Source organism: Microchirus variegatus (assembly GCF_963457635.1).
Source record: "Microchirus variegatus genome assembly, chromosome: 16".
Classification (NCBI taxonomy): domain Eukaryota; kingdom Metazoa; phylum Chordata; class Actinopteri; order Pleuronectiformes; family Soleidae; genus Microchirus; species Microchirus variegatus.
Window position 1 is genome coordinate 19,792,471 of NC_139817.1, and position 262,075 is coordinate 20,054,545.

At 41.8% G+C, this 262,075-nt stretch overlaps 21 protein-coding genes across 23 annotated transcripts; 13 read left to right on the forward strand and 8 right to left on the reverse strand.

The window, feature by feature from the left end:
* Positions 1–13,547: 13,547 nt before the first annotated feature.
* Positions 13,548–23,921, reverse strand: carnmt1 (carnosine N-methyltransferase 1; the record flags this gene model as incomplete). The annotated part of the gene is made up of 8 exons (XM_083902958.1): positions 13,548–13,980; positions 14,063–14,166; positions 14,783–14,896; positions 16,278–16,456; positions 17,316–17,456; positions 17,592–17,764; positions 22,427–22,622; positions 23,788–23,921. 8 exons carry the CDS (start codon positions 23,919–23,921, stop codon positions 13,804–13,806), a joined length of 1,218 nt encoding a protein of 405 aa, XP_083759084.1. The 3' UTR covers positions 13,548–13,803.
* A 972-nt stretch (positions 23,922–24,893) lies between these two features.
* On the reverse strand, positions 24,894–26,410 carry LOC310937986 (alpha-1-antiproteinase 2-like; the record flags this gene model as incomplete). Its single annotated transcript, XM_083902377.1, has 5 exons — positions 24,894–25,088; positions 25,167–25,314; positions 25,399–25,595; positions 25,683–25,753; positions 25,825–26,410. 5 exons carry the CDS (start codon positions 26,408–26,410, stop codon positions 24,894–24,896), a joined length of 1,197 nt encoding a protein of 398 aa, XP_083758503.1.
* Positions 26,411–27,854: 1,444 nt separating this feature from the next.
* Positions 27,855–29,018, reverse strand: LOC310937820 (dual specificity protein phosphatase 26-like). Its single transcript, XM_083902192.1, has 3 exons — positions 28,716–29,018; positions 28,264–28,475; positions 27,855–28,201 (listed from the first exon to the last, which is right to left on the reverse strand). The coding sequence occupies exons 1-3, from the start codon at positions 28,892–28,894 to the stop codon at positions 28,005–28,007; spliced, it is 588 nt and encodes a 195-aa protein (XP_083758318.1). The 5' UTR covers positions 28,895–29,018; the 3' UTR covers positions 27,855–28,004.
* A 1,191-nt stretch (positions 29,019–30,209) lies between these two features.
* bag4 (BCL2 associated athanogene 4) lies at positions 30,210–37,318 on the reverse strand. Its single transcript, XM_083902798.1, has 5 exons — positions 37,188–37,318; positions 35,769–35,888; positions 33,817–34,044; positions 32,011–32,277; positions 30,210–31,534 (listed from the first exon to the last, which is right to left on the reverse strand). The coding sequence occupies exons 1-5, from the start codon at positions 37,272–37,274 to the stop codon at positions 31,070–31,072; spliced, it is 1,167 nt and encodes a 388-aa protein (XP_083758924.1). The 5' UTR covers positions 37,275–37,318; the 3' UTR covers positions 30,210–31,069.
* A 1,027-nt stretch (positions 37,319–38,345) lies between these two features.
* Positions 38,346–42,385, forward strand: lsm1 (LSM1, U6 small nuclear RNA associated). Its single transcript, XM_083902464.1, has 4 exons — positions 38,346–38,484; positions 38,605–38,673; positions 41,369–41,484; positions 41,997–42,385. Exons 1-4 carry the CDS (start codon positions 38,439–38,441, stop codon positions 42,165–42,167), a joined length of 402 nt encoding a protein of 133 aa, XP_083758590.1. The 5' UTR covers positions 38,346–38,438; the 3' UTR covers positions 42,168–42,385.
* Positions 42,386–45,495: 3,110 nt separating this feature from the next.
* LOC310938259 (G protein-coupled receptor kinase 5-like) lies at positions 45,496–67,711 on the forward strand (the record flags this gene model as incomplete). Of its 2 annotated transcripts, none has more annotated exons than XM_083902748.1 (16): positions 45,496–45,547; positions 58,033–58,128; positions 58,211–58,323; positions 60,343–60,420; positions 60,596–60,693; positions 61,488–61,580; positions 63,503–63,566; positions 63,656–63,796; positions 63,874–64,064; positions 64,144–64,181; positions 64,287–64,376; positions 64,449–64,657; positions 64,754–64,891; positions 65,046–65,183; positions 67,329–67,460; positions 67,576–67,711. In XM_083902748.1, the coding sequence occupies 16 exons, from the start codon at positions 45,496–45,498 to the stop codon at positions 67,660–67,662; spliced, it is 1,758 nt and encodes a 585-aa protein (XP_083758874.1). In that variant the 3' UTR covers positions 67,663–67,711. The 2 variants fall into 2 exon arrangements, with proteins under 2 accessions (XP_083758874.1, XP_083758875.1); XM_083902749.1 differs by having other exon boundaries at positions 67,579–67,688.
* Positions 67,712–72,841: 5,130 nt separating this feature from the next.
* On the forward strand, positions 72,842–74,286 carry star (steroidogenic acute regulatory protein; the record flags this gene model as incomplete). The annotated part of the gene is made up of 7 exons (XM_083902651.1): positions 72,842–72,905; positions 73,035–73,142; positions 73,239–73,369; positions 73,459–73,617; positions 73,712–73,896; positions 73,978–74,071; positions 74,167–74,286. The coding sequence occupies 7 exons, from the start codon at positions 72,842–72,844 to the stop codon at positions 74,284–74,286; spliced, it is 861 nt and encodes a 286-aa protein (XP_083758777.1).
* Positions 74,287–78,773: 4,487 nt separating this feature from the next.
* Positions 78,774–88,985, forward strand: elmod3 (ELMO/CED-12 domain containing 3). Its single transcript, XM_083903050.1, has 12 exons — positions 78,774–78,890; positions 80,403–80,474; positions 80,561–80,635; positions 80,720–80,789; positions 81,082–81,144; positions 81,257–81,345; positions 81,739–81,862; positions 81,956–82,078; positions 82,213–82,343; positions 85,246–85,322; positions 85,409–85,536; positions 85,821–88,985. Exons 1-12 carry the CDS (start codon positions 78,828–78,830, stop codon positions 86,069–86,071), a joined length of 1,266 nt encoding a protein of 421 aa, XP_083759176.1. The 5' UTR covers positions 78,774–78,827; the 3' UTR covers positions 86,072–88,985.
* Positions 88,986–93,510: 4,525 nt separating this feature from the next.
* aebp1b (AE binding protein 1b) lies at positions 93,511–108,549 on the forward strand. The gene is made up of 22 exons (XM_083903025.1): positions 93,511–94,240; positions 99,765–99,938; positions 100,037–100,099; positions 100,747–101,325; positions 101,788–101,850; positions 102,258–102,323; positions 102,453–102,536; positions 103,297–103,368; positions 103,448–103,557; positions 103,642–103,781; positions 103,857–103,941; positions 104,031–104,175; positions 104,778–104,866; positions 105,012–105,135; positions 105,334–105,530; positions 105,611–105,787; positions 106,155–106,318; positions 106,396–106,943; positions 107,051–107,190; positions 107,357–107,456; positions 107,552–107,718; positions 107,803–108,549. The coding sequence occupies exons 1-22, from the start codon at positions 93,982–93,984 to the stop codon at positions 108,181–108,183; spliced, it is 3,927 nt and encodes a 1,308-aa protein (XP_083759151.1). The 5' UTR covers positions 93,511–93,981; the 3' UTR covers positions 108,184–108,549.
* Positions 108,550–108,597: 48 nt separating this feature from the next.
* On the reverse strand, positions 108,598–111,771 carry pold2 (polymerase (DNA directed), delta 2, regulatory subunit; the record flags this gene model as incomplete). Its single annotated transcript, XM_083902747.1, has 11 exons — positions 111,651–111,771; positions 110,796–111,033; positions 110,593–110,714; positions 110,192–110,315; positions 109,981–110,095; positions 109,703–109,901; positions 109,521–109,601; positions 109,237–109,394; positions 109,025–109,152; positions 108,842–108,943; positions 108,598–108,758 (listed from the first exon to the last, which is right to left on the reverse strand). Exons 2-11 carry the CDS (start codon positions 111,019–111,021, stop codon positions 108,598–108,600), a joined length of 1,416 nt encoding a protein of 471 aa, XP_083758873.1. The 5' UTR covers positions 111,022–111,033; positions 111,651–111,771.
* A 305-nt stretch (positions 111,772–112,076) lies between these two features.
* On the forward strand, positions 112,077–113,789 carry LOC310938682 (non-POU domain-containing octamer-binding protein-like). Its single transcript, XM_083903242.1, has one exon. It carries the CDS (start codon positions 112,141–112,143, stop codon positions 113,464–113,466), a length of 1,326 nt encoding a protein of 441 aa, XP_083759368.1. The 5' UTR covers positions 112,077–112,140; the 3' UTR covers positions 113,467–113,789.
* Positions 113,790–126,836: 13,047 nt separating this feature from the next.
* Positions 126,837–129,630, forward strand: LOC310938512 (uncharacterized protein). The gene is made up of 5 exons (XM_083903027.1): positions 126,837–126,888; positions 127,741–127,786; positions 127,871–127,962; positions 129,018–129,137; positions 129,263–129,630. Exons 1-4 carry the CDS (start codon positions 126,839–126,841, stop codon positions 129,061–129,063), a joined length of 234 nt encoding a protein of 77 aa, XP_083759153.1. The 5' UTR covers positions 126,837–126,838; the 3' UTR covers positions 129,064–129,137; positions 129,263–129,630.
* A 5,580-nt stretch (positions 129,631–135,210) lies between these two features.
* Positions 135,211–146,221, forward strand: npc1l1 (NPC1-like 1; the record flags this gene model as incomplete). The annotated part of the gene is made up of 21 exons (XM_083902378.1): positions 135,211–135,255; positions 136,623–136,784; positions 137,213–138,124; positions 138,201–138,494; positions 138,582–138,805; positions 138,892–138,992; positions 139,078–139,250; positions 139,336–139,464; positions 139,872–140,054; positions 140,130–140,244; positions 140,333–140,598; positions 140,705–140,794; positions 140,898–141,088; positions 142,764–142,891; positions 142,973–143,102; positions 143,187–143,242; positions 143,318–143,468; positions 143,619–143,850; positions 145,521–145,634; positions 145,722–145,884; positions 145,998–146,221. 21 exons carry the CDS (start codon positions 135,211–135,213, stop codon positions 146,219–146,221), a joined length of 4,083 nt encoding a protein of 1,360 aa, XP_083758504.1.
* A 1,955-nt stretch (positions 146,222–148,176) lies between these two features.
* Positions 148,177–170,037, forward strand: LOC310938560 (rapamycin-insensitive companion of mTOR-like). The gene is made up of 37 exons (XM_083903079.1): positions 148,177–148,252; positions 148,378–148,425; positions 150,287–150,384; positions 153,983–154,047; positions 154,307–154,438; positions 154,540–154,603; positions 155,645–155,771; positions 155,885–156,054; positions 157,094–157,161; positions 157,637–157,704; positions 157,799–157,881; positions 158,302–158,389; positions 158,498–158,588; positions 159,056–159,122; positions 159,791–159,871; positions 159,984–160,084; positions 160,301–160,466; positions 161,455–161,556; positions 161,642–161,688; positions 161,780–161,915; positions 162,021–162,220; positions 162,320–162,446; positions 162,833–162,997; positions 163,407–163,483; positions 163,608–163,686; positions 163,786–163,895; positions 163,984–164,071; positions 164,161–164,253; positions 164,330–164,436; positions 164,528–164,757; positions 164,854–165,964; positions 167,052–167,308; positions 167,389–167,595; positions 167,709–167,864; positions 168,174–168,297; positions 168,378–168,516; positions 168,596–170,037. Exons 1-37 carry the CDS (start codon positions 148,204–148,206, stop codon positions 168,677–168,679), a joined length of 5,205 nt encoding a protein of 1,734 aa, XP_083759205.1. The 5' UTR covers positions 148,177–148,203; the 3' UTR covers positions 168,680–170,037.
* Positions 170,038–170,854: 817 nt separating this feature from the next.
* On the reverse strand, positions 170,855–173,843 carry ccdc157 (coiled-coil domain containing 157; the record flags this gene model as incomplete). The annotated part of the gene is made up of 9 exons (XM_083902379.1): positions 170,855–170,869; positions 171,102–171,241; positions 171,338–171,506; positions 171,593–171,769; positions 171,847–172,007; positions 172,078–172,155; positions 172,231–172,933; positions 173,017–173,155; positions 173,596–173,843. The coding sequence occupies 9 exons, from the start codon at positions 173,841–173,843 to the stop codon at positions 170,855–170,857; spliced, it is 1,830 nt and encodes a 609-aa protein (XP_083758505.1).
* Positions 173,844–173,962: 119 nt separating this feature from the next.
* On the forward strand, positions 173,963–179,646 carry sf3a1 (splicing factor 3a, subunit 1). Of its 2 annotated transcripts, none has more exons than XM_083903244.1 (16): positions 173,963–174,012; positions 174,127–174,215; positions 174,975–175,084; positions 175,179–175,380; positions 175,466–175,711; positions 175,800–175,874; positions 175,961–176,111; positions 176,209–176,405; positions 176,528–176,645; positions 176,727–177,034; positions 177,128–177,376; positions 177,451–177,673; positions 177,935–178,089; positions 178,281–178,382; positions 178,471–178,542; positions 179,308–179,646. In XM_083903244.1, exons 2-16 carry the CDS (start codon positions 174,168–174,170, stop codon positions 179,407–179,409), a joined length of 2,358 nt encoding a protein of 785 aa, XP_083759370.1. In that variant the 5' UTR covers positions 173,963–174,012; positions 174,127–174,167; the 3' UTR covers positions 179,410–179,646. The 2 variants fall into 2 exon arrangements, with proteins under 2 accessions (XP_083759370.1, XP_083759371.1); XM_083903245.1 differs by having other exon boundaries at positions 177,466–177,673.
* Positions 179,647–180,142: 496 nt separating this feature from the next.
* LOC310938647 (TBC1 domain family member 10A-like) lies at positions 180,143–192,551 on the forward strand. The gene is made up of 9 exons (XM_083903193.1): positions 180,143–180,753; positions 182,884–182,983; positions 184,532–184,639; positions 187,287–187,393; positions 187,489–187,603; positions 188,124–188,189; positions 189,011–189,200; positions 189,306–189,460; positions 190,954–192,551. Exons 1-9 carry the CDS (start codon positions 180,572–180,574, stop codon positions 191,446–191,448), a joined length of 1,518 nt encoding a protein of 505 aa, XP_083759319.1. The 5' UTR covers positions 180,143–180,571; the 3' UTR covers positions 191,449–192,551.
* A 28,997-nt stretch (positions 192,552–221,548) lies between these two features.
* On the forward strand, positions 221,549–223,126 carry aplnra (apelin receptor a). The gene has a single exon (XM_083902445.1). The coding sequence runs from the start codon at positions 221,604–221,606 to the stop codon at positions 222,687–222,689; it is 1,086 nt and encodes a 361-aa protein (XP_083758571.1). The 5' UTR covers positions 221,549–221,603; the 3' UTR covers positions 222,690–223,126.
* Positions 223,127–235,401: 12,275 nt separating this feature from the next.
* hpdb (4-hydroxyphenylpyruvate dioxygenase b) lies at positions 235,402–239,594 on the forward strand (the record flags this gene model as incomplete). The annotated part of the gene is made up of 15 exons (XM_083902380.1): positions 235,402–235,410; positions 235,558–235,578; positions 235,762–235,788; positions 235,905–235,967; positions 236,147–236,251; positions 236,882–236,924; positions 237,195–237,277; positions 237,358–237,447; positions 237,542–237,645; positions 237,749–237,826; positions 238,174–238,336; positions 238,427–238,498; positions 238,581–238,703; positions 238,852–238,968; positions 239,484–239,594. The coding sequence occupies 15 exons, from the start codon at positions 235,402–235,404 to the stop codon at positions 239,592–239,594; spliced, it is 1,209 nt and encodes a 402-aa protein (XP_083758506.1).
* A 579-nt stretch (positions 239,595–240,173) lies between these two features.
* On the reverse strand, positions 240,174–252,271 carry LOC310937990 (histone-lysine N-methyltransferase SETD1B-A-like; the record flags this gene model as incomplete). The annotated part of the gene is made up of 15 exons (XM_083902381.1): positions 252,176–252,271; positions 251,965–252,069; positions 250,554–250,824; positions 250,357–250,469; positions 249,343–250,275; positions 247,998–248,627; positions 247,646–247,727; positions 247,376–247,572; positions 246,595–246,763; positions 246,124–246,519; positions 243,695–244,648; positions 243,092–243,462; positions 242,200–242,319; positions 241,806–241,943; positions 240,174–240,347 (listed from the first exon to the last, which is right to left on the reverse strand). The coding sequence occupies exons 1-15, from the start codon at positions 252,245–252,247 to the stop codon at positions 240,174–240,176; spliced, it is 4,725 nt and encodes a 1,574-aa protein (XP_083758507.1). The 5' UTR covers positions 252,248–252,271.
* Positions 252,272–253,752: 1,481 nt separating this feature from the next.
* Positions 253,753–259,554, reverse strand: LOC310937755 (calcium release-activated calcium channel protein 1-like). The gene is made up of 2 exons (XM_083902098.1): positions 259,268–259,554; positions 253,753–257,551 (listed from the first exon to the last, which is right to left on the reverse strand). The coding sequence occupies exons 1-2, from the start codon at positions 259,379–259,381 to the stop codon at positions 257,003–257,005; spliced, it is 663 nt and encodes a 220-aa protein (XP_083758224.1). The 5' UTR covers positions 259,382–259,554; the 3' UTR covers positions 253,753–257,002.
* Between the last annotated feature and the right edge of the window lie 2,521 nt (positions 259,555–262,075).

Below are 262,075 nucleotides of genomic sequence, written 5' to 3' on the forward strand. Positions count from 1 at the left end.
CCCTGATGATACCGGCTAGCCTATCTTCCAGTGACATCAGAGGATCTGTTCCTGCAGAATCTTCTCGCGAAACCACAAAGATTCTGAGTAACAGAACGCTCTGGCGTTCAACCAGGATTCATAGAACCATAGTTAAATACACAGCTTCCGTTCTATTTCATCCTTACTGACCGCCATAGGTGGTGCTTTAGCACTGGATGACCCATAACCACAAAGTCACGAGGAATGTCAGTACGTACCTCAGTGAGAGGAAGCAGTAGAGGTGGGCAACAGGGCCACACACAGTGGGTGGAGGTTGGCCACATTCACCCCATAGAATCTGGAGAAGGTAGTTGGTGATGCCCAAGATGCCACATCACAGATGTCCCCCGGGGGCACACCGCGCAGAGCCGCCCATGAAGTAGCGATGGCCCTAGTAGAGTGGTGCCTCACCCCGGATGGCAGGGGGAAACCACTGTTTATACGCCTGTGTGATGAGTCGCACACGGAGAGAGCATTTAGCTCCCCAACATGCTTTGCTGAAGTGATGGTAAGGAGAAAGGAAATCTTAGCAGACACCCACTTCAACAACCCACTGCCTGCGCCAGGGGCTCAAAGGGGGGCAGACACAAGGCATCCAGTACCAGGGGCAGATCCCAAGCTGGAATTCTCTGTGGCCTTGGGGGTTGTAGCCTCACGGCTCCCTTTAGGAAAGGGGACACAAGTCTGTGGCACCCCATGGTGTTGTCATCGACTTGAGTGTGTCAAGAGAAAATGGCCACCACTTAAGCCCTCAGAATAGTGGGGGGCCGTCCGCCGCTCAGGAGTGACTGTAGGAACTCCAGAATTTTTGTAATTGTACAGTGCACAGGGTCCGCACCCCTGTCTGAACACCAGGCAGAAACCGTTTACAGGGAGAAGGCACCCTAGTGTTCAGTATGGTATGTTGGATGGTGTCTGAACACTGTGCAAGCAGCGGGTCTGACCCTGCAGTGGCCAAACCCAGAGCTGGAGGCGATGGGGGTCGGGATGCCAGACCTGGCCCCCTAACTGACACAGGGGATCCAGCCTGGAGGACCCTCTGCAGTATTTGAGGAATCAGAGGCATCGGTGGAAAGCCATAGAGAAGACCCTCTGGTCAATCGTGGGTGAGAGCATCCTGGCCCAGAGGGCTGTCCTCCTCTGTCAAGGAGAACCAGAGGAGGCAATGGGCCGACACCTCTGTGGCAAAGAGGTCCACCTCTGCCCTGCCGAAGACGTTCTAGATATTGGGCACCACCTCTGGGTGGAGCCGCCACTCCCCCGGTGGAGGCTTGCGTGATAATAAGTCTGCAGCCGGGTTCCGTTCCCCAGGCAACATCGCCCTTATGCTGGCTAGGCGGGGGCTGCCCACAATAAGAGGTCCCGGGAAACCTGCAGCAACCGTGCGGACCTGGTTCCCCCTGTTGTCCAACCGTACTAGCAAATGCCTCCCTTTCAGGAAAGGAAGAAAAAACTGCAGTGCCATGTGCACTGCCCATAGCTCCAGGATGTTGATATGGTCCAAGCGGTCCTGTGCATGCCACAGGCCTCGAGCTGTCGGGTTCTGCCACACAGCACCCCACCCTGTGAGGGATGCGTCTGTTGCGACAGTCTCCCGACGGGATGCAATGGAGCCCATGGGCATGCCCTGAAGAAGAAATGATCTGCATGGAGCAAGAGCAAGGAAGCCGCGCCGTGACACCTTGAGCTTCCTAAGCCGGTGCCGCTTGGCATCCAAGTGGAAACTGTTCAGCCACCTCTGAAGGGGGCATAGTGACAGCAACCCTAAGGGAACCACAGTGGCAGCAGCCGTCAGCTTGCCTAAAAGGTGCATATACTGGACGTGGCGCAAGCAGCAGCCCTTCTGAAAGAGAAGGAGGAGGAGGATAACTGTCTAAATTGACCTTAGCTGTGAGAGTGAGCATGAATGGTTGAATGGATGTTTGTCTCTAAATGTGTCCCTGTGATGGACTAGCCAACTGTCCGGGTTGTGACCCTGCCTGTTGTCCTATGTCAGCTGAGATTGGCACATTGCCCCCGCGACCCTCATGTGGAAATTAAAGCGGTAGAAAATGGATGGATGAAGATTCAGAATCATGTGTTTGGTGCTTTGTGAGAGACGCCTCACTGTCTGTCTGTGTCAAACAAACAAAGTGTTCTTCTATTGCATGAACAAAGATGACTTAAGAGTCAACAGAGACAACAAAACGTTTCATCACCAAACTAAAAGAAAAGAACAAAGAAAAAACTGAAATATTAATTCATGTTAGTCACGTTATTGTGAATGTTTCCCGGTGCAGGTGGCACACAGAGCACAGCACAGCACAGCACAGCATATTTTTAATTAAACTGCTTTTTATGGTAACGCTTTCTTTTACAGTCCCCTAATTACCAGGTATTTACCTGGTAAATTCATGGTAACACCAAAGTGTTACTAGGTAATTACCAATGGTAATAAGAAAGTAAATACAGTGAAACTGTTGCCAAAATACTGGGCATTTACCTGGTAACTATATAGTTAATTATAGCGTGTTATTACTGCTGTTAATAAGAAGGTATGTACAGCTAAACTATGGCAAAACTATGGTAAATGTAAGTGTATTATTGGGTTATAAACTGGTAATAAGCAGGTACCTAATTACTAGATATTTACCCAAGGGGTAATCTAACAAACCTAACCCTAAAAATGTGTGTAATTACATGGAAACAAGCTTGGCTTTCTTTTACAGTACAGTTTTACTTTACTTACCGAGTACATTACCGTGCATTACCCAGTATTTTGGCAACGGTTTCACTGTATTTACTTATCTTATTACCCTTGGTAATTACCTAGCAACACTTTAGTGTTACCATGAATTTACCAGCTAAATACCAGGTAATTAGGGGACTGTAAAAGAAAGCGTTACCCTTTTTATTTATATGATATGTATGTAACATAACATAATTTCTGAATGAAAGAAAACGTTTTGTCACATACAGTGAAAGGTTTGATATCATGTTCAACCACTAGATGACAGCAGAACCTTATTCATAGATATTATGGGACTCACAGCAGCTCTTTGTGCTTTTTCACACATTATTACATTTAACCTTAATAACGAATACATAAGAGTTTCTGTTGGTTTCAAACCTACTGTTACTGCTGTTTAGAGATGATGGGATGGATTATTCAGCAGCCACCTGAGTCTGCTCATCCTTTCTACGGTTTTTATCTGCCTCCCTGTGGTGGAGAGAGGAAGGACTGTACAGAGACAGACAGACAGAGACAGACGGTGAAAGACATTTTTATTTTTTTCATTTTACAATCTCATTTATTTGTACCAGAGATTATTCATTAGTTGTCAATGATTCAGAGAAAATCTGTTCTTCAGTATTTGAGCCACACACTCAAATACTGTGTGTGGCTGAAAGAGGGCGGAGACAGAGATAAACTCAAGGTTTGTTGGTCCCGACCAGGTTAGGTTCATATAGCATGTTACCATGGTAACTGACCGAGAGCTTAAGTAACCTCTTTCTGTGAAACAGGCTAGAGTTACTCCTCTTTCTCTGGTTTGACTTACCTCCCTTTGTGAAACGGAAAAACTCAGTTTCCCTCATTTCAGGGTTAACAGACTCAGAGTTTTCACTAAACCTGCTTTGTGAAACGGACCCCTGGTAATTATTTTGGCTTTGGTTTATGGTCATTCTGGATTAATGACCCTCAGTTACACAATCTGTTTTTGCTTCTCAGGAAAAAAACCTTTGGCATCATTTAGATTCAACTGTGAAGGAGACCCAGAGGAACCACAATGTAATAGCTGATGCCACAGTCGAGGTCCAGAGTTATTTGGCTGAACCAAACCTTCCCAGGATGGAGGACCCGCTTCAGTATTGGGCGATGCAACAGAGAACTTGTATAAACCTGCTGTGGTGTTCCTGTGCACCCCAGCCTCATCAGATCCCTGCGAAAGATTATTCACCAAAGCAGGAGAAGTTGTATCCAAGAGGGAGGAATCGTCTGAACCCCAGCATTGTGGAACCAATTTTGTTTCTTAATAAAAATGAAGTTCTAAAGTTGCGACATTTTTGTGAACCATTAAGTAGTAAAAGTAATAATTTATTCCTCTCCTCCACATTTCACCAGAAAACAATGACTCTTTCCTTTGATGTTGTGTGATGTCATCTCACATCATCTGTTCCACTGAGTCCATAGCAGGAACGCAGCAAAAGAGAAACGTTTTTTTTTTATGAATGGTCATCAACACCGTGCAATGGAGGAAACCAACTCAAGTAATCTACAGGAGGAAAATGTGGCTCAGAAAATAGAACTGTGCCAGAACATACAAAACCTGTCCAGAGAGAACAAGGAGCTGCTGGACACGGTGCTGGATCTTCAGGCCCGTGAGAAGTTTCTTACAGGTAAGAACACATTTTCAGAGGTTTCCCGGTGTAAGGCTCAGGCAGAGATTGAAGCTCTGACGGCACAGAACACTGCTCTGCAGGAAAGGGAGAAAAGCAGGAAAATAGAAAGAATGCATCACAACCAAGAGGTGGCTCATCTTCACAATATGATGGAAAGGAAACAAAAAGAGGTTGAAAACCTGAGAAAAGAGGTGTGTTTCCTTCAGTTTAAAGTAGAGGACGCTCTGGAGGCCCTGAGGGATAAAGACGGGGTCATTCAGAAGCTAACCAAAGCTTCATCTCTGATGAAGACAAAAGAGGACGAGGTGAGGTACTTAACAGGAATTACCATTGAACTCCAGGAAAATGAAGCCGCGTTGAGAGAGAATATCAAGAAGCTCATAAATCAGCTGAGACAAGCGGACTCTTTGAGACAGAAGCTGCAAGAAGACAACGGCAAACTGAGGACGACCGCGCAGGACCTTCAGAGCCAAATCGAGAATGCACAGAAAACCATAACGCAACAGAGCAAGGAAAACGCCTCGGGTCAGAAGGTCAGAGAAACTCGGTATCAGATCATATGTGATATGAAAAACGAGGTTGCAATGCTCAAACAGCAGCTGGAGACTCGCGCAGAGGACGCTCCTGCGGAAAGGACTCGTGCAGAGGACACTCGTGCAGAGGAGCCTCGGGCCCATTTTAACCGCAAATGGAGAGTGACAGGTTTACCCATCATCATCACCATTGTGTGTGTGCTTTCTCTGTTGAGAACAGTAGTAAACAAGTAGAGTCAAACATCCGAACCAAAGCTCATTCACTTTGAATGTGACTGACAAGTGTTGAGTTATACAAGCTCCAGCCTCGGGACGAGCCCCAGCACCGACCTCGAGCCCGGCCTCTATCTCACTTCTATAAGCGCCACATGTACTCAACCCTACCTCTGCTAAAGGGTTGAGTTGCTGTTCTGTGATTGGCCGATTAGGTGTTTGCGTTAATAAGCAGTTGTACCAAGTGTACCTAATAAATTGTGCCACCTTGTGGAGACAAACTATAGCTGGTGCCTGACAAACGTCAAAAGGTCGTACTTTAGTTAACCAGGAAAAAAATAATGTTTGAGATTCAATTGACGTATTTTAGAGTTTATAGAGCTGTTCACAACAGTTTCACCCATCAGTCATACTGCGTATATCTGTATGCAGTAGCTTCTCTGATCATTATAACCTGACGTAGAAGAGGAGGAAGAAGAAGGAGAAGGAAGAGAAGAGAAAGAAGAGGAAGGAGAAGAATTTACAGTACTTTTGCTTGCAAACTGTCAAATGATTATTCTTTGCCACGAAAAAGTAACTTGCTGTCGATCCTGTGTGTTTTCCATTCTGCCACAGACTGCACATATTTAAAATGAATTCTCAGGTTGACTCTTGGTGCTGTCTACGTTTATATTTTTGTTCTAAAACTTCAAACAGCACAGGAGCATGAAGTCATTTAAAAACGTCCTTGATTAAACGAATAGATTTCAGCGCTGAGAGGATGGTTTAGTTACAGATGTCTCAACCAATAACTTTGTTGCTCTTGATCCACAGATGTTTAACCTCTGAGGAGTCAAGATCACTGATGGCATCGTCCACCGTCACGTTGTGAGGACACTGCAGGTATCATGTTCAAGTTGTTATACTCTTCATATATATATATATATATACTGTACATGTCATTGATTTCATTTTAAATGGAGAAAGAAGCTGCACTATCTGTATAATATTCAACATTCACACCTTTTCTGCAGGAAGTGCTTCTTCTTTTACAGCAGTTAACATCAAGACTACACTTGAAAAGTGTTCTGTATAAAATCATTTTACTGAAAAACAAATTGCTGTATTTTACTTCAATAACTGTAACAAACAAGTTAGTGAGATTTATTGTCCTGTTGAGTCGTTGAGATGTGTGTATATATATATATATATATACATATATATTATTATAATAATTATATATATATAGACACGAGTATACACACAGTACTGTGCAGAAGCTTCAGGCACCACCAGCTGTTGTTGTTTTTGTCTGTCAAATTCTGTGATCATGTGAATTTTGAATGAAGTGATGCGACTTAAAGCTGCTCTTATATATTAGCGAGCTGTCAATGAGTTTTACTCATGCAACATGTGTATGTAATGCTCAAGCATGTCTTGAATAAACCTGGCGTAACAGACGTTTTTACAGCAGATATTTCTTTAAATGAAATATGCCATTAACAGAGCTGTGTTATTGTAGTGTAAGGGTAGATGACGCTAAATACTTGACTCCTGTATAGGATGTTTTTTTTTTAAACATGTGTTCCAGTAAAGTGAAATAGAAATAATGTATATATATATATATATATATATATATATATATACTGTGGTATGCAAAAGTTTGGGCACCCCTGTACATTTTCATGATTTTCCTTTATAAATCATTAGTTGTTTGGATAAGAACTGTCAGTTAAATTTATCATATAGGAGACAAAGTGATATTTGAGAAGTGCAATAAAGTTTATATGATTTACAGAAAGTGTGCAAGAATTATTTAAACAAAATTAGGCATGTGCATAAGTTTAGGCGCCACAAAAGAAACATTTTGTGCATCCTCCTTTTGCAGAAATAACAGTCTCTAAACGCTTCCTATAGCTTCCAATTAGAGTCTGGATTCTGGCAGAAGGTATTTTGGACCATTCTTATTTACAAAACATCTCCAGTTCAGTCAGGTTTGATGGTTTCCGAACATGGACAGTCCGCTTTAAATCACACCACAAATGTTCAATAATATTCAGGTCTGGGGACTAAATTCCAGAACGTTGTATTTGTTCCTCTGCATGAATGCCTTAGTAGATTTTGAGCAGTGTTTAGGGTCCTTGTCTTGTTGAAAGATCCAGCCCCGGCAAAACTTCAACTTTGTCACTGAGGCTTTTCTGCATTACTCTTCCATACAGCATCTCCTAGTGTAAAGTGCACTGAATAGTTGAACGATGCACAGTGACACCATCTGCAGCAAGATGATGTTGTAGGTCTTTGGAGCTGGTCTGTGGGTTGACTGTGACTGTTCTCACCATCCTTGGCCTTTGCTTATCTGAGATTTTTCTTGGTCTGCCACTTCGGGCCTTAACTAGAACTGAGCCTGTGGTCTTCCAATTCCTCACAATGTTCCTCACAGTTGAAACTGAGAGCTTAAATATCTGAGATAGCTTTCTGTATCCTTCCCCTAAACCATGATGTTGAACAATCATTGTTTTCAGGTCATTTGAGAGTTGTTTTGAGGCTCCCATGTTGCCACTCTTCAGAGAAGATGCAAAGAGGAGAAACACTTACAATTGGCCTCCTTAAATACTCTTTCTCATGATTGGATGTATGGAGGTCAAGGGTCACTGAGGTTACCAAACCAACTTTGAGTTCCAATAATTAGTGCCAAAGGTATTGAAATCAATAAAATGACAAACTTATGCACATGCCTAATTTTGTTTAAATAATTCTTGCACTTTCTGTAAATCCTATAAAAACTTTATGATATTCTCAAATATCACTGAGCTTGTTTCCTATATGATATATTTAACTGAAGTTTCTTATCCAAACAACCAATGATTTATAAAGGAAAATCATGGAAGATTTACAGGGGTGCCCACGCACTACACACACACCGTGACAACAAACAGAATTGTACAAAACGACTTTTTATTCACAAAACAAAGTAAAATACCAAAGCCTTGAATGTTTGTGTATTTTCTACATCATCTACAACAGCGATACATTAAATGGAATGAGTTACACATTAAATTGAGGAAATATTTGCAAAGATCACAGAAGGTTTGACAGACAGAAAATAACAAGCTAAAGAACATATAAACACCATTATTGCTTCATTTTTCTGCTGGAGCAGAGATGGACTGCTGTCTTTTTCAATGAACTCTGCCCAGGGACAAAATGGCTGTTAGCACAAACAGAGGGAACAGGAACAGTCTAATTAATCCTGACTAAACCTAATTAAACCTATGTCTACTTAATTATATCATGTTTTAACATATTCCTTGCGTTAAAACATAGAAAGTAACATTCTAGTTTACTTTGGCCTCATTTTATGTTTGTGTCACTTCTGTAAAACTGAACAAAGAATTTCAAATATATTTGAACTTAATGATTAAAACTGTTGGTTTTAGAGAGAGAAAAGGTCCCACATCATAAAGACATCAGAGACTTATGTTATAAGGCTAAAAAGGTTTCTGCTTGTCACCACGTTACCGGTGATAAAAACCTAACTTTAATGATGCATCACATGATCATCACGTTTGCCTGTTTGACCTTTGACCTCTGATCTGTGTGAGAACGGCTGATGACATCGTCTAGCAGTGAGAGGTCGAGCTCAGGCAGTGGAACCCTCCAGTACTGGAAGGAATTGTAAGCACAGTCTTCATCATCGTCGTCGTTGTCGTCGTCATCATCATCATGAATCTGAAAGTCATTGGAACGTGAGATTATTATATATAATATGTATATTATTATGCGAGAGTGTGAGTGAATGTTGTTTGTCTCTATATATCGCCCTGCGATGGCCTGGTGAACTGTCCAGGGTGCACCCTGCCTATCACCCTATGTCAGCTGAGATAGGCACAGCACCCCCGTTACCCTCTGGTGGAGGATAATGGATGGATGGACATATATTATTATGCAGTGTTTACATTAAAGCAGGGGTGTCAAACTCATTTTCACTGACGGCCACATCAGCATAACGGTTGCCCTCAAAGCGCCAGATGTAACTGTAAGACAGAATAAATGCAACTAAATGTAAACGCACCCTCAGAAAAAGACTCGGGTGATTTCTTCAGCCACAGTAAAGCTAGCTTTCACTGCCACGTGGTTTTTAGGTTATGGCTTTTGTGAACACATACTGCTGCGATCACAGTTTGCCTTTTAATTCTTTGACAATTTGTTGTTTTTCTTGAAGGCTAAACTTTGGCATACTTGGCTCCTTGTTTTGTGTCAAAATGCCGACATAGATTGTACTCTTTGACGACCGACACCGCCTCATAACACAAAAGACATACCGGTTTTTCTCCTTGAAGCACAAACATGTATTCGCCTTCCCATCTTTCTTGAAACTGCCTTCCATCTGCATCGCTCTTTCTCTTCATGGGCATTTTAGGATCATTTGCGGATATTTTCATCTCAATTTCATTCATCACATGATGCATATTAGGGATGGGACTTTTTTGTCGACAAAACAATTGACAATCAACACGTGCGCACCTCGACAAAAAAATTAAATAAAAAAAAGTCAAAGTGTCACAAACGCGTAAAGTTCACGACCAACGAGGTGTAGGAAGCTGTGCACGAAAAGGTGAGCCTGTGTCCAGGCTCCCTGCGCTCTCAGATGATGGTGCGTGCACTGAGGCGGACGAGTCACCGGCACGTTTTTGTGAATAGAATAGGTGAGGGCGGGTCAGTAACTACGGAGCTTCGGCCGCTGTCCGTGGTGCTCAAAGGCTGGTTTGTAGGATGAGTGTGTGGCCAGTCACCTGTAACGTTAGCCTACATTGTGACAACAGCAGTTCTCTCCAGTGGCTGTGTGTGTCCAAGGGTGTGTGTGTGCGTTAATGTTTAGGACTGGGGTGGGGGACACAACAATAAGCCGTCTACACGAAAGAAGACGGCATCTCACCCAGCTGCACTCTGCTGGACACAACAAGCACAGGTTCAAAAACCTGAGCCGTCTGGCGACACACCTGTGCCAACCCGCTTTTTTTTGCCCCTCTTTTCTATTACAGTTTTTCTCAATTGTTTACACACAAATTCTGGTACTTGAGACACAATGACCACAACAGGTAACTCATGCACCAACCCCCTGAACCAACTCTGCTAAACTACAAGCACAATTCCTGCTTTACACTCAAATTGCAGTTGTAAAACACACTTTTTTTCAAAACACTACACACAATTCTCTGCATTTGGCACAATTTTCATGAAGAAAATCTCTTGTTTTCACAAGGAACACACAGTCATTCAAAATTCTAAAGTTAATTTCCCTACTATGCAAACTGACTCATCACATGGGAAAACACCTGTGACACAGTTTTACAATTTGCAATCAGAGCGTTAGCATAAACAGGTTCTGTTTTGTATGTAGACCACTGTATGTGCACCTTTGTGTTGGTTGGGATGTACACTGTGTACATTGTTTTTGTGGGAAATACATAGGAATAAAATATATGTGTTACTGTGTATTTGTGTGTTTTTGAGTATAAAAACAATCAATCCATTATCTACCGCTTCATCCTCCTCCGGAGGGCGCAGGGTGACATAGGGCGATCGGCGGGGTCACACCCTGGACAGTTCACCAGTCCATCACAGGGCCACATATAGAGACAAACAATCATTCACTCACACTCTCACACCTACGGTCAATTTACTACACCAACTACGACACCAACCGTGGGCCCCCTGTAAAAACAATATTCTAAAATATTTTACACAATTATGTATGTAGTGTCTGTAGTAAGTGTAACACTAAACACTAAAAAAGGCCTAAGTCATTATGATCGATGGAGAAGAAGTTTTTTTCCATTCATCATAGTGTTTTACATTGATCACATCAGTGTTCAACTGGTTCTTATAAATGTCTATTGATATGATGGTTTGTGTGTGTCATTTGAAAACAAAATACCATTTTGAGAAGAAATAACATTGCTTTGAATGTAAAAGTTTCATTTTGCAGGAGAATTGAGAGGTTTTGCCCATTGTGTGTGTGTTTTTTGGATTTGTGTGTAGAGTTGTGAGAGCATGAGGCAAGCTTTCAGAAAATGTGTGTAAACAATTGAGGAAAAACTGTATCGCTGCTTTGATGGTCAATAATGGGCATTACAGCCATGTTTATGAGCCTTAAACGAAGTAGTGCACTGTAGAATAGTTTCCACCCCTGCAATGCTGCTGTAGCTGCAAAAAAATACTTCTTTTTAAAAAAAATAGAAAATCGACACGTGGACCTCGACAATAGACTCTCAAAATGTCGTGAAATTCCCATCCCTAATGCATATACAATGATACACTGCAATCTAGTGGCGAGATACTGTCACTTCGATTGCATCAACCCCAGTTTATGGTCAACACAAGCCTTAAAGCAGCATCGACCTCGTGGGCCACATAAATGATGTGGCGGGCCACATCTGGCCCCCGGGCCTCAAGTTTGACAGTTACAATTAAGTAACAGTATCACGCTTTTCTAGCTGCTTTACATTCACCCATTCATTCACTCATCTTTGATACACATTCACAGGCTAAATATGGAACTGGGGCTTCATTATATCAAACTAAGTTAACCCAATCGTAGAGTGGGTACACGGGGACCTTTAGTGGGCGTTTACCGTCATAACGACACATTTTCTCTGATTAAAATCAGCCTAAAATAAGCTGAATATTAATGAGCTGAACATACAAACTTACATGAGTCTCTGAATCCTCTCGAGCTCGTTTGTTGCGGCATGTGTTTGAACTGGAAGTGGTTTGATCCTGGACGGTTCCATTAGTGTCACTCGGCACCGTCAAAGCTTCACAGTTTGTGGTTTTACAATGAAGATAAACATCCGGTTCTGGACACGTGGAGAAGTGGTGCGGCCTTTTACGGCAGCGGTTGCCGGGCAGCGGGGAGTCGTGGGCCGGTGGCTCCGGGGCCTCAGAGCTGAGCCTCCCCGTCTTCAGGTGCGTGTTCCCCGCAGCAGCAGCGCACACTGACCGCTGCAGTCTTTTGGAGGGAGAGTCGTGCGCGTGCAGCAGCAGCGGAGAATCGTCCGCGCGTCTCTTCGCCATGAAGTCAGCCGTCAACCACGCGCGCTCTGACGCAGGATGAAAACAAAGAGCACCGGTAGTGAATAATGTAGCGAAGGAGTTCTGCTAGCCAATCAGAGGAGAGCACCCATGGTTCGTCCCCGCCCACATCATGTACACTTCCTGTGGCGGGCTCAAGTGTTTAAAGGTGCAATGTGTAAGTTTGGGAAGGTTTTCTATATCTTTGTAAATGTACAATTGTTCCAATGCTTTAATAAAGTGGACACTTGTTCTGGAAATTTCTCCCTCATTCTCATTTGAAACCTTTATCCATCTTCTACCACTTTATCCTCTGTAAGGGAAAAAACATATTATTCTGGCCTCTGTAAAGTTATCAGCTCTCAGTCCTAAGCACAAGCCTAAACGGTGAGTTTATGATTTATAAACTCTCTAATCACAGCGGCCTCAGTGTAGCACTGGCACCAGTCTGTTGTCTACAGAATTGGTCTCTTCATATTTTCGCTGAGCCTGACCGGACTGGGGCAGACGACTGATGACCCTACTGTGCAGTCCTGCCCAAGGTCAGCTCCATACACAGTGGTATGCAAAAAATGTTGGCACCCCTGTAAATGTTCATGATTTTCCTTTATGAATCATTGGTTGTTTGGATAAGAAATTTCAGTTTTTTGTGGTGCCTCTTCTCAAATAACACTGTGTTTGTCTCCTATATGATATATTTAACTGAAATTTATCATTCAAAAAACCAATGATTTATAAAGAAAATCATGAAAAATTTACAGCGGTGCCCAAACTTTTGTATACCACTGTATCAGCAGAGAAAGCACCCTTACAGACCGACAGAGGATGCCCAACTGTTAACATACTTGCTCTATGTTCGGCATCGTCTCAGTTCTCCTCAGATCCGAGTTGCTTCCAATAAATCCATCCTTGGTCGACTCATTAAATAATCAAATCTCCGCAACAATCCTCCTACATGAGGGTCAGAAGTCGCTCGTGCCAATCCCAGCTGACATTGAGTGATAGGCGGGGTCACATCCTGGATAGTTTGTCACAGGGACACGAAGAGACAAACAACCATCCACTCTTACAATTTAGAGAGTCCCATTTATCTAATCCACAAATGTTTGGACTGTGGGAGGAAACCGGATTTAAAATTTAATAAAATGTTAAATAAAAATATGAATAAACAGTGTGTAGACTAGAGTTGTGTAATCATGTATTCTAGTATGACTGTAAATTCATTAAAAAAAAATACTGGAGATGAACATTTAAAAAAAATGTTGGTTTTATTCCAAAGTGTGATTAGAAAAGACAATCATTTTAAAAAGTTTTCACAAATGACTTCAGATGGATGAAAATGAGCAGGTTATTGGCACAAATCTGAAAAAATAAATACATTTCAAATGTTCACATTACATTCTTTGTTCTCTCTCTCTCACACACACACACACACACACACACACACACACACACACACACACACACACACACACACTCTTCAGACCTGCAGCCTCATTTCAAAGTCAGCGATGGAAAAAACAAAGTATTAAGATAAATCATAAATATAAAGATATGACATGGTTCTGTTACAGTCTGTGCTCCTTCATGCTCAGTTTTCTTGTCACGTCAGACTGTCAGACTTCACAGCCAGAGGAGAATTCTGACGTCGGTTCTCTTCTTGACAGTTAAAGTACAGATCTGCAGGTTTTCGTGCCACAAAGAAGACACAGTCGTAAACGTATTTCAACATGGAGCGGTCGTTCTCTGTGTACGTGGTCTGCATGGACTCTTTCTCCACCTACCAGGACAAATGAGAACATTGCTTCACCAGTGGAAACACATTTGTGATGTCGGGGTATGAATGATCATCAAAGTCTTACCTCCAGACAGAAGCCAAACTTAACCATCGCCGTCCGAATGTCTTCATAGCTAAGTTCAACGGAGAGCTCGTTGGCCATGTTTTCGTAGTGATAGAGCAGAGGACCTGAAGACACAGGATGAAGGATCACTCCGAGACACCATGTTTGACATCAGCCACGTATTCATACACTCACAGAAGTCACAATAAATAATAATAAGAAATGAAACAAACCCTCATTTCACCCAATGTCAGCTGGGATTGGCACCAGCAACCCACACAACCCGCATGTGGAGGATAAAGAAGTAGAAGATGAATGAATGATTGGATGGATGAATGAATGAATCCCGTGACGGCACAACTCTACACAGTTTGGTAGGTTTTTGTTTTGGGTGAAACTGAATCATTAAAACGATTTGTTGACACAATGGTTCAGTACGTCAGTACTGCAGGAGCGGAGCACAGACTCGGTCTGACACTGAACTGAAATATCACTGAACGCGGTCGTGATCGCAGGCTTTAATCAGTGACGTCATGATTTTATTGTCGGCTTTGACGTCGCACTCAAGACTCTTCAGTGACGACACTCTCTGACCAATCAGTGACTGGCAGTTTGTCGATGTCACAAAAAGAGCAGGTTCTATCGCTGACAGAAGAGAAGCAAAAGGACTGTGCCCTGCTGTGCCATGTCAAGTCGAGCCATTGGGACCATGTAGTGGAAAAGTGTAAAAAAGTGACTCACCCAGGTTGATCCACACTCCACCAGGCTTCAGAATCTTCCAGATGGTCTCCACATACTCAATGACATTATGAGCTGTGTCTATGAAGAAGCAGGTGGCCACACAGTCCCAGGAATCTGACAGAAACACAACATAACATAACACGGTTACATTTCATTAATGTAACAGTGTAAACTTCATTATTTTCTTTTTTAAAGAAAAAAATATATATTTTTTTTCCCACTTTGCTAAAACTCTTTTAATTATTAGATTAATTATACATTTGTGTTTTATTTTATAATGTTTTAAGACTGTGTCTGTGTAGTCAGATAAAAGTATACTGGGATGATTCCCAGAGAGGCTGATGATTAAATGAATTTGTAATGAACTATTCTTTTTTTATATATACTTTTGTATTTTATTAAAGTAATAATGATTGTACTTGTAGATAGTTGTTACATGAATCATTGTACAACATTTGAAGGCAATATCTCCATCAGTCTGGAAGATAAAGCCGAAAATGTGTTTTTAGCATAATAAATTAATTAATTAGCTAATTAATAATAAAGCTACAAAGATAGGGATAATTCTCAGGTGGTATGTGATGCCCATGCAAAATTTGAAGCCAATACCTGCAATACTTTGGAAGATACAGGCGAAAATATGGTTTTTATATCATTAATTAATTAATTAATTAATTAATTAACCAAATAATAATAATGGTAGACAGCTCAAAATCAATAGGGATCATCCACAGGGGGTATGTGACCCATAAAAAAAATAAGAAAATTTAATCTCAAACGCCTTTCCAGTTATCGCATTAACGGCTAAAATCTGCGGACGCGCGGGACCGATTCCATAATATCTGCGCGGGTTTCTCGCGGATATAATTATTGCCCACTTTCTGTAAATCATATAAACTTTATTTCACTTCTCAAATATCACTGTGTTTGTCTCCTATATGATATATTTAACCGAAATTTGTGTACAGTACATTTCTCCAACTGAAGTCGTAAAACAAAAGTAAGTCTCTCCATGTAGTACATTTTTGGAACGATCCCTTGCCATTGGACCAATGTTGGCGGATCTAGTTGCAACAACTTTCTCGTTATAGCTTTCCTGCTACTTGCTAAAAGAATCTTCAATAAGTATTTGTCCTTGTGTAGGACTGTTTCTGGGATTTCACCAAGGTATAAAGTGACAAAAGAGAAATCCAAATCCAACATTTTTTCCTCGGAAGTGAGTGATTCCATAATTTTTTCCCTCTACTTGGTCTAAAAAAGTAACTGTTACTGACTACCTCACTTTTTTTTCTTGATTTCTTTTAGTGTTTCTTAAAGCCATAAAGTTGCCATTTGAAATGACTTTAGTTTTGTGTCATCCAAGACTAGCGATTCCATCATTTTTGCCAGAGGTTGTATCTGATGATGAGAACACGGCTGCGGCGAAGAAGTGTTCTGGAGACATACACTGATCTGTGTTCACACAGCCAGATAATACAGTACTGTATTTACTAACCTGTGTCACTGTAGACCTCCACAAAATCCCCTGCTACCATGGAGAAGTCTGAAGTGAGAGGTAAACTCTGAGGGTTGACATCGGGGAATCTGATTGGTCGTGTTTGGTCAGAGGATTTCTTGTTGTTGCTGAACTGGTGGATCCAAGGGTACAGGGCCAGAGCGTTCACCTTCTCACACCTGAATGGAGTAGTCCAAATTTGTGAGGACAGGTGGATGGAGATGCTACCAAAGAAATTAATGCCATGTACGAATTTTGCTCTCCATTGAGAGGACAAACAAATCTTAGAAGTAGGGCTGGGCGATTAATCGATGTTAAATCGAAATCGGATTTATTCGTTTGGACGAGGCTAAAAAAAAAGAAAATCGAATTTTCCGATTTTTCCTTTTTACTGCGCTCGCTCAGCTCCCGTTCCCTCAGCTCCATTCAGTTCTCTGGCAATATCAACATGGCAGCGTGCGCGGAAAACAGCGAGAGTGCCGTCACAGACTTAACAATCCTAAAAACGTGGGTTAAACTACGACATTTACCAGGGAAATGTCTAAAATCTCAGGAGGAGTCTGGTCCACGAGTGACATCACACTGCCGCTGTATTTCAGTCCAGAGTCCGTTTTCCGGTCATGGAGGACGTACTGAACAAATATTTTAAAATATAAAAATGTAAAATAATTAACTGCTTTACAAGTCACGAGACACTTGTATGTGTGTGTGTGCCCATGCACGTGTGCTTGTGTCTGTAAAATATCATTAATTTGCATAATTATAATAATAAATACAATAATTATTTTGTATTTAGTAGTTTAAAAGAACAAATAAAAGATTAAAATCGAAAATCAGATCTGGTATAAAAAAAATCGGGGATTTTATTTTTATCACCCAGCTCTACCTAGAAGTAGAACAACAGAACAAGGAGTTGGAGACATAAAGTAGCTCCTCCTCAAACAAGCAAACATAACCTGCATGAAGGTAGGGTTAGGATTGGTAATAGTAACGAGAATAAAGCAGCTGGAGTCATAGGAAGGTTAGTTTGTGTGTTACCTATTGAGGACAAAGTTTGAAGAGAAGAGCATGAAGAGACTCCATTCATTGCCCTGGCAAACGTAACCCAGTCGGGCGATCTCCCACGCCAGACGACCAAGCCCGGCACCCGGTACCAGAACGCTCACCTTAGACACATCACTGACATAATAAAATTCACAAAATGCACATATCACATGGAACACACTGAGAAGGTCACATCAGCAACATCACTGGAAAAGATCATGATTAAATTGCTTGTTTGTTCTATTTCCATGTTCTATTTGTGTTTCCTACTATTGGTCACTTGGGAAGAGTCTTTGGATCTGTTGGATGATGGGCAGGTAGCAGGATTCCCTCTCAGCCTGACCCGCCTCACTCCAGTCTCTGACAAACTGCTTTATGGTGGACTTCAGCTTGTCCATGTCAAATGTAGACGTGAACGATGGACGCATCTTCCTCGGATCCTCCTGCGGATGAAAGAAGACGGACAATAATAATGAAGAACAATATCAATACATTTAAAAAAGAAAAACCACAGGTGCAGATTATCTTCAGCTGAATCCATTACTCCATTATTAAAGATACATTTTGTAGTATTTCTGGGGCTATATTAGCAAAAATCGAATTTACTGTCCGTAAAAGTATGTATAATAATTATGGTATGATTTTCGTGGCATTAGAAAAAGCAATTTATAATAAAAAAGCACGGGCCGCTCCTCCAAAGTCATCCACGATCAACAGACGCCATGTTTCTACAGGAGCCTACAGTGGACAAACACACGGAAAGCCAACTCCAGCTACGAAGAAAAAAATGATGTCACATGACCGGGAAGGAAGTAGTAGTGAAGATGAGGCAGGCGATGAGAGGAGTTAAACAAAAAACAAAAAATCCCATGGGGCCCAAAAAGCAATTTTCCCATTGACCACAAGAGTAAAAGAGACGCCTGTAAAAGAGTCCACAGGACACCTCGAGACATGGACACAGGCTTTTATAGATATTAATGTTCTATAGTTTTAATTCATGGAGTTTCATGTCATATCTGTCATAGCTGTGTACGAGCACAGCAAAGCGCGGTCATGTGGCGTCTCGTGCTGCTGTCAGGGAACCGTACGACATGAAAACTATTGAGAAATGTGAATAAATTAAGACAAGGAGGGGGTTTTGTTTACAGGCAAAAACAACATGATTCCTGTAACACATATAAACTAATCACCACGGTCAAGTAAATAAACCACTAAATTGATCATTTCAACCTTACTGTATTCACTATTGTTGGTGTTGCCGTTTATTTACATATCCATGGTTTAAAGACGAAGTTAGAATGACATCGGTATTCATGAAATGCCTAATTTTGTTTAAATAATTCTTGCACACTTTCTGTAAATGTATATTCTGTATATAAACTTTATTTCACTTCTCAAATATCACTGCGCTTTTCACGGGATGGTTGGGGAAGGTACTGTTGGATTGACTTTGTTTACTTATGTTGTAAAGATGATCAAAACGTGAAATTAATTTTCACAGCCAAATCAAATAACCAATCGGGCGAGAGTCCTTTGAGCCAATCAGAGGGGGATTTGGGGGAATTTAACAACATATCAAAGTAGTTTGAAGGAGTGTGGGAGCGGAACGAAGCGATGACCTGTAAGGTCCAGTAAACGATATCTGTGTACGACTCTGGATCAAACTCTCTCTGGCAGAAATGGAGAAGGCAATAGGTGGCAGTGATAGAGGAGTGAAGTAGGGCCTGAACAAACTCAAACGATGAGTCAGGAGAAGTTTATTGCTATAACTAGAAAAGCACACGGAGAGCGCAGACCTCCACCAAGGCAGCTTGTGTACTCCCGTACTTGTGAAAGCGTCATCAGCCTCAGTCCAAGTATGCAAGCAGCGAGTACGGTTCTCATACCGGGAAGTGTTCTCACTCTGCCCGTTTTATCAAGTAGGTCTATCTGCAGACTGCAGACAAGTACAAGACATGCCCCTTGAAACCCCCCCCCCCCATAGTACAAGACATGCCCCTTTCAAAACGCCCCCCATAGTACACTACAATAGTACACTACACGCCTACTTTTTACTTTTACTTTTTCTATTACGACAGTAAGAGACAAATAAAATACTCATTGACATTTATGAACACAGAAATGTACTGTATGCAATTTGTGAATAATTTAAGTCACTTTGTAAACTATTAAATAATATAGCCAAACTGATAAAAATATATAAATCCCGATTATACAATATAATTACCATGTTTATGTGATATAATGATCACATTTATACAATATAATTATCACGTTTATGCAATGTAGGATCACATTTATGAAATATAATTATCACCTTTATACAATATAATTATCACGTTTATACAATATAATTATCACGTTTATGCAATATAGTATCACATTATACCGAGATACTGATCTCCCCAAAAAACATTTCCACTGTGACAACAATAGGATCTGTACAATGTAATGTTTGTGAGTCATTTAATTTGTTTTTACAAACTTCCAAGAGAACAACAACCTGTAGGTTACAAAAAGGTGTGTTTAATATAGTCCTACAATTTTTTAATGTCTTATTAGTCTGTTCGACATGTTATTGAACTGGACAGAAAAAGTATTAGAACTATAAAAGTCTACTTGTTCTGTTTTACACGCCTATGAGGGACAACTACTGAGCTAAATCACTCAGTAAAGCTTCCTACAAAATCAACCATAAACTAAACTATTGCTGATTACGAGATCAGTTGGACATCAGTGGATATTTTGATGAATGAAGTAATACAAACGCTCTGAAACCCTTGAAACTTTCAAATCAATGAAATGACCACAAGAAATGAATGATATATTATTTTTATTGGTATGATCAGACAATTAACTATTTACACTTTTCAAAACAGTGTGGCATGGATTACAGGTGCCTAGGAAATTCCAGAATTGCCCCACAAAGCTTTCCAGTTTGAGCCTTTCTTCCTTGGACATGTGGCTCTGAAGCTGTTCCCCAAGCAGTGTTATCTCACTGATAAGACAAAATTATATCACAAAATAATTAAGTCATTAATGGCACTCACATACATGTGGGGATATACACTGTTGTGCAAGTTGGATTTACAGTTTTTGAAACTATCTGACTTACCTCGAGGAAAACTCAGTTCCACATTTATAAATCTCTGTGGCTTTGTCCAGGAAGATGGAGAGTACAGTTGCCAGGGCGTGTCATGAAGATTAAGATCTAAGATTGTGTTGGACAGTGACCATGTGTTAAAAGCAGACATATGCAGTAATATAAAATATGTAGTCTTTCAATCAGTGTCTCTCACCTTTGGCAAAAGTACATTCATGATGAAAACCACGGGATCTGCATACTTCATGTCTGTGTACTTTCATGTACTCCAGACAAGAAGCTCATCACCTGGTCCACTTGATAATCATCTTCAAAAAGAATGAAGACTCTGTCCTCATTCTTGGCCCTGGGAGACACAATGTTGCCTCTGATGATTTTCTATAAATACAGTTTTTAGTTTGGGTATTCATACACAGTACTGTGCAAAAGTTTCAGCAACCACCAGCTCCGTTGTTTTTTCCCCGTCTGTCAAATTCTGTAATCATTGGAATTTGGAATGAAGTGATGCGACTTAAAGCTGGTCTTATTTATTAGTGAGCCGTCTATAAGTTTAACTCATGCAACATGTGCATGTAATGTCTTGAATAAACCTGGCATAATATATGGTTTTTTTACAGCAGCTATTTCTGTTAAAGAAATAGTAGGACAAATACAGGATTTACCAGTAACATTAATTAAGGTTCCACTCCAGCAGAGCCATTCACAGAGCTGTGTTATTGTTCAAGTGTAAGAGTAGATCACGCTAAGTACTTGACACCTGTAGAGGATGTTTTTCTGTTTGTTTTTTTAACAAAAAACTGCATACAAATTTTCGACTTTACGACTTTATAAGTACAATATTGCACTTTAAGCTAATAAAGTGTCAAGCTCAATCAAATGGAAGGCTTCATTGTTACACACCACCATGAGTTGGAAATGACTTCAGATTCCCTCAAGTGGCCTTTTTTGTAGTTAGAATGCCATTACAAAAAGTATAAAGAAAAGGTGCGCACGGTTTTATAAATCTGAGAATTTCTTTGTGTACGTGCTTTTAAAATACGCCATCTTTCATTATGAGGCCCCTGGTCTGTAATGATGTCCCTACAGTTGGCACAAGAACACCAGTTTACCCCTGACACAGCAGCAGAAGGTGGGTTATCATCCCTGCACTGATCCATCATCAGAGCATGAAAAATTACTTCATTTTGTCTCCAGCAGCTGAGCTGAGAACATGTATTTGTTCGATAGATGACAGCGAACTGCATGTTATGGTTAGTAGGTTATTCGGCATTACAATAACATAAGTATGGAACATTATTTGATCTATAATTCTCCCTCCTGTTATTCATATAATCATTCAGTTACTAAGGCAACAACTGTTATAATGAGATAACACATCAAACTGATGTTGTAGATTACACTCTCATTTACAGTATGATGCTAACATTATATACATATTGCATTTCTGTTGATGTTACTGAACAGACAAGGTAAGAAAATCAAACAACATTATCAGTACAAACCTGTCCATTGTGAGGAGCTTCTCTTCTCTCTGGTGACATTTTGGTCTCCTCCCTCGTCTGCTTCTCTCTCTACGACCGTGAACCCACTCTCTCTGTCTCTCTCTCTCTCTCTTTCAGACTGATCACGTACAGTAAAATGCAATCATCTGTACTTTTTTTATGATCACGTTGATAACAGCTAGCCCGCGATTAGCGCACAAATGCTAACAGGATATGAAAAAAATGACAATAAGTTTCGATATCATACACGTCTATGAAAACAATATACACAAGTAAAAGTTATAAATGACCAAGGTACGTTTGAACCATTTGTTTTTTCCTGGTACATTGTAATTTAAGAAACTTAGCTTCTTAAATGTGAATATTTCATCCAAAGAAATCATTAGAATTTAATCATTTTGGTTTCATCATCATTTCCATGTTTGAAAAACATTTTCTGGACCAAACGATTAATGGATGAACGGTAAAAATAAAAATAAAGGTTACTTCGGTTTACTCACCCGCTCACCATATCCAATGTTCTCAAACATGTGGAGACTGTTGTGGACGATGTCCTGCAGCACTTCCTGGTTGCAGTCTGCACACTGGCTGATTCGGGTGAGGTTGGACAAAACACTGGGCAGTAGATTCTGGTGGCGCTGAGGTAGACTCTGGAACTGACGCTCAGCACGTTTGACCTGTTCCTGGACATGAGCTCTGACCACGAAGGACACAGGACAGCAGACGTTCACCAGCATGAACTCAACAGAGGTGGAAAAAGTACTAAAATATTGTACTCAAGTAAAAGTACCGATACTTTGATGAAATATTACTCAAGTAGAAATAAAAGTAGTCATCTGAAAATGTACTCAAGTAGAAGTAAAAAGTAGTTCATTTGAAATGTACTTTAAGTTAAAGTTACTTAGTTACTTTGCGTAACTGGGGTGGGGTGTGAGGGTAGTAGAAATATGACAATGGGTCAGAAATCCAAAACTATTTTGGAGCTCACGCCCAGCGCACAGGATATTACATTAATTTTGGCCACGCCCTCTATTTTCACGCTCCATTGCTGGTGCTAATCACATCATCATTTGTCTGGTTCTGGTGAATATTTTCCCCCTGTCGGTCTTCATTGTGCAGAATCTTTATTTTTTACTCAGTAACGGATAGGATTTATAAAGTAACTAAGTATAATACTTGAGTCAATACGTACTCAAGTAAAATACAAAGTCCTGATTGGAAATTGTACTTAAAAAATACAAAATACACAAAAAAAAGTATTCAATACAGTAACTTGAGTAAATGTATTTTGTTACTTTCCACCTCTGGAACTCAAAGAGAACACATATCACAGCAGTGATCGTCCAACTGTTTCCTTTACAAGCTCCTGTTTTATATTATTTCAAGACATTACTGCATATACTAGTTCTCTTTTGAGTTTGTTTGTAAAGGTCCAGTGAGTATGAAGACGTCTGAGGACACGGCTCGTTCACAGGATACTAAAAAAACTAACAGGATTTTTTATTTTGCAGCAAATAAGCTTAACATATTTATACTTAGTGCGTTCAAATTAAAAAAGTAGCATCAATGAAGCCTCCCAAATGTTACACACTGGACCTTTAATATGTGAGGAGTGATGGAGCATAGATGGACCACGGATGAGAGCATGGATGGAGCATGGATGGAGCGTGGAGTATCAGTGACGCCATGACGTAAACATGATCACAGGAACGATGTAAAACACGAGCTGACTTGAAGTTCTGACCAACGCTTTCACACAGAAAAACAAGTTTCCCTCCAAACCCGGTGAAGTGTCCTGTGCTAAGGTTGCTAACAGCGAAGGTTCCTGCCATTTACAAGCCAAAGAGTTCCGTTGTTATACCTGTAAAATCTGAACGCGTCTACTATTCTCCAGAAGTGCTGCTTCTCCAGCCTGGCCTCCTCCTCAGGGCTGTATTGTATCCTTTCTTTGTGAAAGTACGCTCCGGTCTGCTTTCCTCCTCCGGTCTCCGCCATGACTGCAATAAACACACCGCCGTCCAATCACAGCGCGACAAACTTCTTCTTCGTCTGTTTGCAGAGGATCACGGGGCAAAGCGCTCTACTGCCCCCTACAGGAGGCAGACTGCAATACTGCTAATATTCAATATTAAATAAATAAATTATCTAAAAATAGAATATGTATATGTATATATATATATATATATGTAATATATACAATAATAATAATAACAATGCTTAGTTTTAATTTTGTAATAATAGTTGATATAATATTTAATTATATAATGAACAATAATAATGTAATAATTACGTTAGAGAAGTAACTCCTTTTGTGATTGGTTCACTCATTCACTCACTCACTCATGTTTGTTTTAGTTTTACACATAGACTTTATGTTTATGGACACATACATATTATCATTATTATTATCATTATTATTGTTGTTGTTATTAGTATTATTACTATTATACACCAATGTTATAATATATTATTAATGTTATTAAAAAAAACACTAACCTGTGTTTGTGATACAGTGATGATTCATCCTGTGACTGTTTGATTTCAGTGATGAATAAACACTTTTATTCGATCTTTCTAACATTACGAAACCACCTGTTTATTAAAGCCATTACCTACATTGAACGTTGTTAGAAAATATACTAAAAGCCTCATATATATATATTAAATATATATGTTTATATATATATGTATATGTATATACATATATACATATGTATAAATGTATATTATGAGAAGCCATGTTTTTTTCTGTGTGCTGAAATGCTCTCGTGCTCCTTAATATCCTGATGGAATATTGCACGATGGTGCCTAAAGTTTATTGTCTTATAAAATATATATTATACATTGTTTTTTATTGACCAACTAAAATAAACACTAACATTAGACATTAACAGTAGAAGCACAGCATTTTCAGTGCTTTATTCTTTTATTTGAGATGTCACAGCTGTCACAGCTCGAGCCACCACATCACATGTTTGGGTTGACAATCTTGCCAAGGAAGAGAATGTCCTGTGAGACACGATCGACGACAACCACCATGAAGGGACGATTGAATTTCAGGACGGGGACAGACTGGAAGGACAGCAGCGTAATGGTGATGCCTGTAGCAGCTGCAGCTGTGGCTCCAGCCTCGTCCACGTCCAGGGTCGCTTTGTGCACAACCTGAGGTACGACGCAGACCAAAGGTCAATCAAGGTCACTTAAACATTCATGCACGTTTAACTTATTCTTCTCACTCACGTCTGAAACGGCCAGTTTGCCGCGCTCAGAGATTCCCGTCAGATTTGCACGAAGACCAAACATGTCCGACATTCCCATTTCAGCCAAAATGTCATTCAGCTCGTAGGACGTCTTGATGGAGAACTTTGGAACATGGATGTCATACCTCCTGAAAATTGGTCAATATAAACATACAGTGATAATTGAATGATGAATTTAATAATGACTGAAATTCTAATTATATTCTCCTTACCCTGTTTTCATCCACTTCATCCATTTAGTGACGTGAGCTGGGCAAATGGAATTCTCCAGTGTCTCCATGTCGTCTGGTAACAACAACATCATGCCATAGGAGGAGCCGTTGAAAGGAAGGTGGAGGACAGATGTGTTGATGGACATGTCATAATAGGTGTCAACACTCTTCTCCATGTTCATCATCTGGACTGGAACCTGAAGTGAGACAGTTCAGAGTATGACTGATGCTCCATGTAACATGTGACGTGTAATGTGATTGAGAACAATGACGCTCATGTGAACCTTGGTCTTGTCATCCACCATGAAATCATCACTCCTAGTCCGTTTAGGGTTAAATGGAGTTTCCCACTTTCCTGTGGAGGCAAAAAAATAAAGGTCAGACTTTCAGGTGTGACCTCAGAGACAAACACATGTGATCGTTTACCTTTGAAGTATATGTAGCTGATAAGATACATGATGGTGCTTGCGTCCAGGCCGTCCACCATCTTGTCTATTTTCCCGTTGGTCTTCTTTGACACGTAATCATTGATGGTGTCAGCGCTCTCTTTTGTTTTGGTAAAGTTGACATTAAACGCCTCTGCAGAGTAAGAACGCTGCAGGGCGTTCAGGAAGTCAGGGTTTGGCTTGAAGAGGTCATCGATGAACACGGCAGTGCCTTCACTGCTGTCTTTGTTTGTCTTTTGGAGCATGGTTTGAAAGGCCTCGTCCACAGCTGCCTGTGTCAGGACGGAGCTGTTGAAACCCAGGCCGCTGAAAAGCTGCCGGTGGGTTTCTCCTCTGGCTCCCACAGACAAGGCAGACAAAGCCAGGGACACACTCCTGGGTGAGTAGAAGACGTTCTTGCCCTGTGAGTCCGTGTGAGCGGCTAACTTCCTGTACATGCGGAAGGCAAACTCTCTGTTTGCAGCTGCCACCAGTGAAACACCGTCAGTGATGTTTTCCACTGCAGTGTCCTGCTCTGTACTCTGATCATAAGTTAAATGGTGGTGACCCAAACACAAACACACCATCGCTGATATGAAGCAGAAACTCAGCCACGCACGCATCATGGTGAACTGTAGGAAGAGTTCAAAGGTCAAACTCATATCTTTAAAGGTTATTTAATGTCATAATAAGAGTTAGAAATAAATGTGGTCATTTTAAGGTTGCACATAAATCCAGAGGTGGAAAGTAACGAAATACATTTTCTCAAGTTACTGTATTGAATACTTTTTTTGTGTATTTTGTATTTTTTAAGTACAATTTAAAATCAGGATTTTGTATTTTACTTGAGTATGTATTGACTCAAGTATTGTACTTTGTAGTGTTACTTTATAAATCCTATTCGTTACTGAGTAAAAATAAAAATTACAAAACATTTCAAAATATACAGCAGAACCAGGCGAATGATGATGTGATTAGCACCAGCACTGGCGCGTGAACATAGAGGGCGTTCGCCAAAAGTAAGGTAATATCCTGTGTTGCGCTGGGCGCGTGAGCTCCAAAATAGATTTCTGGCCCCTTGTCATATTTCTACTACCCTCACACCCCACGCAAAGTAACTAAGTAACTTTTACTTAAAGTACATTTCAAATGAACTGCTTTTTACTTCTACTTGAGTACATTTTCAGACGACTACTTTTACTTCTACTTGAGTAATATTTCATCAAAGTATTGGTACTTTTACTTGAGTAAAATATTTTAGTACTTTTCCCACCTCTGCATAAATCAAATACCTTTCTTGATATTACAACAGTGCAGTGGTTTTGCACCTTTAATTTGATGAAGTGATGAATAAATCAAGTTATAATTTACACAATCTAATTTTTATGAACTGTGACAGTGAAATAGTTAAACATGAAATGATACAGAGAAACAATGTATTTCTAAAATGATGGACATCCTCACTCACCATCTCCTGGTGTCCCCGCGTCACTGGGACACATGAAGATGTCCCTCTTTATAAGCAATGACAGCAGCTGTACTTTGGCTTTGTTTATCCTCTATCACAAGCTCATATTTGCTTGCAGTGTATTTGTTCTGTGTAATGATTACTGAAGCAAACTCAGTTTTAAGCTCCCTTCTCTTCTTCTAAATTACACTTTTTAACGCTGCTCCTCACAATTCAACACTCTTAATAATAATTACAGCTCAAAGTTCCTCGTCAGCTTCTTCTGTCTCTGCTTCCTCTCATCGTGTCCTCACTTTTTTAAGGATTCAAAGGCTTTCTTGTAAAAAATACCAATTATTCTCAACACCACTACCTGCTCTCCTGCTAAAAGCGTTACACTAAAGAAGAGAGAAAAGAAAAGCACAATATATAATGCCAACACAGGAAATAGACACTCGGTTTCCACTCAATGTTCTTATTTTTAATTTGGACAGTATAGCTTTGAGGTAAAAAGGCCTTTGGTTTCTATGTTTCTACATGAAGGCTTTTTGTTCTTTCATAAGAAGAAGAAGACTGACTAGGGTTCAAACTTTAATCTACTGAACACATTTAAACTTACAGAATAAATAGTTTGACGTTTAAGTTCATGACAATTACAACTCGATCCAGGAGTAAAAGAAACCATGATTTATGACATTGTCCTCTTGTTGTGGACGTATGAATCTGAACAAGTGTCATTGATGTTTGCCAAACAGCTGGACATGGAGTCTGATCAGCTGTCTGAGGAATCCTCGATTAGGGATCACACCACGGTTTTCTTTCACAGCACAAATGGCCTCCACCAAGTTCAGGTTCTGCTTCAGCATCAAGTAAGCGAGGACCAGCGTGGCTGAGCGGCTCACTCCCATGTGACAGTGCACCAACACACAGCCTGAGGAGCAGAGAAACATTAGTTCCTTCAACAAACACCTCCTCTCACTCATCTTTGTCTACCTCCTCTGCTGAGAGCCCTGTGGATAAACTCTGCTGCTGCCTGGAAGTTGACGCTCATGTCAAAGTTACAGGAGTCCTGGGCCTCGATGCCCATGTACGTAATCATCGTGTCGTCATAGACGTGCGTCTGTCCTCTGCGTTTACTGTGGGCTGCGTTCAGAACGTGTGTGATACGGTGACTGCACAGATCAGCCTTGTTCTCCGCACTTTGCCTGAAAAACAGTAGAATGTACACAGTCATTAAGTTTTACATGCAGAGTATCGGCGATGAGTTGGAATATGTTTGGAATATTGTTTCAGACGCGTCAGCACTTCGACACCAGAGACGTCAGAGGAAACGCAGCTGAAGTTACTAAATCTGATTTATGATCTGTTCCATGTGAGGATTCTGAAGGCACGTTTACATTTGGGTAACAAGTGTGAACTGTCAGAGAAAAGAAAGAGTTACTTACTGGTCGCCAATATAAAGTCGAGGCCACACTTCATCTGCTCGACTGATGATAGCTTTGCCCGTAAACAGGAGCTTTTCCAACTCAACCACTGCCAGACCAGGAGAACTCAGATCAATCTCCACAACTCGAGGAGGAGGCCGATCGTTCCAGGATGCCGGGAGTTTACTGGTGTATGACATTATGGCACGAGTTCTGCTGCAACACAGCAGAAAGTTCTCTTTTACAAACTAAAAGTATATGTAAGAATAATTAAAAGAACTGTGTGACAGCGAGCCGCACGTCTCATCAAAGGCTGCACCAACATCTGAGCCTAGATTAAATGTAGCTGCTGTGCATCAGACCTCCAGGGACCTGTGTTATGCTTTTGCATTAAAATAGAAGTCTATTTAAAGAAATGAATGTTGGCTGGTAGACACAGACAGAGACTGAACCCAGCGACACTGTATATTCTGTGGTATCGTTTTTTCACTTTCATTTGTTTTAGGTTTAGTTATTTATGTCATTTGTTCTGCAGCTGTTGGAGAACAAATTTCCCTTTTTGTTTTGATTTGACATTTTCTTGATCCTCTGGACTGAGTCCACAAAGAACTAAATATATTTATAATTTAAAGGACTCATATTGTACCCTTTTTTCTACAAGTTAACCTAGTTCCCTGGTGTCCTAATGAACATGTCTGTGACATGCTTTGGTCAAAATACCTTAAAGGATGAAGCACCACAGCAGTTCAATCACCCTGCCAAAACAGCCCTGTTCAGAACAGTCGGTTTTGAGCACCTGTCTCTTTAAATGCAAATGAGACACAGGAAACTACGTCACCGTCACTGAGGCTCTGGCAGCTAACAGCAGTTAGCATTTGGAAAAGCGATCATTTGCCGACTCTAGCCGGCACATTGCCGTCACATATAAATTGTAATCAATGAACACGTAAATCTTCTGAGGCTGGAAGCTTGTGTAGAACTCTGTGCTGCACTATCGAGCCAAGAATAGAACACTTTGTGGACTTCGGCTCTTCCGGATACTATTGCCCACACTCTCGTGTTTTTAGGGACAAAGCGGAGCTCCGCGAGACAACAATTGCAGGAATTTATCAGTCTGACGTCAGATACCCTGCGGAAGTCAACATTGTGTGTATTATCTCCTGTGCTTAGACTAAGGAGGACCACAAAAACATGACAGAGTAATGTTTTCTCACCCTTTGCCTAGTATTAAAGTATTAAAATGATTAAAACGTTGATTTTGCATAAAATATCCCCTATAAATAAAACCAATTCCTGACATTTAATTATTTCTGTTCTTTTTTTTCCTAATCTGTGGTGATTTATATTGCCCTCTCGTGTTGGAAACATGCATTACATCTGCACAGAAAATGAACACAGTTGACAGATTTGTTTTCCATGCAAAGCTTGTTTCCTTATTTTATTCTCATGATGATAGAAAACCATCCCCTGAAATATGGCACACACCCCCCCCCCCCCAGGCAAATCAACGTGGACAGAACGACTTAAGAGGGGAAAAAAACAAACACACTCTACAGAAGAAAATGTGGTGAAAAAGATTGAGAAGAACAAGAATATGAGTGATAGACATCAACCAAAACATCTGAGCAACATTTGAAACATTACTGACAGAGACAGCTGTAGATTTACTATTCTAAGAGTTCAGAAAGGGCAAAAGATTCTTAACCATGTCATCGTGTAAAATAGATTATACTTGGGTCTGATTATAGGTCTGTATTTAGGAGACACTTTTAAACAATTAGGGACAGTTTTTCCAAAAATCTGCGCCACTCCAATTACGCTCCAATTACAAACTGTGATGCGTCTCCACTCCAGCTCTGGCTCGTCTGATGTCAGGAGCAAAGTTAAAGGGAAATATTTGATTGAACGTATTCCTGCAGAGACATGGACTCTGTGAGTGGTGAGGAGAACTGTGTGAGGTGCAAATATGAACAGGGACCGGACTAAGATTGCTCCACAATCCTGAGGGACAGCATGACGATCATCTTAATACGTATCACAGGTTAAAGACAATTACCAGTTGCAATGTGGCACTGAATTAATCCACTGTGCAGTGACTCGTCTGCATGATGTTAGGGTTAGGACATAAAAAGAGGAGCAGAGCGAGAGTCAGACAGCACGGCCACTCACAGAGGCTAATAGTCTGAAGATATGTACAATTTATACTCTCATGTCACTCAATCAGCAGAATCAGTTTCATTTAGGCATTTCCTGTCATTGAAGGGGCAAGAAATACCTACAGTTAACATTGCTCTAACCCTCACTGTGTCCATGGAAGATCTGCAAGAAGAAAACGGCAAGACTTAGTGATGCCCAAACCCAAAATATGATCCAGTTCAGAAAGCTTTCTTCTCTAGCTGGTCCAGAATGCCCTGGATCCTCTGTACGGCCTCCTTTCTGGCTTGCCGGACACTCTCCAGTCCCCGAGTCTCCACAGAGTCCAGCTCCAGCAGCTCTTTGGTCAGCAGTTCCTCCAGATACCGGTAACTCTTGTCTGTCTTTCTGCCAACAAACTCATCAACATCTTCCTGAAGCAGCATCATTCGGGCCATGACATGCTGGACCTTAGCGAGGCCAGGGTTATTGCTCAGTGGCTGAGGTCCAGCCTGGCCTGGAGCCACAGCTTGGGCTGGGGTCGAATGTGGGGGGTCACCTTGTGAAGGAGGAGGCTCAACTCTCCCTGTTCTGTTGTACATTTGAGGAGGTGAACTTATTTCAGCTGGCTTTCCATTGGGAGGATTTAGGGATGGAGCCGGCCTCGGTTTAGGTCCCACTTGTGGGGCATGTTGATGCTGTTGGTCCTAAAGTCACACAACCCAGAAGACAAAACATTCTTAATTAACCTGGATAAAGTAAACCAGCAGAACCAGATGTTGTGCACCCATGCCACCATTTCCCAGACATGTCATGTGTCCTCATGTTTGTAGATAAATAACAACTGTGTCAACTATCACACAGGATACTTCGGGGAAATAACTTCCACTGACGACCAAGAATAGAGTTTCTGAAGTCAGAGCAGAGTTGGGATGAGCTTTCACACTGGCCCAAACCACGCAGACTATCCAAGGTAACAAACTCTGGTCTGTTTAAAATGGACTAAATGGCTCTGGTGTGACAGAGCTTTGAAATATGAAAACACCCACTGCTGAAACCCAATTCACACCGGTTTGACTTCAATAGAAACAATTGAGAAGCTAAATCAGACAAATACCTTCAGCGTTTGATTCACTTACATGTGACAAATGACAGCCACAGTAGAAAAGCTGCACACTCTCACCTTGGGTTGATACGGTGGTGGAGCACCAGTCCCGGTCCCCGGCCACGCCGGGGGATGCTGTGGGCGTACGGGATTTCCGTAGTGGTTCTGTGGAGGCTGTTGTCCTGGCTGCCACTGCTGCTGCTGTGAGGGTCCATAAACACCAGAGTGAGCCCACGCTTCAGCCTGAGCACTGGGATGCAGAGACTGGCCAGTGGGGTACGGGGGGTTTGGAGGCATCGCATGACCACCTTCTGCATAGTGAGGGTAAGGTCCTGGAGGATATCCCTGAGCACAAAGGACAGATGTAATGCACTCGTCATCTGCCGTGTCTCACTCACAGTGGGAGTAGAGCGTTGAGAGCAGCGAAAGCCAATGTGTGCTTCTTTTACCGATATCTTATGCATTACTTGTCTAAACAACGAGAGATGTGTGAGTAACACAGACACAGACAGACTTTCCTGGAATTTATAGATAGATTTAGAGAATGTAGACTGGTCTTAAAGTTATACTTACCTTTCTTGCATTTTTACACTTTACTTTTATAATCTCAAATTGCTCCTAATAAGCGTATGGCACTCTAAAACGTAAGAATAGCCCACCAGGTTTTGAAACTCATCATTATTTAATTATCATATTGTTATTAAGTGATGTGAGACAAGCAAGAAAGATAAGTATAGCTTTAAGAAAAGGGCTTTTTATTTAGTTTTGTTATTCCTCAGACTAGTGTAAGAAGTTTTTCATTTTTATTTTATTTATTTATTTAGAATAGAATAGCCTTTTTTTTATAGAATAGAAGAATAGCCTTTTATTGTCATTGTATTTTGTCCAACGAAATTTGAGTGCCACTCCCTTTGGTGCAATTGGCATTCAAATATAAATAACATTAAAAGAAAAAAAAGAAAAAAGAAGACATTTTTGTAAAATTATATACATAAACTATACTATACATAAATTATGTATACACACAATTTGCAGCAAACTTTTGTAAACAAAAAAAGACAATGTAGACTGGTTTTAAGACAAATGTTTATGTTTTTTTATTCCTGGATAGTTAAGAGATTAAAGTGTTTATTTTGGTCTAAAGAGTTTAAATGCTCATGTTCTTGATGTTGCAATGCAACAATTGTTAAACAAAATCCAGACATTTTTTCTGGAAGTTTTCCAAAAGGTTGTGCAGTATGTTTTTAAAAACCAAGGTTTAAACCGTGAGTCGAAAACTAGTTTTTCTAATAATATAAAGGCTCATATCCATACCAATCACAAAACTTAGTTTCGACTTTGTTTGGGCAAACATTACATACAAAATGTAATCAAACTGTAATGTAATCAAAACACATCTCTAATGTATGTACTGTAATGCAATGTATGCCCCATGGAAAGCACATAACAACCGGTCATAAAGCAAAGACATGTCGACGCTGTTTTACATGACTCCGCTTAAAGCATCAGTTTAGAGGAGGAGAACAGTATTAATGCACACACTCTCTATACATCTGCAGCATCAGTCACAATGCTCAACAACAAACAGTGAGCAGCTTAAAATATAATAATCTGCCAAACAGATAATTTGTCATCCCTTAATTCAAATGCACACATTTAATTTGAATATTTACCAATATTTAATTCACACTGAACACAGTCAGAGACGTTGAAATATAACGTTATATTTGGCATCTTATTATTTTAGCTGCATGTGTCTGTCTGCATCACTGGAAAAGTAAAAGACAGATTTTGATGAAAAGAAGACGCTGGTTATGGCTCAAAGAAGAAATTATCAGGTTCTGGTGACCATAGCGACACTGGCACGTGCTTACATGAACTCACCCCTTGACAGTGTGGACCAGGGTAGTGATGATGCTGGTGTTGAGAGTGTGGCTGCACAGACCCACTGCCCTGCTCTGTGGGACAGCCCTGGTTAGGATATAGACCTGGAGCTGGTCTCTGAGGGTCAGCGCAGTAGAAAGGGTTGGACGGGTGGAAACCACTTGTTGAATATTGACTCTGTGCTGGGCTGTAGACACCGGGGCCATTGGGATAACCTCCGGGAATCACCTGCATGAAACGCACAAGGGTGATCGGTGAGGGTGATCAGTGACAGCGACACCTCTAAAAAGGTACAGTAGGCAGGATTTTACTGGTCAATATTTATTTATAACCTTTTAGTATATTGTCATTTAACTGATCCGAGACAAAAAGAGCCTTCAGCACCTCCTCCGGGCTCAGTCAAGAACATCACATGTAACTCTGTGGCTTAAAGGGAGGATTTGCCCAATTATAAAGTGTCAAAGCCTAAATAAGAAATATCTTTTTTTATTCAGAGCTACAAGGAGCCTCTGCAGAGAGGCAAAACAGCCACATGTGGGTGTAGAGCAACAGGATGCAAACCCCTTCACTAACTCTGCATGTGAGTCTTTCTGTTGCTTGACTAAAAACTTCCACTGCAACAAATAAACTTTAAGACTGAAAGCAGAAGTTTTTCAGAGCTGCAGACGTGAACTGCATGTATGTGATTCCCAATAATCCAGAACAGGGCTATTCAACTAAAAGAGGGCCAGCTTTTCGTGAAGGCTGTCCAGCCAGTGGGCCGGTCAACCCCTGTACTACTATTTTGTGTTGCATGTACAGTAAACTGATACAAAATGTTTTCAATTATTTAGCATTTCTTTATTGAAATAGCTGCTAGTTTTGTGCAAAAAAGGTAAGCCACCAACATTCAGGGACAATACAATTTGCATATAGTGCAAAAAGGTTACAGTTAGAGTATCACCAACATTTGGGTACAACAGTCACATTTGGCTCTTACAAAATTAGAGGTAACAATATAAACAACATTAAGGTGCAATGGCCACAAAAGGTTATTGAAAGGGAAAAACATTATTCGACCTTCTCTAAAGTTATCAGCTCCCATTCCTAAGCACAAGCCTAAACAATTCAGGACGGCGCCTGCCGCAACTGTTGTTATCACAGCGACCTCGGTATAGCACTGGCTCCAGTCTGTTGTCTACAGAATTCGTCTCTTCATATTTTCGCTGAGCCTGACCGGAATGGGGCAGACGACTGATGACGTTACTGCGCAGTCCTCCCCAAGGTCAGCTCCATGTATCAGCAGAGAAAGCACCTTTAAGTATCCTAACTCTGGGACTCACAGGCAGACTGACAGAGGAAGCCTAACTGTTAACATACTTGTTTATGTTCGGCATTGTCTCAGTTCTCCTCAGATCTGAGCTGCTTCCAATAAAGCCTTGTTCAACTTAACTCATCTCTGACTCCAGAAAACTCCATCCTTGGTCGGCTCACCAAATAATCAAATCTCTGCAACAGCTATTATAGCAGAAATATAAGTAACAGTACCAATAATATTCAGGTACAACTGCTACAGTTGGCTCATAGTGCAAAATATTCTGGTTCATACATTACAGCTGTACTGGTATTTGCCAAAAAGGGACACAAAGTATAACAAAGAAGTGTTGCAAAGTGCTAGAAATAGGCAAAGCTTTTGGTTTTATTGTCTTTTTAATAATACATTCATTATCTATGGGTTAATGGGCCGTGGGCCGGTCCAAATTGCTTGATCTAGAACTTTACCAGCCTGTGGGTTAAAGGAGTCATCATCTATATTTCCAGGGAAACTAAAAAACTGCACTATAAGAAAAAGATCTACATCAAGATGACATAACACAGAAGCTGAGTGTTAGAACATGTAAGGGAAAGGTGAACGTCCTTTAAAAGGCTTAGATTTAGAGACTTAGCGTTAGGTGCAGTTGCATCATACAAACCTGTGGACTGTATTGAGGCTGCATGTCTGATCCTGATGGGTAGGTGTTAGCATAATGTCCTGTGGAGTGAGGCTGAGGATACCAGTAATGTGACGGGTAACCTGTGTACTGAGGAGTGTCCTGTGAACACACAACACCACAAACGGCTTATTTAAAGGACAACACACAATAACTGTCACATGACTAAAGACCAGTGGTTTTTATGGACAGAAAACATTTTTGGTAAAAGCAGAAACATTTCTCATCATCGAGGCTAAAATATTCAAAGTGATAATCTAATACTATCACACACAAAAAATGACCATTCCCTCTGATATAATGAATCATTTCGCCATTCCTGTCAAAATAATCGCAATTAGATTGGTTTTAGCGATTGTGGGCTGTTTCTTTATTTTTCATGGGAGAAGAATATTTGTTAATCAGTCGGAGAATGAGGTCTTTGAAATGTGTTGTTAACAGCTCCATGAGGTGTGAAGTGACACCCGAGTGTGTGATCCCCTCTGTATATATACAGTATGTGGGGGACAGTGGGGCATCCATCGCTCCTCTTCTGATGGTGCAAAACACTGCAGCGCGTCTTCTAACTCGTAAATATAAAATTATTTTATTGCTTAGTTTGTTTTTTAATTCCTTAATGGCCTTTCCCCCTCTCTGCTACACCCTCATACACCCATTCACCTGCTCCTTACTGTACCAAAGACTAAACACAGGCTCAGAGGAGACCATGCCTTTGCTGCCTACATCACATCAGACCTCTTCTCTGTCTGTTTTTAAATCTCTTCTTAAAACTCTTTTCATTGACCTTTGACACGGTTAAAGTTGTCAATGTCACATTTAATTTTATTTGATCTGCGTTTGTTGTTGTTGATATCCACATTTTTATCCATGCATGTATGATGACTTTTAATTTATTTGAATTATTTTAGATGTCATCAGATCTCAGCCAGGTTTGGTTCAGTGTACTGGACCACGTGCTTTCAACAAACAACCACACAAAACAATAAGAGTAAACAGTGGTCAACAGTAGTAAACTGTGCCACTGGCTCATTCATTACATGAACAATAATAGTCTGCTACAGAAAAAGCCACGTGTTGTCAAATAATGATGATAGTTGTCAAACCATTAGCGATGTTTGTGTCAAGATAAACGTGACAAACACCCGCATCAGGGTTAAACCAGGATTAAACTAGGGTTAAATCGGGGATAGACCAGTGATAAATAAGGGGTTAAACCAGGGTCAAAGGCACAGATTATTACATAATACCAGCCAAGCTCCATTAGCCGTCCGGCTAACACGGACAGGTTTCTACGTCAGCTAGCTTGGTCATATTAATGTTTATGTCGTTAAAAACATTAAACCCACTGAAAGAGCGCGGCCAAAGTCCACGGCAGTGTCCACACAGTGTCCCCGCACTCACCATGGTGTTATTCCGGTCAGTGTGTGTGGAGTTACAGGTCGAGGGCCACACAGACTTCAGATCCTCAGACTGCTGACGATGATGCATCAGTTCCTCCGGGCGGTCCTCTCCTCTGCCATCGCTGTAAAACAAACCGGACACACGTCCACAAGAAGCAGCGTCTCCTCTGGGAGACTTCACTCGACCCGAGTCACTAACTACAGTCGTGTTGTTTAGAAACTACAGTACGGCACGGCACGGCTCGACTCGATTCAGGAAATGAGAGACACTGAGCACGAGCATAGATGCGCCTGTTACTTTAAGGAGAAGCACAAGTAAACGACAGAAATGACTGTTCGGAGTGAGGGGCGGGGAGGTGAGGAGATGGGAGGGACGGGGAGGGGAGAGGCGAGGGGAGGGCGCTGTGACGAATATCCCCTGACCAAAAAGACGCTTCACGGTATGGTTACGTATGGATATGGAAGCCCATTTCCGCCAGTGTAAAAAAAAAGAAGATCCCACTATATACTAAGTCAATATATTGAGATACTTAGTCAATATATTGAGATAGTATCTCATTATTTTGAGATAGTATCTCATTATTTTTAAATATATATTTGATTGTGGTGTAACTTAAATGGGCAAATACACTGATTTAGGAGGACCCACAACATTGATATTATTGATGAATAAGATCTTCATATACTTAGTATAATAACTTGTGATAGGCTATATGACCTGCGTATTATGTTTTGTTTTGAAAGGGAGGCGGAAGTGTTTTACATTGTTTCTGTGTCGGACTTGCTGTCTGTTGCGATTTGCAGGCAGATCTGTAGGCACTGAGCTGCCTTGGTGAAGGTCTGCGCTCTCCCAGTGCTTTTCTAGGTATTGTAACAAATGTTCTTCGCAGAGTGAAGCTCCTGTTCATTCAGGATCTCTGGCGCCGGATGTGCGTCATCGACGCTATAGCCAATCATAAACCGGCATGGATATACTGTACTGATTTAACATTTAGAAAATTATCAAACTCAATTTATATCGATGTAAAAATTAATTTCAATTTCTTTTTCTCAAAGAGCGAGTTTTTAAAAACGAGTTCCAAACAGAAATGTTCAAAATGCAGTCCAGCACGCGTACGGTTAAAGGCAGACAGGAAGTGTCTTCACACACTTCCTGTCTGCCTTTTCTTCAAAGAAACATGTTTTGAAACATTGATGCTTTAACGACGTTTATTTGACAGAAAAACACGACGTAAACAAACAGCAGCGCAACATGAATTACGTTCCGGGGACCGCGAGTCTAATCGACGACATCGACAGTAAGAAACCGTGAAACTGAGCTTTATTATCATCGTTTTGTACCAATCTAAAGTGTCACCGTGTGACACACGAGCTGCCTCTGTATTTACACGTTTGTTTATGTATGCGTTTGTGTGCAGAGAAACACCTGGTGCTGCTCAGAGACGGCAGAACTCTGATCGGGTTCCTCAGAAGCATCGATCAGTTTGGTACAAACCTTTCACTTATTCACAACACTTCTATCACCTGGGGCCCGTTTCAGAAAGCGGGTTTAGTGAAAACCCCGAGTTGGTTAACCCTGAGATAAGGCAAACTCGAAGCCAGTTCAGCTGAACTCTGAGTCAAGTATGAGGCAGTATACTTGATGTTTACTTTTTGTATATTATCTTTTATATACTTAAGAATAGTATACTTGGCTTATACTGGAAATGATAAACAAAAGTTTAAGACTAAGTACATTAATACTAAGACAGACTTTAATACTGAAGCTTATACTTTTACTTTAGTATACTTTTTTACTTCTTTCTGCCACAAAGTACTAATACAGGTATATAGTCAGGTTCATTCAGGTTCAACTATGGGGACATTGACACAATTCTCTTCTTTTTGGCTCTACACACCACTACAATGGATTTGAAATGAAACAAACAAGATGTCCTTTAACTGCACACTTTCAGCTTTAATTTAAGGATGTTTACATCCAAATCAAGTGAACGGTGTAGGAATTACAACACTTTCTATATGTGCCTCCCACTTTTTAGGGGACCAAAAATAATGGGACAAACTAAACAATCATAAATCAAATATTTCATTGTTTAATACTTGGTTGCAAATCCTTTGCAGTCACATACAGCCTGAAGTCTGGAAGGCATAGACATCACCAGACGCTGGGTTTCATCCCTGGTGATGCTCTGTGAGGCCTCTACTGCAAAAGTCTTCAGTTCCTGCTTGTTCTTGGGGCGTTTCCCTTCAGTTTTGTCTCCAGCAAGTGAAATGCATGCTCAATCAGATTCAGGTCAGGTGATTGACTTGGCCATTGCATAACATTCCACTTATTTGCGTTAAAAAACTCTTTGGTTGCTTTTGCAGGATGCTTTGGGTCATTGTCCATCTGCACTGTGAAGCGCCGTCCAATGAGTTCTGAAGCATTTGGCTGAATATGAGCAGATAATATTGCTGGAAACACTTCAGAATTCATCCTGCTGCTTTTGTCAGCAGTTACATCATCAATAAATACAAGGGAACCAGTTCCATTTGCAACCATACATGTCCACACCATGACACTAGCACCACCATGTTTCACTGATGAGGTGGTATGTTGTTGATCATGAGCAGTTCCTTTCCTTCTCCTCACTCTTCTCTTCCCATCACTGTGGTACAAGTTGATCTTGGTCTCATCTGTCCTGAGGATGTTCTTCCAGAATTGTAACAGCTTTTTTAGGTGTTTAGGCAAATTCTAATCTTGTCTTCCTGTTTTTGAGGCTCACCAATGGTTTACGTCTTGTGGTGAACTCTCTGTATTCACTCTTGTGAAGTCTTCTTTTGATTGTTGACTTTGAAACACATACACCTACCTCCTGGAGAGTGTTTTTGATCTGGCCAACTGTTGTGAAGAGTATAGCAGGAAGACACTATTTGTTGCCCTGTTCCACCATGATGTCATGTCGGTCCCTCTGCTTTAGCTGCTTTATTACCACAGTCCACAAGGTTTTTCTTTTTTATTATCTTTATCAATAATTATCTGGACGCTGCTAACAACCGCTAACAAGCTCAGAGCAAACATCTGTGACATACAGCTTTTCATCTGGCAACACTGGACTATTCTTTCAGCTTCTGTGGGGGTCTGGGGTCACATGTTGAACCACTTAGTGTTTTGGTGTTGCTGAGCTCACCGGTGCATTCTTTCTTTTTAAGAATGTTCCAAACAGTTGATTTGGCCAGACCCAATGTTTTTGCTATTTCTCTGATGGGTTTGTTTTGATTTTTCAGCCTAATGATGGCTTGCTTCACTGACAGTGACGGCTCCTTGGATCTCATATTGAGAGTTAACAGCAACATATTCCAAATGCAAATGTCACTCCTGGAATCAACTCCAGAACTTTTACCTGCTTAACTGAAGATGACATAATGAAGGAATAGCCCACTCCTGTCCATGAAATAGCTTTTCAGTCAATTTTCCCATTACTTTTGGTCCTCTAAAAAGTGGGAGGCACATATAGAAAGTGTGGTAATTCCTACATCGTTCACCTGATTTGGATGTAAATAGCCTCAAATTAAAGCTGAAAGTGGGCAGTTAAAGCACATCTTGTTTGTTTCATTTCAAATTTCATTGCAGTGGTGTATAGAGCCAAAAAGAAGAGAATTGTGTTGATGTCCCAATATTTATGGATCTGGCTGCATCTCGATCCAAGTGCAGAATAAGGTCATTATAAGACACTGACTTGTGCTTACATTTAATTTAGCAGAATAAAAATGTTTTTCCACTACTCGCATTTGCTTTGAGGTATTACCCCTGTTTTAGACATGCATGGTCAAGATCAAATAGTGCTGGAGTTTAGCAAGTAACTGAAAAGAAGTCATAAAAGTAGCATTTTTGTCATTTTTACTATCGAGTTATTTATTTTTGGTTCCAAAAATGTTTTTTCACACTTTAGTTCTTAAGTTGGAGATGCTATTTTGTTTACATTTTTACAAGCAAATGCACACTTTCTACCCTTTACCCTGATAGATAGATAGATAGATAGATAGATAGATAGATAGATAGATAGATAGATAGATAGATAGATAGATAGATAGATAGATAGATAGATAGATAGATAGATAGATTTTTTGTTGAACCTGCTTTCTGAAACAGGCCCCTGAAGTCTTTGTTTCTGTCTGTTTGTGTGTCTGTCCACGTCACAGCCAACTTAGTTTTCCACCAGACCGTGGAGCGGATCCACGTGGGGAAGAAGTTTGGTGACATTCCCAGAGGAATATTCATCGTGAGAGGAGAGAACGTGGTCCTGCTGGGAGAGATCGTGAGTGGGAAAATCAATCACTTTCTATTATGTTCTACAAGATAAACCACAGCTACATGGTAAACGGTTAAATACTTATTATACGATATAAACCACAGTTACATAGTAAACAGCTAAATACTTACTTACTTAAAGAGACGTTCAGACACATCGGTTAACTTTTTTGTGGTTATCTGTTTTCAGTCTCGAGGTCTAGACTGAGCACAGTTGGTGCAGGAAAAAAAAAAGAAGAATCATTTGATTTAATATGTATTTATTCAGGCGGTCTAACTGAGATAAAGCTGTTTTTCAAAAGCTAAAAAACACAATTATACAAAAACACGGTGAAGAAAAATACTTCCCCGGAATTCTTAAAACACAGCGTGCATTTGTGTTTTCCGTTGTAGTGTCATAAACAGCTGATCAACTGTTCATGTTCACCGCTGCTTTCTGACCGTGTCGCACACCTATGATTCTGTCATGGACGAATAGGATATTTTGTGAATTTGTCCTTCTGGTCTTTGTCTCTGAAGGACATGGACAAACCGTGCGACACCGTCCTGCAGCAAGTGTCCATTGAAGAGATTCTGGAGGAGCAGAGGTTACAGCAACAAGCCAAACAGGAGACGGAGAAAGTCAAAATGCAGGTCCTGAAGGACAGAGGCCTTTCCATCCCCAAAGCGGATAATCTGGATGAATACTGACACTGTCACGCTTGTTTTTCCTCACATTGTTTGGGACTCCTTTTTATTTGATGTTTTATGTTCACGGTTGCATCATGTCCAGCCTTTTTATTTTAACTATTTCATTTGAAGCGATCTCAGTTTTGCAGCAAAACAAGGAAATCGTGTGATCATTATTAACTTCAGCAATTATTTCACAGCAGCACTTTGTACTCATGATGTGGATGGTTTTTTTTATTTGTAGATGAGCTTTTGACAGAGTCACATACTGTGTTCATTAAAGCACTTACTTTTTCTTTATGAATGAGCTGCTTGGAAATATGGTGTCCTCACATTATTTACTGATATGTGTCCATGTGTGTGTCCGTGTCTGTAGCAGCTCAGCACTACAGCTTTAACTTCTTTCCACCTGAAAAGGAGATTATTTGTTTGGGATTATTCAGTAAAGACATGAAGTGACTCCATGTTCAACTTAAAGATTGAGAGGTGAGAAAGGCTTGGTTCTGCTGTGTAGTTTAACCACAGGTGAGAAGAGAAAACGAGCAACAATACTTAAAATCAAAGCTGCATCTGTTCATATTTTCTCTGCAGTCGCTTTTCTGATGTAATAATGTAGACTAATGAGTGAGTTTGACCTCTGCATCTCACACACACACACACAGACACAGGAGCATTAACAACTCGATTTGCCATATGTTCATCGTGTAGACGTTGGACCACCAGAGGGCGACTGGACCCCACTCCTCATCTGTGCAGTGTATGTTTTTGAAAACGAGGATTTAAAAAAAAAATAATATATATATTATCAGAGTCAATAATGAGGAAAATAACCTGAAACTTTGTTTCTACCTGTGCATACAGAACAACAACAACAAGACACATGAGAGACTTCTGCTGATACATCATCTGTGTCTCACTGTGTGTGTCTGTTTGTGTGTCTGTGTGTCTCTGTGTTTGTGTCTCTGTGTGTCTCACTGTTTGTGTGTCCGTGTGTCTCACTGTGTTTCTGTCCCTGTGTGTCTCACTGTGTTTTGTGTCTGTGTGTCTCACTGTGTTTGTGTCTCTGTGTGTCTCACCGTGTCTGTGTGTCTCACTGTGTTTGTGTCTCTGTGTCTCACTGTGTTTGTGTCTCTGTGTCTCACTGTGTTTGTGTCTCTGTGTGTGTCTGTCTCTGTGTTTGTGTCTCTTGTGTGTCTCACTTTGTTTGTGTCTGTGTGTGTCTCTGTGTTTGTATCTCTTGTGTCTCCCTGTGTTTGTGTCTCTGTGTGTCACACTGTGTTTGTGTGTCTGTGTGTCTCTGTGTTTGTGTCTCTGTGTGTCTCACTGTGTTTGTGTCTCTGTGTGTCTCACTGTGTCTGTGTGTCTGTGTGTCTCTGTGTTTGTGTCTCTGTGTGTCTCACTGTGTTTGTGTGTCTCACTGTGTTTGTCTCTGTGTGTCTCACTGTGTTTGTGTCTCTGTGTCTCACTGTGTTTGTGTCTCTGTGTGTCTCACTGTGTTTGTGTGTCTGTGTGTGTCTCACTGTGTTTGTGTGTCTGTGTGTCTCTGTGTTTGTGTCTCTGTGTGTCTCACTGTGTTTGTGTGTCTCACTGTGTTTGTCTCTGTGTGTCTCACTGTGTTTGTGTCTCTGTGTCTCACTGTGTTTGTGTCTCTGTGTGTCTCACTGTGTTTGTGTGTCTGTGTGTGTCTCACTGTGTTTGTGTCTCTGTGTGTGTCTCTGTGTTTGTGTCTCTTGTGTGTCTCACTGTGTTTGTGTCTCACTTTGTTTGTGTCTCTGTGTTTGTGTCTCTGTGTGTCTCACTGTGTTTGTGTCTCTGTGTGTCTTTGTGTTTGTGTCTCTGTGTCTCACTGTGTTTGTGTGTCTCACTGTGTTTGTGTCTCTGTGTGTCTCACTGTGTTTGTGTGTCTGTGTGTCTCACTGTTTGTGTGTCTGTGTGTCTCACTGTGTTTGTGTCTCTGTGTATCTCACTGTGTTTGTGTGTCTGTTTGTCTCACTGTGTTTGTGTCTATGTGTGTCTCACTGTGTTTGTGTCTCTGTGTGTCTCACTGTGTTTGTGTGTCTGTGTGTCTCACTGTGTTTGTGTGTCTGTGTGTCTCACTGTGTTTGTGTGTCTCACTGTGTTTGTGTGTCTGTGTGTCTCACTGTGTTTGTGTCTGTGTGTCTCTCACTGTGTTTGTGTGTCTGTGTGTCTCACTGTGTTTGTGTGTCTGTGTGTCTCACTGTGTTTGTGTCTCTGTGTATCTCACTGTGTTTGTGTGTCTGTGTGTCTCACTGTGTTTGTGTGTCTCACTGTGTTTATGTCTCTGTGTGTCTCACTGTGTTTGTGTCTCTGTGTATCTCACTGTGTTTGTGTGTCTGTGTCTCACTGTGTTTGTGTGTCTCACTGTGTTTATGTCTCTGTGTGTCTCACTGTGTTTGTGTGACTCACTGTGTTTGTGTCTCTGTGTTTCACTGTGTTTGTGTCTCTGTGTCTCACTGTGTTTGTGTGTCTCACTGTGTTTGTGTCTTGGTGTGTCTCACTGTGTTTGTATCTCTGTGTGTGTGTGTCTCACTGTTTTTGTGTCTCTGTGTGTCTCACTGTGTTTGTGTGTCTCACTGTGTTTGTGTCTCTGTGTGTCTCACTGCTTGTGTGTCTGTGTGTCTCACTGTATTTGTGTCTCTGTGTGTCTCACTGTGTTTGTGTGTCTGTGTGTCCCACTGTGTTTGTATCTCTGTGTGTCTCTTTGTGTTTGTGTGTCTGTGTGTGTGTCTGTGTGACTCCTGTCAGGCTCTTGACGCAGCTGTGACACAGAGGCTCCGCCCAATTTGACTACGCTACAACACGGAGGGAGGGGAAGGGGGCGCTCTCTCTCTCTCTGAATTAACTCAACTCTGCTGCTGTTGCTGCTGCAGTTGTATCGTAAAAAGCTGGTGCCTAAGGTGCGCCCGTCCTCTCCGCCCTCTCCTCCGCTGTTGTACCGCGGTCTGGAGCCGGTTCCCCGGTTATTGTCAGCCGCCGGTGCCTTCAGCTCGATGATCGTGTGCGTCGTGGAGACATTACGCATGGAAAGGTTCTGGGGAGACTGGAGTAGAAATGCAGCGCCACACTTCCAACCCACAACAAGAACCATGTCCAGCTCAGGATGCGACCAGATCCACGACCAGATCCATGACCAGATCCATGACCAGATCCACGACCAGATCCACGAGCAGATCCCTGACGTCCTGTTTTATCTGGTACGACTTTGATAGGAGTGACATTTTCTCTGCGTGAAGAAGAAGAAGAAGAAAAGAGGAAGAAGAAGAAAAAGAAGAACACTGACAGACAGATCCTCATCTACCTTAAACCTCTGCATTTGATCTGCTCTCTGATGGAGCTGGAGAATATAGTAGCTAACACTGTACTGCTGAAGGCGAGAGAGGGTGAGTGCACACACACACACACACACACACACACACACACACACACACACACACACACACACACACACACACACACACACACACACACACACACACACACACACACACACACACACACACACACACTCAGAGACACAAACACAGTGAGACACACAAGAGACACAAACACAGTGAGACACACAAGAGACACAAACACAGAGACACACACAGAGACACAAACACAGTGAGACACACAAGAGACACAAACACAGTGAGACACACAAGAGACACAAACACAGAGACACACACAGTTAACACAAGTTAAATTAAGATAACTAACTTAGTGAGTCCATGTAGGCCTGGTCTGACTGTGGCACAGTCTGTGCTCAATATGCAGAAAAGACAAGGTGCAAGTAATAGTGATGAGCTGGTGTAGTCAGGTAGTGGGGCTGTAGTCAGGTTGTAGTCAGACTGTAGTAATACTAGGTAGAGGCTGTCGTCAGGCTCTAGTGAGACTGTAGTCAGGCTGTCGTAAGCTGTAGGCAGGTTGTAGTCAGGCTGTAGTCAGGCTGTAGTCAGGCTGAAGTAAGACTGTAGGTAGAGGCTGTAGTCAGGTTGTAGTGAGACTGTAGTCAGGCTCTCGTCAGGCCGTAGTCAGGTTGTAGTCAGGCTGTAGTCAGGCTGAAGTAAGACTGTCGGTAGAGGCTGTAGTCAGGCTGTAGTCAGGTTTTAGTGAGGCCGTAGTGAGACTGTAGTCAGGCTGTAGTGAAGGTGTAGTCAGGCTGTAGTCACACTGTAGTGAGGGTGTAGTGAGACTGTCGTCAGGTAGAGCTGAAACGATTATTCGATGAATCGATTATTAATCGATTACTAAATTAATCGGCAACTATTTTGATAATCGATAATCGGTTCTAAGCTTTTTTCATGATTAAAACAAGATTTCTGACTGTTTTAGCTTTAGTTTCTTTGCTCCACATAACAAAGAAATCATTAAAACTGAATAATTTTGGTTTGTGGACAAAACAAGACATTCAAGAACATCGTCATTTCCAGGTTTGACGAACACTGATCAACGTTTTTTTTTACATTTTATGACATTTTATGGACCAACCGATTCAACGATTAATCGAGAAAATAATCGACAGATTAATCGATTACGAAAATAATCGTTAGTTGCAGCGCTATCGTCAGGCTGGAGTGAGACTGTAGTCAGGCTGTAGTCACACTGTAGTAAGACTGTAGGTAGAGGCTGTAGTCAGGTTGTAGTGAGGCCATAGTGAGACAGAAACTTCACTCACTACAGCAGCTAAACTACACACATGCAACACTAACCCAGGCTCGTTTCATTCTCACTGCCTTGCTGCCTCCCACCACATCCTCTTTCACTGTCTGCAAATGAATGCACTCTTTGACAACATTTGACATGCAGAGACAAAGAGACACACACTGAGACAGGGATGAGGGACGCACAAGTGCAGGCTGACATGTGACGTGTGTTGCACACACACAGAGAAACACTGTGACCAAGGCCAGATGATGCTGTCTGACATAAGGAGGTGTATCTGTATGGTGTCATAAAGGTGATTTCAGAGGAAGGCAGGGTTGTGCAGAGGACAGGAGGAAGAAAGCCTGCAGGTAAACATAATGTAATCTGACTCCATGATTGTCTCGCATGAATGGAAGTCAGTCACTGTAACTTAAAGAGCCACTTCAGTTTCACTTTTTAAGGTTTGTCCGCAGTTGAAGTGAAATTCTAGCTGTCATTACAGCAAAGGCTCCTTCTTTTAAAATGATCATGTCTTTTTCACACAGTGGAAATGGATGAGGACGCCAAGTCACCTCATTTACTTCTGTAACGGCAATAATGCTCGTCTTTCTTCAGAGTACAAAATCCACACTTGAATTTGCTTGTTAAAAAAAAAAAACACGTGCGACATATATATGTTATTATATTATTATTGAATACGTCAGCATTAGGTTTCATGGGGTTTCATGAGGCAACAAATACCACAAGCACCTTCCATTATTCTCCTGATGACATGCAGAGTGTATGGAAGAGGACACAGAGTGTTTCGTGGGAACTAATATCATAATAAAGTCAAACAGGAAGCTGACTTGCTGTCTGAACCCTCAGCTGTGATGGGCAGGACTTGAATGAATTAAGCTTCTTTAATGAACGTGTTAATGACCCATGAAGACAGACTGTTCTTGTCCCAGCTGCTCCATCAGCCCTCGTCCAGTCCCTGTCCTGACTGTGAGCGAGAGAAATAGGCCTTGTACATGTTCACACTGAGTTAATATGATGAAACACTGCTTTCTCAGCAGCTCGACCAATGGCCCGTCAAACGCAGCCAAGTGAGACTGATTCAAAAGTTCACATTTGTTGTGGTGTGCACACTGAAATATGTCACAGGTTGTTGTGAGGGTGTTGCTGCTCGTGTCCTTAGATTGACAGAGTCCAGTCCCTGTGCACATCCCTGCTGCTGCTGCTGCTGCTGCTGCTGCTGCTGGTCGCTCCTCTGCTTCTCACTCATGTAAATGACAGTGTAGATGGTGCAGACACACAGGATCATCTTAGGTCACATACCAGCAACAGTGGGAGTATGTGAATAGAGCAAACGAAGAGTGTTTATTCCTGCTTGTTTATGTGAGTGCGTCCTGAGCCCCAGCCGCACTGAGAGCCACATCTCTTCTGTCCAAATACTCCCAGAACAGCATGGACCAGTGTGTACACACACACACACACACACACCTCAGTTATCAGTGAAACGCTGTGAGTGCGGTTGAAGTGTAGAATTAAAAGAAAACAGCCTTTATTCAGCCATGTCTTCCTCTCCTCTGGTGTCAGTGAGCGGCTTTTACAGCTGACGTCCTGTGAACGCGACGGCTTCAAAGACTCCTCTCTGACGATGGGTTACTGCGTTAAAACCTGTGGATCAAATAGGATTATGAAATAGGATTTTGAAAAACAAACAGACAGCTGTGAGATTACGGAGCTTTCCTCTTGTGAAGTGAAGTCAAACAGCAGTCAGATGCAGCCCATAACCTATTTATTCTAATGATGATTACGTAAACAAAGTGAGTGGGCCACTGCCATCCGAGAGCCATCTTCCTGTGGAGTCGCCTTCCGGTCTCTGTGGGAGATAGTTCATGGTGATATGAAACAGTGTTGGTCATCTGAGGATCATCTGACAGCTACAGCACTGTTGTGCTAACCATGTGAGAGCCGTGTGTGTGTGTGTGTGTGTGTGTGTGTGTGAAGCTTTTATACCAGGCTATACTGTAGATTTATGAGAGGGTGAATTATTTTGTATAAATGTAACATGAACTCTGCTGCTGTGTGTGTGTGTGTGTGTGTGTGTGTGCCCATTCACAAGACTTGCTGGCAGCAGTAGAACATTCCGAGCCTCGTGAGAGAACGCCATTGGCTGTCAAGGTGAATGAGAGTAAAGGGGGAAAAGATGCCTCTGCTGAACTGCAGTCACAGAGCTGAATTCCACTCTGCTGCCCGCTGGCTCTCCAGCTTGGTCGGTCATGCTTTTGGACACTGTTGTTACATAAGAGCGTCGAACCAGTGCATTAAAGGTATATTTCCAAAAAGCTGAGTCGAGGTACGATGGGAAAAACAAGTGTTCAGCCTTTCTTTAAATATGTCATCAGATTAAGGCTGAACACATTAATGTCAACTTTCAGTCACAGTTTATTGATATGTTTACAGCCCATATAGCTCTAAAAAAAAGGATCTTCTTTCCTGATAGAAATGCTGTGTTATTTACACTTTGTGTACATCCACCGGTAACCGTGAACCTTTCCAGGGCCTTGCAGTTGGTCAATAATGAAATCTATCCCGGCGTCCAAGTCGTACCTCTGCCGGTAAAGCAACCAGGCTCTGTTTAAATATCTCTCTGTAAAAATGGTTTCTTGCAATGCCAGCCTTATCAGAATATCTCTGTAGTTCCAATTAACGCTGTTTTTTAGTGTGTATCTACGTCCTTACCTTGTTTAAGAAGCCCTGAAGGTTCAAAACAAACAGTTCAGCCACTGCTGAGAACGCTGTGTTTTATTGTAATCTCGGGCTCAGCGAGATCTCTGAAAAAACCCAGTCCGGTTACGTAAACAGTGGTTCTCCTGAACAGCAGATCCTCCTGCTCCGGGCACTAGTCCGGGCACATCCCGTTGTGTACATTGAACCGCAGAAGAAGAATAACGTCCGTTGTGGAGGTGTTTCACGAGCGACAGTGTCTTCTGACTCTGGGTCTGACTCCGGGTCAAAGTCATAAAAGGGATTGCGGTGGGGAGTCGTGACGAAGCTATTTGTAAACACTGTTAAAACAATGTTTTGATAATGAGGAGCAGTGCATCCACCGTTCCAGAGGGGGGAGCTGCGCTTCTGAGAGCTGGTGTGGTGAATATGTCACTTCCGGGTACTGGCCAATCACAAGACTCTGTCTTCTGGGGGTGAGAGTTGAGTCGGAAATATTGCGGATGGGCAACAGCGTCAGAAAAGAGGATTTCTATCGGCTCGTTTACAGCAACTAGGAGGTTTTTGACCATAAAAACAAGTTCATGTATGTAAGTAGACCTCCATAACTAACATATATGTGCAACAGGACCACTCTATGTGACCTTTAACGTTTTCCCTTTCCGTCGCGTAGCTGTCGCTCCTCTGCCTCTACCTGAGACCTTCGAGATGGTGCGCTCAATTTGCTTAACCAGCTCTCCAGGAATTATATTATTATTACTTCGTTCGCACATTATACCTACTTCATGGCCACAAAATATTATTTTGTGCGCACGTTGTACTTATTTGACATGTCATGTCCGGGGCTCCGTAGGAATAAAACCAATTGAAAATATTTGAATTTATTTAAGTCATTAAATTAGACGTGGGACTAATGGGAGAATCCTGACTCTGTCAGATCTGGATTACATCAAGCCCTAATCACATTGTGCTGCGTTCGGAAACTATCTTGACATTTTTGTTCTGCCGCATTACAATCTCCAGAGGTTTTGTCATTCCAGATCAGCTGGCTAGTCAATACAAGGAATTGTATATGAAACAAGAAAAGCAGAGATATTTGTCTGTACGAGTGACTTGTGTGGGCTTGAAGCGAGCGCTGTGGCTTTGAGCTGCTGCTGCAGGAGAACTGAGGGCTTTCGCTACGTCACGTGATTCCACAGCAAGTCTTGGCAGGCCCAAGCCGCTGTCATAACCAACAGCATTTTAGTGAAATGAGCCTGGTATCCTGTGCAATTCTGCAACCTCAACTATCAAACACACAGGCCTTTGTTGCTCTGTGTGATCCTCCTCCTCCTGCCGTCACATAATGGCAACGGAAAATTTACTCCAGTCACTTTGTCTCTGCTGTCGCACTCACATTTTCTCTGCTACTCCCACACAAACAAAACACTTGCATGGAGAGCTCCTCCCCCAGGACAGAGCCATGACATAATGCTGCTAACTTTTATTGTGAGGAGACGGGAGAGGGAAAAACAGCCTGTTGTTTCACTTCCAGGCCAATGAATGGAATGGCTGCCTTAAAATTTGTGCTTCCCACAGGAAACGCACCATGAATGACGTCTATGACATTTTATCAAACGTAATCATCAACTTTATCTGATTCTATGGTCAGCAGAAGTTGTACAGTGCAGCAGCATCACACACTGCTCACACATACATGTGCATTATATTAAAGGAGAGATGTTATGGTGCAGTGAGTTAGTTCATATTGATAATTATCATCATAAAATTTTACTTAAAGGGACACTGTGTAGTATTTATGGGTTTATATAACCCAAAATCCACTTTTTTTATACATATTATGTGCTCCTGCATTGTCTAGTCGCTGTATAATGGTTTTTGTTTCATTTTCGTAGTGTTTCAAAAAGTCATGTAAAATAACATCTTCGCGGGCCGCGGTTGCATTGCCACTGTTAGCAGCGAGACGCCATGTTTCTACCGGAGCCTGTAAGGACAAACGCGAGAGAACAAATCAAGCGTCTCTTTACTTGTAGCAGAAGTCCCGCCTCCACTCTCCCCGCTTCGTCTGCTACGGCCGCGGTAACTCGCCCTCTCCCTCGCCTCACGAACCTCATCTGCTGACACGGAGAAAGACAACGAGGACGACATTTGACCAGCTGCGGATACCGTAGCGCTCAGGGAAGGGAGGGGGTGAGCAGAGGAGCAGTTCTTTGTTGTAAATTTCAGCCTCTCCTCTAGATCGCAAGAAGAATAACGTCCGTTGTGGAGGTGTCTCACGAGCGACAGTGTCTTCTGACTCTGGGTCTGACTCCGGGTCAAAGTCATAAAAGGGACTGCGGCGGGGAGTCGTGAAGAAGCTATTTTTAAACACTGTTAAAACAATGTTTTGATAATGAGGAGCAGTGCATCCACCGTTCCAGAGCTGGTGTGCTGAATATGTCACTTCCGGGTACTGGCCAATCACAAGACTCTGTCTTCTGGGTGAGAGAGTCTCAAATCTCGCGGCTGGGAAACAGCGTCAGAAAAGAGGGTTTCTATCGGCTCGTTTACAGCAACTAGGAGGTTTTTGACCATAAAAACAAGTTAATGTATGTAAGTAGACCTCCATAACTAACACATATGTGCAACAGGACCACTCTATGTGAGCTTTAAAACAATAAACACGAGTTACACACGGAAACATCTGAGGCAATGATGTAATCGCTCAAAAACATATGAATACGTATTGAACCTTTGATATTGAAGAAAATTGTATTCTTGTTGAATTATTGTATCTATAATATATCTACATATATAATCTATAATCTCTAACATTGAGAGCTCAGACCATTAAGTGTATACTTTAGTTTTTCTGTGTGCCTCAAAAAAACTTATGTGTGAGTGTGTGTAGAATAAACATTTAAAAGTATTCAGACTGTGTCATAAAGATAAAACTTCAGCTGTTTTCACATCAAGCTTTATAAATACAGTGATACATTAAGGCAGTTTTATGTGTTTTATTGAAGTGATTTTGTGGACAAACAACAAAAGCCCCGAGGCCTGGTTTCAGATTAGACGCAGATTAGGGTTCAATGCTTTTCCTGCTGCTTGACATATTTTTTAAAAAAAATCAGAATTCTTCAGAATGAAGTCATCAGCATCAGCAGAAGGTCTCAGTTCTACATGAGATTTAAAGTAAAAAAAAAAAAGAAGCAGAAAAGCCCGGCTCTGCGTGGCCAGAACCACAAGTCTCGCTGTGTTTTTTGAGTAGGAGCGTGACTCATTTTTTCTTGAGTGGAAAAATTCAGCTCTGTGGCTCTTACGATCTCTATTGTTGTTACTGCTTCTGCCCACATACACAGTGTACGTAACGCGTTCACGCCTGTTCTTTGGGGTTGTCAAGTGGGATTCTGGGAAATATATGTTAACTATCTGAAGTAAAAGCAGACATTTTAACAATGCAGTGATGATATCCCTGATTCTCATGTGATCACCGCTGGTGATTACTCATGCAGCATCGATGGACTTCCTGTTCTGTGTAATGGAACATTCAATTAATATTTGATGGACTTTCATTTAAGAATAATCAATGTTGTAACTTTTGAAGCTTCCTCGTTAATCTCTCCTGTCCTGTAATGAAGCTAATGCTGGACACAGGTTTTCATGTCATTCACGTCCATGCAAATGTGCTGATGCATGCAAAACAAGGTCAGACACGGCAGTTACCCAAGGCTGGGTCATGTCGCTGAAGTGAAGATACTGTATGTTCTTCTCTAAATGTGGTTATTCATGTATTCATAGTGAATTTATGAAGGATTTATAGGTAAAAACAGCAGCGTTCTCTTAGCATTTGTGTTGATGTGATTTCATTATTCCAGAGACAAAAGGGCACGGAACAACGTCAACATTTACAGTCAGGGCCCGGATCAAACATCACAAAGACTGTGTTTGTGTGTTCGATGATATGAGAAGTAACTGGAGAACGAGCTTCAGAGGATTAAGAAAGCTGAACAAGGGCAGCACCGTCACTTCCGGGATGGCTCTGTGTGTGTTGAGTATTATCTGTCCACATCAGTCAGTCTTGTTGTCATTGTGAGCACTTTGCCGTGTGTTTGCTCTCGTTCACTCGCTCTCAACACAGATAAACTCATCCCTCCTAGTGATTTCAGATTACTTTGCCATAATGTTCCGCTCTATGAAAACATTTATGGAGGTGAACAAACACACTGACAGCATGTCTCAGGGCGTAGGAGTGTCCTATTATGGTCAGCATTGTGTGGACTATGCTCTGCCCTCCTGGATCTTTATGGATGGACAAACACCAAGTATTACCCAGCATGCACTGTGCAGTGTGTGGTGCTTTGATTGGACAGCGTGGTGGTGGTTATATAATTTCAGTCTATTGAATCCCCCCCCCCCCCACACACACACACACACATTCCATATTTCAGATATTTATGGAACAGGAAATGTGTGGCACCTGATTATTCCCAGGCAGGAAATGTAACCTGACTTCTGCTGCTTTTGTCACATTTTTGTCTTTGCATGCAACTTTTCACTCACACACACACACACACACACACACACACACAGACACACACACACACACACACACACACACACACACACACACACACACACACACACACGCACACACGGACACGGACACACACACTCCACAACAACTGTCACAGCTCACCAGCGCTGAGGTCATGGACCGGTTTGACCACCTCACTCTGCATTAACACATTGCTCCTGCCCTTGGGCTGCGTTCTATTTATAGCTGTAATGATTACAAGGACATTAAGACGGGAAAACTGTCTCACTTGTGTCGGCTCGCTCTTGAAGCTTTGTGCACATGTAGCTACAGGCAACATGTTTCACTGAAAACTGTGGAAAACAGGAAACATATGTTTTAGATTTCATGTGATACATAAATATATATACAGTCAGACACACTTCTCCTCTTTTGGCTCTATACACCACGACAATGGAATTGAGCTTTAAAGGTGCATTATGTAATAAATCTAAAACAACTGGCCAAGAAATCCTCCTAATTTGTCCCAGAGACTCAGAGAATAATGTTCATACAACAAACTGAACTCACCAATGACAACACTACAGCGCCACCTACCGCCGTCTACCAATCATTGCAGTCAGTAGAGTCTCAGCTGCCAAGCAACCACTGGTTGCCAGTGACGTCTGAGCGACAATGGCGAAGAAAACGAAACCTAAAAGACCTCTGTATTTTGAATTTTAGTGTAGTAACCGTTTTTGGCCACATTCTTACATATGGTGCCTTTAATTTGAGGGTATTTACATCAAAATCAGGTGAACGGAGTAGGAATTACCACACTTTCTATATGAGCCTCCCACTTTTTAGGGGACCAAAAGTAATGGGAATTGACTGAAAAGGTATTTCATGGACACGTGTGGGCTATTCCCGCGTTATGTCATCTTCAATTAAGCAGGTAAAAGTTCTGGAGTTGATTCCAGGAGTGACTTTTGCATTTGGAATCTGTTGCTGTTTACTGTCAATATGAGATCCATCGAGCTGTCACTGTCAGTGAAGCAAGCCATCATTAGGCTGAAAAATCAAAACAAACCCATCAGAGAAATAGCAAAAACATTAGGTGTGTCCAAATCAACTGTTTGGAACATTCTTAAAAAGAAAGAATGCACCGGTGAGCTCAGCAACACCAAAACACTAAGTGGTTCAACATGTGACCCCAGACCCCCACAGAAGCTGAAAGAATAGTCCAGTGTTGCCAGATTAAAAGCTGTATGTCACAGATGTTTGCTCTGAGCTTGTTAGCGGTTGTTAGCAGCGTCCAGATAATTATTGTGATAAAGATAATAAAAAAAGAAAAACCTTGTGGACTGTGGTAATAAAGCAGCTAAAGCAGAGGGACCGACATGACATCATGGTGGAACAGGGCAACAAATAGTGTCTTCCTGCTATAGTCCTCGTCCTCGACTCAGGTCCGGGCAGTGTTTCCCTTCCCGTCCTGTGGCACACACACACACACACACACACACACACACTGCACAAACCTGAAAAAAAATAACTGAAATGTTATTTGCATGTAGAGATAATTTGCATTGTCCTCAATGCCTTTAGGTGTGAGGCTGTAAAGTTTGCTCTTGAGTTCACAGAAATATAAACTTTCCATTTGTCTATTGAATGTACTTTGGTGTAAGCCTAAGCATCTCCTCTTAAATGTCATGAAAAGAAGTTCTCTGCAGGAAGGAAAAGGATGTGCCAATGCACACTCACGCCTGTCTTCCTTGTGGAATAATGTGCTTGTTTTCCACGGCACATAAAAACACAGGCCTTCACCTGCAGATCTCACACTACTAAAGTCCAAGGATTGAGCAGCTGGACTCTGTGGGAGAGAAGGAAGTGGGATACTTGTGAGAACAAAGGCATTTGTATAGTGCGGTGGTGTTTGGCTTCACTGTGCTGCTACCTCACAGACCACCACAGTGTGACTCAACAGTGAGGTGATGTGTAAGAATGAGTTGGATAATCAGAAAGAAAAAGTCTGTTGTTTGTGAACGAGGATGTGGATTTGTGTGTGTGTGTGCGTTGCAGGAAGATGAGTGTGAATCGTCAAAGAGAGCCTTTCTCACATTTTGCACAGTGTAGGTGTAGAGAAGAGCAAACTCTCTGCCCATGCTCTCACATCACACTGCTGAAAAGCTCTGTACATAGAGCTGGTTCTCCACACAGACCTGATGGATGTCTGCAGTGACAATGAAAATACCTACAGACCTCAGGTTCTGTTGCACATCGACACTGGCCTCCGGTCTGCAGGACCCTACAAACACCAACAATACAAGGACCATACACTCTTGTGTTGTTTGTATTTTGGCCACAGAGACGTTAGAGATGACAAATAAAGGAAATGATTTGTTTCACCTGTGGAGATGGAGGACAATTTATTCATAATATTTGTATGTTTGCGGGAGTGGCTGTGTATGAATTTGTGTATGGATGTTGAGATCTGCTCATGCAACACAACACTGCACTTTCTCTTTATTCCTTCCTGGAATCAGTCTTGAAGTAGTTTGTTACACTTGGACAAATTAAATATGATGACGTGGGACTGAGTGACTTTTTTCATCTCCCCCTCTCACACACAGTGAAGAATAAAAGGTTTTATTAACCACAATAAATCCGCTGTATTTGGCTCTTTTTTCTCCAACGCGGATCCCGAACTGGGGATAATTCTGTCGAGTTCTGAATGAATAATGACATGAAGAGCAGGATAAGAAAGAAAAATACAGAGCTGTGTTTCTGGATTTATCTGTAATGTGAATGAATGCGAAGCCGTAAATAGATGATTATGACGATGATATAAAAAGTAGGAGGTGATTTCAGGAGGCTACAAAAAAGCACAGAAAAGAAGGAACTGCATTATTTCTGGATGTATCTCTGCATTATGTAGAAGTTGAATTCCTGGGTGGAGCTGATATTTATGACGTTGAGCCCTCACAGGAAAGCCAGGGCGTGCGGTGGCCGCTTTCATCCACACATGACGTACAGTAGCTTGATATTTAGCCTGGTGAGCCTCGTGGGGAATGACCTTCTTTGTTCACTGCTGTGGTTTGGTCAGGATTTTAATAAAAGGGATTAAAATAGGAGACCACACAGCTGAGACCCCTGGGGTTCTCATAACTGAGCACATGAACGTTTTCACACAACAACTGGTGCTTAAATAAGGAAGTGGGCCTGTTTATAGTGTGTTTGATGAGGAGCAGGTGCTACAATTTAAGATTTAGACAACGTCAGCCAAACTATCTTTTAAAATATGAACATTAGAGCAAAAACACTTAACTATCTTAGTTTTTTGGTACATTTTTTAGACAACAGTAAGTTTTCCTTTACTTTGTTAATCGATACGCTCCCTCATCCCGGTTCATCGTCCTGTGCGCTGAAATCCCCAGGTAACAGTTTGCCCAGAATCTCACAGTTATCAATTACACACTCGCATCCACATCGGGACACTGTGGGAAGTTATGTTTGGTCGTCTTACGGCCGCGATCCAAGCGAGCCGACGACTCGGATACTTGGGTCTCCGTGGTTGCGCCTCCAAGCAGGAAAGCGGTGAAAAGTGAATCCATTGTCGATCTTTCTCCCATTGCTAATGGGTGTTGCGCTGTTACACCCAACAACACAGCAACGGTTTACCATGGTTGAGATGGTAAATAATGCCAAATTAAGAAAACTAAGACACGCGACTGAGAAGAAGTGAAGCACAGGAAGTAAAGGAAGCCTCCAACATGGCGGCCACGCCAAGTAATGGCGTCACCGAGCCCTATTGTAACTATGAACAATGTAATGTGTATGTACAGATGTTGGAGAACGAGGAGAGGAGATGAGAGATTTATGGAGGAAATGGATGCATTGTGTGAAATATGGAGACTCTGAGGCCACACACACATTCTCGTTTGGCTGAGTGAATCTTAATCATCATCATCATTCATTTCCTTCATTATTCCTTTTCACTGTTGTGCCTCTTGTCTGTCCTTGTCTTCTCAGGTGGAGGAGGAAAACGCAAAGGGAGGAGCAAAAAATGGAAGGAGATCCTTCGCTTCCCTCATATAAGCCAGTGCACTGAGCTGGGAAACAGCATAGGTACGAGTGTTTGTGCTCAGCGTCCAAGTGTTTTATTACAAACTGTTATTACATGAAGTTTTTCTTCTTTGGTTATTTGCAGAGAGAGATTATGTTTGTATCTGTGAGAAACAGCCCATAGGAAGACTTCTCTTCCGTCTTTACTGTGAGACCAAATCTAATCTTCAACGGTGCATCCAGCTACTGGACGCAATGGTACACACACGCATGCACACACACACGCACACACACACACACTCAATGAGGAAGTATAAGGAAAGTCAAGATTAAGAATCACAGTCAGTGTCTACGAACAGGTCTGGATTTTTTCCTCAGAGTTTGTCTTTCACATATTATATGGTAATAAGAATGCAGTGGGAGTTTTGTCACATTCACAGCAGCAGGAGGACGCCCCTGGTCCCTGTCATGAGCAGGATGCGGGACACGTCTCCTTGTGTCCATTTCTGTCCCGTCTGTGTCACTTGGACATTATTTGTAAATGAGAGCACTGGCAGGAAAAGATATGGAAAATATCAGACGAGACCTTTGTGTACATTTTGGACAATTAGAGGAAAATGTCTGGACTTCGCACTGATAGAACACACACACACATCCATCTTCTCAAGTGCCGTCACTTTCATCAAGACACATGGCCTGAATCCAAGCTGCTGCTGCGTCAAGAGCAGACAATTACACTGAGTAATGATTATTCAACCGCCCCCAGACCACACCTCCACCCAGACCACACCTCCATCCAGACCCCACCTTCACCCAGACCACACCTCCATCCAGACCACACCTCCATCCAGACCCCACCTTCACCCAGACCACACCTCCACCCAGACCCCATCCTCACCCAGACCACACCTCCACCCAGACCACACCTCCATCCAGACCACACCTCCACCCAGACCACACCTCCATCCAGACCACACCTCCATCCAGACCCCACCTTCACCCAGACCACACCTCCCCCCAGACCCCATCCTCACCCAGACCACACCTCCACCCAGACCACACCTCCATCCAGACCACACCTCCACCCAGACCACACCTCCACCCAGACCCCACCTCCACCCACACCACACCTCCACCCAGACCCCATCCTCACCCAGACCACACCTCCACCCAGACCCCACCTCCACCCACACCACACCTCCACCCAGACCCCATCCTCACCCAGACCACACCTCCACCCAGACCCCACCTCCACCCACACCACACCTCCACCCAGACCACATCCTCACCAAGACCACACCTCTATCCAGACCACACCTCCACCCAGACCACATCCTCACCAAGACCACACCTCTATCCAGACCACACCTCCACCCAGACCACATCCCCACCCAGACCACACCTCCATCCAGACCCCACCTTCACCTCCACCCAGCATTGCCCCCACCCCCCAGTTTCCCTCTCAAGACAGAATACCATAAAACCTCACACATGACATATTTTAGTCGAAAAGGATGGTATTGACAAATCATTCACGGCACCTTTAACACTGTTCAGTGAGTGTATGTGTGTCACAGCTTCATATGTTCACACACTGAGCCAAGAGTCACATATGTTTATGTTTCTGTGAGAGTGAGTGACACTGTGTGTGTGTGTTTTTGTGTGTGTACGTTCTGCTGATTGTCATTCATCTTAATTTACATCTTTCAGTTTCCTGTTATGCTTATAACTGTCATGATGGATATTATAAATATATAATAATAAATAAAGCCTTGATCAAATGTCATTTAACTACAATTTTGTCATCTTAACTAGAATCTATTACAAACTGTACCATAACTGAGTTCAGTATCTTTGACATCAATGTCAAGATCAATATCTGGACTTTGATACCAAACATTTTTCCTACCAATATAAATAGAAAATGACTCATTACAGTAAAATGCTTTAGTTCTCATGAGCTTATGTTTATTCTGTGTATTTTAGATCTTTTCTGCAGCATCTTAAAACAAAACAATCACACGTTAGCTCTGTCTCTGATAAACAGCTAATCTGGAGCCAGGTGGATGCTGGACAAAGCTGCATGTTTATTGACTCAATGGTGATGATGAGATTAACTTTTTCAAAACCGAACGTTAACACATGTACAACACAAGGTGAAGCAGTGGGGGTTTGAAGCAGAGTCAGTATCACAAAAATACTAGTAATAACTTACTATACATCTGTATAATGAATGATATTAAAGGTTCATGACACTTGAGTTTATTTGTGTTTCAGGAAGACTACGAGGTGACACCTGATGAAAAAAGAAAAAGAAGAGGAGACCAGATCATTAAGACTTTTCTCTCTAAACAAGTAGGTTTCATTCATACTGTGTTGTTTCATCATTAACCCTTTCAGTTACAGCTCAACCACAGCCTTACTCACAGTTTAATGTACAAACCAGTGCTGTATGGCTGATGTGTTATAAAGTAATGTATTTGTGTGATTTCTGTGCGTATGTCACTGTTTACATGTGTCCATGATGTAGTCGCCTCAGCGAGTTGACATCGCCGAGGTTTTTGCAGACGAGTGCAGAGAAAACCTACAGCTCAGTCCATGCAAGGAGATCTTCAGCAACTGCTGCAAGTGAGAAACACTCTCTTCATCCTCTAACCTGATCAACACTCACCTGTCTGCTCAACACTCACCTGTCTGCTCAACACTCACCTGTCAACTCTCACCTGTCTGCTCAACACTCACATGTCTGCTCAACACTAACCTGTCTGCTCAACACTCACCTGTCTGCTCAACACTCACCTGTCTGCTCAACTCTCACCTGTCTGCTCAACACTCACCTGTCTGCTCAACTCTCACCTGTCAACTCTCACCTGTCTGCTCAACACTCACCTGTCAACACTCACCTGTCTGCTGAACTCTCACCTGTCTGCTTGACACTCACCTGTCTGCTCAACACTCACCTGTCAACACTCACCTGTCTGCTCGACACTCACCTGTCTGCTCGACACTCACCTGTCTGCTCAACACTCACCTGTCAACACTCACCTGTCTGCTCGACGCTCACCTGTCTGCTTAACACTCACCTGTCAACTCTCACCTGTCTACTCAACTCTCACCTGTCAACACTCACCTGTCTGCTCAACACTCACCTGTCTGCTCAACACTCACCTGTCTGCTCGACGCTCACCTGTCTGCTTAACACTGACCTGTCAACTCTCACCTGTCTGCTCAACACTCACCTGTCTGCTGAACTTTCACCTGTCTGCTCAACACTTGCCTGTTGTGTCTCCTCCTTATCGTCTTTATTTATCTGTTGTTGTAACTGTGTCATGTATGTAGCATGTAGCAGGGATATTGTGAACATTAGAACTTGAATATTTGACTGTGTTTGTGTTTGAATCTGCTGCACTGTTTCTGAGCAGAGCCGTCCATGACTACCTGAGAGACGGTCCATTCAAAGACTTCCAGAACTCCATGTACTTTGATCGACTCCTGCAGTGGAAGATGCTCGAGAGGTGGGATGAAACATTTCTTTTGTATTTGTATTCAATAACAAATAGTCAAAGGTGATGCTGCTGCACATTACAGCGTGTCAGAATTCTCACGTGATGTGAACACACTGTAAAAACATTATATATTGACAGTGAAAGAGGGAGTTTGGTAGATGGCTTGGTAGAGGTCTGCGCTTTCCAAGTGCTTTTCTAGTTATCTCTGTCGTTTCTCCTCTGTGTGGCAGTGCTACCACCCGTGTTTTATACAACAGACAAAAACAAGTTTTATTTTGTGTATATACTGGCTGCACCATTATTATTATTGAAGCACTAACAAAGGTCGTTAACTAGAAAAGAGAAAAATGCTTTATCTATTTTAGTCTGTGAGTGGTCATTTGAAGCAGTGCCAGTTCAACAGCAGTATGTTTTTCACGGTGTGAAGCCGAAACTAAGCAAACAAAGAAGAATTACTTCATCCACATAAATAGAGAGTGAAGAGAGTGAAAGAATGGAGAGAGTCAAGAAAGAGTAGTTTCATCCTGTTTAGTATTTGAAGGCACCCTCAATCTAAACCCTCAAGCTCAACCCTTAATCTTAACTGGCCCTCAAAACCAAGTGTTGAGGGTTATTTTGTCACTTAGAAATGGGACACCCCTTAAATGCAGATACGTCTTCAGACTGTGGGGGGCAGAATAATGCGAAAGCTGCGTCCAGTCTGTCAACTCCAAAAAAGAAGAAGAAGAACACATTTACGTCATGATTATTTATTTATTTATTATTTTATTCCAGTCAAGTTATTAGGTTGTCAGTTAGTTATAAGATGATACTCATACAAATACCACAACCACGGACATATTCAGCGATTGCGTGTGCGCACTGGCCGGCTATTGACAAAAGATCGTAAAATAAAAATAAATGTGACGCAACAATGACGTCAGTAATCCATAATATGGGCCTAAACTAAGATAATACAATGGTTTTCATAATTTGTATATCTCTATTAAAGAAAATACTTAATTTGTATCGCACTCGCTTCGCCATCTTTCTCATGTGAAAACACGCAATGCATTTTGGGTAGCCCTTGCTCCCAAGGGTGGTCTTGGAAAATGTCAATATTGAGGGCGATACAGCCCTTAAACTCGCCCCTCAACTTAATTTTTCAGAGAATCGGGACAGCACTTTTTTGAGATTGAGGGTTAAGATCGAGGGTTAAGCAAGAAATTGGAATTCACCCCTAGAGTTCTTTGGCAATATTTTAAGGGAAAGGGGAAATGTGTATGAGATGTGGTGACAGAGCTTAAAGCAGTGTTTCAGTGTGTTGGTTCTGCACTTGATGACCTTTAGCTTCTCCCTGTGGGGAGGGGAGGGAACTCCATCTCACTAATAAACTCTAATGACTGATTAATGACTGATAAATGCTCTTTAAAGTGGGTACATACACATATTAATACATAATGTATTTATTTATAAACTTGTATGTCAAATGTTGAAATGAGCTTAAGTTTGAGTTTATGGATGAGATGGAGAACGTTCCCCTCAGGGAGAACCAAGAGACCATAAACTGCTGTGAACTATTTTACCCCACACCTGCTCTTTGTATGATAAAATAATGAAAATGTTGAATATAATATAATATAGTTTAATATAATATAAATATCGTATAGTATAGTATAATATAATATGTAGTGTATACCATGACAAAAAGAAGTACAGTGTGGTGACTCAAAGAGGAAGCTCTTCATGCAAATGCATGTAAAAGCTTGTTAGAAGGAAGCAGCAGCCTCTCATTCCATCTGTGTCTGTACAGTGAAAGTGCATCCAAGAGGCCGCACCCTGTACAGGAAACAGACTCAGGATGATATTGAGTTGTGCAGATAATATCTCTGTCATGATCAATATTATATGAGCGTCTATTAATGGCTTTTGCTGCGTCTGTGTTCCGTCAGGCAACCGATCACTAAAGACACGTTCAGGCAGTACCGGGTCCTGGGGAAGGGGGGATTCGGAGAGGTAAGAGATGTTAATCAGAAGTTCATTATGATGATGATGATGATGATGATGAATTAGAGTCATCTCTGAGACGTTGTTGTTCCTCTCAGGTGTGTGCCTGTCAGGTCAGAGCCACAGGGAAGATGTACGCCTGCAAGAAGCTGGAGAAGAAGAGGATAAAGAAAAGGAAAGGAGAATCCATGGCGCTGAATGAGAAGCAGATTTTAGAGAAAGTCAACAGTAGATTTGTGGTGAGTAAATAAAGATGAGAGATCATGCTCTCTGTCTTTGTTCTCTTGTCTGATCTTGTCTTCATGTCGTCTTCCAGGTGAGTTTAGCGTATGCATATGAGACCAAAGACGCTCTGTGTCTGGTGCTGACCATCATGAACGGTGGAGACCTAAAGTTTCACATTTACAACATGGGAACTCCGGGCTTTGATAAAGACAGGGTCCAGTTTTATGCTGCTCAGATCTGCTGTGGACTGGATCACCTGCACAGGGAATGTATTGTCTACAGGTAGCGCTGCATACTGCATGTATGTCTTTATCTTTATTCTGTTTGTGTTGGGCTCTCTTTAACGTGTTCTTTATTTTAGGGATCTGAAACCAGAGAATATCCTCTTGGATGACAATGGTGAGTTTTGACTGCTTGAATGAAGCACAATGTAAAACCACAGTAGCTGTGTTTCCATAAACCACTAAACTTTGAATAAATATGTCAAACTCATCACTGTTACAGGACACATCCGTATTTCTGACCTGGGGCTGGCCATCAAAGTGCCTGAAGGCGAGCTGATCAGAGGCAGAGTGGGCACTGTGGGTTACATGGGTAAGAGACGCAGCCGGCAATCATTCATTTATCTGAGTTTTTACCCTGAACAATAACCCGTTTTCTCTTTAGCTCCAGAGGTGATAAACAATGAGAAATACAGCATGAGTCCCGATTGGTGGGGGCTGGGCTGTCTCGTGTACGAGATGACTGCTGGACGATCTCCCTTCCGTGCTCGTAAAGAACGCGTGAAGCGGGAGGAGGTGGAGAGGAGGGTGCAGGAGGAAGAGGAGGAGTACAATGACAAGTTCACCGAGGACACCAAGGCCATCTGTAGAATGGTGAGGCGTCAAGCGAAGATGTTAACCCTCATGTTGAAAATAAGCAATCATAAAAATAGTAAAAAAATGAAAAGCCCCGTGCTTCTCCTTGCCCAGCTGCTGACCAAAGACCCCAAACAGAGGCTGGGGTGTCAGGCTGACGGAGCAGCGGGTGCCAAGGTCCACTCCTTTTTCAAAAACATCAACTTCAAGAGGCTGGAGGCGGGGATGGTGCAGCCTCCCTTTGTGCCTGATGTGAGTACAACTTTGCACACTGTGTGTTTCAATCAAACCCAGTGTCAAACTCTCACTGAGAGAACTTATAATAACTTATATTATGTAAAATAATCTTTGAAGGTAAACTTGTCTTCCGTTTTTCTCTTTGGTCCCGGTACTTGTCCTCTCCCAGCCTCGGGCAGTGTACTGTAAGGACGTTTTGGACATAGAGCAGTTCTCCACAGTCAAGGGAGTCAATTTGGACCAAACTGACAATGACTTCTACTCCAAATTTGCCACAGGCAGCGTTTCCATCCCATGGCAGAACGAGGTAAGTGTGTGTGTGCACTTAATAAGACTTGTTTAAATGCTGGCTGCAGTTTGTGTAACTGCTGGAAGCTCTTATTTACTGCTCTCCCCTCATGTCCTCCCCTCTTCTCTCCTCTCCTTCCGTTTCCGGTGAGTGTGAGTGACGGGGATCAGGTCGGTCACAGTAAATGAGTTTTTGCCTCTAGGATGAACAAAGCGTTGGTGGTGTTTCTCAAGGAGTTTTCGTCAGAGACCTGTATAGGTGTCCCCGCTGTTCTCTTTATTCTCTCTATACACCGCTACAATGGAAATGAAATGAAATGAACAAAATGTGCTTTAACTGCACACTTTCAGCTTTAATTCGAGGGTATTTACATCCAAATCAATTGAACGGTGTAGAAATTACAACACTTTCTATATGTGCCTCCCACTTTTTAGGGGACCAAAAGTAATGGGACAAACTAAAGTAGAGATATTCCATACCATTTTTTCCCTCCCGATACCGATTCCGATACTTGTGCTGTGGGTATCGGCCGATACCAGTGTGTTATAATTTTTTCATTTTAAAGTCATACTACTCCTGCATGACTGTGATATTATAATCATTGTGGTGAGGCCTGGCTGAGGTTAAACCCTTTTAAAAACATGAATGTTGTACAATATTGTAAAATAAAATAAAAACATTTACAGTTTTAAATAGAGCAGTGTAAAAAAAAAGCAAATTAACTGAATAAATCTAGAAATACATACATACAATACAATATTTTCAAATAAAAGGCAGGCAGTATGTGACCCTTGGTGTGCATCACCGCAGGGCACTTCGAGGGGTAAATGTTGACTCTCAGTCCACCCAGTGTGATGTTAAAGCGGACCAAGTTCCAATTAACGCTGTTTTTTAGTGTGTATCTGCATCATTACCTTGTTTACGAAGCCCTGAAGTTTCGAAACAAACAGTTCAGCCACTGCTGAGAACGCTGTGTTTTATTGTAATCTCGGGCTCGTTTACAGCAACTAGGAGGTTTTTGACCATAAAGTTAATGTATGTAAGTAGACCTCCATAACTAACATATATGTGCAACAGGGCCACTCTATGTGAGCTTTAAACTAAGCACAGACCACGGACATTTACATGTTGGAGCGCCTAATGTCCGTAGTCTTTCAGCATACACGAAATGTGTTAATAATTTATCGGCGCCTGGACTCCAGGACTCGCCGATACCGATGCCAGCATTTTCGGCAGTATAGGAGGCCTTTCCGATACTGGTATCGGAATAGGAACAACTCTAAACTACATAATCATAAATCAAACCTTCATTGTTTTATACTTGGTTGCAAATCCTTTGCAGTCACTTACAGCCTGAAGTCTGGAAGGCATAGACATCACCAGACACTGGGTTTCATCCCTGGTGATGCTCTGCGAGGCCTCTACTGCAACAGTCTTCACTTCCTGCTTGTTCTTGGGGCATTTTCCCTTCAGTTTGGTCTTCGGCAACTGAAATGCATGCTAAATCAGATTCAGGTCATGTGATTGACTTGGCCATTGCATAAAATTCCACTTATTTTCCTTAAAAAACTCTTTGGTTGCTTTTACAGTACGCTTTGGGTCATTGTCCATCTGCACTGTGTTTCGCCGTCCAATGAGTTCTGAAGCATTTGGCTGAATATGAGCAGATAATATTGCTGGAAACACTTCAGAATTCATCCTGCTGCTTTTGTCAGCAGTTACATCATCAATAAATACAAGGGAACCAGTTCCATCTGCAGCCATACATGTCCACACCATGACACTACCACCACCATGCTTCACTGATGAGGTGGTATGTTGTGGATCATGAGCAGTTCCTTTCCTTCTCCACACTCTTCTCTTCCCATCACTGTGGTACAAGTTGATCTTGGTCTCATCTGTCCAGAGGATGTTCTTACAGAATTGTAACAGCCTTTTTTAGGTGTTGGTTGGTGAATTCTATTCTTGTCTCCAGTTCAGTCAGGTTTGATGGTTTCCGAGCATGGACAGTCCGCTTTAAACCACACCACAAATGTTCAATAATATTCAGGTCTGGGGACTGAGATGGCCATTCCAGAACATTGTATTTGTTCCTCTGCATGAATGCCTTAGTAGATTTTGATCGGTCAAAGGTCTCCTCTCCTCTACTCTCCTCTCCTCTAGATGATAGAGACAGAATGTTTCCGAGATTTGAATGTGTTTGGACCTCAGGGGTTGAAACCTCCGGACCTTGACTGGAATCAGCCTCCGGAGCCGCCGCGGCGCAGCCTGTTGGACAGGATCTTTAGGAGGCATGTAAGTATGAACACACACAGACAGATCCATAGAGCCACAGATACAGATACTCAAACAAACCTCTCTCTTCTTCTTCTTCTTCTTCTTCTTCTACTTCTTCTTCTTGTCTGTGCAGCAGCACCCTGAGGTGCCGATCTCCCACAGCTGTGTGCAGTCTACCAGTGTAAACTCTGTGGACTCCATGACCAACTCTGCCCCCTAGTGGCACAGTGACAGTGAGGGAGCCACACACAAAGAGAAGAAGGAGCTCCATGGGGCTTCCCTGCTGCCGATTGGCCCATAATCCGGGTCGTGAGCAGCAGCTGGAGACAGCCTGTCTAAAAGCCGAAATGGAATGGTCAATGTTGCAGAGACGTTTAGAAACATTTGGACAAAACTAAGTCACCCTCAGGATTGTTGGACTGTAGACCAGAACCACGGGATACGGGAAAGGATAGAAAGAAGAAAACAAGCTCATATTCAGGGGATCCACTGTATAATAAAGACCACCATAGGGAATAGAAAACAGGGTCTTAGTGATTTTTTTTGTGTTTTTTGTTTTTCCACTCATTTTCAGTGCTTTATTCTATGGCCTCTTTCTTGTCCCAGTATCTGTCTATGGTCTCTGTAGAAGCACCTGAACCATGTCATACTCTTACCTCTACATACCTCAGATCACTCCGTAAACATTCAGAACTTGTGAACCTCCACACATAATAAAGTACATTAGGCCAAAGATTACAGTTTAGTCTGATGCTGTTGTTTTTCTCGCTGTGGTTTAGAATCACAGGAGACTCCACTTCCTGTCCTGTCTCTAAATATGAGCCTGCACACACACATCATTTAGCTTAAAGCGCACACACACACACACACACACACACACACACACACACACACACACACTGCTGTAACCCTTTGGCTTCTTCATACCTCATCCATTGATGTTAGAATTATAAACCGGGTTTACGGTGACATTTTGAGGAACACATGCACTCAGTCTCACTTACTATTTGCACAATTTAAAAATCATGTCATGCTGTGACGATGTTACCTCTGCTTTTGAAGACACATTCTTGTATTGATATTCTCACATGCTTGTTATTTTCTATCTCAAGTCTTCTCGCTGCATCGCTGTTTCTGTTCCCTGTTTCACTTTCTCTTTACAGCTCTAAAGGGTCTTCCTCTTATTCTGTTTTTACTGCATTGAACCAAGACAGATTTGAAACTTGATTCTATCCCAGGGTTGTTTTATTCGATCCAGGTCATTGACATCAGAGCAGACACCAGGGATCCAAGCAGACTTTTCCTCCGCTGAGTTACTGAAAGCTGCTCCGTGCATTAATTACAATCCTTTTTTTTTTTTTCACGATCTCATGCAAGCTTGGTTTTTCTGCGTGTGTTTACTTGTAGAGAAAAATGACGATCAGACTGAACACACAATGTCCACACAGAAACACAGACTGGGACAGTTTGGAGGTGAAGGGAACGGTTCAACCGAGGTCAAAGATAAACCGGGGACTTCTCCTTCTTATTGTGATGTACAAAGCACTGAGTGCATGTGAAAGACAAACCCACTATGTTCAAGTCCCAATAAACTCTGTGCTGTAGTTTGACTCTGTCACAGTTCATGTGTCTCTCCTTTGTCCATGTGACTTCAGGTCATGTCTCTCTTCATCACTACATTATCAGTGTCAATCTTTCAGTTTCCATGACAACCTTAGTCTCTACAATTACAAGTGTGCATGGATTCTATAAATTAGGTTCCAATAGAATATTGGTTTACATGTTCTAACACTGCCATCCTCCTGTGTATTTAAATATTTATCAGCCTGAATGAAACAATTTTATATATTTGCTGTTCTTATATTTTAATAGCAAAAGTGCTTGAGGTGTGACCTGTTGCTGTGTATCCATGACCAGGCCTTGGTATAAACTGTGTGGAGAGTCCACAGGAACCACCAACAACACACTAAACAAACAATTTAAAGGTTTATTCAAATCAAATGTCTGGTCAGCTTGGCTGATCAGGTCTCTCATACTGGAACTTCTATGGAGGACCAGTCCACTCACACACTCACATGTAGACGTTTATAGGATTGTTAACTAGTTTTAACTGATTTTAACTTTAACTGAAGTAACTGGATGGTCACTGGTTCGAATTCCAGGACCGATCCTGAAGCTGAGGCCATGGACCAATACATGTTGATGTGATTAGTTCCTAATAAAGTGATACACTGTCATTTTCATCTGCTTCAGTGTTGTGTGAGTGGTCTTCATGAGTGGTCGCTGCTCTATTCTGTGTCCCTCTGTATTACTGTGCCTCTGTGTTCTATCCCCCTGTGTTACTGAAAATGAGGCTGTATAGAAGAAAGAGGGACTCATGGATAAGGGACGTGAGGTCACAGGTGAAGGAGACGTTTGTCTTCATTAATCTGATTCTGTTTTCTCTGAGTCCGTTGTTTACTAATCCCTCGTCCTCTTGACTGCTTTCTATTTCTGTGTCCCTCTGCATTACCATGTCGATGTACTCCGTCCCTCTGTATCCTGTCTCTCTGTATTCTGTGTCCCTCTGTGTTCTGTCCCTCTGTGTTCTGTCTCACTGTATTCTGTCCCTCTGATTCTGTCCCTCTGATTCTGTCCCTCTGTGTTCTGTCTCAAATGTATTCTGTCCCTCTGTGTTCTGTCCCTGTGTAGCCTGTGTCCCTCTGTGTTCTGTCCCTCTGTGTTCTGTCCCTCTGTCCCTCTGTGTTCTGTCTCACTGTGTTCTGTCTCAGCGTATTCTGTCCCTCTGTGTTCTGTCTCAATGTATTCTGTCTCTCTGTGTTCTGTCCCTTGGTATCCTGTGTCCCTCTGTATTCTGTCCCTCTGTATTCTGTCCCTCTGTATTCTGTCCCTTTGTATCCTGTGTCCCTCTTTATTATGTCCCTCTGTGTTCTTTCCCTCTGTATTCTGTCTCACTGTATTCTGTCCCTCTGTGTTCTGTCCCTCTGTGTTCTGTCCCTCTGTATTCTGTCCCTCTGTGTTCTGTCTCACTGTATTCTGTCCCTCTGTGTTCTGTCCCTCTGTCCCTTTGTATCCTGTGTCCCTCTGTGTTCTGTCTCACTGTATTCTGTCCCTCTGATTCTGTCCCTCTGTGTTCTGTCTCAAATGTATTCTGTCCCTCTGTGTTCTGTCTCACTGTGTTCTGTCTCACTGTGTTCTGTCTCAGCGTATTCTGTGCCTCTGTGTTGTGTCCCTCTGTGTTCTGTCTCACTGTGTTCTGTCTCAGCGTATTCTGTCCCTCTGTGTTGTGTCCCTCTGTGTTCTGTCTCACTGTGTTCTGTCTCACTGTGTTCTGTCTCAGCGTATTCTGTGCCTCTGTGTTGTGTCCCTCTGTGTTCTGTCTCACTGTGTTCTGTCTCAGCGTATTCTGTCCCTCTGTGTTGTGTCCCTCTGTGTTCTGTCTCACTGTGTTCTGTCTCAGCGTATTCTGTCCCTCTGTGTTGTGTCCCTCTGTGTTCTGTCTCACTGTGTTCTGTCTCACTGTATTCTGTCCCTCTGTGTTCTGTCCCTCTGTCCCTTTGTATCCTGTGTCCCTCTGTGTTCTGTCTCACTGTATTCTGTCCCTCTGATTCTGTCCCTCTGTGTTCTGTCTCAAATGTATTCTGTCCCTCTGTGTTCTGTCTCACTGTGTTCTGTCTCACTGTGTTCTGTCTCAGCGTATTCTGTGCCTCTGTGTTGTGTCCCTCTGTGTTCTGTCTCACTGTGTTCTGTCTCAGCGTATTCTGTCCCTCTGTGTTGTGTCCCTCTGTGTTCTGTCTCACTGTGTTCTGTCTCACTGTGTTCTGTCTCAGCGTATTCTGTGCCTCTGTGTTGTGTCCCTCTGTGTTCTGTCTCACTGTGTTCTGTCTCAGCGTATTCTGTCCCTCTGTGTTGTGTCCCTCTGTGTTCTGTCTCACTGTGTTCTGTCTCAGCGTATTCTGTCCCTCTGTGTTGTGTCCCTCTGTGTTCTGTCTCACTGTGTTCTGTCTCAGCGTATTCTGTCCCTCTGTTCTGTCCCTTTGTATCCTGTGTCCCTCTGTATTCTGTCCCTCTGTGTTCTGTCTCTCTGTGTTCTGTCCCTCTGTGTTCTGTCTCTCTGTGTTCTGTCTCACTGTATTCTGTCCCTTTGTATCCTGTGTCCCTCTGTTTTATGTCCCTCTGTGTTCTGTCCCTCTGTATTCTGTCCCTCTGTTCTGTCCCTCTGTATTCTGTTCCTCTGTGTTCTGTCCCTCTGTGTTTTGTCTCACTTTATTCTGTCCCTCTGTGTTCTGTCCCTCTGCCCCTTTGTATCCTGTGTCCCTCTGTGTTCTGTCTCACTGTATTCTGTCCCTCTGTGTTCTGTCCCTTTTTCCCTTAGTATCCTGTGTCCCTCTGTGTTCTGTCCCTCTGTGTTCTGTCTCACTGTATTCTGTCCCTCTGTGTTCTGTCTCACTGTATTCTGTCCCTCTGTGTTACTGTAAATGAGGCTGTATAGGACAGGGGGACTCATTGATAAGGGACGTGAGGTCACAGGTGAAGGAGACGTTTGTCTTCATTAATCTGACTCTGTTTTCTCTCAGTCTGTTGCTGTTTACTAATCCCTCGTCCTCTTGACTGTCTTTCTATTTCTGTGTCCATGTCCACTGTTGTCCCTGAGAGTATTTTCAACGCCTGGCTCACTAAGACAATATTGTTTTTTAGATGGTTTGGATTTGTCTTAGGTGAAGTGAGTAAGGTTGTCCAAACACATGTTGTTATTGATCCTGGACTGTGTCAGTCAGTGGAGTTTTACACCCTCATTTTAACAGACCATAATCTAGATGTTCTTTGCAAAGCTGTCTTCCTCATTTTAGTAAACATACAGTTGGACAATAATAAATATATCAAAACAGTAATGAGTGTAGGCTCCTGAAAATTAAAAACAATTCACAAGTTATTATTATTGTTATTAATAACAATAATACTAATTTTAAATTATTTAAATGTTAATTACTGACCATGTCATTACCACACAATGATAAACACATGTATCTAATATATTATAACCATGAAGACATGATGAGTCACGCAGTCTGTTCCACTGACCTCTCTTCAGGACTCTATTATCTGACGTGTGTGTGAGAGTGTGAGACGTTCTGCCTGAGTCCACAGCAGCAGCAGCAGCAGCAGCAGCCTTGGTGACATGGTCAGTGAGTGATGTGAGTGTTTATCTACGTGGAGATAGCACCGCGGCCTTGTGAGCACATATATATATACGGTCTCTCTCTCTCAAGCCTCTACACACACATCCAAACTTCCTCTTCTTGAGCACTTTCATTCATCTGGATACTCAACTGATTTACTTTGTCTTCTGTTAAACATCAGTTTTCCACTTGTCGTAAAAAGCTACTGAAGAAGATAAAATGCTGCCTGCGACCTTCAAGCTGTGCGCTGGCATCTCTTACCGGCACACGAGAAACATGACAGGTAAGTGAAATGATCCATTTTTTGGTTTAGTTGGAGTTCTGCATGTAGCCCAGAATGTTCCTACATACTCTCTCTTTTTTTGTGATTGAATATTAGCGTAAGAGTAATTTCCGTGTTGACTTCTCCCAGGTTTGAGGAAGAATGCCATTGTGGCCCTTCACCATGAGCTGAACAGACTGGCAGGTCCAAGTCCCACTAACTGGATCAGCCAGGTCCGCAGACGGAGCTCCCTCCTCAGTGAGTTTGGGAATTAAATGAAAGTATCAAATACAGTCATATAAAGGTGCAAACTGAACATATGTGATTTACTGACTTGGTTTACTCTGTTGTAAGGTTCTCGGATCAAAGAGGAGCATAAGTACAGCGAGGAGGAGATGTCTTATGTGAAGCAAGGTGAGGATGCTCTTCAGAAAGCCATCAGCATCCTCAGTGAGCAGGACGGATGGACCACAGAAACTGTAGCTGTGAGTACTGACACCAGTGTAACTCTTCACTCATATTTGGAAGAACATGAGCGTTGATGACTTCCTGTGCGCGTTGCTTCCCTCCACAGGCAAACGGAGACAAAGTTCTGAGTAAGGTGTTGCCTGACGTCGGGAAGGTGTTCAGGCTGGAGGTGATGATGGAACAACATTCTGACCACCTCTACAAAGAGCTGGTGGGAAACATGGAGCAAATGGGGGAGTGGAACCCTAATGTGAAACAGGTCAAGGTAAGTGAACTGGAACATTCATATGATTGTCTTTCTTTAAAAAAAAAAAAAAAAAAAGAAAGAAAAGATTATGTTATTATTTGAAATCAAACAGATTCTTCAGAAGATCAGCCAGGACACGATGGTCACCCATGAGGTTTCTGCAGAGACACCTGGGAACGTGGTCGGACCAAGAGACTTCGTCAGCGTCCGCTGTGCCAAACGTCGAGGCTCCACCTGCTTCCTGGCTGGAATGTCCACCAAACATCCCCAAATGCCCGAGCAGAGGGGAGTGGTCAGGTAAGACCACTTATTGTGGCATGGATGGATACAGATGGATGGTTTACAGTACTGTTGTGCATTAATTGTTTCATCCTTCAGGGCAGAGAATGGGCCGACCTGTATCGTTATGAAGCCTTGTGCTGAAGATCCAAATAAGACCCAGTTTACCTGGTTACTAAGTTTAGATCTAAAGGTAAGAAGGAACCACAGTGCAGTAAAATGAAACAAGTGAAACCAGAGTGTTTACATGAACATTAACAGTGGCTTTACGTGTGTTGTGTGTTCCAGGGTTGGATCCCAAAGACGATAATAAACAAAGTGCTCTCCCAGACACAGGTGGACTTTGCCAAGCACCTGAGGCAGAGGATGGCTGATAATGTTTCTATGGAGATGGCTCCTGCCTGCTGACACAAGAAGCCTCTTGAGCTTTGGCACACTGAGCTCAACAGAGGCAGAGGAGAAACACCTGCTCATTAAAGAATCACCAAATCTGCTCACAAGAGAAATCGAATAATAGAACATTATTATTATATAATATATAATTATGGCGATGCGATGAAGATGATGTTTTTCTCAGCACAAATGCTTGTTTCACTGTTTTCTTAACACTAAAAACCTGCTGTGAGATTTTGCATCACTGACACCAACCTTAAACCTTTTTTCTGACACACTCGTCATCGAGCATGTGACACAAATGACATGTCAGATCCCTGTGTCGCTTTGATTCCAGTGTTTTATTTATTGTTGTTGAACAGATGCGGATCACGTCACCTTTGTAAGTGATATGTATATTTGTATGTTTTGAGAAGATAGAAGATATTATGGAGAATGATTTATCTGTTATATCCTGAAGCATGAGAATCTAAATAAAAACTCATAAAAGTCTTCCGTGAGTTCCTCTAAAGTTACAGTCCACAAAAATAACATACAGCTCAATAACAACAAGGAAAATAACAACAAAACATACAAGTCCACACAGACACAGAGTAGATGACTTGCAGTTGGGGGTTTTTATGGGTTTTCTGACAGTTTGCCAGAAGGAGCAGGTGTTTGGACTCTGACTCTGTGTATGAGGAGCTCAGCAGAGGCTGATGAGAGCCAGCAGCACATTCTCTGACATCAAGTCACAGCACATCTCATCCCAAGCAGGAAGTCTCTCTTCCATTTGTGCCAGTTGTGTAACATCTTTACTATTTTGTGTAGTTCCGATTGATCCAAAATGTTTTCTCAGAGCCAACTTTGTACAAATGTTATGTATAGTGACGAGACGACAGGTGTCAGGATTTAACGCTCACTCACTAACATTACCTCACAATTCTGCTGAGGCCTGAAGGACATTTCTGAGTTGAAATGTGAATCCATGTCAGGCTGAGACCTGTCAGCTGGTGAGCGTGAGCAGAACACTTCAGAGAGCTGCTCGGGTAAATGCAAAACACATTTACAAATGTCTGTCTTTTAATAAACGTTCCAGAGGAGAATAATTGACATCTGCTCAAAATCCATGAAGATCTCAACATAAGCAGATGTGAGGAAAGGAGAGCTGCAGCCACTCAGAGCTGTTTATAGTTCCTGTGTGTGTGTGTGTGTGTGTGTGTGTGTGTGTGTTTCTTTTTATACATATTACTACTTTACATGAAGCATCAAACAGGAGGGACTTAAAGCTGCAGTAGACACTGAAAGTTATTTGAGTCCTCAGGTTTCATCACAACAGACGAGAGCCAACACCATTTCTTTATGTCTAATGCTCTGCCTACACTGACATGTGTATTAGCCCAGGATCCAGGATAAACCACATCAATAGTCGGCCCTCGGGCAGTCAATGACCTTGTCAGGGCTGTGTGTGTGTGTGTGTGTGTGTGTGTGTGTGTGTGTGTGTGTGTGTGTCAACTAAAGCCCTGCCAATAACTTTACAGCCAATTCACCATGTTTAATCCGTGTCACCGTTCATCACATGACATGCATCGTTGTGATTGGCTGTTAACTTTGATGTACAGAGGTTTTATTGTTCAAACTTGTTAACATAACATATCCATGCATGTTTGGGGTTATGTGACACAAACTCTCTCCCAGAACTACTTTTCTTGACCTCTGAACCGGGCCCACTCTAATCCTGAGGTCTGTCTGTGTCATAATGTTCAAAGATACAAACTATCCCTTTAAGCTCCAGTCAATCAGAAAGCAAGAAGTGAGTTTTCACAGTGCTTTTAAACTGATCTGTTAGGAGGTTTTATTCATGTGTATAATAATGATGTAGCTTTAGTTACAGCAAGGTGGTGTCTCCCTAATCCTACCTACTGTACCTACCTACCTAAATCTTGAGATTTACGATCACATTTGTTCTCACTGAGATCTGGAATACAAACTTATCTGAGGAGCAGTGAGAAAAAAAAAGGAGGTCAAAATCTCCCTGCTGGTGAAGACACAGAGGGGGAAAAAAGAGCAATGACGTAATGAAACTAGAGTGAGACCGGAAACTGCAATTCCCATGATGCACTGCAAATGCCGTGGCCACTGGACGGGGGAAGGGAAGCTGAGATTGGAGGGAGAAATAATCAGAAACTGAGGTACTTTTTAAAAATGCTTCAGTCGCATGTTGTGTGTTTTATTTGTCATATTGAAATGTCTGTGTGACAAAAGCAGCTTTTGTCTCCTGTGTTGTGTGTGTGTGTGGGGACAGACTCAGTCCCCGTTACACTTCACTTGAGCTGCGGCTAGCTCGTTAGTTAGCCTGACAGCTGGCTTTTCTATAGCTAATCATCTCTTAACTTCTCCACCGCACTCAATATCTGTGTTTAAACCTTCTCACTGGATGCTGCACACGTAGTGCGGGCCTTTCTGGGCAAAGACAGCCGCTGTGTCCCCGCATTGAGACCAAGCAGAGCTGCGTCTTTGTGCCAGCGGGGTTGCTATCTGACACACGGCTAGCATGTTTGCAGCTCCACATAACGTTAGCTGAGTGCTGCTGTAGCTGTCAAAGCGTCGATGTCTCAGTGGACAAGTGTCCTCTCGTACAGTGGACAAGTGTCCTCTCCTACAGTGGACAAGTGTCCTCTGACAAAGGAAAAGACGAGAGTGCTGTAGCTGTCAAAGCGTCGATGTCACAGTGGACAAGTGTCCTCTTCCATTCTACTGTGTTATAGCTTTAGATTTATTAGATTAGATTATAAGAGTAAAAGTGTCCTCATATTTTGATGATCATTTACATATCAGTTGATTTTAGACATATTTATTATTGACCCATGTTCATGGCCATTAAAATATGTGCAATATTCCTGGTCTATCTGTCAAATAAAAATTATAACAAAATATTTTATATGAGCTCATGTGCAGAAGAGTACAATACCTCAAATTTGTATTCAAGTGCAGTACACACAGTAAATGTATTTAGCAGTATTTGCATGGCTTGATTTATGTTACTACGTAATTAGTTAGTTAACATTAATACTTTCTTCCTCTTTCTGCCTTTGATGATGATGATGATGATGATGATGATGATAGTAGTCTGTTGTGCTTCTGTTGATCACAACCAGATACTTTAGAAGTGTTTTTCAACCTTTTTTGAGCCAAGGTAAATTTTTTTCATTGAAGAAATCACAAGGCACACCACCAAACAAAAATGTTTAAAAAATGATACTCTGTAGCCTATATTAACAATTTAGTCATTCTTATCAAAGTGTCTTGAATATTTATATCCATATTATTTGCAGATAAATCATTATTTGTTTTCAAAAAATGTTTTTAGACCAATTGGTGAAATTGGATAATTTCCCACGGCACACCTGACGATCTCTCACGGCACACTAGTGTGCCACGGCACACTGGTTGAAAAACACTGCTTTAGATAAAAGGTCTATGACAGTACATGAGAGTGCAGGTGTAACCAAAGTCTTTCTGTCTGTTCTTCCCTCACAAATGTGATTCTTGTCCTTTTAGCCTTTAACTTTTCATCCTGCTCACTCTGCCAAGAAGAACAAAACACCGAGACGAGAGGTAAGGAGAAAGTCAACGATGATTAAACCCACAAGAAGGCAGCAATGCTATTATATTATTATATTCTATAATAATACAATATATTATATTACAAAATGACTGCGTTCTACTTCAATAAGCTGGTTTACAAAGTTAGTTTTCAGCTGTTCTGATCTAAATATTGTGGTTACATATTTATCAGCTTTGACGTGATTACACCTGTATTTATTTCCACATTTGACATTATCTATACATCACTTATGCACTGACTGTAGTTAGTCATTTTGTTTTGTTCTAGTTTTCAGATATGGTGAACATATGACAATCCCTTCTCAGGATTCTGGCAAAACAAGAATTCTTATCTATAACCCATAGCTCCCTGGACACCTGCAGCTCTTGCTCTGGAATTCCACTGCTGCTTCACATGAGCCTAAAGACCTAATCCAGCAGAGACCCGAAGCTGCACCTGGATCTTGAGTCGCTCAGCACCAACTGGATTTGTTTGAGCAGCAAAATAATGACGTGTCTCAGACGGGGAGAGCCCAGCCCTGAAAAGCAGGGTCATCAGCCAGCATCTGTGTACCTGTGATGGGGCTGAGGAGTGAACCCAGTGGCTGTTTCCAGCACACTTGTGTATTGATGGATATCCAATTCCTCCCATCAGCTCGTGTAGACAGATATCTGCACATCCCTCTCTGTGCACATGTTCATGGTTAGACTTTGGAGTATCTAATCAAACTAGACTCCACACAATCATTGCTACAGCAAAGACAACATGGATTTCTTTTGCCAGTGATGGTTCAGTGAAATCATACCGATGAGTGACATTGAGTTTACAAGAAGAACATCAGAAAGGCTTAGAATCTTGCAGTCATTACATATGTGCACTACAGAAACAATGGTGGTCGTCCTTGCATTAGCTCCTCAGCCCATTTTTGTCCAGGACTTAAGAAGCCTGTAGAGTCCAGGATCAGGAACACATGCCCCAGCCAGCTCACATGTATGCAATGGAAGAAGACATTGATGTCACATCACATCCTGAGGTAACTTTACCTTCATTACCTTTGCTACTAGCTCCTTTCTTTAAATGTGTAATCCGTCATTCCACACCAATGTTAATCCCTTTAGAACAGAATGACAACACCTACTGCCTCCTTATTGATAGTCACCACTGCTCTGCTCTTTTGATCATGTGATGCAATAAAGGCCATTTATTTAAGTAGTTCTGTTACATGTATTTAATTTTAGGCCTAAATTCTCCCCACACTCGCCGCTATAATCCTGTTTGTTTGGCATGTGTCCATGGCTGCAACGAATAAGACCTATACCTTATCTACAGCTTGGTCTTCTAGACATAACAGTATCTCTTGCTCCCTGGCAACTGTTCGTATGTACTTCTGTTTTTGGAAACACTTGGATGAGTAAAGTCAACACAGTGTCTTAGGTGTTGTAGAAAGATGTTGGGCTAGAACAGTGTCATATTGAAATCTGTCTAACATACTGGAGATTTGATGATTTCAATTTCTTTTGTATTCCTCAAACCATTCAGTGACTCGTCTTCATGGCCCATGGATGAGTGCATTATCATCCAAGAAGAGACTGCTGCTCTTTTCAAGATAGAAACTTTAATATAATGGTGATGACTTAGAACAACCTCAGTGATGCTTTCCACTCCTCTTAAGAGACAAGTGGACCCAAACCATGTCAGCAAAATGGCCCCCACAGCATAATCCCCTCAGTGTTGAATGGGGAAGGATGACTCATCTGAACATATCACATTTTTCCAAATTTCTCGACCTGAGAGACTTACGTTTTTGAACCACTGAGCTCTAACATGCAGCCTCTCTGTGTAGCTGTCACCTGACTGCTCTCGCTCACACTGACATTGTTCATGAACCAGCATCATTTTCGTCAAATGTGTGCTGTTACTACAGTTGATAAATTATTTACTGGTTTTAGCACAGATTTACAGGCAGTTGTCACTATAGTCTCTGTTCCTATTCTTCTCTCTTTGTGAAAGTTTAAAATTAAAGTTTGATCAGATAATTGTACCATGCAGTGGAGCCATCTGCACTTGTCATGTGTCTGTCCCTTTGCTGAATGTAACATAAGAAAGAAAATGGCTTATTACCAGATTCTTAGTGGGTAAATCCATTATTGTTGTACTTCATATAAGCTGTAGTGCAGGGGTTCTCAAAGTTTTGATACCTGAGGGCCAATTTAGGAAGCCAACATTGGACTGATGGTCGCCAAAGTAAAAAAAAAACAGAAAGAAATCCCATTTGTAATAATTTTAATGACCAGATTGCAGTTCTACAGTTTACACTTGTTGGTCTGTATCCAGTAATGTCCAATAAACATTTAACAAGCTTAGTAGCTCCTGGATTAAAACTATCAACTGTAATTCATTGCGGGCCGCCAGAAATGTTTCTGTGGGCTGCCATTGGCCCGCGGGCCGCACTTTGAGAACCATTGCTGTAGTATATTAAGAAACGTGATCATGTGCAGTGTTCACATTTTACCTTGCGTCTGATACCTGTGTGCCCTTCTGTCAGGGTCTAAACGGTTTGTCCAGTGAATGTAATCCATCAGAGGAGATCACCAATGGACACTCCAATCATAAGCCTGTGAGTACAGCTTTGTTTCAGCCATTGTAATTTGTTTATTTCTACGTCTAAGTCCTGTATTCATCATAACCCTCATTACTTCACAGGTCATGAATGGTATATTTATTGGTCATTACGTCACAGACCACACCAATGGCAGTGCGCCACTCGCATCACTGCCGGTAATTTCATTTCGTTCTTAGCATCGCACTCAAGCCAACATGATTCTTCTTTCATGTAACTCATTATAAGGTTTTTGTTGTCAGATTTCAGCACTGAAGCAGAATGGTCTTCTGCAGACCCTGACGGCAGGAGGGGACCACCCTAAACCTCCAGGTAACACACACAGTCTCACACTACCTCTCTTTTGTTGAACACCCTTTTCCCACAGGAATCTGTGAGTGTATCCTAGAAACCCGGCAGCCTTTGCAGGTAAAGCCTCTCTCAGGAGGGAAGGTTGTCTACTCAGAGAAATCAGAGTCTCCATGGCTCCCTCCCATAGCTCATTGTCCTGTGGCCTTTCCACTTTCCGTGTCTTTAAAGAGTTCTGCTCGTACCTACATGCCCATAGTTTCATTTATACTAAAGTGTGGGTCTTCATCAGCATGCTTTTTGAATCTCTTTGTAGAGGAAAATGTGGAGTTAGAAAAGGCCAGGCAGGAGTGGGAGGCCCTGGAAAACGTTCAACCAGGTCAGACACATCTCACCGTTTCACCTGTTTGTATTTTCAATGAAGATGTTTTATTACTTTTGTTTGTAAGTTGCTGATGTTAATGAAATAATCTTCTGTAATCTCCCCTTAGCTTTCACTGAGGACTCAAACCCAAGTCCACTTATCTCCTTCAATGAAGCCCTGCAGTACTTCCAGACCACAGACCTTGTGGATTTGCTTGTAAGAATTTAAAATGTCTCACATTGTACCGGTGAATGTGGTGGTTTTACATGGTGAATTCAACATTATGTATATTCTACAATACTCAGTGAAACAATGTGGGATGGAAAAGAACAGCTGGAAGCATTTTATTGTGACACAAGTGGAGGATGTGGAGTTTGCATAACAAATTAAAACCAAAGGAAATTTGACTCAAAGACCTGGGGCCCACGTCAATGAGAAACATACAACAGAGAAAATGTTCCCAACAGCAGGAAAACTGCACTCACCACAAAATCAATGAAGTGTGAATACAACAATAAGTGGATTAATAGATGGCTGTGGTCAGTTTGAACTCTAAAGGAGTGTTATATGTTATGTTATATGTGTTTTTACTGCCTTTTCCAAATGTAGAAGAATATCCAGCCAACCATTCGCAGGACTGGTCTGGCTGCGATCACACACTTCCTCTTTGGACCTCCACGGCTTCACCGGGAACTCTTGGAGGAGAGGGATCTGGTCTTTGCTATTGCACAGTGTGAGTGTGTGTTTACAGCCCATAATCATGCCACACCAGCCTGTATTTCTTAGACCTGTCACCACTTTTAAATGTTTGTGTGTCTTTCAATAGGCCCCGTGGACAACAGCCAAACAGTCCACATGCGTGTCCTCCAAACCATTTATAAGAAGCTCATTGGCAGCAGACTGGACTGTCCTCGCTACGGCGGACACTGGGAAAACATCGGCTTTCAGGGTAAGACACAGTGGCCTCCTTCAGTACTTATGATGTCCTCTTATCTTAAGATTTGTGTTTGTGTCAAAAAAAACTGTCACTTCACGACAAACAGTTCTCTGCTCATCTGTCTCATAATCTGTATGTTACTGTAGGTACAGATCCAGCAACTGACCTACGTGGCACTGGTTTCCTGGGACTGATGCATACTCTGTACTTTGTGATGGATCCAGAGACTTTGCCACTGGCTAGAGACATCTACAAGTTATCCCAACACCCTACACAGGTATTCTCGGCCAGAGTCTGCTCCTGTGTTCTTTAGAAACTACATTATTGATCTCTCCTTGTGAACCTGTGGATACATATATACAGTACTGTGCAGAAGTCTTAGGCCACCATTAGATTTGTTGTTTTAGCAATGCTATAACGACAATAGAGGAGAATTATTTCTATTTCACTTCACTGGAACACATCCAGAAAATATATATGCAGTTTTTTGTTGTTTTAAAGAAAAAAAGAACAATAACACAGCTCTGTTAATACTCGAGTGGAACCTTCATTAATGTTACTGGTAAATCCTGTGTTTGTTCTGCTATTTAATTTCAAGAAATATCTGCTGTAAAAAATATTTGTTACGCCAAGACATGAGCAACAAGCCATATATGTGTTAACTGAAATGTATTATTCACTTATATGTATATGTATGTATATATATATATACAAAACTTTTCTTTCACTCATGGTTAGTGGTTGGCTGAAGCCATTTATTGTCAATCAACTGTGTTTACTCTTTTTAAATAATAATGACAACACAAACTACCCAAATGATCCTGATCAAACGTTTACATACCCTGGTGATTTGACCTGATAACATGCACACAACTGGACACAAACAGGTTTTAATGGCTATTAAAGGTGGTGGGGTTTGGTGGAGGCACTTGAACAAAGATGGGCTGCATGGTTGAGTTGCCAGAAGAAAGCCATTACTACGCAAATGCCACAAAGTATTCTGCTAAAGCCCACACTATACTTCTACAAGTGACTTATCCAACTGCGTAACCACGGAGACCCCTCAAGCCTTCATAGCTCTCTGTGTCGGATATGCACTGCAATTTCCTGCCCGATCAGATTTAAAAACTTTACTTGTAAAAACATCCGTGACTATGTCCACAAGCTTTTCAAAGTAGTGAAACAAACAATAAATTGACCAAAAGTCAATAATTGTAAATATAATCTTAGGCCCCTGACTCACTTTTTAACCAATTTAACTTAAAGGTACATTTATAATGAATGTAATCTAAGGTGATTCAGCGTCAGCGATAACAGCTCGGCCATTAATTAAATGTGAAATCGCTCGCTCGTGATTTGTAAGAGCGCTTTGTTCGTTGATTACTTTTGATTTTAGTAAGGACAACAACAGCATCATACAATATATTAAAACCTGTCATGTTTTAATCTATAACGTTTACACAGGGTCGCCGTTTAGTGGGCGTTACATCACAACACACTACACAGTTGTAGCTAGATCATATTGATTAGCTAAGCAGTAGACCTGCTATAAAACCACTTATTGTCACCTATCACAGCAATGAGTTAAACCAGGTGACATCCTTTACTTTTCTGGGAAAATAACAAATACAATAGCATTAAGTAGTCTAAACATAACAGTTCTGTGTAATAAATATCTTATGATTTTAGATTTGTTATATGTATTAGCTACATGGCCCTACAGTGTAGTGATCCAAGGATAACCAGAGCTTCTCACAGTCAAAATTAGAGCAAAAAGTGTGGACTGTAAGGGTTTTTAGTAAGAAATGTGCACAGCAGAAGAGAAGGAGGGAAATGAAGGAGAAGGTAGTGAACTGGAGAGACCAGGAGGTCTATTTTTGATTATTGCACTTTTTATTTTATATTTTTATTTTGCTATTAATACTTTTACTTAATAAGAGATGCACTAGGCTTGTTCCTGTTGTTCATGATAAAACAGTAATTAGTTTTACGTTTGTTATGTAAAATCCATTTACATTTGGGGATTCTTGCACCATCCCATGCCACCCTGCCAAGACCTCTGGCCCCCGCTTTGCCACCCATGTAGAAATTTCCAGATCTGCCACAGTTCTGGCTACAGTGAGCAATGGCATCCGAGAGAGAAAGACTGTTTTTGTTGTTGCTGCAGCTGAATAACATTGAAACACAGATACTTTTGATACAAAAATGGAGTCGTGAAAGACTGAGGAGACAAAATGTACAGAGACTGATGGCAGGTGAATTTGACAGTCTTATTGGACCGATGAGGGACATGGACAAAAAAACCCCACCTCAGGTACTTCCGAATGTCGGCTGGCAAATTTGATGAACTTCTACGCCAATAAAAAAGGAGTATAAATTGGGCTTTACAATACGCCAAACGGCGTACAAGCAGAGACAAGCCTCAAACCTTCTGGCACAAAGTCATTTGGAGTGATGAGACCAAAATTGAACTTTTTGGCCACAACCATAAACACTACATTTGGAGAGGAAGGTTCTGTGACCATCTCAGTCTCCTGATCTCAATATCATTGAGTCTCTCTGGGGAGACCTCAGAAGTGCAGTTCATGCAGGACAGAAGATAAAGAGCTACTACCACAAAAGACTTCAAGCTGTCATTGATGTTAAAGGGAGCAATACATGCTATTAAGAACTGGGGTAAACCTTTGATCATTTGGATAGTTTGTGTTGTCATTATGGTTTAAAAAGTGTAAACACAGTTGTTTGACAATAAATGGCTTCAGCCAACCACTAACCATGAGTGAAAGAAAAGTTTTTGTTGTCAGTCATATTCTCTGAAATCACAAATTTATATGCTACCGGTGAAAAGGTTTAGAACACCCCAATTTTTCCAGTTTTATTGAAATTCAAGCCATTCAAGTCCAATGAATAGCTTGACACTTTTGACTGGTAGTGTATGTATATATATATGTGTATATGTGTATATATATGTATATGTATATATATGTATATTTATATATATATATATATATATATAAAAAAATATATATATAAATGTTTGTGTGTGTATATATATATATATATATATATATGTGTGTGTATATATATATATATATACATATACATACACATATTTTTATATGTATTTTTTTAAATATATATATATATATATATTTATATGTTCTGTGTCTTTGCTGTAGAACTTTCCATTCAGTGTGATGTCGATAAACATGACCCGCATCGCTCTGCAAGTGCTCAGAGAGGAGGCCTTGTCCAAGTGAGTCATCGCTCCTCAGTTATTGTTATCACAGCTGATGAAGTGATCACTTCTAACCAATGCTCGTGTGTCTCTGGTGGTGACAGGGAGTGCAATCGTCGTCAGCAGGTGGTCGGCGTACTCAATGAGTTTTATGTTGCCACGTATTTGCACCTTTACCAGCTGTGGAAGACCCAACACAAGACCATTGCTGACTCTGGTTTTGTACTGAAAGGTCCGGTTATTTGTTTATAATAACAAATATTGCTATTTCTATTCTCAAGGTTCAAGGATTTTATTGTGAGTCATTAGTGTGTTATTCCATTATTATGGCCATCAGCTGGTCAGCTTCTGCGTTGAGCCTCATATTTATTGGACATGTGATCTGCATTGATCTTATCTGATTGTTAACCAGACAGTGAATGATTATATTTCATAACTCGTGTAGAAGTTGACGCAGAAGCATGGTTGAACACAGATTGACCATTGACTACATTTCCTCTGTTTTTGAACCCTTAGAAGTGGAGCTGTTTGCCAAAAAGAATCCCAAGCAGATGCTGCGTCGACTTGAGGTCTTCCTGAAAGAGAGGCAGGCCGTTGGGATCCCCTGTGGGACATCATCAGACTCTCAGGCCCAGCAGCCGTCTCCCAGCCTGGGGGAGAGAGCGGCCAGAGCCGTGGTGGGACAAGGAAGCAAGGGGAAGGAGATGCACTTCACGGGAGTGTGTGATCTACCACCAGACATGGAGGGAGAGGCCAGACTCATCTAAGCTAGACTGTGTGTGTGTGTGTGTGTGCGTGTGTACATGTGAGCAATCTTGTCTGTTAGCGACTAACTCAGAAAGTTAGAAGAACCCTGCCAGACCCTGATCTAGGACCTGCTATCTGAACCTTTTCAAACACTTCCACTCTCTCCCTTGCTGCTGGGGTGTTGCACTTTGATCACATTATGCTTTCAGAGTTATATTTCCTTCGTATGTGTATGTATGTGTGCGTGCGTGCGTGCGTGCGCTTGTTTTTTGTTACTTCATTCTTTTTTTTAACAGATAACAAAGAACAGTGGAGACTTTGGAGTATAAAGAGTTTAAAGAGCTCATAAACTTAATGTGTCACAAAATTCCAAAACATGCTCACCTGTGTTCCCAGGATCTCTGTCAGGTGATGTTAGCATAGCAACAAGCAGCCATTATCAAAGGTGATGCTATGCTAACGGCCCACACTGCATCTGAAGGGCAGCGTTCTATGGTTTAAGTCAACTAAAAAGAAATCTGATCCAGCTTCAAACTGAAGCTTTGAATGTCTCCTCACTTTCTTTATCCATGTGATTGAGTTTAATGTCATGTGAAAGATGAAGGACAGTCAGTCCACACGTGTGTGTGTGTGTGTGCATGCGTGCGTGTGTGTGTGTGGTGAAGCCAGTGATGGTGTGATTGACTCAGTCCAGAGCTCCCTCCTCATACGGGGGAATATATTTTAAATAATTTAAAGAACTAATCTCGTCCTTTGTGAAGGGACGTCCTTCATAAGCTCACAGTTATGAGTAAAAGCACTTCAGAGTGTGTGATTAAGCTGATGTGAGGGATTTTCAACACTCACCTTAGAGTCTGTGCTTGGTCCCAGCTTCATTCAAAGGTCTGATGTGAGCTTTCTCTACATTCCGTTACAAAGCATGTGATTGTAATTTTTTTGACCAGTTTAGAACTGCTGTGTGGGTGTGGATGTGGCCGTGTGTGTGTGTGTGCGCACCAAATGGATCAGCTGATATTGATGAAGGATGCCTCCCCTTGGAGATAGACGTATGGTACAGTATGCAATCCCAGCTCTCACTCAATGATAATCAAAAACGATATGTGCTGTGTGACGATAGAAATCGTTCTTTACTTCAGGGTTTGTGTGTGTCTCTGTGTGTGTTGTATGACAGGAACAGACTACAAATGGGGTCGCTTTCTGTGGCACAAAAGAAATCCGCTTTACTGAGCACTCGATCCATGGAACTGCAGAGGCAGGGCTGTTCGTTTAGAATGGTTCATAGGGTTGAACATATTCTCAGCAGAGCATGTGACTGCTCTGTGCTCATGTGAAAGCGTCTCCCGTTGTCGTAGTCTCAGTCTGTAGCATGTTCAGGTAGCACTAGTACTGTAGCATCTTATATCCTCCTCCTCCTCTTTGTAAAGCTTGTTGATGTCACGTCTCAGTTACACTCTGTAGTGTCAGTGAGTGAGCAAACTGTTACTACTATAGCACATTCATTCCATGTGTCCATCACGCATCCTTCAGTAGACACACGTGTGTGTAGGTGGCACAGTGTGTGTTCTGCAGAGATGTGGCATCGGCTCGACCTTGTCTTCTAAGAAGGTGACGATAAAACTGTTGCCTACATCAGTGGAATCACATGCTCGTTGTTTTTCTTCTTTGATTTGAGCCAGCGTGCTCCGCACACACACACACACACACGTGTGTGTGACGCAGTAAACAGTTGTTGTGGTCATTAAAACACGCAGGCCGAATGGATATGAACACACACAGAACAATCACAGGCGTGTAAATCTTCAGTGTCATTCATCGCTGTTTGCCACCATGTAACTTAAAAATGGAGCTGATGTACTTTTGCCAATTGTTTGCAAGTGTTATGATTGATCAGGAACCTTTTGCACTGTTGTAGACCTTTGATAGGATGTGTAAGACGTGACGTATGCAAGCGTAAGCAGGCCTTCAGCAGGTCTTCATCTTCAATAGCCATATTGTTTGTTCTCTCGCAGCCACCTCATGAAATGGAGTGAGATTCCCCTCATTGCTCGAAAACGTTGCACCGCAGATTTGATCTGGCATTTAATTTTATTCCATTTTAAACTGAGGAGCAGTACAGTGTATGTAAATCAGGAAGTTTGTATATAGAGAATTATTGATTGTAACTGTATGATTGTCTGTAGGGCATTATACTGAAACACATTGCTTACCTCAAGACTTGAGACAAATCTCTCCCTCTTCTCTCCCGATGTTTGTTTGTGTTCCCCCAACATTCTCTCTCTGTGTTCTATAACAACATCTGAAGCACTACATGATGACAAACTAACACAAACGCTGGTCAATGTTCTGTGTGTTCTATTAAAAGACACATTTGTAGACATTATATAGGCCCACACGTTATGATCAAATCCTTTTTAAAATCATCTATAATTGGCTGATGTTTACCATGTTGAAATAAGCTGGTTTTCTTGTGGCTTCAGTGATAGTAAAGTATATCTTTGCTGTTTTTTAAGTGTTTGATGTCAGGAAAACACTTGTTTCTCACTACAGTCACAACCATACTTCAATATCTGATTGTAAAGATATAGGCTTGATGAGCAGTCATAATACCGTGTATGCTTTGACCTTGGTATAATATTAAGTATCCAGACAAGGCCTGATTTATCCTCTCATTAACAAAAGTTATATTTTCAGCACTTGTAATTGATCTTATTCTTATGCATCCATCACCATTTGGAATCTCCTCAGTTGTGAAAACAGAAAAGGATGTTGTATGCTCTGAGAGGCGTGCGCTGAACTTCAGCAGCAGCTCGGCAAATACAATCACTTCTTTCAATATCCTGCGCTTTATATGAAGGTGTTTTACTGTTGCCGGTGTTGTCCTGTCCCTCAGAGCATTTTATGACTGTACCTTGATTGTAGAAGCCCTATTTTATACTGAAGAGTTATTTCAGAATACAGTATGTGCTGTTGTACATTAAATGTATTGTATGAAGAAAGCTAAATAAATGCTGTTTAAAAAAAAAATGTCATTGTGTGTGTGTGACAGTTTTACTGGTGTGGTCTTCACTGTGTTGTTTGTTGTTATACTTTAATACTAAAGCTTATACTTGTACTTGTACTAGTATACTTTTTAGTTCTTTCTGCCACAAAGTACCAATACTTATATATAAGTACAGAATAATAAGGCATCGACTTGTGCTTACATTTAATTTAGCAGAATAAAAACGTTTTTCACTACACACATCTGCTCTGAGTTATTACCCCGTTATAAATATACATGTTCAACATCATATAGCACTGGAGTTTAGCAAGTAAGAAAGTCATAAAAGTGGCATTTTTGTTTCTATTGATATTTATTGTTGGTTCCAAAAATGTGCACTTTTCCTTCACCTTTTTTCACACTTTAGTTTTTAAGTTGGAGAAACTATATTGTTTACACTTTTACAAGCAAGTGAACACTTTTCCTTTACCATTTTGACAAAGCAGGACTTGATCTTGGAGAGACTATTATGTTCAAATGTTGATTCAGTCGTTCTCTTTGAACTACATTTTTATATTTCATCTTTAGTTGCTGCCAAGTACGTTTGGTGCCTGTTGGGTTGCACCTGTGTGCACAAACACACATATGGAATATAACTGTATAATATAAGTGTATAATAATATAAATGGAATAATCAAGACAAAACATTTGCTTTTTTTCTATGCTCACTTTCTGCATATGCATTTATTAATATCTCCAACTCCTCTGGGGAGAAGCAGGAGGATCCAGTCTTATCACTTTAACAGATAACAGTGAATCATGTTATCTGTGTTCCATTGATGAGGGCTTTTTATATCCTCACGCACAAGCTTCACTCAGAGTTACTTTGACTCAGAGTTGATTGAACTAAGTGTTGTCACCTGTTCTGAAACTGAAATCTCAGAGTTTGACCTAGAGTTAAGGTTTTAACTCTTTAACCTGCTTTCTGAAACAGGCCCCTGGACGTCCTCCTCTGACCTCTGACATCAACAAGATGTTTGAAGGTATGGCTGTTTTATCTTCTTTGGACCTTTCTCTAAACCACATAGAGGACAGAGAGAGTGTGAAAGTCCCAGAGCACTCTCTGAAATACACCACCTGGTATCAATAACCAAATAACCATAAGCCACGTGGCACTTTTTATGGCGTCTGCAGCTTCTCTTTTTCTATGAGTAACATGAAAAGCATGCACACACACACACACACACACACATATTTTATTATTTATTATTTCTCCAGAACAACTAAGAATTTAGGAATTACAGTTTTTCTCAATTGTTTACACACGAATACTGGTACTTGAGACACAATGACCACAACAGGTAACTCATGCACCAATCCCCTGAACCAACTCTGCTAAACTACAAGCACAATTCCTGCTTTACACTCAAACTGCAGTTGTAAAACACACTTTTTTTCAAAACACTACACACAATTCTCTGCATTTGGCACAATTTTCATGAAGAAAATCTCTTGTTTTCACAAGGAACACACTGTCATTCAAAAATTCTAAAGTTAATTTCCCTACTATGCAAACTGACTCATCACATGGGAAAACACCTGTCACACAGTTTTACAATTTGCAATCAGTGCGTTAGCATAAACAGGTTCTATTTTGTATGTAGACAACTGTGCAACTTTGTGTTGGTTGGGATGGACACTGTGTACATTGTTTTTGTGGGAAATAAATAGGAATAAAATATATTTGCTACTGTGTATTTGTGTGTTTTGAGTATAAAAACAATCCATCCATTATCTACCGCTTCATCCTCCAGTGGAGGGTCGCAGGGTGACATAGGGCGATTGGCGGGGTCACACCCTGGACAGTTCACCAGTCCATCACAGGGTCTATAAAAACAATATTCTAAAATATTTTACACACTTATGTATGTAGTGTCGGTAGTAAGTGTAACACTAAACTAAAAAAGGCCTAAGTCATTATGATCGATGGAGAAGAAGTGTTTTCCATTCATCATAGTGTTTTACATTGATCACATCAGTGTTCAACTGGTTCTTATAAATGTCTATTGATATGATGGTTTGTGTGTGTCATTTGAAAACAAAATACCATTTTGAGAAGAAATAACATTGTTTTGAATGTTAAGTTTCATTTTGCGGGAGAATTGAGGGGTTTTGCCCATTGTGTGTGTGTTTTTGGATTTTGTGTGTAGAGTTCTGAGAGCATGAGGCAAGCTTTCAGAAAATGTGTGTAAATAATCGAGAAAATCTGCCTTTTTGTATTTCAGCCACTAGAGTGCACACACACTCTGTGCACACACACACACACACACACACACACACACACACACACACACACACACACACACACACACACACACACACACACTGATAGATATTTGCTCATACTTTCTGTGCAGTGTTTGATTTTAAAGGCACAGTTTGTGAAATGTAACAATATTTCTTGATGAAGTCGAATGCATCTCTCACCCCTGTCTTCTATGAAGTCGTCACAATTTAAAACATGTTTAGTTTCTCCACTGTTAAGATCTGATCTCGGTCCTGATGAAACTATACAGACATGACACATGCATCAGAGCTAAAGAGTAAACTGTGTTTAAAGCTTTGATTCATCAGAAAAAACTCTTTGATTCTCATGTTAGAAAAACAAAAGGAGACAAAGCTTAAATCCTTGATGAGAGATGTGGGTCAGTGAACTCTGCGATGACTCCAGAGGAATCTTAATGCTGCATGTTTCTACATCTGTGATTAATCACACTGTGGTGCTGCAGAGTCACATGACTGGACCTGCTGAATCACAGCTCACACACACACACGCACGCACGCACGCACACACACACACACACACACACACACACACACTCTCCAAATCACAACTCCACAAGCTGTTTTTTTCCCTGCCTCATTAATATGAAAGTTTTGGAGCGATTGAAGCTGCGTGTGGTTTCAGAAAACATATCCTCCATACCATAATATCACTCAAAAGCCTTTAACAGAGTTCATGTGCAGGAACGGAAGTGGGTGAGGGATCAGATATCGAGCTGAAAAGCGGGGGGTCAACGCTGAGAAAGAGAGGAAAAGGAGAAGAAGAAGAAGAAGGAGTTTTTATAAACTCTTTCCATTTGTACCTAGAGAGCCTGCTGGATTTCAACCTTCCCTCCCCCATCTCCCCCGTCCCCTCTCTCTCTTTCTCTCTCTCTCTCTCTCTGATGTCATTGTTTCCTGCCCTGTGTGTGTGTGTGTGTGTGTGTGTGTGTCAGCATTATAATGATTATATAATGCATTTATATGTGGGTGAAATATTCTACTTTACAAATACTGTGATGAGTTTTATCAGTTTAATGCATGAACATTAATGTATTAGGTACACAGATTACACCTGATTCAATGTGAAGCTCTTTTATTGAATGATTTGGTTATGAGAGTTCCTCGTGTCTTTCTATCGTCTTAAAACAATCATGTCGTCAATTTTTATCCACTCTTCCGCCAAAGAAAGTTCTGTTTAAGAAGCAACAGAAGATATCCAGATTATTATATGAAATACATATGCCTATGTAGAGGTACAAATACCACGTTGAACTGCTGAAGTACACTCAGTATGTGTACAGTACACAGATGTGTGTTTTTTCCCACTCAGCCCAAATCCTACCAGTAAATAAAGTGAAATTGTTTTCATTTGATTTTGAAGTACAAAGAGTTCTATCTGTGAGGGTTCAGCCCACACCAGCTCCTCTCTCCCCGTGTGTGTGTGTGTGTGTGTGTTAATCCCTGCCAAATGAAAACGGCCTCTCCTTGACCTTACTGTAGTCTGAATTATCTTGTGCATTCTTCACAGACTCAGTCACATCCCTCACATCTTTCATGAACTCAGATTCTCCACCGTCTATTTTCCACTCACTGGAATTTATTTCACTGTCAAAGTCTGAGAGAATCAACTCTTTTACCAGGTGTGTATTTTTGAGGGAGAGCGTGTGTGTGTGTGTGTGTGTGTGTGTGGAATTGGGAAGTCATTTCCTTTACAGAAATGATGATGAATTATGAAAATATCTGGTCCACGTGTTTATCATATTCATTAAGAAGTAAGAAGAATAAAATGCTGTGGATTACAGATAATGGAAGTTAATATGAACAGGTGAGAGTTTCCCAGGTGCTTTGGTGTGTGTGTGTGTGTGTGTGTGTGTGTGTGTGTGTGAGAGGGAGGGAGAGACAGAGATGAAACATGAAGAATCCAAACAGGTCCTGGACTGAAGGAGAATCGATGTTTTAATTCTCTCTGACGGTGACTGCTGTTGCTGTTTGGTTTTTGTTAACACATTCAAAAAAAAAAAATCCCCAGTCCTCCCCCTTCAACCTCCTCCTCCTCCTCCTCCTCCTGTGGAATTCACTCATCTCTGTCTCTCTCTGCTCACTGGTGAAGGGTGAAGACTTCAACAGGAGCTGCACCCGAAAAAGAGCTGGAATTTTCCTTTAATACATTGGAGGTTGACACCCTGTGGTCTCAGGCCTCACCCGCCCTCCCCCTCCTCTGCGTCTGATCCCTGCACCTGTCGTGACTCGTCGTCAGTACAGGTAAAGGGAATCCTCCGGCCTTAAGCTGTTTTTTGCAGCTGACCAAAGCTGCAGGGCAATTAGGAGTTAGACGTCTGTTCATTGGACTGCAGCTCTGCTCCCTCTCTCTCTCTCTGTGTGTGTGTGTCTCTCTAACCCACCTCTCTCTCCGGCCCTGCCTGTCTCTACCCCCCTCCTACTCTATTCCATCTCTGTGGAGCTCAGTCTGACTCTGTGGCTGTGGAGACGTGTGGAGCTGCACAGATCTCCAGCCTGGACTAAAAGTCTGGATATTAATTTATAAAGTATAAATCTTCTGGAGGAGAAGTTGCGTTGAGTGTTGTGCAAAACTTCAGAAGGCCAGGATTGTTCAGAGCGTCAGGTATGAAAATCCAGTCTGCGGTTGTGTCTGTGGCTCTGCTGGCTCTGTGCTGCCTGCTCATACCCAGAGGAGGAGAGAGTGCAGGGGGAATCCTCTCTCTGCAGCAGGCTGAGAGCAGCAGGCGGCTGGAGGATGTTCAGCCAGAGCCGGATCAGGCGCTGGAGGATCCAGAGAGCGAGCGAGGACTCGCAGGAGAACCACGTCCACTGGAGATCACCATCAGGGCCAGGAGAGACACAGACACAGGGTCTGTGAGTGCAGGTGAGGACTTCTTATCTTATCTTAACTATATTCAGATAAAAGCACATTAATGACTTGACAAATCTTTCCTGTGAATCGGGAATCATAGAAAAGTCCACAGAGAGTGGAAATGAATGTGTTTTCAATAAAACAACCAACGACAAACGAAAATCCAAAACACATTAAAGTATGCAACGAGTCAGCGTCACGCAACCCATAAATAATATTAAATAAAAACATATACTCATTATATATTATTGTTATATTAACGTTTATTTATGTTCATTTGAATTTTCTCTTGTATATTTATGTAATAGTATTATGTAAAAATAACATTATTACATAATAATAACATTTATTACGTAAATATACAAGAGGAAATACAAACAAACATAAATAATCATTAATTTAATGAAAAACAACTGCTGTGAAGACGTAGTAGAGTTGGACAGACGTGTCCAACTCTACTACGTCTTCACAGCAGGAAATAAAGAAGGGAGAGGACACTGAGTTTACACTGAGAGGACACTGAGGGGACATTGTGGGGACACTGAGTGGACACTGAGGGGACACTGAGGGGACACTGAGAGGACACTGAGTTTACACTGAGTGGACACTAAGTTTACACTGAGAGGACACTGAGGGGACACTGCATGGACACTGAGTTTACACTGAGAGGACACTGAGGGGACACTGAGAGGACACTGAGGGGACACTGAGGGGACACTGAGAGGACACTGAGAGGACACTGAGTGGACACTGAGTTTACACTGAGAGGACACTGAGAGGACACTGAGTGGACACTGAGTTTACACTGAGAGGACACTGAGAGGACACTGAGGGAACACTGAGGGGACCCTGAGTTTACACTGAGATGACACTGCCAGGACACCGAGTGGACACTGAGAGGACACTGAGGGGACACTGAGGGGACACTGAGTTTACACTGAGAGGACACTGAGTTTACACTGAGCGGACAGATTTTTATGACACTGAGCTTTTCCAGCACCACTAAAGCTGTAATTCTGATTCATGCTGACTCTGTTGGATTTTTATGACTAAACATTACACGTAAGACACATCATTCCAGTGTCTCTGTCCTGAGTCTCACTGATGATAAAGTGTCTCCGAGTCTCTGTCCTGAGTCTCACTGATGATAAAGTGTCTCTGAGTCTCTGTCCTGAGGTGAGAGTGATGTATTTATTGTGTCTGTAGACAGATCTTAGCGTGTGGTTGATGGAGCTCAGCTCATGGAAAGACAGAGCCGTGTTTTCCTTTAAAGGCCTCAGGACTCGAGACAACCTCAGAAGGAAATACTGATGGATCTCGAGCAACCGCTGGACTGCATCTGGCTGTCTGGAGATTTTTTTCCTGGCCGTGTTTTGACATTTCAGAAAATAAATAGTTGCATAATTCTCATTCTTCAGAAATGATGCTCACAAAAATACAAAGCAGAGCGAAAGCAGAGTGTTTACGACCCCAGGGTCATGACTGCTTTCTCCTCGTGTGTGTGTGTGTGCGTGTGTGCATGTGAGTGAGATGAGTTACAGGTGTGCATGTTTTTTGTTGTTGTTTTTTTAAACTTGTCCTGTCCAGTACCTTGGGCATGCACTATGGTTGACTGCATGTCTGTTGGTGTTGAACAGATTTTGCTGTTTGCAGGACGAGTAATTACAGGACTGTAATACCCGTCTTTCTATTTATGCATATTTTTTATTGATTTATATATTTATATATATATATATATATTAACTTATTCGATGGTGTGGGAGGACCGGCCGGACAGGGAGGTTGGGGGTGAGGGTGGGTAGACAGACAAGGGAGGTGTGAGAGAGATGGGGAGAAAGAGAGATGGGGGAGGAAGAGAGAGACACTGGATAGAAGTTAGTAGCATAACACACTAAGGCAATAATGATAACATTATAACATTAACATCACTGATATGCGTTTGGATAAGTGCAGTACCATTAGTATTTGTTAACAACCACATATAGAAAAGGTGATCTAGTTTACAACGGCTGTATCAGTTTATATTGGTTCTATCATGAACCAGAATGTATATCTGTATGTCTGTGTATTCGCACATCCATTATGTGCAGAGGTTGTCACTTGGTGTGGTCAAGAATCCATGGTGAGAACCGCTTCGCCGCCCTTCAGCTCCCCCGGGAGAAGGCCGCCAGTAACCCAGGCACGTGGAGCGGCCACCGGCCACCCGGGGCGACAACACTACAGGCGCAGACCAATCAACCACACGCCCAGGCAGGTCCTGAGGCCCCAGCCCCCCACCCCCAGGGCCCACCAAGGCCCCCAGGGCAGCCCAGCCCACCACCAGAGACAGCGGAGCCTCCCCCAGATCGCCCCCCCCAGGAGGCAGGCAGGAGCCCGCCACAGCTACCACCGACGCCTACCCCGGAGCCAACCACACAACTTCTCCCCCAGAGGGAAGCAGGCAGAGGCTCACATAGGGATCCCAGCCAGGGGCCCCCATTCCATTCCGTACCCGCCCCGGGCAAGCGCCCCAGCACAGGCATGGGTCAGAGGCTGAAAGATCCGTCACGGCGGACCCCGTGCCCCTCCGGTACAGGGACCCACCGTCCACCCAGGGGCCAAGACTCCCAGAGCCGGCCCCCGCTGAGCGACCGGCTCACTGCCCACCACCACCCCTCCTAGGAGTCATGGCAAGCCATGGCCAGGTCCCCTGGGGCTCCCTCCGACAGACCGACACACAGACAGAAACTTACTACTGTGGATGTTATATTGGTCCACCAGGTTCTGGAATGGGATGAATGTGTTATGTTCGAGTATCTGTTCCAAGTACCTTATTCCTTTTTCGTGCCATGTTGAGAAGTTTAACGTTCATTTATTTTGCAGGATGTCAGGATTATTCCAGGTTGGGGTGATTTTACAGGGTATATGTGAGGACCTGGTGATTTTAATAAATTCCCACCAGGCTGAGAGGGAGGTACTTATAGTTATGCTTTTAAAACATTGGTGCTGTTTTATGTCTACTGATGAAAGGTAGATCACAGATTTGGATATCTTTGCAGAATGTTTTTTCGATGTCTAACCATTGACTGTCCAGTGGGTCGGGTTTTATCCATTTTTGGACATACTGTAGTTTATTAGCCAGGAAGTAATTATGAAAATTTGGGAGTTCTAATCCTCCACACGTTTTTGCTTTTTGAAGGGTTTTTAGACTGATGCGTGCCGGTTTATTTTTCCACAGGAATGTTGTGGTAGCTGAATCTAATGATTTAAACCAGGTTGGTGAGGGTTGGGTGGGGATCATAGAAAAGAGGTAATTAATGTTTGGTAAGATCATCATTTTTATAGTGGATATGGGTAGAGGTCCATCGTTGGAGATCATTTTCAATTGTTTTAAGTAGGGGTGTATAATTTAGTTGAGTCAGGTCTGAGATCCTAAAGGATAAACTAATTCCCAGGTATTTAATGTTGCCTGATTTCAAGGGAGTCGGTATAGATGTTTTGAAGTCGGAGTTGATCGGTAGAATAGTTGATTTTGTCCAATTAATTGAGTAATCTGAGACTGCTGAGAATTTATTGATGAGTGAATTAGTACCTAGAGAGAGTGTTTTGTGAGTTTTGAAGGAAGAGTAATACATCATCCGCATATAGGCTTATCTTGTGATGCAGATTTTCTGTTTGAATACCTTTGATATTTCCATTTTCTCGAATTGCGGCTGCAAGCGGTTCAATAAATATGGCAAACAGTGAAGGGGAGAGTGGACAACCTTGTCTGGTGCCCCTCTGGAGCTTGAAGCTGTGGAGATGTTTGAGCGTTTGTCCTGACCGAGGCACTGGGTGAACTATAAAGAATTTTGATCCAGGAGACGAGGTTTTGTTTTGAATCCAAATGTATCCATTGTCGCAAGGAGGAATTTCCAGTTTACTCTATCAAATTCTTTTTCTGCATCCAGTGACATAACTGCTGCTTCAAGTTTATTGATTGTGCAGTAGTCTACTATATTAATTAGCCTGCGTGTATTATTTGTTGAGTGTCTGCCCTTAATAATTCCTGTCTGGTCTGGGTGAATTATGAAGGGGATGATTTAAAGATCTGCATTTATGAGTGAGATTAGGCGGTAGCTGGATGGGAGTGTGGGTTCTCTATCCGGTTTAAGGTGGAGACAGATATGTGCTGTGTTTATGTGTGGGGGGAGAGTGTCACTTTCCTTCATTTCCATTACCATTTTATGAAATATGGGTGACAGTATGGGCCAAAACGTTTTGTAGAATTCCGCTGGGAATCCGTCTGGTCCTGGGGCTTTCCTGTTTGGCATGTGGTGGAGGGCATCATAGAGTTCTACTATTGAGATGGGAGATTCTATAGTGTTGATCTGTTCGTTGTTAAGTGTTGGCAGATTTATAGAGTTTAACAATATGTTTATCTCTGTACTAGATGAGGTATTATTGTATGAGTATAAGTTTTTGTAGAAGTATTTATTTCCTCCGGTGTGTGGGTTCAATTCCCGTCAGGGTCTTTTATGGATTGGATAGTTTTTTCTTTAATTTTAAGTTGGTTCACTAAAAATCTACTGGATTTGTTATAACGAGTTGGAACTGTGTTTTCCTTTCAATTATTTAATTTAATTCAAGTTTTAATTGTCGTATATTGTTCAAAAGGTGTTCGTCTTGTGAAGTGGTGTAAGCAGTTTCCAGTGTTTTAATTTTCTGTTAAATGAGGAGAAGGAGATTATTCTACCCCTCATTACTGCTTTAGCCGTCTCCCAGAGAACACATTGCGAAGTTCCTGGTAGGTTATTGAACTCCAGAAAGGTTGCCCACTCGTCCTCGATGTATTTGATGAAGTTTGGGTCATTTAGCAATGATGTATTAAGTCTCCAGTTTCTGGTTGGTGGGGTAACTGCGTTTTTAGTTATGTTTAGTGAGACTGGTGCATGGTCACTGATAGTGATAGGGTGAATATACGTGTCTGCAATATTTGCTAGAATTGAGCTACTGGTCAGGAAGAAGTCAAGTCGTGAGTAGGAGTTGTGTACCGGTGAGAAGAAGGTGTATTCTTTCGTAGCTGGGTTCCAGGAGCGCCAAGCATCACAGAGACCACAATCCTCCATCAGGTGTGCGTGTTTGAGTGAATGACATGTGTGAGTGAGTCTCAGTGGATCCTGGGAGCTGATTGGTCCTGCATAGGAGGAACCTATGACACATTTTAGAGCTAAGGGTTAACCCTAACCCTTCCAGCCCTACATTCTCTGTTTTGTTTCACGTGCTGTTGGAGCCGTCACAGCCAACGATAACTAGATTTTCACAACAGTTTCTAACTGGAATTGAAACAGATGCCAAATGAGTTCACACATTATCAGCTCCACACAACATTCTCTGTGTGTGTGTGTGTGTGTCGCCGCACACATTCACTCATGTTATGTCACCAGAGACTGAGGCAACAGTAACATTGCTCGAGTAAAGCGAGACAGCTGCAAACAAACAGGCTGGAGTGTGACTGAAAACATGCTGTACTTTGTATTTTGTACGTGATTTACTGATCTCCTCTCTGTGATTCCAGGTCATGTGAGCAGAGTGAGAAGACAATCAGAGGAAGGCAAGAAGAAGAAAGACAAGAAGAAAAACAAAAACAAAGAACCAAAAGATCCCAACGCCACCAAGAAGCCCAAAACTGACAAGAAGGGAAAGAAGAAGGACAAGAAGAAAACCACAACACTACCACCAACCACGACAGGTGAGGACAAGACAGGACAGGACACATCAGTCCAGTCTTTCTTGGACTTGAATGAATGTGCTTGACCTTTACCTTGACCTCTGTCTGTCTGTCACCAGTGATCCCGACTGAACCTCCCACTGAACCGGAGGTGTTCACGGATTACCCGTACCTTGACCCTGGTGAGCGAGACACACTTGACGCTCAACACGTGGTGCACGTGGTCAGCACTGTTGCCTCGCAGCATAGAGGTTTGCTGGTTCACATCCTGGTTGTTTCCTCCAAACGTGCAGAGGTTCATTGGAATGTGAATGAGTGAATGATTATTAGACTGTATGTGATGGACTGCTAACCTGTCCAGAGTGTGACCTCGCCCCTTCACCACATGTCAGCTGGGATTGACTCCAGCTCCATGTGGATGAAGCCCCTACATGAATGAATGAATGATATGTCTCTGGTTTATAGGGCCCAGGGAAGAGCCCTCTTTTTGGTTACTTGAGATTTAATTTATTGCCATCAGAAACACTACAGAAATAACATGAACATGAGCTCAGGTTATATTAGCTTAAAACACATCTGTGACCGACGTTGATATGTGGAAATAAAACAAAAAACAAAGTCCTCCCTCCCTCATGGAGCTGTTCTTCCTGCCTAGATTGTGAAAAGTCCCATAGCTCTCTCCGGTACATGAGGTCACATTGGCTTTTGGGAGTTTTCGTAATCCTGTTGAAATCCCAAAGTGTTGTGAAATGGAATTTAACAAAACATTTTTGTTCTTTCATGTTAGCATGCCATCAGACGTGAGTCTTTCCATCTGTTTCTCTTTCAGACAACGATTACTGGAAACCGGACGATGATTATTGGGAGGCTGAGCCCACGGCGTCCAGGCCTCAGCCTGAGAGTCCCATCACAGATTCTCCATATGACTACTGGACAGAGCTGGAGCCAGTAACAGATCCCTATGATGGCGACTGGAAACCAGACGAGAAGGAGCTGCCCACCCCAAAACCGGACATCTACGATGACGATTACTGGAAACCGGACGAGAAGGAGCCGTCCACCCAAAAACCGGACATCTATGATGACGATTACTGGAAACCAGACGAGAAGGAGCCGTCCACCCCAAAACCGGACATCTACGATGACGATTACTGGAAACCAGATGAGATGGAACCATCCACCCCAACACCGGACAACTACGATGACTACTTGAAGCCTGACGAGACAGAACTGTTCACCCCATCACCTGACAACTACGATGACTACTGGAAACCAGACGAGACAGGACCAGATCCCACTGTGGTTGATAACTATGATGGCTACTGGAAAGAGGTGGAACCAACAGATGCTGGCCCTGAAGTTGACGGGAAGGTTGGGACGGATGACACTGATTACTGGGATGCCAAATGTACGCGTGAGCCTTTGCTTTCTTTGCTGTGTTTGCTCTCTAGAAAAAGCACAAACCTCCAATAAAAAACACTTAGTTTTTCCCACAGTGACAAACAAATTACACAAAAATGTAATTATAGAATTAAATTGTCTGTGGGCCTTAACCCAGATGCAGAGAAAACTTCATAACATTTCTAAAACACAACCTACTTTGATTTAGGTCTCACTGTGGGAAACCCTTTTGGTGACAGGACAGTTTTAGTGAAGTTAATCTGTGTATGTGGAGACAGAAGATCGTTGATTTCATTTTTCCACACGAACAAGTCTCATTACCGTGTGTTTCCAGCACGCTGCTCTCTACCTCTGCTCCTCCACTCTTTCCACCGATTCATGTACACTGGCCTGTCATCGTGTCCTGTGTTTTATTCTGCTGTTTCTCAGGAGTGTGTTTGACTTTCTCTTTACTCCGCACTCTCTCCAGATGAGCTGCCATTCCCTGACGGTAAAGAGGTCAGCCCTGAAATCACCATCGAGAATCTACCAGGTAACTGCCGTCTCTTCAGCTGAAACCTGGATCAAAAGTTGAGTTCCACTCTTCACTCTGAGGCAGGAGCAGTGACTCAGCAGCACAGAGTCTGTGGGTTTGTCTGGTTCCACACACTCAACAAAACTTTCCAAAGTTTTACTGTGGAGTGGAAAAAGAAAAAAAACCTTTCATCAGATCACGACTGGTTTATGATTCTTTTTCAATGTGAATTACAGCTTCAGCGACTTAATGACATGGTAGGCGACAACGAGGCCTCCAAACACAGAGCACTTGTTGTGGTTGAATAAATCAGGGTCTGCACTAACCTGTAAAATGTTGCAGATTAAACCAGGACATCCCGTAAAAATATCACTTGTAAAGAGGCTGAAGTCATGTAAATGTTTTATATATGTGTTTATACACAGAAGAGCCAACAGCCACTCCTCCATATGAAGGGGCGTGGTATGATGATTACGATGAATATGGAATGAGTATGTACACACACACACACACTTTTACAAATTAACATTTTTATTGTTTGCGGTTATGAAAAAATCCCAGAGTTGTATGCGCTGCTGTCTGTGGTTTGTGTTTATAGATCATTTTCTTATTTTCCTCAGGGAAAAAAGAAGACGAGCGAGACGACAAATGGATGGAGAGAGAGAGGGAGAGAGCAAAGAAGGAGCGAGAGAGGGAAGAGAGAGGTAAGAGAAGCCAGATGATGAGCTAACTCCACAGTCATGCCAGATGATATCCAGCACTGTAGTTGCAAAAACAAAAACAGCATGACCTTTGACCTCAGCCCTCTCTTGGATCACACGTCACATGTGCGTAAGTGACTGCAGATGTTTTTTCTCCGACGTTGAAATGTGGACAAATCTCCTGTGAGTGGGTGAGCGGACACTGATCCATGCGGGGGATCGCTGAGTGATAAAGAGTGCAGTCATGGAGGATTGTAAAGGAATGTCTGCTGATGGTCGAGGGGGTGGAGCCTGGAACCCATGATATATAACTCAGTGGTGTCAGGAGGGCACTTCCTGTGTGCAGGTCACTGAAATCTGGCTTCAAGTTGAAAAGCATTTTTGCCAACTTAAGTTTGAATGTGTCGGAACCCTCAAGTGTCTCAGTGTGTCACAGTCTGTCTCAGTGTGTGTGTACAGTTGTTGACTAACAGCATGTTCTACATTCTCTCAGTCAGTAAAACGACTCCATGGTGTCAGAATGTGAATGAAGACAGTGATGGATGGGAACTGACGTGAGTCAGCGTGATCTGACTCTCATCAGTGCACATCTGGACTGGAATCGGCTTTGTTTTTAACCACACCCCTGATTTCCAGGTTCTTTGTGGGTACTTGGCAAAGAAAATATGCAACAAAAAAAAATCTAGATGAGTTGCGAGATGATTTGTGGCCAAAGAGAAAGAGGAAATATTCAGCTGATGTCTCTTTGTCTGACTTCTGCCAGAGAGAGCGCAGAAGCTGAAGGAAGCCGAGGAGCGAGCCAGGAGCAGACCACGTGTCTACAAAGAGCCAAAGAGTAAGAGCCAGCATGTCTGCTGACAACCTTTACTCATACAATGATCATTATGTGTGATTTACTCGTGTGTGTATGGCAGAATGTCCTCCTCTGGGAATGGAGTCCCACAGGATTGAGCCAGACCAGCTCTCGGCCTCGTCCATGGCTCAGTATCACTTTGCTCCTCAGAGAGCTCGTCTCAACTTGCAGGTACTAAAAATATCTATATTATACAAGATAATCTGATACTATAATACAAATATAGACAATAACCTTTGCCACTGTGGATCTCAGGGCTCTGAAGATGAGGATGACTTGAGAGGCGGAGCCTGGTGTGCAAACTCTGAGGACAAAATCCACTGGTTTGAGATCGATGCTCGCAGAGAGACAGAGTTCACCGGAGTCGTCACACAGGGCCGAGAATCCTTCAATGAGTAAGACATGCTTACAAACACATCCAAATATTTACTTTAACTGCAAATCCTACATCAACCTGTTCTCCTGTGTAGGAGTGACTATGTGACGTCCTACTTCTTGGCGTTCAGCAATGACAGCAGAGAATGGACCACCATCCATGATGGATACGCAGACTGGGTGAGTTCCACCGCTCTGGACGTCACATATGATGTCTCGTTTATCTTTTCCCTGACTCACTCGCCTCACGTCTACACACCCTTGTCCAGTTGTTCTTTGGAAACAACGATAAAGACACTCCAGTGATGAACCAGCTGGCAGAGTCTGTGCTGGCCCGTTACATCAGGATCATCCCTCAGAGCTGGAACGGCTCACTGTGCATGAGGCTGGAGGTCCTGGGCTGCCCACTGCCTGGTGAGCATCACACGTACACACACATGAAATGCTGTGAGGACTAGCATTTCCACTTTATAAATCAACACAATTACAAATGTCTATGTTGTCCAAAATTTGACAAAAAAATTGGTCAAAAATTTGACAAAAAATTTGGTCAAAAATTTGACAAAAACTTCATACTATACTGTGTTGTCCAAAATTTGAACAAATCTTTGACAAAAAATGTTTGATCCAAAATTTGACAAAAAATTTGGTCCAAAATTTGACAAAAACGTCATACTATACTATGTCGTCCAAAAGTTGAAAACAAAACAAAAAAAAAATTTGGTCCAAAATTTGACAAAAAAAGTCATACTATACTATGTCGTCCAAAATTGGATTATTTTTTTTTTTTGACAAATTGAGTATAGCATGTTATAGCAACCTAAGGAAGTATTTCAATGAAAACAAAGTGAGGACCGGCCAAAATGTCCTCACTCCATAAAAATTACCTCACTTTGTTGGTTAAAAATCCTCACTGGTCCTCAGTATGCCGCAAGTAGAAGAACACACACACACACACACACACACACACACACACACACACACACGATCCACTATTGTTATTTTCTGCCTCACAGATCCAAATGATGCCAAGTACAGGCTGAATGAAGTGACTCCAGTGGATTACTTAGAATTCAAGCACCACAGCTACTCTGAGATGATTACAGTGAGTAACTAAAGCCTCTGCAGAGGAAAGGCTCCCTCACAGTTGGGCATTTTGTCCACTAGAGGGCAACATGGTCATGCCATTAACCCTCACTTATTGCATGCATAAGTCACAAGTGTAATTGACTGCTTCCATCGTCTCACAGCTTATGAAGTCAGTGAATGAAGAGTGTCCCAACATCACCAACATCTACAGCCTGGGACGCAGCTCCAAGGGACAGGAAATCATGGCCATCGTCATCTCTGGTAACCCCACAGAACACGAAATAGGTGAGAATGTGTTTCCAAGTGTAAACCAGTTCAGTCTCTCTCACTTATTGTTTAAAATGAAATCTCTGTGGTGTCGGCTGTTGTTGGTGTTGACCCACCCATGGCTCCAGGAAATCCTAATAAACACCAGGTGGAAGTTAGAGGATTAGGGTTAAGAGACGACAGCTAAAGACCACCTGTGTTTGTCTGTCTGCACAGGTGAGCCGGAATTCCGCTTCACTGCGGGTCTCCATGGAAACGAGGCGATAGGTCGGGAGATGCTTCTCCTACTGATGCAGTACCTGTGCAAAGAGTACAAGGACAGGAATCCCAGAGTCCAGCGGCTGGTGGAGGGAATACGCATCCACCTCGTGCCCTCGCTCAACCCTGACGGACAAACTGAGGCGTTTGAAGCAGTCAGTGAAGACAAACTCATGTTGTGAACTAATAAAGAGAACAGAACATGTTCTTTATACACAATCTTCTCACTGTGCAGGGATCGGAGCTGAGCGGTTGGACCACGGGACATTTTAACAATGACGGCTTTGACATCTTCCAGAACTTCCCCGACCTCAACAGCATCCTGTGGGACGCTGAAGATAAGGGCATGGTGCCCAAAATCACCCCCAACCATCACGTAGCCATCCCAGAAAACTATGAAAGCAACAGCTCGGTGAGGAGGAGGAAGATGGGATGAAAACTTCAGTTAAGGGTTGTTGGGATGATTTACTCACTGTTGACTTTATTAGGTACATCGCCTAATAAAACTTGAAAATCAGACTGAATCAGGATAACTTCTGCTCTGTCGCACCAGAGACAATCAATCAGCGGTTATTTGAGATACTCTTGCTTTTCTATCAGCATTCTCCTCTGACCTCTGACCTCTGGCAACAGCATGGCCTTTAACCCACAGATCTGCTGCTCACTGGATGTTTGTGTGACCCTCACAGCAGCCTGGTACCTAATAAAGTCAACAGTGAGTAAACATTAAGTAAATAACATACATGAGGTTAATCCCGCTCTTCCTGTCATTGCTCCAGATTGCTGTGGAAACCAGGGCTGTAATCTCCTGGATGAAAAGCCATCCATTTGTGTTGGGTGCAAACTTCCAGGGTGGGGAGACAATTGTGGCCTATCCTTATGATAGCTTACGTCCCAACAAAGCTGCCAAGAGCCAGGAAGCCCACAGTCGCAAGAAGAGACAGTACGACTTACCATCTGTTCCTGTTCTCCTGGTTAACACACATTTATATTCAAGAGTTCAACAATCCTTTCTTTCAGGTACGAGGACGAGGGATTTGATGTGACAGAATGGGGGAGGGGTTACCAAGAGGAGCCAGAGGAAGACTGGAGAAGCAGGGGATACTCAGAGCCAGAGGAGGAGTGGAGAGGTCACGGCCGGGACCCTGGATATGAGCACGGCTACGACCGAGGGCACGAGCACGGCTACGACAACCACGACAGTTACAACCACGGTCACAACGAAGGCTACGACAACCACGGCAGTTACAACCATGGTCACAACGAAGGCTACGACCAAGGTTATGACCACGGTCACAACCAAGGTTATGACCACGGTCACAACCAAGGTTATGGCCACAGAGAGGAGGAGGAGGAGGACAGAGGAAGAAGCGCAGGTTACCAGTACGCTGAGCCTGAGGATGAACCTCGCCTGATCGCAGACGAGTCTCTCTTCAGGTGGCTCGCCGTCTCCTACGCCTCGACACACCTGACCATGACACACAACTACCACGGCTCCTGCCACGGAGACACCGCTGCAGGGACGCATGGCATCGTTAACCGGGCCAAGTGGAAGCCAGTGACAGGCAGTAAGTGAAGGCCTCTGAATTCTATCACTGTCTACACGTGTTTACAACACACCCTGCTGGATAATGTGGGCACTGCAAGCTCTGGTTAATGTTGGTGCTTCTTCCAGGTATGAACGACTTCAGCTACCTGCACACCAACTGTTTAGAGTTATCCATATTCCTGGGCTGTGATAAGTTCCCTCATCAGAGTGAGCTGGTGTACGAATGGGAGAAGAACAGAGAGGCCATGTTGATCTTCATGGAGCAGGTGAGTGACTTTAAAACATCAGTGGATTCATGTCATAAAAGTGTTCTCTCCTGAAGTCATATATGCTGATGTAAACGCCTTAATAAAACAACTATTTCCTATTTAAGTGCAAGTCTCTATAGAAGACACTATGTGGTCTCCTCACTTTCCCACCCTCTCTGTTCAGGTACATCGTGGCATCAGGGGCATCGTCAAGGACCAGCAGGGGAACTCCATTGCTAACGCTACTGTGTCTGTGGAGGGCGTCAATCATGACGTCACTACAGGTGAAAGACGTCAGCTCTGTTCCAGAATCCAATAATGTTTTAAGCAGGTGTTTTAAATAACATATAACCTTTTTATTGTCTGTGTAAAACTGTAGCGCCAACAGGAGACTACTGGAGGCTTCTGAACCCAGGCGAGTATCGCGTGACGGCTCGAGCCGAGGGTTTCTCCCCTGTGACTAAAGTCTGTGTGGTGGGTTATCAGTCAGGAGCGACCACCTGCAGCTTCAACCTGGCCAAGTCTAACTGGGACCGGATTAAGCAGGTAAGACATGGTCATTCAAGCAACCATTGCCTCACGACAGGACAGTGTGGCACTTACTGAAGTCATGTCTTCATGTCCCTGCAGATCATGGCCCTGCATGGCAACAAACCTATTCGACTCAGCTACAGTAACAACAGAGTTCACTATCCTGCCACTGGAAACAGGCGGGTGGTCGTAAATAACAACGCACTTTCACCAAACACTCGAGTCAGTGCAGAGAGACGGAGGCGTCTCAGGATAGCCAGACTCCGTCGCCTTCGACAACAGAGATTAATGAAGCAAAGTCTGACGACAACAACGTTACCCCCGACAACAACATCAACTACAACAGTTCCCACGACAGCAGAGCCGACCACGCCCTGGTACGACTCGTGGGCCATAATGGAGGGACAGTCCTCGACGCCTGGCGGCTTCACAGACTCCATTCTGGATTACAACTATGAGTTTAAGATCGATGACTATTAAAGCACCACGTTCTGTAAACTAATGTCCTCTTTTACTTGCAGTTCTTATTGTCTTATTGTACTTTAAACAGGTTATTGAAGAATCGAGAGAGAAATCCTGTCTTTGTAGGACAAGCAATGAGAATTCTATTGTTTGTATAAAAATACTGAAACATAGATCCTGATCATTAATGATTTCATTTTCACAGAGAATATTCAGTTTTTTATGAAAAAAGTGTTTATTGCGGAAGCACATTAAAGAAGGTACGAGTGGAATTATTTAGACGTATGAACAGTCACAGCTGATGTCACAGAGTTATTTTTCAAATAAAGGCTTGTTGGTACAAAACGTCCTCATTTATTTGTGATACTGAGATACCACTGCTGTTTACTGTCACAGGTGTGGAGTAATGTCTGTCTGTGTGAGCGAGGACCTTCAGTGACTTATGTTCATCTCACTCTCCTCATCGTTTTCAGCAGAGAAGGCAGAGAAGCTGACATGCTCACATTCAAGAGTACGTAGGTTGACCAGACACGCCGTCTGAGTGCTGCTGAACTCTGGGATTGTAACCAACAGAACTTCTTGACCATCGGCACCTGACAGGACCAGAAGAACACAAACAACTGTAAACACTGCGAGAGGTAAAGACATGAGACACATCTCTCTCACGCACACACACCTCTGACTAGCTTGGACCCAAACGTCGGGGCGTTGCCACTGAAGTAAACATGAGGACACTCTTCCAAGATGAAAGGGTCTTTTTGGTAAAATGGGTAACAACCTGACACAAAATGGAACAAAGAAATCTGTGTTAATAACATGAAACCATACGTTTTATTCTACACAATCTTGTCTAACTCACCAAGAGTATCCGGTGCAGTTGGGGCGAGGTGTCTGAGCCGTAATGTTTCCTCCAGTATCTCCAGATGGCTCTCCATGCTGCTGTATCTTTGAATGTCAGACACGTTCTGACCTGATGTGCCGAGGAACCTTAGTGGAAACAAAAACACTTATTTTACGTTATACTTACTTGGCATAAGATGCAAAAAGAGTAAATGTGTAACGAGAACTCACCGCACTCCATCGATGTCGGCCTGATATGGATTGGATGCAAGGTTCAGCGTGGGATAAACTGAAGACAGGGGGAACATGCAGCGGTGTAGTGACTGCTGTGGGAGGGTGTAGTTAGTAGGGTCGTATCGACCCGGCATTACATCCACGGGAACAGACTCCTGCAGGGGAACAGGACATTAGAGTCCATCATTTGCTAATTATTTAAGAGAGTGATGGGAAATCTGGTACAACCAAAGGGTTTCATATATTAAGACAGCACCAGTTCATAGGTGATGTAAACTCACCACCAGCTGAAGCAGCAGCTCATCCAGCAGACGAATGGCATCCACACTCCCAGCCTGAGTCTTCTTAGTCAGGTATTTTGGCTGAAAACAAAGACAGATCTTTTTCCCAAACTGTGTCTGTTCCCTTCTTTAGCAGAGCAATACAACTGTTGTTACAATTAAATGATGAAACTTCTGGTTACCTTGGTTGATGCATCCTTGTCCTGGGTGCTTTGGCTCAGGAGGTTTCCAGCCAGCAGGACCCTGGAAATAGTTGCTGCCCCACTCTGCTCCCCCTGGTCTCCGAGCTGACCTGTTACCATGTCTACCAGCAACTGTAGCCCCAGCATGCTGTCGGCACGAGTGCTGCCGAGACCAAGTCCTGAGGCCAGGAGCACAAACCTGAACCAAGAGACCAGAGCATTTATCACAGAGGACCGGGTTTCTGTATAGGTGTGTGTGTGTGCGTGTGTGTGTTTACCTGTCTGAGCTGAGTGCAGATCTTGCAGTCTGCAGAGGGAGATCAGCTGTGCAGAAGTCCTCAACTGTGAACTTCCCATCATTCCTTTCAGCTCCATATATTGCAATAATACTGCCTAAGATAGAAAACACACAACACCACCACATTCAAGAGATCTGCAATTTATTATCATCATCGTCATCGTGTGACATCTGGGGGAAAAGCATCTGACCTGTGACACATCGGTCTCTGTCAATTTTCCCCTCCAGTTTAATCCTTTGGAGTTCGTCCTCTAAGATCAGCTCGTCTGCCTCACTGATGTACTTCACTCGTGTGGGCTGTGGCAGCAGGTTGTGCTGAGGAAAACAAGGAAACATGGAGGATTTCACCTATGAGGTCGCAGTGAGTCGTGTTCAGAGTACAGGCAAAGGCAGACTGCGTGAACTGTTTGCGACGCGATTTTCCAACGTAGATGCAGACAAAGATAGGGATCCATCATCTTGCTTTCCAAACAATCACCCTGACAATTTGCTGTCAAATATGTCACGCAAAAAAGTCCACTGACTTATGTGCTGCTCCACAGTATTTTGAGTGAATACTTCCAGTACTGACGTTGTGAAAAAGACGACATACCTCCTCACTGATTTCTCTCAGTATCGATGGCTGCAGGTCCATACGCTTGAACAAGGTGCCCACAATGCAACACTGCTCCCCGGTCTGAAGATCACAGAGCTTCCTCATGAGCACATCTGATCCTGACACAGAAAGAAGAGCGATGAGGAAACACAGGAGAACATAAATACCTCTCAGATGAAAGCAACACGTGCTAAACTTACCCCACTTCTGCTGGGCTCTCTCTGACAGCAGGGGCCTCATCTGCATGAGTCGTGCTGCGTAAATGTGAGCGTACTGACGACTGAAGCTTCTCTCTCCAACCATGTAGTACTGGGAGCAGGGACTGTAGGACAGCAACGTCCTCTCAAACACTGGCCCCTGGTCCACAGAGGCAGGACGGCAGAGTAGAGAGGAGGTCTGTTTCTGGACACTGAGGTCAGAGAACATGACTGCGCTGACCTTTGGACAAGCAAAAAGACAACTGCAGAAATGAGAATTTACCACTCTAGCTTTTGTCCACACATTTAAATAATTTCTCTTGATCAAGTTACAAAAATTCCAGACATTGTAGTAGTTTTTGTTGGGTCTAGTTTCTTGTTGAGACTGCACTGTTTGTGTTAAGTAGAACAGTTCATTTTAATAAAAGCGTGAACGAATTTTGTGCAGAATTCACAGTAAATTCTTTTACTGTGAAAAAACGTTTTAAAAACATTTGAAAAACAAAAAAAGTCCAAGTGTCACACAAACATGTTTCACTAAGAGCACAATCACAACTGTAAAAGCACGAATACATCATGCATCACATGTTATAGAATGACATTTGGGGATTGTGCTGCTGTTTATTGACCAGTATAAGCATTTGCAAAATACGCATATGGTTAAACACATGTATATGTTGCAGAAGACAGATTATTTTCTCTGGGTCCTGTGAGCTGAACGTGTTTTAAATAAAGTTTTGATGATGAATATGTGACATAAACAGGTGAAGATGTTAGCAGCGTTTTTAGCCTGATGGTTCGTGAGCTACTAAAACTTCGCTAACAGTTAGTGATAAAAAACAACGGCACCGTCCTTACCTTTGACCGTTGACTGTGTCAGGTTAATCCTCCACTGTCACATATGATCTTAGACCAAACTCTAAGTTATATTTAGTTGTATTCTCAGGGAACGAGAGAAAACCGTTCCCGCTGAATCAGCCTCCAAAGTCGCAGATTTTCAACGCGTAGTCTCGCGAGAGGACACGGCTCGAGTATCGACCACCATTCACAGATAAACGAGACGAGCATAAATGTAACTTAAAATTATATAAAATAAAACGCAGTGAGATACAAAAATACACAATTACGTTTTTTAAAAAGACCAAGTAGAAACTATCGTATTTTGTTTTGCTGTCGCACAGAGAACCCGTCACAGATTCAAATACTGGAGTCGCACGGTGATGACGTCACAATACAGTCGCGGCAATACGCCTCGCCATTTTGGTCGCTCTTTGTGCGCCACTGTCCATTTAGAGTTTGCGTGTTTGTGAACGCCTGTTTGCGCCGTTCTGCACCGAAATAGTCGCGGATGATGCAGGGAAACAAAGGCCCGCAGCAGAACCACGGCCCCCGCGGCCACGCGGAACCAAAGAAAGCCTCAGGCACGAGCACCAACGGCCAGCAGCCCGAGCCCATGGAGCAGTGCCGGATCAACGAGGCCTTAACCCTGGATATGGACAGCTTCAGGAAACCCGGGGAGAAGACGTTCACACAGCGCAGCAGGCTGTTTGTGGGGAACCTTCCCACCGGAGTCTCCGAGGACGAGATCGAGAAAATGTTCGCCAAGTACGGCAAGGCCAGCGAGATCTTTGTCAACAAGGAACGAGGCTTCGGCTTCATCCGCCTGGAGACCAGAATCATAGCAGAGATCGCCCGAGCAGAGCTGGACGACACTCCATTCAGAGGCAGACCCATCCGGGTAAGATTCGCCACACACGGGGCTGCTCTCTCTGTGAAGAATCTGCCGGAGTTCGTGTCTAACGAGCTGCTGGAGGAGGCCTTCGCCGTCTTTGGTCAGATAGAAAGAGCCGTGGTCATAGTTGATGACCGGGGGAGGCCCACGGGGAAGGGAATCGTGGAGTACACCTCCAAACCAGCTGCGAGGAAAGCTCTGGATAAGTGCTGCGATGGTGCCTATCTGCTCACAGCCTTCCCTCGGCCCATCATCGTGGAGCCCATGGACCAGTTGGATGAAGACGAAGGTCTACCAGACAAGCTCATCAACAAGAACCAGCAGTACAACAAAGAGCGCGAGCAGCCGCCCAGGTTCGCACAGCCCGGCTCCTTTGAGTACGAGTACGCCATGCGCTGGAAGGCGCTGATGGAGATGGAGAAGCAGCAGTACGACATGGTGGACCGCAACATGAAAGAGGCTCAGGAGAAGCTGGAGGCTGAGATGGAGGCGGCCAGACACGAGCATCAGGTGATGCTGATGAGGCAGGACCTCCTGCGGCGCCAGGAGGAGCTGCGGAGGATGGAGGAGCTCCACAGTCAGGAGGTGCAGAAGAGGAAGCAGGCTGAGATCCGACAGGAGGAGGAACGCAGGAGGAGAGAGGAGGAGATGAGGATGCGTAATGAAGAGATGCTGAAGAGGCAGCAGGAGGGCTTCAGAGGCAACTTCCCTGAAAATAGGGAGCAAGACATGAGGATGCACATGGGTGGCCATGGGATGAATAGAAACTCTCTGGGTGGCAGTTCTGGTTCTGCTGGTACTCCTGGCATGGCCTCTGAGAATGCTCCAATGATGCAGGGGCCAGGAAACGCAGCCATGCCTGGAGGAGGTCAGGGAGGCTTCCCCAGAGGTCACCCCGGTCCTGGGGACTATGGACCTAACAATAAGCAACGCAGATTTTGAGTCACTGCTATTTTTTCCTCCCCATTTTCATACTCGCTGTATTTTAAAGTTCAGGTAGTCAATGTTACTTTTGGACTTTGAAAAAACGGTTGCATGTATTATTTCCTTTCTTTTTTTTATGTGTACTTTACTTTTGAATTTTTTTAAGTACTAAAATACCCCAACTCTCTCCACGTGTTTTACTTTGTTCCTCATTAATGTATTTTTTTATAGGGATAGAAAAGTTGTTTACGTCCTGAATACGTTTTCTGGAATAAATTCTCACAATTCCCTAAGAATTTTGTTTGATTCAATATAGACGTCCTTCTCTTTACGTGTGTGTGTCCGTAGATTTAACTGGACATCGTTAACTCTAACTTTCTAAGCAGAATGTGACAGAAACTCAGAAGGTGAAGAATGAACAGCAGGAAGTTGTAGATTATAAACACGTGCAGCTGATCAGTGTGTTGCAGGTATACAAACACCTCCGCAGTCGCAGTGATGCTCGTGTGTGTTCACCTGACTACCGTGATCATCATATTTTGATATTTCTGTCGAGAATGAAACAATAAATACATAAATCAAACAAAATAGCTGCAGTGCATTTAGTTTGGAGTCACTGAAACACACCTAATGAATTGTGGGATGTACTTATAATATACAGTAGATTATATATTGGAATATTAACATTTATAAACATACAGGAAGTCAGAGTTAGTGATTCATTTACAGCACAGACAACAGCTGCATGAAGAATGAAGAGAGGACTCACTCGTTCACACTGACTAACTAACAAGGGCAGGATTACAGGAATCTGCTCTGATTCACACTAACCATACCACAATAATACAGTCATGTGTCCACTAATACCCGAGTTATCGTTATCTTCCACGTGCAGCTCTGTGAACCGACTGAGATTTACCCAAAGTTCAAAGGTCAACAATCTCAGCAAAGTAAAACGGTTTTGGTGTCGCAGCTGATTTTCAGTCCACACTGTCAACAATGTCGACATCGGGCTGCGATGTTTGAGTTTCATGAAGACGCGGCGTCATCTGCAGTGAGCATCATCATCATCATCATCAGGAGAAAGTCTGCTCTGTTTCCACAGACTGAAACTGTGGTTTGCATAATAAACAGCTGAAATGTGTTCACGTGTTGTGTTGTAGTTTCACATGAATGAAGCACTTTTTCACCTGCCAAAAGTATAAAAACAAGGACAGAGAATCCTATCTCCATCCCATGATACTAAATCCTCATGTGGAACAAGCTATGAGCTGTTAAGTGATATTTGTGAGGAAATTACCCTTCACCCATATCTCAGTCCTAAAAGTCCTGATAAGCAGAGCTCGCTCCAACATCCAAGCAGCATGATAAACAAAGCTTGTTAAGGTCATAAAGAGGGGAAAGTGTGTGATATATCAGCAAAAAGAGAACTTTTAAACACTCACTCTACTTTAGATGATAAACGAGAAGATTTTCCTTTCTTTTCTCCTTTAATATCACTACAGAATCTGAGAGGTTTGGTAGATTTGACTAAAATATTAATGTGAAGACAGAATATTAATGAACATGGTTTTATAAGAAGTATCCATGCAGTATAATACTTCAATTCTTCTGAGATAATTAGAAGATAATTGATTATTGTTACATTACCAGTTGTAGTAGTATTACTTTTCTATACATGAACTTTACATTTATCTGTCATTCATTAGAAAATCTCATTGTACAACTTGTATAATGACAATAAAAGCATTCTATTCTATGGTTCATTTATCAGGGAACACGATATTAATAATCTTCTTTTATATAGATATCAAAGAATATATATAGAGAGAATAATTGTATGAATCTTATATCAGTGTTGCAGTGGAACCAAAGGTCCACTCAGTCTTACAGGTGGTGTTACTGTGAAGATAACAAAGAACAAAGACCTGTTGTGTTTATCACAGATTAAAAGAGTGACCTCGGCGCACCTTGGCCCTGATAGTATGATAATGTGACTTTATCTCAGCTCTGACCCTGACATGTGATAATATTAATTACGAAGCTGGGATCCAGGAAGTCATCGATCTGACCAAAGATCTTCCTGCAACAAAGACAAAGACCACAGAGACAGCAGATAACAATAATCTGAGGAGATGACACAAGCAGATACTAATCTGAGATTAGATGATGCACACATTCAAGACACAGCAGCAGTGAGAGAGTGACATGCTGCTTTAAAGTGAATTACACTGAAGTACGCTAAAATACACTGAAGTATGCTGAAGTACACTGAAGTACGCTGAAGCACACTGAAGTATGCTGAAGCACACTGAAGTATACTTAAGTATGCTGAATTACACTGAAGTACGCTAAAGTACACTGAAGTATGCTGAAGTACACTGAAGTACGCTGAAGCACACTGAAGTATGCTGAAGCACACTGAAGTATACTTAAGTATGCTGAATTACACTGAAGTACGCTGAAGCACACTGAAGTACGCTGAAGCACACTGAAGTATACTTAAGTATGCTGAATTACACTGAAGTACGCTAAAGTACACTGAAGTATGCTGAAGTACGCTGAAATACACTGAAATACACTGTAGTACACTGAAGTACGCTGTAGTTCACTCAGTACGTTGTAGTACACTGAAATACACTGAAACACACTGAAGTACGCTGAAGCACACTGAAGTATACTTAAGTACGCTGAATTACACTGAAGTACGCTAAAGTACACTGAAGTACACTGAAATACACTGAAGTACGCTGAAGTACTCTGAAGCACACTGAAGTATACTTAAGTACGCTGAATTACACTGAAGTACGCTAAAGTACACTGAAGTATACTGAAGTACGCTGAAGTACTCTGAAGCACACTGACGTACGCTGAAATACACTGTAGTACACTGTAGTACACTGAAGTACACTGATGTACACTGAAGTACGCTGTAGTACACTGAAATATGCTGTAGTACACTGAAATATGCTGTAGTACACTGAAGCACGCTGTAGTACACTCAAGTGTACTGTAGTATACTGAAGTACGCTGAAGTACACTGACGGACTCTGAAGTACACTCAAGTACACTGACATAGTCTGAAGTACACTGACGTACGCTGAAGTACACTGAAGTACGAAGTACACTCAAGTGTACTGTCGTATACTGTAGTATACTGAAGCACGCTGAAGTATGCTAAAATACTCTTAAGTATACTGTTGTATACTGAAGTACGCTGTAGTATATTGAAGTATGCTGTAGTATACTGAAGGACACTGAAGTACGCTGGAGTATACTGTAGTGTACTGTAGTATAATGCAGTATACTACAGTATACTGAAGTACACTGTAGACTGCCCCAACAGCGTTTAAAAATCATATATGTTGTAGATGCGTGTGATCTGGGATTAAAGGTGACACCTGATACCAGATACCTGGGATTAAATATCAGAGTGATAATCTGTGTGTGTTTTCCACAGACACAGATTGAGTGATAAAGACACAGAGGACACGGGGGACACAGAGGACACAGGTGAAGACGTCTCACACCTGTTATGTGTGTTTGTTATTTTGGACTTCTCCGTAGTTTCTGCCTCTTCATTTACGTCTCCAAAGCAACACTATCAGAATCCCTCCCACGTTAATAATCACACAAAACTACTGATGGTATATAATCATGATTGGTCCGACGCGGCATCACACCAGATAAGACAGGAGGAACGTCACAGGTGGACTGGGCATGTCCTCATGTCTCTGCATGTCCTTCTGAACACCATAGAGAGAGAGGGAGAGAGAGAGAGGGAGAGATATACTGTATACTGTAGTACTCACCTGTAGTACTCAACTGTACTGTATTGTACTGTACTGTACTGTACTGTACTGTACTGTACTGTACTGTACTGTACTGTACTGTACGTGTTTTTGTGGATTCTTTGTTGAGGAAACTCTCAGGAATCATGGTCCAGGTCACTGTCTTTGTCTGGCTGTTGTGCACTTGTGTGGTAAGTTACACTTTTACTAAGTTATACTAAGTTACACTTTTACTAAGTTATACTAAGTTACACTTTTACTAAGTTATACTAAGTTACACTTTTACTAAGTTATACTAAGTTATACTAAGTTATACTAAGTTATACTAAGTTATACTAAGTTACACTTGTACTTTTGTAATAATGCCTTATAATATAAATACTTTTTTAAATAAATACTAAATACATGTAATGACTCTGATCATGTCAGGTCAGTGATTCAACGTTTATGTGTCTATTTTAAAGTATTAAAGTATTAAAGTAAGTAAAGTAAGTACTGCTTGGTCACACATGTATCATAAAAAGTCATGGTTGTGTAAAAGTTGTGAAGAATCTTTTTGTTTCATGTTATTTTCATGTTGTCAAGCAAGTGAATCCAGATTAAATGTAAATAATATACATTAGAATTCATGCTACAATCTTTAATTCAGTAATTCAGCAAAGTTGACTAGTGGCTCCCGCTGTCCGTGATTTGAATCCCTGTTGGACATGGGCTTTTCTGTAGGTGTAAGAGAGTGTGTGTTTGTCTCTGTGTGTTTGTGTCTCTGTGTGTTTGTGCCTCTGTGTGTTTGTGTCTCTGTGTTTGTCTCTGTGTGTTTGTGTCTCTGTGTGTCTGTGTCTCTGTGTGTCTGTGTCTCTGTGTGTTTGTGTCTCTGTGTGTTAGTGTCTCTGTGTGTTTGTGTCTCTGTCTCTCTGTGTGTTTGTCTCTCTGTGTGTTAGTGTCTCTGTGTGTTTGTGTCTCTCTGTGTGTTTGTGTCTCTGTGTGTTTGTGTCTCTGTGTGTTAGTATCTCTGTGTGTTTGTGTCTCTGTGTGTTTGTGTCTCTCTGTGTGTTTGTGTCTCTGTGTGTTTGTGTCTATTTGTTTGTCTCTGTGTCTGTCCATATATTTACTGTATTTGGTTGATGAACACAGACAGAATTCAGAGTCAGATACAAAAATAGAAAGTGAGCGCAAACCAACACTAAAGTCTGGATTATATATTGTATATATATACATATATATACTTATTATAGCTTAATTTAGGTTTGAAATAAAAAAAAAATAATGAAGTCCTTAAGGAAATAGTTAATTGATTTGTAAGTATTTGTTAATTATTACCTGTCAGTGTGCAATTAAACTTTAAAGCAGGACACAGTGCAGCTCTGACGTCACGGTGACATTTACAGGTTAATATTTTAATATCTTCAGGAGAAACTCAGCGCTGTTATCTACATGCACCTTTTATCATAAATCATAAAACTCTTTAATCGTGGAATAACTCTCATACGCATCACAATGACATCAGAGGAGAGACTGTCTTTGTGAATATGATGGTGTTTATTTGACATTATTCGTTGTCATCTGTGCAGCTGCTGTCAGACGCTCTACATGAGCCTGGTTACTGTGCTTTCTATGAAGAGTGTGCACGGAACCCTCTGGTGGAAGGATCCCTCATCCCGCCCATCGTCCCCTGTGTGGACTTCAAACCAGCACGAGCTCTCAAAGGAGAACACTACATGAAACTCAAGAATGTATGTATGTGCTGCAGGTTTCAAACTTATGAAACTGAAGCAACAAACGATATTAGTCAGTCAATGAGAATACCTCTGAATATCCATCTCATTTATTACACATTTTTAAATGTCCATTAGTTGGTTCAAATCAAAATACATCACTACAGTTATCTCTGTCTCAGTAGGTGACATTTTACTCACACACATTATGCCAAAAATAACAACCTCTTTATGAAAATAAACACCACTCTTGTTTCAGGTGCAGTATTACGGAAAAAATAGATCTTATTTGTGTTATCTAACTACATTTATTTGCATACCCATGTAATTTAAACAAAATAAATGTATCATTATATCCATATAATATTCATATAAACCTTAAAGGCGCCAATGCGAATATTTTGGAAGCCTGTGTTTCACTCTCCTGTCTCCTCTTCCTGTTGCAGGCGTGTCCCATGCTGGACCGCGGTGAGAACCACACCTTTGCCTGCTGCTCCAGCAAACAGCTGACGTCCTTGGAGACCAGTCTGACTCTGTCCAAAGCTGTGCTCAACCGATGTCCGTCCTGCGCTGACAACTTCGCTCACCTGCACTGCATCAACACCTGCAGCCCCAACCAAAGCCAGACGGTCAAGATCTTAAAGGTCATGAATGTGTCTCAGCTGAACAAGACCAGGGAGGTCGTCGTGGGTTACCAGGCCTTCCTCAGCTCCACCTTTGCAGAAGGTTCCTTCGAGTCATGTAAAAATGTCAGGATCCCTGCGACAGGAGGCTTTGCCATCTCCACCATGTGCGGTCGCTACGGAGCCAAACTGTGCACGGCCCAGCGCTGGTACGACTTCCAGGGAGATTCCAGTAATGGCCTGGCTCCTCTGGACATTGACTTCACGCTGGTGAAAGAAGGAGACACCCAGGGTTTACCAGAGGGCGTCGTCCCCTACAACGGCCGAGCTCTTATGTGTAACGAGACCACGCCGACAGGAGGTCAAGTCTGCTCCTGCCAAGACTGTCAAGCTTCATGTCCGAGTGTGCCGCCTCCCCCACCGCCCCCCGCCCCCTTCTAAGCAGAATGTGACGGAAACTCAGAAGGTGAAGAATGAACAGCAGGAAGTTGTAGATTATAAACACGTGCAGCTGATCAGTGTGTTGCAGGTATACAAACACACCTCCACAGTCTCAGTGATGCTCGTGTGTGTTCACCTGACTTCCGTGATCATCATATTTTGATATTTCTGTCGAGAATGAAACAATAAATAAATAAATCAAACAAAATAGCTGCAGTGCATTTAGTTTGGAGTCACTGAAACACACCTAATGAATTATGGGATGTACTTATAATATACAGTAGATTATATATTGGAATATTAACATTTATAAACATACAGGAAGTGAGAGTTAGTGATTCATTTACAGCACAGACAACAGCTGCATGAAGAATGAAGAGAGGACTCACTCGTTCACACTGACTAACTAACAAGGGCAGGATTACAGGAATCTGCTCTGATTCACACTAACCATACCACAATAATACAGCCATGTGTCCACTAATACCCGAGTTATCGTTATCTTCCACGTGCAGCTCTGTGAACCGACTGAGATTTACCCAAAGTTCAAAGGTCAACAATTTCAGCAAGGTAAAACGGATTTGGTGTCGCAGCTGATTTTCAGTCCACACTGTCAACAATGTCGACATCGGGCTGCGATGTTTGAGTTTCATGAAGACGCGGCGTCATCTGCAGTGAGCATCATCATCATCATCATCAGGAGAAAGTCTGCTCTGTTTCCACAGACTGAAACTGTGGTTTGCATAATAAACAGCTGAAATGTGTTCACGTGTTGTGTTTTGTAGTTTCACACGAATGATGCACACTCACTTTTTCTCCTGCCAAAAGTATGAAAACAAGGACAGAGAATCCTATCTCCATCCCCTTTATACTAAATCCTCATGTGGAACAAGCTATGAGCTGTTAAGTGATATTTGTGAGGAAATTACCCTTCACCCATATCTCAGTCCTAAAAGTCCAGATAAGCAGAGCTCGCTCCAACATCCAAGCAGCATGATAAACAAAGCTTGTTAAGGTCATAAAGAGGGGAAAGTGTGTGATACATCAGCAAAAAGAGAACTTTTAAACACTCACTCTACTTTAGATGATAAACGAGAAGATTTTCCTTTCTTTTCTCCTTTAATATCACTACAGAATCTGAGAGGTTTGGTAGATTTGACTAAAATATTAATGTGAAGACAGAATATTAATGAACATGGTTTTATAAGAAGTATCCATGCAGTATAATACTTCAATTCTTCTGAGATAATTAGAAGATAATTGATTATTGTTACATTACCAGTTGTAGTAGTATTACTTTTCTATACATGAACTTTACATTTATCTGTCATTCATTAGAAAATCTCATTGTACAACTTGTATAATGACAATAAAAGCATTCTATTCTATGGTTCATTTATCAGGGAACACGATATTAATAATCTTCTTTTATATAGATATCAAAGAATATATATAGAGAGAATAATTGTATGAATCTTATATCAGTGTTGCAGTGGAACCAAAGGTCCACTCAGTCTTACAGGTGGTGTTACTGTGAAGATAACAAAGAACAAAGACCTGTTGTGTTTATCACAGATTAAAAGAGTGACCTCGGCGCACCTTGGCCCTGATAGTATGATAATGTGACTTTATCTCAGCTCTGACCCTGACATGTGATAATATTAATTACGAAGCTGGGATCCAGGAAGTCATCGATCTGACCAAAGATCTTCCTGCAACAAAGACAAAGACCACAGAGACAGCAGATAACAATAATCTGAGGAGATGACACAAGCAGATACTAATCTGAGATTAGATGATGCACACATTCAAGACACAGCAGCAGTGAGAGAGTGACATGCTGCTTTAAAGTGAATTACACTGAAGTACGCTAAAATACACTGAAGTATGCTGAAGTACACTGAAGTACGCTGAAGCACACTGAAGTATGCTGAAGCACACTGAAGTATACTTAAGTATGCTGAATTACACTGAAGTACGCTAAAGTACACTGAAGTATGCTGAAGTACACTGAAGTACGCTGAAGCACACTGAAGTACGCTGAAGCACACTGAAGTATACTTAAGTATGCTGAATTACACTGAAGTACGCTGAAGCACACTGAAGTACGCTGAAGCACACTGAAGTATACTTAAGTATGCTGAATTACACTGAAGTACGCTAAAGTACACTGAAGTATGCTGAAGTACACTGAAGTACGCTGAAGCACACTGAAGTACGCTGAAGCACACTGAAGTATACTTAAGTATGCTGAATTACACTGAAGTACGCTAAAATACACTGAAGTACGCTGAAGTACACTGAAGTACGCTGAAGCACACTGAAGTATGCTGAAGCACACTGAAGTATACTTAAGTATGCTGAATTACACTGAAGTACGCTAAAGTACACTGAAGTATGCTGAAGTACGCTGAAATACACTGAAATACACTGTAGTACACTGAAGTACGCTGTAGTTCACTCAGTACGTTGTAGTACACTGAAATACACTGAAATACACTGAAGTACGCTGAAGCACACTGAAGTATACTTAAGTACGCTGAATTACACTGAAGTACGCTAAAGTACACTGAAGTACACTGAAATACACTGAAGTACGCTGAAGTACTCTGAAGCACACTGAAGTATACTTAAGTACGCTGAATTACACTGAAGTACGCTAAAGTACACTGAAGTATACTGAAGTACGCTGAAGTACACTGAAGTACACTGACGTACACTGAAATACACTGTAGTACACTGTAGTACACTGAAGTACACTGAAGTACACTGATGTACACTGAAGTACGCTGTAGTACACTGAAATACGCTGTAGTACACTGAAGTACACTGAAGCACGCTGTAGTACACTCAAGTGTACTGTAGTATACTGAAGCACGCTGAAGTATGCTAAAATAGGCTTAAGTATACTGTTGTATACTGAAGTACGCTGTAGTATATTGAAGTATGCTGTAGTATACCGAAGTGCTCTGAAGTACGCTGAAGTATACTGTAGTGTACTGTAGTATAATGCAGTATATTACAGTATACTGAAGTACACTGTAGACTGCCCCAACAGCGTTTAAAAATCATATATGTTGTAGATGCGTGTGATCTGGGATTAAAGGTGACACCTGAGGACACGGGTGAAGACGTGTCCTCAGGTGTCTCACACCTGTTATGTGTGTTTGTTATTTTGGACTTCTCCGTAGTTTCTGCCTCTTCATTTACGTCTCCAAAGCAACACTATCAGAATCCCTCCCACGTTAATAATCACACAAAACTACTGATGGTATATAATCATGATTGGTCCGACGCGGCATCACACCAGATAAGACAGGAGGGACGTCACAGGTGGACTGGGCATGTCCTCATGTCTCTGCATGTCCTTCTGAACACCATAGAGAGAGAGGGAGAGAGAGAGAGGGAGAGATATACTGTATACTGTAGTACTCACCTGTAGTACTCAACTGTACTGTACTGTACTGTACTGTACTGTACTGTACTGTACTGTACTGTACGTGTTTTTGTGGATTCTTTGTTGAGGAAACTCTCAGGAATCATGGTCCAGGTCACTGTCTTTGTCTGGCTGTTGTGCACTTGTGTGGTAAGTTTTACTTTTACTAAGTTATACTAAGTTACACTTTTACTAAGTTATACTAAGTTACACTTTTACTAAGTTATACTAAGTTATACTAAGTTATACTAAGTTACACTTGTACTTTTGTAATAATGCCTTATAATATAAATACTTTTTTTTTTAATAAACACTAAATACATGTAATGACTCTGATCATGTCAGGTCAGTGATTCAACGTTTATGTGTCTATTTTAAAGTGTTAAAGTATTAAAGTAAGTAAAGTAAGTACTGCTTGGTCACACCTGTATCATAAAAAGTCATGGTTGTGTAAAAGTTGTGAAGAATCTTTTTGTTTCATGTTATTTTCATGTTGTCAAGCAAGTGAATCCAGATTTAATGTAAATAATATACATTAGAATTCATGCTACAGTCTTTAATTCAGTAATTCAGCAAAGTTGACTAGTGGCTCCCGCTGTCCCTGATTTGAATCCCTGTTGAACATGGGCTTTCCTGTAGGTGTAAGAGAGTGTGTGTTTGTCTCTGTGTGTTTGTGTCTCTGTGTGTTTGTGTCTCTGTCTCTCTGTGTGTTTGTCTCTCTGTGTGTTAGTGTCTCTGTGTGTTTGTGTCTCTCTGTGTGTTTGTGTCTCTGTGTGTTTGTGTCTCTGTGTGTTTGTGTCTCTGTGTGTTAGTATCTCTGTGTGTTTGTGTCTCTGTGTGTTTGTGTCTCTCTGTGTGTTTGTGTCTCTGTGTGTTTGTGTCTATTTGTTTGTCTCTGTGTCTGTCCATATATTTACTGTATTTGGTTGATGAACACAGACAGAATTCAGAGTCAGATACAAAAATAGAAAGTGAGCGCAAACCAACACTAAAGTCTGGATTATATATTGTATATGTATACATATATATACTTATTATAGCTTAATTTAGGTTTGAAATAAAAAAAAAATAATGAAGTCCTTAAGGAAATAGTTAATTGATTTGTAAGTATTTGTTAATTATTACCTGTCAGTGTGCAATTAAACTTTATAGCAGGACACAGTGCAGCTCTGACGTCACGGTGACATTTACAGGTTAATATTTTAATATCTTCAGGAGAAACTCAGCGCTGTTATCTACATGCACCTTTTATCATAAATCATAAAAACTCTGTAATCGTGGAATAACTCTCATACGCATCACAATGACATCAGTGGAGAGACTGTCTTTGTGAATATGATGGTGTTTATTTGACATTATTTGTTGTCATCTGTGCAGCTGCTGTCAGACGCTCTACATGAGCCTGGTTACTGTGCTTTCTATGAAGAGTGTGCACGGAACCCTCTGGTGGAAGGATCCCTCATCCCGCCCATCGTCCCCTGTGTGGACTTCAAACCAGCACGAGCTCTCAAAGGAGAACACTACATGAAACTCAAGAATGTATGTATGTGCTGCAGGTTTCAAACTTATGAAACTGAAGCAACAAACGATATTAGTCAGTCAATGAGAATACCTCTGAATATCCATCTCATTTATTACACATTTTTAAATGTCCATTAGTTGGTTCAAATCAAAATACATCACTACAGTTATCTCTGTCTCAGTAGGTGACATTTTACTCACACACATTATGCCAAAAATAACAACCTCTTTATGAAAATAAACACCACTCTTGTTTCAGGTGCAGTATTACGGAAAAAATAGATCTTATTTGTGTTATCTAACTACATTTATTTGCATACCCATGTAATTTAAACAAAATAAATGTATCATTATATCCATATAATATTCATATAAACCTTAAAGGCGCCAATGCGAATATTTTGGAAGCCTGTGTTTCACTCTCCTGTCTCCTCTTCCTGTTGCAGGCGTGTCCCATGCTGGACCGCGGTGAGAACCACACCTTTGCCTGCTGCTCCAGCAAACAGCTGACGTCCTTGGAGACCAGTCTGACTCTGTCCAAAGCTGTGCTCAACCGATGTCCGTCCTGCGCTGACAACTTCGCTCACCTGCACTGCATCAACACCTGCAGCCCCAACCAAAGCCAGACGGTCAAGATCTTAAAGGTCATGAATGTGACTCAGCTGAGCAAGACCAGGGAGGTCGTCGTGGGTTACCAGGCCTTCCTCAGCTCCACCTTTGCAGAAGGTTCCTTCGAGTCATGTAAAAATGTCAGGATCCCTGCGACAGGAGACTTTGCCATCTCCACCATGTGCGGTCGCTACGGAGCCAAACTGTGCACGGCCCAGCGCTGGTACGACTTCCAGGGAGATTCCAGTAATGGCCTGGCTCCTCTGGACATTGACTTCACGCTGGTGAAAGAAGGAGACACCCAGGGTTTACCAGAGGGCGTCGTCCCCTACAACGGCCGAGCTCTTATGTGTAACGAGACCACGCCGACAGGAGGTCAAGTCTGCTCCTGCCAAGACTGTCAAGCTTCATGTCCGAGTGTGCCGCCTCCCCCACCGCCCCCTGCCCCCTTCTCAGCAGAATGTGACGGAAACTCAGAAGGTGAAGAATGAACAGCAGGAAGTTGTAGATTATAAACACGTGCAGCTGATCAGTGTGTTGCAGGTATACAAACACACCTCCACAGTCTCAGTGATGCTCGTGTGTGTTCACCTGACTTCCGTGATCATCATATTTTGATATTTCTGTCGAGAATGAAACAATAAATAAATAAATCAAACAAAATAGCTGCAGTGCATTTAGTTTGGAGTCACTGAAACACACCTAATGAATTATGGGATGTACTTATAATATACAGTAGATTATATATTGGAATATTAACATTTATAAACATACAGGAAGTCAGAGTTAGTGATTCATTTACAGCACAGATATGGAAGTAAATCTGTGCCATCAGAGTTTGAATTCGAATTTCTAACACTGAATTTATTTGCATCGAAATTAGACTTTGAATTTAAAAAAACATCAAATTTCAAGCACTGTTTCTTTTTTTTGCCATTAATTTTTTTTCAACGTTGAAATAAATTCATTGTAAAAAAATTCGATGTCTCAAAAAATTCAGTTGCAAAAAATTCGATGTCTCAAAAAATTCAGTTGCAAAAAATTCGATGTCTCAAAAAATTCAGTGTCAAAAAATTCACTTGCAAAAATTCAGTGTCAAAAAATTCACTTGCAAAAATTCAGTGTCAAAAAATTCACTTGCAAAAACGTCAGTTAATATCCGGGTCACCAGAGAGAAGCAATCGATCCCTGTCTAAAGTCATCCAACACCAAGCCAATCAACTTACGCTCCATTGGTCATGTGACAGCAACACGGGAATGCACGCAGTCGGTCAGCGATGTCGGCTAACAGGAGTGACGGTGCTTCGGTGAGTGGATTTACTCTTTATTTGCCATGTGTGGTCGTTACATTAAGTAATAGATATTAGCCCGTTGCACATTAACAGGATTTATTCAACAATATCTACACTGAACGTTTAATGAGGTGGCGTTCGTGAAAATTGTGTTAGCTAGTTGTGTGAGCATGGTTTACTCTCGCGAACATCACTTACAGTTCTGAGGCAGTGAGTATGACGACTGACAGTACATTTAACCGCCCGTTAGTTATGAGCTGCTTCACTTTACCCAAAAACATTAAATTACGAACAGTATACCGGCGCATGTCTGAGTCTGATCTCTCAGTAAGGGCACTCTACAGCACTATGGCAGAGGAAGAGTTAGATCAGTGTGTGAGGGAGATTAAATCCAGGCAGCCTAACTGGATATCGAATGATGAAAGCCCTCCTGCAAACCAAAGGACTGCGGGTGCAGTATGACCGTCAGAGCCTCCATGCACCGGGTTGACACCACGGGTGTCATAAACCGAATGGTCAATGTAGGATGTATTGCACGACGGACCTACTCCGTTCCAGGACCCCAATATTTGATGCACATAGATACAAACCACAAATTGATTCGGTAAATTCTTATTAGCAATCTTTTTGACAAATTATATGAATATTATATAATATTATGAAGTGTGTTGTTTTTGTAACTATGCAGCACCGTAGCACATTTGTATACTGCTTCTTTCATATTACTGTACATGTAACATAACATACAAACTCTTAAAATGGCACACGCCTTTTTATTTCATTACATTCAACAACAATGTGTTAAACACTTGTTTTCTTACTTGTGCTATGTTATGTGCAGTTGACATAATTTGTTTTCTCTTTCAGCTACAACATTGTTGTTTTTGGAGGTGTTGATGGTTTTTCTCAAAAGGTTAGGACAATTGTTTTGACTAAGTGCACATATTTCTATAATTATTAAATGTTTCATAGTGCTGTCATTGCATTTGTGGTGCAGATAATGTATCTTGGTGCAGCCTCCAACAACCTTGCATCAACCACCCTGGCTTTCTTTCAAGAATCTGTTGAGAAGTTTGGGTTTCCTCTCAGGTAAATGAACATTTTAAACTTGGAGCTTTTACAATACAACAGTACTACGAGTTGTGGAAAGTAACTACATTTATTCAATTACTGTCCTTAAAGATCTCCTTCAGACAGGTTTTAAGGTATGTTAAAAAAAAACTCATATACTTATTCTCTAGTCTGAAGAGAATGAGTTAAAAGTTGTGAGAATGGGTTTTCTGTCTCAGCTCTTTTAATTTGTCTTGTTGCAGATTTATGATCATGTTCATATTTTTTTTTACTTCCTGGTCTTGGTTAACTCTAGACTTTAGAATGTATTTGCCTATTTAGATTACCCTGTTTCCTACCTTTTAAGTAAGAGAGATTGTGAGTGGAGAAATATGATTTAAGAATTTAAAAAATTTCATTTTCAGAACGTTACTCGGATGCTTCAACCACTCTCATTGCACTGTGATATTAAGCAACTAATTAACTGTAACCAACCTTACACATATGATCTTTGAAAGTGTTTTATGTCTACTTTGGGGTACGTGGAGATCAGGGAGTGGAAAACGTTGATGTTGCACGGTTAATGTTTACAATCCGTGGCACTGGAAGGAGCAGCTTTATATCCGGGAAGAGTGTTCACAACCAACGGTTTGTTCAGTAGACTAGATGCTGCTAATTGAAAGTTGCCATCTCGCTGATGCCATGCAGTGGTAGTATGTTGGTATACAACTGCTAGCAGAGGTACTATTATTTGTCACATATGAATAAGGTGTAATGACATGCAATGTGTACGAAACAAGATCTAATTCTAAATAAAGTGGGCTATGCATAGATACAAAATAAATAAGAAATTAAAAGGCATGGTTTCAACTATTAAATGGGTTTGTTGTTTTAAAATACAATATTTGTGCCCTTATTGTAGATAACATTTCTTTATAATATGTTTTAATACAATTGACGGCTATGGAGAGACGTGTGGACAGCTGTCACATGTATCTACTATGATGTTCTCCACTACCTTGAAGAAGAGGGCTTTCTCAGCATTGCCAATGATACCCACCTCTTCTGTTGCCACTTTGTGTTCCTCCCTGCAGGATGACCTTGATACCTTTAGCAATGGTTGGGACAATCATCCGCTGAGAACGGAAAGCCACATGACCCCTAACCAGTTGTGGGTGTTGGGTCGTACACATCACCCAGTTCCAGGACCAGAGGTACATGCAAATATGTTATATGAATCAACAGTATGGTTCATGTTTAAGCTATTGAATTAGAAGCCAAGAGCACCTTTTAAAGCAACTACTGTTACTACATACAATTTAAAGTGCTGTAATTGTAGGGCATGGATATTCCTGACAGAGTGGGAAAACAGTGGACTTCTTTGTGATGACCATTCAAGTGTTGTCGTTCCACATGCGGACTGCCAACTGACCGATGGACAAATGACAGCTTTAAGAGATGCAGTTAACCCAAGAGCTGCATCCCAATCCTTTGGCAGTGATATTTACATTGCCGCTGTTCAATTCTGTGAGCAATTACTTGGTATTTGAAAGAACAGATGAGAGAATCAGAAAAAGTGAAAAAATTAAACCAGTACTGCATTAATAGTTAATAGTTTACTTTTGTGCAAAGATTACACAACATGTTGTAACTGTCACTTGTACCAAAACCAGCATGTAACTGAACATACTACATTTTTCTGTAAATGCTGAGCTTGACAGATGTTTTTTTTTTAATGCAAAGAACTGTGTAACAATGAAAAATAAAATCAGTACAAGTACAATTATTTTTGAATATTTTTTGGAGAATCTGTGGGAAGTAATCCATGAAGTTACAATTCTACAAACATGACAATTCAGCCAACAAGTATTTGAAGTAGGACATTCTGCCAGATGGATCTGAACACTTAACTGCTAACAGGCTTAAAAACATCAACATTTTAACATCTGACCTAGATAACCTAACGTGTGAATACAGACCAAGATGTCACTCACACAAGACCAAATCCTGTATGGCAAGAGCTAATACAGGCCAGGATGTCACGTTTAAAAGATGTGTAGACCTTATAATGTCCTGGGATGCACAAGGTCTCAAAGCAGGTGGCGGCTGTTGGGTATCTGCTCTCAACGACATCTACAGAGAGACTTCTTGGTAAAACCTCCCATCCGGTCCAGAATTTGACCAGGTCAGTCGATTCAGTTGGTGTTGCTATAGAGATTAAAATGGATGATGATTAGTCATCAGGATAAATAGCCAACTATAGCTCTTTCTGTTTACATTAAGTAGATTTGTCAAACCCTTAAGACAAGTCTACAGAAAAAATATTTTGATAATGATACCTGTTGGACCTGACTATCGAGTTGAAAATAGTAATAATTATTAGTTATTATAATATAAACTCATGTCATGTTGCTGTTTCCAGCTTAATGGTGAATGTTGAAAAAACTACCTGCTTTCCCAAAAGGAGTCAGTAGGTGGCAGTGTTTTACTTTTGATGTGCATATTCATGAAAAAAATGCAATTAAATACATACAATAGCTTGCCAAAGCCAAATAATTGTGTCCAGGGTTTACTAATTTTGATTTAAAAGTCCACAATATAGATATGAAACCGAACATTCAACACAATACTATCATTACTAACTGTAAAAGTAAAAAGTTGAATTGTTCTTGTGCAAATCAACAGCATGTCAAAATGTGTATACATAGGGCTTAATTTAAAATGACAAACTTCTCCCTAAAGTCTTCACCTGTCATTTCCATTTTAAGTGATGGTCTGGATTCTGTCTGTCTCTGTTCTCTGCAGGATTGCATCCAAGATATTTATTAATCATCCATACAACTTCAATGTACAGGTAAAATAAGCCATACATGAATTAAAGTTTAATACTAAACATCTGAACTTGATTTGTGGCGCCACCACTGGCTGCTCCTTGTTGTCTATCAGAGAACTGATCAAATGCAATAAGCGCCTGGCTGATTGCAAAATGTCATCACGCTGACTACCCTGTCATCACAAACGGCACAGAAAAAAATAGGATATTACAAACCAGTAGCAAAAATGTTATGATGTTTTAAACAGCTAAAAGTTACTGGACTTTAATTAGGGTGATCCTATTTAGAAAGCTCTGCTTCGAGATACTTAAATTATACTTGAACTTTTCATAAAGATGCATTAACACTTTTGTATTAGAAAATCAACCTGTAACAAATTAGTCCCGGTAAATGCGGACGAACTCTTTAATGTTTTTGGGTAAAGTGAAGCAGCTCATAACTAACGGGCGGTTAAATGTACTGTCAGTCGTCATACTCACTGCCTCAGAACTGTAAGTGATGTTCGCGAGAGTAAACCATGCTCACACAACTAGCTAACACAATTTTCACGAACGCCACCTCATTAAACGTTCAGTGTAGATATTGTTGAATAAATCCTGTTAATGTGCAACGGGCTAATATCTATTACTTAATGTTACGACCACACATGGCAAATAAAGAGTAAATCCACTCACCGAAGCACCGTCACTCCTGTTAGCCGACATCGCTGACCGACTGCGTGCATTCCCGTGTTGCTGTCACATGACCAATGGAGCGTAAGTTGATTGGCTTGGTGTTGGATGACTTTAGACAGGGATCGATTGCTTCTCTCTGGTGACCCGGATATTAACTGACGTTTTTGCAAGTGAATTTTTTGACACTGAATTTTTGCAAGTGAATTTTTTGACACTGAATTTTTTGAGACATCGAATTTTTTGACACTGAATTTTTTGAGACATCGAATTTTTTGCAACTGAATTTTTTGAGACATCGAATTTTTTGCAACTGAATTTTTTGAGACGTTGAATTTTTTTACAATGAATTTATTTCAACGTTGAACAAAAATTAATGGCAAAAAAAAAAACAGTGCTTGAAATTTGATGTTTTTTTTAATTCAAAGTCTAATTTCGATGCAAATAAATTCAGTGTTAGAAATTCGAATTCAAACTCTGATGGCACAGATTTACTTCCATACACAGACAACAGCTGCATGAAGAATGAAGAGAGGACTCACCCGTTCACACTGACTAACTAACGAGGGCAGGATTACAGGAATCTGCTCTGATTCACACTAACCATACCACAATAATACAGTCATGTGTCCACTAATACCCGAGTTATCGTTATCTTCCACGTGCAGCTCTGTGAACCGACTGAGATTTACCCAAAGTTCAAAGGTCAACAATTTCAGCAAGGTAAAACGGATTTGGTGTCGCAGCTGATTTTCAGTCCACACTGTCAACAATGTCGACATCGGGCTGCGATGTTTGAGTTTCATGAAGACGCGGCGTCATCTGCAGTGAGCATCATCATCATCATCATCAGGAGAAAGTCTGCTCTGTTTCCACAGACTGAAACTGTGGTTTGCATAATAAACAGCTGAAATGTGTTCACGTGTTGTGTTGTAGTTTCACATGAATGAAGCACTTTTTCACCTGCCAAAAGTATAAAAACAAGGACAGAGAATCATATCTCCATCCCATGATACTAAATCCTCATGTGGAACAAGCTATGAGCTGTTAAGTGATATTTGTGAGGAAATTACCCTTCACCCATATCTCAGTCCTAAAAGTCCAGATAAGCAGAGCTCGCTCCAACATCCAAGCAGCATGATAAACAAAGCTTGTTAAGGTCATAAAGAGGGGAAAGTGTGTGATATATCAGCAAAAAGAGAACTTTTAAACACTCACTCTACTTTAGATGATAAACGAGAAGATTTTCCTTTCTTTTCTCCTTTAATATCACTACTGAATCTGAGAGGTTTGGTAGATTTTACTAAAATATTAATGTGAAGACAGAATATTAATGAACATGGTTTTATAAGAAGTATCCATGCAGTATAATACTTCAATCCTTCTGAGATAATTAGAAGATAATTGATTATTGTTACATTACCAGTTGTAGTAGTATTACTTTTCTATACATGAACTTTACGTTTATCTGTCATTCATGGTTCATTTATCAGGGAACGCAATATTAATAATCTTCTTTTATATAGATATCAAAGAATATATATAGAGAGAAGAATTGTATGAATCTTATATCAGTGTTGCAGTGGAACCAAAGGTCCACTCAGTCTTACAGGTGGTGTTACTGTGAAGATAACAAAGAACAAAGACCATCACCACACATCTGTCCATATTTTACCTGTTGTGTTTATCACAGATTGAAAGAGCGACCTCGGCGCACCTTGGCCCTGATAGTATGATAATGTGACTTTATCTCAGCTCTGACCCTGACATGTGATAATATTAATTACGAAGCTGGGATCCAGGAAGTCATCGATCTGACCAAAGATCTTCCTGCAACAAAGACAAAGACCACAGAGACAGCAGATAACAATAATCTGAGGAGATGACACAAGCAGATACTAATCTGAGATTAGATGATGCACACATTCAAGACACAGCAGCAGTGAGAGAGTGACATGCTGCTTTAAAGTGAATTACACTGAAGTACGCTAAAATACACTGAAGTATGCTGAAGTACACTGAAGTACGCTGAAGCACACTGAAGTATGCTGAAGCACACTGAAGTATACTTAAGTATGCTGAATTACACTGAAGTACGCTAAAGTACACTGAAGTATGCTGAAGTACACTGAAGTACGCTGAAGCACACTGAAGTATACTTAAGTATGCTGAATTACACTGAAGTACGCTGAAGCACACTGAAGTACGCTGAAGCACACTGAAGTATACTTAAGTATGCTGAATTACACTGAAGTACGCTGAAGCACACTGAAGTACGCTGAAGCACACTGAAGTATACTTAAGTATGCTGAATTACACTGAAGTACGCTGAAGCACACTGAAGTACGCTGAAGCACACTGAAGTATACTTAAGTATGCTGAATTACACTGAAGTACGCTAAAGTACACTGAAGTATGCTGAAGTACGCTGAAATACACTGAAATACACTGTAGTACACTGAAGTACGCTGTAGTTCACTCAGTACGTTGTAGTACACTGAAATACACTGAAACACACTGAAGTACGCTGAAGCACACTGAAGTATACTTAAGTACGCTGAATTACACTGAAGTACGCTAAAGTACACTGAAGTACACTGAAATACACTGAAGTACGCTGAAGTACTCTGAAGCACTGAAGTATACTTAAGTACGCTGAATTACACTGAAGTACGCTAAAGTACACTGAAGTATACTGAAGTACGCTGAAGTACTCTGAAGCACACTGACGTACGCTGAAATACACTGTAGTACACTGTAGTACACTGAAGTACACTGATGTACACTGAAGTACGCTGTAGTACACTGAAATATGCTGTAGTACACTGAAATATGCTGTAGTACACTGAAGCACGCTGTAGTACACTCAAGTGTACTGTAGTATACTGAAGTACGCTGAAGTACACTGACGGACTCTGAAGTACACTCAAGTACACTGACATAGTCTGAAGTACACTGACGTACGCTGAAGTACACTGAAGTACGAAGTACACTCAAGTGTACTGTCGTATACTGTAGTATACTGAAGCACGCTGAAGTATGCTAAAATACTCTTAAGTATACTGTTGTATACTGAAGTACGCTGTAGTATATTGAAGTATGCTGTAGTATACTGAAGGACACTGAAGTACGCTGGAGTATACTGTAGTGTACTGTAGTATAATGCAGTATACTACAGTATACTGAAGTACACTGTAGACTGCCCCAACAGCGTTTAAAAATCATATATGTTGTAGATGCGTGTGATCTGGGATTAAAGGTGACACCTGATACCAGATACCTGGGATTAAATATCAGAGTGATAATCTGTGTGTGTTTTCCACAGACACAGATTGAGTGATAAAGACACAGAGGACACGGGGGACACAGAGGACACAGGTGAAGACGTCTCACACCTGTTATGTGTGTTTGTTATTTTGGACTTCTCCGTAGTTTCTGCCTCTTCATTTACGTCTCCAAAGCAACACTATCAGAATCCCTCCCACGTTAATAATCACACAAAACTACTGATGGTATATAATCATGATTGGTCCGACGCGGCATCACACCAGATAAGACAGGAGGGACGTCACAGGTGGACTGGGCATGTCCTCATGTCTCTGCATGTCCTTCTGAACACCATAGAGAGAGAGGGAGAGAGAGAGAGGGAGAGATATACTGTATACTGTAGTACTCACCTGTAGTACTCAACTGTACTGTATTGTACTGTACTGTACTGTACTGTACTGTACTGTACTGTACGTGTTTTTGTGGATTCTTTGTTGAGGAAACTCTCAGGAATCATGGTCCAGGTCACTGTCTTTGTCTGGCTGTTGTGCACTTGTGTGGTAAGTTTCACTTTTACTAAGTTATACTAAGTTACACTTTTACTAAGTTATACTAAGTTACACTTTTACTAAGTTATACTAAGTTACACTTTTACTAAGTTATACTAAGTTATACTAAGTTATACTAAGTTATACTAAGTTACACTTGTACTTTTGTAATAATGCCTTATAATATAAATACTTTTTTAAATAAATACTAAATACATGTAATGACTCTGATCATGTCAGGTCAGTGATTCAACGTTTATGTGTCTATTTTAAAGTATTAAAGTATTAAAGTAAGTAAAGTAAGTACTGCTTGGTCACACATGTATCATAAAAAGTCATGGTTGTGTAAAAGTTGTGAAGAATCTTTTTGTTTCATGTTATTTTCATGTTGTCAAGCAAGTGAATCCAGATTAAATGTAAATAATATACATTAGAATTCATGCTACAATCTTTAATTCAGTAATTCAGCAAAGTTGACTAGTGGCTCCCGCTGTCCGTGATTTGAATCCCTGTTGGACATGGGCTTTTCTGTAGGTGTAAGAGAGTGTGTGTTTGTCTCTGTGTGTTTGTGTCTCTGTGTGTTTGTGCCTCTGTGTGTTTGTGTCTCTGTGTTTGTCTCTGTGTGTTTGTGTCTCTGTGTGTCTGTGTCTCTGTGTGTCTGTGTCTCTGTGTGTTTGTGTCTCTGTGTGTTAGTGTCTCTGTGTGTTTGTGTCTCTGTCTCTCTGTGTGTTTGTCTCTCTGTGTGTTAGTGTCTCTGTGTGTTTGTGTCTCTCTGTGTGTTTGTGTCTCTGTGTGTTTGTGTCTCTGTGTGTTAGTATCTCTGTGTGTTTGTGTCTCTGTGTGTTTGTGTCTCTCTGTGTGTTTGTGTCTCTGTGTGTTTGTGTCTATTTGTTTGTCTCTGTGTCTGTCCATATATTTACTGTATTTGGTTGATGAACACAGACAGAATTCAGAGTCAGATACAAAAATAGAAAGTGAGCGCAAACCAACACTAAAGTCTGGATTATATATTGTATATGTATACATATATATACTTATTATAGCTTAATTTAGGTTTGAAATAAAAAAAAAATAATGAAGTCCTTAAGGAAATAGTTAATTGATTTGTAAGTATTTGTTAATTATTACCTGTCAGTGTGCAATTAAACTTTAAAGCAGGACACAGTGCAGCTCTGACGTCACGGTGACATTTACAGGTTAATATTTTAATATCTTCAGGAGAAACTCAGCGCTGTTATCTACATGCACCTTTTATCATAAATCATAAAACTCTTTAATCGTGGAATAACTCTCATACGCATCACAATGACATCAGAGGAGAGACTGTCTTTGTGAATATGATGGTGTTTATTTGACATTATTCGTTGTCATCTGTGCAGCTGCTGTCAGACGCTCTACATGAGCCTGGTTACTGTGCTTTCTATGAAGAGTGTGCACGGAACCCTCTGGTGGAAGGATCCCTCATCCCGCCCATCGTCCCCTGTGTGGACTTCAAACCAGCACGAGCTCTCAAAGGAGAACACTACATGAAACTCAAGAATGTATGTATGTGCTGCAGGTTTCAAACTTATGAAACTGAAGCAACAAACGATATTAGTCAGTCAATGAGAATACCTCTGAATATCCATCTCATTTATTACACATTTTTAAATGTCCATTAGTTGGTTCAAATCAAAATACATCACTACAGTTATCTCTGTCTCAGTAGGTGACATTTTACTCACACACATTATGCCAAAAATAACAACCTCTTTATGAAAATAAACACCACTCTTGTTTCAGGTGCAGTATTACGGAAAAAATAGATCTTATTTGTGTTATCTAACTACATTTATTTGCATACCCATTTAATTTAAACAAAATAAATGTATCATTATATCCATATAATATTCATATAAACCTTAAAGGCGCCAATGCGAATATTTTGGAAGCCTGTGTTTCACTCTCCTGTCTCCTCTTCCTGTTGCAGGCGTGTCCCATGCTGGACCGCGGTGAGAACCACACCTTTGCCTGCTGCTCCATCAAACAGCTGAAGTCCTTGGAGACCAGTCTGACTCTGTCCAAAGCTATGCTCAACCGATGTCCGTCCTGCGCTGACAACTTCGCTCACCTGCACTGCATCAACACCTGCAGCCCCAACCAAAGCCAGACGGTCAAGATCTTAAAGGTCATGAATGTGACTCAGCTGAACAAGACCAGGGAGGTCGTCGTGGGTTACCAGGCCTTCCTCAGCTCCACCTTTGCAGAAGGTTCCTTCGAGTCATGTAAAAATGTCAGGATCCCTGCGACAGGAGGCTTTGCCATCTCCACCATGTGCGGTCGCTACGGAGCCAAACTGTGCACGGCCCAGCGCTGGTACGACTTCCAGGGAGATTCCAGTAATGGCCTGGCTCCTCTGGACATTGACTTCACGCTGGTGAAAGAAGGAGACACCCAGGGTTTACCAGAGGGCGTCGTCCCCTACAACGGCCGAGCTCTTATGTGTAACGAGACCACGCCGACAGGAGGTCAAGTCTGCTCCTGCCAAGACTGTCAAGCTTCATGTCCGAGTCTGCCGCCTCCCCCACCGCCCCCCGCCCCCTTCATACTGTTGGGTATGAACGGCTTCCTCCTTGTCACTATTATCTTACTTTGTATCCTGATATTTGTCTTCCTGCTCCACCTCTGCATCTCGAGCTGTTTGAAGTCTCAGAAAAGAAAGGATGAACAGAGAGGGAAGAGAAAGAGCAAAAGCAAAGACAAGAACAGTAACGATGTGACTCAGATGGTCGTTGAACCTTCAGACGTGACCTGTGCTGACAGGAACAGTCTGGCAGCTCAAGCTTTCCTCAGCTTAGAGTTTAGGAACTGGGGAACGGTGATGGCCACTTATCCACTCACTGTGAGTACACCATACACACCTGTTTATGTTTGAATCGATCAATCAAAGTCTTATATTTGCTCACGTTTCCTCTCAGGTGCTGCTGTTGTCAGCCGTGGTCGTGGCTGTTTTCAGCGCTGGTCTCAAAGACATCCAGCTCACTACTGACCCAGTGGAGCTGTGGTCTGCTCCCAACAGCCGAGCTCGACAGGAGAAAGACTTTCACGACAAACACTTTGGCCCCTTCTTCAGGACAAACCAGATCATCTTCACAGCACCAAACAGAAAAGGCCACATTTATGATTCTCTGCTGTTTGGACAGCAGAACTTTAGCGGGATTCTGTCCAAAGATCTCATCATCGAGCTTCTGCTGCTCCAGAAACGAATACAGGTCTGAAGAAAAAAAAAACCCTGAAGGTGATAGTGTGGTGGTTTTTTTTTGTAAATGCTCATTGTTTTATATTTGACACTTTTTCAGAACATTGAGTTCTGGTCTGAGGATCTGAACCGAACAGCGACTCTGAAAGACGTCTGCTTTGCACCTCTGAACCCGTCCAACCCGTCCCTGGTGGACTGTGCAGTCAACAGTTTGCCTCAGTATTTCCAGAACAGCTTAGACAACATCAACGCCAAGGTGAACATGACCGAGCTGGGTGTGACCAAAGAGGTGGACTGGAGAGATCATCTGTTCTACTGCTTAAAGTAAGGATTCAGAAGAACCCTAACCCACAGTGAGTGAGCTGAAGTTTGCCTCTGAATTAACCACCGCTTTCTTTTTCTTTTCACAGCTCTCCTCTGTCCTTCAAAGACATCACAGACTTAGACATGAGCTGCATGGCTGATTATGGAGCGCCTGTCTTCCCTTTCCTGGCTGTGGGAGGTTATGAGAGTAAGTGACTTCCTGCACAATTATCCCTCAAAACACAACCATCTTCACATCTCACTTCAACATAACATGTTTTTTATTTCTCCAGATGAAGATTACACAAACGCTGAGGCTTTAATCGCCACCTTCTCCCTAAACAACTTCCCCCGCGGTGACCCCAAATTTAAAGTGGCCATGCGGTGGGAGACAGAGTTCCTCAAAATTGTCCAAGACTACCAGAAAAGTCCAGAGAACAAATTTACCTTTGCTTACATGTCAGAGGTGAAGTCAACTCACAGACGTAAACTCTGCTTTGAGTCTGTCCACAAACCACTAATCATTGGATTCTCCCAATCCCATCTCACAGAGGTCTTTGGAGGATGAGATTAACCGGACAACAGCGGAGGACATCCCCATTTTTATGATCAGCTACGCTGTCATCTTTGTTTACATTGCTGTTGCACTGGGGGAATACTCGTCGTGGAAACGTATACTGGTAAGAAACAGTAATAGTAATAGTTGTGTTAAGGGCTAATTTATCACCGACATAAACATGAGCATAAACCTGCTGATGATCTGTTGATCATCTGAGTCTGTGGCGTCAGACAAGTCTGGATGAGATTTGTTTGGTTTAAACATGAAAAATATTTTTAAAAACGTGGAAAATCAAGGGCCCACACAGAGAAAGTGAAGTAAGTAATGGATGAAACGTGTAAGATAAGGAGAAAGTGCAGCAGTGGCCTTGTCAGCGTATATCGTGCTTATCTCCTCAGTTAGAGCTTGTTGGTTTATAGCTCTCTCACTTTTGTACAATACAGACATGATATAGCAAAGCTATGAAAATCCGAGGGTTCAGGGAGTTGAATGTACGTCTGTCTTACAAGTCTTATCTCTGTCTTCAAGGTGGACTCTAAGTTCCTGGTGGGCATGGGTGGGATCCTGGTGGTGGCCTCTTCTGTCCTTGCTTCCATGGGCTTCTACTCCTGGATCGGAATCCCGTCCTCGCTGGTCATTCTGCAGGTCGTGCCCTTCCTGGTGCTCGCTGTCGGAGCTGACAACATCTTCATCTTTGTCCTGGAGTACCAGGTGTGTGTTTAGCACCACAACGTGTAGAAGTATTGATGATAATCTATAGTAACACGTCTCACCTCGTGCCCGCAGAGGGACGTACGAAGGCCCGGGGAAAAACGAGAGGAGCACATTGGCCGAGTTCTTGGAAACGTAGCTCCCAGCATGCTCTTGTGTAGTCTGTCAGAGTCTATCTGCTTCTTTCTCGGTAGGAATACTTCTTTTATTTAAGGAGCATATGGATAATGTTTGTGCTCACGTGTTGACTTGTCATGGTGTCTCTGTTGTTACTTTAGGAGCCCTGTCCACGATGCCGGCTGTCAAGTCTTTTGCTCTGTACGCTGCTCTGGCCGTGCTCATGGACTTCATCCTTCAGGTCACAGCCTTTGTGGCACTGCTCTCCCTCGACGCCCGGCGCCAAGACAACAACCGCTGTGAAGTTTTGTGCTGTGTGACCGTGTCAACTCAGAAGCCCAAAAAGTCCAACGAGGGCTTTCTGCTGCCCTTCATGAGGAAATACTACGCACCAGTGCTGCTGCACAGCTACACCAGGATTGTTGTGGTAAGAGCATTCTCTGATGAGCCCAGACTGTCAGAAAGGTTAAAAGGTCGAACTTTCCTGTGTGTTGTTGTTGTTGATGAATACTTTATTCCTCTCTTTTCTGCAGATGTTGGTTTTCATCTTCATTTTTTGTGGATCTCTATTCCTCATGTTTAACGTCACAGTCGGTCTGGATCAGGAGCTCGCCATGCCTCAGGTCAGGAAGCACTTCATGCAACTATATATACACACTTTATATATACCTTCATATAACGCCTTCATGCTCCTTTTCTAATTATACCTCTGTGTTTTTGTTGCAGGGCTCTTACATGTTGGACTATTTCCATTTTCTGTACAAATACTTTGAAGTTGGAGCTCCTGTTTACTTTGTAACAAAAAAGGGCTTCAACTTCACTTCTGTGGCAGGCATGGACGCAGTCTGCTCCAGCGTGGGCTGTGATCAATTCTCCCTGACCCAGAAAATCCAGTATGCCAGCAGTTACCCTGACCGGTGAGTCTGTGAGTCTGTGAGTCTGTGAGTCTCGTCACGTCTCAGGTCCTCATGTTCACACGCGAGAGCGTGTTCTTCTTCTTCACGAAAGCATGTGTTCTTCACGTCTTCATCTTCTCTCACTGACAAATCCTTGAACTTGGTCTCATCCTTGAACCTGGTATCACAGTGGCAACCTCTGGCACACCAGCCAATCACACGAGTTAATCATAAACGGACTTACATGAATGCCACCGAGCAGATAACAGATCGTCTCTCACACACGCACACGAACACACACACACACACACACGCACGCACACACACACACACACACACACACACACTATTTAACTACTGTAAATAATGACTTCAGGGAACTGCCTGTGTTTTTTTTGCAGTTACTCTCAACAGTTATATTACGTTCATTATGATATAAAATCATGATGACATGAAAGTGATCCCATCTGATAGCTTAAAGGTGGCCGTGACCATTAGATGATCTATAATTTACATCCTCCTGATTAGATTAGGATTAGATAGCTGACAAACAGCAAAACTCTTATATTGACTGGACTAAGAGTCCATCACCTCCTCTAATTCATTTTCCCTGATGACAAAGCTGCTTTCTACTTAGTTTAAAAAAAAAAGATTAGACTATTGTCAGACATTTGTTCTTTGTGTCTTTTAACTTTATTATTATCCTAAATATGTATTTGTACTGTATGTGTAACAGAATGGAACGGGCGCTCACTCATTCATGCTCATGAGATTAAATAAAAAATGTATACTGTTCCACACTCACAGCTGACGACTGAAACTCAGGCTCAAGCTCAGGATGACGCAAGAATAAAATTCTTTATTCTGTGAAATAACAGAGATTAGACCTGAGGGCAAGAGCACAAAAACAGTGACAAAGATTATCATCACTGGTATTTTATCAACAACTGAACAGACAAACTGACCGAGATCAAAATATCTACGTTTACATATATGTGTATGTATATATATATATATACAGTACTGTGCAAACATTTCAGGCACCATCAGCTCTGTTTTTTTCTGTCTGTCAAATTCTGTGATCATGTGAATTGTGAATGAAGTGATGTGACTTAAAGCTGCTCTTATATATTAGTGAGCTGTCAATGAGATTAACTCATGCAACATGTGTATGTAATGCTCAAGCATGTCTTGAATAAACCTGGCGTAACAGACGTTTTTTACAGCAGATATTTCTTTAAATGAAATAGTAGGACAAACAGGATTTACCAGAAACATTAATAGATCACGCTAAATACTTGACACCTGTAGAGTATGTTTTTTTTTCTGCATACATGTTTTCTGGATGTGTTCCAGTGAAGTGAAATAGAAGTAATGATCCTCTATTGTCGTTATGGCGTTGCTAAAACAACAAATCTAATTGTGATTAGAATTACTTCTGTTCAGTAATGTATATATAAATATATATATGGGGTTGTAAATCAGACTGTAAAATGAGAAACAGGATCTCAGTGAATAAAATAACCAAACATCAGAGATGACCCGAGGTCAGTTTATAGTTTAGAATATGAAGTTTATAGTTTTAAGGCCATGAAATGTTGAAACTTTGTATTTGTTAGTTGATTTACTAAGTGTTTATGGGATGTGTTGATGATAAATCAGTCTAACATTGTGGTGGCATGTGTATAATGTGCAGATCTTACCTGGGGATCCCGTCTAACTCTTGGGTGGATGATTTCATCGATTGGCTCAACCCTGGATCTAAATGTTGTCGTTTGTATACCCGCGGTCCAAACAAGGGGGAGTTCTGTCCTGCGTCTGAATGTGAGGAGAACCACACTGAAATACAGTCTGAACCTTTATATATTATATTATTTCACTAACAATGCACCTGTGTTTCTACAGCGGCTTTATTTTGTGGAATTAGATGTATGAGCCCTCCTCAAGACGGCGTCCTGAGGCCCAACGAGACACAATTCCAGCGTTTCCTCCCTGACTTCCTGGGTAACAGACCCGACCTTCAGTGTCCTAAAGGGTGAGTTTCACACCTGCACACAAACTAATACAGGATATGATATATGTGATATATACGTGATATACTCATCTTCTGCTCTAACAGAGGACTGGGCGCGTACGACACAGCTGTGGTCAGAGACGAGAGTGGAGAGATTATAGGTGAGTCATGTGACTCTCTGTTAATTTAAATAGAAATTAGATGAGTGAGTAAAGCTTTTCCTCGTGCATTTGCAGCCTCTCGGTTCATGGCTTATCACACACCTCTGACAAACTCTCAGGAGTTCACTGCTGCTCTGCTCAAGTCCAGAGAACTGGCTTACAACATCACACTGAGCATGAGGAACGTCTCAGGAACCTCGCCTGACTTTGAAGTCTTTCCATACACGTATGTTCTTTAAGTTCTCTAGTTTGTGACCCAGAGTTATTATAAAAGGAACAAAACAACACAAACTAAAAGTGAATTGAAACTAGAGGTTTTGTGAGTGCATTTATATCTGACTGTGATCTTCTCTGCTTGTCTCTTCTGGTCTTCCAGGGTCACTAATGTGTTTTATGAGCAGTACCTGACCATCGTGCCTGAAGGACTCTTCAACATCTCCCTGTGTTTGCTGCCCACTTTCGTGGTGTGCTGTCTTCTGCTGGGCCTGGACCTCCGCTCTGGCCTGCTCAACCTGCTCACCATCATCATGATCATTGTGGACACAGTGGGTGTGATGACTCTGTGGGACATCGACTACAACGCAGTGGCCCTCATTAACCTGGTCACGGTAAGTGAGACATGTGAGAGACAGACGTTTGTGAGATATGAACGATACATGTGTGAGACATGTGTGAGACAGACGTTTGTGAGACATGTGTGAGACATGAACGATACATGAGGGACCTGTGTGAGACATGTGTGAGACATGTGTGAGACAGACGTTTGTGAGACATGAACGATACACAAAAGAGACATGTGTGAGACATGTGTGAGACATGTGTGAGACATGTGTGTGACATGTGTGAGACATGTGAGAGACAGACGTTTGTGAGACATGAACGATACATGAGAGACATGTGTGTGAAATGTGTGAGACAGACGTTTGTGAGACATGAACGATACACGAAAGAGTCATTTGTGAGACATGTGTGAGACGTGTGTGACATGTGTGTGACATGTGTGAGACATGTGAGAGACAGACGTTTGTGAGACATGAACGATACATGAGAGACATGTGTGAGAGATGTGTGAGACAGACGTTTGTGAGACATGAACGATACACGAAAAAGACATGTGTGAGACATGTGTGACATGTGTGAGACATGTGAGAGACAGACGTTTGTGAGACATGAACGATACATGAGAGACATGTGTGAGACAGACGTTTGTGAGACATGAACGATACACGAAAGAGACATGTGTGAGACATGTGTGAGACAGCTGGAACATCACAAACATGATTAACATCACATCCATGAGATATTTCTCTGTTTTTGATATTGTATATTCTCAGCCCAATCATGGACAGTTAGAAATCTCTTCTAAACTAACTAAACTAACTTTTAATAGCAGCTGAACTTCTATCATTTTATTTTTGCTATTCTTTTATTGGCTCTTAGTGTTTCTTCTCTACTTTTATTTGCCATTTCCATTTTACACAGTTTCATTTGGTGATTTTACTTTAACTTTAATTGTGTAAACCACAACAGGGGTTCTTCTTCTTATTATTGTTATTATTTTTTTTTACTTTTTATTTTAACATTTTAATCATTTTACATTTCCTAACCTAACAGATATATACATGTAACAGACAAATGACAGGCAATATATAATCTTATATATTGCCTGTCTGGACCGATTGACCTATTGTTGGTCGTTTTACATCCCTCCAGTTCACTGTAATCATTTTCTTTGCTACTAATAAAAGAATCCACAATATATATATATCTGATCTGCATTCTATGTCTTAGGGTATGGCTCCCAACAAAAACAACATTGGTTCTGGATGTGACATCTACCTCCAAAATAATATCAATTTCCTTTTTAACATTATCCCAGAATCCTAGTATTACCGGACAATTCCAAAAGATTTATATGGAGTCTAAAATATTTCCACATTTTCATAATGCCACATTGGGGCTTTTCACATAAGAAGTGATCATAAAGGGAGTAAATTATTTCCATAGTTGGCTACTAATTAACCTTTTATATATATTAGATCCGTTTTTTTTCATTGGGAAATGTCTCTCCAGAACACTAATAAAGTTGATTAATTGTACAGAGACCCTTATATTTCCTACTATCAACATGGCCCTCGAGATCGACTCCGGTCGCTTGAACTTTTTTTTCTAGGGGTTCTTTTTAAATGTGATAAATCAATCAATTTGAACTTGACCTTGTTTGAAATTAACCTTAAAAGTCATATTGTTTGATTTTCTCTTGACCTGATGTTTGCAGGCCGTGGGCATCTCTGTGGAGTTTGTGTCTCACATGACGAGATCGTTTGCTCTCAGTATCAAAGCCACACATGTGGAAAGAGCCAAGGAGGCCACAGCTAACATGGGCAGTGCTGTAAGTGTGCTGTAATCGCTTATATTTAGTGCACGTACCCGTGTATAAATATAATAATGTGATGTGTGTGATATTTGTACCCTGAAGGTATTTGCTGGTGTTGCTATGACAAACCTCCCTGGCATTCTTGTGCTGGCGTTGGCCAAAGCTCAGCTCATCCAGATTTTCTTCTTCCGCTTAAACTTGGTCATCACACTTCTGGGGATGGCTCATGGACTCGTCTTCCTCCCCGTCCTGCTCAGCTACTTTGGTACGTTCTGTTTCCTTCTATCATTTTTTTTATGTGACTCAGTGACCCTGAACCGTCCCCTGAACCGTCCCCTGAACCGTCCCCTGAACTGTCCCCTGTTGTCCTTCTGTCAGGTCCTGGTGTGAACAAGGCCGTGCTGCTGCAGATCCAGCAGGACAAAGCAAAGGCCAGTCAGGAGGTGGAGACGAGGAGCAACATGAGACAAGTTTACGACAACATCAGCTTTGAAGACAATGAGACAAAACAGGAGCCGGAGTCAGACTCCAAACAGGCAGTGACAGGCACCAGCTCACTTTCAACAGTCATGGAAAAAGAAGAGAGACTGGATCACTTCTGAGCCGAGAAGAACACAAACAGAACTTTAGTAAATAAGTAAATAAATACCTCTGGAACAATCTCACAACACAACAACAACAACAACAACTAAGCGATGCAAGAGCAGTGAGCAACCGATCAATGAGAGACAACACGTCTGTCTGTCTGTCTGTCTGTCTGTGTCTCTCTGTCTGTCTGTGTCTCTCTGTCTGTCTCTGTGTGTCTGATGTACGGAGCCACTGTGAAATGATGGGACAGAACAGGAAGTGAACAGATGTCCTCGTTTTTCGTCGTTTGAGTAATTTTTGTATCGTCACAGAGATTGAAGACAAAGTCACACTCCACAATAAGAGTTTATTAAACTGCAGTAAAGCAGCTGCTGCTGCTGCAAAATGTGCAATCATTTTTATTATGTGAATAAATATTCTTATTAATAACATCTGGTATTATATGTGTTTGAGTACAAAATTTTTTCTAATGCAATTAAATAAAACTATTAAAAGTATTATTTCTTACTGATCATTCATTTTCTAACGCCATCTGAACGATGAGCTTTAAAGGTAGAAAACTTTGATTCTTTTAATTTGGGAGATAAAATATGTGTATTTACTTTATTATATGAATTGTTTTTTACTACAGAATGCGTGTTCATTTAGTGAATATCACAAGCTGTTGGCTCTACAGAGGCAGCCACTTTGGATCACTATCGGCGTGATTCCACCGGCTCGCCTGGGCACAATTAAATTGTGTTTCCACCTGCTTTGGCGAGGTTCTAAGCGTGCTGAGGCGATTACGATGCATGATGTTGTCAGACTGCCGGCCACTGATTGGTCAGAGCACCGTCACAGGAAGAGACGTCTGACACAAAAATCAAGCAGAACAATGGTGAACTGTAGATCAGTTAAAAAGACTTAACAATCCTAAAAACATAGATTAATCTCCAACAATTACCAGGGAAATATCTAACATCTCAGTATTTAACATAGTCTTGTGTGTTTAGGGACAGCAGTGCTGATCACAACCCCTGCCACTGTATTTGAGTCCAGTGACTGTGTCTGTGCTCTGTTCATGGAGGACGAACTGAACAAATAGTTTTAATGAACTGATTCTAATGATAACATGGTGGAAAAGGGCCATAAGTTAGGATTTTCTGCAGCAACTTCACCAATAAATGTTACTAAATATTACACACTGTACATTTAAGACAGTTTACTGTGCACAGCGTTCAACTTTGTGAAAAAATGTATTTCATCATGACAAATATTGAATTTTGTTTGTTTTCTTGTAGTCTCTGTAAGGTCATCAGAATCTGCTGTATCTGACATTTAATCAGGACGAATCATGTCTCATTAAAAAGTTAATTCACTGTTTGAGAATCCATCAATTTAGTGTCAGACTGAAGGAAGTCTCATTTATCATGTAACAACAAATACATAGAACCTGGGTTCAGATTCACCCATCCAAATGTTTGTGATGCACATTGATTTAGGCAAATGTGTGTGTGCAAACATTTCTAATTCTAGTTTTGCTTTAAAAAAAAAAAAGCCAAAACAAGTAACTAAAACAACTAATTGTTAATATTTATTTATGTGTAATGTGAAATTGTTTGTGGATTACTTTCTCAAACACTTTATGATCAAAATTATTCCAGGACAAATACATGAGGAGGTTCCCTGTCACTGTCACTAAATCTCTGCCTCACTAAACTTATGGCTCATTAAATTGTTGTTTGCTGTTGCCATTTGCTGTTGTATTTTTTGGATGAAAATCCTGAGCTTTTAAGTCGCTCTCTCTTCGTCCACCACGCAGTCTCCAGGTCAGCTGTACATGTTTGTCTCTGATGAGATCATGGGGTGATGAGGGAGATCCAGCTGATCCACGGCCTGTTGGACGTCTTCTGCTGCTGCTGCTGCTGTCACTCTCTCTCCCCGTGGGCTCTCCCTTGTCTTCTCTTTTCTCGCGAGAAGCCGCGAAGTTTCCGGTGTTGTGTACGTTCCTGGAAACATGGCGGCCAGCTTCCGCGGCCGTCCTATTCGGAGTCTTCGGATGCGGGGTAAGCATGAAAAACTCGACTCGGTGAAACACACGATAGTGGGATATTGTGAAAAAGGGTATTCTCAGGCATATGGTGACGTTGGCGGGATCCCTCACGGTGCATGCTGTGCGTTTTTCTGACAGGTCGGAATGACAGCGGGGAGGAGAATGTACCGATGGATCTGACCAGAGGTAAGCAGCGGCTTCATCACATCACCCTCAAAACGAGTATTGTTCAAAATGGATGAGCGGCATTTGTGCAAACATTGGCGGTGTGGCGTGAAAACCCACGGCGTCTGCCCGCTTGTGCTGCTGTTGCGCTGTCACCTTCGTGTTTCTGTTTCACATTCACAGTAATATAATAACAGCGGCAGCGAGCTAACCAACTAGCAGTGTTAGCATGAGCTAGCTGCCACAGCTAACCAGCCATGACGACGCTCTGTTGTTTTGGTTCGCGTGAGTCGGCTTTTGTTCAGATAAACAGCCTCCAGTGCTGCACTCATTCATTTGTCATCGCTAGCTGCGGAATACACTGGGCTTTCCATGCTCCCAGCTAAGTAGTAATTAGGCAGCACTGGGTACGTGCGCTGTTCTTTTCTTCTCGTAGCACTGTGATACACACGGTGGTCAGGTTCACTACAGCACGTATCAACGTATCAATCCACGTCCTGGGACCCTAACTGATTCCATTACAAGCCAAGGTTGTTTTGTGCTTGAAATATTAGCTTGTATGCATTACAGATGGTGTGTGTGTGTGAGTGTGGAGGTGGCGGGGGGCGGTTGTTGGGCCTGTCAGCTGATCATCATAGAGTTACAGAGTGGGTTTAGAATACTAGTAAACCTCAGAGTTGACTTTCAGGACAGCAGAAGTGACTGTGATTGTGGAATTCTCAAACTGATGTCTAAAACGTGTCTGTGCTCAAAACTTTCAAGGTCATCAAGCTCACAATTCCGACATAAATATCATAATAGTAAATAAATAACATAATGGATACTTTGCCAAAGCATCAGCGTTGCACTGCATGTAGTAGGGATGCACAATACAGGAATTGGCAGATATTGGCTCTTAAATGTATTATATGATCTCTGCAAACAAACCAAGGTCTGCTGGTACAACTAATGACTACAACAGCATGCTAAATAAGCTGATGCCTCCATGACTTCTATGTTTGCGTCCTCTCCAACTATTCTTTTCTATTTATTTTGCTCAATGTAGAACATATATATCTACATCTGCTGTGTCATGATTATATATATATATGAGTATATATATATATATATATATATATATATATATATATATATATATATATATATATATACGTGTATATATTTATATATATATATTTATATATATATATATATCAATCCATCCACTATCTACCGCTTTATCCTCCACCGGAGGGTCACGGGGGGTGCTGTGCCTATCTCAGCTGACATAGGGCGATAGGCGGGGTACACCCTGGACAGTTCGCCTGTCCATCGCAGGGCTATATATGTGTATGTATATATATATACATACACATATATGTATGTGTAGATATGCATGTATGTATGTATATGTATATTAGGGATGCAACGGTACAGTTTTCCCACGGTCCGGTATGCCAGGGTTTTGAAGCCACGGTATCGGTACCGTTTCAATATCTTAATATAAAACTGCTCAGACGAGCAAAGGCAATATTGCGGAGCAGCTCTATATCTTGATTGACTGACATCTAATACTGATATTTATTTGTATTTTCCAGTGTAGATTAGAAAATATAATATATAATATGGTTTGTCTTTCTATTGTTTTTAGTTTCAGTGAGTGGACTCTGTTTACATAATAGCTGTATGAACCTAAAATGAAAAAAGAAATAATACAGTTACCAGCTTAGGTCTTGCTCTTACAATCTAGACCTTGTTTTGACTGTACACACTGAAATAGTTTAGCCTGTTAAACTAACTTCCTTCCTGCAATATATCAAATACAGTTCATTGATTGTTATTGTGTCAATATGGCCTTTTGATTGTTTTGGTTACATTGCATTTCCTTTTTGTTTTCTTACAGAACCATCAGAAAACCTCCGTGAAATCCTCCAAAATGTGGCCAAACCACATGGAGTTAGTAACATGCGAAAACTGGGCCACCTGAACAACTTCATAAAGGTAACTGCCAAGTTATGAGCCTTTGTTTTATGTACTACCCGAGTTGGTCTTGACAACTCTGAGAATTACTGAATATGATAAAGATGCAAGGATGCCAAAGCTGTGTCTGTTCATGGAGATTAACTCATTGATAAAGGTTGTCTTCCCCTCTTCTGTCATTTAACCCCTGATCCCCTCTCCTCAAGTTCTAGGGACTGCGACTTGATTTGTATCAAGAGAGACGCACTGTAATTAAAATATCATGCCTGGTTATAATTCTTATAAACCTAAGACGTGATAAGTTTTAAAATGTTTATTCCTAACATTATTCTATTTTTATTGGTTAAGGGTAAAAGTGTACATTTCCTGTAGGGATGCACCGATTGCCATTTTTGGGGCCATTTCCGATTTTTCAAGAAGTTTGACCTGCCGATACCGATTTTAGCCAATTCCGATTTCAATTTTTTAAACCACTTTACAGCATACAGAAAGATATATATTTTTGCATATTTTCTTTAATAGAACATTTTAACAGAAATACAATCGGTTCACATCCAATATCCAACTAAAAATACAAAATACACTACCTGTATCTGTAGTTTATTTAAGTTTAAACATATTACACAACATATTACCTACACACAAATAAGTAAATTAACTAATGACCAAGAGCGCACATCTCTCTCTCTCTCTCTCGCTCTCTCTCTCTCTCTCTCTCTCTCTCTCTCTCTCTCTCTCTCTCTCTCTCTCTCTCTCTCTCTCTCTCTCTCTCTCTCGCCCGCCCCTCACGCACACAGGTTTAAATGACAAACAAACAAATGCTGAGTGCTGATCAAAAGTTTTGTGCAAGTGATTTAAGGTCCCGAACTCTTGTCCAAAATATGACAGGCTTCATCCAGTGATTGAAACAAATATATAAACATTAATGAAACGTTTACATGCATAGCGCTCATTTGCAAAGCAGACGACAGCGCTGCGGCTGCGCGGATGTTGTGTAATCAAATACACCGGTATGGCGGTATATTAAAAATTCATATCATATGGGAAAAAAAACGGTATTCGGTGTGAACCCGTATACCACCCAGCCCTACACTCTACTACATGTGCGTGTAGCCGCGTGCATGTGTGTTGCTGATGCTGAGCGATGCGGGTGCATTTGACCGGCTTATTAAAATCGGAATATTTCTTTGTTTAAATAATGGTCTTGGATTTGAATGTCCTTTTTAGATTGGACATGGCTGCGTTTGACCAATGATAGAATTTCATCTAAGATGTATTTAATATTCTTGAGCCCTACTGCAATTGCTCATCTTGTCGTTGAGAAGTTGAAAAACCTTGAGCATTTGATGTTGACATGTTTGTTGATTTATTGATTATTCATAGAGCCATCCACTGCAGTAAACTTCCTCTGATTCTTGTCTGTCATGGACATATGTTGACCAGTTTATTAGTAGCTGTGCAGTTAGTGTGCAGCTGGCACTGGAGTGGACTGAAGGCTGAATGTGAGCCAGCCTTAGCAATGCAGTTAAAATCTGGACACCTAACTGTCTTGTTTAAAACAGACAGGAGAGTAATTGCCATGACATATGTCTGTTAGAGCGCCAAGCTTCTGATTCCTTATAAGGGTTCTAGGACAGTAAGGGGGACCTAATCCCCTTGGAGATTGTCACATGCCCCTCTCTCCAATCCCTGAATCCCCCCTCGCCTGCTTGAGCTGTTACATCATTGTTGGTTTAAAACAACCCCCTACTCACTAGGCCTCTGTCCACCCATTCCATCCATCCCTGCTCTGTGGTTTATGATGAAGAAGAGATGGAGAGATTTGCTTCATCATCATCTGGGAAAAGCAGAGGTAGACTGATGAAGTAGCACTGCTTTGGTGCCTTAGGCTGCTCATAAGGTGACATCCTTTGCCCAGAAAAAGCTAATTGTGAAAGGTGTGCAGTCTGCTTTTCAAAGATTGGGCGAATATTTTTGTTTTGGGAAGATCATCCACCCTTTTATCGTTGTTTTGCATACTCTGATCTTTCTCACCAATGCTAACTGTTGCTGAAGATTTGTTTGTTTTAAACTTATATACTTCTTTTGCTCCCTTTTATGAACTGGTTCAGTTTGACTGTGGTACACAGCAGCTGTGTGTGGTGGAGCTGTCAGTAAGTACAGACCTGTGATGGAGAAGCTGGAGAAGGCCTAGTACTTTCTGTTCTCACCCTCTGTCTTCATATATTTAAACAAATACTGGAGGTGACCTGCGAATGTGCAGAGCCTGCAGGAAAGTGAAAGTGTGTGCTGTTTCTTAGTTTGGTCCTTCTATGGCTTAACAGTGAGTGTCTTTATCTCTTGCATGAACTGCACATGATTTGAGGTCAAATTTTCTGTGTCTTTGTAGCTCACACATCCCCAAAAAATCAGCGATCCATCACCGTGTTTCACAGGAGGAATGGTGTACCTTAGGCCTTGTTGACTCCTCTCTAAATGTAGTGTTTATGGTTGTGGTCAAAAAGTAAAATTTTGGTCTCATCACTCCAAATGACTTTGTGCCAGAAGGTTTGAGGCATGTCTCTGTGCTGTTTGGCGTATTGTCAGCGGGATACTTTGTGGCATTTGCGTAGTAATGGCTTTCTTCTGGCAAGTGCACCATGCAGCCCATCTTTGTTCCTGCTTGTGCCTCCTTATTGTGCATTTTGAAACAGCCACACCACATTTTTTCAGAGTTCTGTATTTCACCTGAAGTTATTTGTGGGTTTTTCTTTGCATCCCGAACAATTTTCCTGGCAGTTTCAGCAGAACCCCTCATTTTCCACTTCTTAATTAGAGTTTTAACACTGCTGATTTGCATTCTCAATTCCTTTGATATGTTATTATATCCCTTTCCTGAAGATGGTTACCTTTTAATAGCAATTCAAACCTGTTTGTGTTCAATTGTGTGCTATCAGGCCAAATCACCAGGGGCCTCATGTATAAACCGTGCATATGCACAAAAAGACGGCGTACGCTTGCTTTCACGCACACGATGGCATGTATAAAAATGTACTTGGTGTGGTACTTTGCAGACCGCAGCGCAAACTCTCAAGCTGCCGGGATAATTTGCGGAGCGCTACGCAAACTCTTGTCAGGTCGAGACACTGCAATATTAAGCTCTGAAACTTATCAGAGTGTTTCAAAATAATATTATTATGTGTCTATAGTGACGAACATGAATTATTCTGTGACAAACAACATGATGACCACATACCTTTGAACATGTGTGGACAAGAGCAGAGGACACTACCCCTCTGGTGCACAGTTTTATAAATCTGAGAATTTCTTTGCGTACGTCCTTTTCAAATTTTGTGAGTACGTCATCTTTCAGTATGAAAGCTGCGCACTCTTTTATACATGAGGCCCCAGGGTATGTAAACTTTTGATCAAGGTCATTTGGGTAGTTTGTGTTGTGATAATGATTTAAAAAGAGTAAATGCAGTTGTTTGACAATAAATGGCTTCAGCCAACCACTAACCATAAGTGAAAGAAAAGTTTTCATTCATATTATCTGACAAATGGCCAAGAAATCATAAATTCTGTCAGGGTATGAGCACAACTGTATATAATTTCTTTGTTCCACCCCTTTGTTCTGTAGCTGCTATGCAGCGTTGGCCATCAAGAAGAAATCTTTGGGTTTACATACGAAGACATTATCATTTGGTAAGTGATTTTTTTTTCTTACCAGTTATTGTGCATTTTATACTATTTATCCACATTTGCTCTTTTTTTCCACTTAACAGACCTGTTGTATGCAGTCATGTAAACATGTTAGTTAGTAAGGCTTGTTGGATAACGTGATAAAGTTTTTTATCTCAACATAAATCATCATAGTGATCACACAATTAAGGAATTAACATGACAGTACTTACGTATTTATGACTCTGTTTCATTTCATAACTTTGAACTTTTTAACCCTTAGTCTGCGACTAGCTCTACTAAATGAGGCCAAGGAAGTACGTGCTGCAGGTCTGCGGGCACTGCGTTACCTCATTAGAGATACAAATGTGCTGCAGAAGGTCCTCAGACTTCAGGTGGACTATTTAATAGCCAGGTGAGATCCTGCATAGAGCAGTCAGATGGAAGTCTGTCTTTTTAGATCGATGTTATTGTCATTTTTAGAAAAGTATTAAGCTTCTAATGCTGTTTTTTCAGATGCATTGATATCCAGCAGAGCAATGAGGGGGAAAGAACTCAGGCACTGAGACTTGTCCGAAAGGTAAGATGGACAGAATACCCTTGTTATTTGTTTCGTTCCTCTGCTGTGATTAATTGTTTGAGTCAGTGTCATGAGTGGGAATTTGCCCTCTGATGTTATAGGACAGCCTCATTGCTGCCAAAAAGACCACTGAGTTTGCAGGAGTGTCAGTGTATGGACACTTTGCAAAGGTTATTTATAGTTCTTTCTGTAGTTTACTGTAAACTGTCTCTCTCTCTCACACACAAAGACTCAGGCTCTGGTTTCAGGAAGAAACTATACAGATAGTAACATAGCCTCAGTGTTTATGACATACAGCCTGACCTGTAGTCATAAAATGTCTCATTCATTTTCAACATTGTACTTTTCTTTAAATAATATTTATATTATGATAAGGGTGTCACAATTCTCCAAATCCTCGATTCTATTTGATTTAGGATTTTAAGGCATTTCGTAATTAAATGTTTAAATCCAGGGTTTTCCATCGCTGAATAAGGTCACATGTCCAATGCAACAAACACACCTATAACGCTAGTTTAGCGTGAGTTGAGTTTTGAGGAAGTTTTGCTCCAACTGAGGACAGAAGAGTTGTCTGTATAACGGGGTTGTTTTTGTAGTTAAGTCTACGTCATTATGATGAGTGCAGAGGTGTCCTGTGCTTTGCTACACATGCAGAAAATGCGCTTGCACAGACTTAGCGCTTAGTTTCCTGTTGTCGAAAAAAACTCGCGGGAAACGCAAAATATTTCCACACCGATGATTTCAGAGAAGCGGGAGGGGGTTCGAGTTTGGTCAATGTGACGCCCTAATGAGCAGTTGCCATGGTTACTATTGGTTGGCAGCAGTTTTACTTTAGCAGGAGGAGGTAACGTGTAGTCGTGCTACAATGGCTACAAACACAACACTGTTTTTTTCCCCTCTGGCACACCTGCAGGACGTCACACTGGGGGCGTGATTTTTGCATTCGAAGGTCGATCGAATTTGCAATAGAGATTGTGATAGCCCTGATTATGTTTTTGTTGTTTGATGACTCGTGTTTCTCTCCTCTTCCTACCCTTTTAGATTATCACTGTCAATGCCATGCTGTTCCCCACCTCAGTCACAAACTCTCTGATTGCTGTGGGCACTGATGGACTCCAAGAAAGAGACCGCATGGTTCGTGCAGCTATTGCCATCGTCTGTGAGCTAGGTGAGTGCCTGGTGTTTGTGAGGAGCCCTCAGGAGCAGAAAAAATTAAATGTAGTAAAAAAAAAAAAGAGGAATTCAAAGCCTGTAATCTTTCTTTGTTGCCAACCTGTGCAGCACTTAAGAACCCAGAGGTGGTTGCTAAACGAGGAGGCCTCAGCACCATCCTGAAGAGTGTGATTGACTGTCAGCTGAGTCGCATCAATGAAGCACTGATCACCACCATCCTCCATCTACTCAACCACCCACGTACCCGTCAGTACGTGCGGGTTGATGTCGAGCTCGAGGTACACACAGATATGAGTTCATTATAAATGAGCCATTGTGCTGGGAGGGCGACATATTGGGATGGAACGATATTTGGTATTTTACCGAACCGCTCGGTACACCCTGTTCGGTTCAATACACAACGGCAAACAGCGGTATTTAGGTATGTTTTAGCCCGTCAAAATGTATTAAAATACACAATGCTGTGTGATTAGATCCACTCAGGAGCGGATGCTCATGCCGTCTTCAGAGCCAATCAGCGTTACACATGCAGATATTGAGCTGCTGTCTGAACCGTGCAAAAACAATGGCGAGTGAATGAGACTCTGAAAAAAGTCAATTTGAAGTGGCACAGTGTTCGCATAAGTCCGCTGTGTGAGATCATTTAGGATTCAGCGTAGGTTACAATGAGAATGAGAACATGAATGTCAACAAACAAACCACGGTGTGCAAGCATCTGTTATGCAGCGCAGTGAAGTTGGTTTAAAGTTGGATAGTGGACAGACACTCGCTCTACAGTGCTACTCCGAGCAAGCCTCTCATTTAGGTCGTCATCACCCGTCTCTTTCATTTGGAGCAGCATGGTGTATTTGTAGTTGTAGTTTCTGTGAGTGGGTTAAAATGTTGTTTATTTTTATTGGATAGCACTAAACTTTATTTATTTTTAATTTGTGGGGTTTTATGTTTGCTGTTTAATTTGATCTGATAGTGCACTATTGTTTAAATAAAGTTTGTGGTGTGATTATATCTGTGCTTTTAAGTCATTTTACAATGCAATATTGCATTTGCTAGTCTGAGCAGTTTTATATATAAGATATTGAAACTGTACCGTTACCGTGGCCCAAAACCGTGATGCATGCCGAACCGTGGGAAAACTGTACCGTTGCATCCCTAGTAAACGGTCACCTGGGACAGACTCCTCCCATCACTGCTGTCATTATATCCACGTGGATTTCATATGAGATCTATAGTAGGTTGAATGTTCGATGTGACAATTTCAGAATGCTTCCACTTAAAAAAATTCTGTTATTGTTTTTTTTCCCCCTGTGTGTGTTCCAGCAAATCCTCGCCCCTTTCACAGATTTTCACTACCGGCACAATGCAGACACGGCTGAAGGGCAACTCAAGTGAGTGTGTGTCTGGTGGGGGTATGAAGAGTGTTTTTGTTACAGCAGAGACAAAAAGATATTGTTCCGACTAGGGCTAGGCACAGTTAATTCCATAAATGTACCATCCTGCTTTAACGCTTTAATTTTGACAGCGCTAGTTCTGACGTTTTTGTGTTTACTGTTTGCCACACTGGTAACACCATGCATTAGGGGAAAGTTGAGGGTTTGTGTCATGTTTTTGTGACGTTGCTCTTGTTATCTGGGCCGCTTGACTCCTGACTAACTATTAAAAATTTGTGTCGGACAAAGTAAAGCAGTCCTTTCAGTTATTCTGAAGATTTTTACGTTTATTGGTTCTCTTTGACATCAATGTGGTTTTGCACTTGCTGTGTAATTGGAGTTTTTAGTGATCTGTGCATCTAAGAGATGGTGGTGTGTTGTGTGTTGTGTGTTGTGTGTATGGAACCTGCTGTTAATAATGTATGTTTCTCAGGGAGGACAGAGAGTCCCGTTTCCTGTCTAGTAGGATGGCCATAGTGGCAGCCTTTCGCTCCTGGTCTGGTAAGGACTTTGATATTAACCACATGTGAATACTTTCATTTACATGAGATGTATTTTTATTAGATAATTGTGTCTCTGTGTCTTTATTACACAGGGATTATCAACCTATGCAAGGCTGGAAATTCTGGCATCCAGTCTTTAATTGGATTACTTTGCATACCAAATATGGAAGTTAGGGTAAGTACTGAAACATCTACACTAATATATCTGTATGAATTTCAATGCAGTTTATGTTTTAATGTTTCCCCGTTCATATTGTTTTGTTACTGAGGCAACCAAAGCCTCACTGATGTCTACATCCTTTGTCTAATAAGCATTTGATGTAGTGTAGATGTAGAGCCAAACAAGCTTGGTCAAAGAACAGCATCAGATATATTTTGTCATGGTTCACACTGCTTCAGGTCATTAAATTGGGTGCTTGCCCAGAACCTATTCCATTTCTTGGGGTTTCAGAGTGAATCATAGGCTCCACGAGATCCTTAAGTATTGTGTTTCACATCAGTGTTGTTACAGTGTTGGAAGTGCTCTCTCCACAGCTACTTAATGCCATATCAAACCTGTATGGATCTAATTGCTTCTATGTAATGTGCCCTACAGAAAGCCTTGTTGGAGGTGTTGTATGAGATATTCAGGCTCCCTGTGCCCATTGTAACTGAAGACTTCATGGAAGCTCTTCTAAGTGTTGGTAAGGAAATGTATATATATTACTACTATCTACTTAGTGCCTGTAGTTTCAGAGCCCATCCTTTACTCACATACACTGTAAGCTAACACGTGACATTATTTACTTCAGACCCTGCCAGGTTCCAGGACACATGGAGACTCTCTGATGGGTTTGTTGCTGCTGAGGCCAAAGTCATCTTACCCCACCGAGCTCGCTCCCGGTGAGGGAACCCAGATAGAACAGAGCCACAAAATTGTTGTGTTTACATGGATAATGAAAGGATGTTTGCATTTCTGTCTTTACCTTTTGTTTACGCAACTTCCTGACACACATGGAGTTGAGGATGAACAGCAACAACATTATTTTAGCTTAGTCACGTCTGTTTGTTTCTTCTTTATGGAGAATTCTGTCCTTGAAATGGCTAAATCAAATGTGTTGCTAAAAGCTTAATAGATTAAAAATTCCAAAATGACTATATCGGACAGAATTGTGATATCTGTATCGTGCCTTCCCTAGTGATAAGATTTGGATATCAAAAGTCCAGATCACTGATGTCTTAAAACATATTTTAATCTCAACTCAAGAATGAATTCACAAATTAGTCCATTGTGTCATCTTGTGATGCATCAGGTTGGCTGAGACATTCATCTATGAGCTGCTAATTGTAGTTTCTCTTTGATTCAATAGGCCTGATCTGATGGACAACTACCTTGGATTTGTCCTGTCGGCTTTTATCACCAGTGGCCTGCTGGAGGTGGGTTGATCCAGGGTTTGTTCAGTACGGTATGGTTTGGAACGGTAAAGCCCTCGGTCAAGCTCGTGTTTCGACTGAGAACAGTACCTTTTTACTTGGTAGGCGGGGTGTGCGCTGTCCGTCAGTGAGATACATAGCATGACATTGTACCAGTGCGACAGCAATGAACGACAGCAATGAAGGACAACATTGAACGCGACACCACGGACAACAACAGAGCAGCTTGTTTTTTCCTGCTCGGTTTGTGGCTCCTACAACAAAACGTCATGCTTCGTATAAGAATAGACTGCGGGCGTTGAAGAAACACCGGTTGCAAGGGAGTGACACTTTTCTGTCGCTCAGTCGGCTGATTGTTGTGGGTCTAGCTCCACCCATATCATACCGTACTCACCATTGCTCTGGTACTCCAAGAGAAGAGTACCAAAAGAGTTATTTTGGTACAATCTCAATGGAAACACCAAAAATACATACAGTACTGACCCAAACCGTTCTACTTGGTGGAAACGCACCGTATTATACCTTTTTAAGGAGTATGACACTTCTCATTATGTTGTGTGACAATCCTCTGCTACATGTTTGTGTCACTTTTCTGCTCTGCAGCTTATAGTGGTGTGAAAATATTGAATGAAGTCAAAACCTGCAGTCTCTGTGTCCTCTTGTCTTTGCAGGGTCTCGTTGAAGTTGTGACCAGTAGTGATGACCAGCTGTCTAACAGAGCCACCATCCTGCTTGGAGACCTTCTACACATGGTAATATAGAACACAACATAATTATTGTCTAGCACACTAGTATGTGAACTTGTGTGTCACTACAAAATAATCAAATTTGCAAAAATCTTCTACCTGCTTCTCTGGTGTTTAGGCAAACACCATCCTTCCTCATTCCCACAGTCATCACCTCCACTGCCTTCCCACCCTCATGAATATGGCAGCCTCCTTTGACATCTCTCAGGAGAAACGACTGTGAGTAATCTCTGTCTCACCCAATCCTATCTGTCCTTCTTGAGGCACTGTATAACTCTGAGCTGGTATCCCATGTACAGATGCCCTCTGCATAGACTAGGGTTCACATCTGGCCTCAGTCTTTTGCTGCTTAGTCTAAGAAAGAAAAATATGTGCATTTGCAAAGAAACCTCAGTTTGTCCAGAAATCAATCATACATTTTCATGTGTGTTTCAGCCGGGCAAGTGCAGCAGTCAACAATCTGAAGCGTTTCCATGAGAAGAAGAAGAGAGGTTTGAAACCACACAGTCTGTACCTGGACCACATTGTACGCAAATCTGTGACTTCTCACAGCCGCAGAGAGATGCACACGCGTGCACACAGGGACATCTATGTAATTAAGGTAAGTGTGATTTTTTTCATTCTAACATTTAAGTTCAGACACCGTCTGCCACAGATATAATTTAGGATACAAAATGGACTTATGTGGACAGTGGATATATCCCTCCCTGTGTGTTTAGTACAAACATTGTGTTGTGTTTTGCAGAAACACTGAATAGAGGGAAACGGGCACAGTAGCTTCTATCACAATCTATGTTGTCACTTATGAGTCACGTGATTTCAGTCACATTATTTGTTCTATGTCAATGTTGATAGGTTGATATTATCCATACCTGGCTCTTGTTTGGATGTCAGAATGTGCTAAGCCAGCAGGTCAAAACAGATGTTAGTAAGTTAGTGAGTAAAGTTCTGTTTGTATACTGAACAAATGATTTTCATGAGTGTTAAAAAATGCCTGAAGCAATGGGAGAATAAGGTGCTGTAGTTTTAACATTAGAAGAAGGCACATGATACAGGTAAAGTGTTTTTGTTTTCTTTTCACGAATAAATTACTAATAGATCGTTTTAAGATTATATCATGATTGTTGAATATTAACATTATCAATTATTTAAATGAAACACGCACTGAAACAGTGTCACATGACCACTAGTGGGCTTATGTGACCCCATGACCTCTTGCTGCCACACAGGTTAGCCACGTGTGGTTATATTAAATGGGAGAATTCATGGAGACACAAGCCCCACAAGTTTTTGAATTGTTTTATTATTTGCACTTGCTTGTATGCTGCAGCAGAGTCTTATGTTTTATTCAGAGTTATCCGATGTTTCTACACTGTAGGTCAGCTATGTCTGTGAATTTTTACTTGAATGCTGAAGGCTTGTTTTCCAGCATGTGTGAGTCCAGCATTGATATAAACTGTAAGTAACCGTTAGTGAGTTATAACCTGGACAATTCAATTTTAGACTGTGTTATAATCAGTTCCACTTACTCTGCACGGTGGGGACATTGTTCCTGTTTTTTGTTTAATATTGTGAACTCAATGTTTCAGGACACAGAAGATGCACTGATGATGAACCTGAGAGACAGTCAAATTCTCAACCACAAACAGAACCTGGAGTGGAACTGGCTGCTTATTGCCACCATCCTTAAGGTCAGACTTGTCGTGTATTGTTGTAGCACAGAATCCATAGCCTGTGTTTTCCTGTCTAATGTTCAAATGTTGTTTTTCCTCTTAGTGGCCAAATGTAAACCTCAGGAACAACAAAGATGAACAGATGCACAAGTAAAACCCGTCAACCAAATCTCACTGCTACATTTAAAATAGTATTTTTCTGACATCTTGTTTTAAATGTGTTTGTTTCTGTGTGATGCAGGTTCGTGCGCAGGCTTCTGTTCTTTTATAAGCCCAGTAGTAAATTGTATGCAGGACTTGCTCTGGATCATGCAAAGGCCAGACAACTCACTGTGGTTGGATGTCAGTTTGTTGAGTTCCTCATGGAATCAGATGAGGTTAGATGGATGCACACAAACGTAAACATTCCTCATTTAATTTGTGACCTTTTCTAATTTTCTTCTGATGTTGTTTATCTCTCTCTCTTCCTCTCCTGTCACCAGGATGGCCAAGGTTACCTGGAAGACCTAGTGAGGGACATGGTGTCATGGCTTTCCTCGTCTTTGGGACTGAAGACTGAGCGCTGTCTGCAGAGTAACGGCCTGCTCACCACACTCAGCCAACACTATTTCCTCTTCCTGGGGACACTCTCTGCTCACCCACAGGGAGTCAAACTGCTGGAGAAATGTGGCCTGTTTCAGTGGTGAGTGAAATGAAGAACCTCACAGCTTCTCTGATTCAGGTCAGGTTAACAAATCACTTTCACACAACATCTGTATTTGTTCTGTATCTGTATTTGCAGCCTGCTGAATCTCTGCTCTGTGAAGAACCAGGACGCTGTGCTGAAACTTGCTGTAACGACACTGGACTACAGCAGAGATGGACTGGCCAGAGTCATCCTCTCCAAGATCCTTACTGCTGCTACTGATGTAAGATGGCCACAAGAACAACAGAACAAAAAGAAAAATCTGGAAATAATAAGAAATATCCAAATCCCTGTACTCATTAGTGCCAAAAGCTTGTTGTAGCTAAATTTGAAATAGCAGAATATACAGAAAGATTGAAATCTGCTGCAAGTAAGAACTATAACACAGTAGCAACTACCAAACGTATATACATGTTTATATATAAATATAGAAAAATGCCCCATCAGCCGCTTTTGACAAAGCACCTTTAACAGTATACACAGTCAATTCACTCAGTTCCTCTCTGGCCCAGGTGCCATTTCTCTGTTACTCTTTAGTTTGGTACAGCAGATTCTGCCACGGCTATAACAACAGTAACAATGCTTCTTGTTTCTTGTCTCCCTGAGCAGACGTGTAGGCTCTATGCCACCAAACACCTCCGCGTGCTGCTACGTGCTGGTGTGGAGTTCTTCAGTAGTTGGGGCATGGAGCTGCTGGTGACACAGCTCCATGACCACAGCAAGGCAGTGTCCATGGAGGCCCTGGACATACTGGACGAAGCCTGCGAGGACAAGGTGACGTGCATCACCTAATGTTTATGCTCAGCAGATTTGAGTACCATATTCTGTATGACACTACCAAATAGTGACTCACTTTAAATCAATCTGTACCAAATGTTGGTTGCTGAAAGAGCATCTTAATAAAGGAAGTCATGTGATCTGAGTGAGAGAGGGCAGAGCAGCTGCTCCAGTCTTCACCCCTAAACTTTACTAGTTACTAATATCTCTTCAAATTTCAACAGTTACTGTGCAATTATGGGAGAAAAACTAAATCAGTGCAACACAAAATACATGATTAGCTTTATTACAGACAAAATAAGCACAAAGTATGATTAAAAAATGTGCAATTTTCACTCCAGTAAAAAAATGTACTTGGATATGTAAAGTCTCTGTGCTGCATGACTGAAACTGTGCTGCTTCACAGGCCAATCTTCATGCGTTGATCCAGTTAAAACCAGCTCTGTCCCATTTGGGAGACAAAGGCCTGCTGCTGCTCCTCAGGTGAGTCTTTACTGCTTGTATAATAATTCTAACCCAGTTTGGATGAAACGCTGCCAGTTTGGATCACATTGCTTTACCAGCAGCTGCTTAATAATATTTGACACGATGCGTTTCTCCTCTTTAGGTTCCTGTCCATTCCTAAAGGTTTCTCCTACCTCAATGAGAGGGGTTATGTCAGCAAGCAGCTGGACAAATGGCAGAAGGTATTATCAGGATATTAATGTAGTTATTAGATTATAATAGGGCCACACACTAGCACAGTTTTCTTTAGTTTTACATTTTTACACACTTGTATTTTACAGGAATATAACCTTAAATATGTGGACCTGATAGAGGAACAGCTCAACGAAGCACTAACAACCTATCGCAAACCTGTCGATGGAGACAACTATGTCAGACGCAGCAACCAAAGGTAAGAAACTCGGCACAGTGCACCTGACAAAGCACAAGCAAGAGTTTGGTACTAAAGGATTTTTTCTAATCTCCGGCTGTGTCTCCAGGTTACAGAGACCAAATGTCTATCTTCCTGTGCACTTGTATGGACAGCTGGTCCATGATAAGACAGGCTGTCATCTTTTGGAGGCTCAAGTAAAGACATTTTATTACTTTCAATAGCAGTGGGTTGTGTAGATTCTTCTGCTTTTGTTCCTACCATTAATTTCTTCTCTGCCTTTCAGAGTGTGGTTCCTGACCTAAGTTACACAGTTCGCTCCCCAATGCTGGACACCTGGGAGGGCATTAAACAGCTGAAGGCTGCTCTCTGGGCTCTGGTGAGGAACACTAATGTCACTATAATACTAACCGTTAGAAAGCTATGCCTTTGGTCACGTGTTGTTTTCCATGCAGGGCAACATCGGCTCTTCAAACTGGGGTCTGAATCTCCTGCAGGAAGAGAATGTCATTCCTGACATACTCACATTGGCACAGCACTGTGAGGTGCTATCAGTACGAGGGTAATGTTAAACCTTAATGTAGTTATGTATGTAAATCTATTTAAAGTGATGATTGGTTGTAGATTCACTAACAGTCCTCTTCCATTCACAGGACGTGTGTGTATGTGCTGGGTGTCATATCCAAAACCCGGCAGGGTTGTGAGGTGCTGAAGCAGTATGGCTGGGATGCAGTCAGACACAGTCGCAGGACGCTGTGGCCCGTCACTCCAGACGAGGTTGACACACAGTTGACCTCTGAACTTTCCTCAGTGCCAAGCACACTTAGTCTGAACTCTGAATCCACCAGCTCACGTCACAACAGTGAGAGCGAATCTCAGCCAAGTACGTGGGATATTACTACCAACATTATTAGTTATTCGTGATCAAGCTTCTTCTTTGCTTCTTTCTTTGGTCCTAATTTGTTATTAATGTTTTCAGACATGTACATAATGGATGATGACAAGTGTGATGGTCTGGACTCGTCAGATGAACCCTCTTTCTGTCTGCACCCCAAACCAGTCAAGGACCGCAGCCCCTTCACCATCCTGGCCTCCACACGCTTTGTTCGCAACCGTTTCCTCAACTCATTATCTCTTCCTAGTAAGAAGCAGCGCTCTACCAGTGACCCCAAGACCCCGTCAGGATCCCGTACCCCTACTGAATTCAATACAGGGAGTATGAGGCGGAACAGGACGGTGACAGAACCCTCAGTCTACAGCCCAAACCAGGGGGACGTCTTCACCCCCATGTTTAATGGCAAAGGAATGCCCAAGAGTCCCACAGTGAGCCTGGAGACATCTTTTGTTGGAACCAGGGACGGCTCTGAGGAGCAACTGGTGGATGGAAGGCTGGTGAGGGGAGGAAGCTCAGGCCTTGGACTAAGTGGTCTAGGAGGGCATGGGGCTGTAGAGCACCCCAGCCGAGAGAGGGAGCAGAGCAGCAGAGAGCGTTTGGCAGGAGGAGATGGTGGCTCCTCTTCTAGTGGAGGCAACATAGGAGGGAGTGGAGTGGGTGTTAGCGGAGGTACTCAGTTTAAAAGCCGCAGCCAGAGCTTTAACACGGACACCACAACCAGCGGCATCAGCTCCATGAGCTCCAGCCCCTCAAGGGAGACTGTTGGAAACCCAGAGCATCCAGAACCTGAACCAGACTCTTCAGACTGTGTGAGCCTCAACACAGTTGTGTCTGCCAAGACTGTCAAAACGCTGTCCTCCCTCACACCCCTGTCTCAGACTAACCACATGTCAATGTCTAAGTCGTCCACTGTCTCTCTTGTACCTCCCGGTTCCTCGCACACACTCCCCCGCCGTGCTCAGTCTCTCAAGTCTCCTTCAGTAACCACCATCAAGAGCCTGGCTGACTGCAGCTTCATGTACACCAGCCCAAGAGACGCACTGGGCTACGCTACACTGAAGAGGTTGCAGCAGCAGAGGATACACCCATCTTTGTCTCACAGTGAAGCACTAGCTTCACCTGCCAAAGACGTGCTGTTCACTGATGCCATCACGATGAAGACCGGCAGCCTGGACTCCAGATTAACGCCTCGCAGGTGATTCAGAATGATACAAAACCACTGTTACTGGAACTGTTTGTGTATGTGTTTTTCTTTGTCAACATAAATGTGCTTATTTCTTTTTTGATGACGTGTCCCAAAGAAAACTAAATGATGCTTCTCCATTTGTGCTACGGCACTTTCAGCAGTGCCTTTGGTTCATGTTTGGTTTTGTCTAACTTGGAAGTGACAGACCTTTTTCTGTGCACCTTCTGCTGTGTCCGTCAGGATATCGGACAGGAGACGCACCTGTCCAGAGCCAAGCCTCTTAAGTCCGTACCGCAGGCTGTCCAGAACACTTGTACCGTGGTGGGTGGACCGACTTAGTGTCGTCCTCAGTAGAGTCGTAGCTTCTAGCACCAATCCAGTTGTGCTTTTACTTTAATAGCAACTACAACTCCTTCTACAGATGATTTGACTCCTGTAACACAGTAGTTGGAGTAAACCCGCCCCCCGTTGACTGATCAGTTTCTGGTTGTTCCTACCTCTTGTAACTGTGACCCTTCTTAGGTTTGATTGTGAAGTCACTGATCAACTACTCTACTCAACTCACTACATTGTATGCAATAATGATTCATTTCCTTGTACTTGTGTGTTTAAAAAGAGTAGATGGGAATTTCCCTAGGTTGAAATGAGAAACGTCAGTGAGTGATAAATCAATCATTACTCTTTTACACAGTTGTTGATTGATAACTTAATACAAGTGTCTTAAACTCATTTTTTACAAGTTATTAGACAAAATGTATCCATCTAACAGTTTTGATATTAGTGTTAGCGGACTATGCTCAGGTTTTATACTGATTGACCTTTTTCTTCAAAGATTCTGAAGTGCATTGAAAAGTTGTATAATTATACCTCCAGGTATTTGGAATCATGTTTTATTATAGCCTGAACAAAGTCTGTGGCCTCTGCTGTGAGTTCATCTGTAGCTGCAGCCTGGTTAGCTTGCTGCGGTCTGTGAGTTGTAAACTTCCCTCTCATGCTCTGCTCACTGTTGTTTTTTTCACTTACTCCCTGTGTTCCTTATCTGTCCCAGTCTCTCTCCCCGGGTCCTCTCACGCACCTCTCCTCTTGCCTTCCCTAGGTTTCTTAAAGCTCTGAGCTTCGCCTCTCTGGATAAAGAGGAACTTCTCAGTCCCATCAACCAAAGCACTCTGCACCGATGCTCATCAGTGCGCTCCATGGTGTCTAGCGCCACCTTTGGCTGCAACGATGACTACATTGGCCTAGCACTGCCCATGGATATTAACGACATGTTCCACATCAGAGACTTGTCGTACTTTCAGCAAAGGGTCAGCCCTTCATCTGAAGAGCGGAAACGCTTCCTCTTTGGCGATGACGGTAAAAACAAAACTAAGCAACTTTAATGAAGTTCATTGATCTAAGCTGAGCTGTGCTCACCTTGGTTGTTCCCTGTGTAGGTGATCGCCCTGCTATCCCAATACTGAAGCAGCAGTTCAGCATCTCTGAGCTCATCGTGTCCCGAGGTGACAGCCAGAACCACCTGGTGGGTTCAGAGGAGACGGGACTGCAGGAGCATTCTGAAGAAAACTGCCTGTACTGTGTGGGCACCATCGTCCTCGGGTACCCCACACAGCCACAGCTCAACAGCACACACCCCCGCACAGGTGAGAGTGCGTACACACACACACACACACCCACATGCACGCACACACACACATACATATTTGAAGTGCATTTGAAAAATTAAAAATGCTATGTTTTTTTTGTTCTATGTCAGATTTTGTGGACTTCCCATCGTGGGGGGGTCAGAGCAGTCATCGTCTGGAGGTGATGCCTCAGTCTAAGTTCTCTGGAGTGTCCGGCTGCAGCGACGCTGCAGTGTCACAAGATTCCGTCTGTAGCACACCCACACCTGCAGATGTCGTCGTCGGTGGTAAGAATAAACCAATGATATACTTACATTTAGATATACATACTTAAGGCCTGAATGAAGATGTTTCACATTCAAAGCAATAGCTTACTGGACAACGCCACACGCTCATAAACCAGCAAGTGTTACAGAGGAAACTGAGGGAGAAAGGGTTGTGAAGGAGGTTGTGCAGTTGTTGCACTCTGCAGTCCCACCATTAAATGTCACTGTTTCTGCGTTTCTGCTTTAAAGGTCTGATATAATAATCTAATACGAAAAGCTTATTTGTTGGTGTTTATTAATGGAGTGAATATTTATTGATGTTTTCTTCAGATGGAAAAGCTCTTTCAGAAGATGGCCCCGCCTCCAGGGTTCTGCTGAGGAAGGAGGTTCTGCGCCTCATCATCAACCTCAGCTCCTCTGTCGGAACCAAAGGCCACGAAACAGGACTTCTGACGTAAAGCTCTCTTTCTTATTCACATCTTATTCTGTGTTCTATATCGTGTGATGTTTTACTCAATCATTCTGTTTCTTTAGGATAAAGGAGAAGTTTCCGTATGCGTTTGACGACATCTGCCTGTACTCTGAGGTTTCTTACCTCTTAGCTCACTGCCTGTTTCGTTTGACCTCCAGACGTTTCATACAGGAGCTCTTTCAGGATGTGCAGTTCATGCCTGTGAGTCCTTGAATCACCTGCATGCCTGTCTAAGAGTCAGTGTTCCATTTATGTTTCATCATTCTTCCTGTTTTTTCAGATGTACGAGGAAGCAGAGGCAATCCTGACAAAGTTACCAAAACCTGTCCAAGAGGACATTGTTGACCCACCTGTCGAAGCCTGATCGTCGTCCCTCACAGCCCTGCTTCTGCCACTCTGGTTCTGACACCCTACAACCATGAACAATTATAAGACTGAGAGAATAAGTTCTGCTCTAAGTATGGAGAAACATGTACATGTTGCTCAAAAACAGAAAACCATAGCCAAGGATGATGAGGAAGTGGTCATCACACAACTTTCTTGTCGTAAACGAACACAAGCGGGGAAACGGGACAAACAAAACCTGACGCCTAATGCTGTCACTTCTCTTTTACACAAGGGAGCAATCTAACCAAATACTGTTAATAAAACATCCGAATGATGCTTCAGGACGAACAGGACCATTAAGACAAAGACTGTGTTTAAAAAAAAAAAAGAAAAGAAAAACAATTCTGTCACCATTGTTTTTCTCTATTGAAATGAATAAGGCATGATGATGTTGTGTCAACCCAGTGATTCTTTTTCTCCTGATGTAACAAAACACTACAGAGGAATCCTGCTGTTTTACTAATGGATCTGGAGACTCCCTGGTCCTGGTCCATGTGGATCCTCCCCGGGCCTGTGATCTCTTTAGCCATACACATGTGCTTTTGCTTCTCTTTGCCTCTCCTCTCACTTCCTACGCCCTGTAGCCTCTTTGTCAGCGCAGACAGCCGATGATGACTCTTGTGTTCCTCGTATCTCTGACAATCAAACATGAGTAGTTTAGTGTTTTCTAAAGCAGCGTACATGAGCATGTGATGTGATGCTAGTTAATGTCATCCTTCCGTAGGACCTTTGATGTTTTTCTTCACTCGTTGCTTTGTTAGAGTGCTTTTTAAAATCACAAACACATTTGCAAATAAAGCTGCGTGAGGCCGTCAGCTGCCACACTCGGCCTTCTTACCTTCACTGCATGTGCAACGCGCTCGGCTAAACTGTGACGTCACCATAAACATTTTTCTGCTTTTAAAACTTTATAAATAGTTTGCCATTACACGCTGTCATTTCATTGTAGGAATAGTACGACCCGTGAATCTGTTTCCACGATGCAATATCACTGTCTGTCATTGGCTGAGACGGGGGAGGGGGCGTGGTGACATAAAGATGTTTAAGAGGTTTCCAGGGAAACCGGGATCCCTTGTTTCCACTGGCTTGTTTTTGCTATAATGCTGCTACTAAAATGGACTCGTAGAGAGATGATTGATAGATCAGCTGGGTGATGTCACACCTGATCTATTTATTATATGTCTGTACCATAGAGTGAGCTGAACCAGAGAAGAAAAAAGTTATTTATATTTTTTCCTCAAGACTGTATTATAATTTAAAAAGATGTTTTCTTTTGTTTTTGTTCTCTTGTTTTTGCCTGAATTGTGGTTTCCCTTGTAAAATGTGTACAGTGTGTTTTTGGGGCATTGATAAGACCTAAAGACCTAAACAAAGACCTAAACAAACATACAATCCTATCAAAGGGATGGGTTGTTAATAAAATTTAATTTGAAATACCAAAGGTCATTGACTTATATTTAGATTCTCTTCAGTTTCCATTCGGAACTTTTTACTGGAAACTTCAGAAATGTTATTTCACTTATGGCTTTGTTACAAAGAGCTTTTATGTTTACATTCATTACATTTACAGTATATTATGTCCACACTTTATTTTCCTGTCGCTCATTATGCAACATTATAACTTCAGTGAGTTTCAACTAAAGTTCTGTTTAGAATATTAACGTAAAAACCAAATGCTGTCTCATGTTTTGATGATATATTTTCAATGACACAGGTTTGTTAATGCAGGGGAGGGGGTGTGACACACAAACGGAATTCCTACATTTTTACAGGGGCTCCTAAGTCAGCGTGGCAGATTTAATTACTAAAACCATGTCTTTGCAAAGAAACTCCTCAATGCTAAGACTTCTACTTCTAGTGGAGGACGAGCAGTGATGCCACACACGTCACCACGTACAGTACTGGTTTGTGAGGTCGTTCACGTGGCTTCCACCCAGGTCAGACATTTTATTTTCTCCTCTGATTCAAGCCTTTGCAGTGAGACACGCGACGCACCGTGTGCTTGTTTGTGGCTTTTAGTAGCGGTGGAGTGTTGAGGTGGACGGTGTGAAGGTGAATTAGCAGGGCTGAGGGTGAGGCAGCCGTGCTGGACACATGACCATATTCACCTCCTCCAGCTTCTGTCTTTCTTTTACTGTCTTCAAGACATGCGTCACTGCTGCTGTGCCTGTGAAATGAAGAGGAGAAACGATGCATACATGCTATCATGATGAATGAGTTCTGCTTTTGCATCATTTGTATAATAATATGTTAAGTAAAGTGTGGATTACTCACGGGTGTGTGGTGAGCAGAGAGTGGCTCCATGTCTGCTGAGGTGAAGTTTCCTACTGACAACAATAACTGTTTTAATATACATTTTTAGTATTTTGTAACATACATCACTTGTCATATTATCCTACCATCGTAGCATTGTGTTGTTGTCTTTCCCTCAGTTTCTCAAGGCTGCTGCGTAGAGTAACATTTTCCTGCTCCAGAACTTTAATGCGGATGCTGTTTGCTTGTATTTGTTTCTCCATGTCAAAAAGCACATCTCCGGTACCTTGTTAAGTTAGAAAGAACAATATGCACTCAAATAATATGACCAGACACAAGATTCACACTGCAGTGTAAAGACGATGTGTAAATGATTGCCTACTCTGTGGTTGGGCCTGAGACAGAGGGCTGAGCTCAGGGAAAGCCACCAGCAGCCTCTCCCTCTCCTTCACAGCGTGCACATGCTCCTTCAGCTCAGCCACACTCTCCTTAAGCTCACTCATGTTTCTTTCCAGCATCTGCTTCTCTTTTTGAAGCTCGACAACACAATTCTGTTGTGACAAATAACATAATATTGAACATGATAAAATGCATCCACATATAACAGGTATTATTATGGGTAAGAGCTCTGGTTTACCTGCTGTTGAGTGAGCTGAGCTTGTAATTGTTCCTTCTCCTTGGACATGTGCCGAAGCTCAGTCTGTAGACGACTTTGTTTCTCCTCACTCTCTCCAAACTGCTTCTGCAGCTCTTCACACTCTTCATCGAGAGCATCCACTCGCTCCAACAAGGATTTCTGCTTCGTCTGCATTGACTGGACAACAATAACCAGTCTACCCTCTGACTGTCAAACAACAGATAATAATAAAGCATTGTTTGTCACAAACGTACCTCTTGTAGTCGCCAGGCACTGAGGTACTTGGCATTTTCTTTATCAAGAAGGACGTGTGTTTCAGAGACCTGACTCTCTATTTGCTGGATCGTCTGTTGAAGCTTACAACAAGCATCTTCTTTGGACTTCACTTTTTCCTGCAGTGCAGTGTTTTCACATTCTACCACAAAATGACATTTACATCAAAGTCTGAAAGATATAAACTTTGTATGAGAGGATTTTGTCCTTACCAAGAGACTGCAATGCGTCCTGCTGCACTGCTAATTCTTCTTTGAGCCTAGTGTTACTCTCCTCCAGGGACAGAGTTTCTGTTAAATAAATATTACAGTCATTAATGTGATCTAAAAGATTGCCTGTTATATTAATTAGTGAGTTCACTGCACCTCTCTTGAATTGTTGCTCCTTTTGCAGTTTGTGCTCTGTTGCTTTCATTGCTCGCTGTGTTTTCTGCAGTGAAAACTCCAGTTGAACGATGGTTGCCTGGTGTTTTTGTGTCTGCTGCATGAACTCTTGCCGTGCTTTGTCCAGCTGAGACCTAAGTCTCTCCTGCTCTGTCTCTGCTGCTGCCAGTCTGTCTTTGAGAGGTTCGACTGTACGACGCACATGTTGCAGGTGTTTCTCCAGTCGGCGCATGTCCCTGAACTGCTCGTTGGCCCACTGGGCGACGTCCCCTGCTGTCATATGTCCCAGCTCCAGTGTGTCCTCGACAGCAGATAAGAGAGGCTGCAGAGAGGAGGGCAGACCCTCACGCTGCAACAGTTCAACAAAAGCATTTCCTGTCTTTCTTAAAACAGATTGCACGTGATAACAGGCATCACAGGGACAGAGAGACGATTCCAGTGTCTGGCAGCTGACGTTGTGGCTGTCAGTCTTAGGACGGCATTGATTATTGCGGACAGGACCAGAGGACACATGGTTCTGTGGCAAAAACTTGAAGGAGCTTGTTGAAGACCAAGCAGACACATAAGGTCTCCAGCTGTCAGTCATTGAGGAAACTTGTGGGGATGCAAGAGATGCTGAGTCACTGTCATCACAGTCAGAGGTCTTTGGTCTGGTCTGTTTCTCACTCGGGTTGTTTTGGGTCACCTGACAGAAATGAAACATAACAGCACATCAGTTGTATGTTAAAGTTTGAGTTTAATCCTAATAATAATACAACATATACTCACCATAAGAACTAAATGACTCCAGTAATTTCTGACCACAAGACCAACTGACAAGCATCCTCCGTGTTGAGGCTGTTCTCGTGGCTGACTGCACCTCACACGCTCAACATAAGAACTGAAGCTTTGTAGGAGAAGCAGCAGCCTAAACAAACACACGTAGGTTTATTTAGGCTGCACGTAAAGCACACGACAGTGAATAAATGAACACAAAATATACAAATAAATAGGGCAGCTGCTCTCATTAGTTGTCCTGGAAATCAAATTGAAACTCAGGTGATCAGCCTTTCTGCTATTTAAACTTTTTGAAATGGTAGCTGTTTGTTTTTTAGCCATTTATCCACAGATCAATGGTGGAAGAAAAGCAGGAATCGTATAGAAAACATGAATTTAACATAAAAAGTTAATAAAGAAGAGGAAAACAAATGTTCCAAGTACTCAGCATCCTCAATAGCATTTTTTAATGTGAGATATAGTTTTAGGTCATGTTCTGGGACTTTGATAGATTGAAAAGTTACTGCTGTAATAAAATGTTATTGTGTGGGAAATAAATAAATAAATAAATAAATGGCACTGACTGTTTACCTGTCTATCACGAGCTCCAGCAGGATTATATGGGAGTTCTGATTGAATTCACCCTCTCCGTCCACAAAGTCATACCGCTCCAGCAGAGCCACCATGTCCAGGTTACATGACAGTTTGTCGGGGAACTTCCAGGAGGGAACGCGGACCGCTCCGGTTCTGGAGAAAACGTCCAGGATCGCTCCTTGAAGATCGACCAAGTCTTTCCGGAGACTCTCTATAGAATCCTGACGATCCAAAACCTGACTCATGTCTAACAAGCGAGCTTACAGCTGATTTATCGTGTGTGTGAGTGCAGTTTGTTTCCTTAAATCTCCTTGGCAACTTCGACAAAAAGTACTACATTTCCCATGATACTGTGCTGTTGTTTCCGGAAGTAATACGCCTTGTCATTGGGGGGGCAACGGATAACGTGTCGTGGTAAGTGTTTCTTCAAAGTTTGGCCTTAAACTAATATATACTGCACTTGATATATGCACGATATATTATTAAACCATGTATATCTGAAACATGTGTACGTTTGTATGTGGTCAGTTGTTTTCAGGCAATTTGCAGTGTTTCTGAAAGACGCCGCCATGCCGCCTGGGCCTGTTCAGATAGTTCAGCCGGAGCCCAACAATAAGGTAACGAGTTAGCTCACGTTAGCACTGTGGCTAATAATCTCTGCTTTACCAGCTGCGTTTCTGACGAAATTCACGTGTTCACGTTAGTTGACCTATGACGTTTGCCTTGCTATTTAAGTGACAGTTTATTCGGCAATAATTGGTCAAGTAAATGTTGATTATATAAGCTAGTATGTGACTGAGACTGTGTTTACTGAGGATACTCCATAGCATTCACTGTAAGCAGTTGCCCGGCATTTTACCATACGTAGCATTTAGGTTTAGAACCTCTGCATTCTCTACAGTAACCAGGACATATTTCCTGTAAAATAGTGTTTTTAACCAGTGTTTTTCAGATTGTCCTATGTTTTCGGGCTGAAACAATTACTCGATTAATCGATGACTAAATTAATCATCAACTATTTTGATAATCGATTATTAATTTCTTTGCTCCATATAAACAAAGAAATCATTAAAAGGGAATAATTTAGTTCTGTGGCCAAAACAAGACATTTGATAACTTTATCATTTCCAAGTTTGAAGAACAATTACTGATATTTTTCAACATTTCTTGAAACAAAAGATTATTTGATTAATCGAGAAAATACCCAACAGATTAATCGATAATGAAAATAATTGTTAGCTGCAATTTTAATATGCTTTATATCAAAATTGAAAATCAATGGTCAGGTTTTTATAACATGGTTATCCATTGATTTCATTCAAGTTTTGTTTAATTTTTAAAGGCATGTAATCTATAAATGTAAATTCTTTCAACAGAATGATGCACCAGTAGAGGAAACCCCAGCTACTAAGCCAATTGTTGGTATCATATATCCACCTCCTGAGGTCAGAAACATAGTTGACAAGACAGCCAGCTTTGTTGCCAGGTTGGTTACTCTGAAATAATCTTTGACATAACTGCAATTTCAAACTGTTTCAAACTGTTCGTATGTTTACAAAATGGCAATGTTCTTGTAATAGGAATGGGCCCGAGTTTGAAGCAAGAATTCGTCAAAATGAGATCAACAATCCGAAATTCAATTTTCTCAACCTCAATGACCCGTACCATGCCTACTACCGTCACAAGGTTAATGAATTTAAAGAGGGCAAAGCACAGGAGCCGTCTGCAGCAGTGCCCAAGGTTATGCAGCAGGCCATGCAGCAATCCCAGCTGCCTCAAAAAGTAAGACTTTCATCTGCTTTAAACCTGTTTATATAGGTTATAATTGGTAGTAACATTAATATTTTGTGCTTGTAAATGGGTACAGGTGATTCAGGAGGCGGTGATTCCCAAAGAACCTCCTCCTGAGTTTGAGTTCATTGCAGACCCTCCGTCAATCTCAGCGTTTGACCTGGATGTTGTCAAACTCACTGCTCAGTTTGTTGCTCGCAATGGACGCCAGTTCCTCACTCAGCTCATGCAGAAAGAACAGAGGAACTACCAGTTTGACTTTCTGCGGCCGCAGCACAGCCTGTTTAACTATTTCACCAAACTGGTTGAGCAGTACACAAAGGTGACTAAGGTCAAATAATGAGTCTGATACTTTGTGGCTCTTGGTTTATGCCGTGATACTAAATTATAACTTGTCTGCTGTCCTTTAGATACTCATCCCTCCCAAAGGCCTGTTAATCAAGCTGAAGAAGGAGGCTGAGAATCCAAAAGAGGTTATGGACCAGGTAATCCCTTTTAAACTGTGACAATCTCACACATTAAGATTTGAATCATCCCATGTTAATCAGCTGTTGCTCTATTTAACCATCAGGTACGATACCGTGTTGAGTGGGCAAAGTTCCAGGAGCGTGAGAGAAAGAAGGAAGAGGAGGAAAGAGAGAAAGAAAGGGTAGCATATGCCCAAATTGATTGGCATGACTTTGTAGTGGTTGAAACTGTGGATTTCCAGCCCAATGAACAAGGTAATATTACCACCATGACTATCACTATTAAACGAGGAAGTCCCTTCATGTCACCAGAATAACTGATCTAATTTGGTTATCACTCCATCTTCCCCAGGCCACTTCCCTCCACCGACCACACCAGAGGAGCTCGGTGCTCGTATCCTTATCCAAGAGCGCTATGAGAAGTATGGAGAGAGTGAGGAGGTGGAGATGGAGGTCGAGAGTGAAGATGAAGATGATGAGAGACCGGGTAGAGGCAGTGGCCAGCCCTCACAGCCTGATCAAGATACACAAGTTCAGGACATGGATGAGGTATCATAATAACTATTAATTATAATTTTCTTTTTTAAGTCAAAATCTACAATCTATGTTTGTTGATGCTTAAAAAGAAACAAAACAAAATAGTAATATCATGTCAATATTGACCTCCTCAGGGCTCTGATGACGAGGATATGGGCATGAAGGCTCCTCTGCCACCAGACAATCCAATGCCACCTCCACTGCCTCCGACTCCAGACCAGGTTATCATCCGCAAAGACTACGACCCCAAAGGTAACTTGTGCTTCTTTAACATGTTCTCCATGCTGTTAACATGTACAGCGTGTGTTTATATAACGCTGTCTCTTCTTGTAGCCTCCAAGCCTCAGCCTTCAATCGCAGCTCCGGATGAGTATCTCATCTCACCCATTACTGGCGAGAAGATTCCAGCCAGCAAGATGCAAGAGCACATGCGGATTGGTCTGCTGGATCCACGCTGGCTGGAGCAAAGAGATCGTGTTATCAAAGAGAGGCAGATTGAAGATGAAGTCTATGCTCCTGGTTTGGATATTGAGAGCAGCTTGAAACAGCTGGCTGAGAGGCGTACTGATATTTTTGGTGTGGAAGAGACTGCTATCGGTAAAAAGATTGGAGAAGAGGAAATCCAGAAGCCAGAGGAAAAGGTGTGAATTGTCGTGTATTTACACAGGTTTGGGTCCAAAGAATCCTGGAGCTGTTTGGTGTCTGAAACATTTGTGTTTGTCTTGCTCTAACAGGTCACTTGGGACGGCCATTCTGGAAGCATGGCTCGTACACAGCAGGCAGCACAGGCTAACATTACCCTGCAAGAGCAAATTGAAGCCATTCACAAAGCCAAGGGACTTGTTGGAGAGGATGATACTAAGGAGAAAATTGGCCCAAGCAAACCAAGTGATATCCATCACCAGCCCCACATCCCCTCCTCTGCACCAAACATGCCCAAACCCGGTCCTCCCATCTCTTCATTGCCCCGTCCACCCCCATCTGTAAGTTAATATAATTAAGAATAATTAATCCTTTCATATGAATTTCTCTGTAAATATGTCATCATAACCCACAGGTGCTTGTGAAACAGATGGCTCCTCCTGTGCGCACCACTCTTCTGTCTGCTGTCCCTGTGATTCCAAGGCCGCCCATGTCCCCTGTGGTTCGCCTCGCACCAGGACAAGTTATGTCACCTGTCCCTTCCATGCTTTCTGCATCCCGTATCAATGTGGTTCCCATGCCACCGTCAGCGCCCCATATCATGGCCCCAAGACCACCACCCATGGTGGTTCCAACTGGTAAGATGCTTTGTCTGCCACTGTTTTTAAATGGCTGTTTTAAAAATAAATGTATTTATTTGTATATATTCATGAATTTCAAAGAAACATTGGAAAGATAATCATAAAAGGCAAACATCTAAGAAAAGTTAAAACCTGGTGCTGAGTAATGATCTGGATCTTTTACTGTTGATCTAGGAATCTCCTTTTAGATCTCTCAAATTCAATTATGCCTACACTTTTTTATTTTTACATTTAAAATGACCTCTTTGCCTCTTCCAGCGTTTGTTCCGGCTCCACCAGTGCCACAACCACCGAGCTCTGTTCCTGCACCACCTTCTCACCCTCCTCCACCTCATGAGGACGAGCCCGTCAGTAAGAAAATGAAGACCGAGGACAACCTCATTCCCGAGGAGGAGTTTCTGCGTAGAAATAAGGTTTGACAGAGCTGTGTGTGTGTGTGTGTTTGTGTGTTTTGCACTGAGAGGACAACAACATACCTAGTTTTCTTGTTTTGTTTTTGAATGTTTGTGCTGACAGGAGTCAATGATTTCCACAATATTCTTAATTTTCTGTATACTGGCCTGTTCTACTACATACTATAAAAGGCATTTTCTTCTCTTTCCAGGGTCCTGTGGCAGTTAAAGTACAGGTTCCCAACATGCAGGACAAGACGGAATGGAAGCTAAATGGCCAAGTGCTGAATTTCACTGTACCTCTCACAGACCAGGTATCTAAACACAGTACTATTGTTTTTCTCTTTTATGTTGATGCACGTAATGAATTCTTATTGACGTGCAAATGCAATGTGTCCACAGGTGTCTGTCATTAAAGTCAAAATCCATGAAGCCACCGGCATGCCAGCAGGAAAACAGAAATTACAATACGAGGTAAACATTCTTCATTTTTAAAACCTTGTTTTACAGAACTGCAAAAGTCTCTCTAATTATCAATAACAGTAATTAGGGTTCCACTCCAATTTTAAGAGTCAGGATCATGTTAAGCCCAATTTATACTCCTGCGTAAAGTGCTCTACGTAGGTTACGCAGAGCCCTCTGCGTCGATGGAGACCCTGTCAGAGAGCCTCTGCGTCGTCTCAGACTGCACAAAATATTTTTTCATGTGTCCGTCACTCCGTCAAGGGACAACGGAGACGGCAAGGGCTGCGATTGGTCTTCATGACAGGCCGCGCTAACGCTGCTCTGCTCGGCCACAGTGCGCACCGAGCGTCCGCAGAGGCGGAGCTGATCACCGCCGACAACGTCGCCGCCAAACTATAAATATGTCATATCTTAATACACAAACCACATGTTTAGACTCTAAAGGGCTAATTTCCCGCCTCAGATGATCTTAAAACTGTGTTCCGGGACACAGAAAATATTTATTTCAGGTGAGAAACGGCCACTGTTTCAATGTTATTCAGCTGCAACCACGACGGAGAACTATGAAGGCTCGAGGGGTTTCCGTGGTTACGCAGTTGGATAACACATTAAGCAGTCGGAGAAGTAAAATGTGGCCTTAAGTGTTGAAGTGTAAGGATAGGTCACACTAAATACTGAGTGACTGAGAAATAATTAAATGCATTGCTTAGTCAGGAAATCTAATGCCAAAGACTTGATAACAAAGTAAAATGTGTGATTTTTCTTCCATTTTAGGGCATTTTCATCAAGGATTCCAACTCTTTGGCTTATTACAACATGAACAATGGTTCAGTCATCCACTTGGCGCTGAAGGAGAGAGGTGGACGAAAGAAGTGAACCATGCAGCGATAAAGAAAGTATTCGCTCACTCTGTCCTGTAGTTGAATGCATATTGCGTCACAATATAATCCACTTTACATGGAGGTGTGTAGTTGTAATAAAATTTAAAAAATGTTTTAACTGTTATTAATGATGATGACAGAAGTCTCTGCGTGCTGATGGATTCACGTGTTAAGTTCAACTCTTCTTGTGTTCATGATAAAACACATTTAGTGACTGCAAAGACCCATAATGTTCTAGCATTCAAATAAAGGAATGTAAAACAATAGATCTGCTTTTGGTGTTTTAATATTAATGTCATAAAGAAATACAGGCCACAAAGATCAGGCATTATCTGGTGGTTTCTCATATTCATGTTTTACACATTTTTAGCTCATAAACATGAATGTAAGCGCTTAAGTACATACTGCATGTTTTTGGACTGGAAGGAAGCCAGAGAACCTGGAGAAACCCCCCTAACCTGAACCCTTGAAAGTCAAAACGAAATAAGAACTAAAACTAAACGAGCTTTGACTTTAGATGATTGTGTGCATAGTTCTACTTTCTTGTGAATAAAATGGGGATAAAGTGTAAAAACGAATTCTTTCTGAGCAATAAAACATTTAGATTCTAAAGGGCACTTCCCATGGCAACCACGAGGGGCCGTGCTCACTTAAGGCACTGGCTGAAACAGTGGACCGCCCACTGGCCTACAGTCTCCTCCCCAACACCAACCAGGCTCATTCGGGATGACAGCACTACGAAGCCTCCACTACCTGCGGAGCTTAAAAACGAGTCCTTTGAAGACCTAACACCGTGAACACCGTTAACTATTAACCATGAAAACCGCGTTTATAATTTAGCATTAGTTCGCTGAAGGCGGAGTTATTTGGGGAACATTTTTGGAGTAAACGCTAAGTACGTTAGCAACCCGCCGCTGGCTAGCTAACCGTAAATCTGTGAAAGCTTAAGGTAAAAACCTGAGCGCCGCGCCCTGGCAGCTGCGAATTATAACTACACCGAAAACACACGCGGAAAAGTTAAAGACACGTGGAAAAAACATGACGTCGATGCCATTTGATCCGGCAACAAGTGCAGAGGGACGCTTTTGACTTGGACTGTCAACAAGAAGCTCGCTGGCGTTAGCTGTGGTGGCTAGCCAGTTAGCATTTTCGCCACCATGGCCAAAATAGAGAACGGCCGTCAATCTGCGGACACACGGAGCATCCGCACCATCAGCAGCAGCCACATCGACGATGAAGGCTCATTTGGATCCGACTCTGAGATCAACGGCTTCACCAGCGACAGACACACGGATAAATATGGATTCATTGGCGGGGCACAGCAGTATTCGGAGACATCGTAAGTGGGACCATTACCCATGGACAGCAAACTTTACTGTGGTGGAGCCAGAGCTGTTCCAGTTGTAGCAGTGACGGAGAGAATCATAAAGCCTCGGCTCAGTGACGTATATAATCATAAACTGCTGGTGTTTCTGTTGTAGCAGTGACGTAGAGCTTCATAAAGCCTGCTGAGTGACGTAGAGAATCATAAAATGCTGGTGTTTTTGTTTTAGCAGTGACGTAGAGACTCATAACTCAGCTGATGTTATTGTTGTAGCAGTGACGTAGATAATCATAACTCAGCTGGTGTTGTTGATGTAGAGAATCATAAATACTGCTGATGTTTTTGTTGTAGCAGTGACGTAGAAAATCATAAACACTGCTGGTGTTGTTGATGTAGAGAATCATAAACACTGCTGGTGTTTTTATTGTAGCAGTGATGTAGAGAATCATAAACACTGCTGGTGTTTTTGTTGTAACAGTGATGTAGAGAATCAGAAACACTGCTGATGTTTTTGTTTAGTCTTGGAGCTTCTGCCTCTCCCCTACAGCTGCGTGGCACAGAGTTTCTGTATTTACCCACTGTTTGACTCAGTACCATGGCAAATATGAAAGCTGGAGGCAACAGCAACACAGTGCACCATTATACTTCCTCCTACGACACTGTTTCATAGGAGAAGCCCAAAAAGTTTTTTTCTCTTTTTGTTTGGTTTTTATTTGAATGGACTTATTCATACCCCTCGTGGCGACTTTCAGTGTTTCCTGAAGAAGAACTTTTCCTTCGTCCTCTTTAATGGGCCACTGTAGTCTGCACTTGATTGCCAAAGTAGTGATAGGAGTGAGACAAAGTTGCACCAGGCACCGTCTCTCTGTGTCTGTCTGTGTCTGTCTGTCCGGGAGCTTCCTGTTTTCTGGAGTGTTGGCAGACGTGGAGCCACAGCCCTGGTTCTAGAGCTGGTGTACCATATGTTTAAATGAAATCTTGGCTCGGACAATAAATAATAATAATTTCAAAACACGTCAGCTAATTAGAACTTGACAATTGTTCTTCAGTGAAAGTTGAAAAAAAACAACACTTTATAATCATAAAGAACTTCTCACATCAGAGGTAAAACGTAAATATATTAAACTGTGTTTGTGCACTGCATAAACATTACGTAAATGTTAATACATATGGAAGTTGTATTGTGATATGTACTTTACATTTTTGTTTGGTTATTTCCCAGCTATAATCTCAAGATGAATCTATTGCAATTCAATTCACAGTGTAAATCATAAAAGCAAGTTTGATATAACTCCTAATATTATTTAGAAAAGGTAAACTATCTGTCCATCTGTGGGTTCCATATTAAGTCTCTTGGAATTATTGTACTATCATGGCCTCTTTTTGGCACCCATCTTTATACACAGTCACAAACCAGGGTTTAAATTACAATACATGGAAGTGAAAGTTACTACAACCAATTGTTTAAGGTATTTGGAAGCTGATTCTGGATGGAGTATAACTTTGTTGCACTGATGCACAACATCTATCCCGTTTTTTAAAATGAAAGAGGGCCGCCTGAAGTTTAAGACTTTCTTTGAAGACAACCCTGCAATTACGTGTTTGTGCAGATGAGATAATTACACAGCCTGTTAAGGCATTGGAGCTCAGTTATAATGTACATTATACTTGCCCATGTTTTCTTTTCCATCGGGTAAGCCGATGTGAAGTTCTTTAGTTATTACAGTGTGTAAATGTTTTACAGTGACATTACATTACAAAACAGGCAAGTCCTTACTGCAGCTCTTTGAGGTTCAACAGGCGTTGTCAATAAACAGCCTTCAACTCTTTTATAGTCTCCTCAAATCAAAACAAGTTTAGTAATTTTGACTCACTGTACATGAGCAATGGCCACACACACACTAGCACAAGCAGAACAGCCTACACATTCCTTATTGTCATTTTTCTGTTTTACCATTCTTTAATCCCTTGCTTATTTTGTGTTGTCTAATTGTGCTGTATGCACACTTCTGTCTTAACTGCTTTTGCTGCTGTAACAAGTGAATTTCCCCTTTTAAGGATAAATAAAGTTTATCTTATCTTATTCCCATTTACCTAAGGTTAATGTGTATTAAACATGAATCCATTTTTCTGTTTTTTCTTCAGAGCTCAGGATGTTCCTCCTGCAGTGCTCAGGCAGAGGGAGGTGAAGTGGCTGGACATGCTCAACCACTGGGACAAGTGGATAATCAAGAGGTTTGATAAGGTCAGCACCAAATGATAACTGTAATGTATAATTTAAGGCTGCTTGGTTTGATTGACAGATCTGTAATGGGTTTGTATTCGGTCTGCAGTCAGCTGTTGTACTCGAGAGCAGGTTAATTATGGCCATACTTAAGCATTTGATTGCACAAGGACAATAACCTTTGTGGACACAGTGTCTGCCCCACTTGTTGAGCTGGTTCTGGGCTGTAACTCTGTCAGCAATTCAGCACAGAGATGCAACCACAAGTCATTTCCATGAATCAGCAACAGGGCAGGACATGACCCATCCCGTTATCGCCCCATGCACCATGTGACAGATTGATAATCTTATATTCAGGGTGGGGCTGTATTGACTTCCTGTGAGATGACTGTAATAAAGGTCCTCTGAATATATATTATAGCTGCACTTCAGGGCAGTTCAAGTGTGAAAAACAGAAGTGACCCGTTATGTAATTGTTAAACACATCACATACTGAAGGTCTTAGGCCCTGTCCCATTTCCCCCTCCTTAAAATTTCCACTTGGTTTGGAGTGCCCTCAACCTCATAAATTCCCCTCTTTGAAGGAAGTGGCTTCCCTATGGAATTGGGACACCACTATATGCAAATTAGCACAGTGAATGTAACGAACGTGCTAACCTACCTACCTATCACATGTTGACAATTCTACCAGTGGTGTGTACTACTATTTTCATTCAGGAAAAATGCCGGTGGATCCAGCTGTTGTGTTGCCTGTTGCGTTAGCTGTGTTCGGTTTTCTTGTTTTTCCGCCATGACGGGCTTTCGTAAAATGGTCAGTTATTTTCTGACATTAGTGTTCAAAGCTCAACGGTCCATTGGATGTATATCAAACCAACATATTCCAACACATTTCAACATTGTAACGTGCTTATTTGCGAAAAATATATTACAACGAAATTGTTGCTAGGCAGATATGGCCGCCATCTTTGTTGAAAAAAGCATCATGGGTAATTTAATCTTCTACTTCATTTAAGCCCGTATCAGAGCTCACTACATTTTGAGGGTTGATTATAAGGGCAAAATCCCACTCCCCGTTGCTCCCCCTACACATGAACACGCAACATTTAGGGTAAGGGCAAAGATTTAGAGTTAGGGGAGGTATTGGGATGGGACCATAGTCTCTAATCCATTGTTGTGATTTACTCAAACTTTACTGGAGAAATTGTTCTCTCTTTGGGGAAGTGTGCCAGCTTCATATCAGAAAAAGCAAACATAAGTGACCATACATTACATAAGAAGTTGTTTTTAAGACATTGTTGTGTTAGCTTTAATCATAACTTTAATCAAGTAATTTTTTCCTGTGACATGATAAAATGTGCTCTGTGAGAAAGGCTCATGATGCACATTGAGCTGTTTTTGAGTCAAAGCAAGATTTTGTGTAAATAGAAGAGGAACCAACACCAAGTGAATGGGCCATTGCCTTGCATACCAGTTTACACGATTTGTTTTTTGGCTCTTGACAAGCCTTTGTTATGCTTGATACTTTTGTGTCTTGCTTCACTTCTTACACCCTTCTTTTCTGTGGCTTAGGTGAGGCTGCGCTGCCAGAAAGGAATCCCTCCTGCCCTCCGAGGTCGTGCATGGCTTTACCTGTCAGGAGGGAAGGTGAAGAAAGAGCAGAACCAAGGAAAGTTTCAGGTCAGGACACTTCTTCTTCCACTTCCCCTTTCTGCTGTCTTTATTCTGTTTTTTTTAGGCTCATTTTACTTTTAAATTCCATTGCTATAGCAACTGTAGAATTATATTTGGATGCTGGCCCTCTTTATTGCTCTCACACTGGAACAGTGTACAGGGTGTGTTTGTTATGGTTTCCTGAAGCATACAAATAGACGAACAGTAACATATTAGTATGTGATAAATATGACTGTTAACTAAACACACAAATGCTACTACAAAAGGAATGCAGTGAAAATAGTGTATACAAATAATACTCCTGTCCACATCGCATCATTACAATGTAACACACAGCAACTGTACTAAACATAAATATCGTCCGATGTAGAGCCCATCCACGGTATTAAACACACAATCAAAACAGTCACATATATACAGGAAGGCAAACATATTATCCAGTCTATGGTAATATATCTAACATAAACAATGCTGTGTGAGAGAGTACTTGGTACTCATATATGGTACAATTAGGGCTGTAAATTCAAAGTCGTCTGGTCAACTAATTGGTCGACACATTCTGGCTCGACCAAAATTGTGATTGGTCAACTAATTTTTATTATTATTATTATTATTTTTTTTTCCATGGTGAATTTCATTAACAGGAAAGTACCAAGTGCCAGTGGGTGTGTTTTTAGAGCACCCGGTAATAGTGTGTCTTCAGAGAACACCCCCCTTGTTTTCCACTACTTTGGTTTAGTCCAGCCCAGTGGGTTGTTGTCGCTCCGTGGCTAACGAGAGACAGACAGATTAGCGCTGCTATTAATTAGACATGAATTTTAGCTTTTATGTGTGAATTTTAGCTTTTCATGTCTTTGACATTGATGCGACAGGAGGACTGACTGTAGCCTCAATGTCAAAGACATTAGCAGTGTGGCAGCATTTTTCAAAAGTAGATGACGGTTAAAAAGTGGAGTGCAAACTTTGCAAGGAACAGTTTGCTTTTCACAGCTCTACTGCAAACATGGCATATCATTTAAAAACGGTAAGCTAAGGTTGCTCCGTCTGTTTTGAGTATGAACATATCAGAATTATTAGCATATTTCAATGTTGGTGTCTAATAATCGTTGATTGGTTTTATAACTGCAGGCACACCTGCCCACAACAGCAGCAGCGTCCTAACCCTAACCCTATCCCCAACCCGTTTGTGTCTCAGCCTCGACGCTGAGCTCCTATGTTCAGTCTTGCTCTGTGTTAGGACATGCACAGAGCCAAATAATCTAAATATTCCTCAACAGTTGACATAGTACATTATTTTCAGATATCACAGGCTATGGTATTGCGCAGCTGCACGTAATGCGAAACGCTGTCAGAGCCGTCCAGCCGAGGCTGTGGGTCTTTTCAAATTAAGAGACGCAGCCGCACAGAGGCTCTTTTAATTTGAAGAAGTGGGCTCACGCCACATACTTCAGTTCTTCTTTTCCTTTCGGCTGCTCCCTTCAGGGGTCGCCACAGCGAATCAACCTCCTCCATCTAACCCTGTTCCACATATCCTCCTCTATCACACCACCTAACTTCATATCCTCTTTCACTACATCCATAAATCTTCTGTTTGGTCTTCCTCTAGACCTCCTGCCTGGCAGTTCCAACCCCAGCACCCTTCTACCAATATATTCACTATCCCTCCTCTGTACATGACCAAACCATCTCATTCTGGCCCTTTCTGACCTTATCGCCTCAACATCTTCATCTCTGCTACTTCCAGCTCTGCTTCTTGTCTTTTCCTTAATGCTACTGTCTAAAGCATCGCTGGTCTTGTATACCTTTCCTTTCACGCAGGTCAGGTGCGCGTTCGGGTAAACTGCATGTTTTTGGGCCGGTCCGGGCTGTCATAATTTGATTAAAAATCTATATATTAGTGTTGGGCACGTTAACGGCGTTATAAAAATATAAACATCATCGTCCCTGGAGATTTCAGTCTAACCTCATCTGTCAGCCTGTCCATCACCACTGCAAACAAGAAGGGGCTCAGAGCTGATCCCTGATGTAGTCCCACCTCCACAGGCTTGGGACTGGCTCAAAAAGACACTGGCTTGTGTCCCCCTGAGGCTGCATCAAGGCTGCACGCCACGTACTTCATTAAACAGCATAATATTAAACAGCTAATGTAAACGCTTTGCACTCGTTCACAACGGACACAAAGCAATGACATGGACAGCTATGATCCGGCTCTGTTCAACACGGTCACAACTGAAGTGCCTTGAGATGATGCATGTTGTGATTTGGCACTATACAAATACAATTTAATTGAATTGAAGAGGATGTTCGCAGCACTCAACAGGTAACTTAGCTGCTTTCAGGATTCCTCGGGACTACTCGGGTCCTCCCGTTGTCATTCGGCGATGTGACTACATGATTACGTCACTAACACGGCAGAGCAGGGACGTTTACACAGAAACTGTGCACCAGGGTTATGCCATCTGTTGAGAAGTTTTGTGCACTGAAATGGATCCAGTTTACTTTGAAATTAGACAATTTGCAGTCAAATGTTATGTGATGGCAAATGATACTAATTTTCTTTTGAAAAATAATAATAATAGTGTTTAGTAAGTAATACCCATTTTAAAAACATTACAACATGATTACCATTCTTTTTTGTGTCATGTTTTGTCAGGAGCTGGATAACCAGCCTGGGGAACCCAAATGGATCGATGTCATTGAGAAAGATCTCCATCGACAGTTTCCTTTCCATGAGATGTTTGTGTCTCGGGGAGGACACGGGTAAACTGTGTTATTGGATGAGAATTAATGACCATCTGAATCAACTTTAATTTGTCTCAAGTGTCTTAACTCTTGTGTACCTTGATCATTTAAAGGCAGCGGGACCTGTTTCGTGTTCTTAAGGCCTACACTGTCTACAGACCAGAGGAGGGCTACTGCCAGGCCCAAGCTCCCATAGCTGCCGTGTTGCTCATGCACATGCCTGCTGAGGTTCTGTATACTTTTCCATCCACAAATACCAAATAAAGTCTTTCCATTGATAAAAATGTGCTGTTGCCATACTGTGTAAACGTCTTGCCTGGTATAGTTTGCCCTTTAGGCTAAGAATCTTAATTTCATTATCTTGCACTGCTTGGTTTTAATTTGTCACCTTGTATTTGTTTATTTATAAACTGAACATCAGACTGTACAGATAATTTGATTCCTGAGATAAATCCTGGAGCTGTTCCAGAAACTAAGTGATGGGTCAGACAATCACACTGGCTGAACAAGTGTTTATGTAAACTTCTTTAAAACATACAAAAGTATAGCTGGCGCAATTGCACAAACCATTAATTCTGTGACAGTGATGCTGTGCTTTATCTTGAAAAGGTTTAATGTGGCATAATCAGTAATCACGGCCTCCTCTGTCAGTGCTCAGTCTTTATCGTCAGTGCTCAGTCTTTATCATCAGTGTCACAGTGTCTGGTGTAATGTGACATCCATGTGACACCTCTGTTTGTTTCCACAGGAAGCTTTTTGGGGCCTGGTCCAAATCTGTGAGCGCTATCTTCCTGGCTACTACAGCCCTGGCTTGGTAAGACTGAAACATGTTTATGCATTTAGACTGGAATAGACTTCTTCTTTGCACGCTCAGGAATGATGTGGTTATCAATTACCGATGAAACCAGTGAGACATACTTTTTATAATTTAACTGTTGCTTCATTAGCTGTTTATGGCTTTTAGCAGCGGACAGCAGTCATTTGAGGTGACGTTCGTTAGCTTGTTTGTTAACATTGTTTATGTTTGTATCGCTCAGGGTTTAACTGCAGGTTAAACTTCACGCAAATCAGACAATCAGACTGTTTTCAGTAAGAGAGTGTTGTAAGATGCCTTTAGCAACACATCTAAAGATCCAATTCTGCACTTTCCTTTACACTTAATGAATAATTTGACTGCACTATCTTGTCATATGTTTGTTGTATGTATCTGGTAAAGGTTGTGAAAGCTCTTGATCCTTGGTCAGCTAATAAATACTTGACTTAATATGCTGCCTCTGTCTTTATGTGGTTGCTGGACACATCGTGTGTCCTGTTTAGCTATGTTACATCATACATTAGATTCATGTAAATAATTTTTGTTCATGAAGTTGCCATCTAGTGGACACAAGAAGGACAAATTGATACTGTCTTGCTTTATGCACCTATTGAATGGGTCACATTATCATTATCAGAAACAATTGACCCCCCTGAAATTTTCTTCAGGAGCCGACACTGGTAGTCGTGCATTATGGGAATCAAATTACACTCTTTTTTTTAAACGATGTATTGACATCAATATCAGGTTTCATCCCTGACGATGCTGAGTACAATAGCCTTTGTTTCTTCTGTTAATGCTTTCTTTCCTGTGTCTCTCAGGAAGCTATACAGTTGGATGGCGAGATCCTGTTCGCTCTGCTACGACGCTTCTCCCCGATCAGCTTCCGTCATCTGGAAAAACACAAGATTGACCCGATCCTCTACATGACTGAGTGGTTTATGTGTGCCTTCTCCAGGACTCTGCCCTGGGCCTCGGTGCTTCGTGTCTGGGACATGTTACTCTGCGATGGTAAACAGTGATGTGTAAATGCTGCCTGTTGTGCAGTGCTGTCCACGAGCATTGCATCAGAACTTCTTCACCCTGAAACTCGCCTTGTGCTTCTTTCTCTCACAGGAGTGAAAATAATCTTCCGTGTGGGTTTGGTGCTGCTTAAATGCATGCTTGGGACCCGGGAGAAGCTGAAGGCCTGCCAGGGCCAGTACGAGACCATGGAGCTGCTCAGAGCCATAGAGCCTCGATACATGCAGGAGGGTTTCCTTGTACGAGAGGTAAGTGACTAACACCTACCTACTACAATGCAAGCCTTATTTTAACATAGTTTATGTTTTTGGTTTGTGTAAAAGTCACTTTTCTGGCATATTTACAACATCATGCACTGCTGAAAATAGCTGTGTCCAGATGTTTGGTGAACATCGTACAGTTTATATAACCTTTACCTGACTTATTGTTATATGTTAAGTTTTTGTGTGACTAATCATTTCAACAGCCTCAATCCACCTTAAACTCAAACACTCGTATTATGCTGTGAAGATTAGACTTCAACCCATTAAGGCCTGAAACGCCTTCACAAAAAAAAGTACAAGTAAAGTGAATAACTATTTTCAATTAAAAAACAGTAAGAAAATAAAGTAATATCAACTTGTGTCAGTGCCTTGATTTAGTCCTGGTGGACTGTGACGAACAATAACAGCATATAATGACTGTAACAGTCTGCTTCACATGTGACAGTGATGGTGCTTACAGCGCTGTGGCATCTGCAGGTAAATCCAGTGTCACCCCTGGTGTGTGGTTGAAAACACTCCGTAGATTATGGTGGTAATTCTCCGTCTTCCGTCACTTTCAAAACCTTCAAATCATCGTCGTTATCACCGACCTCGTCGTCTTCAAACATACGTAAGTCTTCAATCAATCAATCAGTCTTTATTTGTATAGCCCACAGTTTACAAAACATATTTTGTCACACGGGACTTCACAGTGTTGGTAACATCCTCTGTCCTTTGACCTTCGACCAGGGTAAGGAAAAACTACTGGGGAAAAAACCCTTGTAACAGGGAAAAAAGGTAGAAACCTTAGGGAGAACCACAGGTGAGGGATCCACTCCCTGGACGGACAGACGTGCAGTAGATGTTACCCAAAACATACAATACACAATTATGTCTTAATCCCGGTCAATTGGTTTCAGCGCGTTCAAAGTCATCAGCGATGACGTCATCGAGGTCGAGAAACTCCTCATAATCACTGCCTTCAGAAATCTCTCCGCTGTCAAAGTCCTCCATGTTCGCTCGAAGAAATTTCAAAACAATGTCAAGAGGAACCTTTATACCCCCCAAAAATTGACGTATCCGCTTTCCCGCATTCAATGGTAGAATTACGCAGCCGCGCTCCCGGTTTTAATGGTAGAAATGTGGCAATGCTTTCCTGGCGTCAATGGGTTAATATAAGTGTTAGAGGGTTGTGTCACTTGATGTGGTTATGAAATGAAAAGAGAACAAAAGGCTTCACAACTGCAGCCAAGGAAACGGCAGAGAGACTGAGAGTGAATTAAAGTGGAAGAATTCATCCGTCTTGTTTAAGTGTGTGTTCTTGTGTGTGTGTCTTTCCCTGTTAACAATATGTCCTCTTGTTCACAGCAGCCCCGCAGCTCTTTGGCATTAACTGACAAAGTTCACATTTTTAGCACAATAGCCATACATATTTTCCAGTCAGGGCTGGTGATAAGAATCCTGCAGTGACCCGGTGACGTTGTCTCTTCCTGTTGCAGATTCTGGAGGTGCCAGTGACTGCACGGGATGTGGAGAAAGAGCATCACACCCAGCTGAAGCGATGGAGGAAGACTCACGGAGAGCTCAATACCAAGCCGGCTCCAAGGATGCATGGCGCTCGGCACGTCATGATGTCTGAGCCGCCCGGGCGCCAGGACCTGCAGCAGAACCCGACCATTGTCGTAGAAGTGCCTCAGCCAAAGGGCAAAGAGGAGAAAAAGAGCAAGAAAAAGAGGAGCATCAAGAAACCACCAACCATTTTGGAGATCCCCAACCCATACCCTCTTCCAACTGACCCTCTACCTCCACCTCCACCAACAGATCCACCTGCTCCACCTCCAGTCAGGGACAAGACACTGGAGATACAAGCTGATACAGACTCACTTCACCAGCCGCAGCAAGCACCTCCCACAGACCTCCCCCCTGCCGAAGAATCCGTTATTCAGCAATCCACACAAAGCCTTAGCAGCACAGAGCTGGATACATATCTGTAGCTCACTCACTCTGTTTTTTCAGGCGTGAAACACCAGCCAGGGTCTCATCACTCTACTATCCAGCATCACTATCACTAATATTCTTTTTGTCTGTGCTATTATCGATGTTCAAAAAACATCACTGACTTTGATCCAGACTCATTTCTCCACAAGAAGCTGATGTTACCTCCTCTAAATAAATCTTAACGTCCTGTTTACTGATTTCATGGTAGCGAAGTCGCCTCTTTACACAAGTGTGCTTTGAATGGGAAAACAACAAGGTGCCACTGTGTCTTTCCCAATCCAGTCAACAGTTTACAGTTTACTGTAATACTGTGCAGCCGTAGATTTCATTGGTGCTTTGGTGCACTAGAGGGCAGTGTTGTCCAGGCTTCAGAATCCATGTTGTATTGTTACAGTTAGTAAAACTGACTAGAACTTGACTGGGATTCCATTAAGGATTCACTCAGTCTGGGAGATATTATTTTGAGTTTTACCTTTTGATATTGACACATTTATGTTCCTGTCCTTCAAGCACTATTTATTTAAATATTACATTTGTTTTGTTTATACCCTGCTTGCTCTCAAATGCTCACAGGTTTTTTTTTTTTACATGTGCAGAAACCTTATATAGTCCGTCTGCCAGACTCTTCCAGCCTCTTTAAAGCAGCAGCATTTTATGTTCGTTGGGCAGCGGAGAGCAAAATACATTCCTCATGGATGACACATTTCTGCTTTTTAAAAGCTAGTATCGTAAAAAAAAAAAAAAAAAGGTCTGATGCCAAACTCTTCTCTGTGTCATGTGTTTGTATTTCATGTCATAACTGAGGCACTGTGTGATGACAGGTCAAAGGTCATGGTGCTTTTCTTCTACTTGACCTCATTCAAGTTTCTGTACAAGGGCCAAGCAGAGTTTAATGTGTATTATTTTGGTCTTATTTATGTATATATATATATATGTGTGTGTGTGTGTATATATATATATATATATATATATATATATATATATATATATATATATATATGTATATGCATATACATATATGTATATATGTACGTATACATAAGTATATATATGTATATATAGAGAGAGACCATGTGTTGCTAGATTTTCCAAAGTAAACTAAGACTGTTGTTTTGTTTTGAGGTGATCATCGAACACCACCTGACATTGACTAAGGTTAATGAGATGTCAACATTTATCAGGGTAACATGACTCATTTTCTTCATGAAATTGCAAGAAAATCATTGTTGTTATGATGCTAAACCCCAAGAATTTGGACAATCTTTTTGTGAAAGTCTGCTTTTGTTTCTCACCTCTGTGATGATAAATGATAAAGTTTTGCCAAGCACAAGCACAAGTTTGGGATGCGTTTGTGTGTCGTTAACGTTAAAGATCTGTATGCAATAGTCTTATTATAGGTGCTTGTGTTACACACCGTATGTTAAGCTGATGTTCTTTTCTAATTTCATACTCTGTGTAAAGTAACACTTTCGTTTTTTTTGTAGTGAGATCTGTTTTAAATGTGTAATAATGCCATGTTTTATTGGACAGTTACAGAATATTTTTGATCCACTTTTGTGACACTGGGGGAGAATATTTGTACATTTATACTTTTCCACACAGACTGGTTTTTCAGTATTCACCACATGGGGTTCAGAGATCCTCCGCAATATCATACATTTAACTTTTACAAAATAAATTTTATTCAAAGAAAACTTCAGCCTTTTTGCAGCTTTTTCTTCTTCACTGAGTCGTATAACTTAAGTCACTATTATATAATACTATATTACATTTTTTATTATTATTATTATTATTATTATTATTATTATAATATACTGTTTTACTAGTAGTCAGATTTTCTGCTGATCAGTGTCGTATATCGACCAGCAGAGGGCGCTCTTGTGCCACAAAAAATTAAGCAGTGCTTTTGTCATTAAAAGGTCACTGGTTTTTCAGGACGGATTTGAACACATCACGGCATAAAATGTTATCAGTAATAATGATGAAATAATCTGAACAATCAGCAGGTTTAATATCGGTTAATAGTAAATATTAGATTACATAATGAAAATAAAAGTAGGTCTCATATTACGCCATTGTTACGGCCCTCGCGGTTAATGAGGTATTTTAGAGGAGCTGGTTTAAGTTTAGGGCTAAGATTGTGATTGTGGATAGGTCAAGGTTAAGGTAAAGGTCAGGCATTAACTGGTTATGACAACTGGTTAAGTTGTCAAAATGAATGGACATCAGTGCATTGTCTTTGTCTTTGTGTGTCCTCACACTGACACAGTAGAAGAGCATCCGCTCCGGCCTGATACACCTGTTGCTCCAGGTCTGATGTGTTCGACTCCAGAGGAGGCGGGACATTGTTCTTGAGATCCGGCTGCAAAGACATCCTGATAAACCAATTAGAAACTGGAAATTCAAGTTGACTTCCGTTTCAATCAAACTCTCTTACACATACTAGTATACTCGCATAAACTGCATATCATTCTCTCATACATTCACTATCATGTTGTTGCATCCATAATAGAGTGAAAGAGAGCATGATAGTAAATGTACATGACTATAGTAGTGTTTGTGAGAGACTATGATAGTGTTTGTGAGAGAGTATAGTAGAGTTTGTGAGAGAGTATAATAGTAAGTGTGCACAACTACTGTATACTAGTGTTTGTGAGAGAGTATGATAGTGTTTGTGAGAGAGTATGATGGTGTTTGTGAGAGAGTATGATAGTGTTTGTGAGAGAGTATGATAGTGTTTGTGAGAGAGAGTATATTAGTGTTTGTGAGAGAGTATGATCGTGTTTGTGAGAGAGTATGATAGTGTTTGTGAGAGAGAGTATATTAGTGTTTGTGAGAGACTATGATGTAAAATGTGAGCACAAGACTCCTCTCATACGAAAACAAAGCTCTATTCACACCTGTGTAACATGGAATATGACTTCCACCATAATAATAATAATAATAAGTAACTGCAGTAGCTTCAAATAAATGAGTGTGAGAGCAGATTAATGTAAAAGTGAAAGTGAATCCACAGTGGACCAGAGGAGCTGAGCTGAGGACAGATCATGCTCATGAATGTTTAAGAATGTGAAAACAACGTTCATCCTCAAATCACGTCCCGATGTGGTTTTAGTGATCAAATTTGACGACACAGTCAGAGCTGGAATTAGCTCTGGAGATCTCGACCTGAGTCAGGATGATACCAAGTCTGAACACCAGGTCTGAACACCAGGTCTGAATAGGGTCTTTGTCCCAGAGAAAAACTTTAAATCCACTTTATTTTTTACAGAACTTTACAGTCCACCGTCTGAGACTCTGCTGAACACAATCTTATCAAAAGGGAGTTCATCCTTCTGAATATTCTGGAACTGAAAAAAAGACTGGAAACCATGGCAGGAGTGTATCCATTCATGACAGATTTGAACTTTGACCTCTAAGGCTTGGACTGAGATAAAAAAAAAGAAAAAGGGGGATGATTCATGTTCCTTCTCCTTGTTTAGACTAATGACAGGGACCTCCCTGTTTTACTGAGCTGACAGAAGCCTCTCCTCTCACCTGAAGGTGTTTCTGCATCTGAAGTTGTTGCCTCAGGCTTTTAAGAGTTAATTGTAAATTGCTATCTTGATGACCTCACTAACTCATTTCTGATTATCCAGCAGGGTGTGGGGCTGCAGCTGTTGACCTCTGCTCACTCATGATGTTGCAGGTAGTTTGGAAATCCTGCTCATTTTATATTCATTATTCACACTGGGAGAACCTGTGACATGCTATTCATCAAACGTATGTGTTGTGTCATTTTAGGCCATTATGCGGCATTATGGTATGTTTGCTCACATGAGGCACAGCAACAGTTAATGGTGTGAGTCCCTGAAGAATGCATGCACCGTCACGCTTTCCCTCTTTGCAGCGGACACCTGGTCCTCTTTCAGGGCCACCATTCCATTTACATCTCAAAGGGCGACAAGCAAGAAGGCTCTCTCTGTGCTCCCTTCCTCACTCCAGAAATGATCTGATTTATCTCTTCATCAACGGAAATATATGCCTTTAGAGAGCCACCGCGCCTCTCTCATCCCCAGCTAATAGAGATGGGAGAGGGAGCGGTAAAAAGGGCAGACTTGTGATCCTGCGTGTGATCCCGGACCCAACGGACCCCTGTCACAGTGCTTGATTCATGTGATGCGGGTGACTTTCTTTCTACTCCCAGGCTCGGTGTGTTAAGGCAAAGCAAAGGGCGCCTGTGTTCCTGAGGTATCCCATTCCCACGTTTGATGGAGCATGACAGGTTGGCTCGAGTCAAATTAAAAGGCCGCAGTAACAAATATGAGGGCAGACACTGGGATCCTCTCTGCAGGTGAACGTTTTTAAGGACAGTGGGAATAAACAAGTTATTCATGACACTGTGCAGGAGACACAAGAGAGGGAAGATAATTGAATGTCCCCTGTGTTAGAGACCTCTTACACAGTGTTCTGTTCCACACACACTCTTTTAGACCCACATGTCTGCACAGCCAGTCTACACACACATATATATATAGTGTATATGTGTAGAGTCAGGATCTTAATGGCTCCTGTACAAATATTCCAGTCCACCATTAACAGATAAATAATGTGTTAAAATGTTAAATAATGATAATGGTTTAAATGTGGAGCAGCAGCGTCTGAACTCTCCGTTATAAAGAGCTCTGTGTGTTGTTTGGCACCGATACACATACGTACATGGCAAATACTTAGCAGGTAAACTTAGTGTAGAATAACAGCCAGATTTTCCTCTCGGGCACATTTAGCAAAGTACTTTAAATGTCATCGCCGTTCTCATTCCTGCGACTCCCAGAGGAGCTGCTCTGCTTTACAACAGCATGAAACTTCCCGAAGGGGCTTTTTAAACCATATATGTGTTACTTTTATCATGGTTATTTATATTTGCTTTGGAAAGGCACGTTGACCAAACCACTTCAGAGGCTGAAGGGGGGTTTGCTTACTAAATTAAACTGAGATTATTCCAAACATTTATGCACAAAAATAAAAGATACTAAACGGCTAAGAAATGACACTGGATATGGTAAGATAATTATTCACAACTCTCCGTGGACTTTAATGAGATTTTAACTTTAAATAAATTTGACATCATGTTTATAACATGTTTATAGTTCAGTGCACAACTGTTCTCTTGTTCTCTTTCCACTTTTATCTTCAGCTTCCAGTGACATCATATGACGTTCTCTTATAATCAGATATTATTCTAATTCCCCCTAAATAAAGTCACACAAAGTAACAGGGAAATCTCTGTTAACATGAATGTTGAAGGTGAGTGATCACCGATCACCTGGGTGTGTGGGGGTTACACGGGGGTAAATGCTGCACACCTGTGTGGCTGTCACACTCCTTCAGGAGATTTAAGCTTTTCATTTAGTAACACCCTACACCCCCCCCCCCCCCACACACACCCATCCTCCTGACCTCTTGACCTCTACATCCCCTGGCTCAGAGACACAGGCTTGTACGATTATGATTGTGCAATCTCGTCAAGTAAATGGAGCAGAAGAAGAAGCAGCAGCCTGATCTTTCCTGACGCTCCTGGAGTCTGAGGCGTCGTCTTCACACCTCAGACTTTGTGCTTTCGTGAAGTTATTATTAATGAGGACTATGAAACAGAAATTCTCATGATCCCTGTGATGTTTGTGTGCCACTGATGATCAGTGAGTGAAGGAGAATAAGAAGTTAAATCTCTCTCTCTCTCTCTCTGGGTGTTTGTTTACATGTGTGTGTGCCTGCGGAGGCTCCCGGCCGCAGGGTAATGAGTTACAGACACAGATGGTGGGCATCAACAGGCCGGCTGAAGGCAGATTAGTCGTCTCCAGTGTCTGAGCAGCCCACTCCCACTGAGCCCCAGAGGATAGAGTCTGTCTGTAACTTTACTCACTTTGGCAAGCTGCATGTGTTGATGGAGGCCGACCACGGTCTTATCTGCTCTCATTCCACCACCAGTGGTCCCCTCACAGGCTCCACAGTGTGTGTGTGTGTGTGTGTGTGGGGGGGGGGGGGGGGTGGGGGGTGGGGGTCTGTGTGAAAACACTCTTGTTTTGAGAAGCTAAATTAGAAGAAACAACACCACTAAATGGAGCCTTATCTAAATTAACTCACATTTGCACTTTTATAGCTTTCCATGCAGGAGGTGAAGCCTCTTTCCTTCATCATCATCCGATCACCACATGTGCCACCTCCACCATGATCTTCTGGTAAATCCACGCTTCCACAGCAAGAAAAGATTTCCCACAGTGCAGAATTTACCATGATGCCATATTCACATCAGACTGGACAGGAAGCACAGTTCAAACCATGCAGGTCAAAGGTCAGCCAGATGCAGGGTGGGGTTTGTGTTTATTTTATAAACAGTGGTGGAAACTCCTGCAGCCACATGGAAAGCAGGAGGACGTCCTCTTAATCAACCATTGTGTTCATCGTCACTGGCATCGCTTTCACGACGATGTTGTTGCTCACACAGAGAGCTCTGCTCCACGTCTGCATGATATCGTAGTCAATGATCGAGTCCGAAGCGGCTCACACATTCGGAGTCATTAGTGCTGCTGGCATAAAAACAGGAAATGGATGGACCAAAAAAAAACATTAGCACCGGTCCTGCTTGAAGATGTTTGTGTGTGGTTCATCTCCTCAGATCCTCTTCCTGCCATTGTTTTGTTTCTGGTGAGATGATGAGACGCAGTAAAGTCAGCGCTCAGCTGCACCAACGCGTCTCCGGCTGACATTTAAGGATTTACACAGATACTCCGATGAGGATGCCAGAGATCAGGCCACGCGTGATTTGTGAGCCACGCACAGAAAATGACTGTCACTGAAAATACAAATCATCATTATGAGTTGCTGTCACAGAGGTCTAGAGTGTTACTGACAGACAGACAGAGCCGAGTCTGCATGTTCACATCAATGTCAGCGGAAATCTTACCCTTCATCATCATCAGCTCTAATCATGCCCTAACTCCTGAGTGGATTATTCCATCACATTATTATAATATTCTATCATAGACCGTCATGTGTGCATTGTCATTATCTTCATGTTACTCCCTGGTTTTATACTGTATTTATATTTATATTTGTTTGACCAAATATTTTTCACTTCTTCCATTTCCATTACATTTACCCTCATATAAGATCAAAGTGATGATTTTAATTGTTAAAATGATTTGGTTTACTGTTCAGATAATAAAGGGTTAATGCTTTATTTCTACAAGAATGAGTGAAACTTCACTCACTTTTATGACACTCTCCATTCTGTGTATTGTATATTTAGTGATTCATGTGAATCAGCAGGGGCTGAAGCTCTGTGTAGAGTTCTGTGGAGTTGTGGAGCTTTCTCTGAGCTGGTTCCTCTTAAATCAGACACTGCACATTCCCAGGTTGGAGATGAGACAAAGCCCTTATGTAGACCAGATGAGGTGAAACCTGAGCGTCACAGAGCAGGAGCTGTAAACTCAAGCAGCAAATCTGATGTTTAGCAGTGTCCTCTCGTAGAAAAGTGGCCCTGGAGTCCAGTTCTCTGAGGAGGGCGTACAGTACACCAGCACGGTATTAATATAGTATAAATATACAAAAAAAAGACTTCGCTTTTCTCTTATTCCCTGAGGATGAAACAGCAGCTCATGTTTCAGCTCAGAGCTGCACGGTCAGAACCTGGATGTTCTGGACCAGGATCAGGGCTCAGTGCTGGGACTGCAGGTTTAAGTTGAAGCCTAAATTCTGGATTATAAATCACAAAGACTTTTATCAAATGCTGTTTTGATAATAATCTGTTTATCTGTTTAACCGCAGGTCAAAGCCCAAGTTTAACTATTTCATTGATACATTTCTTATTGATGTTTTTATTGGTTTAAATGTACTATAATTATATACATATATATTTAGCTCACATCACAACACACAGACCTCACACTGCATTTCATCAGTGACCTTTGACCTTTACTGTACTGGAGTCAATTAGGCAGCAGAAGAGAAGAGAACATCTGGAGCTGAGGTTTTACTTATCAACTCATGTCGCCATCACATAAATCTCTGTGTGCGTGTGTGTGTGTGTGTGTGTGTGTGTGTGTGTGTGTGTGTGTGTGTGTGTGTGTGTGTGTGTGTGTGTGTGTGTGTGTGTGTGTGCGTGCGTGCGTGCTGTTGTCACCTGAACTTCTTCTGCTCTGGGCCTCCTCTCCATCAGTGATAGATGTGAGGACATTATTTCAGCAGATGAAGACAAACCACTCTTTTTAATCACAGGGAAACATGTGAATGCATGAGTCACACAAACACACTTTGCCACAGTTATCACAGAGGCTTAACTCGCAGCTGAACCAGGTCAAACACGGCTGCTCTTCATGATTTGTGCAGAAGAATATGGTGAATGTGTGAGTGAGAGGGAGGGTTTGTGCTGAGATGGCAGAGTGTTTTTTAACGGTGTTTGAACTACATTTTGATTGAATGATCCTATTTTGATGGTCTGTACATCGAAAAATATGTTTTTGAAGTGATAGCATTCGACATTCACTCCTTACCTTAACTGAGATTTTATGTCTGCCCCATGCTCAATAGTACATACAAACTGAAGCAAAGTTGGAGGCAAGGAATCATACACTCTTAGGAATAAGGGTTCCAAAAGGGTCCTACTACAAGAGCTGACGTTCTACCTGGAACCTTTTGCTTCCGAAAAAGCCTTTCCCGAAGAAAGGGTTCTTGGTAACGCTCATGGTTCCAGTAAGAACCATTTTGATCCAGAGAACACTTTAAACCCCCTTTCCTGAATAAAGGGTTTTAAATAGGTTTTTGGTGGTACCGTTATAAAAAGCAACTTTGGCGAGAATAATGGCATCAGTATAGGATGAAGCTTCTGACAAAACTGGACCAACGTCTTTTTCAAATGCCAGAAGTATATCTCACCCTTTCTTGTAGGCTACCAGTCCAGGTATCTCTGCCAAAAGCCTCTCTTTCAGTAGGGTCAAGTTCACGTCAGGTATGTCTGTCCCAAACTGGGACAAACTGGTGGCCAACACCTGTGCGATCTGTACACCATCCAGGTGGGAAGCCCTGTTACCCTTGGCTCAGCTCTTCTGCACTGGCACATCCTGCATTTGGGACACTAAATTATACCACAAACTTTAGTGAGTAAGCTGACACTCATGCTGAGCCTCTCATCAGTGATGTCACCAGTGTGCCCTACTTTGACTTCACTCAAAATAATCCAAACCAATAGAGCTTGACCACAGCATTTCAATGAATGATCATGGATTCCGAAAAAAACTAGTTTTGAGTCATTCTATAGCCGCCATCTTGAAAACGGGCCGCCATGTAGGAATTCAATAACACCATTGAGTGTTTCCAGTCAGAGTACATTCATTTTGATATTTGGATCATTAACACATTTCTGTCCATTCAAGTTCTACTTAGAAAACCATCTTTTTCAAGGATTTTCAGCTGGATAATGTACTTTACTAAAAAAAACCTGAACATGATTTGTGCCATATTTGGTGCTTTTATCACCACGTGAAAGATTATTATGGAATTCTAGAAAAAGACTACATACTGAAGGTTTGGAGTTTGTTTATATGCAAAAAAGACTTTATAAAACTTTACAAATATTTGCTGTAAGGAGATGGAGGCAGTACACACACACGCACACACACACACACACACACACACACACACACACGCACACGCACACACACACACACACACACACACACACACACACACACACACACACACACTGGTGTTCACTGATGTTCACTGACTCACATGAAACTATTATCTCTTGTCCTGATGTTGCTCTGCTCTCGCTCTCCTCAGATGTCACAGGTGCTCTCAATTTTATCGCGGATGAGAAAATGAGATGCTCCATCACGCTGTGCATCCCTGGCTGAGAGAAACGCCACCACTGATCGCGGTTAAAGTTTCAGTGCCAGCGAGCGCTTGCTGAACAAAGCCGTGTTTCCAGGCTGTTTGGTTCCAGTTGAAAGAGTTGTAAGAGGCAGAGCAGAGCATGTGCCAGCTGACTTTTGATCAGAGAGCTGCAGGTCTGTAATTAGATGACAATGGGCCCCTCACTGATGCACTGATGGCTGACGGGCAACCACAGAGTTATTGATCAAAGACGTCGGCACAGGAAGAGCAGGGGGGGGATATGTGTCTGTGTGAGCAGCAGGTGACCTCTGTTTATGACCTGCTGTGAGATTTTGCACCGAAAGCTGCATTTACACCATGGTACAGTCCGGTTCAGTTCAACACAGCACAGTTTGGAACTGTAAATTCGGACCTGGCTTGTGTTTTCCCCTAATGACAGAAACCACAACACAGCGTAGACGGACACACTGAGGTTATTTATTTTTTAAAGAATCTTCTCTCCATCCTTACACATCCATAACTGTTGTAAAGTTTTTAATTCACTCGATAGAACAAATCAGTCCTGAGCTCAGACTGAAGTTCATTCTGAAAAGCTTCACTGCAGGCAGAGAAAACACACTTCTATTTAGTTGTGTGTTATCTGAGACTCACAGGGATTTGCTAAATTGGCCACAGTTAAGATTCCTTGAAATATCATAAATTCTAAGTAGAGTTACAACAACATGAACTTTGAACTGTCAGTAATGACCCCAGTTCAGTGTATAAAAACAGTAGCTTATTCACATGATGAAGCCTGTGGCGGCTGCAGCACACGTGTGTCGGTGCTGTGTAATGAGGCCTGGACACAGATGTGGACGTGGACGTGAACATGGATGTGCTTCAGCTGCAGCTCAAGAACCTCCAGAACTCTGCATGCTTCAGATTTCTCTCTGATGTCATGGTCAGAGCAGAAGTTAAAAAAAAGAGAAAAGCATGCATGTGTAAAGTGTAACAAAATCATTCTTAGAGAGAGGTCCTGTGTGGAATGATGTCCAAATCTTTGACTGCTTCTGTATTTCTTATCATACATAGCTGAGCCGTGGAGGATCTTGTCAGGACTCACTGGCCTCAGGAAGTCATAGGAGCCACAGATCCATAGAGTGTGACGACAGGAGCAGCAGGAGCAGCCTGTAAAGCTGCTTGTGCTGTTGAATGCTGCACTGTATTCTGCTAATTACCCTCTCTGTTCCCAGCTCCATTTCACAGCTTCACATTACAGCAGGATTTCCCCACACAACACACGACGCACGCACGCACGTACGCATTTGTCACTTTTATAGAAGTGCGTTCCCTCTGATCGTCATCTGAAGTTTTCTCGAAGAATCCTGCCGTTAAAACAGTTACAGATGAAAGATCGTTTCTGCTCTAGTTAAATCAGACATGACACACCATGTTATGGATATATATAACTTTTAACTTTTCTTATGTTCCAGTTCTGATGACCATTACATTTCAGTCTCACCTTCACCGTCTGTGAGTCCTCTGTTTTCCTTTCCCTGTTTTCTCCTTATGAAAACAGGAAAAGGGTGTGTGTGTGGGGAGAACCAGAGCCTGAGGAGTCTTTGTTTGTGTGTGTGTGTGTGTGTGTGCGTGTGTACTTTTCTCTAGTAGGCTGTGAGGGCAAATTTTATTCACTTTCATTCATTTTAATCCATAATAGCATTTTAGTAGATCCTCCTTGAAAGTGCACCACTCATGACTCTTTTTCCCCTGTGTTCTCCCTTGTGTTTCTTGTGTTTACCTGTCAGTCTCTCCTTGTGTGTGTTTGTGTGTTGTGGGTGTGGCACACCTCCCTGCTCCCTGCTTTCCATCAGCTCATCACAGCAGCACAGCAACAGTATATACTGTAAACCCCGGCCTTTCAGATGGTCTCTTCTGCTCCAGTGGTCGTCACGTTAAGGCCTCCTAAGTGTTTTTTGTGATTTTTGTTGCTTGCCTCTTGTGAAGCTGACTTTTTGTCTAACTGCTGCTTTCCCTGTGCTTCTGCTTCTCACTTACCTGCCACATCTCTGGCCACACCCAGTCAGTCCACCAGTCAGGCTTCCATTATTCCCTCCACCACCGGCCCCTCTGCCTCTGCATCTCCTTCCCCTTCTTTATCCATGACAATAAATTCCCTTTATTCACTAACCTGTCGAGCCTACATTTTGGGTCCCTCTTGTGCAGGGGTCTCAAACTTGCGGCCCCGGGGGCCACATGCAGCCCCCCGATGGATTACATGCAGCCCCCCACTTAATATCATGTTATAATGAAAACATGGTCCACGACCTCAGTGTCTTTAAAACACAGTGATTAGCTGAGGCACAGCTGCCAGCGAGGTGATAGAATATAATATTTGTTTGCTAGCAATGTTTTTTATAACAGTAATAATAAGACATTTGGTCATAATTATCCCATTATTAAATGTATCATATGCAACATTCAATAACATATATAAATACGCTTGTTAGGGCCCGAGCCACAAATGGCAGTGGTCGAAACGGCTCCTGGTACGATTTTTAATTAGTTCACACTATTATTTATGTAATTTAAAATAAATGTCTGTTTTTGATATTAGTACATTAATTTTGCATCATAAATAGTATTATTAACGTATACGTGTGATATCATGATGCAATAATGTGAACAGTTGTTTTTTTTTTTCACTTTTTGTTCTCCTGGCCGGCCCCCTCTTGACCACAATGCGCATTGGCCCCCAGGTCATTTGAGTTTGAGACCCGTGCTCTTGTGTAATCCATGACATTTGAGGGTTAGGACGTGTGGGGGATTGGGTGCCTTGCTCAGGGGAACCTTCTGGTTGCGAGTCCAATTCCTTTCCTCTTGGGCTGCACATTCAGATGTGATCGCTAAGTGAGAATATGACTGTATTTGTGTTAATGTGCGTTTGTGTGTGTGTGTGTGCCAGTATACTTGCGTTGACCCCTGACCTTTGTCTCTTCAGTGATCTGCAGTATTTGCTGTGGACATAGATGTTGAAGCCTGTGTAGACGACATGTCGCTGCAGGTACGAGCTGTAAAACAACATGTGCACTCTATCATGGACAGTTTTCACTACATAATTTCAGTTTCTTCCTTTGTTTGAGGCTCAGTCAGGCTCTTCCTCATGGCCCAGCAGGAGATCCTGCACTGTAGAGAATTGCAGGAATGCGTGGTGGACTAACAGCCGGCCAAAGCCCAGTCTGCAGGCGCAAAAAGGTGAGCTGGGCCTCGCTCATTCCCCCCCCCTCAGCTTCTCTGTGTGTGTGTGTCAGAGGGCGGCGTGAGGTCACACACCCTCCCCTCACTCAGGGCACGACAAGTGGCAAACATGAGATCTGACAGCAGCTCATGTCTGAGCAACAAAGAGTCTTTGTGTGTACACAACTCTATCAGCCTGCTCCATTAATTACCTTCTGTAAAGATTGTGTGAATCCATATCAAGTTTGTTGGATGTTTCACATTTCCAAAATAAAGAATGTGCACTCATGATAAAAATAACTAATTTTCTCATTCTGTGCTGAAATGACCTCGCCTAGTAGCTAATTACTCGCTAGTGAACCTTTGAGTGATAAGAGGTTCTCTCCCATCATCTTCTGCCCCATGGTGCTTGTTAGGGGTGGAATTAGGTGGGTGTGTCCCACTGTGAACCATCCAGATCAGATAGATGCTGGAATGGAATGAGAGACATGAGACATGAGATATGTGGACTCTGTCCTGAAAGTTATGCATGGGAGAGAGAAGAGAGTGCAGGAGCCGAGTCATGACGCACATGATGCTCACTCCAAATACAGTGGTACGCAAAAGTTTGGGCACAAAAATTAGGCATGTTTTAACTGTGAGGAACATTGTGAGGAATTGGGAGACCACAGGCACAGTTCTAGTTAAGGCCCGAAGTGGCAGACCAATAAAAATCTCAGATAAGCAGAGGCCAAGGATGGTGAGAACAGTCACAGTCAACCCACAGACCAGCTCCAAAGACCTACAACATCATCTTGCTGCAGATGGTGTCACTGTGCATCGTTCAACTATTCAGCACACTTTACACAAGGAGATGCTGTATGGAAGAGTAATGCAGAAAAAGCCTTTTCTCTGCACCCGCCACAAACAGAGTCGCTTGAGGTATGCTAAAGCACATTTGGAATAAGGTGCTGTGGACTGATGAAACTAAAATAGAGTTATTTGGGCAAAACAAGGGACGTTATGCATGGTGGAAAAAGAACACAGCATTCCAAGAAAAACACTTGCTACCTACAGTAAAATTTGGTGGTGGTTCCATCATGCTGTGGGGCTGTGTGGCCAGTGCAGGGACTGGGAATCTTGTTAAAGTTGAGGGTCGCATGGATTCCACTCAATATCAGCTGATTCTGGAGAACAATGTCCAGGAATCAGTGATAAAGTTGAAGTTGTGCCGGGGCTGGATCTTTCAACAAGAAAACGACCCTAAACACTGCTCAAAATCTACTAATGCATTCACGCAGAGGAACAAATACAACGTTCTGGAATGACCATCTCAGTCCCCAGACCTGAATATTATTGAACATTTGTGGTGTGATTTAAAGCAGACTCGGAAAACATCAAACCTGACTTAACTGGAGATGTTTTGTAAAGAAGAATGGTCCAAAATACCTTCCACCAGAATCCAGACTTTTGTGGTGTCTAAACTTATGCACATTTTGTTTAAATAATTCTTGCACACTTTCTGTAAATCATATAAACTGTATTTCACATCTCAGATATCACTGTGTTTGTCTCCTATATGAAATATTTAACTGACATTTCTTATTCAAACAACCAATGATTGAACCAAGGAAAATCATGAAGATTTACAGGTGTGCCCAAACTTTTGCATACCACTGTAATAAATGTAATTTCATTCACAAACTGCTTTATGTGGAGTGATAATAATAACACAGTGAGGTGATGAGCACTCACAGCTGTAACTGAAGTGTCTCAGTAATGACAGAGAGCAGCTGGACAGCAGAGGAAATCTGTCTGTATTTGATCTATAAAGCCGTCTGCTGCAGTCTGCTCTTCTGTCTCCTCAACAATAACTTTTATCACAAGTGTCTCTGCCTGCTCCTCCTCCTCCACTGTATCCACACTTACAATGTAATGCTGTAATCCTGTGAAATTTATGATGAAGACTATAAATCTTTTCATATCCCGCTTCAGAGCTGCAGCTGCAGAGAGACTCCAGTTCCTCTTTCCCTTTTTCTTTTTCTGCCAAAGCAGAAATAGATAAATGGTTTCTGGGATTCTCAAGACTGAAGCTGACTCATTTCCTAATTTAGATTCACTGTAAAATTTAAAAATGTAAAACCATTAATGGTCATGGAGTTTACATTAATGTGTCATTTACAGTCGTTCTGATCACCTCTAATGATCAATTATTAACATTTCCACCAGAGTCCTTTTTCCACCCTATATCATAGATGTTTTGATGCGTTTTCCACTTTTTTTTTAAATTCATCTCATTCAGACTCTCTCTCATGGGTCAGAAGTCAAACCTGAATAATGGACTCCACAGCGTGTGGTGATTGCAGTGCAGATCTGTGTTGACCCGGACATTGTCTCAGTCACCCCGGGGTTCAGCGGGCTGACAGTTTGAGGTGAGTATGGTCAGTGGCACTCTCACTGCTCTCTCAGGAATGTTACATCCTCACACACACACACACACGCACACACACACACATGCCTGGAAGGGGCCCTTGAAAGCAATAAGCGTCAAAGTGGGCCATAAATTTGAGCAAATTCCTTCTTCTGATGTGGTCGATTAGTTAGCTGTAGTTGATGTAGAAAATGAAGTCATAGTGTGTTAAATAAAATCTGCTGTAAAAAACACAATATCTGTTGATTTAAAGGCTTTAATGTTGGAAAAATAAATAGAACGTCTTTCTCTTTCTTTGCCTTACAAGTCTAGTGCAGTCTTGATAGCATCACAGAACTGACTGCATCTTAAATGAATTCTTTCCTGTTTGCATCTTCACTTACAGTGACCACACAGGAGCAAAGTTCACTTTAATGTAAGGTCACAACGTCCACAAACAATGGCCAAACACAATGGACTGTAGCCGCAGATTTAGCACAGTTCAAGCACTGCCTTCCAGGTGACCAGCTGACCACAGGAGAGTTCAGTCTCCAGACCCCGTGTGGTTTCCTCTGTCCCTCCGGGAAGGATACTTCCCAACCTCCTGTTTACAATTTACATTGGAGCCCAGAGTCAGTGATGAGGAGCAGGGAGAAGAAGGCCTTGGCACAGCATGGGGCACCAACAGCAGCCTGTTTTTAGACCTGAGTCATCCTGCGATTGTGGATGAATTAGCGGCAATGGCACTCAGGTCCACAAAGGGGAGAAAACTCAGTGCACGGCTGCTCCCTGACACCAGTGCCTGCAGGAGAGAGGGGGGTCTGACCCACATGAGCCTCACAGGAGCCAGTTTTACAATCTACAACATTCCCTTCAAGACAGTTAATGTGTGATGCTCCAAACACACACACACACACACATGCATGTGAGTTTCAGTGATTATCTCCGACCTGTCAGAGTGTTGAAAATGCAGATCTACATCAAAGCAGTCTAGATAAGACTCAGTCAAGAGGACATGTATCAAATGAAAAAAGAAGTCCTGGCTGAGGTTCACTCATTGTTTATTGTCTGCTACAATGACTTCCAAATTTGAATGAGTGAATCATCTCGTCCTAAATAAACAGCCAGCAAATGGCTGATCAGCTTTGTCAAAGGGACAGGGCGTGGATCTGAACTGAGAGAGAGACTTGACCAGTGCCCTCCTCTCTGCTCCAAGGAGGTCCAGCTGATGGATGGACTCTAATCAGCAGCAGACAGACCTGCCACAGGAAACATCTCCCCACCGCGTTTACGGAAACCAGCACTTCTCCAGAGACCTGCTGATAGCCACAAGGGGGGGGGGGGGGGGGGGAGCATGGGGTCATTGGATTCTCCCTTCATTTTTTCTACAAAGAAAATCAGCAGAGTGTCTACTTTTCACAAAGCACAATATGATTTACTGGTCAACTGCCAAATGGCATCTTTGAACAATACAGTAGTCCAGAACTCGGCTGCCTTTGGAAACAAAGGCCAAAAGAGTTTGTGACTTCTTGAATTCCCATTAACTTTATTAAAAACTCCACCGGGAACTCATTTACATTTTCACTGAGACTTAGAAAACAAATCTTTAGGCACAGTTAGTTTAGCCAAGCACATGAAATGATCACTGCAAGCTTTTAGGGTCTAGTGAGTGAGAAATAGTGACATCTATTGGTGTTTTTATGCACTTACACAAAACAGTTATCTTAACGACATGTTAACCCGTAAAGGCCACATTACACTTCTCCGACTGCGTAATGTGTTATCCGACTGCGTCACCACGGAGACCCCTCGAGCCTTCATACTTCTGCGTCGTGGTGACGGATAGGCACTGCAATTTCCCGCCCGATCAGGGGCAACTGCTTGGGGCCCCCGACACTCGGAGCCTGAGGGCTGTTTTTACCGAAATGTGCAGTGACCAGCCACATCCCAGTCTCCCTTAAAAAACAATGGGCGATTTGCAATGACATCTCAGTAGGAAACCTCCCTAAAGGGGCCCCACCTCACTTTAACCTGTGTAAAGTTATCTTTCTGCAAATTGGAAAATGAAGAGGATTATTTGCAGTGTAATGCATATCTTTTTTACTCAGTTTATATATGTTTTTTTTTCAGTTATTTACAGTATTTTATTGTTCCATATATTTATATTGTTTTATAATGTGGGTTCTTTACAGTGTAATGGTTTTTTTTTTACTAAGTTTATATAGTTTTTTAAAAGCTATTTACAGTATTTTATTGTTCTTTACATGTATAATTCCACATACTTTTTATGTGGAATTTTTCCATGTGTTATTTCATTCCTTTAGAAAAAAAAATAATATTTTGAGCTCATACATTTTTCGTTTATATGATTATTTGTAACATAATGGTGATGAACACTGTTTGAAAGGGCCCCCTGGGAATTTTAGCTTAGGGCCCCTACAGTAGGGGTCGCTATGCAAGGTTGTTGTGGTTTTGGCTACAGTGAGCAATAGCGTCCGGGAGAGAAAAACTGTTGTTGTTGAAACAGTGGCCGTTTCTCACTTTTCTGTCACGGAACGCAGTTTTAAGATAATTTGAGGCGTGAAATTGGCCATTTAGAGTCTAAACATGTGCTGTGTGTGGTAAGATATGATGTATTTATAGTTTGGCAGCGACGTTGTCGGCGGTGATCAGCCCCGCCTCTGTGGACGCTCGGTGCGCACTGTGAGCCGGCACAGAGAAGCTTAGCTCGGCCTGTCCTGAGGACCAATCGCAGCTCTTGCCGTCCCCATTGTCCCTTGACGGAGTGACGAACACTTAAATATTTTTGTGCAGTCGGAGACGACGCAGAGGCTCTGCAACAGGGTCTCCGTCAACGCAGAGGGCTCTTTGCGCAGGAGTATAAATTGGGCTTTAGTCTGATTAAAGTCGAGCTAGTCTTAGTCAGACTAACATACAGTACCTGGATAATGTGATTCATTGTCTGATTAGTCCTGCATGTAAAAGGTAAAGGTTAGTGAGGTCTGCTCTGTTTCATCAGTAGATAAATAAATATGAGCTTCAGTAGCTGCAGTTTCTCCTGTCTTCGTTCAAACCTGTGCAAAGGTTGACTCAAAGTAAGTAAGGGTTAAGTGAACGTTTTCCCTGCTCAGCCCCGCCTGCTTCTCATGTGTCCATCGGAAATGACTGTCTGTCACGTTTAGTTTTGTGCTTTGTCTCCTGGCCAGAGTGCTTTTCTACCTGTGACAGGTGAGGCTTCACTCTTGAAAAACAAATCCTCCCCTCAAATCCCCCCCGACCTCCCCTCCTAATGTGTGGATTTGTGGATGTGTATGAATTGAAGAGGCTGGAATGTGAGGATCTATTTGCCTTTTGGGCTCATGAAAGCTTGTCACTCCATGACTGTGGTGGCAGAGATTATCCCTGAAAAGAACCTGGGTGTCCTCCTTTCTCTTCACTGCTCGCAAACTCTCTGACCTTGATCTTGCTGTGTGTGTGTGTGTGTGTGGGTGTGTGTGTGTGTGCGTGTGTGCATGTGTTTTTTAATAATGGAGCTTTCACTGTGACTGCAGTCAACAGCCTTTCACGTTGTCATCACAGAGTTTTTGATAATTAGGCCGTTTATTAAATTACATTTCTCCTGTGTTTCCTTTAGCTCGTTGTTGTAAAATGAATGATCTTCAGGTCGATGACAGAGGGTAAGCGAGCAGGTTTAGGCTTGTCCTCTCAGACCTAATCCTCGCAGCCCTCAGGGCAAAAACCCACCTCAACCTTCTCTCAAAACAAAAACACGGTTTCCATGATACTCCATGGTGCTTGTGCATGCATTTACAAATGAAAAACCCTCAAACTTCAACTGGCACTGAAGTCAGATCTTTCAGGAGGAACCTGAAGATCGAGGATCACACACGAGGACACTGGTGATTGACGACAGTGTCCACCCTAAACAAAGAGCAACAAATGCAGGAAGGGCTGAACCAGAGACACCGAGCCACAGAATCCATTGCACTCATGCATAGAGAGTTGTCGCAGCACAGAAGGTTTTTCCTGTTTTATAATCCTCTTATTAATGATTTTTCCCTCTGAGAGGACTTTAAGTCTGGTGCACAGTGTAAACACTCTTAATCATGTGTGTGATATTGATATGAAGACATCTGAAGTTGTGGGAGCTTGTGTATAAACGGGTGGAGGAGGCCTTTGTTGTTTTTGACAGTGAGTGATGTGAGTGAAGCACGTCCTGGAAGAGTCCTGGTTTCGAACCACAGCTCAAAAACTGTTGCATGGTGTAGATCTGGACAGATATTCATGCAGGATTAAATCTGATTTATACATGTTTGATATTATTGTCAACACAGTATTTTTTTTTCAGTGAAACATTTGTTGTCTCTCTCTAACCACAGACCCTCATTAGCTATCATAACCGTGATAACTTTCCAATGTTTTGGTCCAAAAACAGGAGATAATTGATCTTCATAAAGACAGTGACATGAATGCATGCATTTCTATTGCTTACCACATTTAAAAGTGCTGCTCTGTGGAGTTTGATGAATATATGAGGCTGCTGACACGACTGTAATCTCGAGTCTTACATGTTCACCATCCTTACATGGTGTTGCAGACGAAGCGAAACGACACCTGACTGAGCCTGGCGGTCACAGTTGGACAGCAGAGATTGTAGATTGAGATGTTCAGCACTTTTTAAACCATATGGAAACCATGCATTTTAATGACAGAGGCCAGGAGATCAAATCTTACTTTATACTCAGGGCAGCATTTGTCACACACAGTATATCAGTGTGTGGTATCACTGTACATAGATTAGTAGCATATGCATGGGAGGTTGGTGTTGGTGTTTTGATGTTAAGCTAAATTGTATGAGTGTTTTTATGGTGGTGGTTTGCAGTCCATGGCGTCCAGGGAGAAGGGATGTGGTCTGTACTTCAATGTTTCAGCTACAATAAGTATGGGATGTTAACATTTGCCTTCATTAAGGATTACGCTGCCAACAACCCATGTGCTGGCATCATGGCCACCCTGACACCCAGAGACCCCCTCTCCCCCCCTCCCTGCTTTGAGAGATCTGCTGTCTCAGAACACAACACACACAACAGTGGCTCAAAGGATGAAATCACCTGCAATCGTAAAGCTACAGATGACGTTCAAGCCTGGTGCCCCTCACCTTAATCAGGGCCTAGGTCAGGGGTCTGCAACCTTTAATATGAAAAGAGCCATTTTTGTCCCCTCTCCACCCAAATAAAATTAATCTGGTGCCGCAAAACCCATTTGACCCATAAAATGAAGATTATATCACATATGACTTTTTTTTGCAGATATACTACATACAAAATAATGAGTTTGTTGCATTAAGAACTACACAAATAAAACTGTTCACATTTCATTGCTGTTTATAGCCAACATTTTAATTAAAAGTAACTCACTTTGAAATAGATAATGCAATGTAAATATGTGGGTCCAAAGATGGACAGGACATTGGATGTGATGCACAAAATGCACATTTTATCACCTTGATTTCTAAATAATAGGTGTTCACTTTGAAAGAAGAGAATGAATATGATTTTTTTATTCAAAGTTACTACAAAGGAGCCACAACAGAAGGCTTGAGGAGCCACATGTGGCTCTAGAGCCGCAGGTTGCAGACCCCCGGCCTAGGTCATCATTTCTGTATCAACATGTGCACTATGGTCCTCGTGACATTATTGACAGCGATCTCACCTCAGTTTGAGTCCACACAGACCTGACATGTTGATGACTGTCTACATGCTTCCTGAGGAACAGAAACACTTTCCAGTCCAGTTGATCGTGCACTTTGGTCAAAAGAGACAACAAAAAAGAAGGTAACAGTGGAGGTTGCATGGGGAGGTGTGCTGGTGTGCTGTGCTACCACAAATGTAAAAACTTAGAAAAGAGAGCAAAGCCCTGGTGGGAAAGTATCCCGACTCGTGCGTGGAATGCTAGACTGACTGACCCTGCTTTCAGTGTGAATGAAACAGCGAACGTGTTTGTGCATGTGAACGATGCAGCTCTTTGAAGATGCTCACACAGACGATGATCTGCTGTGATCAATGTCAAACCTGGAAAAAACTCCCCGCCGTTCACGTCAGCAAATGACTTTAATGTATTTTTTAAAAAGTAAAAAAAAAAGAAGGAATTTTAAGGATTTTATAAGTCTTATTTTCACCTCAATAACTCAAAAGGTTCAATTGAATCCCTGCGTTGTTTTTTAAGACCTCAGTCTCATGAGCACATGGATCGAGGACATGGATCGACTCATTTACGAGGGAAAAACTGTGCAGTGGGCTTTGTCAAAATATTTTCGTAGCGTCCCGGCTTCTTCTCGGAGGCATAAGTCACTCACGGGGGTGACACGTGGCTTTGACATTGACTTCAGGTCTGTTTTGGATCACTAAAAGCCAATTTGTCAGCATTCAACGCGAGGCAGAAGGTGAGATGTGTTTCACGGGGGGCCTCACATCTGGACCTTTTGAGTTGCAACAGTGTCCCACTGCTTCTTTACAAACCTGAAGTACTGACGTGTGATGAGAAAGGCCACGTTCCACTGCAACAGACTCTTATTCCAACACATGCTTCCTTTCCTTCCAGTCACATTTTATGATACTAATCATCAGTTGTAATGGGTTAATGTGATTATCAGCTGCTCAGAGAGCATGAATGGGTAAATGCCCTGCAGACTTTTATATGAATTGTTACAGTAAGCAGAGATGAGAGATGGGCAAAACAAGGCCATGGTCAGCTCTAACAATCAGTGTGAGTGGAGCCTGATTAAAGGAAACGGACTGCAGTGGAAACTCTGGATGTGTGTTTTCAGACAGTCTGAGTGATAGCAACAGCAAAACAGATGCTGAAACAATTAGGGCAAGTCAGAGGATGTTTTTACTCCCTCTCCCTCACACCATGTGAATGAACATCAAAGTTGTCGACAGAGTGTAAAAGTTGACTTTATTGTTTGACTCCTGAAAGCAGTTTTTTTTAAAAGTGTGGACAAAAGCTTCGTAGCCAGAGGACCTCAGAACAGACGAGTCCTTGCAAAGCCACAGTGTCACAAATCTGCAAACACAGGTTTCTGCAGCTACTGCACATCTGCACATCTGTGTTGGTCCACACTCATTTTCAGTCATGCAGCTTCACTTTGATCCTGAGGTTCACACTGGATTTGGCTTCAATCGGGAAAACACTTTGTTGATTTTAAGTTGTTTGAAACACAGAAATGTGACGGTTTTACATCTCCAAGCAACCACTGGTTGTGATGACGACACCCATAAAACTTGAAGCCTCCAGAATCACAGTTTGTCCGCTGCCGTGTTGATGTTTTGTAAGCCGGAGGATCAGAGGTGTCACTTCAGACCAGCTGTCAGTCACTCACTCATGTGCCGTAAGTTATCATCTTTGCCCTCTGAAGTGGATCATCATTTACAAGATTGACGTCACTCACGTTCACTCGAAGAAGACCTGAAACTAGGAATTGAGACCATCACCAGAACATGTTTACTGACATTATAAATAAGTAAGAAGATTCCCATTGCCTCAAAGGCAACAGACAAAAATTAAACGAAATAAGAACTAAAAGTAGATTTGCTGGTTTTTGTGTGTCACCTGAATGAGTCTGAGAACAACTTTAACCAAAACAGAGATACTTTCATTAGTATACCCTGTATATAAACTGTATAATATACTATTTTATTTATAGATCTCTTGTGACTCTGCCTTTGTTCATCAAATCAGTCTCACAGACTTGTAACAGCAAAATACCAACAATGTTGTTTTTCAATGGTGATGATGGTGACTTTTTTATTTATAATAGGAAGAACACATACACACACATGGCGACTGGTGGCTGATTTACAGTTTGTTGCTGTCTGTCAAACAGCTGAGAGAGCAGCGTGGCCTCCGCCTCACTGTCGCCACTGTTTGATGCTTTACGGCGTCACCAGTGACAAGAACCTCTGAGCCTCTGCTCTTCAGGTTTGATGGTTAACAGCGACCATAAAAGAGCAGACGCTTCACTGATGTAATGACTGCTGTACATCTCTGCAGTGCAGATCTGCTTCAGTTAGCACCAGCAGCTGTTTTACAAAGACCTGGAGAAAGACCTGGAGAAAGACCTGGTCAAAGACCTGGTCACAGACCTGGTCACAGACCTGGTCACAGACCTGGACAAAGACCTGGACACAGACCTGGACAAAGACCTGGACAAAGACCTGGCCACAGACCTGGACAAAGACCTGGACACAGACCTGGACACAGACCTAGACACAGACCTGGTCACAGACCTGGACAAAGACCTGGACAAAGACCTGGACACAGACCTGGTCACAGACCTGGTCACAGACCTGGTCACAGACCTGGTCACAGACCTGGAAAAAGACCTGGTCAAAGACCTGGTCAAAGACCTGGTCAAAGACCTGGTCAAAGACCTGGACAAAGACCTGGACAAAGACCTGGTCAAAGACCTGGTCATAGACCTGGTCAAAGACCTGGACACAGACCTGGACAAAGACCTGGACAAAGACCTGGCCACAGACCTGGACAAAGACCTGGACACAGACCTGGACACAGACCTAGACACAGACCTGGTCACAGACCTGGACAAAGACCTGGACAAAGACCTGGACACAGACCTGGACACAGACCTGGTCACAGACCTGGTCACAGACCTGGTCACAGACCTGGAAAAAGACCTGGTCAAAGACCTGGTCAAAGACCTGGTCAAAGACCTGGACAAAGACCTGGTCAAAGACCTGGTCATAGACCTGGTCAAAGACCTGGACACAGACCTGGACACAGACCTGGACACAGACCTGGTCACAGACCTGGTCAAAGACCTGGTCAAAGACCTGGTCAAAGACCTGGTCAAAGACCTGGTCAAAGACCTGGTCAAAGACCTGGTCACATCGGCACAGAAATTAAGACTAAATTAAGATTAAAGTGGTGGAAATTGTGGACATAATTTAGGCTGAAATATAAATAGTGTAAATTATTCCTGGATTATTTAAAGTGTGGGAAACAACATGCTTATTATTTGAGCAGCTTTTATAAAAGGATCTTTTCCTGCCTGACTCTCTCCAGCACTTCCCTCTCTGTGTGTGTTCTGCTGCAGACGCTAGAGTTGCACATAAAAGTTATTTTGTGTGTGTTTGTTTGTTTGTTGTCAGCGGGGAGAAGAGTTTCTGTCTCACCTCTCAGCGTTGGTCAGGTCTGGAGAAGCTATTTCAATCCTGTCCTGAAGGTCATTCTTTTAAAAGAAAACAAGTAAGAACCTCAGCAGCACACAGCTCTTGTTGATTGTGAGATGTAGGCATTTCCTGTCACTTCAGAATAAGTTTCTTGGTCTAAGAATGAAGAAAAAGCAGCACACTTTGTTGATGTTGAGTCAAACCAGAGGAGCAGAAGGACAAACTGCTGAAGCAGTGGAACGTGAAGGTGTAGAGAGAGGTTAATTTCCCTCTAATTGAGCAATACGCTTTTGTTTGGTCAGGAGATTTTAGGCCAAATGGAGTCAAATTCCCGCAGATCTCCTGGGATGAAGGGAGGTTCCAGGCTGGAGTCTAACAGAGCCTGGAGATCCCAGGACTTCTCTAGCTCCTTAATCCCTGTCATTACCTAAAAGTGTCCAGCCTGCCAGTAAAAGCCCTCTCATCAGCCCCGTCCTTTGTCCCTTTATTTCTTCCCTTACATCCTCTCTTTCATTAAGGCTCATCTCACGCATCTTTATTTTCTCCTGTCATTGTTTCATTTCATACAGTTTTCTACTTCCTGATCTTTTCCAGGTAAATTAAAGTGTTCACCATGCAGCACTGACTTCAGGACACATTTAGTGATTGTCTCAACTTAACTTATCACAGATCCTCTGCGTGACATCTTATAATATACTGTTAATCAGTTAATTGCTCCCTCTTCTGAATAAATTCAGCTATAAAACAACAGGAGCATCTCAGATAAACTGTCCTGTTATAGCACATCCTGTGCGGCGTGCTGTTTTGTCCACTCGCACACACGCACACACACATTGTGATCAGGAGACAGATAGGGGACGGGTGTGGGGGTGGTCGAGGGTCCCAAAAAGGAAGAGGGGAAACACATTGTGACCCCCGTGTTCCTGAGCAAACTACTGCAGGTTCTGAGTCAGTGAGAGCGACGGAGCTGCAGCTGCACTAGTGGAAGACCGAGGACCGAGGACAGAGGACAGCTGCTGGACAATATTTAATATCAGAATAACCTAATTAGATCAGGAAGGAAAACTATTTTGAATCAAGAGTAGCAACGACATTTGGTCAAAACCTCATCTTCGTCTGAAACGTCTGACCCAGTCCACAGACTGTCAGAGACTCACCCGTCTCGTGTTTTCTTTGCTGTTGCACAAAGAGAAGAACCAGATAAGCAATAAACAGACAGGACAGGATTTGGTTTCTCATGGCAACAACAAGAAGTGACGGAGTAAACTCTGTTGGCTGCAGTTTGTCGGTGTTTGGGTTTTGATACAGATGTCAAAGTCGAGCGTCTCCCAGACACAGACATCATGACTCTGCTGCAGATAAAGACTTGGTTCCACATGAGCCATCCAAGGAAAACTATGCTTAGACGCACACACACACAAACACACATGCCACTGACACAGAGTGCACGCTGACACAGATAAATCTGAATGAGTTTCTCTTCACTGCAGAAACAAACTGCTTAGAACTGGAAATATACAAATGGATGCATTTTTTTGTATTAGTGCATTTAAAGTTTCCTCCTGTAAAATACTGCATAAATCAGATTTCAGAGGTTTAGATTATTGCACGGGTCATTTTATTATTTTGTTTTGATTATTTTATTTTTAATAAACAGACGAAAACCCGACAACAATCTCGCGATTTCTCCGGTGATAAGACTGATTTGCACGTTCCCCTTAAATAATGTTACCAGTCGCCACCAAACAAAGGCTGTACTTTTTAATGATTTAAGCTTCAGTCTCCAAACTCAAGTTTCCTTTTCTTTTTGTATTCATAATCAGGACTCATTATGAAGTCCCAGAGCTCTGTCAACAGGTGCGTTGCTCATTAAACATGCTTAGAGCAACAGAAAATGGAACAATGGAGCAGCCTTATCAGCAGCGTGATTGGGTGGATGTCTGTGTTTGTTTTAATGCACAGGTCAAGAGTTGGGGCAAAGATAGCATACGTTTGACTTACTACACTTTCATTAGCCACGTGCAGCTCAGTACAACACTCTTTGCAGATCTCTCATAACATAATACCATGATTGCGTGTGTGTGTTTTTAAAAAGCAAACATTCACACAGGAGTAGCAGACGAACACCGGGCCACAGATCCTCAGGTGACCTGCGGATTGACACCACGTGCTCTGCCCCTCAGCAGGAGCAGTGGCACGGGAGTGCGACATCGTCTGACACAGCAGAGACGGCACTTAGCACGCTAATGTGAAAGCCGATGAACACATAAAGCAGGGCTTTCGCCAAGAAATAGAGTCCAAACTATTCAAGTGTGAACTGTGTGCACTAAGAAGGATCCATCACTGATCAAACCACGACCCTGACCCTGACACGTAGACCCAGGTCCCGCCACAGGATCTGTGGGAGCTGGACTTTTGCTGTCACAGATTACACCTTCAGTCACTCATCCTCTCCTCTGACTGTACAGTAAATGAACTTCACCAAAGACTTAGATTCTGTTGTCTCTGTCTTTGACGAGGTGAGAGAGTCAGAGTGGGACAGAAGCCGTGACGTGGTTTCAGCAGCAGATCAAACACGGTGACAGCTGTGACACATGTGGCCCACTTCTGATGAAAGTCTGTTCACCGCTGCTGATGCCACAAAAAAACAACCTATTTTCATGAAGGGTTCGTATGAAAACATACAAAAAAGCATGTATCCTGTTTTTCATGCATTATCCGACGATAATCTAATGCCACTTCAGTGAAGAAAAAAAAATCTGAAGTGCGAGTGAAGTGTTCGGTGAATGGATTATCTTCTGTTTCTCAGTTATTACAGAGATTTTTAAGGTCTCTACCTCATGTTGCGGTTACTGTTAAGGTTATGGTGATGGGTAGGGTTAGGCAGAGGTGGAAAGTAACGAAATACATTTACTCAAGTTACTGTATTGAATACTTTTTTTCTGTATTTTGTATTTTTTTAAGTACAATTTAAAATCAGGATTTTGTATTTTACTTGAGTACGCATTGACTCAAGTATTGTACTTATTTACTTTATAAATCCTATCCGTTACTGAGTAAAAATAAAAATTCAGCACAATGAAGACCTACAGGGGGAAAATAAACGCCAGAACCAGACGAATGATGATGTGATTAGCACCAGCACTGGCGCGTGAACATAGAGGGCGCACGCCAAAAGTGACGTAATATCCTGTGTCGCGCCGGGCACGTGAGCTCCAAAATAGTTTTGGATTTCTGACCCCTTGTCATATTTCTACTACGCTCACACCCCACGCAAAGTACATTTCAAATGAACTACATTTTACTTCTACTTGAGTAATATTTCATCAAAGTATTGGTACTATTGCTTGAGTACAATATTTTAGTCCTTTTTCCACCTCTGGGGTTAGGGATCGCGACAGGTTTAGGGCATATAGCGCATTGTCACGTGACCACGGCTCCTGTCATGTCACGTGCCGAAAAAACTACGTACGAAAGCATACGAAAAAAACACCGTCCATTACTTTTCGTAGCTTTCAGTGCAAATCTATCATGAGAACAGACACACACAGAGAATAAAGGAATGATGTGGAATTAATTATATGTAGAGAAATCCTCACAGGCAGCTGATAATGACGACCCCCCCCCCACACACACACACACACACATAAGCCTGAGCTCAGGCTTTATCTCGGCACCTACAGAGACTGTGATTAACATGTGACCATCTGTTTCTTATCTGCTCACCTTTACCTGCAAATGTATTTGTCTAATGGATCACAGGCGAGCAAGAGGTGGGAGCCACCTAGAGTGTGTGTGTGTGTGTGTGTGATAAATGAGACTTTCACTTAAAAAACAAAAACAATTTTTTGATTTTCCCATTCATCCATTCATCCATTCCTTCATTCTTCACATATATATAATATTATTACATATATATATATATATATACATATTTTATATACATATTATAAAATTAATCATCAACTATTTTGATCATCGATTCATCGGTTTGAAGCATTTTTCATAATTAAAACAAGATTTTCTGATTGTTTCAGCTTCTTAAAAGTGAATCATTTTGGTTTGTGGACAAAAACAAGACATTTGAGAACATCATCATTTTGTTTGACGTTTGACAAACACTGATCAATATTTTTCTACTTTTTATGGACCAAACGATTACTTGGTTTATCATGAAACAGATAACAGAATAATGAATTATGAAAATAATAATAAGGGTATTTTGTCAATATATAACTGAAATATCTGTATCCTCAGCTTTTCTCTTTTATTTTATTTGAATCTCATAAATAATTTAGTTTTACACTAAAAGAGTTCAAAACTTTACACAATTGTTAAATGTATTTAAACCTTGTGGGTTGATGATTTAAAATGACTTTTAAAAGTCTCATTTCTATCATTCTATCAGTGTCTGATGTGATGCAATCAGCAGCTCAGTGAATCAATGGAATCGTTTAGGGAAAAAGGTTTTTGTCATGCTGGTGCAAAGTGAACTTTCCTTTTGTTTTTGTTTGTTTGTCTTTTTGTGATGGAAATGAATCCTCAGACCTGAGAAGTGATTTCACACACGTGAACTGTGAAGGTGACTTCTGATTTCATCTTCAAACGCTTTACATTTCACTGTCTATCAAATTAAATAAAGTCAACTCCAACATCGAAGACTCTTGTTACACTCGTTATTCATTCATTCATTCATTCATTTAAGTGACAAACTTACATTTTTAAACTCTTCGACCAACAAATGACTAACGTCTACTTTGTTCTGTAAAAGACGAGAGGATGAAAATGTCCGGACCTGTTCCACACATGACCAGACCTGGATCTACCTGAGGATCCGAGACACCAAGACCAAGAACATGCAGTCCAGATGTATTTAGTCATGTTATGGTAATGAGCAGCCACTGACTACATTAAAGATGTGATGTAGTTATTACCAGTTGTAAACGTTGTAAATGCTTGTTTATCTGCACAGAAAACAACTTTAGTTTAAAACTTGATTCCTTCTTTAAAGTCTGTACATTTAACAAAGATAGAAACGACAATCGCGCAAAACACAGCTACATTACAACAACATTCATATTCAATTACTTTAACACATGAGCAAGAGTCATTTCTATAGTAATCCTATAGATTCTGAGAGAGAGAGAGGGAGAGAGAGAGAGAGAGAGAGAGAGAGAGAGAGAGAGAGGTGGGGGAGGGAAGCGTTTAGAGGTGTGTGTGTGTGTGTGTGTGTGTGTGTGTGTGTGTGTGTGTGTGTGTGTGTGTGTGTGTGTGTTAGGGGTGCAGGGGTGTGGAGGGTTGGGTTTAAAAAGGCAGACAGCGCCAACAGTCACTCACTCCCTCTGAAGCAGCAGCAGCAGCAGCAGCAGCAGTAGCAGCAGCAGTATAACAGTTTAACAGTGTGAGAACAGAAGCGCTCTTCTCTGACTGAAGGCCACTGCAGATTTGGGACTGAACAGGAATCTTCTGTGTTTTTTGGATCATGGAGACCAGCACTGGGGAATATGGTGACATCTACGAGTATTATGATGACAATGAGACTGCCTGTGACTTCTCAGAGTGGGAGCCTTCTTACTCCCTGATCCCAGTGCTCTACATGCTCATCTTCATCCTGGGCCTGTCAGGGAATGGCGTGGTCATCTTCACCGTCTGGAGATCCAAATCCAAGCGTCGGGCAGCAGATGTGTACATAGGAAACCTGGCCCTGGCTGACCTCACCTTTGTTGCGACCCTGCCTCTGTGGGCTGTGTACACGGCGCTGGGCTACCACTGGCCCTTCGGCGTGGCTCTGTGCAAGATCAGCAGCTATGTCGTGCTGGTCAACATGTACGCCAGCGTCTTCTGCCTCACCTGCCTGAGCTTTGACCGTTACCTGGCCATCGTGCACTCTCTGTCCAGCACCAGGCTGCGCTCTCGGGGGACAATGCTGGCGTCCTTGGGGGCCATCTGGCTCCTGTCTGGACTTCTGGCCGTGCCCACACTGCTGTTCCGCACCACTGTGAACGACCAGAACAGCAACCGGACCACTTGTGCCATGGACTTTAGCCTAGTGACCTTGAACCAGAGGCACGAGTATCTCTGGATCGCGGGACTCAGCTTGTCTTCTTCTGCGTTGGGTTTTCTTCTTCCTTTCCTGGCCATGACGATCTTCTACTGCTTCATCGGCTGTACTGTCACACGTCACTTTAACAACCTGCGCAAGGAGGACCAGAAGAAGAAGAGGCTGCTGAAGATCATCACCACACTGGTGGTGGTGTTTGCCTTCTGCTGGACTCCCTTCCATGTGCTGAAAAGCATGGACGCTCTGTCCTACCTGAACCTGGCTCCCAGTTCCTGTGGCTTCCTGCGCTTCCTGCTGCTGGCTCATCCCTACGCTACCTGCTTGGCCTACGTCAACAGCTGCCTCAACCCTTTCTTGTATGCCTTCTTCGACCTGCGCTTTCGCTCCCAGTGTCTGTGCCTGCTCAACCTGAAGAAGACCATGCATGGTCAGATCAGTTCCATGTCGTCCACGCTCAGCGCCCAGACTCAGAAGTCAGAGATCCACTCTCTGGCCACAAAGGTGTGATGAAGCAGCAGGGGGAGGTGGAGCGGTGCTGCGGGATAGTCCCGGCTCCCACCACTGGAACACTTGTTAAAATACAGACTTGAAAGTGTCCACTGTTCATAGCAAGTAAAATGAGATGATGAACTTTGAACTGTGATTGTGTGCCTTGTGTTCTACAGTGAGAGGTGAGGTCAGGTAGCAGGAGACAGCTGGCTGAGCTCCTGAACTCCTGTTCATTAAATCCTCTCATTTGTATCACGACAGGAGCCAGAGGTCTGGTTTTAAACCCACACACTGATTTGGATGGCAATCTGTTTACACTGGATATAAAACATGATAAAGCTGTACAGTATTTTCATACCCTGACTTTTGTTGTTGTTGTTGTTTTCTTCTATTGCTTTGTTGTTAGCACTTGTTTAAAAAAAAAAATGTGTGAGCAGGGAAATCAAACAGAGAAGTCGCCTCGTGTTGTTTGTGATGTTGGGGGTGTGAGAGGAGGAAAGGTGTTACGGTTTAATTGTAAAGTTTGTGGAGAGGAGACAGGGACAGACAGGAGACAGATGGCAGAGGACAAATGTTGGGGCATGGGGGGGGGGGGTTTCACAGTGTGGTCACAGCACTAAAGAACTAAAGAGGGACGCAGGGACTTTATAAATGTCCCAGTTTGATGTACATGTTTTATTTTTTGACATCTCTGTAACTAACTACTGTATTAAAGATGTGTTATATGAAGCTGATTTCTCTCTGTGTGAGTGAGTGAGTGAGTGAGAAAAGCACATGAATTTAAAGGTAGATTATAATCCCTGCTTGATTCAAACTGCAGTTTCATTCCACCATTCTGTTATTTCACAGTTCAGTATCTCCACTGGCTCAGGGCTTTGTTATGAAAAGCCTGTATTTGTGTTACACCTTCAGACTAATAGATCTCTAATCTCAATTGATTCACAGCCAGTATCCAGACTCTAACTGGATTATGCAAAGTGCCGGCCATCCTGAGAGTGTGTATTCAATCCTCAAGTGTTGTTTCTATCAGATGTGGTCTTTTAACTGTTTGATGATAAAGTCCTGTGAGCTACAATCACAAGTTTAAAGAGTTTAAACACCTTTTTCACACGTCTGGGTCATACATGCGTTCAGTTAAACAAGTCAAAGTACACGTTAAAGTACTTACAGTTAGTTTAAAACAATATTATGTGGTGGTACTTAAGGACACTTTTATCACAGGAGATAAAGCCAACCAAAACTCACAGAACAATGGGCTCTCAGCTGAAAAGAGATTTCAGTTTGCGGTTGCTGGGGGGCGTTGGTAGAGCAAAGGCAAAGAGTGACAGAGAAACAGGGAATGAGTGAGGAAGATCCTCGTGGTCATGTGTGCAGTTACCTTTTATCATCAGGCAAACAGCTGTCTGCACTAATCTCATTTTCCAATAACAGTTGCACAAACTTAACCTTCACATTGTCACCATGACGACAGAGGTCAGGTCTGCCCAACATGGAACCAACCTATATTTCCCTAAAGCTAAAACCTCACGGCTATAGTTCAGATTATGTTGCTCCACATTCGAAAAGTAATGTGTGTGAAATGATGAGAATGTGAAGCCACATGATTCATGTCATGTGTGAGGGATCATGTGTTACTTCATGTCCGTCCTGGTAAAGTGGAGCAGGTTTGAGAGCAGAGAAGTCATCATATCCATCACCACATAACTTGAGCTCCAGGACCATTAAACACACACGTCATCTTCATTTACTTCAGTCAGTGGTGGTTGAGTGACGTTTGTGTCAGGTACAAAAAGAATCAAACCCATAACAGTTTCTTACACAATTTAACACATTGAGAACACAACAGAGGACATTCCTGTGTTTCCTGTGGTTCATCGTAACATCAGTCTGTTGATGGTCCACGCTGGACTGACCAGGCGTGTTGTTGTTGGTGAAATGATCGGTGCTGACAGCCTGTCTGATGCTGTTAGTCAGCATCACTGTGGAAGAACTCATCCAGAATATAAGCTGAGGAAAGCATGGGGGGGGGGGGGTCTATGGGATCCATGGGGCTGCAAGAGCTGCAGGGGCCAACACAAAATAAGCCTGAAAATGCACATTTTGCATGTGTGTGTGTGTGTGTGTGTGTGTGTGTGTGTGTGTGTGTGTGTGTGTGTGTGTGTGGATGATTGTATGTGGTCTTTACAGCTCACATAGTTTTCTTAGAATGAGGTCAACCGTGTTAAAGCACCGGACCTTCATAATGATGTTTTCCTTATCGCTGCAGTAAAAAGCTGTTCTTTTCCATAACTGTAATCAGTGTTGCTGCCACTAAAGCCACAACAAAGAAACAAAGAAACAGCCGGCAGCCTGTTGCATGCTCCATCTGGTAATCATTATTAAGTTATAATTAAAATCATTTTAATGTCTGATGAGAAGAGAAAGGTATACGTTTGACTTACAGAAGGATCCAAAATATCAAAAACCAATCATCAAATGCTATCAAATGCTAATAAAGGACAGTGATGAAAATGAATACATTAAATATATAAGCACTCACATCAAAGCCTCAAAAAATAATATTAAATTCCCAGTCCAACAATTGTGTCCGTCTATATTATTATGAAAGACCTGTTTGTCAGTAGAATCAGTTCAGTGTTAACTTTGAATTAGAATTAGAATTTGACCCGAGTGTTTCATGTCACCATCAGTCTGCAAACCTGCAAACACATGAACACATGAACACAGACCACACAGATGTGTTGTTGTCGCCACCAGAACCCAAATGGACCAAAACACAACTGCTCACTGCTCCTCAGATCTCCCTGCTGCTCCAATCCCACCCAAGCAGCAACAAATGCACTGTGTGTGTGAGTGTGTGTGTGCGTGTGTGTGTGTGTGTGTGTGTGTGTGTGTGTGTGTGTGTGTGTGTGTGTGTGTGTGTGTTATAGTGGGGCAACAGGTGGACATCAAGAAAGAAAGTGGGGTCAGTGTTGACTGGCTGTAGAAAGTGTCAGATCTCTGTTTACATGTGCATATGGAAATATACACACACACACACACACACACACACACACACACACAGTGACTCATGACACTCATGACTTCAGGGGACATTGACTTACATTCACTTCCTAGAGACCTTAACCATAATTACTACTGGCCTAACCCTAACCCTAACCCTAACCCTACCCTCAACCTAACCTTAAAACATTTCTTCACCTAGAAGCAGACAAAACAAATGTCCTGACAGTTCATCCTTTTAACATGAAATGAAGAAGGAGAACAAGACTGTTTCCCCACAAACTCTCTCTCCCACTCTACCTGTAAAGAGTCAGTTGAAAGGTTGAGGTGTTGTGGGGGAGGGGCTAAAGAAAGTGGGTCTGTTTGTTTTTCTTTAAAACCTCTGAAAACACACGTTGTACATTTATGAAATAAGCAGCCTCTATTACTATTCTTACAGGTTTATTGATTATCTGCTAATATCAAAATATGTTTTTGCAGAGTGACAGGCGTTACAATCGAGGGCCCACAGTTGGTGTAGTGGTTAGCACTCTTGCCTTTGCAGCAAGACGACCCTGGGTTCCTGGGTTTGAGCCCCGTTTGGAGCAACTTCGGAACAAGGGCCTTTATTGCAAGGAGTTTGCATGTTCTCCCCTGTGTGCGTGGGATTTTTCTGGGTTCTCTGCCCAAAACGTGCGATATGGGGATTAGGTGAATTGGTCACTCTAAATTGACCCTAGGTGTGAGAGTGTGAGTGAATGGTTGTTTGTCTCTATATGTGGCCCTGTGATGGACTGGCGAACTGTCCAGGGTGTAGCCACGCCTATCGCCCAAGATAGGCACAGCTCCCCCCGCGACCCTCTGGTGGAGGATAAAGCGGTAGATAATGGATGGATGGACGTCACGATCGAGGCCACCTTCTTATCACACGAGTGCAGAAGCAGAAGTTAACGGTGTCTCATCACCACACCCAACATCCGATCACAACATATACGTAAATCTGTCCCTCCTAATTATTTTTATTAAAAGCAGAAGTACTTTTCATTTGTGTTCCACACACTCACAGATAACGTGGTGTAACATGTGGAATCATGCCCCACATAAGTGGCCACTTGACCGTGCAATACACACTGGCACAGCAGCAGCAGCCGCCCTTGTCCACTGACAGTAAATTGTTCCCACATCCGCACGAGAATCACAGGCGAGATCACAGATCTGTGATCACATGTTATCTGTGGGCTATAACCTGGAAGTGTTACACACACACACACACACGCATATATATATTTCCTTTACACTAATGTATATCCTCTAATTCTCACAGCCCAGTAAAAAACCTCTCCCACAGTCATTCAGAAGTAGTCAGTTCAGTAATGGGTGGAGTGGACATGACCATGAATAGCACTGAATAACAATGACAGGGTGAATGGTTTGTTTGAGAACAAACCATTGTTATTCAGTGCTGCTCATGGTCATGTCCACTTATTGAAGAGATAAAAGTATTTGTATTTTGTAACAATATAAAAAAAGGCAAAACAAACAAACACTGGTTTATTATCAGGCAGAAGGGCCGTTTCTAGCTGTTTGGGGGCCCTTTGCGAGATACTATTTGGGGGCCCCTAAAGTTAGAGATTCCTAACTTTCTCTGATTACAACACAAACACTTACATGCTTTGCAAATATATGCATACTGAATGCATCCAATACATGCAAATAAAGACAGGTACTTTTAATTCTCAAAAATATAATAAAATATGAGTCTGAACTTGCAGTTTGGGGGGCCCCTGGTGGCTGTGGGGCCCTATGCAGCTGCATAGTCCGCATATAGCAAGATACGGCTCTGTCAGGCAGTGAGAGCTCCTGAAGAAAATGTCAGTATGATGTAAAATAGCTAAGCAGGACACAAGATGTGTCCAGCAACCATATAAAGACAGGAGCAGCATATTAAGTCAAGTATTTATTAACTGACCAAGGATCAAGAGCTTTCACAAACTTTACCAGATACTTAAAACAAACAAACATATCTATCTATCTATCTATCTATCTATCTATCTATCTATCTATCTATCTATCTATCTATCTATCTATCTATCTATCTATCCAGTGCATGCTAAAGACTGACGAGTCTTCTTCTTGCTGCTGGTGGACATCGTTAGGCGAGAGACGCAGTTTCCGAGGACAGCGTGTCTTGGCCAGACCTGAATGTGCTGGACTCTTGTCCTCTCCGGATACGGTTGCTCTGGACTAATCAGCGCTTTAGACACAAAGATCCTCTTCACATCGTTCTCTATCATGTCCATTGTGAAGCTCCTGCCTGGAGACTCCCTGCTCCTGTGCCTGCTTCAGCACTGAAAGCGTCTCCTGTCACTGGCTGCTCTCGGTGCCAGTTCAGCTGCTGGAGGCACTCAGGTGCTCAGGTCGCCATAAACACACTGCACACTCACATCACCTTTCCTCTCAGTGAACACAGATAACACAGCCAGGAGAGTGTACAATTTTTTTCAGTCTCTTTGGTGCTTTTCTCAGATCAGAATGAAAATTCACTGAACTATTAGTTCAACCTCCACAACAACTATTTCTCCTTCCTTTTGGACATGTATCAGTGGCTTTCATACAATTCTCTGCTTTTTTATAACATTATCATTTGGTTATGTCATGTCAGTCAAAATGAACTATACTTATGGATGCTGAATAGTCGTTCCCAATAAAACTAATAATCTTCATTTCATTGATTGAGTCATTACCTACAAAACTGTTGCACTAGTTATCAAATTCTCTTAAGCAAATACCTTTCTTTCTTTCATTTTTTTCCTGGAAATGTCTCCTAAATTGAACAATTGCTCTCAGGTGAACTTCAGCGTTCACTCATGAGGACGTGTGTGAAGTATTAGTTGTAACCAATGACCAAAGCCACTTGTTCACAGTCACTCAGGGATGAATCCCATTAACCCTCACTTGGCGAGCATATGTGAACAGAGCAGGAAAGAGTGTGTACCATTTCTACAATTCTGTGACACACAAATGGAAAGTCGGCATCGTGGAAGAGGGGTGAGGATGTGGGGAGGAAGAAGGAAGGGGACAAAACAGGGGAAGAAGGAGAAGAGACCAAACACATAGGCAGATTCCTAATGAGATTAGAGCTACAGTTGTTGACCATGCTGTCAATCACGGCCTCACAATGGCTAAGTTTGGTCAGAGGGTACAACCAAATGTAGGAAGAACGACTGTGAATTCAGTCATTCAAACATCTCATAGGTCTGTCTTGAGTATTTTCAGGCCGTGTCACCGAGTTCGGACCTTTTTTGTTGCGTTGGAAAACACTGAGAGAATAAACTGTCATAATGAAAACATGACAAAGCCATTTGACTCTCTTGTTCATAAACGATGGTGTCAAGACTTCTCGTTTTGATGACACTGGCAGTTTCATTGACATGAATACTTGCTTTTGAGGACTATCCATTTTTCAACAAGTGACGTGCTTTTGCAGGTTATCCACTAGGTTTTGCAGTTTGCACTAACTGTTTTGAAAGAAATGCACTGACTGCTGTGCAACTGTTATATGGAGAACGAAACCTGACATATCAATAAATAAATAAATAAATACAGGAATAAATACATGCATAAATAAATAAATAAATGCATAAATAAATAAATGCATAAATAAATAAATACGTGAATAAATAAATAAATAAATGCATAAATACAGAAATATTTATTTAAATAAATATAATAAATAAATATAATAATAAATATAATTAATAAATAAATGCACCAATAAATGCATAAATAAATAAATACAGAAATAAATAAATAAATGTAGGTGAACAGAAATGTAGAAATAAATAAATGTAGGTGAACAGAAATAAATAAATAAATGTATGTGAACAGAAATGTAGAAATATATTAATGCTAATAATAATAATGCTTTAAATATAAAGCATTTATTTATGCATTTCTATATTTATTTATTTGTGTATTTATTTATGCATGTATTTGTGTATTTATTTATTTGTGCATTTATTTATTTATTTATTTATTTATTTATTGATATGTCAGGTTTCGTCCTCCATAATGTTAATAGTGATGTGAGAAAAGCTCCTAAGCGACTGAGGAAAAACTGTAATAATGGAAGCCTTGATGAACAATGAACTTCAATCATTATTACACAGAAAATCACACAGAATAGATGTATGATGCTACAGGATTTATAATTTGTTCACTGAAGAAGAAAATATAGAACAACATAATGTCATTAATAATTTCGGTTATTCTTTTGGACACAAAACAATTACATTTGTATGGGTTTCATATTTATGTTACTGGTAATTCTTGTCTTTTTAAAATTCATATTATTTAAGTGTTTTAATCCACCAGATTAAAAATAGATGTATTAAAAATGTGACTTAGTAGAGTTGTTGCAGCAACAGTTACTGATCCTACAGAACAGAACAGAACTCAGCTGTTTGCCTTCTCTAGTGCAATACATTTTACCTGCAAGTGGTGAATGTAAATAACAAACAAATGCGTGCATACTTGTCCATTTGTTTTCCACAAAAAATCACTACAAACTGCAATGAGTTTCTGTGAGCTCCTCTAAAGGAGCTGCTGCCACCTGTTGGTCAAAGTTACAGCTGCACTCAACAAGGCTCCAAGTCATCATAATAAATAGGGAATACTAACATGTTTAAACTGTGGCCCTTTTTCAAACTACAACAACAAACAGGTCACAAAGACCTAAAGGCAAATGAAACCAGAGCTGCGTTATAAGAAAACACATCATATTAAAATCACCTCGTTTGGTTGACAGTGTTTATTTAAAGTTAGTGAGTAATTAACCAAAAACATAATAAAACTTTTGTGACGAAAACCATATTCTGCACTTTATAGACCAATCAAGTGTATTACATAAACAATATATACATAAAACACCAGCAATAGTATACACAAACTTATTATCATTATTATTAATTATTATTAGTAGTATATTAGTCATAATAGTTTTTTCTTTCTCTAATCTTGTTTTATATATTCAGTTTTCTGAGTTACTTTCCCTCTGATCACTTTTTAAATTTCCCTGTGCACAAATATGTGTGTTTGTTTGTTTTTAACTGAACTAGTGCAGTGCCCATAGGAAGTATATACTCCTATAGTTTCATTTATGGCCAAATGAGGCTGTGTGTGAAGGTTGGATGTACAAACAGGTGTTCTCTTGTGTAGTGTTAATATACAAAGTGTATGACAAATATACAAAATCTTAGGTCGATCTGACTAACGGTCAGCGAGATATGCCCACAGACACACACAGATAGATAGATAGATAGATAGATAGATAGATAGATAGATAGATAGATAGATAGATAGATAGATAGATAGATAGATAGATAGATAGATAGATAGATAGATAGATAGATAGATAGATAGATAGATAGATAGATAGATAGATAGATAGATAGATATCATCATCTCATGGTTTAGGTTTTCTTTTCAGTTCCAGCAGATGGCGCCAAAGCAGCCACTGAGCCAAAACAAGAGCATTAATCACAGCTGTGTTACTTTAATTATTGTAAACCTGTTCTTCTTAATCCACATGGAAATGATGCTCCTGATTTTATTTCTATTGATACTCATTAGTTTGAGTTCCAGGTTACACTGACCCTTGACCCCTAACCTCTGACTTTGATCAAATGATGCCACAGAGATGTGGAAACTTAGCAGATTTTTATTACCTTTTCGGTTATAAAAACAAACAAACTTGATGAAATAGCACATACGGTAAATGCAGACATGGAGTTAGCAATGACTTAAAAGCCCAGTGTGTTTACAATATAACACCCATGAGTATCTTTGGAGAAGTTTATCACTGTTTTTGTTTAAGCAGCTTAAAAATAAGACATTTATGTCTCAAACTGAACCTTTCACTTCTCTGATGTTAACTATGTGTTTTTGTTTATCTAAGCAGCAGCAAAAATCAGCCATACTTTCTTGTCTCCCAGGGTCATTTAGCTGTTTTGGTTTTTCCTCCCACAGACTTTTTCCTCTGCTGCAGCTGTGGGCGAGCAGGAGGCATGGGTCTGCAGCTCTGGCACGGTTTGTTTCCTGACAACGAAAGCACTGGATCTTTGTGCACAGGTCGAGAAGCTGCTCCTTTAGAGGAGGCCAGAGTCTCTGATTTGGCTCGTGGTCCAAAGATGACAGGAGGACATGTTTTGGGGATGATGGTGGTCATGGTCCGAGTCAGGACTCTCCCTCGTCTGGATGCCAGCGATGGAGCTGTGTGCAGCTTCTTGTCTGGACCCTTGCTCTCCTGTTCTTTGGGATGTGTTTTGTGCAGAGCGTTGGATTTGCAGCTCTGCAGGTTTAACTCCAGGTTTCTGACAGCTTTGTTTGTGTAAGCCTGCATTTCTTTCTCCGCTTGAGAGATTTTCTCCTCAAATTCAAGCCTGAAGGCTTTTTTACAGGCCTCAAGCTTTTCCTCAAATATTGCACACAGCTCTTCTTCTTCTTCTTCTTTAAGATTCTTCTCATCTTTGCTCTCATCTGTTGACACATCAGCTTGTCCACTGTCCTCACTGCTGACATCCGTGGTCTTGGGTTCATTATTCACGTGTGTCCTCTCCACGTTTCTGTCTTTGATTTTGTTCACCAGCTCCAGGATGCTGCTCTTCTGTGGAGCCCCTGCTCCCCCCTGTGATCTGATCTGCTTACGTACCTGTTGCAGCACAGACTGCACTTTTGCATGCACCTCCTTTCCTGCAGCACCGCTGTCCTCTGAATATTCTTCATCCAGACTGGAAGACACCAGCTCTGCCAATGCAGTATCATGAACATCCTGTTGCTGCTGCTGCTGCTCACCATTCACCAGGATCCGTGGAAATATTTCAGAAGACAAAGCACTCATTTTCACTCTCTCCATCTCTCTCGTCGTAGCTTGTCCTGAGCCACTACTGATGTGTGAGTGATGGTGTGGGAAGAGTCTGTTGTACTAATGTGTCTGTCCTTAGAGACACTGAGCATCGAGGGATTTAGACACAGTCCAGTTTAACGCAGTGGGATGATGATGTGTGTGAAGATAACACATGGCAGCAGTGTCAAAAATTCCAGCTGAATTTCAAAACGAGCAAGACTGATTATATGAAGAAGTCATGGTTAACTACAGCCAGAAAGATTTTTGTTGGAAGCAACAAATAGTATGTAACAAAATGCATGCGTGGATAAATCTACTATGGGTTATCTACTAACCCCGATGTGTGTGTGTGTGTGTGTGTGTGTGTGTGTGTGTGTGTGTGTGTGTGTGTGTGTGTGTGTGTGTGTGTGTGTGTGTGTGTGTGTGCGTTGCATCACTTGACAACAGCGAGCCTCCTGCATGGTAACAGCATGAAAAACAAAGGTCTACAGGGACAGATCTGAGTAGATGACTCTGAAGCCTCATTAGTTGTCAGTGAGCTGTAAAAACACAACATAAGACCCCCCCCCCCTCTCTAAAATATTAGACAGTCATTGTCTGTGTTGTTATGATAGAAACAAACACAGGAGTGTGTCATTTCATCAATTTACTTGTCAGCCACATGGCTTCTACAATTTTCTGAGAGTGTGTATAAAGGAAACAACAACAACAACAGCTTCTTTCATTCTCTGACATGGAAGAACTGCTTATCTGGCCATGTAAAAAGGATCTGTTGTGTCATAAAATGATGTTGTGTTGTTCCACTTCAACCCTCTGGTAGCACCAGTTGTCATGTAATGTTGATTTGAAGTTGTGATATGCTATGACCTGCGTATTGTGTTTTATTTTGAAAGCGGGGCGGAAGTGTTTTACTCTGATTCTGTGTCGGACTTGCTGTCTAGTGCGATCTGCTCTGTTGCGCTTGACGCAATTTAGCAACACACATCGATTAGAATTGGAAACGATTAGCAACGACGAACCGCGCCGCTACCGTAACGCGCCCGGTTGAAATCCGGGTAGTGTGTCGCATCTATGGTGTGTCGTACGTCACGTCACGAGAGACAGTACGAGACTACACGATAGTACGAGACTACACGATAGTACGAGACTAAATGATAGTACGATACTACACAACAGTACGAGACTACACAATAGTACGATAATACACAACAGTATGAGACTACACAATAGTACGAGACTACACAACAGTACGATAATACACAACAGTACGAGACTACACGATAGTACGAGACTACATGATAGTACGAGACTACACAATAGTACGATAATACACAACAGTACGAGACTACACAATAGTACGATAATACACAACAGTACGAGACTACACAATAGTAGGATAATACACAACAGTACGAGACTACACAATAGTACGAGACTACAAGATAGTACAATACTACACAACAGTACGAGACTACACAATAGTACGAGACTACAAGATAGTACAATACTACACAACAGTACGAGACCACACAATAGTACGATAATACACAACAGTACGAGACTACACAATAGTACGATACTACGCGATAGTACGATTCTACACGATAGTACGATACTACACAACAGTACGATACTACACAACAGTATGAGACTACACAACAGTACGAGACTACACGATAGTACGATACTACACGATAGTACGATACTACACGATAGTACGAGACTACATGGCACAACAAAATGCACGATACATGGTCCATGATACCAATAATATCACAATACAACAATTCTGTGATAATCAATATATTGTGAGACAATCATATAATGATGATATATATCAGTATTTATAGATACATGATGATATCTGTCTGACTGAAGAAAAAGTTCAAAGTTCACAATTTCTCTGTTTATTCACAGCAAAGAAAACATTCACAGCAAAGGTCATGACCTTATGGAGCATCGTTCTCCACCATTATCTCGCTGTAAACTCCGTCTTCTTCAGTCAGGTCACTTCTGCCCACGTTTCCCATCATTCATTTGAGCAGCGCCACCGTGAGGAGACATGGAGTAGTTACGCCCTGCGAGTGCAGCTTTAAAATACATTAAACATTAAAAAATGTTTAAAAGAAATGTTGAATTAAAATATTACATTAAAATATGAATATTTGTCCTGGAGTATGATCGTCGTACTGCACGATTTGGATATATCCATATAGATTTTGGATATTTATGGCCCTAAAAAGAAGATAAAAAACAACTACCATGGTTGCTATGGTTATTTGTCTGAAAACTCAGTCAGATCACAATTTTGTTATGCACAGGAAATAAGTGAAAGAAAAACTTTGTCTTAAACTGCTCCAGTTTTGTCTTAAACTGCTCCAGTTTGTCCTAAACTGCTCCAGTTTTGTCTTAAACTGCTCCAGTTTGTCCTAAACTGCTCCAATTTTGTCTTTTACCTGCTCAATTTTTGTCTTTAACTGCTCCAGTTGTATTCAACACATATTTTTGTCAATTAAAGAATCCTACACGTCAATATTCCGTGTATTTGTGTGGTTTGATGAATGGGGGCTTTTCAAAGAACACCAGGGTTCGTTCAACTCAACCTCAGTGAACCAATGAGAGGCCGGCATTAGTGAGCCACCTCTCCACACTAAATACTAACATATGGCCACTCTTCTTCGACTTCTACTTCTTCTTATGGAAAAATGCAGCTGTCACTCTAAACTGTTTTGCACAAAAAGTTAGGACATGTACAAACAGAAAATAATAGATTCATTCCAGCTTATTTATAGTCATCATAGTAGCATCAGTAACAGTGAGTAAAGTGATGGAGTGCATGGCAACATGTTTTCGGTAATCATTGTGTAACGGCAAAAGTGCACCAAACATCAGTCCTCCTCCTCCTCCTCCTCCTCCTTCTCTTCTCTTGTGGGCGTTGATTCAGAAACTTTCTCTCTGTTTTTAAACGTGTGGTGGATTTCATTCTTCATTCTGTTGCAGCCGGTCACCGGGAGCAAAATGGTGAGTTGCAATGGTCACTGCTGACTCTTTATTATTATTATTATTATTATTATTATTATTATCATCATCATTGTCAATATTATTATTGTTATTATCATTATTATGATAATAACAATCATAATAATCATAATAACGACCATCAACAATTTTTTAAAAATCTTTTTTTATTATCATTTAATACAGACAACATACACAGACAAAGGTGAAAAGGTAGGTAACCTAAACACATACATGTATATGAGCTGTGTACATGTTATATTTTTGGAGTGACTTTTGCCAACATTTTATCAATAAATGTTAATAAATGTTACTATAATTTGTCACAGCACGAGCAGGGCAGATTCCTCTGCTTTGATCACTTAACTTTCTGGGTTGGAAATGCAAAACAGGTGAGTTCACAAAATGAACTTTGACACTTTTTGTTTTGTTTGTTTATGGTTTATGGGGGTTTTCTTTCCTTCAGATTATGGCACAGACCGTGCAATCAGCGAGGCTAACACCCCAGACAAACCAGTGAGACAGTCAGAAATGAATAATCATGTCGGTAAAACTGAGTTGTTTTTGACAGGCGGCATCATATTACTGCAGCAGGCTGGGCTTTGAGCCTCTGGTTTACCAGGGTTTGGAGACAGGAAGTCGTGAAGTGGTTTCACATGTGGTCAAACAAGACAAGGTGAAGTAATATTTGAGTTCATGTTTTCACACACACACACACACACACACACACACACATACACACACACACACACACACACACACACACACACACACACACACTGGTACACTAGTCTGTACATACTAGAGTATTCAATATACCACTTTTCACTGTGTGTTATATGAGTGTAACCACTGTGCGAAATACAGGGGGGTCTGGGGGGTTGATTAACATTCAAGACCCCCTGAACGCCTCAAATGCAAAATTTGAGGGGGGTCTAAACATGTTACAGTGTAATTGGAAAGCATGTTTTTTTTCCTAAAGATTTTTGTAATTTCAGTTTTACATAATGATCTACATACATAAAACAGTTTGCATGCTTTCTTATCCTTTATAACCAGACAAAATGTCAATTATTTTATTTCTAATTGTGTTTTTTTTAATGTTTTTATTAATTGCTTTCCAAATGACGCTGTGGAAAAGGCCCACACAAGCCCACATCTGACAGGGAATATATCCAATACTGCAGGGTGGCACCTGGGGTGGTGACACAGTATTGTGCAACAAATGGGAGATGGGGACCCCCCTGATTATTAATGGGTATTTCGCACACTGAGTGTAACGATGCACAAATCTTGTTTCTGGCAGATCATTTACGTCTTCTCATCTGCCCTCAATCCTGGAAACAAAGGTACAGCACAATATGATTCTGTCATATTTTATATAACCTCATCACAAAGTAAAACAAATAGAAATGATATCTTGATGAGAAATCTACTTCTTGGTGTATCGTCTTACATGAGGTACACTGTGGTAATAATGACTCAAATAACAATAATGTTATTGTTTCTCACATTAATGCGTTGATGCCTGAATAGTGAACTCCCTAAATTAAACACATTAAACACAAGTCTGACAAAGAAAAGTGAATGAAAGTGAACTTGTTGTGACTTTTCCTCAGAGATGGGCGATCATTTGGTCAAACATGGGGACGGAGTGAAGGACATTGCCTTCACAGTGGAGGCCCTTGACGACCTTGTGCAGGTAATACTTGACTTTTGAAGTGACATTGAATTACTGGATATATAAACGTGGTAACACTGAAACATGTGCTATGCTCACAGAAAGCCTGTGAGCGCGGCGCAGTCGTTGTTAAAGAACCTCACACTCTGGAGGACAAACATGGCAAAGTCAGACTCGCTGTGCTTCAAACCGTAAGACTTCAGAGTGTGAATCCTGTTATTTACTAAAGTGTTTCCATATTTGAACGAGTTGAGCTGATCCTAAGCAGACTTACTTTTGTTGTAGTACGGTGACACGACGCACACGCTCGTGGAGAGGGCAGGATACACCGGCTTATTCTTGCCAGGGTTCCAACCTTCTCTGGTCCAGGATCCTTTACTGGCCAAACTGTGAGGGCACATCATCATCATCATCATCATCATTATCTGGGGTTTACCAGACGCGACGTATCTGAACTAAATCTAATAAATGAAACATTTGTTTTGATTTCAGTCCAAGTGGAAAGCTGAACTTCATCGACCACGTCGTGGGGAACCAAGCAGATGATGAGATGGTTCCTGTGGTGGAATGGTAACGTGGAGAAACGTGAGGTCAAACGTGGCTGATTGTTACATAACTCTGTGCTTTGGCCTCCGCCCCACATCAGCATGACGATGTGTTTTTTTAAGTGGTCTCCAGTGCTTTTCCACATCTGTATCTTGTTTGTGAGCCATGTGTGGAAAAGGCAGTTCTCTGAATGAGCGCGTTCATTGGTTGGTCCTGGAGACAGACGGTCGATGTAGATGTGCAGAAGCTGCTTGAGTTGATCAGATCCAGTCCGATTTCAGTGAAAAGCAGAAACACTTTTGGCAAAAGCTAAATGAAAGTTGACTCTGAGAGTTAATACGATGTTTGATGTCTGGTCCACGACCTCTCAGGTATCAGAGGAACCTCCTGTTTCATCGTTTCTGGTCAGTGGACGACAAACAGCTTCAGACAGAGTTCAGTGCTCTGCGCTCCATCGTGGTGGCAAACTATGAGGAGACTGTGAAGATGCCCATTAATGAGCCGGCCATCGGGAAGAGGAAGTCTCAGATCCAGGTATATTTATACATTTTGATGAAATAATATTGATAACAATAACATTATTCGATTAATAAGAGATGTGTGCTCGCCCTGTTTGACTGATAGGAGTACGTGGAGTATTATGGAGGTGCAGGAGTGCAGCACATAGCCATGAACACCTCAGATATAATCACTGCAGTAAGTCTGTGACACGCTCCGCATGACGCTCTGCACTTACACTCGCATCACAAATGCCAACAGTAATGTGGTTTGGTCACAGATTCGTAACCTAAAGGAGCGTGGGATGGAGTTCATGTCTGTGCCTTACACTTACTTTGAGCAGCTGAGGGAGCAGCTGAAACACTCAAAGGTCAAGATCACAGAGAGCCTGGACACCCTGCAGGTCAGAACCAGTGCTGTGTCATGCTGTTATGTCGTCATTTTAGAACAAAAACTTGTGAACTCATTTCCTGGTTTAAGGGTAGAATGTGCATCGACTGCTGTAGTTAGTGTATACATTTGTGTTTCCAAAAACACCTTTTATTCCACAGGAATTGAATATCTTGGTGGACTTTGATGACAACGGCTATCTACTTCAAATCTTCACCAAGCCAGTGCAGGATCGGCCCACGGTGTTCTTGGAGGTCATTCAGAGACACAACCATCAGGTAAAAACACATGTGTTTACATTACTCAAGAACAGGGTCTCTGCAGGTTTCAACAAGTCAAATTTAAGACTTTTTAAGACTTTTTTAAGACTATAATGAATACAATTTAAGACCCATTTCAATCGTTGAAATTCGGCTTAGCATTTCATTAAGTTTTCTCCGTTGCTATGCTAAGCTGTAACACACCGCGGCGCGTGCATAGCACACTCGATCTCACCGGGGAACACAGGTGGCCTACTTTAGTTCCGTGTTGTAGTTGTGTTATCGCATCTTCAAAAACAGAAACATTTCAAAGCGAGACTGAAGTTTATGCATGTTTTAAATAAAAGTAACGTGATAGATAGATTTTGAAGACCTTTCAAAATTGTATTTAAGACCTTTTATGAGATTTTAGGAGAATTTAAGATATTTTAAGGCCTTAAATTCAAATGATTGGATTTAAGACTTCGCGCCTAGTGGATACCCTGAAGAAAACATGTGTATATCAGTCATTTACATCAATTTTTTTCCCACAGGGCTTTGGTGCTGGAAACTTCAAATCTCTTTTTCAAGCAATAGAAGCCGAACAACACGCCAGAGGAAACCTGACGGTCCTGACACCAAACGGACTTTCAGAGAACATTTGAACCCTGAAGTCTGACTTTTATCTACTCTGCCCAATAACCTATGAAAAGACACCGTCTCTGGAGAGTATTAATATAACATTATTCTGATAAAGTACTGATACTGTGAGATAAACAATAAGACGTTTGTTATATATTTGTGACTTTCCTCCTTTATTAGAATCCAGTGTTTGTTTTTTCTTACTTTATTAGTAAGAATAGCATATATATATGTTTTCACATTATAAAATCAGGTATTACTGATAAAAGCTTGACTCAAGCAAACAACATTTAAGCTCTCGTGAATGAAAACATTTAACGTACACTTTGGAAAATGAGGTCGACAGATGTTCGGAACAGAGGCCAAAACAGTTGATGTTAGCATTGTTTATCGTCCCATGATGGAAGAGTGAGGTCTGATATGATAAAAGTGCTGCTGAGGCCACAGCTCCTCTTCATTGTTTTCCTCTGTGGCCTCCTCAGTTATTGCTCGTCTTATTCTCTGCAGTATTAAAATAGTTGTATGGCTTAGGTCCAGCGTCTGTGTTTTTCTTCGACGGTGCCTCAGGTAACTTCAGTACGTGACCTAATCATCATGAGAGTCTAGTTCAAGGTGCCGCGGCAGCTTTCTGCTCCACACAGACAAGGAATCTTTGTTTCCTCGATGGGGAACTTGTAGTCGTATGTGAGCTCCTCATTGATGCTTATCGACTGCCGGGAGTAGATCACTATCTTCTTCTGAGACTCCACAGTAATGATCTTAGCATAGCAATTAGGCTGTGAGACAAAAAAAAACAAAAAACATAATGAGTGCATTAGGAGGGATTATTTACAGAAATGCAATATACTAGCTATAAGTATGTTTGTATAACTTCAAAATTAAAAAAGTAAATCAAGAGTAAATGTTTGGTTTTATGTAAATTTTAGGAAAGAGCCTTGCTTTTTCCTTGTGTGAGTGTGAGATGTGTTGCAGGTGTGCAGGTGTGAGTGAGTGGAGGTGGATCCTGGGAGCTGATTGGTCCTGCACAGGAGGAATCTGAATAAGAGGCCTGAACATCCCAGCTGCAGCAGACTTTGGCAAACCACTGGCAGTTAGACCTGTTTGTGCTTGGTTTTACTAGAGCTTTAAAGCTCACATAGAGTGGTCCTGTTGCACATATATGTTAGTTATTGAGTTCTACTTACATACATTGACTTGTTTTTATGGTCAGAAACCTCCTAGTTGCTGTAAACGAGCCGATAGAAATCTCTCTTTTCTGACGCTGTTTCCCAGCCGCGATATTTCAGACTCAACTCTCACCCCGGCTTCCCAACTGTCTTGTGATTGGCCAGTACCCGGAAGTGACATATTCAGCGCACCCGCTCTCAGAAGCGCAGCTCCACCCTCTGGAACGGTGGATGCACTGCTCCCCATTATCAAAACATTGTTTTAACAATGTTTAAAAATAGCTTCGTCACGACTCCCCGCCGCAGTCCCTTTTATGACTTTGACCCGGAGTCAGACTCAGAGTCAGAAGACACCGTCGCTCGTGAAACACCTCCACAACGGACGTTATTCTTCTTCTGAACACAACCGGATGTGCCCGGACTAGTGCCCGGAGCAGGAAGATCTGCTGTTCTGGAGAACCGCTGTTTACGTAACCGGACCGGGATTTTTCAGAGATCTCGCAGAGATTAAGATTACAATAAAACACAGAGTTCTCAGCAGTGGCTGAACTGTTTGTTTTGAACCTTCAGGGCTTCTTAAACAAGGGAAGGACTCAGATACACACTAAAAAATTAATTTATTGCGTTAATTGGAACTTCCGGTCTAGGGCCGCTTTAAAATGGGTTGTTTTACTTTACTTGTTGCTGATTACTTGTTTCTTGGGGGAGGGAGTCTCAATATTCATGTTGTGATCAGGTTTTCCCGTCGGCCTGGTCGTAACAAGTCCCAAAAAAGAAAGGCTTTTATGTGAATTGCTTTATGTTGACCTCCATCTTGTGCAGCAATGTGCCCACAAAATCTCAAGGCATAAACCAACAAAGGAGAAGGGTAAAACTGGCAGAAAGAAAGAATGTAGAGAGTTTCTATCCTTTGTGGTATGCAAAGGCTGTCGTAGTTCACTGACGTAGTCGAGGAGGGGAGGAGTGAGCAGAGAGTCTCACTTTTATGTCACTAATTCGTACAACTTCCACATGTTGATCCCATTCATTCATTCACTTTGTTCTGTAGCCACAGCAGCTCTCACTCACATTGCAGCTGTGGTTGATGAATCTGGATAAATTCCCACATTTGGTGGCATCGATGATGGTGTCCTGATCCACCCGGAACAAATAGCTGCTCCCGATGCCCTGCTCCTCGTATTTCTGCTCCCTCATGTCAGCAATGACCTGAGCAGAAAGAAAACAGATGTGAGTGTTTATCTCTAGCACCCTGCTCACACTCCTGGAAACTTCCCAGAACAACTGCAGGGTCCCTGTGGGCCTCTGAGACCATTCACACACACACACACACACACACACACACACACACACACACACACACACACACACACACACACACACACACACACACACACACACACACACACACACACACACACACATTCTTCTTACATGAGCTCCATCATCATCATCATTGTCTCACCTGTCTGATGAGTTGACCAACGTATTCAATCACCATCTCATCTGCAGCGATCGGCTCCATGGCGAACAGTCCCCACTCATGGATGTGGCTGCGGCTGAAACAAATCCTCTTCTTTCGAAACTGATGCAAGATGAATTAATGAATGAATGAATGAATGAATGAATGAAAGAAAGAAAGAATTAATGAATAAAAATGACTGTACAACATAAACATCTGCAAACAGTCTGATACCTGCAGGTCTACGCGAGAATAAACAACCACAGGAGCTGAGGATTTCAGTTATCATATTCAAACATATAACTTAACATAATATTGACACTATAAATCCATGTGTATTGACAAGAATCCAACACTGGGATACCATAAGCAAGGTGGTCTACTGCTATACCCCATCCAACAAGTCAATATTAAGGAAAACTCCTAGTTATAGTAATAATATTAGATACATAAACAGTTTTCTTTGTCTAGTGAGAGGAGTGAGTGAGGACAGAGGCTCAAAAACCACTGTCCAGACTATTTGCAACTTGATATTCTCTTCAAAGTATCTGTACATGATCATGTCATTTAGCAGATGCTTTTATCCAAAGCAAATTACAATTGAGTACAATCAGCCAGGGGTGGAGTTGAACATGTGACCATGATGTCTCTGCACACAGGAGTACCAGTCTTAACCACTGAACTACTTCACCCCCTGATATACCATATATAAATGATGTGTTTTCTGGTCTCTGTTTATCGGGAACAACCTCATAATTAAATGTATTACTTATTTATTTGCGATCAATCCAATGATATATTAGAAATAATCCTTTCTTTATGTTCAAATTGTGTTTTGTTATGTATATCTAGTAGGCCAAAACTGACCAATAATGATGGTGTGGCTGTGACTTACCTTGAGCTGGTTGAACTTCACCAGGTCACTGTCACAGCTGAAAGAGGACAGCAGGCGGCGCTGTTCCGACCTGAATTCAGACCCAGTTCTCAGCAGTGAAGTGTGGCTGGAGGTTCCCTGCACACAGAAACACACACTGAGTGTGAAAATGAGTGAACTCTGAATAGGAAAAAACATCATCGTCGTCATCATCACATTTATTACCTGAGCACTGGTGGACGGGAGCTCATTGTCCAGCTCTGTCAGTCTGAGATATTTCAGTTTGTCTTTCCTGCTGATTTTATAGAAGCCTTCACAGCGAGCGCAGCCGCTCCTGTGCTCTGGCTGCCAGTGTTTGTGTTCATCACCGTTCTCTGTGACCACTTTAGTGAGTGAGCAGCAGTTAAAGTGTGATAAACAACATCTTAAATCAATCAGAGAGTGACACATTTATCATCAAATATGTAATCAGCCAACTCTTTCTCATCCAGGATTCATTAGTTAGGTTTTAGGACAGATTAAACATTTACTTCCTGTGGTTTTTTGGCCTTGTTAAAGGTACAGGCTCTACAGAGTTCTATTCTATTGTAAGTACTGATAAAATGGTATTTTGTTAAAGGATATGAGGGTGGGGTATCCAGAGTGTGTCATTGAGCCATCCAAAGCCATTATCTTGCTCCTGCAGCCTGTCGTACGTACACCGCAGCAGCCTTGCATCTTCTTCATCCAGACCCCGTGTCCAAACGCTGTGAAGGATTCTCCTCTCCTTGTACGGCGAACGGCCGCGGTACCGGCACGGACCGATGGTTCTTTTCAGAGATTTCTGCCGGTGAAAAGTTCTCTTTAAACTCCTCCACTGTTTCCGTCTAAATAGCGACGACTTCTCCTCGTCCAGAATGCCGAGCACATTCTCCAGCCCCTGTAAGGGCTTTGTTCTCACGCACGACGTGATCAACACATCAGCAGTGTCCAGAGAAGATTCAGAGAGGCTGCACGGTGAGGACATGTTCATGGCATTTATCCTCCTGCAGACCACAGCTCTTCGAGGTAGGATGATGTCTCTTCCAGGAGTCTTTGGGGCTGTTATATATGGATTGCTAGACAGAGCTGGAACAGGCGTCGGGCTGCTCAGTGGTGAGCACATGGCTGTACTACCTTCTCTGCCCGGTGTTGCTGGAGCTATCACAGAGCTGCACTGAGTCCAGCCACCTCGCTCCTCCCTACCAGGAGTTTTCGGTATCTCCTGGTATAAATGGTAGGAGGCAGCATGAGGCTCAGAGGGAACATGAACCAGCTCATTACTCATTGGTGAGAGAGACAGGTATTCAGTGGCCTCATATAGGTCCTCACTCCCCAATTCAGCTGCTGTGCCCTTGCCTGGTGTTTGTGGTCGCTCTGCCTCCTCCACAGCAGGAGATGTCGGTTTGCTCTTCATCAGCAGGTCATTCTCACTGTCCAGCAGACAGCCAGTGGGTGTGAGAGGCCTCAGGTTCTCTGTGGTTTCTGGAGACTCCACCATCCACTGAGGGCTGTGCATGTCCACGTCCACGTCCACATCCACGTCCAGGTACGGTTCAACTGCAACACAGAGAAATAATGAGGACCAACACAATACCAGTCATCTGTAAGCATCTATATCTGCTCTGGTCGTGGAATTAATCCTCAATAGGTGCAGGAAAAGTTTGACTGAAACCTTTCATATTTGTTTGATTAAATGAACTTTATTTCAAACATGGGCCCACAGTTGGTGTAGTGCATTGGTTCTCAAAGTGCGGCCCGGGGGCCAATGGCGGCCCGCAGAAACATTTCTGGCAGCCCGCAATGAATTACAGTTGATAGTTTTGATCCAGGAGGTACTAAGCTTGTTAAATGTTTATTGGACATTACTGGATACAGACCAATAAGTGTTAACAAAAATACTGGGTATTTACCTGGTTTCTATATGGTGAATTTTAGTGTATTATTGGGTTATAAGCTGGTAATAAGCAGGTAGCTACAGCCCCCAATTACTAGCTATTTACCCAGTAAATATATGGTAACAGAAATGTGTTACTTGGTATTAACCTGTAATTAGAAGGTAAGAACAATGGTCAAAATACTGGGTAATTACCCAGTAAATTATAAAGCGTTATTATATTAATGCTTAAATTACTTAACGCTAAACTGTAGAACTGCAATCTGGTCATTAAAGTTATTACAAATAGGATTTCTTTCTGGATTTTTTCCTGTGGCGGCCCTCAGTCCAAAGATGGGTTCCTAAATTGGCCCTCAGGTATCAAAACTTTGAGAACCCCTGGTGTAGTGGTTAGCACTCTTGCCTCTGCAGCAAGAAGACCCGGGTTTGGAACAACTTCGGAACAAGGGCCTTTCTGCAAGGAGTTTGCATGTTCTCCCCGTGTGTGCGTGGGTTTTCTCCGGGTTCTACGGCTTCCTCCCACAGTCGAAAAACATGTGATATGGGGATTAGGTGAATTGGTCACTCCAGATTGACCATAGGTGCGAGAGTGTGAGTGAATGGTTGTTTGTCTCTATATGTGGCCCTATGATGGACTGGTGAACTGTCCAGGGTGTACCCCGCCTATCGCCCAATGTTAGCTGAGACGGGCACAGCACCCACCGTGACACTCTGGTGGAGGATAAAGTGGTAGATGATGGATGGATGGAATTTCAAAATGTTAAAAAGGTTTATTGAGCTACTCATACGTGCTTGTATACTGCACGTTAAAATTAAAGAGTTTGTTTTTGATAGCCTTAGAATAAGCCTAAATTTTTTATTTTATCAATTAAATAAAATAAATGATTAAGCTTTGCTTTACAGAGGCCAAAACCTTGTGTCACAATGATTCTACAGCAGCCTGAACACACGTGGATTTTGACATAAATGAAGAGAAACAGCTCTGTCCACATAAGCCAGACACATACAGGCAGAGAGTGAAAGAGAGATTACACCCTGTTTGTGTAATGGCCATTCTTCCTAAACACAACAGGATTGTTGCATTCTGCAGTCTCACCATTAGATGTCAGTAATTCTTTAAATATACAGACATAATAACCTGTAATTCCCAGAGGTGATGGGGGTTGTGGATCCTGGAGTTGGCTGCTTTGAGGCTCCATCAAATCATGGAAGTGTTGGTTGTCATGTGGACAGGACTGGTACTGGTTCTGAAAAGTACGAGACAAGTCCTGCAGACAGAGATCCAGCAAAGCACCGGGGGTGAGTGGGGCAGCGGAGTGAAGAGGAGGCTCCAGCTCCATCGACTCGTCCTCTGACGATATCACTATACAACTCCTGTCGTCCTCATGGTCCTCCACCATGTCTTCATCTTCAAGACTGAGGTGAGAAAAGGACGAATCCTCAAAGCTTTCTGAGGAGAAGGAGTCAGGGGAGTGGAAGTCTGAGGAGCGCTCGCTTTCCCCTGAGGAGCTGCTCTCTGACACAGACTCCAACACTGGAAACACACAACAAATGAAGGTTTGTCATTCTTCCTCTTCAATGATCATGACTTCATGACTTCATGACTCACCGTCATCATGTGACCCATCATTGATGTGGCAGACGACAGCTGCGTCACCCTCTCTGGGCTTTTGTGCCACTTCATTCTCAACCTGGGTTTGAATACTGTTATCTTCATTGTCATCTTCATCATCGTCACCATCATCTTCATCATCATTATCGTCATTATCTCTGTGAGACTAAATACAGCACCATTTATATTTGTGCAGGAATCATTTCAGTTTAAAGAGACTAAAGCAGGGGTGTCAAACTCATTTTCACTGAGGGCCACATCAGCATAATGGTTACCCTCAAAGGGCCAGATGTAACTGTCATACAGAATAAATGTAACTAAATGTAACCACATATAATGTAAAATAAAGGTAACTACTCCATAAAATGTTGCTAAATAACTTTCTGTATTTATTACTTATTCAATTTCACTCGTCACATGATGCATATACAATGATACACTGCGATCTAGTGGCGGTGCCGTCACTTTGAGGGTAACGTAATCGCCATGAATTGTGGGAAATGTAGTTTATGGTCAACGCACGCCTTAAAGCAGCATAGACCTATTTTAACACATATTTTTAAGACCACTTAATCACTCACGGGCCACAGAAAATAACGTGACGGGTCACATCCGGCCCCCGGGCCTTGAGTTTGACACATGTGGACTAAAGAGTGAAACAGCAAAGCCGACTATGAGCTGCTCATGGGTAAAATTTTGACTTTAAGACATGATTTAATCAACATGAAATTGAGGGATTTATTTTACTTCATTATAAGTTTAAAATAATGTATTTTACCAGGTTTGGAGAAGCACAGCCGTCCAGCACAGTAGAGTCCACTTTGTCTGGTATCATTGCTTCACCTTGACCTGAATCATCTGCTTCTTCATCACCATCATCATCTTCTTCATCACTGTCCAGTGCATGTGGTCTGGAGTGTCTGCGTTTAGGCCCCTCAGGTGGAGGTTTCACTGTGTCCTCCCCCTGCTTCACATCTGAAGAAGAACAGAGCTGATGATCAGACTCAAACAGACAGGTGAAGAAGTTCATGTGACGCAGTTCACTGACCGGCGTTCTTCTCCTGTGCAGAGGACGGCACGCTGTCTGTCTCTTTTAACGAAGCAGGACCACTGGCTGTTTTCCTTTTCACCTGCATTGTAAGTTATATAACGTCAGAGGACAAATGCTGGCGCGATTCATGGCACACTGAGGAGAAACAGTTTACCTTGAATGACGGTAACAGAGGTTTCTTTCTCTGGCCACTCATGTGACTGTGGAGATGTATTTGTTTGTGTGTCTGCTCCAAAACGCCAAGTCCATTTTTCAGTGGAGAAACTTGCATCTTGTGAATGAACGTTTGGTCATTAAAACAAACACAAACCACAGAAAGTGATTGTATTGATGACAGTAAATAACTTACCTGTTGCTTCTTCTCCTGACAGTCCCACCACTCCTCAAACACCTTGAAAGATACTCCTTCAATCATTCTGCGTACGATGTCCTTCTTAATGATCGACTTCAGCTCATCCATGAAGACTTGTAGAACCTTTTCTACTGTGACCTTGTGAGGGTCTCTCTGCACCAGCAACAGGTCTGGAAGTGGAGGTGGTGGCACAAAGAGGTTAAACCTGGGGAAAGGAGGAGCGGGCCAGGGAGGTGGAGGCATAGAGAAGTGGTATGTGGGTACAGGAGGAGGAACCAACAAAGGTGGAGGGGGCCCCACAAACGTTGGTGGGGTAGGATTGGATGGAGGTGGAAGAGGAGGAGGAGGAATGTGGATTCCTGTAAGATAGGCAGGAGGGCGGATCCAGCCTGGAGGTGGGATGGGGATGGAACCATTTGGCAGGCGAGGGGGGACTGGAGGAAGTGATGGAGGAAAGGGAGGAATGGGGAAAGGGAACGAGGGTACAGGTGGATGAGAGTTTCCCGCTGTGACGGCTCGAGGAACTTTGGGGCTGAGATGTTGAGGCTGAGAAAGAGAGGAGTTGTCCTTGGATAGTGTCTGTCTTTTATTCAACTGTTCCTCGGCCTCATGTACAGCATAACGCCCCTGAGTATGACGGAGGAAAGACTCAGTTAAAGCAACAATTAAATCATTTATATTACAACAAGAAACAACTGAAGACTCTTAATTATTAGGTGACAACAACGCCAGGTCCAAAAACAACCATACACACATTTAGCTTTTTGTTTAATCTCAACAATACAAATGTAAAGTTTTGGGACCTCATCTAGTGTAGCAGATTACAGAGAGACAGACAGACAGACACCTGACAGACAGACAGACACCTGACAGACTAAATCCTCAACTAGAGTTGAGCGATTTGAGTAAAACATCTAATTCAATTTGTAAAAGTGAAGCTTCAGATTTAAATATTCGCTGTGTAATAGATTTAAAATAATCTTAATTATAACTGTCTTCTAATGCAAGGATGAGAACTAAAAAGATATGTAAGTGTAACATAATAGGGCTTCAACTAATCCTTATTTTCATCTGCTGATCATTTCTCAGTGGATTGATTTGTGGTTTGGTCCATAAAATATCATATAATTTATGTGAAAATTGTTTCCCAAACTTAAAAAATGATGACGTCCTCAAATCTGGTTTGGCCATAAAGCAAAGATCTTTAGTTCATCGCTGACCAAAGACAACAGAAAAATCCTTTTGTGAAATCAGTCAATAAAACCAGCTCTATCATCACCTTTTGTAGACAATTCTCACACATTCACCACACGAGAGAGAGAGAGAGAGCAGGAGGAATTACCTTTAAATGCGATGACGACTGGAACCTCTTCATGTGAGTTGGAGACTGTGAGTTTCTTGTCAGAAATGAAACAGCCCGAGTTGTTTCATCCTCTTCATTGTCACTGGGACTGAGATGAGCATGGACCGAGTCTCTGTGGGACAGCTGCTGGTTGGATGTCGAGGGTCCACGAGACTCAGCGTGATCTGAGAAAGGGGAGTTTTGAGCTGAGCAGGGCGATGTTGGCTGAGAGAGAACTTCACCCTCTGAGAGCTCAGTGCTCTGGCTGCTGTTTATCAGCAGGTTCTCAATGCGGGAGTCAAGACTCTGGACCTCTGGCTGAGAGCTGCTGGAGGAGCAGGTAACAGCTCCATGACAGAAGACGTGGTCTTCAGGTGGGGACGAGGCTGCTGTCTGCTGCTGCTCAGCTGTGAAATTAAAGCTCAGGATGCTGAATGAGTTGCCTTCCAGAGGCATAATGGCATCGTCTCTGGAGTCCTGACAGTTAAAGGGAGCTTCTGTGTTGTTGTCAGTGGAGGACGGAGCACTGGGGCCCCACAGCGCCACCTGCTGGCTGCTCGTGTGTGTCTGAGAGGAGAGGATGTACGGGCAATGCTTCAAAATGAACTTGACGTCTGAGACTTTGCCGCCTCTGCGCTTGTACCTGGAGCGTTTGTGATCTGGTCTCAAATGTGTTTGTCTGTGAACAGTAAAGTTGGAGGGCTCCCCCTGGAGAACGGGAGTTGCCTGAAGACTGGAGTAGCAGGAGTCCTGGGAGAGAGGAGTCGCAGCCAGGCAAGGGGTGAGGGGGGTTCCCTGAGAATGTGGTGTGAGCCTGAAGCTGCACGGTGTATCCTGCCAAATACTGGAGTACGCTGTGTCCATAGAGAGGGGCGTGGCAATGCTGGTGGGGCTGGAGACACTCCCACCCTGCTGCTGGGGGGCTTTGCTGCCCTAAAACACATAAAAAAGTACACTGAGAAATACTGTAAATGCAACAGCTGCTTTATACGTGCTTTGATTTGAATAATTTACCGGCAAACTGTCAATCAAACTCTGCAGATCCTGCTCACTGCTGCCAACCGGCAACGTCCAAGGAGTGTAAAGACCACGCAGGAGGAGCTGGAGATATCGAGCCCTGTTTTCCCCTGAGAACGTGTTTTTACATTACAATTCAAATAAAAAGACAAATATAACTTACATTACACTTAACAGATGAGAGTTATGGTCACCTTTAGGATCGATCTCCACGTGGATGATGTTTCCCATCACTGACGTCTGATGGAGGTTCTGAACGGCATTTTTGGCCGCTCGCACGCTGTCAAACACCACCTTTGCGATCCCTAAATGCTTCCTGGTTTTGGGATTGTAAAATATTTCCACCTCCTCAGCGTTCCCATATCTGCTGCACATGTTCGTCAGGAAGAGCTCCTTCACATTGTCGTTCAGCCTGGAAAAGGTCACTTCTTTAGGAAGAACAGGACCAACATACCACTCATCCACCTGCAGGGAAACACCATCACAACAACAATTATCATTATTATCGTTATTATAATATCATATTAATACATTATAGTATAGTTTTACTATTATGGACCATATTAATACTGTTGTTGACACCTACATTCCTAAATTCTTTCACAGTTAATGAAATACAAAAGAATTAACTTGTCTACAACACAAAGAATAACAGAATAAGTCATTAAGTCACTGCCTTTTGAATTTAAACAAGTATAAACAAGTTATGGTGATGATTATCACAGTTATAAAGTATATAATATATATAATGACTCATGGCTAATGAAGAGGGCAGGACATGATTTATTTTGACTGATGTTTTCTCTCTCTTGTGTTAATCCTTTACTGTTTGTCATTGTTTTAATGTTGTTCCAGATGAATAAATGGACTGGTCGAACTGTCCAGGTGCAAAGGAACCTAAAGTTAAAACACAATAATCCATCATGATATCGCAATTCAGATATCCATGGTGATATTTGACAGAATTTCAAAGTAAAAGGAAACAATCAATACTTCACCATGAAAACACATCTATGATGCAAAATAAATCAAAGACAACGTTGACAACTGTAACTGAAACACCAAACAAGCTTATATGTTATAATGGAATAATTATATAATAATATCTTATTGTTATATAATAATGTCTTATTATTACCTGTTATAAAAACATTGCTAGCAAAAGCATATTTAGTATTATCTTATTTTGTGCCTTGGTGTTTAAAAGAAGGTGAGGAGGAGCAGCCATGTTTTTATTATAACATGATATCATGTGGTGGGCCGCATGTAATCGACTGGGGGGCCGCATGTGGCCACGAGTTCGAAACCTCTGAAAGGGTTGAATGATACATAATTATTAAGATTGTTGTTGTTGTTGTTGTTACAACAGAACTCCTGTTGTTTTATTTGCATCTTTTGTTTCATCTCAAAGTTAAAACAGGGTTTTTACTTTTTGACTTTTCCTTTTAAATCCACCCTGTGTTGTGTTTTATTGCTGTATTTGCTTTTTAGTTTTTATTTTCCTTGTATGGAAGGTGATTATTATTATTATTATTATTACTAGTAGTAGTAATAGTGGTGGTGGTGGTGGAACAGCTGTTATTATGATTCTGTTGATGTGTTTACCTTGTATTTCGGCACTGACAGCTCGGTTTTACTGCTCTTGCTCCACAGGCGGCTGATGCGTGGATCTCTGACGCTGTCCACGGGAAAAAGCCCTAAGTCCTGCACCTGTGCACACAAACAACAACAGCAGCAGCAGCAGCAGCGTCACTGGACCACGTTTGTGCTGCATTAGCAGGATTGTCATCACTCTTACTGTTAATATTGTTCTTACAGGGATGTTGAACGCGTGTCCGTCATATCGGTAGACTTTGTAGAGTCCTTTGGTTAAAGCAGGGTCGATCATTAACTTGCAGCTTCTCCAGTGCTGAGGCGGTTTCTCTGTCTCTGTCTGTCTCTCAGGACTCAGGCTGTCGCTGTCCATCACATTGGTCAAAGCCTGGAGTCATAACTTACACACAAAGACACAAATAAACAAACAACAAACAAACAAACAAATTACAGTCATAAATAAATAAACAAACAAACAAAAAATAGCGTTCGCCCCGCCGCTGTGTAACACGCCCCGGCAAACAGAGACAGAGACAGAGAGACAGGTGAGGAGGAGGATGATGGAGAGCATCCTCACCTGAGCCGTAGCCCCTCCCTCTCTCCCGCTCTCACAGAACAACATTAAAACAAACATTTACAAATAAACCAGAGTTTTAAAAAAAAACGCTCGCGCTCCTCTCACCTGAACCAAAGTATCACCCTTAGATGGAACAACATCGTTGTTGCGAAGAAGCCCGATGTGATTCACGGTATCATCGCCCAGCTCTGACGTCACATTCATGTAGATCCGTCCGCGAGGCGGAGGAACACACACACACACACAGGTGGTGGGGGGAGGAGCCAGCAGACAACAGGTCAGGTGTGAAAGATCCATTTATTTATATGTAGTAATAATAATGATAATAATAATAATAATTTATAGCACTAATAATGCGCTAATAAATGATCACACTAATACCTGAACGTTTAGAGCAGAATGCAGAATCTTCATGTTGTTATTATTATTAGGCTGGGACTATTTTTTATTAACTCTTTACACACTGGGATGTTCTATAACGTCTGAATAATTATAATACTCATCATAATCATAATAATACAGTGGTATGCAAAAGTTTACATTTTCATGATTTTCCTTTATAAATCATTGGTTGTTTGAATAAGAGATTTCAGTTAAATATATCACATCGGAGACAAACACCGTGATATTTGAGAAGTGAAATAAAGTTTATATGATTTACAGAAAGTGTGCAAGAATTATTTTAACAAAATTAGGCATGTGCATAAGTTTAGGTACCCAAACGTTTGCATACCACTGTAAATAGACAAACAGATAAATGCAGACTTGAAATAGCTATGCAAATGTTTATTTTATATATAACACATGCAAAATAACATTCAACCTTTATTTAGGTTACTAGAGCTGAAATAATTACGTGATTAATTGATTATTAATCCATTACTAAATTAATCGTCGACTATTTTGATAATCAATGAAACGGTTTGAGCGTTTTTAAGAAGTTTTCTGATTGTTTCAGCTTCTTAAATGTGGATATTTTCCATGTAAAAAAGAAATCATTCAAACTGAATAATATTTTTTTGAACTCAAGTCATTTGAGAACATCATTGTTGTCCCACTCACTGCTCACTCCTTCTCCTGACAGACTGACACATGCACATCCGGACACATTTCCTGTGTGGTTTCCCTCATCACACAAATAATTAATAAATACACACTGAGACTCACACGTCAACAAATCAAAAGGGTTTTATTCAAACAGGCAAAACACAAACTCTGGAGAATCTAACAAGAGCTTCTCCTGCTGCTCAAACCTCAGAGAAACTCTCTCTATTTACAGTAAAATGGGTCAAATAAATAAAGCTGAGACTTGTGTTTGTTTGCATTCATCAGTTCATTAAAAAAGGCTCATAAAACACTTTGATCTGTCCCACTGTCTACAGTCCACCTTCATAAAGCTTTATCGTTTAGTTGGAGATGATGATTGTTTTACTAAACTGAGCTGGTGATACTGGGGCCTCAGGGGCCTCAGGGGCCTCAGGGGCCTGGTGGCAGAGAAGCTGGTTCTGGTGTCAGTCCACAGTGTGGAAGTGGTTCCATGTTTTCTGCTGACTGAATGTGGTCAGCTTTTAGCAGCTGTTACAACACTGTCACTAATGTGACAAATGCAATAAAGTACATATACTCATGTTACTGTAACTGGGCAAGTGTTTTTGTGTTTCTACTTTTTAAAGTCATTTTACTTTTACTTAAGTGTGTTTTGGAAGTACTGTACTTCACTACATTTTAAATTACATCATATGAGTAAAATAAAATGTTGGCCTGAATTTTAAAGAAATTTTTTTTTCACATACTGAAAACGTTGGCAGTGAATGATGAGGACGGGTGAATGAATGAAGAGAGGTGAATGAAGAGGACAGGTGAATGAAGAGGACCGGTGAATGAAGAGGACAGGTGAATGAAGAGGACCGGTGAATGAAGAGGACAGGTGAATGAATAAATAGAGGTGAATGACGAGGACAGGTCAATGAAGAGGACCGGTGAATGATGAGGACCGGTGAATGAAGAGGACAGGTGAAAGAAGAGGACAGGTGAATGAATGAATAGAGGTGAATGAAGAGGACAGGTCAATGATGAGGACCGGTGAATGATGAGGACCGGTGAATGAAGAGGACAGGTGAATGAAGAGGACAGGTGAATGAAGAGGACAGTTGAATGATGAGGACAGGTGAATGAAGAGGACAGGTGAATGAAGAGGACAGTTGAATGATGAGGACAGGTGAATGAATGAATAGAGGTGAATGATGAGGACAGGTGAATGAAGAGGACGGGTGAATGATGAGGACAGGTGAATGAAGAGGACGGGTGAATGATGAGGACGGGTGAGTGAATGATGAGGACAGGTGAATTAAGTTAATTAAGGTCCCTGAGTGAGGGTCCCTTGTCCCTTGTGTTTTTGCGCAACATCTTTTGTGCAGCACTTCAGAAACCTTGTGTTTGTTTAAACTTGTGCTATACAAATAAAGTGGATTGGATTGGACGCAAGAAAGAACCTTGTTTAAAAAAAAAAGGGAAAAATAGGGACTCATTAACTTTCAGTATTTAAGATAATAAATCCTGTAGATACAGTATACCTTTGACATATTTGGGGATACACATTTTGATTAAATCCTAACAGTATGACTGACAGATGATTCCGTACCATTAAAGACAAAAATAAAAACAAAAAGCAAACGTGCAACAGTTCCATGATGTGCCTCAGGACAAAAGAAAAACAAACTCCACACTTTACACAACGTGGGAACATGCTCAAACTCAAGCTTGTAAACAAAACATACAATAATCCAATAATCTTTGTAATAATACTTGTAACAAATCTTTGTCAACAGCAGTAACTCTTTTTTACAACAGCATCATGCTTCATGCACCCTGTAAATATTGACCTTCTTTTAAAGAGAAAATATCTGCACTGCAACAACATCTTTACCTCTTTTAAACAAATGACACTGTTGCCTTTGATTGCACTTCAACACTGGTGGACGCTGACATTTTCCCATGCATATAGAATCCTGCAAATGGTAACATTTTGGTTTGTTCCGGAGAGTGAAATACAAAAAATAAAACAGCAAACTCTAAAGATGCCTGAGTGAGGCTGTGACTTTAACAAAGCAGTGAGGACAAGTCAAAGCTTTCACCGACATTATATATTTTAACGTCTATCCATCCTTTAAAGATACAGTAGGTAACCTTTGCTGTGTTTTATTGTTGTTATTTTTCTGTCCATGTTTGGTCTTTGTCGTAACAATAAATGAAGTAACATTATTTGTATGTTGTGTGTGTGTATATATATGTATATATGTATATATATATATGTACTGTGGCAGTGCAGGGGCCAAACTGCTGAAAGACTGTGTTTCTGAGCAGTTCTTTGTGTTTTCAGTCTCTCTTTCGCCTCTCTTTACTAGAACAGCGTTGCTGTTGCCTCAGTTTGTCTGGACATAAAACAGTAGCACGACATGACATCTAAACACTGCTATAGAGTTCATCAGTGCTGTGTGAATTCATCTGACAACAGTTTAAACCTAACAAACATTTGTTTATATTCGACTGAAAAGTTATACACAACAGAGAGATGGAGCGTGAGGGACGATCCCACCTGATCCTGGGGAGGAAGCAGGGAATATGTGTCCAGCCATGGCGAAACTGGGAACAACTCTGCCAAGGGACATTTTGAGTTATTTATCAGATAATATTTGAAGAAGAAATGGCCATTTGAATGTAGGCACTCCTCAAAGTGCTTTAGGGAGAATTTTAGCCTCAAAGATTTACACCTTCTTGGAGCCAAGAGACAGAATCATCACATTTACATAAAACAAACCCGCTCCTGGTCTAAGCTGTCAGTGAAACCACACCTCTCTGTATGAGCACAGATACTATTGTTGTGTGTTACACAGAACAATACATATACAATACATAATAACCTCTTAAGACATCAGAGACAAACGTGCATTTACAAACCTACAGCTAACCAAGAGAGCATTATTTGGAGTGAGTGAGGAAACTGAGGTTCACAGAGAAAAGAGACTCAGATACAGAGAGAACATGCAAACTCTCACTGCAGAGATCACATCCTGATGAGACGATGACACCCCACTGTTCTATAAAACACAATAAATGTGACAGAGGTCATCAATATAAAATGTGGATCTTCAATTCATCTTTCGCCCCCAACTGCTCAAATCTTCATAATCATTGCTATCAATGACAGAATTCTTATCAAACCAGTAGAAGCCAGGTTTCGAAACAAATGTAATTCTGCATGTTACAGAAATCCTAGCACCTGAGAGCAAATGATTTAGCACTAAGTTATGAGTGGGTGTATATAATATGTAGGAACATGCATTATCCGAACATGGCAGCACTTGAGAGATAAAGAATGTCAAGAGAACATTCTCCTGACATTCTAAAAATGACTAGGTCATAAACAGTAAATATAAAGCTTTAAGAGGAGAATTCACAATGAATTGACCACAATCAAGGAAAATGAACGACTGCCTTCAGCTCGTCATTCTCGGCCCTGTGGTCCAGTTGGTTCTGGAGGCGAATAACCTGCTCCAGTTCCCGGATCTGCCGGTCCGTTTTGTGGCTGACGAGTGTGCGGTAAAAGTGGACGGCGAACACGATAAAAACGATCCCAAACGGCACCATGATGCAAGTGGATGCGATGGCTGCAGCCTCCCCAGAACTGATGGTGCCGTTGTTTCCATCCGTTTTACTTCTGAGGGGCAGGAACTTGACCCAGCACAGGAGCATGACCTCTGTCAGGAAGAGGAGCGTGCCAATGACCGTGGAGAAAGCCCAGGCCAACTCGATGTGGCGGTGCATGCGCTCGTGGGGAGACTCGTTGACAGAGTTGAGGTTGTGGACGTTGCTGACGGCCTCGAGGTTGGGGAGGATGCAGGTGCTGACCATGAGGGCGAAGAGGTGAACGGCGACCAGAACTGTGGTGCAGGCACTGAAGGCAATGAGCAGACCTGGAGGATAATCGTGATCCCTCTCCAGCTGCACCTCCACCATGGCAACCTGGGGGGAAAACCACACGTTTCAGAGATCAAGAACACAGATATCACATGACTTCTATCCACGATAATCTAATAATAACCTAAAGTTACTGGATTAGCTTCAGCACTGTGCAGCAAAAGAGATGCGACATCTGAAAATGTGTCATTTTATGTCTAGGAGCTTTGCATAGGTAAATAAGATCTAAAGCATCTGGGGGAAAAGTTACAGAGAGAGAGAACAAACAAACTCTTCTGCAGTTAAATTGACTTCTGTCACCTTTTTCTTGTGTTTTCAGTCAAATCCAACATGTTTGCAGACTTCACCAGTGCTTTCAATGTTCTCTCTGAACAATGGTCTGTGCAGGAATGATGCTGCTGCTGCTGGGCAACATGACATACATATATACATATATATATATATATATATATATGTATGTAAACCACTACACCACTGCGTTTAGTGGTTAGTTTATATTATTCATTAAAATATTGACGTTTGACCTGGATATGATTATGGATATATGAACATAATTTTGCACGAATGGTAATTTTGACCCAACCATAATGTAATATAGTATAATGTAATGCACCACAGGTGAGAAAGTATGTCCTTAGAAATAATGTGGACTAGGATTTTTTTTCCCCTCACTTTTTCTATGATTGCTTGATAATTTGTGGAAATACAAAGAAAGACAAAAAGAAAGAAAACCACAATATTAAAAGGTGCATTATGTAATAAATCTAAAGCAACTGGCCATAAAATCCTCCTAATATGTCACAGAGACTCAGGAATAATGTTCATATAACAAACTGAACTCACCAACAACAACAGTACAGACAAAATATTTGCATTAAAAAAAATATTTTGCAGACTGCAAATCATGTTTATGTTTTGAAATCATGTTTCGGCATGTGGTGCCACCTACCGCCGTCTACCAATCATTGCAGTCAGTAGAGTCTCAGCTGCCGAGCAACCACCAGTTAGGTCCGATAACTAAACCTAAAAGACCTCGGTATTTTAGATTTGAATGTAGTTACTGTTTTTGGCCACATTCTTACATATGGCACCTTTAAGTTTACTTTGCAGATGGAATCCATCTCTTTTTACTGTCACATATTAACACACTCACCTCTCAATCATTAGTGTCGTAGGTGCTTTGTGGAGCTGAAATGCTGTTGTTGTTGTTTTTTTTACCTGTTCTCCTGTTGTGAGACTCTTTTTCCCTTCAGGACTAACTAAACTAAAGTATGGTTGAACACGTTTTGAGCCCAGTTTTAACCTGAAGCTAATCTTACTCTTATTGTTGTTTATAACCGTTTATAGAATTATTGATTGTATATGCAAAGACCTTTGCATATACAATGTAATACTTTGTTCTTCTTGTTTGTGTAAACGAGAAATGATAAATGTCTCCGTGCCATCAACAGAATATAATAAAATGATAATATTTAGAGAATATTACAACAATATTACTGCATGTTTCCACATATAGTTCCGTCCCAGTTCACACAACTTCTCTCTTCACTGGAGAAGTCACACATAAAACTGTAGCAGTCACGTGACCTCTGCAGTACTGTGAAGTATTGTGAAGTGTTGTTTAGACAGACATGACAATAGCGTGCGTCACACTCTGTGCCAAGAGCCGCTCCAGGGTCTATATCGAGCGCGTAAAGGTGCTTTAGGTTCTTGGTTCTTGTTCAGTCAAGGCCAAACAGAACCAGTGAAGAGGGAACTCACCATAGCGAAGCCCGACAGCAGAGCTGAAGTGCGACTGGTGGCTTTCAGCTTGGCTCGGCTCAGATAGAGTTTCCTCCAGGACAGAGCCTGCAGCGAGTGCTCGTTCAAACTCATTCCGCAAAACTTTCTGACTCAGTTTGTCAAGAAGAGAGAGAGTAAAGGCGGATAAAAACCCGGGTCAGGTGTCAGCGCGGTGCTCGATCAAAGAGGAAAAGTTTGTTTCGGAGGAGTTCTTCACATCAGATCCAAGTTCAGAGGGAGAAGAAACAAAGTGTCAAAGTGTGTCCTAACTTCTCTGCAGCAGCTGACTGTCAGGAAACACAACATACCCACAATCCACCGCGCGGCCCGCAGCAGCTGCGCCTCCTAGCGTCAGCGGCAGGAAAATAAATAAATTAATGTATCAATATTCTATTCTATAATATTATAGATTTTAGAATAGATTTTGTTTTTCTATTATGCTATGGAAGAATATGAGTGTTTTGTGTTCTATTATTATGTATTATTATACTTTATTATTCATTCGTTCATTCAGTCCTTCGCTGGTGCCAATCCCAGCTGACCTAGGGAAAAAGGCAGGATTGCACAGTTTTCTTTATAATATTCTACAATATCGTCGTCAGGACACAGTGTCTTCACAATATAACTGTTTTGATCATTTTCAATGGATTAACCAGTTATGTAATAACCAATAATCAATCAATAATGTAATGTTATGGACTTTTTTTTTACATTAACAACAGGAACAGTATTAGATGATTGGCAGTTTCAACTTTCACAGTCGTTTTAACTGCTGACAACAGTCAGGCTACAATAAAGATTTGTATATATACAGATTTATACAAATCTTTATTGTTATTATTATTATCAATAATAATAATAATAATAATAACAATAAAGATTTGTATTATTTATCCAGGCAGGAAAGATTAAAAACTAATTCTTATTTATAACTGCGGAGGGAAAAAGTAAAAGGGCTGCAAAACTAAATAGAATTAGATTTAAAACAAACACTAGATGAAGTAAACATATTAACATCAAGACATTTACAAAGACTTGGCTAAAACACACAAAGCACTTTTCTTTAAAATAGCTCCATAGTGAAAAGCTGAAAATGGCTTTTTCAAAAGAAAAAAAGGGGATTTCGTAATGGGATTAGATCGCGTAATCCAATACTGGATTTGATCCAGATCAAACCTTTAGTTTGGGTTTTTCAGAACTGTAGAAAGATTGGGATCAATTTGATTAAAACAATCTGGATTAAACTGATCCCATCAGAAGGGTGGATTCAGCGTGGATTTCAGGCCCAAAATGTAATGAAACTTTATAATTGTACAAAATAATACTATATTTGGATCATGCAGTATAGCCTACAAGATATCCAATTTATTATATATAAGGTTTTATTATTTTTTTAGTGATGCATGCAATGATAAAACAGAATAACAAAGCAATGGCAATGGCATCACTGGTTTTTGAAATCCAAAACAAATCCAAATCAGAAATATTGTCTAACTAATGCGTCCCTTTTTGCACATCCTGTTTGCGCTTGTAGCGATGTTGTGCAGGACAATACAGGCAAGGGTTATGTTGCATGCTCTCTGTGGTTCCGCTCTCAGGTAGTTAAGGCATGCAAGGCGCCTCTTAAGAAATCCATTTAAACACTCAATCGCATTACAATTCTATATTCTACTTGTTGCTCTTTACATATCTATAGTTCTACATTGTTGATTTACTTATCCAGATTTGGTGATCCTGAAAAGTTTCTATCCAGATCAAATTGATTAAATCCGATGTTGCTTTGAAAAAACACCTCAAAAGTAAGATGAACATGTGATCATGGATAGCAAAAGAAATATATATACCTGCTCAATGTGAAAACAATGTGAAAGCATTGTGTTTTCTTGCAGCAATAGAGAAATCAGATGTAGTGCATATAAAACAATAACTTGATAATAAGAAATGCGTTCAAACTTCATAAGCTGTGTTCAATTCTTAAAAAGCCTCTTTTAATGTTTCATATGGAAGTAAAGTGTATTAGGGACACAAAAATAAAACAGCATGAATTCTGAGAAAAAAGGTTTTTCTTTAATCTCAGAATTCTGACTTTCATCTCAATTGTACTTTTTCTTTAAGTACAGAATTCATGCTGTTTTTTTGTTGTTGTTTTTTTAACATGTGGCCCTAATACTCTTCCGTAGTTTGACCTGCAACATTATAGATGTCTTACACTCTGTTATTCTTAAAGTGGCCACCAGAGGTCGCCAAAGTGCGGCTGTTGTGAAACCATGAATTAACAGAGGCTGTTGTGTGAGTCACACACTGTGAACTGTTATGTCACAGAGTGCAGACCTAACCGTGACACATGGCTCTGCACAATAACTCTGAAGTGAACCAAGAATCAGAGCTGACTCATTGTGAGTGTGTTTCTCTTTATTTCAGGAGGATATGATGGAAAAACCACAAGGTCACTGGGTTTAATTTATGAGGGCAGAATCAGATATTTGACTAACAGACACCAACAGATACGAGAATAAATAAATAAATAAATATTAATACATAAATGTAGCTTTTGCCCTTGACCTCACCTGAAACACCTGCTCGCCCTGTGCTTGTGTGGCCTTTCCAAATTTTTGGCTCAGGGTGTAAAAAAACAAGAATAATCAACTCTAATATAAACATACATTTAAAAAATATGCAGCGGCGTATCTCGTGCATACAAGGCTCACTGGCGTATTCCAGGGTTCATTTAACAGATATAAAAACATTAACCTAAATAAAATTAACCTTTTTGGTTAATCTTTGTAT

Coding starts and splice junctions, on each gene's coding strand:
- bag4 (XM_083902798.1), bottom strand. CDS start 37,274: ATGCATCATCGTCAGCAGTCTGAGGATCTGAAGTCTGTGTGGCCCTCG. Junction 34,045..35,768: donor AGCCTCAATACAGTCCACAG/GTTTGTATGATG, acceptor CGTTTCATGCAG/GTGATTCCCGGAGGTTATCC. Junction 32,278..33,816: donor CTGGTCCACACTGTCAAGGG/GTGAGTTCATGT, acceptor CTTTGTGCTCAG/GGATATCCTCCAGGACCTTA.
- LOC310938560 (XM_083903079.1), top strand. CDS start 148,204: ATGGCGGCCAGCTTCCGCGGCCGTCCTATTCGGAGTCTTCGGATGCGG. Junction 154,604..155,644: donor CACTGAGACTTGTCCGAAAG/GTAAGATGGACA, acceptor CTACCCTTTTAG/ATTATCACTGTCAATGCCAT. Junction 156,055..157,093: donor GGGTTGATGTCGAGCTCGAG/GTACACACAGAT, acceptor TGTGTGTTCCAG/CAAATCCTCGCCCCTTTCAC.
- aplnra (XM_083902445.1), top strand. CDS start 221,604: ATGGAGACCAGCACTGGGGAATATGGTGACATCTACGAGTATTATGAT.
- LOC310937755 (XM_083902098.1), bottom strand. CDS start 259,381: ATGAGTTTGAACGAGCACTCGCTGCAGGCTCTGTCCTGGAGGAAACTC. Junction 257,552..259,267: donor TGCTGTCGGGCTTCGCTATG/GTGAGTTCCCTC, acceptor TTTTCCCCCCAG/GTTGCCATGGTGGAGGTGCA.
- LOC310938682 (XM_083903242.1), top strand. CDS start 112,141: ATGATGCAGGGAAACAAAGGCCCGCAGCAGAACCACGGCCCCCGCGGC.
- aebp1b (XM_083903025.1), top strand. CDS start 93,982: ATGAAAATCCAGTCTGCGGTTGTGTCTGTGGCTCTGCTGGCTCTGTGC. Junction 102,537..103,296: donor GCGAGAGAGGGAAGAGAGAG/GTAAGAGAAGCC, acceptor GACTTCTGCCAG/AGAGAGCGCAGAAGCTGAAG. Junction 104,176..104,777: donor CCTGGGCTGCCCACTGCCTG/GTGAGCATCACA, acceptor TCTGCCTCACAG/ATCCAAATGATGCCAAGTAC.
- sf3a1 (XM_083903244.1), top strand. CDS start 174,168: ATGCCGCCTGGGCCTGTTCAGATAGTTCAGCCGGAGCCCAACAATAAG. Junction 175,085..175,178: donor ACAGCCAGCTTTGTTGCCAG/GTTGGTTACTCT, acceptor TTCTTGTAATAG/GAATGGGCCCGAGTTTGAAG. Junction 178,383..178,470: donor CTGTACCTCTCACAGACCAG/GTATCTAAACAC, acceptor ATGTGTCCACAG/GTGTCTGTCATTAAAGTCAA.
- LOC310938647 (XM_083903193.1), top strand. CDS start 180,572: ATGGCCAAAATAGAGAACGGCCGTCAATCTGCGGACACACGGAGCATC. Junction 184,640..187,286: donor AGAACCAAGGAAAGTTTCAG/GTCAGGACACTT, acceptor ATGTTTTGTCAG/GAGCTGGATAACCAGCCTGG. Junction 189,461..190,953: donor AGGGTTTCCTTGTACGAGAG/GTAAGTGACTAA, acceptor TTCCTGTTGCAG/ATTCTGGAGGTGCCAGTGAC.
- elmod3 (XM_083903050.1), top strand. CDS start 78,828: ATGCCCCAGCCAGCTCACATGTATGCAATGGAAGAAGACATTGATGTC. Junction 81,863..81,955: donor GGTCTTTGCTATTGCACAGT/GTGAGTGTGTGT, acceptor GTCTTTCAATAG/GCCCCGTGGACAACAGCCAA. Junction 82,344..85,245: donor TATCCCAACACCCTACACAG/GTATTCTCGGCC, acceptor TCTTTGCTGTAG/AACTTTCCATTCAGTGTGAT.
- LOC310937820 (XM_083902192.1), bottom strand. CDS start 28,894: ATGTCATACACCAGTAAACTCCCGGCATCCTGGAACGATCGGCCTCCT. Junction 28,476..28,715: donor CGACTTTATATTGGCGACCA/GTAAGTAACTCT, acceptor ACTGTTTTTCAG/GCAAAGTGCGGAGAACAAGG. Junction 28,202..28,263: donor CAGGGCTCTCAGCAGAGGAG/GTAGACAAAGAT, acceptor TCTGCTCCTCAG/GCTGTGTGTTGGTGCACTGT.
- lsm1 (XM_083902464.1), top strand. CDS start 38,439: ATGAATTACGTTCCGGGGACCGCGAGTCTAATCGACGACATCGACA. Junction 38,485..38,604: donor TCTAATCGACGACATCGACA/GTAAGAAACCGT, acceptor GTTTGTGTGCAG/AGAAACACCTGGTGCTGCTC. Junction 38,674..41,368: donor CAGAAGCATCGATCAGTTTG/GTACAAACCTTT, acceptor TCCACGTCACAG/CCAACTTAGTTTTCCACCAG.
- LOC310938512 (XM_083903027.1), top strand. CDS start 126,839: ATGCACGCAGTCGGTCAGCGATGTCGGCTAACAGGAGTGACGGTGCTT. Junction 127,787..127,870: donor TTGATGGTTTTTCTCAAAAG/GTTAGGACAATT, acceptor TTTGTGGTGCAG/ATAATGTATCTTGGTGCAGC. Junction 127,963..129,017: donor AAGTTTGGGTTTCCTCTCAG/GTAAATGAACAT, acceptor TCCTCCCTGCAG/GATGACCTTGATACCTTTAG.